The following is a 288,358-nucleotide window of genomic DNA, read 5'->3' on the forward strand; positions in this document are numbered from 1 at the left end:
GGGGCAGGCCGAGCTGACGGCGCTGAGGAGTGGGAGCGTGGGCCCAAGCGTTTTGGCGCGTGGCACTTCGAAAGTCGTCAGGGGCTCGGAGTGCCCTGCACGTTCTCCCGCTCTGAATGACCGGCGGCGCCATAATGGCCTGGGTGGCGGTGGGGCGGAGGGTGAGTCCAGCCTTGGGGCTCGGGGGTCCCAATCCCCAGCGTTGCAGTGCCAGGCCCCTTGGGATGGGCCTCTTGGGGGCCAAACTATGGTTAGGATTAGCCCCCAGGAGGCCGGCAGGCAGAATCCACGGGCGGTGTGGCAAGCGGGGGGCGGGGGGGGGCGGCCGGAGGGGAAGGCGCTGGAGAGCGGAGCGTGGGCCCAAGTGTTTTGGCGCAGGGGGCCTTCGAAGCTCCCCGGGGGCTCGGAGGGCCCTACCTGTTCTCCCGCCCTGAATGACCAGCGGCGCCCCAAGCAGCCCGGGTGGCGGGGGGCTGCAGGGTGAGTCCAGCGCTGGGGTTTGGAGGTTCCCAATCTCCGGCGTTGGGGCGCCAAGCCCCTTGGGATGGGCCCCTCAGGGACCCACCTAGGGTTTGGGTTAGCCCCCAGGAGGCTGTCAGGACCAATCCCCTGGCTGTGTGGCTGGAGGTGGGGCGGGCCGAGGGGAGGGAGCTGGCGAGTGGGACCGTGGGCCCACAGGTTTTGGCGCGGGGGCCTTCGAAGGAGGTCGGGGGCTTGGAGGGCCCTGCCCCTTCTCCCGCCTGAATGACCGGCGGCGCCCCTAGCAGCCCGGGTGCCAGGGGGCTGCAGGGTGAGTCCGGCCCTGGGGCTACGACGTCCAGGATCCCCAGCATGGTGGCGCAAGACCCCTTGGGAGGGGCCCTCGGGGACCGCCCTAGGGTTAAGGTTACCCCCAGGTGGCCGGCAGGTCCGATCCGCCTGCTGTCTTTCGAGCGGAGGGGCCGGTTGAGGTGAGGGCGCTGACTAGTGGGAACGTGGGCCCACGCGCTTTGGGGCGGGGGGCCATATAAGGTCGGCGGGGGCTCAGAGGGCCCTGCCCTTTCTCCAGCACTGAATGAGCGGCATCGCCCCTAGTGGCCCAGGTGGTGGAGGTGCAGCAGTGTTAGTCTTGCCCTGGGGCTTGGGGGTCCCCAATGCCCGGAGTTGCGGTGCCAGGCCCCTTGGAAGGGGCCCCTCGGGGGCCCACCTAGGGCTAGGATTAGCCCCCGGACGCCGGTAGGCAGGATCCACCGGCAGTGTGGCGAGCGGGGGGGTGGGGTCGAGGGGAGTGCGGTGGAGAGAGGGAGCGTGGGCCCAAGTGTTTTGGCGCAAGGGGCCTTCGAAGCTCCCAGGGGGCTCGGAGGGCCCTACCCGTTCTCCCGCCCTGAATGACAGGTGGCGCCCCTACGGCCCAGGTGGCGGTGGGCTGCAGGGTGAGTCCAGTGCTGGGGTTCGGAGGTTCCCAATCCCCGGCGTTAGGGCGCCAGGCCCCTTGGATGGGGCCCCTCAGGAGCCCACCTGGAGTTCGTGTTAGCCTCCAGGAGTCCGGCAAGCCCGATCTGCTGGATGTGCAGCGAGCGGAGGGGCAGGCCGAGCTGAGGGCGCTGAGGAGTGGGAAAGTGGGCCCAAGCGCTTTGGGGTGGGGGGGCCATCGAAGGTCCGCGGGGGCTCTGAGGGCCCTGCCCCTTCTCCAGCCCTGAATGAGAGACAGCGCCCCTAGTGGCCCAGGTGGTGGACGGCAGCAGTGTTAGTCTGGCCCTGGGGCTCGGGGGTCCCCAAACCCCAGTGTTGCAGCCCCAGGCCCCTTGTCAGGGGCATCTGGGGGACTGACCTAGGGTTAGGGTTAGCAAGAAGTATGCCGGCAGGCCCGAAATGCCCGCTGTACGGCGAGTGGAGGGGAGGGCAGAGTGAGGGCACTGGCGAGCTGGAGCCTGGGCCCAAACATTTTGGAGCGGGGGGGCCTTCGAAGGTTGCCTGGGGCACAGAGGGCCCTGCCCGTTCTCACGCCCTAAATGACCGGCGGGCCCCCTAGCGGCCCAGGTGGCGGGGGGCTGCAGGGTTAGTCCTGCGCTGGGTCTCGGGTCCCCAATCCCCGGCGTTGGGGCGCCAGGCCCCTTGGGAGGGACCCCTGAGGAGCCCACCTAGAGTTAGGGTTAGCCCCCAGGAGGCCGGCAAGCCCTATATGCTGGATGTGCAGCGAGCGGAGGGGCAGGCCGAGCTGAGGGCGCTGAGGAGTGGGAGCGTGGGCCCAAGCGTTTTGGCGCGGGGGGCCTTCGAAAGTCGTCAGGGGCTCTGAGTGCCCTGCACGTTCTCCCGCTCTGAATGACCGGCGGCGCCAATAACGGCCTGGGTGGTGGTGGGGCAGAGGGTGAGTCCAGCGCTGGGGCTCGGGGGTCACAATCGCCAGCGTTGCGGTGCCAGGCCCCTTGGGAGGGGCCCCTTGGGGGCTGAATTATGGTTAGGATTAGCCTCCAGGAGGCCGGCAGGCAGGATCCACCGGCGGTGTGACGAGCAGGGGGGCGGGCTGAGGGGACGGAGTTGGCGAGCTGGACCGTGGGCCCACAGGTTTTGGCGTGGGGGCCTTCGAAGAGCCTCAGGGGCTAGGAGGGCCCTGCCCCTTCTCCTGCCCTGAATGAGCGGCAGCGCCCCTAGTGCCCAGGTGGTGGAGGGGCAGCAGTGTTAGTCTGGCCCTGGGGCTCGGGGGTCCCCAATCCCCAGTGTTGCAGCCCCAGGCCCCTTGTCAGGGGCCTCTCGGGGACTGACCTAGGGTCAGGGTTAGCAAGCAGGATGCCGGCAGGCCTGAAATGCCCGCTGTGCAGCGAGTGGAGGGGCGGGCAAAATGAGGGGGCTGGCGAGCTGGAGCCTGGGCCCAAACATTTGGCGGGGGGGCCTTCGAAGGTAGCCTGGAGCTCAGAGGGCCCTGCCCGTTCTCCCGCCTTGTATGACCGGTGGGCCCCCTAGAGGCCCAGATGGCGGGGGGCTGCAGGGTGAGTCCGGCGCTGGGTCTCGGGTCCCCAATCTCTGGCGTTGAGGCGCCAGGCCCCTTGGGGGGGCCCTCAGGAGCCCACCTAGAGTTAGTGTTAGCCCCTGGGAGGCTGGCAAGCCCGACCTGCTGGATGTGCAGTGAGCAGAGGGGTAGGCCGAGCTGAGGGCGCTCAGGAGTGGGAGCGTGGGCCCAACCGTTTTGGCGCAGGGGCCTTCGAAGGTCATCAGGGGCTAGGAGGGCCTTGCTCCAATCCCGCCTGAATGACTGGCGGCGCCCCTAGCGGCCAGAGTGGCGGGGGGCTGCAGGGTGATTCCACCGCTGGGGTTCAGTGGTTCCCAATCCCGGGCGTTGGGTCGCCAAGCCCCTTGGGAGGGGCCCCTCGGGGACCCACCTAGGGTTCAGGTTAGCCCCCAGGATGCCGGCAGGTCCAATCCGCCTGCTGTGTTTCGAGCGGAGGGGCGGGTTGAGGTGAGGGCGCTGACTAGTGGGAACGTGGGCCCAAGCGCTTTGGGGCGGGGGGGCCATCGAAGGTCGGCGGGGGCTCGGAGAGCCCTGCCCCTTCTCCCGCCTGAATGACCGGCGGCGCCCCTAGCAGCCCGGGTGCCAGGGGGCTGCAGGGTGAGTCCGGCCCTGGGGCTACGATGTCCAGGATCCCCAACATGGCGGCGCAAGACCCCTTGGGAGGGGCCCTTCGGGGACCACCCTAGTGTTAAGGTTACCCCCCAGGTGGCCAGCAGGTCCGATCTGCCTGCTGTCTTTCCAGCGGAGGGGCCGGTTGAGGTGCGGGCGCTGACTAGTGGGAACGTGGGCCCAAGAGCTTTGGGGCGGGGCGCCATATAAGGTCCGCGGGGGCTCAGAGGGCCCTGCCCGTTTTCCAGCCCTGAATGAGGGGCAGCGTCCCTAGTGGCCCAGGTGGTGGAGGGGCATCAGTGTTAGTCTTGCCCTGGGGCTCGGGGGTCCCCAATGCCCGGATTTGCGGTGCCAGGCCCCTTGGGAGGGGTCCCTCGGGGTCCCACCTAGGGTTAGGATTAGCCCCCAGGTCGCCAGCAGGCAGGATCCACCGGCGGTGTGGCGACCGGGGGGGGGCCGAGGGGAGGGCGCTAGAGAGAGGGAGTGTGGGCCCAAGTGTTTTGGCGCACGGGGCCTTCGAAGCTCGCCGGGGGCTCGGAGGGCCCTACCCGTTCTCCCGCTCTGAATGACCGGTGGCGCCCCTACGGCCCAGGTGGCGGTGGGCTGCAGGGTGAGTCCAGTGCTGGGGTTCGGAGGTTCCCAATCCCCGGCGTTAGGACGCCAGGCCCCTTGGATGGGGCCCCTCAGGAGCCCACCTAGAGTTTGGGTTAGCCCCCAGGAGTCCGGCAAGCCCGATCTGCTGGATGTGCAGCGAGTGGAGGGGCAGGCCGAGCTGAGGGCGCTGAGGAGTGGGAACGTGGGCCCAAGCGCTTTGGGGCGGGGGGCCATCGAAGGTCCGCGGGGGCTCTGAGGGCCCTGCCCCTTCTCCAGCCCTGAATGAGAGACAGCGCCCCTAGTGGCCCAGGTGGTGGACGGCAGCAGTGTTAGTCTGGCCCTGGGGCTAGGGGGTCCCCAATCCCCTGCGTTGCAGCCCCAGGCTCCTTGTCAGGGGCCTCTCGGGTACTGACCTAGGGTTACAGTTAGCAAGAAGGATGCCGGCAGGCCCGAAATGCCCGCTGTGCGGCGAGTGGAGGGGCGGGCGGAGTGAGGGCGCTGGCAAGCTGGAGCCTGGGCCCAAACATTTTGGAGCGGGGGGGGGGGGGGTGGCGTCGAAGGTTGCCTGGGGCACAGAGGGCCCTGCCCTTTCTCACGCCCTGAATGACCAGCGGGCCCCCTAGCGGCCCAGGTGGCGGGGGGCTGCAGGGTGAGTCCGGCGCTGGGTCTCGGGTCCCCAGTCTCCGACGTTGAGGCGCCAGGCCCCTTGGGTCGGGCCCCTCAGGAGCCCACCTAGAGTTAGTGTTAGCCCCCGGGAGGCCGGCAAGCCCGACCTGCTGGATGTTCGGCGAGCGGAGGGGCAGGCCAAGCTGACAGCGCTGAGGAGTGGGAGCGTGGGCCCAAGTGTTTTGGCGCGGGGGGCCTTCGAAAGTCGTCAGGGGCTTGGAGTGCCCTGCACGTTCTCCCGCTCTGAATGACCGGCGGCGCCAATAACGGCCTGGGTGGCGGGGGGGCAGAGGGTGAGTCCAGCGCTGGGGCTCGGGGGTCCCAATCCCTAGCGTTGCAGTGCCAGGCCCCTTGGGAGGGGCCCCTTGGGGGCCGAACTAGGGTTAGGATTAGCCCCCCGGAGGCCGGCAGGCAGGATCCACCGGCGGTGTGTAGAGCAGGGGGGCGGGCCGAGGGGAGGGTGCTGGAGAGCGGGAGCGTGGGCCCAAGTGTTTTGGCGCAGGGGGCCTTCGAAGCTCGCCGGGGGCTCGGAGGGCCCTACCTGTTCTCCCGCCCTGAATGACTGGCGGCGCCCCAAGCGGCCCGGGTGGCGGGGGGCTGCAGGGTGAGTCCAGCATTGGGGTTTGGAGGTTCCCAATCCCTGGCGTTGGGGCGCCTAGCCCCTTGGGATGGGCCCCTCGGGGACCCACCTAGGGTTTGCGTTAGCCCCCAGGAGGCCGTCAGGCCCAATCCCCTGGCTGTGTGGTTCGAGGTGGGGCGGGCCGAGGGTCGGAGCTGGCGAGCGGGACCTTGGGCCCACAGGTTTTGGCGCGGGGGCCTTCGAAGATCCTCAGGGGCTAGGAGGGCCCTGCCCCTTCTCCCGCCTGAATGACGGGCGGCGTCCCTAGCTGCCCCGGTGGCGGGGGCTGCAGTGTGTGTCCGGCCCTGGGGCTAGGACGTCCAGGATCCCCGGCGTGGCTGCGCAAGGCCCCTTGGGAGGAGCCCCTCCGGGACCGACCTAGGGTTAGGGTTAGCCCCCAGGAGGCCTGCAGGTCCAATCCGCCTGCTGTGTTTCGAGCGGAGGGTCAGGTTGAGGTGAGGGCGCTGACTAGTGGGAACGTGGGCCCAAGCGCTTTGGGGCGGGGGACCGTCGAGGGCAGCGGGGGCTCAGAGGTCCCTGCCCCTTCTCCCGCCCTGAATGAGTGGCAGCGCCCCTAGTGCCCACGTGGTTGAGGGGCAGCAGTGTTAGTCTGGCCCTGGGGCTCGGGGGTCCCCAATCCCCAGTGTTGCAGCCCCAGGCCCCTTGTCAGGGGCCTCTCGGGGACTGACCTAGGGTCAGGGTTAGCAAGCAGGATGCTGGTAGGCCCGAAATGCCCGCTGTGCAGCGAGTGGAGGGGCGGGCAGAATGAGGGCGCTGGCGAGCGCGAGCCTGGGCCCAAACATTTGGCGGGGGGGCCTTCGAAGGTAGCCTGGAGCTCAGAGGGCCCTGCCCGTTCTCCCGCCCTGTATGAACGGTGGGCCCCCTAGAGGCCCAGGTGGTGGGGGGCTGCAGGGTGATTCCACCGCTGGGGTCAGTGGTTCCCAATCCCCGGCCTTGGGTCGCCAAGCCCCTTGGGAGGGGCCCCTCGGGGACCCACCTAGTGTTCAGGTTAGACCCCTGGAGGCCGGCAGGTCCAATCTGCCTGCTGTGTTTCGAGCGGAGGGTGGGAGGGTCGGGTTGAGGTGAGGGCGCTGACTAGTGGGAACGTGGGCCCAAGCGCTTTGGGGTGGGGGGCCATCGAAGGTCGGCGGGGGCTCGGTGGGCCCTGCCCCTTCTCCCGCCTGAATGACCGGCGGCGCCCCTAGCAGCCCGGGTGCCAGGGGGCTGCAGGGTGAGTCCGGCCCTGGGGCTATGACGTCCAGGATCCCCTGCATGGTGGCGCCAGACCCCTTGGGAGGGGCCACTTGGGGACCGCCCTAGGGTTAAGGTTACCCCCAGGTGGCCGGCAGGTCCGATCCGCCTGCTGTCTTTCGAGCGGAGGGGCCGGTTGAGGTGAGGGCGCTGACTAGTGGGAACGTGGGCCCACGCGCTTTGGGGCGGGGGGCCTTCGAAGTTCGGCGGGGGCTCAGAGGGCCCTGCCCGTTCTCCTGCCCTGAATGAGGACAGTGCCCCTAGCGGGCCCGGTCGCGGCAGGGCGGCAGGCTGAGTCTGGCGCTGGTGCTCGGGGGTCCCCAATCCCCAGCATGGCGGCGCCAGGCACTTGGGAGTGGTCCCTCGGGGGCCGACCTAGGGTGAGGGTTAGCCCCCAGGAGGCCGACAGGTCCGATCCGCCGGCTGTGCGGCGAGCGGAGGGTCGGGCCGAGGTGAGGGTGCTGGTGAGCGGGAGCATGAGCCCAAGCATTTTGGCCGGGGGGCCATCGAAGGTCGCCAGGGGCTAGGAGGGCCCTGCCCCTTCTCCCGCCCTGAATGACCGGCGGGGTCCCTAGCGTCTTGGGTGGTGGAAGGCGGCAGGTTGTGGCAGCCCTGGGCCTCCCAGGTCCTCATTCCCCGGCCTTGCGACGCCAAGCCCCTTGGGAGGGGCCCCTTGTGGGACGAGTAGGGTTAGGGTTAGCCCCCAGGAGGCCGGTAGGCCCGATCCGCCCACTGTGCTGTGAGCGGAGGGGCGGGCCGAGGTCAGGGCATTGGCGAGCGAGAGCGTGGGCCCAAGTGTTCTGGCGCGGGGGGCTTCGAAGGTCGACGGGGGCTTGGAGGGCCCTGCCCGTTTTCCCGCCCTGAATGACCAGAGGCGCCCCTAACGGCCCATGTGGGGGCTGGGCGGCAGGATGAGTCCGGCTCTGGGTCTAGGGGGTCTCCTATCCCCGGCATTGGGGCTCTAAGACCTTTGGAGGGGCCCCTCGGGGGCCGACCTAGGGTTACGTTTAGCCTCAAGGAGGCGGGCAGGCCAGATACTCTGCCTGTGCGGGGAGCGGAGGGGCGGGCCAAGGAGAGGGCGCTGGTGAGCAGGAGTGTGGGTCCAAGCGTTTTGGCACAGGGGCCTTCGAAGGTCGACGGGCGCTTGGAGGGCTCTGCCTGTTCTCCCGCCCTGAATGACCGGCGGCGCCCTTATAGGCCCGGGTGGCGGCGGGGCGGCAGGTTGAATCCAGTGCTGGGGCTCGGGTGTCCCCAGTTCCCGGCTTTGCGGCACCAGGCCCCTTGGGATGGGCCCCTCGGGGGCCGACCTAGGGTTAGGTTTAGCCCCCAGGAGGCCGCCAGACCCAGTCCGCCGTCTGTGCGGGGAGCGAAGGGGCGGGCCGAGGTGAGGGTGCCGGCGAGCGGGAGCATGGGCCCAAGCGTTTTCGCACGGGGGGCCTTCTAAGGTCACTGGGGGCTCATAGGGCCCTGTCCGTTCTTCCGCCCTGAATGACCGGCGGTGCCCCTAGCGGCCAGGGTGGCGGCGGGGCGTCAAGGCGAGTCCGGAGCTGGGGCTTGGGGTTCCCCAATCCCCAGCGTGGCGGCGCCAGGCCCCTTGGGAAGGGCTCCTCTGAGGCTGAGGTACGGTTAGGGTTAGCCCCCAGGATGTCGGGAGGCCCGATCCATTGGCTGTGCGGCAAGTGGAGGGGCGGGCCGAGGTGAGGGCGCTGGCGAGTCAGAGTGTGGGCCCGAGCGTTTTGGCGCGGTGGGCATTCGAATATCACCGGGGGCTCAGAGGCCCTTCCCGATCTCCCGCACTGAATGACCGGCGGAGCCACTAGCGGCCCGTGTGGCGTCGGGCGGCAGGGTGAGTCCCGCGCTGGGGCTAGGGGGTCCCCAATCCCCGGCATTGTGGCGCCAGGCCCCTTGGGAGCAGCCCTTCAGAGGCCGACCTAGGGTTAGGGTTAGACTCCAGGAGGCCTGCAGGCCCGGTCCGCCGGCTGTGCGGCGAGCAGAGGGACGGGCCGAGGTGAGGGCGCTGGACAGCAGGAGCGTGGGCCCAAGCATTTTGGCGCGGGGGGCATTCGAATGTCGCCGGGGGCTCAGAGTGCCCTGCGGTTCTCCCACCCTGAATGACCGGTGGCGCCGCTAGAGGCCTGTGTGGCGGTGGGGCGGCAGGTGAGTCCGTCGCCGGGGCTCGGGGGTCCCCAATCCCCAGCGCTGTGGCTCCAGGCCCCTTGGGAGGTGCCCCTCGGGTGCCGACCTAGGGTTAAGGTTAGCCACCGGGAGGTTGGCAGGGCAGATCCGCGGGCTGTGTGGCGAGCAGAGGGGCGGGCCGAGGTGAGGGTGCTGGCGAGCAGGAGCGTGGGCCCAAGCGTTTTGCCTCCGGGGGCCTTGGAAGTTCGACGGGGGCTCGGAGGGCCCTGCCAGTTCTCCCGCCCTGAATGACCGGCGGCGCCCCTAGCGGCAATGGGTTGCTGCGGGGCGGCAGGGTGAATCTGGCGCTGAGGCTCAAGGGTCCCCATCCCTGGCGTTGTGGCGCCAGGTCCCTTAGGAGGGGCCCCTCGGGGCAAACGTAGGGTTAGGGTTAGCCCCCAGGAGGCCGGCAGGCCCGGTCCGCCGGCTGTGCGGCGAGCGGGGATCGGGCCGGGGTGAGGGAGCTGGCGATCGGGAGTGTGGGCCCAAGCGTTTTGGCACGGGGGGTCTTCAAAGGTCGGAGGGGGCTCGGAGGGCCCTACATGTTCTCCCGACCTGAATGACCATCCACGCCCCTAGCCGCCCGGGTGGTGGACGGGTGGCAGGGTGAGTCCGGCGCTGGGGATCAGGGGTCCCCAGTCCCCGGCGTTGCAGCGCAAGGCCGCATGGGAGGGGGCCCTCGGGGGGAGACCTAGGTTTAGGGTTAGCTCCCAGGAGGCCGGCAGGCCCGGTCCGCTGGCTGTGCGGCGAGTGGAGTGCCAGGCCAAGGTGAAGGCGCTGGCGAGCAGGAGCACGGGCCAAAGCCTTTTGGCGCTGGGGGGCCTTCAAATGTCGCCAGGGGCTCAGAGGGCCCTGCCCGTTTTCCCGCCCTGAATGCCCCGCAGCGCACCTACTGGCTCGGGTGGCGCCGGGGCAGCAGGGTGAGTCCAACGCTGGGACTCTGGGGTGCTCATGGAAGCTGCAGGATGGACAGAGCCTCAACCGGCGGCTTTGGCACTGGGCATAGCCCCTCCACACCACTCAGGCTCCTCCAGCAGTGACCCCCTACCCCTGCCAGCCCCAATTCTTGATAACCCTCCAGTTCAGTTGTTGTGACAGCAGTGCCTACGCTTCCTGCTGCAGACACAAGTGAGGAGAAGGGAGAGATCCCTCTCCTCGCACGAAGTCCCTTGACGGGGAGTCCACTTGATCAGAAGCTCTCCATCTGGGAGCCCTGCAAAGGACAGGAATGCTGTGACCCTCCGCCTTCCCCAAGGAGCTTTGGTGTGGGGAGCACCGCAGAAGTCTACAGAACTTGGCGCACAACAGCATCACACCTCCACGCCTACAGATGCGGGCGGCCGTTTTTATTCTCACCCTCTCAAGAGGCGGGGAAAGGCCTCTGGGAACGCAAGGCACACAGAGCAACCAGCTGACCCTGAGCCCCACCTGGCCCCCTGGCAAGGGGCAGTGCATCCCCGTCCAGGCAAAAACACCTGAGAATCAGTGCACTGGGCCCCTGCCCCCCGAAAACGAGGTGAAAGAACAAGTGAACAGCAAGTTTACAGACCAAAGAGGACGGCCAAACTCCAGCGTTAGGGGAAAATAGCACCTAGAGCTCGAGGCTTTTTCTCTTGATTCATTTCTCTCTCCATTCAAAATTTTCCATTTCGTTTTTTTTCTTTTTTCCCTTTCCAACTACATTTCTTAAATTCTAGCAACTCTTTATTTTTCAATCTTTTCTTAACTTTCATTTTTTACATTGACATTTTATACATATATTCTTCATTTTTGGATTGCTTTCGCTATATTCAATTTGATTTCTGTGTATATATGAGTTTGGCTTTCTTTACAATTTTGGGATTTAGTGACTTCCAACACACAGACCAAAAGACACTCGGGACCATGTGGCTCACCCTGTTTTGTCCACACTGTGAGATCCTAATCTCTCTCTCCCCCATCCATTCTTCTCTGGGAAAAGTGACTAGAGGGAGGGATTCACAGCAAGAAAAAAAAAAAAGAGCCAGAGGTAACACTCTCTGCCACTGATCTAATGCATAGGGTTTTAAGTAAGAAGTCACAGCTGGAACTCAGGATGACAATTACAAAGTTGCTAGCTGGCTTGAAAAAAGTATAAATGACACGAGAGACTCTCATAGTGCAGAAATGAAATCGAATCAGGCCCAAATTCCAAAGGCTCTAACTGAGATGCAGTCTACATTGGATGTGCATGCTCTAACGGCTAGGGTCAATGAGGAGAAGACAGAGTCAGTGACACCAAAGACAAGCTGATGGAAAGGAAGGAAGCTGAGGAAAAGAGAGAAAGCCAACGAATGGACCATGGGTGGAGGAGTCGAAAAATCAGTGATGCCACAAAAGGAAACAATATTGGAATTACTTCTGGCCCCGAGGGAGAAGACACAGAGGGACAGAAGATCTATCTGTGTAGATCGTAGCTGAGAACTTCCCTAATCTGGGAGGGAAACAGGCATTCAAGTCCAAGAGGTAGAGAGGACTCTTCCCCAAATCCATAAGAATAGAGGAACACCCTAACATATACTAGTGACGTTTGCAATTTCAGACAGAAAGAGAAAATCCTGAAAGCAGCTTGAGACAACAGGGTCTTCACCGACAGGGGTAAGCACGTTAGACTAGCCACATACCTATCCACAGAGACCTGGCACACTAGAAAGGGCTGGCGTGATCGAGTCAGGGTATAAGTGAGAAAAACACGCAGCCAAGAACGCTTTACCCAGCAAGGAGTCATTCCGAATAGGAGCAGAGATAAAGAGCTTCCAGGACAGAAAGAAACTCAAAGGATTTGGCTGCTAAACCACCCTGCAAGAATAGGAAGGGGGATCCTGTAAGTGAAGACAGACTCCAAGAGTAACACAGACCAGAAAGAAACGCAGACCATCTACAGAATTAGGGACGTGACAGGTAATGCAATGGACTCATCTCCATCTGCTTTTTAGATTTTTTCTTTATCATTGGTCTTAAGCAATTTTATTGGGATGCAGGTTGATAAGGAGGGTTTTTTTTCCATGATCCTTATGTTTGGGGCATTTGTTGGCTGGATTCCTGAATTCTTGAAAATATGGGTGTAGAGGGTGCATACAATTCATATAACAATCAGACATTACTTCTTCAAACAGTTTTTTTTTCTGTACCTCAGCCAATTTCTTATCTACCAGGCCACTTGAAATTGCTACAAAGCTCACACATACTCTAGTGTTTGTGTGCAGAGCGTGGTTTGCACCCTTCCTTTTCTCTGCTGTATTCTGGACAACTGCTATGATCATACATTCAAGTTCTCTCTCTCTCTCTGTCTCTCTCTCTCTCTTTTTGCTATTTAGTGTCTAACAGGAAAGAAAGCCCATCTACTACATTTTTCATCTTAGATGTGCCACTGTTCAGCTCCAGAAGTTGGGTTTTCCTTGTTTTCCTATTTTCTATATCTCTGTTTCACTTCATCCTTTGTGTACATTCTTACGTATATAAAACGTCTTTCTAACAGTTGTTTGAATGTCCATGTGCAATACTTCCATCATCTTTTTCATATCTAGGTAGGTTTCTATTGTTTAATCTTTCTCCTCAGTACGAGGTGAACTCTTCTCCTTCTTTGCATCCTGGTAATCTTTTGTTGGAAGGCAGGTATTGTGAATTTTAATTGTTAGATATTAACTATGGCTTATATTTCTACACATACTCTTGAGGATTGTTCTGATGGTGAGGTAGGTTCCTGGAAGACGATTTTATCCTTCCAGACTAGCTTTCCAAAGGTTTGTTAGGTGGTATCACAGTAGTCTTCAATGTATTTTGCTATTGTTCTGTTGGTATTCTGAGCTCTCTTTGCAATGTCCCACGAATTACGAGGTTTTCCACTCTGCCTGCTGCTGGTAGCAAAGACTTTTCCTGATTGTGTGTGAAGGCTAGTGACATTTTCCTCTCTGCTTCCCCTGGGCTATGATTTTCCCCACACCACATAGGTTCCTCACACACGTGCCCTATTGAGGAATTCTATGAAAACTCAAAAGTGATCCTAGATGGCTTTCTGAGGTCCTCTTTCTCTGTGCAGCTCTCCTCAGTATTCTCTACTGTAAACCACATCCATATGGACTTCTCCAAACTTCCATCTTTCTGTCTCCAACTCATGGAAATGGCTGAGCTTCGCCTGTATTCTTCATCCCTGACCCGTAGACTAGAAACGAAATCTCTTTAGGCAGTAAGTTCTGGAAATGCAGAGTCCCCCATGTTTGTCTTCCTCTTGCACTAGTCACTTCCCTGCATTGCCTGGAAATATATCGAAAGTGTTCTTTTGCCAGGGTGCCTGGGTGGCTCAGTTGCTTAAGCCTCCGACTCGTGATCTGGACTCAGGTCACGAACTCAGGGCCTTGGGATCAAGACCAGCATTGGGCATCACACTCAGCACAGAGTCAGCTTGAGATTCTGTCTCCCCTCTCCCTCTATCCTCCGCACCCCCCACACTCTGTCTCTCAAACCAACACAGAAAATCTTGCAAATGAAATAAAATCAGTTACATAACAGGCAGCCTCTGCAACGAGGGGAAGACCCCAGCAGGGTCCGTGCCTTGCCCAGAATCACAGACTGGTAAGAAGGCAGAACCAGGCCTGAACCCAGCTCTCCGAGTGTCCTCAACGTTGGGGCCCTGGCTGAACCTAGCTACTCACTGGGAGCTCGGGAAGAGGTTGTGTTTTGGAACTGGCTGTAGACCTGGAGGTGGTATGGGGGTGAGAAGGAGCATCGACATCCCAGGCAGGAGGCTTCCCAGCACGTACCTGTCTGAGGAGGAGCCCAGGCCAGGGCAACCCACTGACGGCACCCCTGCCCGCATGACACCCAGAGGAGAGGAGGGATGGCTCGTGACACACAACTGGCAGCGTCTAGGGGTAAGGGTGGGCTCAGCCCCTCTAAGCCAAGGTTCCAATGCCTTCTGCAGGATTGGCCTTGGTAATCAGAAAGCCTAAGACCTGGGAAAGCTATTTCCCATCCACCCCTAGGTGGGACTGTCATCTTCTGGGCCTGCACAATAGGAGTATTGGGGCACACATATGTGCACAGTTACACACACAACACAATAGGGACTGTGGGTGGGATCGGAGGAGCTACAGACTCAGAGAAGGTGAGAAAGGAAGAAAATGTGGTGGCAGGTACTCCCTACGTGCGACACCACTCCCCCAATTTCTTAGATGGTATCCCACCTATGCCTGTGGACTTCTGCAAGAAGTACATGCTGGAATAATCCCTATCGCACAGGCAAGACACAGACCATCCCTGACAGGCACAACGGCTTCTCCGGGATCCAAAACAGGGAAGTTGGAGACTTGTGTCAGAGCCCGGAGTGTTTCTAAGCTGGGGCCCTGGCTGCACCCAGACCTTCCCTGGGGCCTGTGGAGAGGGGTGTGTTGGTGTCACTGGGTACGCATGTGGCATGGCATGCAGAAAGGGGATGAGCAGTCGGCAGCCCAGAGCACTGTTTGTGTAGGTGCTAGTCCAGGTGTGGACTCAGGGAGGGGATCCCAGGAAGTGAAGTCACTTCCCTGATAACTGACCCCAACAGAACTTGGAACCCCGGTCACCAGGCAACCACATCGTAGTGCAGTCCCGTATCAGGCTCAATTGGCCGGAGACAGTCGATAGTGAAAGATGTTCTCTTGCTGCGTGCCCATTGTCCGGGGCTCTGGCTTCCAGAAACCCCAGGGTGAGGGACTTTTCACATGCTGCAGACACTGGCTCGACCCGCGCCCCCGACGCCGCAGGGGGCTGGAAGGTAATACCGAGCGACCTAGGCCAGGCCAGGCCACCTCTCCGAGCCATCCCTGGGCAGCCCCATTCCCCCAGTTTCAGGGAAAGAGGGGTATGTGGGGGAGGTCCCACCCTGGGCTGGAGGAGGTTGCAGGGCAGTGGATACCCTGGGGATGCCTTCATGTTCACACCGATGCCACAGTGAGTTAGGGTGGAAAGAGGATTCCTGAGGTGCCTCTCACCAGGGCCAGAGTGAATCCAAGGCCCTCGAGCTGGGTCACTTTTCTCTCCATGGTGGAGCTGCGTGCATCCTGGCGTGTGGTGTGTCTGCAAGGGAGTCCCCTGGGTCTGAGGACCAGCAAAGGCAGCCAGACAGACCTCTGAGGCCTCCCGCCTGGCTGCCGGGCACTGTCTTTACAGAGCTCCACACGGGAGACAGGGCAGGAGCTGAACGATGGGATCCCCTGCCCCACCTCCTTGAAGGACAGGAAGGAGTCCCCTACTGCCAACAAAGTCCAGCGCTGTCTCAGGGTGAGTGCAGGTGCCACAGGGACCCAGCACCCAGGGCACCGATGTGGCACAAAGGGACCCAGATCCCAGAAACCAGCCTCTGGGCTCCTCGGGGCTCCCTCCTAGACTCCTGCTCCCATGTGAACCTGGATCCCCATCTCCTCCCCAAACCTGCCCTCAGGGCCCTGCCACGGCCTTGGCCCGATGCACAGTCCCTATCCACATATCTGTATGAATATCAGAAAAGTGACCTTAAACCACCTCTCATCCCTTGCTCGAGATCCTGGTGAGCTGGGAGACTTTTCCCCAAAGGGGCATGGGGCTCATGGTACTATGCCTATTGCTCTGCCCTTTGGTTGTGAAGGAACACATCCCTGGGGCCCCTCCAGGGTCCGGAGCAGGCGCCTCCTTGTGCTGCACAACATTCCAGAAGGCCCATCAGTTACCGCAGCCATTGAGCCCTTCACAGATGCAGGACTTTCATGTGATTCCCTTCTGTTGCCAACCCACAGCGCTGCACGGAACATCCTACGTGCCCTAAAATCCTGAGCACCCCCACCCATGAAACAGTCTCTGTGTTCTCAAGCCTGGGATACATCGTCAGAAATCACAGGGACGATGCCGTTAGTGCAGGGAGCGGCTGTCAATACTCAGCGAACGATCTGACCTGAGATACCAACGTCCATTCACACACACCCCACCTCACATCCTCGTACTGTTGCCATTCTCCTTTTCCCCCAAAAAGATTGCACGAGTTATTTTTTTGAGAGACAGACAGAGATAGAGACCGAGACAGAGACGGGGGTTGGAGACACAGAGGGAGAGACAGGATCCTCAAGCAGACCCTGCCCTACGTGCAAAGCCAGACAACGGACTCGAAATCAGGACGCGCACATCAGGACCTCAGCCGAAACCAAGAGGCGGACCCTGAACCCATGGAACCAGCCAGGCACCTTGCTCCTGTTGTCTACTGTGGGCCCTCCTGTCCCACCTCTTTGTTTACGTCACCGAGAGCCTGGGGGTTTGCTCTGGGCTCCAACCCGCAACCCTCCTGGTGACCGCACTGAAGACCGCATGTCTCCCCTGTCCCACCTCAGGCTAGAAAGGCTTCAACCGTGAAGAGCAATGGGACCTGCGTGGTGCGGCCCCAACGGGCAGAGCTGCTGAAGAAGCGAGTAGAACGCCTGCTGCCCGCCTTCCTAGACAGAGACCTGAGCTACGTCTCCACGTTCCTGGCCACATACAGAGCTTTTGCTACCACTCAGGAGGTGCTGGACCAGCTGTTGACAAGGTGAGCCCCCTGTCCCTCCACAGCCCAGTGGGATTTGCCCACCTCCTGCTTGGGAGTCTGGGGAATGCCACCCAACTTCCCGGAGCCTCAGTTGGCTCCTCGGACTGGGGCAGAGTTATTACAGGGACTCAGTGGGGTCCTGGAGGGTAAGGACACCTGGGTGCCTGGCCCTGTGGAAAGGTCCGCTACAGGGGCTGTGGTCGTGCTCGTGGACCATCGTCCCCCTCCCCATGAAGAAGCCTCTGCCTCAGCCCTCACCGTCACCACGGTCTTGAGCTGGGCTCTTTTCCCCTTGGAAAAGGACATCTGACACTCCATCTGGGGTCTGTGTCCTGGGTGAGACCAGAGCAGGCATGCCCGGGGATGAGCAGGGGGCCCCAGGCCCACTCAGCTCTCTGGGATGGGGCTGGTGGGGGCCCTTTTTCATTCACTGAGCATAAAGGATGGATGCTCTTCTAGGTGCAGACCTGCAGACGCTTCCCTGGGCGCTGTGATCCCACGTACACAGCAGACAGCACCCGGGAGCACCCCAGGGCTCCATTCTAGTCGGCAGACAGTGACCCTAGATATGATGAGAGGGAGGGTTCACAGGGCATTTCATGTGATCCCCACCCCCACCCCTCTGGCCTCCTCTAGCTAGGGATGCGTCCTCTCTTCCTGGGACGAGATCGGCGGAGCCCGCGAGCAGCGGGGCATGTGAGTGAGCTTTGGCTAATGCAGAGGGCCCTTCCTTCTTCGAGAGGGCAGCGAGGGGACTGTGTTCTGGGGGCTGCTGGACCCTCATCCCACACATCTGCAATTCCTGTGAGAGGGTCCAGGTCTGAGGGCTGCTTCTGCAGAAGAGGAAAGGGGTCCTGAGGAGCCCTGGGTGGGGTGTGGGCACTGTGGGAGAGCAGATGGGGGCTGGAGGGCAGCCTCAGCCCCTAACAGAGTCATTCCCCATCCCCGCCGCCTCCCAGCCCTGTCTCTACCCCAATCCTGGGACCCAGAACAAAGGGCATGGCTTCCACACATCTGGTGGAACGTCGACACTGGATGCTCAGCAGGTACTCAGGAGACCCAGGGAGAGCTCGGGGACTGGACGTCCCCCACCCAGTGGGAGATTAGTGTCCACGGAAGGACACCCTCTCCTGGCACCTACTGAACGAGGCAGCACGTAGGCACGGGAGGGGAAGTGGGAGGTATCGGGAGGGTCCTGGGAAGGCCAGGGATGGGACAGAGTCCCTTTGTTCCCTCCTTGGTTGGACAGTCACAGAGCACTAGTGTGCCCTGAGGGCAAAAACCACGGCAGACACGCCACCCCTCCCTGCCCACATGCAGTGGAAGTCACGCGGCAAGTGGGCAGGGAGACTGAGCAGGGCGTCCAGCTTCCGCTTGGAGGACAGAAATGGTCACACCAGGGGTCAAGGGCTCCCACTCACAGAGGCTTTGGGTCAGCCCAAAGGTGGACATGGAGTAGGAATGGGCTCTGACAGCCGGGAGCCGGGGACCCAGGGGCCCAGGTTCCCACAGGGGTTCCCTGGGGCATCCGTGTGGGAGGTGCCCTGTCCTCTGACTCCTCTGCCCACCTGTCTGTCCCCAGGGCCATCTCCTCCATCCTGGGCACCTGGCTGGGCCACTACCCTGAAGATTTCTTCCAGCCCCCAGAATTTCCCTGCCTAAAGACACTACTGGCATACGTAGGGCTCAACGTGCCAGGCTCAGACCTGGAGCAACGTGCCTCGCTCCTCCTCTCTCGGCTGCGACACCTCGAGCCCGCTGAGCCGGAGGCTGGGGGTGAGGAGGACTGGGGATGACTGATGGAGGGCTGTAGAGGGGAGAGAGTGGGCCACACAGAGCAAGCCTCCACAGACTGCAGTGTGGCTGGGAGCAAGGAGTGGTCTCAGATCACTGTCCCCATGGGCTACAGTTTGGGGAGACCACCCAGGGACGGGTTCTTAGACTCAAACAATATTGAGTGGTGGGCAAAGTTGCCTTCATTTGGAAGGGACATGGAAAGACAATCATGATGACCATACTTTCTCTTCTTGGAGCGACAGCAGCAGCCCCAGAGCGAGATCCGGAACCGCGCCGAAAGCTAGTCCCAGCTCCCACTGTGGTGCCTGCTGCAGCTTCAGAGCCTGAGCTGGAAAATCCCAACACTGTTGCTGGAGCTCAGCAACTCAAAAGAGTAGGGACGTCACCTGCCATGTCGGGCCCAGTGCAGCTGGTGGTCAGAGCTCTGATCCACCTTGAGGACGTGCAAGAGTCACCTGCGCCTTTGGAAAGCCAGGAGCTTCAGCAGGCCCCAGCACCAGCCATGGAGGTCCCTGAAGAACCCTGAAGACACCTCCCATTTCAGAGCCACGGCAGGATATACTCACAGCTCTGACTCCCTGTCGGGAGCTTGAAGACCCCCCTGCACCTTGTGCAGCCCCGGCGCCCGCGCACACTGCAGCACTAGCTATGGAGGTCCCTGAAGGGCCCCTGATGCCACCTGTCCTGTCAGAGCCAACGGAGGTTACACTCACAGCTCTGACGAACGGTCATGAGCTGCAAGAGCCGCTGGCATCTATGGCAGCCTGGGCGCCCGCATACGCTACAGCACTAGCTATGGAGGTCCTTGAAGGGCCTCTGATGCCACCTGCCCTGTCAGAGCCAGCGGAGGATATACACAGAGCTCTCACTCCCTGTCAGCAGCTTCAAGAGCCACCTGCACCTTTGGCAGCCCCGGAGTCCAAGCAGGCTACAGCACCAATTATCGGGGTTGCCGGAGGGTGCTGGCAACCATTTCTCTCAGTGGAGCAACTGGCCTCGGCCCCGGAGCAGCAGTTCCTGCTCGCTGAATCCCCAAAGGATGGCTTCCCCTCCCCTGTCATTCCAGTGTTTCTAATTTTTGCGTTGTTCATGCACCTATTTCATAGCTTAATATATTCTGGTCTATAAATAAAGATAAATTGAGTTTTCATGGAATTTTACTCTGATCCTTTTAAATTGTACATCCAGGTGTCATTAGATACAGAGTGTTTCACAACCTTGTCCTTCTACATTATTTCCCTCCAAGAGACTCCCGTGCCACTCGTCAGATACTGCTCATTCTCTCAGCACAGTCCCTGCAGCCACAGCTCCCCTCTCTGCCTCTGTGAGTTACTTCTTCTGGGTTTTCATGTGTGTGGGATCAGACAGTGTGGCCTTTTTCTATCTAGCTACGTAACCTATGAGTGATTCATTTATTTTTTTCAGGTTTCTTTCTCTTAACAAACAAACAAACACACGAAAACAAAAACAGAAACAAAAAAAAAAACATTTTACTACAAAGGAATATTCCTGATACAATACTGCGCAGGTGAAGCCCCAAAATGAAATGTTTTCATGATCTGGGATAGGCTTCCCTTTTGTAAGTGTGACCCAAGAGCCAGAAATATCTGGGTCCATGAGACACCTGCAAAATCTTTCATTTTCCAGGATAGGCCAGGTTTCAATGATTCTAATGTGCGTATTATAAAAATATTGAGACTGCATATTAAATCTTCCTCTTTATTACAAACATATCAGGTAATTAAAAGGTTCTCTAAGGTTTTAGCCAGATTACGTTTTGTTAGTAAAATAGTGATGTAAATATGAAGAAAGGAAGACACATTCCTTCTACCTTCTACCATGATAGCCCATAACACATGGCATCCCTCTTCCAGTCCTTTCCCTCGGAGTGTATGGGCGAGTGTGTGCGGGGGAGGGGGTTTGCCTGTGTGTGGGACAGGGTGGGGCAGGGAGGGTTTCACAGCTGGGCTCTTGTTCGGCCTGAGGTCCCCACAGTGGACGGGCACTGCTACTCCTCTCCTGTCCCCTTCTGCATTTTCAGGGGCTACACATCATTTACTCAGCAGCACCACCTGCCGAACAATTGAGACCTCTCCAATTCTTTGAGTCTCATCCTTAAAGTGAAGGGTACAATGTGCCGTAAATCTCTTTGGCTTTAGGACTGTTTCCTAAAAGCACAATTTCTGGAACACGCTTTAGTCCCATTGTTGCAGTATTGGCTGCAGGGTCCTCTATCTATACTCTCTTTCTTTCCGTGGAGCCTTGCTCGGGAAAGGAGGGTCCCCGGAGACTAGAGATGAACCCTGAAATCATGAGGAAGACAAGCCAGCAGTGAGGCCATCAGGCTACCTGGGCGGGACCCGTGAAGCAGGGAAGAGCCTGTCCATACCGCCCTCATGGATCCTCCCTCCACAAGCATCCCTGCCCCACCACACACACACACACACACACACACACACACACACACACACACACACACACCCCGCCCTGGAACACCCCTCATTCAGACCCCGTCCCAGGACACACCCCAGCCACTCCAGCCCCTCCTGCTCTAGAACTCAGCTTCTAAGTAGAGCAACCAGGTCCTGCTTCCAGGCCAGCAGAGGGGCGTCGGCCGGGCCACACTTGTCTGCTTGCTCCGGGTCCATCCTTTTTGGGCCCTCTCCTCGCAGGAAGGAACCAACCTCTCATGACAGCTCAGGTCAGTGAGTCACAGACATGACCTGAATGTGTTCATCCATATGTCCACTAGGTGGCAACAGCGAGAACTGCTTGAACCTCTGTGAACAGGAGGGACCTTTACTGAGGAGGGAAGAGAAGGCTAGCTGAGGACAAAGCCGGAACTGACACCCCATACCCACCCCCCACCATGGGGTGTACGTGAGATTCCTCAGGCACTCCTGGCTGCCCTAAAGGACAAAGAAAGAGTTAACCTATAGACACCACAATCCTGCAAGACTTAAGTCTCCCTCAGTTTCCCAATGTCTTAGCTGTTTACAAGAACCAAGCATTTCTATCAATAACTTAGCTTCCTGAAGGGAAAGCAGATACAACGAAATGTCCTTATAATCTGCAGCCTCCAGGAAGTTCCCAACCGTCTTAATGTTCATGCCTTGCTAGAGGGCAAAACCACCTTCCCTAGACAATGGCAAGGCCTCTGTACCTTTGAGTCTTCTTTAACATATGCAAGTATTATCTCAACCTCCCTTTTTCCTTACCTTCCCCCAACCCCATAGTCTATCATCAGCCACCCCTCACAAGCCGGGGCAGCAGCTCTTTCTGCCACCCGTCCTGTCATAAACCACCAATTTTGCACCAAAGACGTCTCAAGAATTCCTTCCTGGTCGTCGGCTGCGGATTCCACGCCACTGAACCTCACCTATATTCCACAACCTCCTCATTTCCAAAGCACACTGGGTGCTCATGGAAGCTGCAGGATGGACAGAGCCTCAACCGGCGGCTTTGGCACTGGGCATAGCCCCTCCACACCACTCAGGCTCCTCCAACAGTGACCCCCCTGCCCCTGCCAGCCCCAATTCTTGATAACCCTCCAGTTCAGTTGTTGTGACAGCAGTGCCTACGCTTCCTGCTGCAGACACAAGTGAGGAGAAGGGAGAGATCCCTCTCCTCGCACGAAGTCCCTTGACGGGGAGTCCACTTGATCAGAAGCTCTCCATCTGGGAGCCCTGCAAAGGACAGGAATGCTGTGACCCTCCGCCTTCCCCAAGGAGCTTTGGTGTGGGGAGCACCGCAGAAGTCTACAGAACTTGGCGCACAACAGCATCACACCTCCACGCCTACAGATGCGGGCGGCCATTTTTATTCTCACCCTCTCAAGAGGCAGGGAAAGGCCTCTGGGAACGCAAGGCACACAGAGCAACCAGCTGACCCTGAGCCCCACCTGGCCCCCTGGCAAGGGGCAGTGCATCCCCGTCCAGGCAAAAACACCTGAGAATCAGCGCACTGGGCCCCTGCCCCCCGAAAACGAGGTGAAAGAACAAGTGAACAGCAAGTTTACAGACCAAAGAGGACGGCCAAACTCCAGCGCTAGGGGAAAACAGCACCTAGAGCTCGAGGCTTTTTCTCATGATTCATTTCTCTCTCCATTCAAAATTTTCCATTTCGTTTTTTTTTCTTTTTTCCCTTTCCAACTACCTTTTTTAATTTTAGCAACACTTCAATTTTCAATCGTTTCTTAACTTTCATTTTTTACATTGACATTTTATACATATATTCTTCATTTTTGGATTCCTGTCGCTACATTCAATTTGATTTCTGTATATATATGAGTTTGGCTTTCTTTACAATTTTGGGATTTAGTGACTTCCAACACACAGACCAAAAGACACTCGGGACCATGTGGCTCACTCTGTTTTGTCCACCCTGTGAGATCCTAATCTCTCTCTCCCCCATCCATTCTTCTCTGGGAAAAGTGACTAGAGGGAGGGATTCACAGCAAGAAAAAAAGAGCCAGAGGTAACACTCTCTGCCACTGATCTAATGCATAGGGTTTTAAGTAAGAAGTCACAGCTGGAACTCAGGATGACAATTACAAAGTTGCTAGCTGGCTTGAAAAAAGTATAAATGACACCAGATACTCTCATAGTGCAGAAATGAAATCGAATCAGGCCCAATTTCCAAAGGCTCTAACTGAGATGCAGTCTACATTGGATGTGCATGCTCTAACGGCTAGGGTCAATGAGGCAGAAGACAGAGTCAGTGACACCAAAGACAAGCTGATGGAAAGGAAGGAAGCTGAGGAAAAGAGAGAAAGCCAACGAATGGACTATGGGTGGAGGAATCAAAAAATCAGTGATGCCACAAAAGGAAACAATATTGGAATTACTTCTGGCCCCGAGGGAGAAGACACAGAGGGACAGAAGATCTATCTGTGTAGATCGTAGCTGAGAACTTCCCTAATCTGGGAGGGAAACAGGCATTCAAGTCCAAGAGGTAGAGAGGACTCTTCCCCAAATCCATAAGAATAGAGGAACACACTAACATATACTAGTGACGTTTGCAATTTCAGACAGAAAGAGAAAATCCTGAAAGCAGTTTGATACAAGAGGGTCTTCACCGACAGGGGTAAGCACGTTAGACTAGCCACATACCTATCCACAGAGTCCTGGCACACCAGAAAGGGCTGGTGTGATCGAGTCAGGGTACTAAGTGAGAAAAACATGCAGCCAGAACGCTTTACACAGCAGGGAGTCATTCAGAATAGGAGCAGAGATAAAGAGCTTCCAGGACAGAAAGAAACTCAAAGGATTTGGCCACTAAACCACCCTGCAAGAATAGGAAGGGGGATCCTGTAAGGGAAGACAGACTCCAAGAGTAACACAGACCAGAAAGAAACAGAGACCATCTACAGAATTAGGGACGTGACAGGTAATGCAATGGACTCATCTCCATCTGCTTTTTAGGTTTTTTCTTTATCATTGGTCTTAAGCAATTTTATTGGGATGCAGGTTGATAAGGAGGGTTTTTTTCCATGATCCTTATGTTTGGGGTTTTTGTTGCCTGGATTCCTGAATTCTTGAAAATATGGGTGTAGAGGGTTCATACAATTCAGATAACAATCAGAATTACTTCTTCAAACAGTTTTTTTCTGTACCTCACCAATTTCGTATCTACCAGGCCACTTGAAATTGCTACAAAGCTCACACATACTCTAGTGTTTGTGTGCAGGGCGTGGTTTGCACCGTTCCTTTTCTCTGCTTTATTCTGGACAACTGCTATGATCATACATTCAAGTTCTCTCTCTCTCTCTCTCTCTCTCTCTCTCTCTCTTTTTGCTATTTAGTGTCTAACAGGAAAGAAAGCCCATCTACTACATTTTTCATCTTAGATGTGCCACTGTTCAGCTCCAGAAGTTGGGTTTTCCTTGTTTTCCTATTTTCTATATCTCTGTTTCACTTCATCCTTTGTGTACATTCTTACGTATATAAAACGTCTTTCTAACAGTTGTTTGAATGTCCATGTGCAATACTTCCATCGTCTTTTTCATATCTAGGTAGGTTTCTATTGTTTAATCTTTCTCCTCAGTACGAGGTGAACTCTTCTCCTTCTTTGCATCCTGGTAATCTTTTGTTGGAAGGCAGGTATTGTGAATTTTAATTGTTAGATATTAACTATGGCTTATATTTCTACACATACTCTTGAGGATTGTTCTGATGGTGAGGTAGGTTCCTGGAAGACGATTTTATCCTTCCAGACTAGCTTTCCAAAGGTTTGTTAGGTGGTATCACAGTAGTCTTCAATGTATTTTGCTATTGCTCTGTTGGTATTCTGAGCTCTCTTTGCAATGTCCCACGAATTACGAGGTTTTCCACTCTGCCTGCTGCTGGTAGCACAGACTTTTCCTGATTGTGTGTGAAGGCTAGTGACATTTTCCTCTCTGCTTCCCCTGGGCTATGATTTTCCCCACACCACATAGGTTCCTCACACACGTGCCCTATTGAGGAATTCTATGAAAACTCAAAAGTGATCCTAGATGGCTTTCTGAGGTCCTCTTTCTCTGTGCAGCTCTCCTCAGTATTCTCTACTGTAAACCACAGCTATATTGACTTCTCCAAACTTACATCTTTCTGTCTCCAACTCATGGAAATGGCTGAGCTTCGCCTGTATTCTTCATCCCTGACCCGTAGACTAGAAATGAAATCTCTTTAGGCAGTAAGTTAGGGAAATACAGAGTCCCCCATGTTTGTCTTCCCTCTTGCACTAGTCACTTCCCTGCATTGCCTGGAAATATATCGAAAGTGTTCTTTTGCCAGGGCGCCTGGGTGGCTCAGTTGCTTAAGCCTCCGACTCGTGATCTGGACTCAGGTCACGAACTCAGGGCCTTGGGATCAAGACCAGCATTGCGCATCACACTCAGCACAGAGTCGGCTTGAGATTCTGTCTCCCCTCTCCCTCTATCCTCCCCACCCCCCACACTCTGTCTCTCAAACCAACACAGAAAATCTTGCAAATGAAATAAAATCAGTTACGTAACAGGCAGCCTCTGCAACGAGGGGAAGACCCCAGCAGGGTCCGTGCCTTGCCCATAATCACAGACTGGTAAGAAGGCAGAACCAGGCCTGAACCCAGCTCTCCGAGTGTCCTCAACGTTGGGGCCCTGGCTGAACCTAGCTACTCACTGGGAGCTCGGGAAGAGGTTGTGTTTTGGAACTGGCTGTAGACCTGGAGGTGGTATGGGGGTGAGAAGAAACATCGACATCCCAGGCAGGAGGCTTCCCAGCACGTACCTGTCTGAGGAGGAGCCCAGGCCAGGGCAACCCACTGACGGCACCCCTGCCCGCATGACACCCAGAGGAGAGGAGGGATGGCTCGTGACACACAACTGGCAGCGTCTAGGGGTAAGGGTGGGCTCAGCCCCTCTAAGCCAAGGTTCCAATGCCTTCTGCAGGATTGGCCTTGGTAATCAGAAAGCCTAAGACCTGGGAAAGCTATTTCCCATCCACCCCTAGGTGGGACTGTCATCTTCTGGGCCTGCACAATAGGAGTATTGGGGCACACATATGTGCACAGTTACACACACAACACAATAGGGACTGTGGGTGGGATCGGAGGAGCTACAGACTCAGAGAAGGTGAGAAAGGAAGAAAATGTGGTGGCAGTTATTCCCTACGTACGACACCACTCCCCCAATTTCTTAGATGGTATCCCACCTATGCCTGTGGACTTCTGCAAGAAGTACATGCTGGAATAATCCCTATCGCACAGGAAGACACAGACCATCCCTGACAGGCACAACGGCTTCTCCAGGATCCAAAACAGGGAAGATGGAGACTTGCGTCAGAGCCCGGGTTGTTTCTAAGCTGGGGCCCTGGCTGCACCAAGACCTTCCCTGGGGCCTGTGGAGAGGGGTGTGTTGGTGTCACTGGGTACGCATGTGGCATGGCATGCAGAAAGGGGATGAGCAGTCGGCAGCCCAGAGCACTGTTTGTGTAGGTGCTAGTCCAGGTGTGGACTCAGGGAGGGGATCCCAGGAAGTGAAGTCACTTCCCTGATAACTGACCCCCACAGAACTTGGAACCCCGGTCACCAGGCAACCACATCGTAGTGCAGTCCCGTATCAGGCTCACTTGGCTGGAGACAGTCGATAGTGAAAGATGTTCTCTTGCTGCGTGCCCATTGTCCGGGGCTCTGGCTTCCAGAAACCCCAGGGTGAGGGACTTTTCACATGCTGCAGACACTGGCTCAACCCGTGCCCCCGACGCCGCAGGGCCTTTGCCAGGAGGGGCTGGAAGGTAATACCGAGCGACCTAGGCCAGGCCAGGCCACCTCTCCGAGCCATCCCTGGGCAGCCCCATTCCCCCAGTTTCAGGGAAAGAGGGGTATGTGGGGGAGGTCCCGCCCTGGGCTGGAGGAGGTTGCAGGGCAGTGGATACCCTGGGGATGCCTTCATGTTCACACCGATGCCACAGTGAGTTAAGGTGGAAAGAGGATTCCTGAGGTGCCTCTCACCAGGGCCAGAGTGAATCCAAGGCCCTCGAGCTGGGTCACTTTTCTCTCCATGGTGGAGCTGCGTGCATCCTGGCGTGTGGTGTGTCTGCAAGGGAGTCCCCTGGGTCTGAGGACCAGCAAAGGCAGCCAGACAGACCTCTGAGGCCTCCCGCCTGGCTGCCGGGCACTGTCTTTACAGAGCTCCACACGGGAGACAGGGCAGGAGCTGAACGATGGGATCCCCTGCCCCACCTCCTTGAAGGACAGGAAGGAGTCCCCTACTGCCAACAAAGTCCAGCGCTGTCTCAGGGTGAGTGCAGGTGCCACAGGGACCCAGCACCCAGGGCACCGATGTGGCACAAAGGGACCCAGATCCCAGAAACCAGCCTCTGGGCTCCTCGGGGCTCCCTCCTAGACTCCTGCTCCCATGTGAACCTGGATCCCCATCTCCTCCCCAAACCTGCCCTCAGGGCCCTGCCACGGCCTTGGCCCGATGCACAGTCCCTATCCACATATCTGTATGAATATCAGAAAAGTGACCTTAAACCACCTCTCATCCCTTGCTCGAGATCCTGGTGAGCTGGGAGACTTTTCCCCAAAGGGGCATGGGGCTCATGGTACTATGCCTATTGCTCTGCCCTTTGGTTGTGAAGGAACACATCCCTGGGGCCCCTCCAGGGTCCGGAGCAGGCGCCTCCTTGTGCTGCACAACATTCCAGAAGGCCCATCAGTTACCGCAGCCATTGAGCCCTTCACAGATGCAGGACGTTCATGTGATTCCCTTCTGTTGCCAACTCACAGTGCTGCATGGAACATTATTACAAAGTAATAATAGTAATATGAATAATAAAACCACATATTTTAATTTGAAACAGTACTTTTTCATGAATTAATTTCTATTGAAATTATATGATTTCATAAATACTCAACATTATTATACTAAGATTCAAATACTGGTCTAGCTCTGTATTTTTGTTTGTTTTGGGCTGTTCTACACTGGGAAAATAAGGAAACAGGTTTATAATTGGCTCCAAATTCACAGATTATAAGAAATATAAATTTATCTGTTATTTTTTTAGTAAAATATTTTCAAGTGAAAGAATGTTGTCATCTAAAAATGGTAAGATTTATCATTTTTATTACTTACATATTAACCAAATTAAGTCACATCTGCTTTTTAAATAGAAGTAAGTGATCTAAATATTAATATATCCTTGTTTAATCAAAGTTTGACATCAGATTAAAAATTATGAATGTGAAAGATGACAATTTTTAATGATGCCTTCTCAAAAATTTTTAAGAACATGAAATATAAAGAGAATTGAGTGCTGGAAATATTCTTGAACAGAATAGAGAAATACTGAATGAAAAAAAAAAAGCCCCCTTCATGATAAAAATCCTCAAGCAAACTAAGTTTAGTGGAAATATATTTCAACATAATAAAGGCTATACACGAAAACCCCACTGCTAATATCATACTCAATGGTGAAAAATGGTGAGAGCTTTCCCCCTAGCTCAGGAACAAGATGAGAATGTCCACTCTCACCATTTTTATTCATTCTAGTATTGGAAGTCTTAGCCACAACAATCAGACAAGAAATAAAAAAAACTTCCAGATTGGTAAGGAAGAAGTAAAACTTTCACTATTTGTAGATGGCATGATATTATGTATAGAAAACCTAAGATGCTACCAAAATACTACTAATACTGATAAACAGATTCAGAAAGTTTGCAGGATACAAAAAAAAAAAGTACAGAAATCTGTGGCATTTTTCTATACTGATAATGAAGTAGCAGAAAGAGAAATTAAGACAAAAATCCCATTTACACGTGCACCAAAAATAATAAAATACCTAGGAATAAATGTAAACAAAGTGAAAGACCTGTCTGAAAATCATACAATTTTGATGAAAAAAGTCACAGACAACACAAATGGAAAGATACTCCATTCTCATGGACTGGAAGAATAAATATTGTTAAAATGTCCATACTACCCAAAGCAATCTACATATTTAATGCAATCCCCATCAAAATAGCAACAGTATTTCTCACTAGAACAAATAATCCTAAAATTTGTATGGAACCACAAAGGATCCAGAATAACTAAAGAGATCTTGAAAAAGAATGACAACCTAGAGGCATCACAATCCCAGATTTCAAGATCTACTACAAAGTTGTAGTAATCAAAACAGTATGGTACTGATACAAAAAAAGACATATAGATTAATAGAACAGAATAGACGGCCCAGAAATAAACCCTTGAGGAGCTGAGTTTTCAAAAGGGATGTTCTCCACTTCTCCCAGGACATTCAAATACCCCCTAGACCTCGCTCGTCTAATTAGAGATTTTTCTTTAGGCTCTCAGGACATTGTAATTCTTAGAGAAATTCTTCTCAGGGTCTGGAAGGTAATGTTTTTGCTCATTGTACTTCTTTAATTTGGCTAGATGCCCTTGTATTTGGAAGATATTCTTATAACATCTCCAAGATTATTTTTTAATAGATTTTCTTGTCTGTTTCTTTAAATTACTTTTGCTTACATAAGGGATATCAGAGAAGATATAAATATTTTATTCTTCCAGGAGACTCTGTGTGTGTGTGTGTGTGTGTGTGTGTGTGTGTGTGTGTGTGTGTATTTAGGCCATATATTTAGTTCATTAAGATTTGTACAGATTTCTAGAAGAAAAATAATCACATGATCACATGATTTAGGATTACTTATAATCATAAATAGATTTTTAAATTGGAGAGGAAAACGGATAGCTAGTAAAGCATGAAACCCTGATAGGAAACATACATACTGTGTGCTGGTTAATTGGTTATAGTCACTTCATGTATTATTATGACAGCTTCTGCCTGTGAACTTAGAAGATGCTGAGCTTCTCAATAATCAAAGAAGAGAACAAGTGTTCATTCAAAATGCTGACCCAAGCAGTGCCTGCTTTTCTGTTTTTCTATCTGAAGCCATCATTTAGAATTTGTACTCTTTCAACAGTAGGAAAGTCCATAGACCTCTAAAGCATGAGTAAAATTCAAATAGGGTCAAATTCCTGAGGGCAAAGCATTATTTTTCCTCCCAGCCCTGTTACATTTGGCCATACATGCTTATTTCAACCCATGCAGCAGAGAATAAGGGCTGTGATTTTCATTATGATCACTAATTCCTTAAAAGTGCATCTAGGGCCGTTAAGCCTTCCAGAGTCATGAATTCAGCAGAATAACAGAAGGTAGCATGTCAAAAAACCATATGCAGGCCCTAGGCTATATTTGCAGTACTAGTTCTGCATAATGTTTCCAGTTGGTATGCAATCATGCATGAACTCAAGCTTAAAAAAAACAAAAAGCTAGAATTTTTCATGCAGTGCTGTTACCTTTCAATGCACACCCAATTCAGCAAACTTAAATATTATCAAATATCCTTCCATAGTGATTGCAGTCTCCAGGGCTATCTACTGGTAATGCATAGCTTGGTTTTTAGATAATAAATAATAAAACTCTTCTAACAGGTGAATTTGATAATCAGTGTGCATCCAGAAGCATTGAATGTTTCCCATTAAATGACTGTAATCTTTCAGTTTGGTTTGCACCACCATATGCTATTGGCCTTGCATTTTGTATGTTAACTTTGCAGAGCTCATGCTCACTACAAACACACTCGGGACCTCTAAATACTTGTTTCTTGTGCATACCATGAATTTGTATTCACATTTTTGGAGACAGGAGACAATGCTGATGTTTACTTGTATTTCAGAAAAATCAATCAGGTCAGCCTTGAGAGGTCACAATGACCAATACAGCTGATACACTGAGAGTTCACTAAATATTTTCTGAGACTTTGGTATCATTGTTGCAAGTATTCAGACAATTTTCTGGATCACATGCCCGTGACAGAGGGTTCCCTTACATTCACAATTCTGGAAGAAAACTCTTCATATTGCCATCCCAGAAATCCAAAAATCCTGCCAGGGAGTGAACATTTACTGTAAAATAATCTGTGCCACATTGCTCCTCTTTTTATACAGCACCATGACCCACTAAGGAATAAGAAAAATCCCTGAGCTATCTCTGTATGTTTTTAGCATTATGATTTCATACACATTTAACGGAATTAATTTAAAAAAGACAACCCTAGTTCTAAGATTAAAAAATCTTCATAAAATAGTCAAATGGAGACAATGTGCTAAATATTTTTTTTCTGAGGGACCTTAAATTTCAAAGTCTTATACTTTAAATATGGGCTTAATTTGAGAACAGTCATTTTAAAGTTGGCCTAACTCATTTGTCCAAACTCAATTTAAAAATTCACAATTCCTGAGGAGTTAAGATGGCGGAGGAGTAGGGGACCCCTTTTTCAGCCGGTCCCCTGAGTCGAGCTGGATAGGTAACAGACCAGCCTAAATAACCACGGAATCAGCCTGAGACGCAGGAAGATACATCTGGATCTCTACAAATGAACATCTCCAGCACTGAGTATTGAGGTACCAAGAGGGGTGCCGTAAAACCGCGCAGATATCGGAAGATAAACAGAAGGGGGAGGGAGCCGCCGCGTTTGGGCGCCGGGAAGCAGCAGCCACCTGCACGGGGGAGCGGGCAGACTCAGGGACCGCAACCGCAAGAGAGCAGACTGAGACCGGTGAGCCATGAACGCGCGCCACAAGGCATCTCCTGGAACACCGGAATCCCGGTGTGCTCACGGGATCCAGACTGAGACCGGGAGCTCCCAGAGCACGCGCGGGGTGGCTGGCGGCTGGCGGGCCACCTGCACGGGGGAGCGGGCGGACTCGCGGTCGGCACCCGCGAAACAGCAGACTGAGACCCTGAACCGGGTGCACGCGCCACCAGGCTTCTCCCAAAACTCTGGAATCGAGGTGTGCTCACCGGGCATAGACTGAGACCGGGAGACCCGGGAGCGTGCGGGGCGGCCTGTGGCTGGCGGCATTAGAAACACAAAGGACAGAGATGCGCCGGCCCTGGAAGTGAGGGCAGGGATGCCGGGTGTGGGGCGCACATCCCGGGACGCTGCAGGGTTGAGCAGCACCAACAGTAACAGAGTTAAAGTGGCCAGAACATCAGTGGAGAACGGGCTGCAATCCCTCTGTTCTGTGACAATGCAGCCTCTGCTGCTCTGACTCTCAGAAGAGGCATAGCCGACCACCAGGGAAAGCCGCCAGAGAACAAAAGCCTGGAAATACCGGCTCACAGCGTGCCCATCCCTATCCCCCCTTGCGGGGGACACGGAGACTCTACCCAAACAGGGTTGCCTGAGTATCGGTGTGGCAGGCTCCTCCCCCAGAACACAGAAGGCAGGCTGAAAAATCAAGAAGCCCACAACCCGAGGCGCCTGGGTGGCGCAGTCATTGAGTGCCTGTCTCCGGCTTAGGGTGTGATCCCAGCGTTCCGGAAAGGAGTCCCTCATCGGGCTCCTCCGCTGGGAGCCTGCTTCTTCCTCTCCCACTCCCCTGCTTCTGTTCCCGTTCTTGCTGACTGTCTACCTCCCTCTCTCAGATAAATAAATAAATAAATAAAATCTTTAAAGAAGAAGCCCACATCTCTAAGATCCCTATAAAACAAGGGGCACGGCCTGGGACCCAGTCAATAATTTGGGCTCTGGACAACCCCGCAACCTCTCCTCATCAGAATGACAAGAAGAAGAAGCCCTCCCCCAGCAAAGAAAAGACAGTGAGTCTGTGGCCTCTGCCACAGAAATAATGGATATGGATGTAACCAAATTATCAGAAATGGAATTCAGAGTAACGATGGTCAAATTGATGAGCAGAATTGAAAAAAGTATTAACGAAAAGGTTTCTGAGAATATAGAATCCCTAAAGTCAGAAATGAGAGCGAATTTGACAGAAATTAAAAATTCTATGAGCCAAATGCAGGCAAAACTAGAGGCTCTGTCGGCCAGGGTCACCGAAGCAGAGGAAAGGGTTAGTGAATTGGAGGATGGGTTAATAGAGAAAAAAATTAAAATAGAAGATGTTTTTAAAAAATCCACGTCCACAGTTGTTGGCTACGGGAGATTACTGACTCAATGAAACGATCCAATGTTAGAATCATCGGCATCCCCGAGGGGGTGGAGAAAAACAGAGGTCTAGAAGAGATATTTGAACAAATCATAGCTGAAAACTACCCTAATCTAGCAAGGGAAACAAACATTCATGTCCTAGAGGCAGAGAGGACCCCTCCCAAGCTCAACCATGACAGACCTACACCACGTCATGTCATAGTGCAACTCGCAAATATTAGATCCAAGGATACAGTATTGAAAGCGGCCAGGGCAAAGAAATTTCTCACGTACCAAGGCAAAGGCATCAGAATTACGTCAGACCTGTCTACACAGACCTGGAATGAGAGAAAGGGTTGGGGGAGCATTTTTAAAGCTCTTTCAGAGAAAAACATGCAGCCAAGGATCCTTTATCCAGCAAGGCTGTCATTCAGAATTGATGGAGAAATAAAGACATTTCAGAATCGACAGTCACTAACCAATTTTGTAACCACGAAACCAGCCCTACAGGAGATATTACGGGGGGTTCTATAAAAGTAAAAAGGCCCCAAGAGTGATACAGAACAGAAAGTCACAGCCAATACAAACAAAGACTTTACTGACAACATGGCATCATTAAAAGCATATCTCTCAGTACTCAGTCTTAATATTAATGGCTTACATTCTCCCTTACAATGCCACAGGGTTGCAAATTGGATAAAAAGAAATGACCCATCCATTTGCTGTCTACAAGAGACTCATTTCGAACCCAAAGATGCATTCAGACTGAGAGTAAGGGGATGGAGTACCATCTTTCATGCAAATGGACCTCAAAAGAAAGCTGGGGTAGCAATTCTCATATCAGATAAACTGGATTTTAAACTACAGACTATAGTTAGAGATGCAGAAGGGCACTATATTATTCTTAAAGGAAGTATTCAACAAGTGGATATGACAATTATAAATATATATGCCCCCAACAGGGGAGCAGCAAGATACACAAGCCAACTCTTAACCAGAATAAAGAGACATATAAATAAAAATACATTAATAGTAGGGGACCTCAACACTCCACTATCAGAAATAGACAGAACACCCTGGCAAAAACTAAGCAAAGAATCAAAGGCTTTGAATGCCATACTCGACGAGTTGGACCTCTTAGATATATAGAGAACACTACACCCCAGAACCAAAGAATACTCATTCTATTCTAATGCCCATGGAACATTCTCAAGAATAGACCATGTTCTGGGACACAAAACAGGTCTCAGCCGATATCAAAAGATTGAAATTATCCCCTGCATATTCTCAGACCACAACGCTCTGAAATTGGAACTCAACCACAAGGAAAAATTTGGAAGAAACTCAAACACTTGGAGACTAAGAACCATCCTGCTCAGGAATGACTTGATAAACCAGGAAATCAAAAATCAAATTAAACAATTTATGGAGACCAATGAGAATGAAAATACAACAGTCCAAAACCTATGGGATACTGCAAAGGCAGTCCTAAGGGGGAAATACATAGCCATCCAAGCCTCACTCAAAAGAATAGAAAAATCTAAAATGCAGTTTTTATATTCTCACCTCAAGAAGCTAGAACAGCAAAAAAGGGACAGGCCTAATCCACACACGAGGAAGCAGTTGACCAAACTTAGAGCTGAAATCAATCAAGCAGAAATTAGAAGTACAGTAGAGCAGATCAACAGGACTAGAAGCTGGTTCTTGGAGAGAATCAATAAAATTGACAGACCACTGGCAACACTTATCGAAAAGAAAAGAGAAAGGACCCAGATTATTAAAATTATGAATGAAAAAGGAGAGGTCACGACGAACACCATTGAAATTGGAAGGATTATTAGAAATTTTTATCAACAGCTATATGCCAATAAACTAAGCAATTTGGAAGAGATGGAATCCTTCCTGGAAACCTATAAACTACCAAGATTGAAAGAGGAAGAAATTGATTTCTTAAACAGGCCAATTAATGATGAAGAAATTGAGTCAGTGATAAACAACCTTCCAAATAACAAAACTCCAGGCCCGGACGGTTTTCCTGGGGAATTCTACCAAACTTTCAAAGAAGAAATAATACCTATTCTCCTAAAGCTATTTCAAAAAATAGAAACAGAAGGAAAGCTACCAAACTCATTCTATGAGGCCAATATTACCTTGATCCCCAAACCAGGCAAAGACCCCCTCAAAAAGGAGAATTACAGACCGATTTCGCTAATGAATATGGACGCCAAAATCCTCAACAAGATACTTGCTAATAGAATCCAACAGTTCATTAAAAGGATTATCCATCACGATCAAGTGGGATTCATACCTGGGATGCAAGCGTGGTTCAATATTCGCAAATCAATCAGCGTGATACATCATATCAACAAGAAAAGATTCAGGAACCATATGATCCTCTCAATCGATGCCGAAAAAGCATTTGACAAAATACAGCATCCTTTCCTGATTAAAACCCTTCAGAGTGTAGGAATAGAGGGTACATTTCTCAATCTCATAAAAGCCATCTATGAAAAGCCTACTGCAAATATTATTCTCAATGGGGAAAAGCTGGAAGCCTTTCCCTTAAGATCAGGAACACGACAAGGATGCCCACTCTCGCCACTATTATTCAACATAATACTAGAAGTCCTTGCAACAGCAATCAGACGACAAAAAGGGATCAAAGGTATTCAAATCGGCAAAGAAGAAGTCAAAATGTCTCTCTTCGCAGACGACATGATACTCTATATGGAAAACCCAAAAGAAGCCACTCCCAAACTATTAGAAGTTATAGAGCAATTCAGTAACGTGGCGGGATACAAAATCAATGCTCAGAAATCAGTTGCATTTCTGTACACGAATAGTGAGACCGAAGATAGAGAAATTAGGGAATCCATCCCATTTACAATAGCACCAAAAACCATACGTTACCTTGGAATTAACTTAACCAGAGACGTAAAGGATCTATATTCTAGAAACTATAAATCACTCTTGAAAGACATTGAGGAAGACATAAAAAGATGGAAAGATATTCCATGCTCATGGATCGGAAGAATTAACATAGTTAAAATGTCCATGCTACCCAGAGCAATCTACACTTTCAATGCTATCCCAATCAAAATACCGATGACATTTTTCAAAGAACTGGAACAAATAGTCCTTAAATTTGTATGGAACCAGAAAAGGCCCCAAATCTCCAAGGAACTGTTGAAAAGGAAAAACAAAGCTGGGGGCATCACAATGCCGGATTTCGAGCTGTACTACAAAGCTGTGATCACAAAGACAGCATGGTACTGGCACAAAAACAGACACATAGACCAATGGAACAGAATAGAGAGCCCAGAAATGGACCCTCAGCTCTTTGGGCAACTAATCTTTGATAAAGCAGGAAAAAACATCCGGTGGGAAAAAGACAGTCTCTTCAATAAATGGTGCTGGGAAAATTGGACAGCTACATGCAAAAGAATGAAACTTGACCACTCTCTCACACCATACACACAAATAAACTCCAAATGGATGAAAGACCTCGATGTGAGACAGGAATCCATCAAAATTCTAGAGGAGAACATAGGCAGCAACCTCTACGACATCGGCCAAAGCAACCTTTTTCATGATACATCCCCAAAGGCAAGAGAAACAAAAGATAAAATGAATTTATGGGACTTCATCAAGATTAAAAGTTTCGGCACAGCCAAGGAAACAGTCAGAAAAACTAAGAGGCAGCCCACGGAATGGGAGAATATATTTGCAAATGACACTACAGATAAAGGACTGGTATCCAAGATCTACAAAGAACTTCTCAAACTCAATACACGAGAAACAAATAAACAAATCAAAAAATGGGCAGAAGATACGAACAGACACTTTTCCAATGAAGACATAAATTGGCTAACAGACACATGAAAAAATGTTCAAAATCATTAGCCATCAAGGAAATTCAAATCAAAACCACACTGAGATACCACCTTACGCCAGTTAGAATGGCAAAAATAGACAAGGCAAGAAACAACAATTGTTGGAGAGGATGTGGAGAAAGGGGATCCCTCCTACATTGTTGGTGGGAATGCAAGTTGGTACAGCCACTCTGGAAAACAGTGTGGAGGTCCCTTAGAAAGTTAAAAATTGAGCTACCCTATGATCCAGCCATTGCACTACTGGGTGTTTACCCCAAAGATACAGACGTAGTGAAGAGAAGGGCCATATGCACCCCAATGTTCATAGCAGCAATGTCCACAATAGCTAAATCGTGGAAGGAGCCGAGATGCCCTTCAACAGATGACTGGATTAAGAAGTTGTGGTCCATATATACAATGGAATATTACTCAGCTATCAGAAAGAACGAGTTCTCAACATTTGCTACAACATGGACGGCACTGGAGGAGATAATGCTAAGTGAAATAAGTCAAGCAGAGAAAGACAACTATCATATGATTTCTCTCATCTATGGAACATAAGAACTAGGATGATCAGTAGGGGAAGAAAGGGATAAAGAAAGGGGGGGTAATCAGAAGGGGGAATGAAACATGAGAGACTATGGACTCTGAGAAACAAACTGAGGGCCACAGAGGGGAGGGGGGTGGGGGAATGGGATAGGCCCGTGATGGGTAGTAAGGAGGGCACGTATTGCATGGTGCACTGCGTGTTATACACAACTAATGAATCATCGAGCCTTACATCAAAAACCGGGGATGTACTGTATGGTGACTAACATAATAAAAAATCATTATAAAAAAGAAAAATAATAATAATAAAAAAATTAAAAAAGGTAGTAAGGAGGGCACGTATTGCATGGTGCACTGGGTGTTATATGCAACTAATGAATCATCGAACTTTACATCAGAAACCAGGGATGTACTGTACGGTGACTAACATAATATAATAAAAAAACATTAAAAAAATAAAAAAATAAAAATTCACAATTCCTTATCAGTCACCTTTAGGACAATTTCTCATACTCTCTTCTCTCCAAATATATCCATATTTTGACTTAATGCAAAGAAATTTCAACTTACAATTGCTATAACATCTTTAATTTCCAATGTTTTCCTTTTGGATATAATCTATATAAAGGAATGAATTTTTTATCTCTGGCTTAAATCGCTAAAACCCACAAAGCTTTTGACGGAACTTTTTGGCATTCAAGACCATTTCTAGTGCTGTGCAAAGCAGTCAGTGCTTTCTGGGGAGCAACTACTTAAAATTCATATGGACATATTAGATGTAATATGTATATTTGGAATAACCATTGAAATATTTCTCTATTTAATTAGAGTAGTCTATGCTAACTCACAGGGTGGACACTGTCAGCTATTTTCAATCTACCAATTATTTCTTTGGGGGACATGGTAAAATCTCTGCTTCAGTAAATGTTTTCACTTTCTTCATGCACTAGTTTTCCCTTCTTCTTCTTCTAGCTCTGTCTCAGTGGGCAGAGAGAGCAAGAAATGCTAGCTATCATAATGCAAGCACGGCAGAAGGGGACACAAAATTTCCCCTTGCAACAAAGCAAGCTTTGATACTCAATTCCAATATTTGCTGAATGGTTATAAATGCACCCATTATCTTTTTTTCTGGTGTCCTATAGAGTATGTGCCCTCAAACAGTCAGGAAATGAAGGCATTACTGACTTTCTGTTCATGGTGCTAGGAATACAGGATTGCACTCTGTGGACAACCACTTATGTCTGCCCCCCTCAGCTCCTAGGAATCTGCAGATTTACCCCTTTCTTGATGCACTCAGTACTTCTACAAAGTCCTGGACAGGATCTTAGATGAAACTCAGACCAGCACACTATCTCTCTTCCCCTCTCCTCTGCCACATCTTGAGTCAAGATGAAGTGGTGATCACTGGTGAGGACTTCAAAAGCAAATCAAAGAACAAGGGCTATGATCAGAAAGAACGACTACCCAACATTTGCAGCAACATGGACGGAACTGGAGGAGATAATGCTAAGTGCAATAAGTCAAGCAGAGAAAGACAATTATCATATGGTTTCACTCATTTGTAGAACATAAGGAATAGCAGGGAGATCGGTAGGAGAAGGAAGGGAAGAATGAAGGGGGGTTAAACAGAGGGGGAATGAACCACGAGAGACTATGAACTCTGGGAAACAAACTGAGGGCTTTAGAGGGGAGGCGGGTGGGGCATTGGGCTAGGCTGGTGATGGGTATTAAGGAGGGCACATACTGCATGGAGCACCGGGTGTTATACACAAACAATGAATCATGGAACAGTACATCAAAAACTAAAGATGTACTGTATGGTGATTAACATAATAAATTTAAAAAATAAATTAAAAAATTAAAAAAATTAAAAATACCCCCCCCAAAAAAAAACAAAAGCAAAAATAAACAAACAAAAAGAACAATGGCTATGGGCTCTAGGGACAGATGTCAGCAAGTTACAGCCAAGGATTAAATGTGACCAGTGGACATCCTCCAGAGTAGGTACTGACTATGCACAAATATTCATGACCTCCCAAAATTCATATGTTGAAGTCTTAATCCACAATACGATGATTTTTGGAGATGGGGACTTTGGGCGATAACTAGGTTTGGATGAGGGTCTAGGAGTGGTACCTCCATGATAGGATTGGTATAAGAGATTTTCATCTCTTAAGAGATGAAAAGACCTCAGTTCCTTTCCCTCTCACTCTACCATGTGAAGATTCAGCAAGAAGGCACTGTCTGTAAACCAGGAAGGATGTCCTCCCCAGACATCAAATCTGCTCACACCTTGATCTCAGATTTCCCAGCTTCTAGTTTGCTGTATAAGCCACCCAGTCTCCAGTACCTTGTTAAAGCAGCTCAAAGAGAACATCCAGGACTCTGGACTAATCCAAGGAGCCACCTACCTCCTGACATAGACGTCGAGTGGATCCATCCTATGTATCTTTGGCCCTCAAAAAATTCCTCAAAGCACAGTAGTGAGACAAGAGCATTCCAACATCTCTTCTTAAAAAAAAAAATCCTTTCTAATATTCTCTCCAACATTTTTAAAAGAATAGAGGCAGGTAGTCTTCTAAAGTTCATGAAAATTATGACAAGGTCTGCTTCAGTGAACTCATATCCTCTTTTGCAATGTGGGCATGACTGACCATTACTAGCTTGAGGCCTCAGCCAAAACTGAGAAAAGGGATACTCATGTTAACATACACTACAACTAAGGTATCTGCAGAAAACACAGTTGTTACTCTCTAGCATGGCCATGCTCTGCTTATGAGACCACCTTTCAGCAGGTGGCTAGATTTAGAATTGCCAGTTAATAGAGTTTCTTTCAGTCTGAATTGTCTCCCTTCACTTTAAATATTGAACATTTTAAAAATACAACTCCCTATTAGATTTTAAATGATTACTGTGGAATAACTGACGTTTTTGTTGTTTTTGCTTTCTTAGGTAAAATATTTAATAGTTTGCTTTTTTTCCTCACTTCCCTTTTCTGCCCTAGGAGGGTATCTGTGTCCATGAGGCAAACTCTATGTCCGTGGCAGGAAGCTAGTGGGTCCTGGTATACACCCAGCATCTTTGCCGGGGGGTGGGGGGGGAGGGTGTTTACTCTTGAGTTACTACATTGGTATCATTTAATCTTTTGCTGTGATGTACAGGCATTTGCCCCAGGAGCTCACGGCCATACGTTCTTTTTTTTCCACATACATTTTAAGTTATTGCCAGTAGCATCTCTTCATCTTGACCCCAGGCCTTTGCTGGTTCAACCATGTGCTCATCAGGTCTGTATCCTTCAGGAGGACATCTGCGATTTTTTGAGACATTTAATATTTACCATCTTAACCATTTTTAAATGTGCGATTCAGTAGTGTTAAGTTTATTCACAGTGTTGTGAGGCAGATTGCCAGAACTTTTTCATCTTGTAAAACCAAACCAAACCAAATGAAAAACAAAACCAAAAACAAACCAAACAAAAATGCTCTATACTCCTTAGATAACAACAGTTTCCCCTTTCCTCCCTGACCCCTAGCCTCTGGTAACTACCATTCTACCTTCTGTTTCTAGAACTGGACTACTTCAGATACCCTGGATCAGCGGATCGTCCAGTAACTGTGTCGTTGTGAACAGCCTGTTTCACTCAGCATAATGCCTTCAAGGTGCATCCATGTTGTGCATGTAACAGGCTTTCTTTTTTGAGGCTGAACAATATTCTGGTGTTATGTATACACTACATTTTTAAAATCCATTTATCTGCTGATAGACATTTAGGTTGATTCCACCTCTTGTTTATTGTGACTAGTGCTGCAATGAATGAGGGCATGCAAATCTCTCTTCAAGATCCTGTTTTCACTTTTTGTTTTATTTCTTGGATGAATACCCAGAAGTGGCATTGCTGGATCATACTGTGTTTCTATTTTTTAATTTTCTTGAGGAACCTACGTTGTTTTCATATGCATTATTTTACATTCCCATTAACAGTACACAGAGATTCTAATTTGTCTGCAGCCGTGCTGACACTTGTAATTCCCGGGGGTTTTGTTTTTTCCTTTTTTTTTTTTTAATAGTAGCCATTTTATTGGGTGTGAGGTGATATCTCAGTGTGGTTTTGATTTGAATTTCTCTGATGATTAATGATGTTGAGCATTTTTTATATGCTCATTGGTCAAGTGTAAGAATTTTTTCATTGTACGACAGATACCATTGCATTGGCAAAATTCCACACTGTGTGTAATTTCCTCTAAAACCAAACCAAAACAAACTGAAATCTAACTCCAAGTTGTCAGAATTACTGGTTTACATCCCAGTTCTTTATAAATCTCTGGAATTAATTGTGTCCAAGTTTTCTTTTCCTTCAAGTTGACCACTCTCCTCACATTGGTAGCCTCTTTCTTCACTTTGTTAGAGGCTAAGGTTTCAACTGAGATATGAAATTATGTCACAGGCTTTCCCTTGGAGTTGAATTCCTTAATTCACAAATAGAAATACGAGCGGGCACCCAAGAGGTGAGAGGAAAGAATTCTATTTCTAGAGCACTAGAATGTGGAATCTGTTAATATATGAATTGGGACAACAAACATCCTGTCAATCTCAGTTGTTGTAATATTTAAAAAAGGAATAATCAAAGTCCTACAATAACAAATAAGAATAACAAATAGCAAATATATCACAAGTTTCTTTAAATCGCTGGTAAAATATGTGGAGTGCCTTCAAAATCTTGTAAAAATCCCATGGTGTTTTATAATTTACAAAGAACCTTCACATGCAGATTGCTCGTATGATTTTTACAATAATGTTTTCAGGTAGGCAGAATGAGAAATTATATTTACAAAGTACCTATGCATATATCAATAGTGGTAACTGATATCCCCATTTTACATTTAAAATTATGACTTTTCCTAGATCTCAGAGTTTGTAAGTGAGCCCATATCATCGTATAAGTGTTTTGCTTTCTTGTCTGGTGTGCCTCACTATTTCCTCGGTCTTTCTATACACTTTTTTAGTTCTTATCATTTGTTATTCAAGTAGAAAGGTACTGCTGGGGTCACAGGGAATATAAAACTTAGTTTCATCTCACTGAAATATATATTTTTTTAAATCTGCTTTAAAATAATCAGCATTATCTGAATTATTTTTGTCTTTTTTCATTTTCCTGTTACCAACTTTTTATTAAACAATAGGTCTGTGGTAGGCAGAATAATGGCCCCAAGGATGCCCACATCTTAATCCCTGGGATGTATGAATACGATACTCTATATGGCAGAAGGAACTTTCAGAGATAATTACAGTTATGGACCTTGAGATAGGAAGATTATCTTGGATTATTTGGGTGAGCCCAATATAACCACATGGGCTCTTAAACGTATAAGGAGGCAGAAGACAGAGTCAGAGGGAAATGTGGCCATTTGAGAATGGCCAGAAAGATACAACATTGGTGGCTTTTAAGATGGAAAAAGAGGGCCAGGAGCCAAGGAATGTTGGTGGCCTCTAGAAACTGGAAAATGCAAGGAAATACTCAACCCTATAGTCTCCAGAAAGGAATACAGCCAAACTAACATGATGATTTTAACCCAGTGAGATCCTTGCTGACTTCTAACTTATAGAACTCTAAGATAATAAATTTTTGTTGATTTGAGCCACCAAGTTTGTGGTGATTTGTTATGGTAGCAATAGAAAACTGATAGAAGGACCACTCATGTAAATTTAATTATATACAGGAATACGTAATACATACGGGAATAATTATCTATTTCTCTTTTGCAGTCAAATCTTACTTCTAACTTCTCAGCACATCTTTTTGGTTTTTTTAGGGCTACTATACCAATTCCCATAAACTCATTTTTCCCACCTGTTACCTCTCTCAGGAATCCGGAAAGAATTGTATGTGCTTTGAGACACATACCCTAAATGCACAACCCATAACGTACTAAATACTTTTTATAAAGCTGTCTAGATGAAATATTTTACAGGTAATATGAGCTATATGAAATGCTCTCTGGAAAACACTCTAGCGAGTGGGCACCACCAGGTTAGAAGACGCTCTGGTAATCAAAACTGCTAAATGTTTACCCACCAATAAAGGAAAATATCCTCTTGGGGATTCTAGACTTGTTACCACGGATGTTGTTTGCTAACACTGATTGTTTTCCTACCTGCTTATAGAAACTCCGTGCTGTCACCCATCTGTTCTCTCATCAAAGCAGCTTTGTGGTGGCAGTTATTTTAGACATTTTTTTTTATGATTTCAGATGTCTCTGCATTGAACTATACATTCTACTTGAGAACATGATGATCAGAGCTTTAATGCAGGTAGAAACACACAGCTCCTACTTTTCTCCATTTAGTAATAGGAGAGAAAGTTATAATATCTGAATTATTTAAAAATTGTTAGAAACCTTGATTTCCCTTTGGGATACTCATCACACCAAAGGTTTCTTATTTAAAAATGTTATTCTTCATTATTAATTCCTCAATTTTATAGGTGACCTTTTAATTGCTACTTCCAACTGGCTGACACAATGTCTAGTACACAGTAGTCAGTGAATGTTGCTTGTAAATGTTTTAATGACATGCCTCTATCACTGTCACTTATTTTAGTTTTAAAACTTAGAAAACATTCTTTTACCCTATACTGCTAAATAGTTAATCCTCGTCCTTGAAGACTATCTCCATTCTTCCACACATCACTGCCAATTGTTCCTCTGGCCTGAGAGAGATTACCATTCTTCCCTTCGTTCTTGGCTCAATCCCAACTCCTCCAAGCTGGATATTACATCCTGCTTCCTTCAGAAACTTGGCTCGTTCATTATACTCTTTCTTCCAAATCTTCTATCTTTCCTTCATTGCTAGATTATCCTACTCAATAAAGAAAGAAGATAATTTTTTAATTATAAAAATTTTGTCTTTCAACTTTTTACCTTACCAATTACAAACAAGCTGAAGAATAACCTGTAATGCCTCGCTTCCTCATTTTTCATTTAATCCAACTTCCAGTCACTTACAGGAAGTCCCCTTTCCAAGGTCACTGATATAACGTCCATCTATTCCAAAGAACATGTGGCAGTTTACATGCTACTCATTACATTTGATACTGTCTGTCACTCTTCTGAATACTCTCATCTTGTTTGACCTCTCAGATCCTTCTTTATGTTCCCTTTCCTTTGCCCATACTTGCAAAGTTTGATGTCCGGAATTTCTCCTCTGCTTATTCTATGCAATTCATCTAAATGGTTTCATCTGTTGCCATGGTTTCAACTACTGCTAACATGTTCATTACTCCCAACTATCTTTCCATAGCCTCAGAGATTGAGCTGCTTTTTAGGGAATTGCCATCCGGTATCCCAGAGGCACTTCCATCTCAATAGATACAAACGGGATACCTTGTCCTTAGGTTATGATGCTGGCTCCTTCTTGTATATTTTCTAAATCAATAAATGATACCATCTCCTGTTCTGTTGTTGTAGGCAGAGTTGTGGTTGATTAATCTTTTCTTACTCCTCCATGTAAAAAGCACCATCTCTCATTCACCATCCCCCCTACCTACATCATAAATATCTTTCTAATAAATCATTTTGTCTTTTCTACCTGTCATTAACCATATGGTGTCCTACCTACTCTGGGGCACTGAGTAGGACAGGACTAGCTGGAGAGCACATACACGTCATTCAGAAGATAATGCATATGGGGCAAAGCCAAAGCCAGGAACCATGTGCAGCTAGGTCTGGGGAGAGATGCAGCAGCTGCGCATGAGCTAACAGAGAGAGACGGAGCAGGCGGGGTGTGAGGGCAGGGCAAAGCACACTTACTTACAGGTCCAGAAAGCCCACATGCGCTGCTTTCGTGAAGTGCACAGCATGGCTATCATATATATCGAGGGAGTGTGGACACTTACGTATTTTTCACCCTCCACCTAGCTCCTGGATATCTGATGATGTTTACAACTTTTCTTCCTGCCTTCCTAACTGGTCTTAGCCTTTTGATACTCTCACTGTTCTCTGAATGACATTTCAAATACATTTCACTCAGTGCTGGTTTTACAGACTTTTTTTTTTATAATGATTTTTTATTATATTATGTTAGTCACCATACAGTACATCCCCGGTTTTTGATGTAAGGCTCGATGATTCATTAGTTGTGTATAACACGCAGTGCACCATGCAATACGTGCCCTCCTTACTACCCATCACGGGCCTATCCCATTCCCCCACCCCCCTCCCCTCTGTGGCCCTCAGTTTGTTTCTCAGAGTCCATAGTCTCTCATGTTTCATTCCCCCTTCTGATTACCCCCCCTTTCTTTATCCCTTTCTTCCCCTACTGATCATCCTAGTTCTTATGTTCCATAGATGAGAGAAATCATATGATAGTTGTCTTTCTCTGCTTGACTTATTTCACTTAGCATTATCTCCTCCAGTGCCGTCCATGTTGTAGCAAATGTTGAGAACTCATTCTTTCTGATTGCTGAGTAATATTCCATTGTATATATGGACCACAACTTCTTAATCCAGTCATCTGTTGAAGGGCATCTTGGCTCCTTCCACGATTTAGCTATTGTGGACATTGCTGCTATGAACATTGGGGTGCATATGGCCCTTCTCTTCACTACGTCTGTATCTTTGGGGTAAACACCCAGTAGTGCAATGGCTGGATCATAGGGTAGCTCAATTTTTAACTTTCTAAGGGACCTCCACACTGTTTTCCAGAGTGGCTGTACCAACTTGCATTCCCACCAACAATGTAGGAGGGATCCCCTTTCTCCACATCCTCTCCAACAATTGTTGTTTCTTGCCTTGTCTATTTTTGCCATTCTAACTGGCGTAAGGTGGTATCTCAGTGTGGTTTTGATTTGAATTTCCTTGATGGCTAATGATTTTGAACATTTTTTCATGTGTCTGTTAGCCAATTTATGTCTTCATTGGAAAAGTGTCTGTTCGTATCTTCTGCCCATTTTTTGATTTGTTTATTTGTTTCTCGTGTATTGAGTTTGAGAAGTTCTTTGTAGATCTTGGATACCAGTCCTTTATCTGTAGTGTCATTTGCAAATATATTCTCCCATTCCGTGGGCTGCCTCTTAGTTTTTCTGACTGTTTCCTTGGCTGTGCCGAAACTTTTAATCTTGATGAAGTCCCATAAATTCATTTTATCTTTTGTTTCTCTTGCCTTTGGGGATGTATCATGAAAAAGGTTGCTTTGGCCGATGTCGTAGAGGTTGCTGCCTATGTTCTCCTCTAGAATTTTGATGGATTCCTGTCTCACATCGAGGTCTTTCATCCATTTGGAGTTTATTTGTGTGTATGGTGTGAGAGAGTGGTCAAGTTTCATTCTTTTGCATGTAGCTGTCCAATTTTCCCAGCACCATTTATTGAAGAGACTGTCTTTTTCCCACCGGATGTTTTTTCCTGCTTTATCAAAGATTAGTTGCCCAAAGAGCTGAGGGTCCATTTCTGGGCTCTCTATTCTGTTCCATTGGTCTATGTGTCTGTTTTTGTGCCAGTACCATGCTGTCTTTGTGATCACAGCTTTGTAGTACAGCTCGAAATCCGGCATTGTGATGCCCCCAGCTTTGTTTTTCCTTTTCAACAGTTCCTTGGAGATTTGGGGTCTTTTCTGGTTCCATACAAATTTAAGGACTATTTGTTCCAGTTCTTTGAAAAATGTCATCGGTATTTTGATTGGGATAGCATTGAAAGTGTAGATTGCTCTGGGTAGCATGGACATTTTAACTTTTTTAATGCCTTCAAAGGCTCTCTAATTAGGTAGAGGTTAAGCCTTAAATCTTTGCAAGTCTTGCAAGGGGGTCCAAGATTGGCCCTTGACTTCATTTCCAACATGCTTTTCTCAAATCATTTTTGGAACTACCCTGAGCAACATTAAACACCTTTCAGTGCCTCTGCTGTACTGTATTTTCTCTACGTTTTTGTAATTTCCACCCTTTCTCTCTGCAATGCTGTTATCATCCTACGAACCTTGCTGGGATCAACTCTTCTAAAAGAAAGCCATACCCCATTCTCCCCGGGTCCCACCCCAACTGGGTTAGGTTCACTTTTCTGAGTTCTCATTCCTCATTCTATAATCTAATCTATTCTCTAGCCATATTGTACATTATTTGAGGACAAAGATTATATTCTGCTACCTATTTATCATCTATTATTATTTGTATTTCTATTGCCTTTTACAGTGTGTAATGCACAAAAGGCACTCAATATATGTTGGTAAATGGTAATTAAATATCCTTAAAATTTTTCTATTTAGTTAGGTCTTCAGGGAATAGCAAGTTAAGTTTTTGGAAGGCAGGGATGGGTCTTCATTGCATTTTTCCTTCTTATAGAACTTAACAGGACTTCATGCGTAAAAATTACTAAATAAATAAAAATATTAAATGTAATGCTAGAATACGACAGCTATTAGAGTATAGGCTTCAGTGGCAGAAATCTGAGTTCAAATCCTTTTCTTCAATCTTTGGAAGATGAATCAGAGCCACAAATCCTCCATATAATAATCTCTATCTCTTTCTTCCATATAGGCTTCATTTTTCTTCTTTACTTCTACTTAGCTAAATGCTTTTTTCTGTTTCACTGCTTTTTGTTTTTGCTTTTGTTTTCATCACTTGTCTCCCCTTTCTCTCTCTTCCTCTGAGTACATGTGCAGATTCACATGTGCACCATGTGTGTTTGGGAGTACGTTAAGTGTGGGTGGTTTGCCAACCACAAGACCCTGTGAGTGTAACAGAAAAGCTATAAGCCAAAACTAAGAGTGAATACAAATGCAGACCAACAATGCAAACATAAATAAAACCATGCAAAGCATAAGAGCTGCACAGAGACAACACTAAGATTGTTATAATTTAACTTTTTCTTCTTTTAACCTTTGCACATTCTTATTGTCCTATTTTATTCTTTGCAGTTTCCTCTGCTCCCCCCCTCTGCTTTTTCACCAAGGAGGAGGAAAAAAAGAAAATGTGAAGAGCAACTTTCTTTAAAGAGGAAATACACTAAAGCCTTTTAACCTTAGAGGGAAATTCATTATTTAAATTGGGAACTACATGGACTCCCAATACCCTGTCTGCTCTTCAGCCAGTCACCTTATAGGTGAGACCACTATGATTACCCCTGCTCATTTACAGAGAGCGGCTACCATGGTCCTCATTCTGGGAAAGTCCTGTGAGGAAGCCAACCTCTACAGTAGCCAAGGAAACCTCTACCAGTTGCATATACTGTAGATTTTAATCACCTGGTAGTAAATGTGACCAACTGGCCAGGAAACACCAAGTGCTTGAGAAAAACCAGTGGTATTAAAGAAAGAATCAATATTTTAAAAAATGGCACAGCACATAATCATCTAGGCTATTATTTCCTACCTTGAGTTGAAACTGAATAGTTTGATCTAAAAGCAGATTTCACATTCTAGGGAAAAATAACCACAACAGTTCAGTCAATCCCTTTTCTCTTGGGACTCCTCTGATGATTCTGATTATCAACTTAATTCCAACCAAGCCCCCAGACAAGGTGCCAGCTTCCTGGGGCACTTAATTGCATTCATAAGAGTTTATGAGCAAGGGGAATTTTCAGCCTAATGCCAAGTAATTGACAACTAAATTTTTTCCTGGTTTCAACCCAAATATTTATTCTTAACATGGCAAAAGTTTAGGATTTGTAGTATTTCCATAGCTTCCAATTATCTCCATTGCTGCAGGACATGGACCATATATAAGTCTCATGTGGTAATCACTAACATTTATCTTTGTTATTGTCACCTGGTATCTTCCTCAATGTCAAAAAAGTCTTAGAAAATGAAGCTCTGCAGTTTTACTGGCCCAACAACAGAGGTCTTACTGAAGAAACCCTATCTCTGTATGACAGAGAATGGGCAGCAGAAACATCCTGAGAGCTGTTGCATGATGGGGTATGATAAAGGTCATTTCCTGCAAATGTTAGGGGTTTTTAAGAATCCCACAGGCACTGGAGAAATAATTGGACTCAAGCAATCAATCATACTTGAAGCATGTGAAGTATATCTAAGGACCAAAGGTCAGGATTTAATGCCCAAATTCATCCAATTGTCTGGAAAAAAAAAAAAAGATTTAACTTCACAGAAGGTTATATGGAGGAATTTAATTGAAGTTAAATATAAATTAATTAAATATAAATAGATTTTTTTCTTTCTTTGAAAATATTTGTTGATAAGGACTAATATGATAAATTAGAACCTAAGTGATCTCCCTGAAACTTTATTATTCAAGTAATTAATAAAAGCATACTGAAGTTTTTAACTGATTTTTCTTAAGAAGTGTTACTTTTGTCATAAACTAAAAGTAATTTAATATATTGGTTTTAATTGACATTAATAATTTTAAGAATGAAATTTAAGAATATAACTATGGTTTAACATCCTAAGATGTTTAGCTGGAAATTTAATTTTAAATCACCTGGTTCTCTTCTAGATTCATATGTTATTAAATGCGGTTTTGCTTAAGCTATGATAGTGTTAGGAAAATAATGAAATTTAAACACTGTAATCCTGTTCAAGACCTTAAATCTTTTTATTGAGTGTGACAGACTTCTAATTGTCCCTAAATACCCAATTCCCTCTTCTTTCTTTTAATTGCAACTTTTTATTTTGAAATATGTTGGCTTCCTGAAGTTTCAAAATAGTAATGATCATTCTGGTATATTTTAAAGCAGCTTCACCCAATGATCATATCTTCCATAACCACAGTACACGGTCAAAAGCAGGAATCTCACATTGGTACAATACTCTTTTTTTTTTTTAATTTTTCTTTTCAGAGAGAGTGCACATGCACGAGTTGGGGGAGGGGCAGAGAGAGAGAGGGAGAGAGAGAGAATCTCAAGCAGGCCCCACCCCCAGAGTGGAGCCCAAAGCGGGGCTTGATCTTATGACGCTGAGATCACGACCTCAGCCTAAATCAAGAGCGAGACACTTAACCAACTGAGCCACCCGGGTGCCCCAACATTGGCACAATACCCTTAACTTGCAAATATACTTTATATAGATTTTAAATGCACTCTTCTTTTGCTCTCTTTTATGTGTATAGTTCTTTGAAATTTTATACCAAGTGTAGATTTGTTGAAGCATCACCACATGGTACATATTACCATTAGGGTACAGAACGGCTCCATCGGCACAAAGACACTCCCTTATGTTACCCATTAACAGTTCTGTCCTCCTCCCCAACCCTAACCTCCGGCAGCAACTGACTACTTATCACTATGATTTTGTCATTTCAAGAATGTTATAGAAACAGAATCATATCATATCCAATTTTTTCAGATTGGCTTTTGCACTCAGCATAAATCCTTGACATCCTTCTAAATCATTTTTTGTATCATTAGTTTGTTTCTTTGTATTTGTTGTATCACACTTTATTCACCAGTTGAATTTTGGGTGCTTTCCAGCTTTTGGCTACTATAAAGTGACTGTGAACATACTTTAGTTCGCTAGGATAGAAACCCAGGAGGGCTGGGCTGTATCGTGGCTGTTAACTTTAAGAAACAGCTGAGCTGCTTTCCAGAATGGCTATGACATTTTACATTTTCATCAACAATGTTTGAGAAATCCAGTTGCCCTCTATCCTTGTCAACACTTGATACTGTATTTTTTAATTTTTTTGCCGTTTTAATAGGTATGCAATGGTATCTTACTGTAGCTTTAGTTTGCATTTCCCTAATGACTAATGATGGTGAACATCTTTTCTCTCATGTGTATTTGCTGAGATTAGAGAATTCTTTATATATTCTGGATAAAAATTATTTCTCAGATATGTGATTTGATAATATGTGTCAATATATCAATGACAAACTTGATACTCTAAATAGACCTTGATCCTCTTAATAGGGATCACACAACAGAGCAAAAGTTTTTAAGTTTGATGGTCTATATTATTTTATTTCTTTTATGGATTGTACCTTTGGTGTCATGTCTAAGAGCTCCTTGTCTAACCTAAGCAAAGGAAAAATTTTTCCTGTGTTTTCTTCTAGAAGTTTTATAGGGTTTTTTTAAATGTCTCATTTAGATCTATGATCCATTTTGAGTTAATTTTTTTTTATAATGATTTTTTATTATATTATGTTAGTCACCATACAGTACATCCCCGGTTTTCGATGTAAGGCTCGATGATTCATTAGTTGTGTATAACACCCAGTGCACCATGCAATATGTGCCCTCCTTACTACCCATCACCGGTCTATCCCATTCCCCCACCCCCCTCCCCTCTGTAGCCCTCAGTTTGTTTCTCATAGTCCATAGTCCCTCATGTTTCATTCCCCCTTCTGATTACCCCCCCTTTCTTTATCCCTTTCTTCCCCTACTGATCATTCTAGTTCTTATGTTCCATAGATGAGAGAAATCATATGATAGTTGTCTTTCTCTGCTTGACTTATTTCACTAAGCATTATCTCCTCCAGTGCCATCCATGTTGTGGCAAATGTTGAGAACTCATTCTTTCTGATTGCTGAGTAATATTCCATTGTATATATGGACCACAACTTCTTAATCCAGTCATCTGTTGAAGGGCATCTTGGCTCCTTCCACGATTTAGCTATTGTGGACATTGCTGCTATGAACATTGGTGTGCATATGGCCCTTCTCTTCACTACGTCTGTATCTTTGGGGTAAACACTCAGTAGTGCAATGGCTGGATCATAGGGTAGCTCAATTTTTAACTTTTTAAGGGACCTCCACACTGTTTTCCAGAGTGGCTGTACCAACTTGCATTCCCACCAACAATGTAGGAGGGATCCCCTTTCTCCACATCCTCTCCAACAATTGTTGTTTCTTGCCTTGTCTATTTTTGCCATTCTAACTGGCGTAAGGTGGTATCTCAGTGTGGTTTTGATTTGAATTTCCTTGATGGCTAATGATTTTGAACATTTTTTCATGTGTCTGTTAGCCAATTTATGTCTTCATTGGAAAAGTGTCTGTTCGTATCTTCTGCCCATTTTTTGATTTGTTTATTTGTTTCTCGTGTATTGAGTTTGAGAAGTTCTTTGTAGATCTTGGATACCAGTCCTTTATCTGTAGTGTCATTTGCAAATATATTCTCCCATTCCGTGGGCTGCCTCTTAGTTTTTCTGACTGTTTCCTTGGCTGTGCCGAAACTTTTAATCTTGATGAAGTCCCATAAATTCATTTTATCTTTTGTTTCTCTTGCCTTTGGGGATGTGTCATGAAAAAGGTTGCTTTGGCTGATGTCGTAGAGGTTGCTGCCTATGTTCTCCTCTAGAATTTTGATGGATTCCTGTCTCACATCGAGGTCTTTCATCCATTTGGAGTTTATTTGTGTGTATGGTGTGAGAGAGTGGTCAAGTTTCATTCTTTTGCATGTAGCTGTCCAATTTTCCCAGCACCATTTATTGAAGAGACTGTCTTTTTCCCACCGGATGTTTTTTCCTGCTTTATCAAAGATTAGTTGCCCAAAGAGCTGAGGGTCCATTTCTGGGCTCTCTATTCTGTTCCATTGGTCTATGTGTCTGTTTTTGTGCCAGTACCATGCTGTCTTTGTGATCACAGCTTTGTAGTACAGCTCGAAATCCGGCATTGTGATGCCCCCAGCTTTGTTTTTCCTTTTCAACAGTTCCTTGGAGATTTGGGGTCTTTTCTGGTTCCATACAAATTTAAGGACTATTTGTTCCAGTTCTTTGAAAAACGTTCTCGGTATTTTGATCGGGATAGCATTGAAAGTGTAGATTGCTCTGGGTAGCATGGACATTTTAACTATGTTAATTCTTCCGATCCATGAGCATGGAATATCTTTCCATCTTTTTATGTCTTCCTCAATGTCTTTCAAGAGTGATTTATAGTTTCTAGAATAAAGGTCCTTTACGTCTCTGGTTAAGTTAATTCCAAGGTAACGTATGGTTTTTGGTGCTATTGTAAATGGGATGGATTCCCTAATTTCTCTTTCTTCGTTCTTGTTATTCGTGTACAGAAATGCAACTGATTTCTGAGCATTGATTTTGTATCCCGCCACGTTACTGAATTGCTCTATAACTTCTAATAGTTTGGGAGTGGCTTCTTTTGGGTTTTCCATATAGAGTATCATGTCGTCTGCGAAGAGAGACATTTTGACTTCTTTGCCGATTTGAATACCTTTGATCCCTTTTTGTCGTCTGATTGCTGTTGCAAGGACTTCTAGTACTATGTTGCATAATAGTGGCGAGAGTGGGCATCCTTGTCGTGTTCCTGATCTTAAGGGAAAGGCTTCCAGCTTTTCCCCATTGAGAATAATATTTGCAGTAGGCTTTTCATAGATGGCTTTTATGAGATTGAGAAATGTACCTTCTATTCCTACACTCTGAAGGGTTTTAATCAGGAAAGGATGCTGTATTTTGTCAAATGCTTTTTCGGCATCGATTGAGAGGATCATATGGTTCCTGAATCTTTTCTTGTTGATATGATGTATCACGCTGATTGATTTGCGAATATTGAACCACGCTTGCATCCCAGGTATGAATCCCACTTGATCGTGGTGGATAATCCTTTTAATGAACTGTTGGATTCTATTAGCAAGTATCTTGTTGAGGATTTTGGCGTCCATATTCATTAGCGAAATCGGTCTGTAATTCTCCTTTTTGAGGGGGTCTTTGCCTGGTTTGCGGTTCAAGGTAATATTGGCCTCGTAGAATGAGTTTGGTAGCTCTCCTTCTGTTTCTATTTTTTGAAATAGCTTTAGGAGAATAGGTATTATTTCTTCTTTGAAAGTTTGGTAGAATTCCCCAGGAAAACCGTCCGGGCCTGGAGTTTTGTTATTTGGAAGGTTGTTTATCACTGACTCAATTTCTTCATCATTAATTGGCCTGTTTAAGAAATCAATTTCTTCCTCTTTCAATCTTGGTAGTTTATAGGTTTCCAGGAAGGATTCCATCTCTTCCAGATTGCTTAGTTTATTGGCATATAGCTGTTGATAAAAATTTCTAATAATCCTTCCAATTTCAATGGTGTTCGTCGTGACCTCTCCTTTTTCATTCATAATTTTAATAATCTGGGTCCTTTCTCTTTTCTTTTGGATAAGTGTTGCCAGTGGTCTGTCAATTTTATTGATTCTCTCCAAGAACCAGCTTCTAGTCCTGTTGATCTGCTCTACTGTACTTCTGGTTTCTGCTTGATTGATTTCAGCTTTAATTTTGGTCAACTGCTTCCTTGTGCGTGGATTAGGCCTGTCCCTCTGTTGCTGTTCTAGCTTCTTGAGGTGAGAATATAAAAACTGCATTTTAGATTTTTCTATTCTTTTGAGTGAGGCTTGGATGGCTATGTATTTCCCCCTTAGGACTGCCTTTGCAGTATCCCATAGGTTTTGGACTGTTGTATTTTCATTCTCATTGGTCTCCATAAATTGTTTAATTTGATTTTTGATTTCCTGGTTTATCGAGTCATTCCTGAGCAGGATGGTTCTTAGTCTCCAAGTGTTTGAGTTTCTTCCAAATTTTTCCTTGTGGTTGAGTTCCAATTTCAGAGCGTTGTGGTCTGAGAATATGCAGGGGATAATTTCAATCTTTTGGTATCGGCTGAGACCTGTTTTGTGTCCCAGAACATGGTCTATTCTTGAGAATGTTCCATGGGCATTAGAATAGAATGAGTATTCTTTGGTTCTGGGGTGTAGTGTTCTATATATATCTAAGAGGTCCAACTCGTCGAGTATGGCATTCAAAGCCTTTGATTCTTTGCTTAGTTTTTGCGGGGGTGTTCTGTCTATTTCTGAGAGTGGAGTGTTGAGGTCCCCTACTATTAATGTATTTTTATTTATATGTCTCTTTATTCTGGTTAAGAGTTGGCTTGTGTATCTTGCTGCTCCCCTGTTGGGGGCATATATATTTATAATTGTCATATCCACTTGTTGAATACTTCCTTTAAGAATAATATAGTGCCCTTCTGCATCTCTAACTATAGTCTGTAGTTTAAAATCCAATTTATCTGATATGAGAATTGCTACCCCAGCTTTCTTTTGAGGTCCATTGCGTGAAAGATGGTACTCCATCCCCTTACTCTCAGTCTGAATGCATCTTTGGGTTCGAAATGAGTCTCTTGTAGACAGCAAATGGATGGGTCATTTCTTTTTATCCAATCTGCAACCCTGTGGCGTCTTAAGCAAGAATTTAAACCGTTAATGTTAAGGCTGAGTACTGAGAGATAGGCTTTTAATGATGCCATGTTGTCAGTAAAGTCTTTGTTTGTATTGGCTGTGACTTTCTGTTTTGTATCACTCTTGGGGCCTTTTTACTTTTATAGAACCCCCCGTAATACCTCCTGTAGGGCTGGTTTCGTGGTTACGAAATTGGCTAGTGACTGTCGATTCTGAAATGTCTTTATTTCTCCATCAATTCTGAATGACAGCCTTGCTGGATAAAGGATCCTTGGCTGCATGTTTTTCTCTGAAAGAGCTTTAAAAATGCTCCCCCAACCCTTTCTCTCATTCCAGGTCTGTGTAGACAGGTCTGACATAATTCTGATGCCTTTGCCTTGGTACGTGAGAAATTTCTTTGCCCTGGCCGCTTTCAATACTGTATCCTTGGATCTCATATTTGCGAATTGCGCTATGACGTGACGTGGTGTAGGTCTGTCATGGTTGAGCTTGGGAGGGGTCCTCTCTGCCTCTTGGACACGAATTTTTGTTTCCCTTGCTAGATTAGGGAAGTTTTCAGCTACAATTTGTTCAAATATCTCTTCTAGACCTCTGTTTTTCTCCACCCCCTCGGGGATGCTGATGATTCGAACATTGGATCGTTTCGTTGAGTCAGTAATCTCCCGTAGCCAACATTCGTGGGCGTGGATTTTTTTAAGACCATCTTCTATTTTTATTTTTTCCTCTATTAACCCATCCTCCAATTCACTAACCCTTTCCTCCGCTTCTGTGACCCTGGCCGTCAGAGCCTCTAGTTTTGCCTGCATTTGGCTCATAGAATTTTTAATTTCTGTCAAATTCACTCTCATTTCCGCCCTTAGGGATTCTATATTCTCAGTAATATTTTCCTGAATACTTTTTTCAAGTCTACTCATTATCTTGACCATTGTTACTCTGAATTCCATTTCTGATAATTTGGTTACATCCATATCCGTTACTTCTGTGGCAGAGGTCACTGACTCACTGTCTTTTCTTTGCTGGGGGGGCTTCTCCTTTTTGTCATTCTGATGAAGAGAGGTTGCGGGGTTTCCAGAGCCCAAAATTATTGACTGGGTCCCAGGCCGTGCCCCTTGTTTTATAGGGATCTTAGAGATGTGGGCTTCTTCTTTAAAGATTTTATTTATTTACTTATCTGAGAGAGGGAGACAGACAGTCAGCAAGAACGAAACAGAAGCAGAGGAAGAAGCAGGCTCCCAGCGGAGTAGCCCGATGAGGGACTCCTTTCCGGAATGCTGGGATCACGCCCTAAGCCGGAGACAGGCACTCAATGACTGCGCCACCCAGGCGCCTCGGGTTGTGGGCTTCTTGATTTTTCATCCTGCCTTCTGTGTTCTGGGGGAGGGGCCTGCCGCGCCGATACTCAGGCAACCCTGTTTGGTTAGAGTCTCCGTGTCCCCTGCGAGGGAGGATGGGGATGGGCACTCTCTGAGCCGGTATTTCCAGGCTTTTGTTCTCTGGCGGCTTTCCCTGGCGGCTGGCTATGCCTCTTCTGAGGGTCAGAGCAGCAGAGGCTGCATTGTCGCAGAACAGAGGGATTGCGGCCCGTTCTCCACTGATGTTCTGGCCACTTTAACTCTATTACTGTTGGTGCTGCTCAATCCTGCAGCGTCCCGGGATGTGCGCCCCACACCCGGCATCCCTGCCCTCACTTCCAGGGCCGGCGCGTCTCTGTCCTTTGTGTTTCTAATGCCGCCAGCCACCGGCAGCCCCGTCTCTGTCCTTTGTGTTTCTAATGCCACCAGCCACCGGCCGCCCCGCGCGCTCCCGGGTCTCCCGGTCTCAGTCTATGCCCGGTGAGCACACCTCGATTCCGGAGTTTCGTGAGAAGCCTGGTGGCGCGCGCACCCGGTTCAGGGTCTCAGTCTGCTGTTTCGCGGGTGCCGACCGCGAGTCCGCCCGCTCCCCCGTGCAGGTGGCCCACCAGCCGCCAGCCGCCCCGTGCGCGCTCCGGGAGTTCCCGGTCTCAGTCTGGATCCCGTGAGCACACCGGGATTCCGGTGTTCCGGGAGATGCCTCGTGGCGCGCGCGTTCACGGCTCACCGGTCTCAGTCCGCTTTCTCGAGGGTGCCCTCTGTGAGTCTGCCCGCTCCCCCGTGCAGGTGGCTGCCGCTTCCCGGAGCCCAAACGCGGCGGCTCCCTCCCCCTTCCGTTTATCTTCCAATATCTGTGCACGGTTTACAGCTCCCCTCTTCGTACTTCAATACTCAGCGCTGGAGATGTTCATTTGTAGAGATCCAGATGCATCATCCTGCGTCTCAGGCTGATTCCGTGGTTATTTAGGCTGGTCTGGTACCTATCCAGCTCGACTCAGGGGACCGGCTGAAAAAGGGGTCCCCTACTCCTCCGCCATCTTAACTCCGACCCCCCATTTTGAGTTAATTTTTATATAAGATGTTAAGTTTAGGTTTGGTTCTAGATAATTCTGTTTGGATATTGATGGGAGAAGGACAAATTTCAGAAGGAAGAATACTGATGAGTGAAAAATGATGTCAGTGTGTACTGAACAAAGTTTCAAGATAGTGACAGAGGAATAAGGAAATTGGACAGTAGTCAAAATCAAACACACTAGAATACAGAAAGAAGAGTGAAGAGAATGACAGAGTTCTGAAAGAAAATGAAAAATTTAAGAGTAGGTTCAAAATATCAAAAAGATTTCTAGTTCTTAGACTTGCCCACAGTTGGACTAGGCTATCTTGGGAGAGTTTATAAAGATGTTCCTATATATATTATCGATAATACTTGAATAATAGCATTCTGGCTATAAAACCTCTTACTTGCTCAAAAGAGTCATCCCGATGGTGAAATTTTAAATCTGTTAAGGAAGTTTATTATAACTTGAAAACAGCATAATAATTTAAGGTGTATTTCTATGCTTCTGAAATTCTTTTGTATGGCTTTTTGTTCAAGTGAGTATAACTCAAAAGCTAAAGAAGGACAACATTTTTCTGATATTCCGAAGATACTTAGTAGCATCAGAAAGGCAAAGGATAGCTTACAAAATAACAACTCTTAAGATTGGGCTAAAAGGCAATCTTAAACAGTGAAATTTAACAGAGAGGCCATGAAGAAGTCACATTTAAGAGGAAGATAAAGCACCACGTAAAACTTGGAATTTGTTAAAATAACAATAGAAAAATGAAGTAAATATTTCATTTCAATTTTAAGATTTCCCAAGACCCATTAGCAACATGGCAAGTGTAAATTGAGAACTGGTTTTTATGGGAAATATGATAAGAATTTCTACTTTCACTATCTTTTCCCTAAGTAGATTTACAATGATGTGTGTATTTCCATGAAGAGTTGCTTAATCCAATAAGCTTTCCATTGACATCCCATGTCAGATAGGAACACCACTGTATCACTTACTGATTTCACCAGTATTAGCTTTTCCTAGAAACTAAAACCAGATGTTACTAAAATTTACACACATGTACATGCACACAGAGTCTATTAAAAATCAATTATTCATCTTTCTGCCTATAATTTTCAGAAGGAAGAAAAGAAAGATGTGCTCAAAGACAAACTATTATTTATCAGAAAAAGCATAAAGATAACTCTCAACCTGAATATTTCCAGTAAGTGTCTTGCTGAAAATTACTGAGGTGATTCTACAAAAATATCTTAGTTTTTAGAGCACATAGAAAGCCATTTCCACAAATTTGATTTTTTTTTAGTTTTATCAAGATAATTGGCATACAGAACCGTATAAATTACATAATGACTTGACCCACATATATTACAAAATGATTAGCACATAAAGCTTAGTTAACATCAGCTCACATAGATACACAAAGAAAAGAAAAAATGTTTTTATCCTTGTGATGGGGTCTTTTAGAATCTAGTCTTTTAGCAGCTTTCAAATATACCGTACAGCAGTATTAGCTATAGTCATCATGTTGTATATGTTACATTCCTAGTATTTATTTATCTTATAGCTGGAAGTTTGTTTCTTTTCATTAACTTCCTCCAATTCTCCTCATTCCAACCTCCCCCCCCCCCATCCCCAGCTCTGGTAACAGCAAATCTGATCTTTCTCTGTTTTTGTTTTTTGTTGTTTTTTGTTGTTGTTGTTGTTTTAGATTCCACGAGTAAATGACATCATATAGTATTTGTCTTTCTCTGACTTATTTCACTTGGCATAATGCTCTCAATATTCACCTATGTTGCCACAAATGGCAGGATTTTCTTCTTTATGGCTGAATATTCCGTGTGTGTGTGTGTGTGTGTGTGTGTGTGTGTGTACATTTTCCAGATTTTGCTCATCCATTCACCTCTGATGGACACTTCCATTATTTCCATGTCTTGGCTGTTACAAACAATGCTGCAATGAACATGAGGCAGATATCGCTTCTACAGTGATGTCATTTCCTTCAGATGTATACCGACAACTGGGATTTCTGGATCACATGGTAGTTCTAGTTTTGATTTTCTGAGGACATCCATACTGTGTTCCAGCGCCTGCACCAGTTTACATTCCCACCAACAGTGCACAGAGGTTGCCTTCTTTCCACATCTTCACCAGCCTTTGTTACTCGTCTTTCTGATGATGGCCATTCTAACAAGTATGAGGAGAAGATAGTTCACTGTGGGTTTGATTTGCTTTTCCCTCATAAGGAGTGATGTTGAGCACCTTTGCATGTGTCTATGGCCATCTGAATGTCTTCTTTGGAAAAAAAAGTCTATGTAGGTCTTTGGCCCTTTTTTAATTGGAGGATTTTTGTTATTATTGAATTGTATGAGTTTTTTTTTTTTTAAGATTTTTATTTATTTATTTGACAGAGATAGAGACAGCCAGCGAGAGAGGGAACACAAGCAGGGGGAGTGGGAGAGGAAGAAGCAGGCTCATAGCAGAAGAGCCTGATGTGGGGCTCGATCCCAGAACGCTGGGATCACGCCCTGAGCCGAAGGCAGACACTTAACTGCTATGCCACCCAGGTGCCCTGAATTGTATGAGTTCTTTATATACTTTGGATATAATTTGTAAATATTTTCCCCCATTCTGCAGACCGCCTTTTCATTTTGTTGATCATTTCTTTTGCTGTATGGAAACTTTTCATTTCTATTTATTTATTTTTAAATATTTATTTTAGAGAAAGAGAGAGCATGACCCCGAGTGTGGGAGGGGGTGGAGGGAGAGAGAGAGTCCTCAAGCAGACTCCCCACTGAGCATGGAGCAGATCCCAAGACCCTGAGATCATGACCCAAGCCGAAACTAAGAGCTGGCCGCTTAACCAACTGAGCCACCCAGGCACCCCAGTGTGGAAGCTTTTTAATTTGATGTAGTCCCACTTCCTTATTTTTTATTTTGTTGCTTATGCTTTTGCTACCATATCCAAAAAAAATTATTGCCAAGATCCATGTCCAGGAGCTTTTTTTCCTGTTTTCTTCTAGCAGTTTTACGGTTTCAGATCTTACATTTAAGTCTTTGATACATTTTGAGTTAGTTTGTGTGAGTGGTGTCCACAACTTTTTAATGTTCGTAATAAATTTGAACATACAACATATCATCCAAATTTATTAGACAGCTTGAAGTATAGTAGTCAAATATCTAGCATAGATTAGTTGAAATGGGTAGCTCTCTTAAGACTTTGAAATTTATCCTTCTCATAGATCTGAACTCCTAAATGTGTAAAATGAAGCATTAATTAATGTTAGCAACACTTTTCAAAATACTATTTAAGTTCCAGAACAACCACAATGCTCAGAAATGGTCCCTTTCCAGGTTATTTCATGCTCTCTGTAAGATTTCTGGATTGGGTATGAGTTATGTCAAGTATGAGTTAATATTGATATTATTTCTGTCTTTTTCACAAACCAAGAGCACACTTCTAAAGTTGTCAATAGTATGAAAAAAAATAAGCAAATTTTGGAATAGGTGACTTCCCTACATTAACTCAAGTTGACTTTGTTCTTCTGAATGATGATAAATACTATCTTGGAGTAGAATAACATGGAAATTCTGTAAACATGTTTAGTTGAAAGTATCCCAAAGATACACAATAATTCAATGGAAGATATAAAAGTAGATCTCAGAAACAGATTTTAGGTTCACTTCTATTTAATTATCTTAATTTTTCTAGTATAATTAAGATTCTGCCTTGACTATGTAAGTGGCTTATGAAAGAGTTATAAAAGTAATATGTAGGGACATTTGAAATATTTTCTTTTTGCTCACTTTGAAAAGATTTCCAGTTTGCTTCTAAATGCATATCAAATTTGAAAGGCCAAGTGATTTAAGGCAGGTATATCATTACTTTCCTCTACGGTTTGTTCAAGCAGGTAAAAAGTATGCAAGAATCTGAATGTTCCTTGCAACAGTAGCTTCAATTTTCATCAGCCAACACCCAATTTGTGTCAGAGGGTAAAACTTGCCTGATTAGATCTGTTCAAAAAGCCATTAAACAACTTTCAATGTTCTTGCTCTCTCACATTTAGGACACTAAACTTTTACAGAGACAGGCTGTTTGAAGCCTTCCTAATTATTTCCATTATTATCCAAGAAGGATTACTAATGTTCAGCCTCCATTGGAATTCTCAAAAGTTCTCAGTGCAAATTATATGGCAATCTAAAATGCCTTTCTCTGGCTTTATGGCCTGATTATTATTTAGAGTCTCTCCAGCAGTGAACTTGAAGATCATGCAAATGTGCTCTTTGGGAAAGTCACTGTATAGCTGAATAATTTGTTTTGTAGGAAGCCAGCTCAAGTTTATCATCAACCACGAAAATTCTTTATCAATGCTTTTCTATAAAGTAGGCCTATTATTATACCAGTTCCACTTTAACTCTGACAGAAAGCTGATCGGGAATGCTATTATTAAGTCATAAATGCCTATTTTAAAATATGTTGCCTCATATTATTACACTGTATTGTTTCATTAATTCGTGTAATATTTCCTTTGGTTTTTAGTATCTTCTATGTCATAATCAAAACTAAAATAACTCTAAAAATGTAAAGTCTATAGCATAGATTTAAAGTCAAGAGTCCGTATGCGTCTACAACTTAATATGTATAAATACATATTTAACTAGACAGAAGTGACCATGTTCACTCACTACATGCAATATTTACAATGCTGAATAACAACTGTATTTGCCAAGATATTCACAGTTCATAATATTGCGAGATAAAATGTAACTATAAACATTAATCAATGGCATGTTTATTAAACCTATATTTCTTAGATCATAAGATATACTGATGAACAAATTTCACTGTGTAATCACAAGGAGCCTAGAGCCAAGTGGGAACAAAAATACCTAAGTAATTCTAATTTGTGAGATAAACTATCAGTATAGGGATTTATTCAGGATACCACTGGCACACCTTACACCCATTCAGGAAAGTTGTTAACAAGCGATATTCAAATAGGACCTAATTAGGCATATGAGGTCCTAGAATAGAGAGAGTGTGCCAGTCAGGAGAAGACATGTCTACATGGACAGTAGGAATATGTTACAACAGAGGTTTAAAGTCATATTAAATCAGACTTAAAATGGAGTTTGGTCTTCATCTTGATGTTGAGATAGATCACTGAAGGAGAGTGATATAATCACATTTCAGTTTGGAAAGATCATCCTGGCTCAAGTATAACGAATGTTTTAGAGGGAATAATGGAATTAGGCCAGTTCAGATAAGAAATGATACTGTCTTACCCTGTGGTAGTGATGGAAAAGAAAGAAAAAAAAAACATAAAATAAACTTACTTCTCAACTTATTCTGTTATGACTATTGTTTTGTAATAGACTTTACAGATGTTACTTTTAAAATATTCTGTTAGTCTGAGGAGCCATTTATTTATAGATCTCCTTGTATTATTTGTAACAATATTGTATTTATTTTTTTAAAGGTTTTTTATTTTTATTTATTTGACAGAGAGAGAGACAGCCAGCGAGAGAGGGAACACAAGCAGGGGGAGTAGGAGAGGAAGAAGCAGGCTCCCAGCGGAGGAGCCTGATGTGGGGCTTGATCCCAGGACCCCAGGATCATGCCCAGAGCTGAAGGCAGGCGCTCAATGACTGAGCCACCCAGGTGCCCCTGTATTTATCTCTTAAGCACAGATTCTCTACACATCATCTCAAGTTCCCAGATAGTTTTATTAAAACATTTATCTTCAATCATCCAAATGTGACTAAACACTATCTGAAAAGTCCCATAGTATTCCATACCTGTGAACACATTTACATTTTTGTGCTGAAAGATACATGAAAACAAAGGCTTAGATATTTGATCTTACTGATTTGAAGAAATGATAACATGAAAAGAGAGGTAAACGGAGGCTAAGAAAATGTAAAGTGTGTATTGTGGAAACAGACATGTTATGTGAAAAGTGAATTGTCTGAGGGAAATATAGATCTAAGAGGCATGCATGAAAAATGCAAAAGGAAAGAGACGTGATTGCATACAAATCTAAACTATTTTAACTAGTGCCTACTCATAAAAACACCATCATTTGAATCATATTATGGATTTATGATCTTCCGAAACTGAAATGTGATACCGCTCTCCTTCAGTGGTATGTCTCAGCATCACGACGAAGGCCGTATATGTAGATACACACACATACACATTTATATACATACACAGATATATGTAAACTTATGATCTCATCACTGTAACACTATATGTATATGATGAGACTGTTATTCTAGAAAGCAATAGAACACAGACATTTTAGTCAATTAGAAAAGAGAAAATGAGGTTCAGATACCAATTTCCGGGTTTCAGGCAAGACACATAACCTCTTTGGGCATCAATGTCCTTATCTGTAAAATGACAAAACATACCCTACTATGTATCTCTTGTGTAAATGTATAAAAAGGAGATGGTAGTTTTGAAAGTGGTTTTGGAAAACATGTGCAAAGGGTTCGGTAATGATTCACTGTAGGGAGTGACATTTCTGAAGGAGTCAGAAAGATAGGGGTAACAAAATTCATTCAAACTTAATAGGAAAAGTAGTATTTACTAACTGGCAGGCTTTTAAGATTACGGAAAGAACCAATTTTACATGAATACTATATCTATTCCTCTGAAAATGCTACAAAAATATAGGAATCCATAATGTTAGATATTTTCAAGTTTTGTAGTCAAAATAACTTCCTTAATATTTCTTACACATTTCTCATACACATATGCTTCACACATGCTCCCTATTTTTCAGACAAGGTCAATGTTTTCACTACAATTCATTTACATTGTTATTAGAACTATTTTCTAGGTCTGTTGATAAAATTTGGCCTCACACATTAACACATTTTTCTAATTACACTGTAATTTTCACTAGTAATTCTAGCTTTTTTGAATATACAAATCATTTCAACTTATTATATCATTGCTTTAACACTTCATACACATCTTGAGACATTTAGGCCACAAAAGATTATATTTAATATTAAAAGGATCAAATGTAAATAATTCTCACTTATCCAAAGTGAAAACTTGAATAACATGTATAGTCTAAATGTGCAAATAATCAGAAGATACAGATTTTTTACCCTCCTGCTACCGAATGTTTCCCTGAGTTGCTGTCAGAGACAATGTTTACAGTGTTGTGCTTTAATTCCTACTCTCTTGTCAAGACACCAATTGAAAGCAGAATGCTAAGAACTCAGTGAGAACTAAGAGTGATAAATGAAGTGCCAGCATAATTTGGAAATTGGAAAATGTGCCCTTGAAAACATATTAGTTCGCTCAGTTTGTAACGTGTAACAGCAGTATTGGTTTTCTCTCTTCACTGCTAGGTCAAGACACTGATGGAAGTAGGAGTCGGCCGAGCCAGAAACAGATCTTCAGCTGGGGTCCAGTAAAGAGTGTGGGAAGGCTTCCCCGAGGCTGGCAAGTATCTCGCCCCAGTGGCTAACACCCCTTGCTCTGTCATTCTGCCTGAGATTTCACCCAAAATGACATTCGCTTATGTGGTTAAGCTCAAGTATTTCCAGGAAGCTTAAGCAAGGTACGGTAGCCATTCCAACTTCCAGAAAGTCTCCCTCTTTGCTGTGATTGATAAAAAAAAAAAAAAGAGGTAATTTTTGGTGGAAAGCAGAAATGAATTTGGAGCACTGGGATATTTTTCAGAGAAGAGAGGCCTGGTAAATTTTAGTAGCCAACAGGAAGCATGAAACATAGAAGTCAGGGGAGAATGAAAAAGGTGATACCAGGACATAAATAAACACAGAAATGGGCAGAGTAATAAAATAAATAAATAAATAAATAAATAAATAAATAAATAAATAAATAAATAAATAAATAAATAAAAATAAAAATTAATAACAACAACAATAAGAACAATTATAATAACAACTCTCATGTCTTAAACTTTGCCCAGAGCAGTCCCAAAATATTCTATGTGGAGAAAGTGTAGGAACATGTCCAATGTGTAACTAAGATCAGTGCTCCCCTTGTGCGATGCCATGATCTTGCCTGGCTCGTGGCCTAAACAACTGGGTGAATCCTGAAATCTGCTCCACTCAGGAGAAAAGCTGGAGTGGCACATCGAATGTGCACATCTTCACAGCCTGGAACCTCAGGGTGGTTCCAGAACACTTTTCTCCTTTGCTTCCACGTTGGTCCAGTTATGTAGTTCTATCAATACGGATAACAGAATGTACTCAGAGAATCAGATGAGCATGGACTCTCCACCAGGAAGGTAAGTCAACGTAACACAAAAACAGATATGGCTGTCAGAGTGGAACACGTGTCTTTTCCTAGCTGGGTATTTTGTCTCTCACAACACAACCTTGCAGACTATCAAGGATATAACAATTTTTGAAAGGGTCATGTTAGGAAAAGAAAATTATACACAGATGCAGCATTTTCCAATCTCTGTGCCATAGATAAGGTAGCTCTGAGAGTAACCAGGAAGGGGCTCGAATAGCGTGAGCCACTGGATCACTGTCACACACACTATAAGAAGCATGTCCTTTTACAGTAGGCTGTCTTACAAAAATGTCCATTTTCCGGGAATGGCATAGTACCAACAAAAGATGTTTTTGTTCTCCATTCCCACACTGTTTAAAAAAAGGCGAAAAAACATGGGTTACTTAAATTATAGCACATCCATAGCACACCATGGAATACAAACAAGGACGAAAACATCCTTGAGGGGGCTTAACTAAAATATGTGTGCCAACAATGCTGCCATGCCTGTACAATAAGCACATAAAAATACCAAAACTAATTTATTAAATTAAAACACACAGAACTGTACACAGTACAGAACTTTTGCCAAAGTTCAAGGGTAACACACGTGAAGAGTTAACACCTTCCAGAGAGTCTTTCAGTAAATCCTGAAAATTCCTATCCTCAAGTCCCCTGCCTTTGAGAGTGCTTACTTCTAACTTCTGCCTTAGAATCTCCAGCCACCATTAGCACAATCTCCTCCTTACTAGCGAGGTTAGACCTTCCCTGACACAAATCCCTCTTGTCTTTAGGATGTAACACTAGGTCTGCATTATCAGTCTAGAAGGACCCTCTGGTGGCAGTTGTGGTGCAGGCTCCTAGTGGGTCATTTTGTGGTTATCTCTGGTCCTTCGCCTACCTCCAAATAATATTAGCCGTGAGGCGATGGGTTTGACACTGCTAATTTCACAGAAGCATCTAAGGCATGAAAGGCTTCTCTTTGAGTATAAGGGTAAGTTACAGACCTTTATCTTTTATTTATTGGTAACGGTTGAATCAGATGTACATGCATATATATTTACACACACACACACACACACACACACTCCTCTATGTCCCAAAGATTAACGCTGAGCCTTATCTTATCCTGAAGTCTCCAAACTGCTTACTGAAGTCAGGCAGATGAGATGAGAAGAGATGAGAAGGGGAGGGGAGGGGAAAGAGAGGACAGGAGAGGTGGAAAGGGAGAGAAGAGAAAGAGGAGAGGAGAGGAGAGAAAGAACACCACAAATCTCAGTGGAACAGGCCATGCGTAAGAAGCAAGCTGTGTGGTGAGAATGAAGAAGTGAGCACTAAAATTCCATCAAGAAACGACTCTTCAGCTCCACTGCCTGCCGCCACATGGGAACGAGGACCAGGTTTCCAGAGCTTCCAGTTCTTACACAGAAGCCAGGAATCCTCATGTACAATTTCTTATATGTTGACTTAAAATAGTTAAGTCTTGTGCAGACCAAACAAAAAATTTCCGTGAGAAGGATTTAGTCAATGAGCAGTGAGCGTGACCCTCAGTCTAAACAAATAAGAAGATAGGGAAACATCTGCCTAACTGCTTGATCACTGGCCGTTATTTCTCAACACCCGAGTTAGTACTTCTGGATTCTAGAGCATTGTTTCTTCCCCTCTTTCAATCAGACACTTTCAAATCATGCTGCCTCCCCTACACACACACCCCAACACACAAAGTAAGACTAAGAAAGGAGTCTACTGCTGAGCCAGGAACATATCTCTAAAAGTTACCCTATCCCAGTTACAAAGAACCCTGGAGGAAACTTCCTCCACCTGACCTGTTCGGACTTTTTATCTTATCCAAGACCCATTTCCCTGCCAGGCTCACTGGGGAAGTAGAAGGAGGATTCCTCTATTAAGTGTGTACTAAAACTATTGTCTCCTCCCTCGATCTACTCTTTCGATATGAGTTCAAGCTCTCATCACTTCTCATCCGGCCCACTTGTCAATTTACATGAAGTTCATCGCCACCCTCTAATCCAAACTTCCCACTGTTGACAATATCCTTGCTTATGCCTTAGACACCATCATAGACACACCAAAGTCACTCTCTGCATTGCCTTGGACTTTCTTATGGTTACCAACTGTGACCACAGGCTCTCATGTACGTTCCGTCCTCCTATTATACTCATCCCCAGACTTAAATCCCCCTTAACACTGATCCTTGAAATTGGTGTTTCAATCAAAATCCATTCAACCACAGTCAGGATTATTTAAATTGAAAATAATGTAATAATGACAATTTAGTGAAACATGTTAGAATCAGAGACTTAATGAAAGACAGAAGGTAAGATTTTTAAAATGAGAGATTACTCAACATTCTTCAAGCCACATTTCTTTATTTTTTATTCTCATTCACATAGGATTGATGTTATACCTAAGATAGTTGTAAAGATTAGAACTTAGAAGGAGGAATATATGCATGTATTCTTTTAGGAGTTATCTTCTGAAACCTTTGACTATCACCAATATTGAAGATAAAGAAATGTTTTGACAGGCTCTTGGATTTCTCATGTTGTATTTCTATCAAGAATTATGCTTAACTGGGGCGCCTGGGTAGCGCAGTCGTTAAAGCGTCTGCCTTTGGCTCAGGGCGTGATCCTGGTGATCCTGGTGATCCGGGATCGAGTCCCACATCAGGCTCTTCCGCTATGAGCCTGCTTCTTCCTCTCCCACTCCCCCTGCTGTGTTCCCTCTCTCGCTGGCTGTCTCTCTGTCACATAAATAAATAAAAAAAATCTTTAAAAAAAAAAAAAGAATTATGCTTAACTTGTATGCTCATGCTACAATTTAACTGCCTTTTCAACATTCTTTACAGTCTTCTGCATGACAAAAGATACCATAAAGGAAATTAAAGACAAGCAAATTAATAAGGAAATGACAAAACAGTAAATAAGGTTAAATGGATAAAGATACAAATAGCAAATTCACAGAAAAACCTATACAATGGGACACAAAATTATGAAAAAATCCTTATGAAAACATGTGCAGTCCCATTAATAATCAGGATTGTACCATAAAACAGCAATGGGATTTAAAAAAAAATCAACTAAATATTATTTATTGTTGGATAATTTTAAGTGTAAGTGAGAGTATAAAGAAATGGGCATTCCTAAACTGGGGATGAAAATGCAAATTGGTATACAACCTGTTTGGAAGGAAAATTAATTAGGGAAATTAAATATGCACATACTTTGTGATGCAAGATTCCATTTGCCAGCATGTACACCAGAGAAAAGTGTGTTACATCTTCAAATAGGCAGACACTGAGTGCTCTGCATGGCTGTCTGTAGGAGGATAGTGCATTTAGAAAAAAATGGGGCAGAAACAGATAGGGAGTGATAATTTCAAAAATCCAGATACAAACTATGGGTGATTTGCTGCCATTTATGTCACCAATATTTAGTGGAAGAACAAAGACTTAGGGTCACCTTAGAAACCATGAAATGTATGTAAATATCAATCTTAAAGCTTTGGGAATATTTATCGATCTTTATAATTTATAGGTAATGGGCACTGGATGCTTGATCATCTGATGATGTTAGTTCATCAGATTCTCAAACAGTTCATGACTCAGAAGATGAACAACGTTTTTAGAGTTAATAAAAAAGGATTACTGAATCTATTATATATATTTTGATTTTAGGATTTAAAATGCTTTTTGTACTTCTCACAGTCAACACCGAGGTCTATGATACAAAATACATTGATAATAATATTTACAATATAGGATTGTTATAGGGGTTTCTTGAGGTAATGTATGTAAGTACCCTACGGATATGCGAACCGCAAGGCTGGTCTGTGGGAGGGACTCATTATGTTGGTCACTCATGCTAGTATTCCACTGACTCAGCATCTCTCTCTAAAATAACGGTATTTATGAATTCAAGACATACCTTTCATGAATAGCAAGAACTTGCTCTATGACAAAAATAAACATAACACTTTTGTTTCTGTTGAACACCAAGCCAACTCTTTCCTTTCAAACCATGTTTACAAGGGAAATACTCATAAAGCTGAGATGGCTGGTGGTTCTAAGGATCACCTAGAAAATGGATTGTCAGAGATTGATTAGACACTGACTGGAGACACGAAGTAAGACAACAGTAACAAAGTAAGCAAGCTATCTGTGATTCAGAAACTGATAATCAAAAGTGCAGTGATCAGCTACTATTACAGCAACCAAGTGATTTCCTCCAGTTCGGGCTCTATTTCTGATATAGCGTCATATGTTATCAATGAAAAAAATAATAACTAAATCTCCCTTCTCCTAATTTCCAGTTCCCTTCAAGGGAAACAATAATTTTATCGCCCCATTGCTAAAATGAAGTCGCATTAAATACATCTGCTCTCTAAACTTTCTGATGTGGTACTGTAAAAGTAGTTAGGTTTCCACTGTAAGACTGAATGAAATCAGTGGCTGTAATTAGGACCCAACCTACGTCATAACAGTACCTGAAGGGGGGGGAGTATTTATCTCAGTGTTCCTGCTTTTCCATTCTTGGAAGCTGGTTTGGATGGATCCCAATGCCCTATAAGTCCTCCTGCATTTGACTATTATCGGTCTCCTCCCCAGGAATCATTCTGCCCAAACCAAAACTCCACTCAATAGATAAATGCTACCAATCACGGAAAGGGAAAATTGAAAACTTGTAAGTATTCCCCAATATTAATGTGCCTGAACAATCATATTTAATTGGTTCTCAGGTCTATTATTTGTTCTGTCTACCCAAAGAAAGTTCTATTGTAGTTATTTCAATGATGAACTTGCTTCTTCTCAAAAAGTTTTATTATTCTGAGAAATTGCTTGAAAATAGCAGAAGTTGTAGTGGGGTAGTGAAGGCCTGATAATACATTCTAAAGGTTTTTTTAATAGTGTAATTTATGTTAAAACTTGTCCTAATACATTGCAAGATCACTTAGATATTTTATTTTAAATACTGTATGTAGCTTTCTCACAGCTCTAGTGCCATTTCCAGTAAAATGAGATTTTCATGAAAGACATTAAAAATCATGTTGCACTTAAATGGTGATATTGTTTCAATCTTTCATCAGGCGAGGTCATTTTCGTTCAGAAATTTGACATTCATCTAGAACATTCTGTATCTAAGAAAAATGAAATGCCTACAGTTGCTTCAATTTCCAGACTTAACTACTTTTACATAAGAGTCGAGTTCCTCTTCAGCCCACTAAGGTAATCACACATCTTCCTTTATTCTTTAAGGCCAACCTGTCCTGAAACAGCTCCCCTGGAAATCTGACATAGTTGCAGAAAAGAGCCATAAAATGTCTTATTAACGGATTTAACCTCGCAATCATTAATATGTAGATATGTATTTCACTTGGGTACAGAAATTAACCTACTATGCTTTATTTATTTTTGAATTTTATACATTGATACCCCTTGTACATTAATACCCCTAATCTGGGATTCAGGGGAGCTAATAAACACACATTTCCTCCTGTTCCTTTTCTTCCTCCTCCTCACTCATTAGTTTTCTTCTCTAAGAATACACATTAAGTTAAATGCTAAAAACTGAAATTCAACAGGAGACTTTTGCATGTTTGCAAAGACCTCTGATGTTTCTAGTTAAACACATACCTTATCTCCTTACTCTCACCTAATTTCTTTTTTTTAAATTTTTTTATTATATGTTAGTCACCATACAATACATCATTAGTTTTTGATGTAGTGTTCCAGGATTCATTGTTTGCGTGTAACGCCCAGTGCTCCATGCAATACGTGGCCTCCTTAATACTATGCTTTTTTTAATACAAAAGGAGGCAGTCTGGAGAGATTTGAAGGAAACACAAAGGCACAATTAAATTATTAACAGTTCTTGATAGATACAGAAAGAGAAGCAGGTACAGTTAAACTTTCATCTGATACAGGCTGGTATGAGGATATCTGTGCCTAGAGGCAAAAGTAAGGAAATAGGAAAATGTACCGATTTTGCTGATGATGTATCCTAAATACATGCTTTATTTTGGTTTCCTTCTGAAAAAATTTACTTTTCCTATAATTTACACTTGTATTCCTTGTTTGATTACAAAACAATTTTACATAAGTTATGTCTTTGGACTTTTACAGTATTGTATGTTAGAGCAAGTTTTGGCTACTTAACAATGAGGAAATGGAACTTAAGTGACCTCCCATAGGTATATATGTAATAAGTTGAAGAGCAGGGTCATATACCCTATGTCTTGTGTTTCACTAAGTTTTTTAGGCATCATGTTATTGTCTTAGGGGAAAAAAACCCTGCTTTATGAGCCTATAAAGAACATTTTGACACCCTTTGATTTATAAGATTTGTTAGTATGGGCATGCATCAGATTTTCTTTAGTGCACAACAAAATAAATTTAGAAGAGTAAGAATAATTCAAATTCCTAAAGACAACATTGAGTAAATATTTTTAAAAATCAAAATACTATCAAAGTTAACACACACACGCACCCACACACATACGCACACAGCACAAATTTCAAGATACACAGCACAAGAATTTAAAGTCTATCTCCCTTCTGTCTCTTGCTGCCAGAAGTATCCCAGCCAAACAATTATATCTCCCAAGCGAAGATATTGAAGCATGATTTCTTTTTGCTTCCCTGCCCTTTATTTTTAACACAATGATTCTGTCCTACAAATTAGTTTCAACTTTTATCACTTAGCTCCATGGACAAGTGTGCTTGCACGCACACACACACACCTGGGGACGCACACACTCTTCGTTCCGTATCAGCACAGGATCTTCCTTATTTTAATGGCTATAGAAATGTGTTATAATTTATTTGACCAGTTGGACATTTAAATTATTTCCAAATAAATCTTGCACAGATGTCATTTAGATAGCATGTATGTCACTGGATAAATTCCTAGAAGGGGAATTATTAAGCAAAATGAATTATACATTTCAATTTTGAGAAATATTGCCAAACTGCCTGTTGTATTGTATTAATCTATATTTCCACCAGCAACGCATGAGAATGCATGCTTTCCTGACACCCCATTGACACATTGTGTCAGTAATTTTTTTTTTTAACTATAGGAATAGGATAGGTATGTTACATAGCTGAGTTTCAATTTGTATAAGTGAGGATGAGATTTTTCCCCACATGCATGTCATCTTCCCAATCCTTCATTGGACATTGGTCTTTTCCCAACTGATTCACATGGATGCTGGACATGTTAAGAATATGAATTCCTTAACTGTTAAAGGAATTATAATTTTTTCCAGTTTTATCTTTTGTTTGTAGAAGTTTATATGCAGTTTTACTTTAATGTAATTAAACACAGCTATTTATATATTTTTGAGCTTTTTGTCATTTTAAAAAAGCTTTCTCCAATCCAACACCATAGCATTTGAGTTGAGCTTTGCCTTGATAAGTTAACTAGTGGTATGTTTTATATAAAATGTATCATGCAGATGAATGAATTATCCTATTGGAAAAAAAATCTATTTAAATTTTGGAGTTTGAGATAGTCAACATTTTGCTTTTTGCATGGTTAATATTCAAATGCACAGGCATTGGAAAACAGGCCTAATTGTTTCTAAAGCTATTTCTGGCTCTAAATGATAAAACCACATCTTTGACACAAAGATACTTTGTTCTCATTTCCAGTAGAAACTGACAGCCTCCAAGTCATCTAGTAGTTACCCTAAAGGATCCAACTATAATTAAGATGTAGGAGATGTAGTTTACATCCCTTTGACCAGAATTAGAATTGTATTTGTCAAAATATTTTTCTTATGTTTATTCTAGCTGAAACTAGAAGCTACTTCTCATGAAGTAGATGGTGTAAAAGCATTTGTGGTTTTGTATCTTTACTGAGATTTTACAGTTTTCTGGTGATATTTCTATCTGTGGACTCAAAGCCTCGTAATTAATCACATATGTTGAAAACGCCTTACGTATGTTCTTCATGACATGAAACTGTATTTTTTGAGTGACTTAAATGGGAGTATCTACACATAAACCTATATGCTCTTTTTATATTGATATATACATTTAGTCCAAAAAGTATACAAGTATACTGTTGGATAACAGTAATATTTTGAAGGGATATTCTATAGATTCATGGCTTTGTTCTTTTGTGAGAAAAGATTTTCCCTTTTTAAAAAAGAAAACTACACTCACATTTCTCGGTAAGGCAATTCTGTGTAGTTAAATCAGAGAAAGAACGTTTTGTAAGGTTTAGAGAACTCTTTCAGGAGAGACTACAACATAGACTTGCAGTTAGTATACGTGAGTTAGTATAAGTGAAGTAATTATTTAAAGTCCAAGGACTTCATGTGAATCTCCAGAGCAAGTCAAAGCATACCAAGAATTCTCAACATAAAAGAGAGGAGTTGGGTTTGTACATGAATAAGATAATCAGATTTTAAAATTCCAATGTAGTTATCTAAACAGTCCTCCCGTACCAATTGTAAATTGTATTCACTTACTTAAAATGTGTAATTCTACCCAAAAGTTCATTTGTCCCTATAATTTACTTAAATGATGTACTTTTAACCAAGATTTCAATTTCATTGATGTCCCTATAATAACGTGGAAAGTAAAATGGAAAATTCGAACATTTATCCCACATGGAGCAATATGGAAGACTCTAAATAAGAGACTTCAAATAAATACCTTTTTATACAATGAATTGCTTTGAATGAACCAAATTTCCAGTGTTAGTGACATATAAATGGAGATGAAGGAAAATCTTGTCTTTTACTTCTATTTTTATTATTACATACAGAGATAAGATTTTAAACAACAGAAGGAATAAAATCAAATATTTCAGAAAAATAGAAAGTTTTGAGGAGTAATTGTATATGGCATTGTTTATCCATGAGTATGATTTGGTAGGTCTTTCAACCCAGGTAGGAAAAGCAGGAGAGCAGCCCTGTGGGTGGGAGTGTGGGGTAGAGTGGGTGGGTGATTGGCACCTACAACTCCCAGACATATCCTGTGCAGGATTTAATACTGTAAGTGTGATGGAACTTCACTTTAACATTCCATAGCAGAGTGTAGCTTTGACATAAAGTGACTCTACCTTCGATCCACAGCAAGATGGTTAATTGCAAGTACAGAAGAACCCTATTAGGCAGTACTTCCTTAGACGATGACTATGGAGTAGTTTACCTGCCTCTTGGCCACAACTTTTGTAAGCGAAAGGCCGCCTAACTCCCTAAAGTTGGCTAGTATCCACTGCTTGCTTCTAAGCCAGTGCATTTCTTCTGCTCAATTTCCCAATTAAATCTGATCTTTCTTTGGGATCAAGTAAGTGAGCTGTAAGTAATAAATAAAAATACTAGCTAGAGAACAGGTGGATAGGTAGTGAAGGTAAGAGTTTGCCTGGAAGGAATAGAAAGAAAATACAAACATATTAAGAGTCTCTAAAAAGTTAATACACATTGAATGTGAATGTAACTACTCATTTTTTTAAAACTGTGACTCTATCTAAAATAAAAGAGATGCTTTTCTGTGTGACTTTGGGATAATTATCTTTTATTTAAAAAAAAATCAAAATCTGTCCATGCGTTCCCAAGAACATGTACTTTGGCAATTAAATGCAGCAGTAGGGCTATCAGAATGGGAAGTATTTTAGCAATTATTAGTTCATAAAATAACCTTGATTTCTTTTTGAGTCAAGTTCATATGTTTTAAGTGGGATATGCATGGAGCACTTTACTGTGGTTTACAAAAAAACTATTTCATATGGGAATCTGATCTCCATCAAAGCATTAAATCCTAGTCAATCACTAAAACCACTAGATCTCAATCACGACATCACCTTTTAGGTTTACAGTTCTTCCTCCTATGTTGGAGGTTCTCAGAATAACAAAGTTTTTCAACTAGATCCAGGAGAACTATGGAGGTCCTCATGTCAGACAGGTAGGTAGCAGAATTTCAAAAATCACATTTGGACAGTCAGGTGCCTTTCTCAGTTTGCTACATAAATTTGCCACAGCCTAACAAGTCTACCATTTTATGTTGCAACCATGTAAGTTATATACTATTTTCCAAACTGAACTTTTAAGAGTAAAAGGGACACCGATAATAAGGATACCAGGAAAACAAACATAATCTGGGCCTATTTCAGGCTAACTGGAACTTAATGGCCACCTTACCAGGGAAGTGTTAGGTTCCTTTGTCTGCTTCTATTTCAAGAATGCAAATATTGGGATGCCTGGGTGGCGCAGTGGTTAGGTGGCTGCCTTCGGCTCAGGGCGTGATCCTCCTCCGCTGGGAGCCTGCTTCTTCCTCTCCCACTCCCCCTGCTGTGTTCCCTCTCTCGCTGGCTGTCTCTCTGTCACATAAATAAATAAAATCTTTAAAAAAAAAAGAATGCAAATATTGACTTTGATATTTATATTGATTAAAGCAGGAAAAACTTTACATCTCAATTTCTTTTGATGAAATGTGGATACACCATTTAGAATGATGGCTCACCCTTTCACATCCTATGATCTACCAATCTCGTTACCACTTTTTAAAGCTGTTTCGTACAGAGAAAACCCAAAACACCACTTGTTTTAATATTGTAAATAAAAGACTTGAAACAGGGCAACAGGATCTCTGAAAAGCCAGGCCTTAAAAGGCATAAAATTGCAAGTCATTGTAATGTTGATCTTTATCCCCAAGATGATTTTGATGATGATAAGGTTTGTTATCATTCCTTGGATGAGTGCTGTATGCCAGGTGTTTTGCTATGTGCTTTTCATATATTAACTTTCCTCGCCTATCCAACATCACTCTCAATCTGTCCAGATTTGCTTTATTCTAAGAACAAGAAAAATCAGTCATAGATAAGTTTGATTGATTTGTTTAAAGAAGCCCAGCTAGTCACCCAATGGAAGCTTCTGTGTTCAAACTGGGATACAATTCCAATCCCCATGCTCTTCTTGAATAAGCTACAATACCTTTATGTCATCTTTCTTAGGAATTTTAGGATTCCTCCTGACATAGTACTGTGGTCAGCCTTGTTCCCACTGCTGACTTTTACATTAAGGAATTAGTGGAGACATTTGAGGCCATCAGGAAACAGAACATGATGTACATTTGCCAATGTGTAAAGAAGGAAAATGTCCACATTACTAGCAAAATAATAAAAGCCACGTGTACCTAATCCACAGCAAATAATATTGACCGGAGACAATAAACCGTGGGAACTGACATGGGATTGGAAGATAAGAAATTCTTAGTAACTGCTTTGTCAACGCCAAATTCCCCATGAACTCCTCTTTGCAGCCCAGTAATAAGGGGCTCCTCTACCCTGCCACCTACCAGGCAGTCACATGAGGAGAGATGGGAGGTCTACCCAGTACACATTCCATAGCAGGCACCAGAACACCTACGTGCTGGTAAATATCTGTTAATTGCAAGAAGGACCTAGAATTAACTAAATCAGGGCATTAGTCAAATGGATAGGAGTATTTCCCATCTGCAAGGCCTCTTTTTTCATTAAGTTAGTATTAATATATGACTATTATCATTTCCATCTCTCAAATCAGAAAACCAGGCACAGCAACATTACTAATTAGATCACACCCTAAGTGATATAATCAATTAAAAGATCTGGGTATTTTAATTTGAATAAGACTGTAGGCTTAAGTACTATGCCCCACTCTGCTTTTACTAAATTCTACAAATAAAAATTTAATTTGCAATACTGAAGAAAAATCATTAAAGTACAGATATGTTCGATTTTTAAAATGAAGTGCTTCTATTATTTCAATCCACATTATTATAAAGCTATATTTAAAAAAAATTATCTTCAAAATGTTAACAAGGTTGCCCAAGGTCTACTCCTTAAATGATCTGAGCTAATCATCCTGCTTGGCCACTCCCTGACATCTCGATTTCAAGAAATAAAAGTTCTAGATGAAAACACATATTGAAAACATGTGCTGAAGTGGTGATTGGAAATCAGGCATATTTCACTTCATCAGCTACACGAAGTATCAGGGATTATGTGATGTTTCTAGTACACCTTGTCCTGATAGAAATAAAGTTGTATTTTTACCTATATTGTGATTTTACGAAAGGATCACTGTCTTCCTCTCTACTCTCAGCTTCATTCTAGCAACTAATACTAATTACAGGAAGGTTGAATTGCCATCACGTGTGATTAACTTCAATGGCGTCCCTTTCTCCTCCACTTCAGACATCCTCTCCTTTCATGGAGTTCTTCTCAAGGCCACTTAGGACATCGGTGACACCTACAGAGCATACTAAAACCAAACTCATTATGAAAAGTAGTAGGGAGAGCCACTGTAGACAGGAGGAGGCATCTGGGGAAACCCAACAATAACAACAAAGGTAGAGCTGGAGCAAATGAAGATTGCAGCTGTGTCCCTACATCCCTTAGCACTATGGGAAAGATGAAGTAGGAAATGCTTAAAAAAAAAAAATTACACCGAATTTTAAAAAATTGTTTAACACTGTTTAATCCTGTTTAAAGCATACAGGAGAGTATCATTAAAAACTTCTCAAGAAACAGCTGTGTTTTGATGCTTTGCTACTTAGAAATGTAACAATGGAAGATGTAGGGTTGGAAGGGTTTAGATTTCATGTGAGCATTCAGGGTAAAGAGAGCGGAGCACTGGGATAAGGCACAAAGAGAAGCTGGAGAGAGAGACAGCAAGAAGATGGCGGACTTGGTATGACATGCCAACCTTAGTGGGCTCAGCTACCACCCTGAAGGGCAGCTTCTGAGTCAGACGACAGGAGAAGAATGAGACACAGCTCAGTCCCTACAGATTCAGTGAGGACTTGGTCTCAGTTCTGAGATTCAGAGGTAAAACCGGTACTGCTGTGCTCTCTGTGGGTGGGTTCTGGCACTTGGCTAACAGCAGAAGAACTACTGCATAGGAGAGAGAGACAAGACTTGCCCCGGGGCTGTATATAGCCAAGGTGTACTTGAAAGTAAATCTGTCTTCATAAACCAGTAAGAAAAAACAAACTTCACTCATAGTGGGCAAGTTAAAACTAGACTTATATCTTTTTATTTTCACATCTTGCTTTCTTTTATTTTTAAAAGACTATTTGAGAGACAGAGAGAGAGTGAGCAGGAGGGGCAATGGGAGAGGGGGAGAAGCAGACTCCCCACCGAGCATGCAGCCTGATGTGGGGGCTCGATCCCAGGACTCAGAGATTGTGCCCGGAGCCAGTCAGATGCTTAACCAACTGCGGGGTTAGGCGCCCCTCACATTTTGCTTTAACATCATTTTGTCTTGTAATGGAAATGTATATATGTTTTGTCCATATTTGCCTTTATATTTAATAAACAGCTATTTTTATATAGGTAAAACACTTTGAATTTTAGTAAACTATGACCATATAAAGGACGCTTTCTCAGAGCACTGCTTTTGTCTGTCAAGCAGCTACGTCATTTAGTGGAAACTAAGCCAAACTGTAGCCATAAGCACAAGCATGGTACTCCAATATATATGCTCTTTGAATGCATATTAATCACATATTACACTCTCAAATGGCTACTTGGACCAAGCAAGTAATACATGAATGAAACGAGCCAAGATAAGAAAAATCATAATTGTTGAAATCTATGGTAAACTGATGTGTACTTGCCATGGCTAAAAGGACTCGACTCCAGAAGATTTCTTCCCTGTAGAAAGTGAACGCCATGTTGGCAAATCCCACAATTTTCAAAAGCCAGGTTACATGAAATTTCCCGATTTTTAAAAGTTATTCAATTAAAAAATACTACAGAGGTAAAAACAAAACAATACAACTCACAACAGTCATTGCAATAGAAATACATCTGCTGAATGAATTTGGCTTATAGGCTGCCAGTTTATGACTTCTGATCAAATTTTTGAAATTATCTTTGGGAGGGTGGGGAGGGGAAGACTCAATTTGAAAGGAGCCACATGTAGTTTTGCAAGAGAATTTGTAGACGTCAAGTATGCACTCAGAACATTGCCCAAGGGAAAACGAAAACTAAAATAAGACACATTAAGGTTAATACTCGAAGGAAAAGTCACTCCTTTGCTATCATGCAGACGTACATTCACACATGATTGCTGGCTGTAAGACCAAATCAGTCTGTGAGACTAAACCAGAAAAAGTAAAAAGAATATAAACAAGCAAAAATAAAAGAAATATAAAAATCTTTCAATTTCTCATAGACAAGGACTAGAAATCCAATGTCAATAAAAACAAACAAACAACCCCACCAAACAACTTCCCTAGGTATTGCCTGGCAAACATGGGCATTAATCACAGTTTCACACTAAACTGCAGATTTTATAGCAGTATTTGCTGCAATAAAACTTGCTTAGTCTTAGCGCTAGTTGTAATTTATGTTTTGTTTAGATGAATTCATGAGTTCTCTGTACCTAAATTTAATTAATGAATGAAAATAAATAGTTTAGCTTATGTGCTTGCTTTGAAAAATAGATATAAATAAAAGGTAATAGTACATGGGTGATGGACACTGGGGAGGGTATGTGTTGTAATGAGCACTGGGTATTATGTAAGACTGATGAATCACAGACTGTATCCCTGAAACAAATAATACATTACATGTTAATTAATTGAATTTAAATTAAAAATGTTTTAATAAAAAAATAAAATGTAATAGTACATTTAAAACCACATTTTGCATGGTAAGTATGTCCTATCTACTGGTGAGTTGATTACCAGAAAACATAGCAGGTGCCAATGGGGAATGTAAATATAGTTATTGACCTACTGTGTCAGTGACAAGAGATTAGTCTTTTTTTCCAGGAGGTTGCAATTAGCCTTGCAGAAAATATTCATTCCATACCAAATTAGACTACACATTGTATTTCTGTCACTGAATGTTTTCCTTGATGGTTGTCTGAGTAAAACAAATTGGATGTAGGTTGAAGGTATATCATTCAGGCACCTTCTTTCAAAAGTAATTAGGGTCTTACTCACTTGAAACCAGATAACTACATTTAATGTAATCTTAAAAGGGCCCCTAAGGATTGTTTTCCATTGGTAAATGAATGAGAAGTGGAACAAATTGACTTTCATGATCACTAAAGTTTAGAAGATCTAGGAAAAGAAAATAATGCTGAATCGAAAATTTAGTCTCATAAGACTAATAAAGGTAAAATACTTTTTTCCATTTATTCTCATGTAACCCCCAAGGGATTTTTGTCCAGTGAAAGTGGCACATGGAAGGATGTTCCACAAAGACTCATTCAGTGATCAGCTCAGCATGGTTCCACACTAGACCTCCAACCAAATGAGAGCTAGACACTCATCCCCTTGGCTTCAATTCATTTAGGAAAAAAAGTGTATCTTTGGATAGCTCACTGTACTCCATGCTAGCACACCAGGATGATAAGACTTCATTCCTGACTCAAAATATAGGTGGAGACCCATCACTGTCTGACCTAAACCAGGCCACCTGTAATTAGAAAATAAATTCACTATCAGCCCAAGAACTAGGTTAGTAGATACACAAAGATTTTAGGAGTAACATCATAAAATTAGAACAGAGGAGGTCTTGAAGGGAAAAAAAGGGTTTGGTAATTATTAATGGGCAGAAATGCTAATAATGATTTTAAAAATTCAGCAATTTTCAGAAGAAATCTTTCCCCTATTTCAAGTGTTTCTAGAAAATGAATCTAGATGCAGTTTTGAATAGGTTTGTATACCAGAAAACATAATTATATTTGATTTTTCTTATTTTTCTATGTCCAGTGTAAGAAAAAAATTGTACTAAATCACTGCAGGTACTGTCTAATTAAGTCATATTCAACAATATATTTTAGTCTTCGAATGTACCCTACTAAAAGAAATACAATTTTTGAATCAAATAAAAGCTATTTTAAATTTCACTCTGCCAATTTCTAAAATGTATTCAGAAATTTATATGAAAATTATTTCAATGGCCACCGTGCTTAAGTCTCTTATTTTAAAATATACATTTTCTTATTAAATTTATTTGAATTTTAATTAACATTTGAATATGTTAATTTGTAAAGATACTTAAATATGCCAACGCTACTATTTCCTTCCTCTGGGTGGGTATTTGAAACACATTTCTGTAAATTTAAAGGACCCTTTAAACTTTGAAAACGTAGCTATTATTTTGTACTTTCAAAACTTGGTGTTGCCTATGACCCTTTTTAACTGAATGTCTTCTAAGCAGTAAGCCTGCCACACTTCACCCATGTAATGGACACCCTGTGGATAAAATCATGATGCTTCATCTTCCTGACAGCATTCTCTTCTCTCCTGAGGGAACTTCTAATGGGATGACTCCGGTGTCTTGAATGTTTCTTTCAATTTTCTTCATATGATACACAGCCTATTCTTATTATGCTGTTTTGTTTTTTTTTTTTTGTAAAAATTCTGATCTAGAATTTGGCCTACTGTAGTGTATTGCTTATAGGACTCTCTTTTCAGCAACTTTGAACAGATTATTGAGGTTTAATTGACATACAATTAACCACACATGTTGAAGGATACAATTTGATAAGTTCTGAGTATGTAAATAAACATATATTGGTCAAATTCTAAAAAGATATGTTGAAATATTTGTTTCTTCAGGATGTGACCTTATTTGGAAATAGGGTAACTGCAGATGTAATTAGTTAATATGAGGTCGTATTGGAATTCCAATATGACTAGTGTTTTTTTTTTTTTATGTTAGTCACCATACAGTACACCATTAGTTTTTGATGTACTGTTCCATGATTCATTGTGTATAACACCCGGTGCTCCATGCAATACCTGCCCTCCTTAATACCCATCACCGGGCTAACCCATCCCCCACCCCCCTCCCTTCTGAAACCCTCAGATTGTTTCCCGGAATTCATAGTCTCTCATGGTTCGTCTCCCCTCTGATGCCCCCCCCCCTTCATTTTCCCCTTCCTTTAAGAAGTGGGAACTTTGGAAAAAGACACAGATGCAGGGAAGATGGCCATATGAAGATGGAGGCAGAGACTGCAGGGATGTTGCCCCAAAGCCAGAAACACCCAGGACTATTACAGACTGGAAGAAGCAAGGAAGGATCCTCCCGTAGAGACCTCAGAGGAAGCATGACCCTGGAACACATTGCGTTTGAACTCCTAGTCTCCAGAACTGACGTCATAAAATTCTGTTACTTCAAGCCAACCAGTTTGTGGTAATTTATTATAGTTGCCCTAGGAAACTAATAAAATTTGCAATCAGGAAACTGACAACAAAAATAGCAAACAAATGCATCACCTCAAAGAGTTACATGATCCCCTTGCCATTGACATTTCCCTAACACTCACCCCATCCCCATGAAACCACTGAACATTTTTCTGTCATCCTAGATTGCATTTTCTACAATTTTACATATATTTTACATAAATTTATAAGAATTCTAGAATTATATGAAATATAGACATATGGCATGCACTGGATTCTTTCAGCGTAATTATTCTGAGACTCATTCATGGTGTTGTTCATTCACGTGCACATTCACTTGTTGCTCCTTTGTGTTAACAAACAGTATTCCATTACATGACTTTACCACCATCAGTTCATTCACTCACCTGCTGACATACATTTAGATGGTTTACAAAATCCTGGCTATCTGAAATACACCAGCTATATACATCATCCGAGTGTACAAATATCTGTATGGAGTTACACTTTCACTTCCCTTGGGTAGAGAGACCCCTAACTGTGGAATCACTGGGTCACAAAGCGGGTAAATGTTTACATTGTAAAGCAACTACCAAACTGTCTTCCCAAATGTATGAGAATTCCAGTTCCTCCACACCCTTGTCAACACTCGGTATGTGTATTAATTGTTCTTGGTTATTTTCTGTATATTATGACGTTCTGACCTCTCTTGGGAGCCTTCAGACCCGGGAAGAGACTGCCCTTCCCGGAACTAGAGGATATCTGAAGATAATGACAACCTTCCCACAAGCACGTTTTCACGTACACACCAAGCAGTGCACTGTCCGTGCCCCAACTATGTCTTACCCAGCTCTCCCTCCCACGCCCGTACGGTCGTGTCCCCTTGCTGGGGAGCACACGTGCCAGGACCGCAGCGGTGCCGGAAACCGTGGAGAGTACCGAACCCCGTGGACATGACGCCCTTTCCTATGCCTAAGCCCCTCTGACAAAGCTTAATGCCTACAGGAGGCACTGGAAGAGACACAGCAGTACCCAGTAATAAAATAGCATCATTATAGCAATATACGTTCACAAAAGCTCATGAACGAACGTGGTCCCCCTCTCTCCAAATCCCTTATTACAACGCACTCACCCTTGTCTCTGTGACGTGCTACGAAACATCCACAGCAGGACAGGAAGTGGGACGAACGAGACGGGTGCGCCCTGTGAAGCAGCTTCAGCAACCGGCTATTTACGCTCCGACCGGAAGGAGGCGGAGCCACAGCTGCTCCCTGATGCAGGTGCAAGTGCGGAGCTGAAGATGCAGAGTCCGGTGCTTTCTCTGCCCTGAATGGGTTTCAGGCAACTAGAGACCACCTCTGTGGCCCCAGACGCACCAGAGTAATTCGAACCAGCTGAGGCTAAAGTGTTGACTCCTTCTTGCCTTGTCTTTCCTGGGGGAATTCCAAGGTGGCTCTGGCACAACTGCCTTCCTGGTTGGGTTTACACTCTATTATTAAAGAAAGTCTTTCGTATTGATTTGTTTTTTCAAAAGTCTTCCCTAATTCATCTGTCTGTTCTGCCTCATCATTCCTTTTTGATAGGCATCGAGCATTCTCGCATCTGCAAGGATGAAAATACGGTAGCTATTTATGAGACCGCCATGAAATTGGAAAGGTTGAAAATCAGTTTTTGATACAGATTTCCATAAATAATTTTATTATTATATTCCTAATCTCTAACTGCTGAATGCTAGATGAATCTCTTACTTTGTTTTCTTGAAACAGAACATAATTTAAACTATTTTCGGGTTTTTTTGGTTTTTGGGTTTTTTTTTTTTTAAAGATTTTATTTATTCATGTGACAGAGAGACAGCCAGCGAGAGAGGGAACACAGCAGGGGGAGTGGGAGAGGAAGAAGCAGGCTCATAGCGGAAGAGCCTGATGTGGGACTCGATCCCGGATCGCCAGGATCACGCCCTGAGCCGAAGGCAGACGCTTTAACGACTGCGCTACCCAGGCGCCCCATGGTTTTTGGGTTTTTTTTGTTTTTGTTTTTTGTTTTTTTTTTTGTAGCTGGTCTGTGATGTCTTTTAGCTTGAACGAAGTTTTGTTTAGAGAAAACATTTCTTCCTTTATCTGTATAGTCACACAGATTATAGTTTTAAGGGTGGGGGAGGGGCATAGGAAGAGGGAGACCGAGAATCTCAAGCGGACTCCATGCTGAGCACAGACCTGTCACAGAGCTTGATCTCACAAGCTTCAGGTCATGACCTGAGCCCAGATTAAGAGTAGGACGCTTAACTGACCGAGCTACACAGATGCCCCTCTTAGTAGATCTTATTAGGAGTGTATCAAATCTATTAGTCTATAATTTATAGAGAAATCAACTTTTGGCTGTTTAATACTTTTATTGACTATTTAGTGTTCCATAGATTTTAAATTTTAATTTCTGCTCTTTATGTTTTTCTTCCATTTTCTTAGAATTGTTATTATCTAGCTCCTTTAGAATAATCATTTTTAGCCTTTCTTTTTTTGTATATATACATTTAATGTAATACCTTCTGTCTAAACAATTTTGCCTGCCTCTGCAGGCAATATTAGATTTTTAAAAAATTGTAATTCAGTTCAAAATATTGTCTGTGGATTATTTAGTAATATATAGCTTTACTGTATAACGCTTGATCTGTGGATTATTTAGTAATATATAGCTTTATTTTCAAATATAAGGCATATTCTAGTCATCTTTTATGACTGAATTCCAGTTTAACTACATTGTGATCAAAGGACTTTCTGAATTATCTAGTACTTTAACATTTGTTGAGATTTTCTTTTTACTCCAGTCTATATAAAATTTTTTTACAATACTCTTTGATAAATGTTCATGTGAATGTCAAGAGAATCTGTGCATTCATCTATTTTGTTCTGCAGCACTTCATATATATCAATTAGGTAAATATCTTAATAACTTCTATAGATCTTCTATGTGCTTATTGAATTTTTTTCCTGCTTGGACTTAGTTATGAGAAATGTGTGTTAAAATCTTCTTCATTGTGGATTTTTGCACTCCACCTTTTACTTTTGCCACTTTGTTCTGTATATATTTGGAACTTATATTGTTGGATGCACACAATTTTAGAATTATTAAATCTTCTTGGCAGATTGACCTTTTTCATTATGAAGTGTTTTTCTTCTATTTATTTTTTTGCTCTCTCTTTATTTCTAGTGATACTTCTTGCCTTAAAATATTCCCTATTTGACATTGGCATAACTACATAAGACTTCTTTTGGATACTGCTGAAATAACATGTTTTTCCATTCTTTAGTTTTTTTAGCACTTTTACTCTTTTCTGTATTTATTTCTAGGAGTATTTTCCTTCTTCTTGAAGACTTCCTTTTAGTATCTATCTACTACTAGTGAATTCTCTTCACTATAATTTTGTGGACATGTCCTTATTTCACCTTTACTTTGAAGGATATTCTCAGTGGGCATAGAATTATATATTTTAAATTATTTTGTTTAAAATGATAATTGCCATTTTTTAAAAAAAAATTTCTATTAAGAATTCCACTGTCAGTCTTATTTTTAGTCTTTTGGGTTGCAGTTAAGAAATACACCCTTCCTATAACACTAACTTGACTACTAAGATAAGGAAAAACTGAAAAGCGGGAAAAGTTCATAGTGAGGAAAAAAAAAACAACTATAAGGGGAAGAAACACCATAGAAAATAATTTATTAGACAATTAAGTGACACTTACTTTTGACCAAAGTTTGTAGACTGGCTGGAATTTGATTATTAGCGGTCAGATGAAAACAAGTAATGCTCCACTCTTTGTTAGAATACCTTCCAGAATGTCCTTTAGTAGAACCTGGATGTTACATGAAACTAATTGCCACAAATGAGATTATAGTTTTAGTAAAATCCAGCATGGATGTAAATTTTGACTCGTACTTCAAACCTAAAATGAAAGTAGAACTATGTTAATAACAGTCATATTTGATGAAAATAATTAATTCACTTATTCATTGATCAATATCATATACCAATGAGGTGACGAAAGTTAATTTTCTTTCATTATAATTCACTTGATATATTTTGTTAAAGATATTTATAATACCAGTCAATAAAAATAAATACTGACTTTCAGTGAAGACACGATGCAGACATGGGTATTACATGAGAACATAAACCCTATGAGACTGTGAACTTTGTGTATCTTGTTCTCTGTGGTATCTCTTGCACTGAGATTAAGGTTTATTTCATAGTGCTCAAAAATATGTGTTGAGGGTGCAGGAATGCATTACACAGGTGATGGGGATTAAGACATGCACTGGGGATAAGCACCAGGTGTTGTATGTAAGTGTTGACTCACTAAATTGTACACCTGAAACTAATATTACACCGTATGTTAACTGGAATTTCAATAAAAATTTAAAAAATATATATGTGTTGAACAAATGGATCAGTTTTTCTCTAAAAGTTGACTTAAAAACATCTTAAGGGTGATGATAATAAGCAGTATAATCTAGTTGGAGAGGCATCTAACAGAAGTCTGTAAACATCAATCTCTTATTCACTCTAAACACATAGTCCAGATAGTATTTACAAATGAGGCAAATCTTGAATGTCCCCTGAGATTGGCTCCGTCACTATTTTTAGGGGATACTGAAGTTACCACGTAGTGTGATCTGAGATGTCTTCAGGCCTAGTTTGCTCTAAAAATTATTAACACCTTTCAATGGTAAAAACCACCTCTTGAAACCTTGAACTCTTCATCGTTTGCAGCACTTCTGGCGAGGCTACCAAGCTCTGTATATATTCAGTATGTTTTGATGGTAACAATAGTTTGAAAAGAAAAATATGGAAAATAACTACATATATTTGGGTGAGAAAGATAACTCCAAGTTTAGACATATGAGACAGGCCTACGTTTCTCACCAATAGCATTTCATGATTGTCTACAGTTCCTGCCTGGCTTGAAGATCTTTAATGTAAAATACTTATTTGGTTAGATAGTGGTGAGGCTCTTGCCTCCAGACTTATTTAGCAACTACCATAACTTTTACTCTCTTAGCATATTATTAGATTCTATGAGTGGTATAAAAAGTGCATAACGCAGTCTGTTTTTATGACCATCACAATTTTGTTTTCTGCAAGGAAAAAATAGAGATATCTGCATTTGCTTGAACATGTATTAGAAATTCTGAAACCTCATATTAGAAGTCTGAAACTTCATAGTGGGATTATATATTTGAGGTCTAAATCTTGACTTAACTTTCCTAAAGATATCCATGGTTGGCAAAGCTGGGAAGTTGTGTTATGTAAAACCTTCCTGGTCTACTACTTCTGGGTTAAATTGAGAGTGTTATCACCCATCCTTGGAAAGAGAAAAGTTTCCTTCCCCCCCCCCCCCCGAAAAACCGGATTACTTTAACCTTTACAAATGTAAAATAATGCCACCTAAAGGAGCTCCACTGATACAAAACAGAATTAGCATGCAGAATCTACTTTCATGTGAAAAACAAAGCAAAGAAACTATAGTCTACGTCCTTCACCACTACTTCCCTGGAATAATGGAAAGATCACAGGCTTTTGAATGAGATAAATCTGGATTTGAGTCATGTTTGTGAATTAGCACAGGTTTCTTAGTTTCTCACCTACAAAATGGCCTTAATAATGTCGCCACAGAGCATTCTTGTGAAGATTAGATAAGAGAATGCATGTGAAAGCTCTCAGCAATTAGATTTTCAGTAAAAATGAAGTCTAGTCTTCTGTTGTTCTTATAGTTGTTTCCACAGAGTTTAACAGAAATTGCCTTTCATTTCATACATTAGCTTTGTCTTTCTATTGGGTTAACATATAATTGAGGAAATGGCCAAGAGTTACGTGGAAAAAAATCACTAATCATCAGGGAAATGCAAATCAAAACCACAATGAGATATTACTTCACATCTGTTAGAATGGCTGTCATCAAAAAGAAAAGAGGTAACAAGTGTTGGTGAGGATGTGGAGGAAAGGGAAGCCCCCCCATACACTGTTGGCAGGAATGTAAATCGGTTCAAACACTATGGGAAACAGTTTAGAGTTTCCTCAAAAAACTAGAAATAGAACTACCATATGATCCAGCAATTCCACTTCTGGCATGCAGCCAAAGGAAATGAAATCTCTATCTTTTTTTTTTTTAAGATTTTATTTATTTATTTGACAGAGATAGAGACAGCCAGCGAGAGAGGGAACACAAGCAGGGGGAGTGGGAGAGGAAGAAGCAGGCTCATAGCAGAGGAGCCTGATGTGGGGCTCGATCTCATAACGCCAGGATCATGCCCTGAGCCGAAGGCAGACGCTTAACCGCTGTGCCACCCAGGCGCCCCATGAAATCTCTATCTTAAAGAGATATTTGCACTCCTGTGTTCATAGCATCCTTATTTACAATAACCAAGATATAGAAACAGCCTAGAGCAATGAGAGATGAATGGATAGAAAAATAGCAAATATACATACATATATTTATATATTCCATATATATTCCATATAAATAGATGAATGGATAGAAAAATAGCAAATATACATATATATGGAATATATATATATTCCATATAAATTGATCAATGTGGAATATTATGCAAACATAGCAAATATACATATATATGGAATATATATATATACATATATATGGAATATATATATATTCCATATAAATAGATCAATGTGGAATATTATGCAAACATAAAAAGGAAAGAAATCTGGCCATGTATGACAACCTATATGGACTTTGAGGACATTATGCTAAGTAAAATAAATCAGACAGGGAAAAACAAATACTCATATGTGTAATCTGAAAAAGCCAAATTCAGAATCAGAGAATAGAATGGTGGTTGCCACAGGATGGGAAATGGGAAGAGTTGGTCAAGGAGTACAGACTTCTAGTCATAAGATTAATAAATTCTGGGCATCTAATGATGATTACAGTTAGCAATACTGTGTTATACACTTCAAAGTTGCTAAGAGAGTAGATCTTAAGTGTTCTCACCACAAAAACAAAATGGTAATTATGTGAGATAATGGAGGTGTTAACTAACTTTATTATAGTAGTCATTTCACAAAATATGTGTTCAAATAATCACCTTGTACATCTTAACCTTATACAATGTTATATGTCAATTATATCTCAATACAGTTGGAAAAAATACAATAATAAGGTCTTAGTCTTCTCCTTAGTACCAGTTTTCAGTCAGTTATAACACTGTGGTCTGGAAATACTACTTACCAGTTTGAGAAATAGACTGGTTCTCTCATTGTTTCATTTATGCCTATCTGCCTATCTATCTATCATCTATCTATCTATCCATCCATCCCAGATCTTCTATACCTGATATGGAAACAAGTGAACTTCAATATTTCTGTATTTATTGTTAAATTTGGTATTTTATTCCTTAAATACTTGAACAAAATTATCGTAAGTGCTATATAAATAGTAGATGCCATTATTATAGCTCAATCAGTAAATACTTCATTTTACAATAATTCATTCAAAAAATTATAGGAGAAAAGATATAAATTTCTTCTGAAAACATGGTTAAAATCAAAATTCAAGTTCTAAGCTGATAAAATTCTTAGTAGTAACAATAAAGCTGACAATACTTACTCAACCAGAAAAGTAGTTGACTTATCCCAATCTTACTCAAAGATTTCTGTTAGGTGACTTTAAATATCTCTTCTCATATACAAAAATGTGTACCTCATTTAATTGAGATAAAGATGCTTTCAATTTCCATTTATAAAATAATGGCTCTAAAGACTTTAAAACAAATAGTTAACACCAGTATGATTTATGGTGGGGATTTCAACAAAACTCCATCACAGATAAAGGTCAAAGTGATAAACTTATATTCCTAATGACAGAGAGTTCCAGAAACAGACGTAAATCTAAGGTCTGTATACATAATCATGGAATGATAATGTGCTAGAGAACACCTGCATTATAACTCTGGCAGAAACCCTGCATCCCAAATGGCTAAGCAGGGAGCAGAGAATGAAAAGATGTTGATCACAACATAGTTACCAACACTCCCTTCACTGCCCCCCCCACCAAAAAAAGGAGTAATCCAGATTTATCAGGCAGTCATGGACATTTTTTAAAAGGAAGTTTTTTTTGTTTTTTGTTTTTAATTTATTTATATTGCATTTTCTTTTAATTTCCGGAAGGATGAATGCACTTACAATAAGTTTTAGCAAACGTATATGATATTTGTAATTCTGTCTTCTTTGTGTAGACCACTCATTAGACACATTGGCATTGCCCACGTGTGTCTTCTTCCCTTGACTACTTGTTTTTCCCATTCTGTGGATTTAACTATCACTTTAGCCATATGTGTGTGTGTGTGTGTGTGTGTGTGTGTGTGTGTGTGTGTGTGTGTATGTCTATACATACAGATATAGAATATATCAGAATCCGGGGCGCCTGGGTAGCGCAGTCGTTAAAGCATCTGCCTTCGGCTCAGGGCGTGATCCCGGTGTACAGGGATTGAGTCCCACATCGGGCTCCTCCGCTATGAGCCTGCTTCTTCCTCTCCCACTCCCCCTGCTGTGTTCCCTCTCTCGCTGGCTGTCTCTCTGTCACATAAATAAATAAAATCTTTAAAAAAAAAAAGAATATATCAGAATCCAGTGTCTCTGTAAGGCATCATTCACAATGTTGGATATAATCCCATATTATTAGCTATACAAAGAAACCTTAAAATGTAACTAATACTCAGAATAAAAGGCAATCAATGAACAACTCTATAAATATACTAAAAACCACTAAATTATAGACTTTAAATGATAAATTCTATCATATGAGTAATTTCTCAAACTATTTCAGCAATAACAAGCAATCACTGGGGTTTCTGAGATGATCCATATGTAATTAGCAGACAAGATTTTAAAAGCATTTATAATAACTAGGCTCAGTATGTAAATTAAAATACACACATAATGATTAAACACATAAATCTTAGCAGATAAACTGAAATGTTCGTTGAAGAACCAAATGGAAATTCTAGAAAAAAGTATAGATACATAGATCTTATGTATATGTATACTCCATGTACTTATATCTACATTTATAACTATCTATAGTAAAGTTTTCAACCATAATCATTCTCTACTTGAGACTTCTGTAATAGATACAAGGGTCCAATGGCCATCTTCACTTTGTCTCATATGCACCTTGAAGTCAACACATTTAAAACTGAGCTTAATATCTTGTCTAAAACTCCACCTTCTGTATACCTCCACAGAAACAACAGATTCCACCCATCCCATCCAATATGGAAACTGAGATTTACCTTTGAACTCACATTTTTCTTCTCCACTCACATCTAAACAATCACCCAGTGAACACAGATTTTACTTTCTTAGTTTCCCTTTTCTTTCTTCTGCATCACTACTAGATCTATCATGGGTAATTGGGGGGAAAATCTCCTTTGTTCTCTTCTGCCTCTGGTCTTATTTCTTTAAATCCATTCTCTAAACAAAGCATAGTTACAAACTGAAATATAACTATACTACGGTTATGATCAGGTATTTTCAATGACTCTACATATCCTTTGAATTAACTCCAATCTTCCTATATTATGTGCAAAAGAGAAGATACTTCCACATCCCCTTCTTCAACTGGAAGAAAAAGATGGGAAAGGGAAATTTTAACTTTAAATCAACTAGGAATCTTGACTATTTTATGGGACTGGGCATTTTAATAATTGACTGAAGGAACTGACTGGAAAAATCATGAGGGAAACTCCATCTGAGTTTCAGCTGGAGAAAAGAGAAATGATCAGCCTCATCAAATGAATATAAAGAATAATAAGAGGAGGATCAGGGTCATGTATACTTTCATTCCAAGGAGGATGGATTTGATACACTAGTTATATGTGCAATTTTTTATACTCGATACAAGCTCTGTACTTCATGTTCATTAAAAAAAAGAGAAAGAAAAGCTTTATCCTTAGTTTAGAATGCCCTATCTCCTCCTTCTGCCTTACTTGAATAATTACTCTTCATTCTTTAAAACACAACTGGTGATTTTACTTAGCAATTCCTGATTATTCAAATCTTAGTTTGTATTCTGCATCCTTGTTCCCATCATACCCCTTGATCTACACATGCCATCATCCTTACAGTATTGGATTTTGACCATGTGTTTTGGTTCTGACTATTCCATGAATTCTTTAAAGCCAGAGAATATGGCCCATTCATCTTTGTGTTTTCAAAACTGCAAACTGGACCTGAAATATTAGGTTATCGATAAATAAATGAAATGATGTTGCAGAGAAGGAGAGACAAATGGAACTATCAACAACAATAGAGAAGTAAGTATGATTATTTTTGAGAGGGGATGAAGAACTCCATCTGGGGAAGTTCATACTGGAATGGCAAAAGGTCGTTTTTAAAAATAGAGCTTCCTACAGACCTAATAAGCACTAGTTGAAGTTAAAACAGCACAAAAAGCTAGTTAGCACAATATCATTGGGATGCTTTGAAATTGCACTCTCTTTAGATACAGGAATCTGAACTGGAAATTCTGGGAGTTACAAAAAAATAGAAGGTATGGTCCCTTCACTCCTTAACATCTCTGTAACCATGCACCACCTTTGGGGAATAATCATCTTCTGAGAAGATCCATCTGATGACTGAGATACAGAGAATACAAGTGATTCTCTCAATTGCTTAATAACGAAACTAAGACAAAACAAAAAACCTATCTTCTCTAAGGAAAATAACCCAATGCTTTGTGTGAGAGAAAATAGAACTAAGGAATGATTTAGCTATAGAAAACACAAGTATGATGATTATTTCAGTTCCTCTCAGAAGAAAGGAATGTCTTATGATACCACATACAGAAAACCCAAAAGACTACCAAAAATCTATTGGACTAATAAAGGAATTCAGTAAGATCACAGGATATAAAAATCAATATACAAAAATCCATTACATTTCTATACACAATAAAGCAGCAGAAAGAGAGATTGAGAAAATAATCCCATTTACAATTGCACCAAAAATAATAAAATATCTAGAACTAGGGACCCCTGGGTGGCTCAGTCAGTTAAGCGTCTGTCTTTGGCTCAGGTCATGATCCCAGGGTCCTGGGATGGAGGCCCACATCAGGCTTCTTGCTCAGTGAGGAGCCTGCTTCTCCCTCTACCTCTGCTCCTCCCCCTTGTTTCTGCTCTCTCTCTGGCAAATAAATAAGTAAATCTTTAAAAAATATATCTAGGAATAAACTTAACCAAAGTGATGAAAGTCTATACTCTGAAAACTAGAAAACATTGATAAAAGATATCAAAGACAACACAAATGGAAAGATATTCCATGTTCATGAATTGGAAGGACAAATATTGTTTAAATGTCCATACTACCCAAAGAAATCTACACATTAAATGCAAACCCTATAAAAATACCAACAGCATTTTTTACAGAAGTAGAACAAACCAACCTAAAATTTGTATGGAACCACAAAAGACCCTGAATAGCCAAAGCAATCATGAAAAAGAAAAACAAAGAGGAAGTATCACAATCCCAGATTTCAAGTTATACTACAAAATTGTAGTAGTCAAAACAGTATGGTATCAGCATAAAAATAAACACATAGATCAATGGAACAGAATAGAGAGCCCAGAAATAAACCTGTAATTATATGGTCAATTAATCTTTGACAAAGGAGGCAAGAATATGCAAAGGGTAAAAGAGAGTCTCTTCAACAAATGATGTTGGGAAATCTCTATGCGAAAGAATGAAACTGGACCACTTTTTTACTTGGTACACAAAAATAAACTCAAAATGGGTTAAAGACCTAAATGTGAAACCTGAAACATAAAAATTCTAGAAGAAAGCACAAGCAGTGATTTCTCTAACGCTGGCCATAGCAACATTTTCTAGATATTTCTCCTAAGGCAAGGGAAATAAAAGCAAAAATAAACTATTGGAACTACATCAAAATGAAATGCAAAGGAAATGACCAACAAAACTAAAAGACAATCTAATGACTGGGAGAAGATATTTACAAATGACATAATCAACAAAGGGCTAGTATCCAAAATATATAAAGAACTGATACAACTCAACACCAAAAAAACAAATAATCCAATTAAAAATGGGCAGAAGACATGGGAGGTTACTCAAAAAATTAAAAATAGAACTACCATATGATGCAGTAATACAAAACCATCAATTCAGCTAGATATATGTACCCCTATGTTTATTGCAGCATTATTTACAATAGCCAAATATCGTAAAGTGTCCAACACTAGATGAATAGATAAAGAAGTGGGATATATATACAATGGAATATTACTCAGCCATAGAAAAGAATGAAATCTTGCCATTTGCAACATGAATGGATCTAGAGAGTATAATGCTAAGTGCAATAAGTCAGACAGAGAAAGACAAATACCATATGATTTCACCCATATGTGGAATTTAAGAAACAAAACAAAGGAAAAAAGTAACTAACCAAAAACAGACTCTTAACTACAGGGAACAAACTGATGGTTATCAGAAGGGAGTTGGGTGGGGGGATGGGTGAAATAGGTGACAAGGATTAAGAGTACATTTATCACAATGAGCACTGAGTAATGTATGGAATTGTTGAATCACTATATTGTACACCTGAAACTAATATAACACTGTATGTTAACTATATTGAATTAAAATAGAATAAAATAAAAAGTCACTTTCATATTAAAAGAAAGGGGATTTCTTAACATGGGTTTTAACTATTTTTTTTACTTTATTTTTATTTTTTTAAAAGATTTTATTTATTTGAGAGAGAGTGAGAGAGAGAGAAAGAGAGAACATGAGCAGCGGGAGTGGGAGAGGGTGAAGCAGACTCCCTGATGAGCAGAGAGACTGATGCAGGGCTCGATCCTGGGACTCCAGGATCATGACCTGAGCTTAAAGCAGATGCTTAACCAACTGAGCCACCCAGGTGCCCCTTAACTATTTCTTTTGAAAAAACTACAAAAAAAAAAAAAAACCCTATTACCTTTTCACCTAATATAAAAAAGTGAAAAATTACCATATAAATAAAATTAGGTGCATATGTTTCTATTTTCTTTTGAAAATATATCCCAGGGTAGAAAATGTTGCTTTAATAATGTTATGACTATCTATCATCTATCTATCTATCATCTTTATGTATGTATGCACACACATTATATATCAAGGATTATCCCTTTTTTTAAAAATTTTCTTATGCTACCCTTTAGTTACTTATTTTGAACATTAAGATACTAAATTTTTAAGAACTTCTTTTAATGAAAAGTTTCAAGTTTATTAATTTAGATTTTCTCATAAAAATGAAGAAAACAAGGCATTTTACAGAACTGACTATAATCACTGTTATATAGCCAATGGAAGGGAAAGGGGATAAAAAAAAATATCTTATGGAGTTAACAATGGTTAATTAGTATTTCATGTTAAAGTAAAGGCATTCAATTTAAAATAATATTAAATGGCTCAAGTGGCATAAAAATGCTCCCAAGTTTGAGTAACAAAATCTAACAGATTGATTAGAGTTGGTTTGGGTCTTCAGAGTTCAACTCATGAGGCCTTGTCTCTGCCACCTTACTTTTACAATGACATTTTCAGTGCACAGTGATTACTCATTGGATTTTCCTTTCCCTCTGAATGGTTTATGGCAACAGGAGTCATCGGCCATGAAATTGCAGGAGGTCTCTGAATAAATACTATCATTGACTGAAGGGAAACAGCTGCACACATTTGTAAAGATTTCTATAACACTTAATGTAAAACAAGGCATCACACTGGACCTGGCGAGGTGGTTCTCCTCCTTCTTCTTCCCCTCCTCCTCCTTCTTCTGATGGAAATATCCTGATTTAGGCGGGCAAAGGCTGGATATGTTTTCTTAAGTGAAAAGCAATGGAGACATCGTGGAACTGCTGCAAAGATTAAGCCCCATTCATATAAACACCCATTTCCTATTCAGTAAAGTAAAAAAAAAAAAAAAAAGCTATAAATTAACTTACTGAAGAAAACCACAGGCAAGTATATGTATATGCATATACATATATGCACATATATCTGCATATTTAATTTACCTATTGGAAATCTTTTCCCCATTTAAATTCAAACAAGTCCCTTAATGAGTCTTCATCTGTCCCTTCATTTGTTCATTTGTCATGAGTCCCCAGAAATGAAAGACTCCATTTTATGAATGAAGATAAAATGTTCCTTGAATAATGAATCTTTCTTTTTTTTTTTTAAAGATTTTATTTTATGTGACAGAGAGACAGCCAGTGAGAGAGGAAACACAGCAAGGGGAGTGGGAGAGGAAGAAGCAGGCTCCCAGCCGAGGAGCCTGATGTGGGACTCGATCCCGGAACGCCGGAATCACGCCCTGAGCCGAAGGCAGACGCTTTAACGACTGCGCTACCCAGGCGCCCCCGTGAATCTTTCTTAATAAAAGGAGAATTCAGGTTAAAGCAAGGGGGATAATCAGTTCTTGAGGGCCTTGGGTTATTTTTTCTAAAGTTTTAATTCATTTATATCTTCACTAAAAAGAAAAATGTAAATTAATCTCTGGGTTACCATTTAGCACACAAGTGAGTTCTAAGATATTATCTGAGGGAATTAAGACAGCCGAAATTATCCTGATATAAGAGAAAATCAATAGTATTCAGTAATGTGTAATTGCATTTTATTTTAGTGAATGTTAGAATAACGACATATACGTGTTAAACCACAAGCATCTTATGGGCTTTAAAATATGTGGTTAGGGGATTTTCCAGCTGCCACATATCCTGCCAGATGCTTCGGGTTTTTGGTCTATTCCACAGATTTGGAATGAAGAAACTTGCTCTGCAGAAGTGCCAGGGCCTGCATTCAGATGCTTTCCTCCAGCCACGGAGCTGCCTGCAGTTCCCGCCCTCAGGATCTCTGCCCATCAACAACTTTGCCTCGAGTTTCAATGTGCTGATCATAATACAAAGACGAGGAGAGCTACTTTCAGTCACATGAATTTAGAGCTGAAGAGCTCTAATTTTTTTTTTTTTGGCGTGGTTATTCAGATGAAATTGTATAACACGGTAGTGAAACTTACAAGGTTAAAAATTAAAGGCCAAAATAACATTTATATAGGATGTGAAACACACAGCATAATCATAAAGCGGTAGACTAGTTTCCAAAAGTCACTACAGAACACTAATCTCATAAACTTATAATGAGTACTATGTATATAAAGATATGTGTGCATAATAAAAGCTTAGATATCTTTGACGCAAACATTTGTAATATAAATAACCTTCTCAGCAAACATGTGCACAGGGATATTTTGAAACTCACAACACTTGTCAAGGGGAAATTAATTTCCACTTGAAATAAGGTAATGTGAATGTCAAAAATGCCCTTCGGAAATTTAATCACAAAACAAAAGATCATGCCTAAGGAGTAAATTTACATACAAAAAAATGATCTATCACATGGCCTAAATGTTGCTTGATTGCAACCCAGTTTAGTAAGTAATCTAGTTGTGTGATCTTGGGTGAGTCAGTTTCAGTGTGCGCATATAAATAACTGACTTGTGAGGATACAGTGAGGCATGTATTCAACAATCATAAAAATAACAAAGCAAGTCCATGATACCTTATTTTAAAAATTGTAAGATATCTTTATATCCATACATCTATATGTATAGACAGGAGTTATTTACATAACTAATGATGGCTATACTTTCCTATTTCCAAAGATATCTTTATATCCATACATCTATATGTATAGACAGGAGTTATTTACATAACTAATGATGGCTATACTTTCCTATTTCCATCTTAAACACAAGTATACATGTACTTATAAAAAATTTAATTTTTAGATTTGATAATAGTTTATAATATTATGAAATATTCTTCATATCAAAGGAAGAAAAGTCCTATAGGATCATCTCTTCCAAGAGTAATAACAAGAGGCAGATTTGTTCAAAATTTTAAAATGACTGTTGAAAAATGTTGAAAAGCTATCAGAGAATTTTTTTTTAAAGATTTTATTTATTTATTTAACAGAGACAGAGACAGCCAGCGAGAGAGGGAACACAAGCAGGGGGAGTGGGAGAGGAAGAAGCAGGCTCACAGCGGAGGAGCCTGACGTGGGGCTCAATCCCACAACGCCGGGATCACGCCCCGAGCCGAAGGCAGACGCTCAACCGCTATGCCACCCAGGCGCCCCATCAGAGAATTTTTTTTAATGATTTTTTATTATATTATGTTAGTCACCATACAGTACATCCCCGGTTTCCGATGTAAGGCTCGATGATTCATTAGTTGCGTATAACACCCAGTGCACCATGCAATACGTGCCTTCCTTATTACCCATCACCGGTCTATCCCATTCCCCCACCCCCCTCCCCTCTGAGGCCCACAGTTTCTTTCTCGTAGTCCATAGTCTCTCATGTTTCATTCCCCCTTCTGATTACCCCCCCTTTCTTTATCCCTTTCTTCTCCTACCGATCTTCCTAGTTTTTATGTTCCATAGATGAGAGAAATCATATGATAGTTGTCTTTCTCTGCTTGACTTATTTCACTTAGCATTATCTCCTCCAGTGCCATCCATGTTGTAGCAAATGTTGAGAACTCGTTCTTTCTGATAGCTGAGTAATATTCCATTGTATATATGGACCACAACTTCTTAATCCAGTCATCTGTTGAAGGGCATCTCGGCTCCTTCCACGATTTAGCTATTGTGGACATTGCTGCTATGAACATTGGGGTGCATATGGCCCTTCTCTTCACCACGTCTGTATCTTTGGGGTAAACACCCAGTAGTGCAATGGCTGGATCATAGGGAAGCTCAATTTTTAACATTTTAAGGGACCTCCACACTGTTTTCCAGAGTGGCTGTACCAACTTGCATTCCCACCAACAATGTAGGAGGGATCCCCTTTCTCCACATCCTCTCCAACAATTGTTGTTTCTTGCCTTGTCTATTTTTGCCATTCTAAATGGCGTAAGGTGTATCTCAGTGAAGTTTTGATTTGAATTTCCTTGATGGCTAATGATTTTGAACATTTTTTCATGTGTCTGTTAGCCATTTGTATGTCTTCATTGAAAAAGTGTCTGTTCATATCTTCTGCCCATTTTTTGATTTATTTGTTTCTCGTGTATTGAGTTTGAGAAGTTCTTTGTAGATCTTGGATACCAGTCCTTTATCTGTAGTGTCATTTGCAAATATATTCTCCCATTCCGTGGGCTGCCTCTTAGTTTTTCTGACTGTTTCCTTGGCTGTGCAGAAACTTTTAATCTTGATGAAGTCCCGTGAATTCATTTTATCCTTTGTTTCTCTTGCCTTTGGGGATGTATCATGAAAAAGGTTGCTTTGGCCGATGTCGTAGAGGTTGCTGCCTATGTTCTCCTCTAGAATTTTGATGGATTCCTGTCTCACATCGAGGTCTTTCATCCATTTGGAGTTTATTTTTGTGTATGGTGTGAGAGAGTGGTCAAGTTTCATTCTTTTGCATGTAGCTGTCCAATTTTCCCAGCACCATTTATTGAAGAGACTGTCTTTTTCCCACCGGATGTTTTTTCCTGCTTTATCAAATATTAGTTGCCCAAAGAGCTGAGGGTCCATTTCTGGGCTCTCTATTCTGTTCCGTTGGTCTATGTGTCTGTTTTTGTGCCAGTACCATGCTATCTTTGTGATCACAGCTTTGTAGTACAGCTCGAAATCTGGCATTGTGATGCCCCCCGCTTTGTTTTTCCTTTTCAACAGTTCCTTGGAGATTCGGGGCCTTTTCTGGTTCCATACAAATTTAAGGACTATTTGTTCCAGTTCTTTGAAAAATGTCCTCGGTATTTTGATCGGGATAGCATTGAAAGAGTAGATTGCTCTGGGCAGCATGGACATTTTAACTATGTTAATTCTTCCAATCCATGAGCATGGAATATCTTTCCATCTTTTTATGTCTTCCTCAATGTCTTTCAAGAGTGATTTATAGTTTCTAGAATATAGGTCCTTTACGTCTCTGGTTAATTCCAAGGTAACGTATGGTTTTTGGTGCTATTGTAAATGGGATGGATTCCCTAATTTCTCTTTCTTCGGTCTCGCTATTCGTGTACAGAAATGCAACTGATTTCTGAGCATTGATTTTGTATCCCGCCATGTTTCTGAATTACTCTATAACTTCTAATGGTTTGGGAGCAGCTTCTTTGGGGTTTTCCACATAGAGTAATATGTCATCTGTGAAGAGAGACATTTTGACTTCTTCTTTGCCGATTTGAATACCTTTGATCCCTTTTTGTCGTCTGATTGCTGTTGCAAGGACTTCTAGTACTGTGTTGAATAATAGTGGTGAGAGTGGGCATCCTTGCAGAGTTCCTGATCTTAAGGGGAAGGTTTTCAGCTTTTCCCCATTGAGAATAATATTTGCAGTAGGCTTTTCATAGATGGCTTTTATGAGATTGAGAAATGTACCCTCTATTCCTACACTCTGAAGGGTTTTAATCAGGAAAGGACGCTGTATTTTGTCAAATGCTTTTTCGGCATCGATTGAGAGGATCATATGGTTCCTGAGTCTTTTCTTGTTGATATGATGTATCATGCCAATGGATTTGCGAATATTGAACAACGCTTGCATCCCAGGTATGAATCCCACTTGATCGTGATGGATAATCCTTTTAATGAACTGTTGGATTCTATTAGCAAGTATCTTGTTGAGGATTTTGGCGTCCATATTCATTAGCGAAATCGGTCTGTAATTCTCCTTTTTGAGGGGGTCTTTGCCTGGTTTGCGGATCAAGGTAATATTGGCCTCGTAGAATGAGTTTGGTAGCTCTCCTTCTGTTTCTATTTTTTGAAATAGCTTTAGGAGAATAGGTATTATTTCTTCTTTGAAAGTTTGGTAGAATTCCCCAGGAAAACCGTCCGGGCCTGGAGTTTTGTTATTTGGAAGGTTGTTTATCACTGACTCAATTTCTTCATCATTAATTGGCCTGTTTAAGAAATCAATTTCTTCCTCTTTCAATCTTGGTAGTTTATAGGTTTCCAGGAAGGATTCCATCTCTTCCAGATTGCTTAGTTTATTGGCATATAGCTGTTGATAAAAATTTCTAATAATCCTTCCAATTTCAATGGTGTTCGTCGTGACCTCTCCTTTTTCATTCATAATTTTAATAATCTGGGTCCTTTCTCTTTTCTTTTGGATAAGTGTTGCCAGTGGTCTGTCAATTTTATTGATTCTCTCCAAGAACCAGCTTCTAGTCCTGTTGATCTGCTCTACTGTACTTCTGGTTTCTGCTTGATTGATTTCAGCTCTAATTTTGCTCAACTGCTTCCTCGTGCGTGGATTAGGCCTGTCCCTCTGTTGCTGTTCTAGCTTCTTGAGGTGAGAATATAAAAACTGCATTTTAGATTTTTCTATTCTTTTGAGTGAGGCTTGGATGGCTATGTATTTCCCCATTAGGACTGCCTTTGCAGTATCCCATAGGTTTTAGACTGTTGTATTTTCATTCTCATTGGTCTCCATAAATTGTTTGATTTTTGATTTCCTGGTTTATCGAGTCATTCCTGAGCAGGGTGGTTCTTAGTCTCCAAGTGTTTGAGTTTCTTCCAAATTTTTCCTTGTGGTTGAGTTCCAATTTCAGAGCGTTGTGGTCTGAGAATATGCAGGGGATAATTTCAATCTTTTGGTATCAGTTGAGGCCTGTTTTGTGTCCCAGAACATGGTCTATTCTTGAGAATGTTCCATGGGCATTAGAATAGAATGAGTATTCTTTGGTTCTGGGGTGTAGTGTTTTCTATATATCTATGAGGTCCAACTCGTCGAGTATGGCATTCAAAGCCTTTGATTCTTTGCTTAGTTTTTGCCAGGGTGTCCTGTCTATTTCTGATAGTGGAGTGTTGAGGTCCCCTACTATTAATGTATTTTTATTTATATGTCACTTTATTCTGGTTAAGAGTTGCTTCTGTATCTTGCTGCTCCCCTGTTGGGGGCATATATATTTATAATTGTCATATCCCCTTGTTGAATACTTCCTTTAAGAATAATATAGTGCCCTTCTCCGTCTCTAACTATAGTCTGTAGTTTAAAATCCAGTTTATCTGATATGAGAATTGCTACCCCAGCTTTCTTTTGAGGTCCATTTGTGTGAAAGATGGTACTCCATCCCCTTACTCTCAGTCTGAATGCATCTTTGGGTTCGAAATGAGTCTCTTGTAGACAGCAAATGGACGGGTCATTTCTTTTTATCCAATCTGCAACCCTGTGGCGTTGTAAGGGAGAATTTAAGCCATTAACATTAAGACTGAGTACTGAGAGATATGATTTTAATGATGCCATGTTGCCAGTAAAGTCTTTGTTTGTATTGGCTGTGACTTTCTGTTCTGTATCACTCTTGGGGCCTTTTTACTTTATAGAACCCCCCGTAATATCTCCTGTAGGGCTGGTTTCGTGGTTACGAAATTGGCTAGTGACTGTCGATTCTGAAATGTCTTTATTTCTCCATCAATTCTGAATGACAGCCTTGCTGGATAAAGGATCCTTGGCTGCATGTTTTTCTCTGAAAGAGTTTAAAAATGCTCCCCCAACCCTTTCTCTCATTCCAGGTCTGTGTAGACAGGTCTGACGTAATTCTGATGCCTTTGCCTTGGTACATGAGAAATTTCTTTGCCCTGGCCGCTTTCAATACTGTATCCTTGGATCTAACATTTGCGAAATGCACTATGACGTGACGTGGCCTAGGTTTGTCGTGGTTGAGCTTGGGAGGGGTCCTCTCTGCCTCTTGGACACGAATGTTTGTTTCCCTCGCTAGATTAGGGAAGTTTTCAGCTACAATTTGTTCAAATATCTCTTCTAGACCTCTGTTTTTCTCCACCCCCTCGGGGATGCCGATGATTCGAACACTGGATCGTTTCACTGAGTCAGTAATCTCCCATAACCTACATTCGTGGGCTTAGATTTTTTTAAGAGCAGCTTCTATTTTTTTTTTTCCTCTATTAACCCATCCTCCAATTCACTAACCCGTTCCTCTGCTTCTGTGACCCTGGCCGTCAGAGCCTCTAGTTTTGCCTGCATTTGGCTCATGGAATTTTTAATTTCTGCCAGATTTGCTCTCATTTCTGTCCTTAGGGATTCTATATTCTCAGTAACCTTTTCGTTAATAGTTTCTTCAATTCTATCATCATTTTGACCATTGTTGCTCTGAATTCCATTTCTGATACTTTGGTTACATCCATATCCATTATTTCTCTGGCAGAGGCCACAGACTCACTGTCTTTTCTTTGCTGGGGGGGGGGCTTCTCCTTCTTGTCATTCCGATGAGGGGAGGTTGAGGGGTTGTCCAGAGCCCAAATTATTGACTGGGTCCCAGGCCGTGCCCGTTGTTTTATAGGGATCTTAGGGATGTGGGCTTCTTCTTTAAAGATTTTATTTATTTATTTATGTGGCAGCCGACCAGCAAGAGAGGGAACAGAAGCAGGGGAGTGGGAGAGGAAGAAGCAGGCTCCCATCTGTCGATTGCTTTGGGTACGATGGACATGTTCACATAATTAACTCTTCCAGTTAAGGAGCATGGCGTATGCTTCCATTTGTTTGTGTTGCCTTCCAAATCTTTGACCCATACATTCTGCCCCCCTCGACACACATGTTTTTCATTTCTTTTCTGCCATGTGTTGAGTGTACTATGTCTTTCTCATTGTTGGTTACTTTTATTCCTAGATTTTTTTTTTGATGCAATTGTAAATGGCATTGCTTTTTTAATTTCTCTTTGCGAAAGTGTGTCATCAGTATACAGAAATGCAAGAAGTTGGGTCATCTGGGTGGCTCCATAGGTGAAGCGTCTGCCTTCTGCTCAGGTCATGATCCCAGAGTTCTGGGATCGAGCCCCGTGTTGGGCTCCCCGCTTAGTGAGGGTCTGCTTCTCCGTCTTTCTGACACTCCCCCGGCTCATGCTTTTTCTCTTCCTGTCAAATAAATAAATAAAATCTGAAAAAAAATAAAGACAACAGGTCTCTGTATATTGACTTTATATCCTGCAGCTTTCTTGAATTTGTTTATTCTAACAGTTTTTTTTTTTTTGTGGAATCTTTTGGGATTTCATGTCATTTGCAAATAGTGACAGTTTTCCTGTATGGATTTCATATCTTTCTCTTTTTTTAAAATTATGTTAGTCACCCTACAGTACTTCATTTGTTTTTGATGTAGTGTTCCAGGATTCATTGTTTGCATATAACACCTAGTGCTCATTATGACACGTGCCCTCCTTAATACCCATCACCAGGATAACCCATTCCCCTACCCCTCCCTTTCTGCAACCTTCAGTTTGTTTCCCAGTGTCAATAGTCTCTCATGGTTCATCTCCCCCTCTCATTCCCCACCTTCACTTTTCCCTTCCTTCTCCTAATGTCCTTCCATTCCACATAGGAGTGAAACCATATGATAATTGTCTTTCTCTGCTTGACTTAATTTCACTTAGCATAATCCCCCACTGGTCCAACCACGTTGGTGCAAATGGTGGGTATTCATCCTTTCTGATGACTGAGTAATATTCCATTGTATAGATGAACCACATCTTCTTTGTCCATTCATCTGCTGAAGGACATCTTGGCTCCTTCCACAGTTTGGCTATTAGGGACATTGCTGCTATGAACATTGGGATACAGGTGCCCCTTCTTTTCGTTACTCTGTGTCTATGGGGTAAATACCCAGTAGTGCAATTGGTGGGTCGTAGGATAGCTCTGTGTTCAACGTCTTGAGGAATCTCCATATTGTTTTCAAAAGTGGCTGTACCAGCTTGAATTCTCACGAGTAGTGTTAGAGGGCTCCCCTTTCTCCACATCCTCTCTGACTTTTTTTTTATTTCCTGTCTTGTTAATTTCTTTTCAAGATTTTATTTATTTATTCCACAGAGATAGAGACAGCCAGCGAGAGAGGGAACACAAGCAGGGGGAGTGGGAGAGGAAGAAGCAGGCTCATAGCGGAGGAGCCTGATGTGGGGCTCCATCCCATAATGCCGGGATCACGCCCTGAGCCGAAGGCAGACGCTTAACCGCTGTGCCACCCAGGTGCCCCCTGCCTTGTTAATTTTAACCATTCTAACTGGTGTAAGGTGGTATCTCATTGTAGTTTTGATTTGTATTTGCCTGATGGCAAGTGATGTGGAGCATTTTTTCATGTGTCTGTTGGTCATTTGTATGTCTTCTCTGGACAAGTATCTCTTTGTGTCTTCTGCCCATTTTTTGGGTGTCGAGTTTGAGGAGTTCTTTATAGATCTTGGATACCAGCCCTTTATCTGTAATATCATTTGCAGATATCTTCTTCGATTCCATAGGTTGCCTTTTTGTTTTGTTGATCGTTTGCTTTGCCGTGCAGAAACTTTTTATCTTGATGAAGTGCCAATAGTTCATTTTTGCTTTTATTTCCTTTGCCTTTAGAGACGTGGCTTGCAAGAAGTTGTTGTGTCCAAGGTTGAAGAGTTCTTTTGATTTTGATATGAGACAGGAATCCATTATCTTTCTTTCCTGATTGCATTCGAGTCCTCTGTCTTTCTTGGTGCGTCTAGCTAAGTTTGTCAATTTTATCTTTCCAAAGAAGGCAGCTCTTATTTTCATTGTTGTTTTTTTTTTTTTGTCTTTTTAGTCTCTGTTGGATTTATTTATGCATTCCTTTTTGTTATTTCCTTATTTCTACTAATTTGGGCTTTGTTGTTTTTTTTTTTCTACTTCTTTACCACAGAAATCAGGTTGTTTATTGGAGAGCATTCTCATGGATTGATGAAGATTTGAATTTCTATGAACGCCCCCCCCCCCCCGTAGAGCTACTTTTGCTGCATCCCATAAGTTTTTGTAGGTTGTCTTTTTCATCAGTGTCAAGGTACTTCTAATTTTTTTTTGATTTCTTCTTTGACTGTTGGTTGTTCAGTAGCATGTTGTTAAATCTCCACATAGTTTTTTAAGATTATTTAAGTATCTGGCAGAGAGTGAGACAGCGAGAGAGGGAACGCAAGCAGGGGGGTGGGAGAGTGAGGAGCGGGCTTCCCACTGAGCAAGGAGCCTGATTCAGGGCTAGATCCCAGGCTCCTGGGATCACGACCTGAGCTGAAGGCAGATCCTTAATGACTGAGCCACCCAGGCCCCCCAATCTCCACCTGTTTTTGACTGTCCCATTTTTTTCTTGAGACTGATTTCTAGTTTCATATCATTGTGGTTGGACAAGATTTGTAGCAGAAGGTGAAGAGAGCATTCAGATGAAAGGCTTGTTTCCTGGAGGGTTTTCTGAGGGCAGACCATGAGTTCCGTGGGGACGGAGGAAGGTTTTGTGAGACGGGGGGTGGGGTTAACCCTTGTTAGAATTACTGACTACTACCATGCAGGCTGTGTGCTACCATTCACACCGTAGTCCTGATGGGCTTGTACTTCATTAGAAATATTTTCTAGGAGGTGTAGGCATAGGCTTCTCTAAAAGAAAGGTGCCATGTGGGCTCATGGCATGACCCCAGGTCAGCAACCAGGATGTATGGTATTGTGGGGGATCAGAACCAGGCTTTCTGTGGGAAGTGACGGAAATAGGGTATGGTGAGCTCCATGACCTCATAGGTGAGGTCCCGAGTGACCCACTGGGTGTTGGGTTCCGTGGATCTGTTTCATCAGGTGCTGTGGAATTCAGGGACACCCTCCTGTCTGTGGATTTGTGTGGAGACAGGTAGACATCAGTGTCTGGCCAGGCACGAGGGTCGCACTGGACCACCACCAGAGGTGCAGCATGCGGGGGAGCCACTGCTTGGTTTCCACGAAAGCTGACCAGGGTCTGTGACCGTGATTCCTAGCAGCTGCAAGGGGAGAGGAGGCCGGGGGTGGTGCACACTTCCTAGACTTGTGGTCAGGACTAGTCTGGAGCCCACTGAAGTCAGCCACACCTGGCACAGAAGACCCCCAGTCAGTGTAGCTGTGGGCACTGCTCCCATGGCACTTTCGGGCTGGCTCCATGCTGCCACCTCCTGCTTTTCATCATCATCTTCAAGGTCGTGTGCCTCTGCTCTTGCCCCATGGCTTCCGGGGTATTGTCCGTCCTCCATCTGGCCCTCGTCCCTGGTGCCCTGTGCAGTCCGATGCCAGGGTAGCCTTCTCGAGGCAAACATCTGGCCCTGATGGAACACTTCCATGGATCTCGTGTGATGCGAGGATGATGTCCTGCCCTGGAAGGGGGCTGCAGGTCCCCAATCAGGAGAGCCATGTCTCCCTTTTCAGCATGGCCTGCCCTCCCCTCAGTCTTCTTCAGGGAAGCTCTCCCCACTTCCTGAGATGACAGCTCTGAACTTAAAAGTGAATGTTATTTTACATATCTCTATGCCTTAGTTCATCCATGGCAGGTCTTTCAACGCCGTTAGTGGGTTTTTGTTTTTTTTTTTTTTTTTAGCAGTTCTGAAGGGCTGTCTGCTCAAGGAGGGGATGACCTGGGTGGGGCAGCTTTCCCTCTCATCTCCCTCAGCCTGTCTCTGAGCCCTGGGGCCAGCTGTCCCACTGAGGATTGAGGGACCCGAGCCAGCCCATCCTGAGCCCAGGCTGTGTGTCAGCTGTGTAGACTGATGCGTGTCGGAGCGGTGGGCAGCTGGCATAGGCCAGGGGCAGGCAGTGTCTCCCCATTCCTTCCCTCCCTTCCTCCCAGAGGTAGCTCAGAGCAGCCTTCAACCCCTGCATCTCCAGATCCCTTGACCTATGCCTCCTGTGTTCAGCTGGTGACCTTGGAGTTTCGCATGGATTCTACCTCCCATACCCTCTCCTGTAGCAGTTCCTGGATCAGGGGAGGGGTCGGACCCTTGTCTGATTTTGGTCTTCTTCCTGTCCCGCACCAAGCCCACTCACCTTTGCATCTTCCATGTATGTGCTTGGAAGCAAGCCCATCCACAGGGAACCTATTAGCCAAACGGATCCAGGTAATGAACATTGAAGTAGAGATCCAGGATCCATAATAAACCTGCTCTGAAACCTGTCCCAAAGTCTGTGACTCTCTCACACTGAAACAGAAACAATAATAGCTTTCTGGACTGTGAAGTGACATGTGTCTCTACTTCCAATCTTGAATGCATAGGTGCTGAGCCTGGACAGAAAAGGACCATGGCTCCCGTGGGCTGGGATCCACAGTAAGAACTCAGTGAAATCTGAATTCGAGGCATAGAATGAATAATTATTGTAGAGTGAATCCTCCCAAGTAGGGCTTATGCACATTGCAGAGGAAAAGCTTTTTCAAAGAGGTTCCTGAAAGAAAAATCTTTTTAAAAAATTTATTTTAATTCCAGTAGAGCTAACATACAGTGTTACATTCGTTTCAGGTGTACAAGAGAGTGATTCAGTAATTCTATATATTACTCAGTGGTCATCAAGAAAAGTGTCCTCTTAATCCGCTTCATCTATTTCACTCATCCCTCTATCCACCTCCTCCTCTCTGGTAACCATACGTTTGTTCTCTATTGTTAAGAGTTTGTATTTTGCCAGGCCCATACTCAGGCAACCCTGTTTGGGTAGAGTTTCCGTGTCCCCTGCGAGGGGGGATGGGGGTGGGCACGCTGTGAGCCGGTATTTCCAGGCTTTTGTTCCCTGGCGGCTTTCTCTGGCGGTCTGCTGTGCCTCTTCTGAGAGTCAGAGCAGCAGAGGCTGAATTGTCACAGAACAGAGGGATTGCGGCCCATTCTCCACCGATGTTCTGGCCGCTTTAACTCCGTTACTGTTGGTGCTGCTCAACCCTGTAGCGTCCCGGGATGTGCGCCCCACACCCGGCGTCCCTGCCCTCCCTTCCAGGGCAGGCGCGTCTCTGTCCTTTGTGTTTCTAATGCCGCCAGCCGCCAGCCGCCCCCGCGCGCTCCGGGATCTCCCGGTCTCAGTCTGGATCCCGTGAGCACACCAGGATTCCGGAGTTCCGTGAGAAGCCTGGTGGCGCGCGCACCCGGTTCAGGGTCTCAGTCTGCTGTTTCGTGGGTGCCGACCGCGAGTCCGCCCGCTCCCCCGTGCAGGTGGCCCGCCAACCGCCAGCCGCCCTGCGCGCGCTCCAGAAGCTCCTGGTCTCAGTCTGGATCCCGTGAGCACACCGGGATTCAGGAATTCCGTGAGAAGCCTGGTGGCGTGCGCGCCTGGTTCAGGGTCTCAGTCTGCTGTTTCGCGGGTGCCGACCGTGAGTCCGCCCGCTCCTCCGTGCAGGTGGCCTGCCAGCTGCCAGCTGCCCCGCATGCGCTCCGGGAGCTCCCGGTCTCAGTCTGGATCCCGTGAGCACACGGGATTCCCGGGTTCCGCGAGATGCCTGGTGGCGCGCGCTCCCGGCTCACCGGTCTCAGTCCGCTCTCTCGCGGGTGCCCTCTGTGAGTCCGCCCGCTCCCCCCGTGCGGGTGGCTGCCGCTTCCCGGTGCCCGAACGCGGCGGCTCCCTCCCCCTTCCGTTTATCTTCCGATATCTGTGCCCGGTTTCACGGCTCCCCGCTTCGTACCTCAATACTCAGCGCTGGAGATGTTCATTTGTAGAGATCCAGATGTATCTTCCTGCGTCTCAGGCTGATTCCGTGGTTGTTTAGGCTGGTCTGGTACCTATCCGGCTCGACTCAGGGGACCTGTGAAAAAGGGGTCCCCTACTCCTCCGCCATCTTAACTCCTCTCCTGTACCTGAAATAGTATTTAAAAACACTCAGCTCAGCCTCTTCTACAAAGTGAGCCAATGCTTATAAACATGGCTAAAATATTCCCTTGCCGACGATGACTTCCCAGCCATCGTAGTGTTTAACTGGTATGACTGTGACTTACATTAGTCAACATTTGCAGAGAAAGAACTTAGTGCATCCAGGGGGCACTTCATGTTGAAATTAGTTTGTGACAACGAGCTACTGTGTTTTATACTGCAGTCCAAGGGAATGGTGCCAGACATCTCTAAGGTGTCTAGCAGTTCTACAATTCTGCTTTAAGTGGTCTGTGTGCTTCAGAGATTTGGGCAGGAGAAGGGCAGGAGTCCAGAGACTGTGAACACTTCTGTTACCTGTGCTGACCATGGAGCAGGTAGCCTTCTGTGGGCATCATTTTGATTTCTTGGTACTCTTGTGAAAGGTGCTTTTGTCTCAAATTCCTCCATTTAGGAGCAATTATAATGATAAAAGTAATGTTTATCTTATATCATCTGTGGGCCCTGATCCTGGGCTCCCAGGAAAGCTATCCTTTAACATTTTACCCGGCTCAAAATGACTGGGCAAAACCTCAAAGCATGGGCCCTATTTCTGCCCCAAGCACATGTTGTACATCTGTTTCGAGAAGAAAACAAAACCAAGAGAGCCACTGACCCTGCCCAGAACCAGGCACACCCCAGCAGGGAGGGCTGGTGCAGGAAGGGAAGGGGCAGGACGCTGAGGGTGGTCTGCAGCTGGAGGGGTCCCTGGAAGGGGCCAGGTGTGTGGGGGGAGCCCGGCCCACGACCCCACCCATGCCTGTGCTGGGTGTTGAGTAGAGGAGGCGCCTCTTGGACCCCCTGCACTTTCAGGGTTCCAGGGGCTTGAGGGCGGGTTGCCTGGCATCCAAGGGGCTAGGGCACCACCCTCCCCGACCAATCACCGCTTGGGGGTGGAGCTACGTCTCTGTGGGCGGTCCCAGAGTTGCAGCGGGTTGCAGACCTGGGGCAGAAGAAGGGGCACTGGGAGAGAGAGAGTTGCCCTGCGGAGGTCCGGGCTGGTGAGTGAGCAGCATGCCCCGGGGTGGGGGTCGGGGGGTAGGGTGCGCCCCAGGTGGGAGGCAGGGTTCTGGAAGGGCACGTGGAGAGGGTTCATTGTGGGGACTCAGGTGAGTTTTCTTTTTCCCTTTAAAGTCTCTTCCGCCCCATGTCCTCAACTGGCCTTATTCCCCATACCCGTGAACTCCAGGGCGCCCACTCACCTGAGCTTTTGTGGGATGGGTTGCAGAATTTCAGGGTTCCCCCTGTTCCCCGGGAAGAGTGCGGGTAAGGACCTCACAGAATCCCCACCTTCAGTGGGGTGTCCCCCGGTTCTCTGACACAGTGCAGGTGATGCATCTTGAGCAGTACCCCGAGTTCATCAGGGTGTGCCCTGGTCCCCCAGGCACAGGTGTGGCAGTAGCAAGCCCCAGAGCCATCCCCCAACTTCAGCATTATGCCCCGTGTGCCCCCGAGTTAGTGGTAATTGGCTGTTAGAATCATGCAGGAAAATCCTCCAGGTGGGGGCCTGGAGGCGGGCGTAAACCAGACCCCACTCTAGTTGCATTGGGAATAGACGAATTGAGGGTTTCTTTAGAAGAGTAAGTCTGCTTTCCAGAAAAGGCAAGGTCATTGGTCTATTGAGAATGAAGATAATTACTGCTAAACAACAAGTATGTGTTGCCCCTTCGTCCAGAAACCGAAGCAGGTGTGCAGGCTTTAGGTCAGAGGTGCCTTCTTCTCCCCAGCTGACAGCACTTCTCTGCTCTGGCTCCATGAGACCCGAGGTTTTGAACGTCAGCATCTGAGTCAGGGAGGCAGCTTGTCACAGGACGCCAGTGTTCAGAGAAAACACAGCTATTTTGGCATAATGTCCTATCTATGTCAGGACTGGAGGTAAAACCTCTCATTATCCCAAAACCTCCTGGGCTTTTCTCTTTTCTCTAGTTGAGCCACAAAGTAAAATTGAAGTAGCTGTCAGCATTCTGGGTTTGGTGCAAGAATTACTTAGTTTCCCTGCAGGTAGAACTTTGCAGGGGATCACAATTTCTCTGTCCATTTACTGCTTACAAATGTATTTTGACTATCTGTTTCCTAGGAGCCCTCTTTTATTAGAAAGGGAAGGTGAGATTCACTCTGTGCCTGTTTGTAACATCTAATTTGTTCCTTCATCTAACAATGTTTATTCAATTGGGCCTAAGATATGGTTGAGTGGCTAGCATCTAGAGTTCGATGGCTTTTTTTCATCTGATACAGACTTGGATGATGTCATTTGACAAAGGTGATGTTTCATCATTGATTAGTTTATTCATCAGAAGAGTTAAAATTAGGGTGGAGGGAAAATTCAAAATTATCCAAATGGGCCTGTTCCTGTTTAAAAGTTGAGCTTGACTTTCTAGTTTTACTATTATCTCGATATTTTGAGGTGCCAGATTCTGTCTGTAGTTTCTTTGGTGGTGGAGTCAGAAGGAGAGTCTGGGAATTCTTTTGGATAGTGGCATGCTGGTGGCTTCAAGGGGCTTGGCGTCAGGAGCCTTGGGGTGAATTCTGCAACTGCTTGCCTGACCCTGGGTGCATCTCACAGAGGTTTTGTTTCCTCTTATGAAATTGCCAGCAGATAATGTTCTGCTTAAAGGGGAACCCTCCCATCCTGTTGGTGGGAATGCAGAGTGGTGCAGACAGTCTGGGAAACAGTGTGGGGGTTCCTCAAAAAGTTAAACATTGAACAACCACATGATCCAGCAATTGCTCTCCTAGGTGCTTACCCAAAAGATACAAAAATGCACATTCGAAGGGGGTACATGCACCATGATGTTTATAGCAACAATGTCCACAGTAGCCAAACTATGGAGAGAATCCCAAAGTCCATGCACTGATGAATGGATAAAGCAGATGTGGGATACGTATATAGATGTATACATGTGTGTGTGTGTGTGTGTGTGTGTGTGTGTGTGTGTGTGTGTATGGAAATGTGACCCAGCTTCAAAAAGAATGAAATCTTACCGTTTGCAAGGATGTGGATGGATCTAGAGTGTATTAAGCTAAGCAAAATTAGTGAGGAAAGACAAATATCCTATGCTCTCACGCTTGTGGAATTTCAGAAAGAAAACAGATGAAGAGAGTTGAGGGGTGATGAGAAAGGCAAACAAGGAAATAGACTCAACCTTGGAGAACAAACTGAGTGTTGCTGCAGGACAGGGGCGTGGGGGGAAGAGTTAAATGGGTGAGGGGTATTAAGGAGGGCGCTTGTGATGAGCACTGGGTCCTGTATGCAGGTGAGGAATCACTAAATCCTACCCCTGAAGCGAATATTCCATGGCATGTGAACTAACTGGAATTTAAGTAAAAGAAGAAAGGAAAAAGTGTTCTGCTTCATGAAGAGTGAGGTAAAATTGTAGTGATTTGGGCTGTACTGTTCTATAGATGATAGTTGTAAAACACCCTGTTGTAAGATACACTAGTTTCTTATCACATAAGGAGTCCTCAGAAAGCTGCAATGAAAGATTCAGATCTCAGAGCATGTTCATGTTCCACTGATATGTTACAGTTTGCACAGGTAGGACAGAAGGAGAGAAAGGCAACAGAAGGGGAAAGTAGGTGTGAACCTTTCATTAGTTAGCATTATAGCTTTCTCATGAAAGCCTTGCGCCAGTGTGATTTTGCAAGAAGAGGGGGAATCCGGGAGCTTTGCAGGAGACGGGGGAGTTCCAGGTCTGGGTAAAGCTGACAGGGGTCCCAGAGGAGAGCTGAATGCATTGTGCAGCAGGGTGTGGGCAGGGTGGGCTCCAGGGGTGGCTGTGGGTCTCCTGTGTGAGAGTTGTGACAGGTGAGGGCTGTGTGCAAGTTCCTGGCTGAGGACAAGTGAGGCACAGGTGGAGAGCTGGCAGAAAACCTTTTTCTGGGCCACCAGCCTCACCCAACACACACAGCCTCACCTTCTGTCCCTGTCACTCCAATTCAGACTTCTCAGAAGGCGAGTGAGAACACATCAAGAGCATTCTAAACAGAAGGGAAAGCATGTGCAAAGGCTCTGGGGCAGGAGAATTCCAGATATGTCCAGGAGCAGCATGAAGGCCCTGTGGCCACAGGGGACAGCTGAGGACATGACCTCAGGGAGGTGACAGAGGGCGACAGAAAGCCATTCCAGGGCTATAACCCCATGAGACCCTGTTTCACTAGGCCATCGTGGCTACAGTGTTGAGAACAGATGACAGAGGGTTGAAGATGGCAAGGCAGGTCAATGACGAAGCTTTTCCAGGAACTCAGGCACTGTGGACCAGACAGGTGGCCTTGGATGGAGTGGTTAGACCTATTCTGGGTCCATTTTGAAGATGGAGCTCACAGGATTTGCTGATGAGTTAGATATTAGGAGCAGGAGAACGGAGGAATTGGGGTAACTCCCAGCTGTTGTGGGTTGTCCTGATCGAGGGGAAGGAGAGGGTTTCTGGGGTAAGGAGGTAGTCCGTGTTCCGCATGCTGAGGAAGGTGCCTTTCCCGGTGGATCTGCTGAGGTTTGTGTCTGGGAGAACCTTTCACATCTCTTCCCTCAGCAATGCTCAAGTACAAGTATCCCCCAGCTTTTAAACGTTCACAGTAAGACACTTGGCTTTCTTGAAAGAACTACGTTATTACCCAGCTTCAGTGAGAGGAAGAGACCTAAAGAGGATTTCCCTCTTATGAAAAAAGGTGAACAGTGAGAATCGCGTTCAGCATCTGTTTTGGGGAGAAGCACGACAGAGGCGGCGTGCACCCCAACCAGCTCCTTCCGCTGGGAACCACTCTCCGCATCCAGCCACCAGCACTTTGAATTGTGTCTGTGAGCCTCTGCTGTGCTTTATCTTCATTTATGCTGGGCCTCCGTTAGAAACTTGTGTCCTGAGGCCTAAGAAAAGCCAAAGAGAAGGAATCTTGGAGTCTGAGCACACTGTCTAATTTTTCCGTGTAAATGAATGGTCATTCCTTCTTTACACCATTTCTGCTGTGCAAGGTTTCTCAGAAGCCCTGTACTTTCAAAGAGCAGGGAAACCTATACCCCATGCTGCGGGGTTAGTTTTAGTCTCCATGCTGGACAGAACGTTTCGTGACTGTCGGATTTTCTCACTCAAACATTGAGACTTGGACCACCTTCACCCGTTTCTACCACCCCATCCCCGAATCTGGCACCTACCAATCTGCTCTCAGTATCTATGCGTTCAGTATTGGTTTATTCCACGTGGAATGTACATGAGAGCATCTGGTATTTGTCTTTCTGTGTCTGAGTTACTTGGCATAAGGCCCCCAAGGTCTGTGTTTCCATGTCTGGTTATTGTGAATAATGCTGCAGTGAACGTGGGAGTGCATCTGTCTTTTTGAGGCAGTATTTTTGTGTTCTCCAAATCAATACTCAGTAGAGCCATTACTGGGTCATGTGGTAGTTGTATTTATTTTTTCAGGAACCTCCATACCGTTTGTCACAGTGGCTGCACCAATTTCCATTCCCACCAACAGCGCACAGTGTCTCCTCGTCTGCACACCCTTGACCCCACCTGGTGTCTGTCTCTGGGGCAATTGCTGTTCCAACAGTTGTGAGGGGATAGCCGATTGTGGGTTTGACTGATGTTTCCCTGACGATGATTAGTGATGTCGAACAACTTTGTCTGTCTGTTGGCACCTGTGTGCCATCTTTGGACAGTATCTATTCACATATTCACCCCATTTTTTATACAGTTTTTTTTTGTTTTGATTTGTATGAGTGTTGTGTGCATTTTGGATATTAGCCTCTTCTCACACATATGATTCGCAGATATTTTTTTCTTGTTGGGTCAGTGGCCTTTTAAGTTTTTGATGGTTTCTTTTGCCGTGTGGAAGATTTCAGTTTGATGTTGTTCCACTTGTTTATTTTTGCTTTTGTTGCCTTTGCATTTGGTGTCCGATCTGAAGACTCTTTGCCAAAACCAATGTCGAGAGACTTAGTACCTGTGTCTTCTTGGAGGTTTATGGATTCGGGTCTTATGTTCAAATCACTCATCCATTAAAAATTTTGTGTGTGGTGTAAGAAAGTGACCCAGTTATATTCTTCTGCATTTAGTGTCCAGTTTGCGTTACCGCTCACTGAAGAGACAGTCCTTCCCTCATGGCATATCTTCTGCTGCTGTGTCGTAAGTTAGGATCATCTACGTGTGGGTAAGTTTCTGAGCTTTCTGTTCTGTTCCGCTGACCTGGTGTCTGTGTTTCTGCCAGTACCACCCTGTTTTGATGACAACAGCTTTGTAATCTAGCTTGAAATCCAGGAGTGTGTTGACTGCACCTTTCTTTCTCCAGGTTGCTTTGGGTATTTGGGGTCTTTTGTGATTCCATACAAGTTTGAGGACTGTTTTCTATTTCCTCGAATAATGCCACTGGAATTCAGATGGGGATTTCATCACATCTGTCGATTGCTTTGGGTACGATGGACATGTTCACATAATTAACTCTTCCAGTTAAGGAGCATGGCGTATGCTTCCATTTGTTTGTGTTGCCTTCCAAATCTTTGACCCATACATTCTGCCCCCCTGGACACACATGTTTTTCATTTCTTTTCTGCCATGTGTTGAGTGTACTATGTCTTTCTCATTGTTGGTTACTTTTATTCCTAGATTTTTTTTTGATGCAATTGTAAATGGCATTGCTTTTTTAATTTCTCTTTGCGAAAGTGTGTCATCAGTATACAGAAATGCAAGAAGTTGGGTCATCTGGGTGGCTCCATAGGTGAAGCGTCTGCCTTCTGCTCAGGTCATGATCCCAGAGTTCTGGGATCGAGCCCCGTGTTGGGCTCCCCGCTTAGCGAGGGTCTGCTTCTCCGTCTTTCTGACACTCCCCCGGCTCGTGCTTTTTCTCTTCCTGTCAAATAAATAAATAAAATCTGAAAAAAAATAAAGACAACAGGTCTCTGTATATTGACTTTATATCCTGCAGCTTTCTTGAATTTGTTTATTCTAACAGTTTTTTTTTTTTTTGTGGAATCTTTTGGGATTTCATGTCATTTGCAAATAGTGACAGTTTTCCTGTATGGATTTCATATCTTTCTCTTTTTTTTAAATTATGTTAGTCACCCTACAGTACTTCATTTGTTTTTGATGTAGTGTTCCAGGATTCATTGTTTGCATATAACACCTAGTGCTCATTATGACACGTGCCCTCCTTAATACCCATCACCAGGATAACCCATTCCCCTACCCCTCCCTTTCTGCAACCTTCAGTTTGTTTCCCAGTGTCAATAGTCTCTCATGGTTCATCTCCCCCTCTCATTCCCCACCTTCACTTTTCCCTTCCTTCTCCTAATGTCCTTCCATTCCACATAGGAGTGAAACCATATGATAATTGTCTTTCTCTGCTTGACTTAATTTCACTTAGCATAATCCCCTCCTGGTCCATCCACGTTGGTGCAAATGGTGGGTATTCATCCTTTCTGATGACTGAGTAATATTCCATTGTATAGATGAACCACATCTTCTTTGTCCATTCATCTGCTGAAGGACATCTTGGCTCCTTCCACAGTTTGGCTATTAGGGACATTGCTGCTATGAACATTGGGATACAGGTGCCCCTTCTTTTCGTTACTCTGTGTCTATGGGGTAAATACCCAGTAGTGCAATTGGTGGGTCGTAGGATAGCTCTGTGTTCAACGTCTTGAGGAATCTCCATATTGTTTTCAAAAGTGGCTGTACCAGCTTGAATTCTCACGAGTAGTGTTAGAGGGCTCCCCTTTCTCCACATCCTCTCTGACTTTTTTTTTATTTCCTGTCTTGTTAATTTCTTTTCAAGATTTTATTTATTTATTCCACAGAGATAGAGACAGCCAGCGAGAGAGGGAACACAAGCAGGGGGAGTGGGAGAGGAAGAAGCAGGCTCATAGCGGAGGAGCCTGATGTGGGGCTCCATCCCATAATGCCGGGATCACGCCCTGAGCCGAAGGCAGACGCTTAACCGCTGTGCCACCCAGGTGCCCCCTGCCTTGTTAATTTTAACCATTCTAACTGGTGTAAGGTGGTATCTCGTTGTAGTTTTGATTTGTATTTGCCTGATGGCAAGTGATGTGGAGCATTTTTTCATGTGTCTGTTGGTCATTTGTATGTCTTCTCTGGACAAGTATCTCTTTGTGTCTTCTGCCCATTTTTTGGGTGTCGAGTTTGAGGAGTTCTTTATAGATCTTGGATACCAGCCCTTTATCTGTAATATCATTTGCAGATATCTTCTTCGATTCCATAGGTTGCCTTTTTGTTTTGTTGATCGTTTGCTTTGCCGTGCAGAAACTTTTTATCTTGATGAAGTGCCAATAGTTCATTTTTGCTTTTATTTCCTTTGCCTTTAGAGACGTGGCTTGCAAGAAGTTGTTGTGTCCAAGGTTGAAGAGTTCTTTTGATTTTGATATGAGACAGGAATCCATTATCTTTCTTTACTGATTGCATTCGAGTCCTCTGTCTTTCTTGGTGCGTCTAGCTAAGTTTGTCAAGTTTATCTTTCCAAAGAAGGCAGCTCTTATTTTCATTGTTTTTTTTTTTTTTTGTCTTTTTAGTCTCTGTTGGATTTATTTATGCATTCCTTTTTGTTATTTCCTTATTTCTACTAATTTGGGCTTTGTTGTTTTTTTTTTTTTCTACTTCTTTACCACAGAAATCAGGTTGTTTATTGGAGAGCATTCTCATGGATTGATGAAGACTTGAATTTCTATGAACGTCCCCCCCCCCCCCGTAGAGCTACTTTTGCTGCATCCCATAAGTTTTTGTAGGTTGTCTTTTTCATCAGTGTCAAGGTACTTCTAAATTTTTTTTGATTTCTTCTTTGACTGTTGGTTGTTCAGTAGCATGTTGTTAAATCTCCACATAGTTTTTTAAGATTATTTAAGTATCTGGCAGAGAGTGAGACAGCGAGAGAGGGAACGCAAGCAGGGGGGTGGGAGAGTGAGGAGCGGGCTTCCCACTGAGCAAGGAGCCTGATTCGGGGCTAGATCCCAGGCTCCTGGGATCACGACCTGAGCTGAAGGCAGATCCTTAATGACTGAGCCACCCAGGCCCCCCAATCTCCACCTGTTTTTGACTGTCCCATTTTTTTCTTGAGACTGATTTCTAGTTTCATATCATTGTGGTTGGACAAGATTTGTAGCAGAAGGTGAAGAGAGCATTCAGATGAAAGGCTTGTTTCCTGGAGGGTTTTCTGAGGGCAGACCATGAGTTCCGTGGGGACGGAGGAAGGTTTTGTGAGACGGGGGGTGGGGTTAACCCTTGTTAGAATTACTGACTACTACCATGCAGGCTGTGTGCTACCATTCACACCGTAGTCCTGATGGGCTTGTACTTCATTAGAAATATTTTCTAGGAGGTGTAGGCATAGGCTTCTCTAAAAGAAAGGTGCCATGTGGGCTCATGGCATGACCCCAGGTCAGCAACCAGGATGTATGGTATTGTGGGGGATCAGAACCAGGCTTTCTGTGGGAAGTGACGGAAATAGGGTATGGTGAGCTCCATGACCTCATAGGTGAGGTCCCGAGTGACCCACTGGGTGTTGGGTTCCGTGGATCTGTTTCATCAGGTGCTGTGGAATTCAGGGACACCCTCCTGTCTGTGGATTTGTGTGGAGACAGGTAGACATCAGTGTCTGGCCAGGCACGAGGGTCGCACTGGACCACCACCAGAGGTGCAGCATGCGGGGGAGCCACTGCTTGGTTTCCACGAAAGCTGACCAGGGTCTGTGACCGTGATTCCTAGCAGCTGCAAGGGGAGAGGAGGCCGGGGGTGGTGCACACTTCCTAGACTTGTGGTCAGGACTAGTCTGGAGCCCACTGAAGTCAGCCACACCTGGCACAGAAGGCCCCCAGTCAGTGTAGCTGTGGGCACTGCTCCCATGGCACTTTCGGGCTGGCTCCATGCTGCCACCTCCTGCTTTTCATCATCATCTTCAAGGTCGTGTGCCTCTGCTCTTGCCCCATGGCTTCCGGGGTATTGTCCGTCCTCCATCTGGCCCTCGTCCCTGGTGCCCTGTGCAGTCCGATGCCAGGGTAGCCTTCTCGAGGCAAACATCTGGCCCTGATGGAACACTTCCATGGATCTCGTGTGATGCGAGGATGATGTCCTGCCCTGGAAGGGGGCTGCAGGTCCCCAATCAGGAGAGCCATGTCTCCCTTTTCAGCATGGCCTGCCCTCCCCTCAGTCTTCTTCAGGGAAGCTCTCCCCACTTCCTGAGATGACAGCTCTGAACTTAAAAGTGAATGTTATTTTACATATCTCTATGCCTTAGTTCATCCATGGCAGGTCTTTCAACGCCGTTAGTGGGTTTTTGTTTTTTTTTTTTTTTTTTAGCAGTTCTGAAGGGCTGTCTGCTCAAGGAGGGGATGACCTGGGTGGGGCAGCTTTCCCTCTCATCTCCCTCAGCCTGTCTCTGAGCCCTGGGGCCAGCTGTCCCACTGAGGATTGAGGGACCCGAGCCAGCCCATCCTGAGCCCAGGCTGTGTGTCAGCTGTGTAGACTGATGCGTGTCGGAGCGGTGGGCAGCTGGCATAGGCCAGGGGCAGGCAGTGTCTCCCCATTCCTTCCCTCCCTTCCTCCCAGAGGTAGCTCAGAGCAGCCTTCAACCCCTGCATCTCCAGATCCCTTGACCTATGCCTCCTGTGTTCAGCTGGTGACCTTGGAGTTTCGCATGGATTCTACCTCCCATACCCTCTCCTGTAGCAGTTCCTGGATCAGGGGAGGGGTCGGACCCTTGTCTGATTTTGGTCTTCTTCCTGTCCCGCACCAAGCCCACTCACCTTTGCATCTTCCATGTATGTGCTTGGAAGCAAGCCCATCCACAGGGAACCTATTAGCCAAACGGATCCAGGTAATGAACATTGAAGTAGAGATCCAGGATCCATAATAAACCTGCTCTGAAACCTGTCCCAAAGTCTGTGACTCTCTCACACTGAAACAGAAACAATAATAGCTTTCTGGACTGTGAAGTGACATGTGTCTCTACTTCCAATCTTGAATGCATAGGTGCTGAGCCTGGACAGAAAAGGACCATGGCTCCCGTGGGCTGGGATCCACAGTAAGAACTCAGTGAAATCTGAATTCGAGGCATAGAATGAATAATTATTGTAGAGTGAATCCTCCCAAGTAGGGCTTATGCACATTGCAGAGGAAAAGCTTTTTCAAAGAGGTTCCTGAAAGAAAAATCTTTTTAAAAAATTTATTTTAATTCCAGTAGAGCTAACATACAGTGTTACATTCGTTTCAGGTGTACAAGAGAGTGATTCAGTAATTCTATATATTACTCAGTGGTCATCAAGAAAAGTGTCCTCTTAATCCGCTTCATCTATTTCACTCATCCCTCTATCCACCTCCTCCTCTCTGGTAACCATCCGTTTGTTCTCTATTGTTAAGAGTTTGTATTTTGCCAGGCCCATACTCAGGCAACCCTGTTTGGGTAGAGTTTCCGTGTCCCCTGCGAGGGGGGATGGGGGTGGGCACGCTGTGAGCCGGTATTTCCAGGCTTTTGTTCCCTGGCGGCTTTCTCTGGCGGTCTGCTGTGCCTCTTCTGAGAGTCAGAGCAGCAGAGGCTGAATTGTCACAGAACAGAGGGATTGCGGCCCATTCTCCACCGATGTTCTGGCCGCTTTAACTCCGTTACTGTTGGTGCTGCTCAACCCTGTAGCGTCCCGGGATGTGCGCCCCACACCCGGCGTCCCTGCCCTCCCTTCCAGGGCAGGCGCGTCTCTGTCCTTTGTGTTTCTAATGCCGCCAGCCGCCAGCCGCCCCCGCGCGCTCCGGGATCTCCCGGTCTCAGTCTGGATCCCGTGAGCACACCAGGATTCCGGAGTTCCGTGAGAAGCCTGGTGGCGCGCGCACCCGGTTCAGGGTCTCAGTCTGCTGTTTCGTGGGTGCCGACCGCGAGTCCGCCCGCTCCCCGGTGCAGGTGGCCCGCCAACCGCCAGCCGCCCTGCGCGCGCTCCAGAAGCTCCTGGTCTCAGTCTGGATCCCGTGAGCACACCGGGATTCAGGAATTCCGTGAGAAGCCTGGTGGCGTGCGCACCTGGTTCAGGGTCTCAGTCTGCTGTTTCGCGGGTGCCGACCGTGAGTCCGCCCGCTCCCCCGTGCAGGTGGCCTGCCAGCTGCCAGCTGCCCCGCATGCGCTCCGGGAGCTCCCGGTCTCAGTCTGGATCCCGTGAGCACACGGGATTCCTGGGTTCCGCGAGATGCCTGGTGGCGCGCGCTCCCGGCTCACCGGTCTCAGTCCGCTCTCTCGCGGGTGCCCTCTGTGAGTCCGCCCGCTCCCCCCGTGCGGGTGGCTGCCGCTTCCCGGTGCCCGAACGCGGCGGCTCCCTCCCCCTTCCGTTTATCTTCCGATATCTGTGCCCGGTTTCACGGCTCCCCGCTTCGTACCTCAATACTCAGCGCTGGAGATGTTCATTTGTAGAGATCCAGATGTATCTTCCTGCGTCTCAGGCTGATTCCGTGGTTGTTTAGGCTGGTCTGGTACCTATCCGGCTCGACTCAGGGGACCTGTGAAAAAGGGGTCCCCTACTCCTCCGCCATCTTAACTCCTCTCCTGTACCTGAAATAGTATTTAAAAACACTCAGCTCAGCCTCTTCTACAAAGTGAGCCAATGCTTATAAACATGGCTAAAATATTCCCTTACCGACGATGACTTCCCAGCCATCGTAGTGTTTAACTGGTATGACTGTGACTTACATTAGTCAACATTTGCAGAGAAAGAACTTAGTGCATCCAGGGGGCACTTCATGTTGAAATTAGTTTGTGACAACGAGCTACTGTGTTTTATACTGCAGTCCAAGGGAATGGTGCCAGACATCTCTAAGGTGTCTAGCAGTTCTACAATTCTGATTTTAAGTGGTCTGTGTGCTTCAGAGATTTGGGCAGGAGAAGGGCAGGAGTCCAGAGACTGTGAACACTTCTGTTACCTGTGCCGACCACGGAGCAGGTAGCCTTCTGTGGGCATCATTTTGATTTCTTGGTACTCTTGTGAAAGGTGCTTTTGTCTCAAATTCCTCCATTTAGGAGCAATTATAATGATAAAAGTAATGTTTATCTTATATCATCTGTGGGCCCTGATCCTGGGCTCCCAGGGAAGCTATCCTTTAACATTTTACCCGGCTCAAAATGACTGGGCAAAACCTCAAAGCATGGGCCCTATTTCTGCCCCAAGCACATGTTGTACATCTGTTTCGAGAAGAAAACAATAACCAAAAATGCCAACATGAAGATAAGAAAAAATAAAGAACCTCTTTGGCTCCCATAAGATTAAAGTCATACTGACATGTACATACTGAAAATGCATGAAATCATTGCATGTCCTAAAGCCCAAGCCTTGGAGGGTCTGAGAGCCACTGACCTTGCCCAGAACCAGGCACACCCCAGCAGGGAGGGCTGGTGCAGGAAGGGAAGGGGCAGGACGCTGAGGGTGGTCTGCAGCTGGAGGGGTCCCTGGAAGGGGCCAGGTGTGTGGGGGGAGCCCGGCCCACGACCCCACCCATGCCTGTGCTGGGTGTTGAGTAGAGGAGGCGCCTCTTGGACCCCCTGCACTTTCAGGGTTCCAGGGGCTTGAGGGCGGGTTGCCTGGCATCCAAGGGGCTAGGGCACCACCCTCCCCGACCAATCACCGCTTGGGGGTGGAGCTACGTCTCTGTGGGCGGTCCCAGAGTTGCAGCGGGTTGCAGACCTGGGGCAGAAGAAGGGGCACTGGGAGAGAGAGAGTTGCCCTGCGGAGGTCCGGGCTGGTGAGTGAGCAGCATGCCCCGGGGTGGGGGTCGGGGGGTAGGGTGCGCCCCAGGTGGGAGGCAGGGTTCTGGAAGGGCACGTGGAGAGGGTTCATTGTGGGGACTCAGGTGAGTTTTCTTTTTCCCTTTAAAGTCTCTTCCGCCCCATGTCCTCAACTGGCCTTATTCCCCATACCCGTGAACTCCAGGGCGCCCACTCACCTGAGCTTTTGTGGGATGGGTTGCAGAATTTCAGGGTTCCCCCTGTTCCCCGGGAAGAGTGCGGGTAAGGACCTCACAGAATCCCCACCTTCAGTGGGGTGTCCCCCGGTTCTCTGACACAGTGCAGGTGATGCATCTTGAGCAGTACCCCGAGTTCATCAGGGTGTGCCCTGGTCCCCCAGGCACAGGTGTGGCAGTAGCAAGCCCCAGAGCCATCCCCCAACTTCAGCATTATGCCCCGTGTGCCCCCGAGTTAGTGGTAATTGGCTGTTAGAATCATGCAGGAAAATCCTCCAGGTGGGGGCCTGGAGGCAGGCGTAAACCAGACCCCACTCTAGTTGCATTGGGAATAGACGAATTGAGGGTTTCTTTAGAAGAGTAAGTCTGCTTTCCAGAAAAGGCAAGGTCATTGGTCTATTGAGAATGAAGATAATTACTGCTAAACAACAAGTATGTGTTGCCCCTTCGTCCAGAAACCGAAGCAGGTGTGCAGGCTTTAGGTCAGAGGTGCCTTCTTCTCCCCAGCTGACAGCACTTCTCTGCTCTGGCTCCATGAGACCCGAGGTTTTGAACGTCAGCATCTGAGTCAGGGAGGCAGCTTGTCACAGGACGCCAGTGTTCAGAGAAAACACAGCTATTTTGGCATAATGTCCTATCTATGTCAGGACTGGAGGTAAAACCTCTCATTATCCCAAAACCTCCTGGGCTTTTCTCTTTTCTCTAGTTGAGCCACAAAGTAAAATTGAAGTAGCTGTCAGCATTCTGGGTTTGGTGCAAGAATTACTTAGTTTCCCTGCAGGTAGAACTTTGCAGGGGATCACAATTTCTCTGTCCATTTACTGCTTACAAATGTATTTTGACTATCTGTTTCCTAGGAGCCCTCTTTTATTAGAAAGGGAAGGTGAGATTCACTCTGTGCCTGTTTGTAACATCTAATTTGTTCCTTCATCTAACAATGTTTATTCAATTGGGCCTAAGATATGGTTGAGTGGCTAGCATCTAGAGTTCGATGGCTTTTTTTCATCTGATACAGACTTGGATGATGTCATTTGACAAAGGTGATGTTTCATCATTGATTAGTTTATTCATCAGAAGAGTTAAAATTAGGGTGGAGGGAAAATTCAAAATTATCCAAATGGGCCTGTTCCTGTTTAAAAGTTGAGCTTGACTTTCTAGTTTTACTATTATCTCGATATTTTGAGGTGCCAGATTCTGTCTGTAGTTTCTTTGGTGGTGGAGTCAGAAGGAGAGTCTGGGAATTCTTTTGGATAGTGGCATGCTGGTGGCTTCAAGGGGCTTGGCGTCAGGAGCCTTGGGGTGAATTCTGCAACTGCTTGCCTGACCCTGGGTGCATCTCACAGAGGTTTTGTTTCCTCTTATGAAATTGCCAGCAGATAATGTTCTGCTTAAAGGGGAACCCTCCCATCCTGTTGGTGGGAATGCAGAGTGGTGCAGACAGTCTGGGAAACAGTGTGGGGGTTCCTCAAAAAGTTAAACATTGAACAACCACATGATCCAGCAATTGCTCTCCTAGGTGCTTACCCAAAAGATACAAAAATGCACATTCGAAGGGGGTACATGCACCATGATGTTTATAGCAACAATGTCCACAGTAGCCAAACTATGGAGAGAATCCCAAAGTCCATGCACTGATGAATGGATAAAGCAGATGTGGGATACGTATATAGATGTATACATGTGTGTGTGTGTGTGTGTGTGTGTGTGTGTGTGTGTGTGTGTATGGAAATGTGACCCAGCTTCAAAAAGAATGAAATCTTACCGTTTGCAAGGATGTGGATGGATCTAGAGTGTATTAAGCTAAGCAAAATTAGTGAGGAAAGACAAATATCCTATGCTCTCACGCTTGTGGAATTTCAGAAAGAAAACAGATGAAGAGAGTTGAGGGGTGATGAGAAAGGCAAACAAGGAAATAGACTCAACCTTGGAGAACAAACTGAGTGTTGCTGCAGGACAGGGGCGTGGGGGGAAGAGTTAAATGGGTGAGGGGTATTAAGGAGGGCGCTTGTGATGAGCACTGGGTCCTGTATGCAGGTGAGGAATCACTAAATCCTACCCCTGAAGCGAATATTCCATGGCATGTGAACTAACTGGAATTTAAGTAAAAGAAGAAAGGAAAAAGTGTTCTGCTTCATGAAGAGTGAGGTAAAATTGTAGTGATTTGGGCTGTACTGTTCTATAGATGATAGTTGTAAAACACCCTGTTGTAAGATACACTAGTTTCTTATCACATAAGGAGTCCTCAGAAAGCTGCAATGAAAGATTCAGATCTCAGAGCATGTTCATGTTCCACTGATATGTTACAGTTTGCACAGGTAGGACAGAAGGAGAGAAAGGCAACAGAAGGGGAAAGTAGGTGTGAACCTTTCATTAGTTAGCATTATAGCTTTCTCATGAAAGCCTTGCGCCAGTGTGATTTTGCAAGAAGAGGGGGAATCCGGGAGCTTTGCAGGAGACGGGGGAGTTCCAGGTCTGGGTAAAGCTGACAGGGGTCCCAGAGGAGAGCTGAATGCATTGTGCAGCAGGGTGTGGGCAGGGTGGGCTCCAGGGGTGGCTGTGGGTCTCCTGTGTGAGAGTTGTGACAGGTGAGGGCTGTGTGCAAGTTCCTGGCTGAGGACAAGTGAGGCACAGGTGGAGAGCTGGCAGAAAACCTTTTTCTGGGCCACCAGCCTCACCCAACACACACAGCCTCACCTTCTGTCCCTGTCACTCCAATTCAGACTTCTCAGAAGGCGAGTGAGAACACATCAAGAGCATTCTAAACAGAAGGGAAAGCATGTGCAAAGGCTCTGGGGCAGGAGAATTCCAGATATGTCCAGGAGCAGCATGAAGGCCCTGTGGCCACAGGGGACAGCTGAGGACATGACCTCAGGGAGGTGACAGAGGGCGACAGAAAGCCATTCCAGGGCTATAACCCCATGAGACCCTGTTTCACTAGGCCATCGTGGCTACAGTGTTGAGAACAGATGACAGAGGGTTGAAGATGGCAAGGCAGGTCAATGACGAAGCTTTTCCAGGAACTCAGGCACTGTGGACCAGACAGGTGGCCTTGGATGGAGTGGTTAGACCTATTCTGGGTCCATTTTGAAGATGGAGCTCACAGGATTTGCTGATGAGTTAGATATTAGGAGCAGGAGAACGGAGGAATTGGGGTAACTCCCAGCTGTTGTGGGTTGTCCTGATCGAGGGGAAGGAGAGGGTTTCTGGGGTAAGGAGGTAGTCCGTGTTCCGCATGCTGAGGAAGGTGCCTTTCCCGGTGGATCTGCTGAGGTTTGTGTCTGGGAGAACCTTTCACATCTCTTCCCTCAGCAATGCTCAAGTACAAGTATCCCCCAGCTTTTAAACGTTCACAGTAAGACACTTGGCTTTCTTGAAAGAACTACGTTATTACCCAGCTTCAGTGAGAGGAAGAGACCTAAAGAGGATTTCCCTCTTATGAAAAAAGGTGAACAGTGAGAATCGCGTTCAGCATCTGTTTTGGGGAGAAGCACGACAGAGGCGGCGTGCACCCCAACCAGCTCCTTCCACTGGGAACCACTCTCCGCATCCAGCCACCAGCACTTTGAATTGTGTCTGTGAGCCTCTGCTGTGCTTTATCTTCATTTATGCTGGGCCTCCGTTAGAAACTTGTGTCCTGAGGCCTAAGAAAAGCCAAAGAGAAGGAATCTTGGAGTCTGAGCACACTGTCTAATTTTTCCGTGTAAATGAATGGTCATTCCTTCTTTACACCATTTCTGCTGTGCAAGGTTTCTCAGAAGCCCTGTACTTTCAAAGAGCAGGGAAACCTATACCCCATGCTGCGGGGTTAGTTTTAGTCTCCATGCTGGACAGAACGTTTCGTGACTGTCGGATTTTCTCACTCAAACATTGAGACTTGGACCACCTTCACCCGTTTCTACCACCCCATCCCCGAATCTGGCACCTACCAATCTGCTCTCAGTATCTATGCGTTCAGTATTGGTTTATTCCACGTGGAATGTACATGAGAGCATCTGGTATTTGTCTTTCTGTGTCTGAGTTACTTGGCATAAGGCCCCCAAGGTCTGTGTTTCCATGTCTGGTTATTGTGAATAATGCTGCAGTGAACGTGGGAGTGCATCTGTCTTTTTGAGGCAGTATTTTTGTGTTCTCCAAATCAATACTCAGTAGAGCCATTACTGGGTCATGTGGTAGTTGTATTTATTTTTTCAGGAACCTCCATACCGTTTGTCACAGTGGCTGCACCAATTTCCATTCCCACCAACAGCGCACAGTGTCTCCTCGTCTGCACACCCTTGACCCCACCTGGTGTCTGTCTCTGGGGCAATTGCTGTTCCAACAGTTGTGAGGGGATAGCCGATTGTGGGTTTGACTGATGTTTCCCTGACGATGATTAGTGATGTCGAACAACTTTGTCTGTCTGTTGGCACCTGTGTGCCATCTTTGGACAGTATCTATTCACATATTCACCCCATTTTTTATACAGTTTTTTTTTGTTTTGATTTGTATGAGTGTTGTGTGCATTTTGGATATTAGCCTCTTCTCACACATATGATTCGCAGATATTTTTTTCTTGTTGGGTCAGTGGCCTTTTAAGTTTTTGATGGTTTCTTTTGCCGTGTGGAAGATTTCAGTTTGATGTTGTTCCACTTGTTTATTTTTGCTTTTGTTGCCTTTGCATTTGGTGTCCGATCTGAAGACTCTTTGCCAAAACCAATGTCGAGAGACTTAGTACCTGTGTCTTCTTGGAGGTTTATGGATTCGGGTCTTATGTTCAAATCATTCATCCATTAAAAATTTTGTGTGTGGTGTAAGAAAGTGACCCAGTTATATTCTTCTGCATTTAGTGTCCAGTTTGCCTGTTACCGCTCACTGAAGAGACAGTCCTTCCCTCATGGCATATCTTCTGCTGCTGTGTCGTAAGTTAGGATCATCTACGTGTGGGTAAGTTTCTGAGCTTTCTGTTCTGTTCCGCTGACCTGGTGTCTGTGTTTCTGCCAGTACCACCCTGTTTTGATGACAACAGCTTTGTAATCTAGCTTGAAATCCAGGAGTGTGTTGACTGCACCTTTCTTTCTCCAGGTTGCTTTGGGTATTTGGGGTCTTTTGTGATTCCATACAAGTTTGAGGACTGTTTTCTATTTCCTCGAATAATGCCACTGGAATTCAGATGGGGATTTCATCACATCTGTCGATTGCTTTGGGTACGATGGACATGTTCACATAATTAACTCTTCCAGTTAAGGAGCATGGCGTATGCTTCCATTTGTTTGTGTTGCCTTCCAAATCTTTGACCCATACATTCTGCCCCCCTCGACACACATGTTTTTCATTTCTTTTCTGCCATGTGTTGAGTGTACTATGTCTTTCTCATTGTTGGTTACTTTTATTCCTAGATTTTTTTTTTGATGCAATTGTAAATGGCATTGCTTTTTTTAATTTCTCTTTGTGAAAGTGTGTCATCAGTATACAGAAATGCAAGAAGTTGGGTCATCTGGGTGGCTCCATAGGTGAAGCGTCTGCCTTCTGCTCAGGTCATGATCCCAGAGTTCTGGGATCGAGCCCCGTGTTGGGCTCCCCGCTTAGCGAGGGTCTGCTTCTCCGTCTTTCTGACACTCCCCCGGCTCGTGCTTTTTCTCTTCCTGTCAAATAAATAAATAAAATCTGAAAAAAAATAAAGACAACAGGTCTCTGTATATTGACTTTATATCCTGCAGCTTTCTTGAATTTGTTTATTCTAACAGTTTTTTTTTTTTTTGTGGAATCTTTTGGGATTTCATGTCATTTGCAAATAGTGACAGTTTTCCTGTATGGATTTCATATCTTTCTCTTTTTTTAAAATTATGTTAGTCACCCTACAGTACTTCATTTGTTTTTGATGTAGTGTTCCAGGATTCATTGTTTGCATATAACACCTAGTGCTCATTATGACACGTGCCCTCCTTAATACCCATCACCAGGATAACCCATTCCCCTACCCCTCCCTTTCTGCAACCTTCAGTTTGTTTCCCAGTGTCAATAGTCTCTCATGGTTCATCTCCCCCTCTCATTCCCCACCTTCACTTTTCCCTTCCTTCTCCTAATGTCCTTCCATTCCACATAGGAGTGAAACCATATGATAATTGTCTTTCTCTGCTTGACTTAATTTCACTTAGCATAATCCCCTCCTGGTCCATCCACGTTGGTGCAAATGGTGGGTATTCATCCTTTCTGATGACTGAGTAATATTCCATTGTATAGATGAACCACATCTTCTTTGTCCATTCATCTGCTGAAGGACATCTTGGCTCCTTCCACAGTTTGGCTATTAGGGACATTGCTGCTATGAACATTGGGATACAGGTGCCCCTTCTTTTCATTACTCTGTGTCTATGGGGTAAATACCCAGTAGTGCAATTGGTGGGTCGTAGGATAGCTCTGTGTTCAACGTCTTGAGGAATCTCCATATTGTTTTCAAAAGTGGCTGTACCAGCTTGAATTCTCACGAGTAGTGTTAGAGGGCTCCCCTTTCTCCACATCCTCTCTGACTTTTTTTTTATTTCCTGTCTTGTTAATTTCTTTTCAAGATTTTATTTATTTATTCCACAGAGATAGAGACAGCCAGCGAGAGAGGGAACACAAGCAGGGGGAGTGGGAGAGGAAGAAGCAGGCTCATAGCGGAGGAGCCTGATGTGGGGCTCCATCCCATAATGCCGGGATCACGCCCTGAGCCGAAGGCAGACGCTTAACCGCTGTGCCACCCAGGTGCCCCCTGCCTTGTTAATTTTAACCATTCTAACTGGTGTAAGGTGGTATCTCGTTGTAGTTTTGATTTGTATTTGCCTGATGGCAAGTGATGTGGAGCATTTTTTCATGTGTCTGTTGGTCATTTGTATGTCTTCTCTGGACAAGTATCTCTTTGTGTCTTCTGCCCATTTTTTGGGTGTCGAGTTTGAGGAGTTCTTTATAGATCTTGGATACCAGCCCTTTATCTGTAATATCATTTGCAGATATCTTCTTCGATTCCATAGGTTGCCTTTTTGTTTTGTTGATCGTTTGCTTTGCCGTGCAGAAACTTTTTATCTTGATGAAGTGCCAATAGTTCATTTTTGCTTTTATTTCCTTTGCCTTTAGAGACGTGGCTTGCAAGAAGTTGTTGTGTCCAAGGTTGAAGAGTTCTTTTGATTTTGATATGAGACAGGAATCCATTATCTTTCTTTCCTGATTGCATTCGAGTCCTCTGTCTTTCTTGGTGCGTCTAGCTAAGTTTGTCAAGTTTATCTTTCCAAAGAAGGCAGCTCTTATTTTCATTGTTTTTTTTTTTTTTTTGTCTTTTTAGTCTCTGTTGGATTTATTTATGCATTCCTTTTTGTTATTTCCTTATTTCTACTAATTTGGGCTTTGTTGTTTTTTTTTTTTCTACTTCTTTACCACAGAAATCAGGTTGTTTATTGGAGAGCATTCTCATGGATTGATGAAGACTTGAATTTCTATGAACGTCCCCCCCCCCCCCGTAGAGCTACTTTTGCTGCATCCCATAAGTTTTTGTAGGTTGTCTTTTTCATCAGTGTCAAGGTACTTCTAAATTTTTTTTGATTTCTTCTTTGACTGTTGGTTGTTCAGTAGCATGTTGTTAAATCTCCACATAGTTTTTTAAGATTATTTAAGTATCTGGCAGAGAGTGAGACAGCGAGAGAGGGAACGCAAGCAGGGGGGTGGGAGAGTGAGGAGCGGGCTTCCCACTGAGCAAGGAGCCTGATTCGGGGCTAGATCCCAGGCTCCTGGGATCACGACCTGAGCTGAAGGCAGATCCTTAATGACTGAGCCACCCAGGCCCCCCAATCTCCACCTGTTTTTGACTGTCCCATTTTTTTCTTGAGACTGATTTCTAGTTTCATATCATTGTGGTTGGACAAGATTTGTAGCAGAAGGTGAAGAGAGCATTCAGATGAAAGGCTTGTTTCCTGGAGGGTTTTCTGAGGGCAGACCATGAGTTCCGTGGGGACGGAGGAAGGTTTTGTGAGACGGGGGGTGGGGTTAACCCTTGTTAGAATTACTGACTACTACCATGCAGGCTGTGTGCTACCGTTCACACCGTAGTCCTGATGGGCTTGTACTTCATTAGAAATATTTTCTAGGAGGTGTAGGCATAGGCTTCTCTAAAAGAAATGTGCCATGTGGGTTCATGGCATGACCCCAGGTCAGCAACCAGGATGTATGGTATTGTGGGGGATCAGAACCAGGCTTTCTGTGGGAAGTGACGGAAATAGGGTATGGTGAGCTCCATGACCTCATAGGTGAGGTCCCGAGTGACCCACTGGGTGTTGGGTTCCGTGGATCTGTTTCATCAGGTGCTGTGGAATTCAGGGACACCCTCCTGTCTGTGGATTTGTGTGGAGACAGGTAGACATCAGTGTCTGGCCAGGCACGAGGGTCGCACTGGACCACCACCAGAGGTGCAGCATGCGGGGGAGCCACTGCTTGGTTTCCACGAAAGCTGACCAGGGTCTGTGACCGTGATTCCTAGCAGCTGCAAGGGGAGAGGAGGCCGGGGGTGGTGCACACTTCCTAGACTTGTGGTCAGGACTAGTCTGGAGCCCACTGAAGTCAGCCACACCTGGCACAGAAGGCCCCCAGTCAGTGTAGCTGTGGGCACTGCTCCCATGGCACTTTCGGGCCGGCTCCATGCTGCCACCTCCTGCTTTTCATCATCATCTTCAAGGTCGTGTGCCTCTGCTCTTGCCCCATGGCCTCCGGGGTATTGTCCGTCCTCCATCTGGCCCTCGTCCCTGGTGCCCTGTGCAGTCCGATGCCAGGGTAGCCTTCTCGAGGCAAACATCTGGCCCTGATGGAACACTTCCATGGATCTCGTGTGATGCGAGGATGATGTCCTGCCCTGGAAGGGGGCTGCAGGTCCCCAATCAGGAGAGCCATGTCTCCCTTTTCAGCATGGCCTGCCCTCCCCTCAGTCTTCTTCAGGGAAGCTCTCCCCACTTCCTGAGATGACAGCTCTGAACTTAAAAGTGAATGTTATTTTACATATCTCTATGCCTTAGTTCATCCATGGCAGGTCTTTCAACGCCGTTAGTGGGTTTTTTTTTTTTTTTTTTTAGCAGTTCTGAAGGGCTGTCTGCTCAAGGAGGGGATGACCTGGGTGGGGCAGCTTTCCCTCTCATCTCCCTCAGCCTGTCTCTGAGCCCTGGGGCCAGCTGTCCCACTGAGGATTGAGGGACCCGAGCCAGCCCATCCTGAGCCCAGGCTGTGTGTCAGCTGTGTAGACGGATGCGTGTCGGAGCGGTGGGCAGCTGGCATGGGCCAGGGGCAGGCAGTGTCTCCTTCTCATTCCTTCCCTCCCTTCCTCCCAGAGGTTGCTCAGAGTAGCCTTCAACCCCTGCATCTCCAGATCCCTTGACCTGTGCCTCCTCTGTTCAGCTGGTGACCTTGGAGTTTCGCATGGATTCTACCTCCCATACCCTCTCCCATAGCAGTTGCTGGAATAGGGGAGGGGTCCGACCCTTGTCTGTTTTTGGTCTTCTTCCTGTCCCGCACCAAGCCCACCCACCTTTGCATCTTCCATGTATGTGCTTGGAAGCAAGCCCATCCACAGGGAACCTATTAGCCAAATGGATTCAGGTAATGAACATTGAAGTAGAGATCCAGGATCCATAATAAACCTGCTCTGAAACCTGTCCCAAAGTCTGTGACTCTCTCACACTGAAACAGAAACAATAATAGCTTTCTGGACTGTGAAGTGACATGTGTCTCTACTTCTAATCTTGAATGCATAGGTGCTGAGCCTGGACAGAAAAGGACCATGGCTCCCGTGGGCTGGGATCCACAGTAAGAACTCAGTGAAATCTGAATTCGAGGCATAGAGTGGATAATTATTGTAGAGTGAATCCTCCCAAGTAGGGCTTATGCACATTGCAGAGGAAAAGCTTTTTCAAAGAGGTTCCTGAAAGAAAAATCTTTTTAAAAAATTTATTTTAATTCCAGTAGAGCTAACATACAGTGTTACATTCGTTTCAGGTGTACAAGAGAGTGATTCAGTAATTCTATATATTAGTGGTCATCAAGAAAAGTGTTCTCTTAATCCGCTTCATCTATTTCACTCATCCCTCTATCCACCTCCTCTCTGGTAACCATCCGTTTGTTCTCTCTTGTTAAGAGTTTGTATTTTGGTGTGTCTCCTTTTTCTCTTTTATTTATTTAGTTTTGTTTGTTTAAGTTCCCTATAAGAGTGACATCATATGGGATTTGTCTTTCTCTGACTGGTTTCAGTTAGGATAATACTCTCTAGCTCCATCCATGTGGCTGCAAATGGCAAGGTTTCATTCGTTTTCAAGCCTAGTAATACTCCATTGTGTGTGTGTGTGTGTGTCTGTGTGTGTGTGTGTGTGAATACACACATCTATCATCTCATTTGTCAACTTTTCTAGAGACACTTGGGTTGCTTCCATATTGTGATATTGTAAATAATGGTGCAAGAAACATAGGGGTGCACGTATCCTTTTAAGTTGCTGTTTTTATAGTCTTTGGGCAAATACGAGTAGTGTGATTGTTGGATCGTAGGGTAGTTCTATATTTAATTTTTTGAGGAACCTTCATACTGTTTTCCACGGTGGCCACCATAGTTTGCATTCCCACCCACAGTTCGCGAGGATTCCCCTTTATCCACATCCTCCCAACGCCTGCTCTTTCTTGTGCTTTTGATGTTAGCCATTCTGACAGGTGTGAGGTAATACCTCATTGTCCTTTGGATTTACATTTTCCTGATGATGGGTGATGGTGAACATCTTTTCACGGGACTGTTGGCCATTTGTATTTCTTCTTTGGAGAAATGTCTGTTCATGTCTTCTGCCTATTTTTTAACTGAATTATTTGTTTTTTGGGGGTCGAGTAGTATCAGTTCTATATGTTTTGGACACTATCCTTTTATTGCATATGATCTTTGCAAAGATCTTCTCCCTTTGAGTAGGTTGTCTTATTATTTTTATGTTTTCATTGTTCTTCTGCCGTGTGGAAACTTTTTATTTTGCTCTATTCCCAATAGTTTATTTTTGCTTTCATTTCCTTTGCTTCAGGAGACAGTCTAGAAAAACGTTGGTATGGTCCATGTCAAGAAGTTACTGTCTTCCCTCCTGTAGAATTTTTGTGGATTTAGGTCTCATATTGAGGTCTTGAAACTGTTTTGTGTTTGTCTGTATTGTGTAAGAAAGCAGTCTAATTTCATTCTTTTGTGCGTAGCTGTCTAGTTTTCCCAACACCATTTGTTGTAGAGGCTGTCCTTTTCCCTTTTGATATCATTGCTTGCCTTGTGGAAGATTCATGGACCACATAATTGTGGGTTTCTGTCTGAACTTGTATCCTGTTCCTTTGGTTGCTGTGTCTATTTTTGTGCCGTACTCTCTTGTTAGGATGACTGCAGCTTTGTAGTATAACCTGAAATCTGAAATTGTGAGTCCTCCAGCTTTGTTTTTCTTTTCCACATTGCACTGGCTGTTCAGTATCTTTAGTGGTTCCATACAAATGTTTAGGATTGTTTATTCGAGGTCTTTTATTCTTTAAATTCAATTAGCCAACTTACAGTACATCATTAGTTTCAGTTGTAGTCTTCAATAAATTACTAGTCGTGTGGAACACCCAGTGCTCATTGTATCGTGTGACCTCCTTAATGCCACTCACCCAGTTACCCCCCCCCCAACTTCTCCTCCAGCAATCATCAGTTTGTTGTGATAGTTAAGAGTCTATCATGGGTTTTCTCCCTCTGATGACTTCCCTTTCTATTTTCCCTCCCTATGGTCTTCTTCCCTGTTTCTGATATTCCACATAGGAGTGAAAGCATATGATCATTGTCTTTCTTTCATTGGCTTATTCCACTCAGCATAATACCCTCCAGCTCCACCCAGGTCGGTGTGATGGTAAGTATTCATCCTTTCTGATGGCTGAGTAATATTCCATTATATATATGATCCACATCTTCTTTATCCATTCATCTGTCCATGGTCATCTGCACTCTTTCCACAGCTTGTCTATTATGGATATTGCTGCTATGAACACTGGGGTGCATGTGTCCCGTCTTCACTACCTCTGTCTCTTTGGGGTAAATCCCCAGTAGTGCAATTGCTGGGACATAGGGTAGCTTTATTTATAACGTCTTGAGGAAACTCCGTACCATTTTCCAGAGTGGCTGTACCGGACTGCATTCGCACAGGGGTGTAAGAGGGTTCCCGTTTCTCCACATCCTCTCCAACATGTATAGTTTCATGTCTTCTTATTTTTAGATATTCGGCCTCGTGTAATATGGCATCTATAGGGGTTTAGATTTGCATTTCCCTGAAGCCAAGTGATATGAAGCATTTATGCATGTATCTTTTGGTCACCAGTACATCGTCATCAGTGAAATGACTTCCCATTTTAATCCATCTCAAGACCTAAAGCTGGGTAAGGCACTGAAGCTGGATGATGCCATCGGTTGGAATTGTGGAGAATTTCAAAAGATCTCCATGGAGAGCAAGTTTAAAGGTCAGTGTGAAGCTACTAATTGGATCCGGGGAGATCTCTGAAAGTGGGGGTTCCCTGGGATGGGCTGAGGGGGGCCCTCCGATTTTCCTGCTATGAATCCTTTCTGCAGCCCCAAACGGACAGTTTCCTGCAGTGGGGCAGGCTGAGTCCTCTAGTCGTGCAGAGGTGAGCCCAATGCCTGGTACCTTGGAGGCAGGCAAACGGGGAGGGGACCCTCAGCAGAAGACCCAGGGTTAGGTTAGGCCTCAAGAGACAGCAGGTGCGAACTGCCCAGTGCTCAGAGAACTCCCAGGCCGACTGAGATGAGGGCACAAGGGCGGGTGAGTGTGAGCCTTGGGGTTTGATCCGGAAGGGCTCACAAAGGTCGGGGTTCACCAGCAGGGGCTCTGAGGGGGTGTCCCAGTTCTCTTGCCCTGAATGCTCTATTGTGCCCCAAAACGGTACAGTTTCCTGTGGGCTGCAGGCTGAGTCCTACGGTGGGGCTTGGGTGTCCCCAATCCCCCGGAGTTGGGCGCCAGGATCCTGGGGAGGGGCCCCTCTGTGGCCAAACTAGGGTAAGGGTTAGGGTCCAGGGGCCCGGCAGGGCCAATCTAGCAAGCTGTGCGGCGAGCTCCGTGGAGGGCTGAGATGAGGCCATGGGGGAGGGTGAGCATGGGACTCAGGGGGGGTTGCCAAAGGTGGGGACGGGCTCCGGGGGCCTCCCCAAGTTCTCGTGCCCTGTATGCTCTGTAGCGCCCCAAGGGGCACGGTTTCCTGTGGACTGGCAAGCTGAGTCCTGAGGCGGGGCACAGGTATCCCAATTCCCTGGGGCTGCGGTGTAAGGCTCCTGGGGAGGCCGCCAAACCCGCGGCTGACCTAGGGTTAGGGTTAGGCCCCAGGAGCCCCGCAGGCCTGATCTGCTGGCTGTATGGTGAGCTACACGGGCTGAGGTGAGGGTGTGGGGAGGGTGAGCGTGGGCCTCAGGGTTGGGGTGCGGGAGGCCGCCAAAGTTCGCTGGGGGCTCAGGGGGGCCCTCCTGGTTCTCCCGCCCTGAATGCTCTATGGCCTCCCAAGGGGCACGGTTTCCTGCAGGGTGGCAGACTGAGTCCTGCGGTGGGGCTCAGGTGTCCCAAATCCCCGCGGCTGTGGCTCCAGGCTCCTGGGGAGGGGCCCCTCCACAGATGAACTAGGGTTAGGGTTGGGGCCCAGGAACCCCGCAGGCCAGATCTGCCCGCTATGTGGCGAGCTCTGCCATGGGTTGAGGTGAGGGTACGGGGTGGGGTGAGCATGGGCATCAAGGTTGGGGCTTAGGGATCGCTGAAGTTCTCCGGGGGCTCTGGGGGCCCTCCCGGTTCTCCCACCCTGAATGCTCTACAGCCTCCCAAGGGGCACGGTTTCCTGCGGGGTGGCAGGCTTTGTCCTGCAGTGGGGCTCAGGTGTCCCCAGTCCCTGGGGCTGCGGCACCGGGCCCTGGGGGAGGGGCCCTCCCTAGCCGACCTAGGGTCAGGACTAGGCCCCAGGAACCGGGCAGGACTGATCTGCCGGCTCTGGGACGAGCTTGGTGGCAGGCTGAAGGGAAGGCGCGGGGCGGGATGAGCGTGGGCCTCAGAGTTGGGGTGTAGGGGGCCGCCGAGGATCGCTGGGGGCTCAGGGGGGCCCTACTAGTTCTTCTGCACGGGATGCTCTGTGGCGCCCCAAGGGGCATGGTTTCCTGAGGGGTGGCAGGCTGAGTCCCGTGGTGGGGCTCAGGTGTACCAAATCCCCGGGGTTAGGGTATGGATTAGGGTACGGGTTAGGGTTAGTGTACGGGTTACGGTTAGTGTTCGGGTGAGGGTAGGGGTTAGGGTTAGGGTAAGGTGAGGTTACGGGTTAGGGTTGGCATTAGGGGTTACAGGTTAGGGGTTATGGGTTAGGGTACGGATTAGGGTTTAGGGTACGGGTTAGGGTTTAGGGTTTGGGTTTAGTGTACGGGTTAGGGTACGGGTTAGGGTATGGGTTAGGGTTAGGGTACAGTTTAGGGTACGCGTTAGGGTACAGTTTAGGGACGGGTTAGGGTACGGTTTAGGGTGCAGGTTAGGGTTAGGATATGGGTTAAGGTTAGGGTATGGGTTAGGGTTACGGTGCGGGTTAGGTTACGGTTTAGGATTAGGGTTAGGGTACGGGTTAGGGTTAGGGTATGGGTTATCGTTAGGGTTACGTTTTGTGTTAGGGATAGGGTACGGGTTTGGGTTTGGGTGTGTTTTAGGGTATGGGTTAGGATACGGGTTAGGTTTAGGTTAGGGTTAGGGTTAGGGTATGGTTTAGGGAACGGGTTAGGTTTAGGGTACGGTTTAGGGTTAGGGTATGGGTTAGGGTACAGGTTAAGTTACTAGTTAGGGTTAGGGTTCGGGTTAGGGTATGGGTTAGGGTCCGGGTTAGGGATAGGGTACGGGTTAGGGTAAGGGTTAAGGTACGTGATAGGCTGCGGGTTAGTGTTAAGGCAGGGTACTGGTTAGGGTTAGGGTTTAGGGTTAGGGTTAGTATACGGGTAGTGTTAGGCTACAGGTTAGTGTACGGGTTAGGGTTAGGGTACGGGTTAGGTTCAGGGTTTAGGGTTTAGGGTTAGGGGACGAGTTAGGGTAAGGTTTAGGGATAGTGTTAGGGTATGGGTTTGGGTTAGGGTTAGGGTACGGATTAGGGTACGTGTTAGGGTTAGGGTACAGGATAGGGTATGTGTTAGGGTTAGAATACGGGTTAGGGTACAGGTTAGGGTACGGTTTAGGGTTAGGGTAAGGGTTAGGGTACGGGTTAGGGTTAGGGTACAGGTTATGGGTAGGTTTAGGGGAAGGTGTAGGGTTGAGGGTAGGGTTAGGTTTAGGGGTTAGGGTTAGGGTTAAGGTTAGGGTTTAGGGTTTAGGTTTAGAGTTAGGGTTAGGGTTAGACCCCAGGAGGCCAGCAGGCCTGATCTGCCGGCTCTGCGGTGAGCGGTGGGAAGGGCTGAGGTGAGGGCGCTGGCGATGGGAGCGTGGGTCTCAGCGTTTTGGCGTGGGGGGCCTTCGAAGGTCGTCGGTGGCTCGGAGGGCCCTGCCCGTTCTCCCACCCTGAATGAATGGCAGTACCCCTAGCGGCTCGGGTGCCAGCGGGGCAGCAGGGTGAGTTCGGTGCTGAGGCTTGGGGGTCCCCAATCCCCAGCATTCAGCGCCAGTCCCCTTGAGAGGGGCCCCTCGGGGGCCGAACTAGGGTTAGGGATTGCCCCCAGGAGGCTGACAGGCCCGATCCGCCAGCTGTGCAATGAGCGGAGGGGCGGGCCGAGGTGAGGGCGCTGGCGAGTGGGAGCATGGGCCAAAGCATTTTGACTCAGGAGCATTCAGAGTTTGCCAGGGTCTTGGAGGGCCCTGCCTGTTCCTCCGCCCTGAATGACTGGCGGCGCCCCTAGCAGCCCAGGTGGCAGCAGGGCGGCAGGGTGAGTCTGGTGCTGGGGCGCGGGGGTCGCCAATCCCCGGCTTTGTGGCGCAGGCCCTTTGGGAGGGGCCCCTCGGGGGCTGACCTAGGGTTAGGGTTAGGGTTAGCCCCCAGAAGGCCGGCAGGCCCGATCCGCTGCTGTGTGGGGAGCGGAGGGGCGGGCCGAGGTGAGGGCACTGGCGAGCAGGAGCGTGGGCCCCAGCGTTTTGGCACAGGCTGCTATCGAAAGTCGCCGAGGGCTCAGAGGGCCCTGCCCATTCTCCCGCCCTGAACGATCAGCGGCACCCTAGGGGCCCGGGTGTCGGTGGGGCATAAGAGTGAGTCCAGCGTTGCGACTCGGTGGTCCCCAATCCCCGGCGTTGCGGCGCCAGGCCCCTTGGGAGGGGCCCCTCGTGGGCCGATCTAGGGTTAGGGTTAGCCCCCAGGAGGCTGGCAGGCCCGATCCGCTGCTGTGTGGGGAGCGGAGGGGCGGGCCGAGGTGAGGGCGCTGGCGAGCAGGAGCGTGGGCCCCAGCGTTTTAGCGCGGCTGCTATCGAAGTTCACCGAGGGCTCGGAGGGCCCTGCCCATTTTCCCACCCTGAATGAACGACGGCAGCCCTAGCAGCCTGGGTGGTGGCGGGGCGGCAGGGTAATTCCGGTGCTGAGGCTTGGGGGTCCCCAATCCCCGACGTTGCGGTGGCAGGCCCCTTCAGATGGGCCCCTCTGGGGCCAACGTAGGGTTAGAGTTACCCCCAGGAGGCCGGTAGGCCGGATCCACCGACTCTGCGGTGAGCGGAGGGGCGGGCCGAGTTGAGGGCGCTGGTGAGCGCGAGCTTGGGACCCAGCGTTTTGGTGCGGATGACCTTCGAAAGTCGCCAGAGTCTCGAGGGCCCTGCCCGTTTACCAACCCTGAATGACCGGCGATGCCCCAGCGGGCCCGGTGTGGGCTTGGCGGCAGGGTGATTCCGGCGCTGCAGCTCGGGGGTCCCCAATCCCCTGAGTTCGGTGCCAGGCCCCTTGGGAGGGGCCCCTCGGGGGCCAACCAAGGGTTAGAGTTAGCTCCCAGGAGGCCATCAGGCCCAATACTCCGGCTAGGCCGCGAGCGGAGGGGCGGGCCGAGGTTAAGGCGCTGGCGAGCGAAAGCGTGGGCCCTGGCGTTTTGGCACAACGGGCCTTTGAAGATCACCGGGGCCTCGGAGGGCCCTGCCTGTTCTCCCGCCCTGAATGAAAGGCAGCACCCCTAGCGGCCTGAGTGGCGGCGGGGCTGCAGGGTGAGTCTGACGCTGGGGCTCGGTCGTCCCCAATCCCCGGCGTTGTGGCGCCAGGTCCCTTGGGAGGGACGCCTCGGGGGCCGACCTAGGGTTAGGGTTAGCCCCCAGGAGGTCGGCAGGCCTGATCTGCCGGCTGTGCAGCAAGCGGAGGGGCGGGCCAAGGTGAGGGCGCTGGCGAGAGGGAGTGTGGGCCTAAGCGTTTTGGCGTGGGAGGCCTTCAAACGTCGCTGGGGGCTCGGTGGGCCCTGCCCCTCCTCCTGCCCTGAATGACTGGAGGCGCCCCTAGCGGCCTGAGTGGCGGCGGGGCAGCAGGGTGAATCTGGCGCTGAGGCTCAGGGGTCCCCAATGCCAGGCGTTGCGGCTCCAGGCCCCTTGGGAGGGGCCCTTCCGGGGCCGACCTAAGGTAAAAGTTAGCCCCTGGAGGCTGGCAGGCACGATCTGCCGTCTGTGGCGAGCGGAGGCGCGGTCGAAGATCAGGGAGCTGATGAGCGGGAGAGTGGGCCCCAGCGTTTTGGCGCTGGGGGCCTTGGAAGGTCACCGGGGCAGGGAGGGCCCTGCCTGTTCTCCCACCCTGAATGATCGGTGGTGCCTTAGCGGCCCGGTGTTGGCGGGGTGGAAGGGTGAGTCCAGCGTTGCGACTCGGGGGTCCCCAATCCCTGGCATTCCGCGGCAGTCCCTTTGGGAGGGGCCCCTCGGGGGCCAACCTAGGGTTAGGGTTAGCCCCCAGGAGGCCGGCAGGCTCAATCCACCGGCTCTGCGGCAAATGGAGGGGTGAGCCAAGATGAGGTCGCTGGCGAGTGGGAGCGTGGGCCCCAACATTTTGGCTTGGGGGGCCTTCGAAGGTCACAGGGGGCTCGGAGGGCCCTGCCCGTTCTCCCGCCATGAAGGACCGGCGACGCCCCTAGCGCCCCGGGTGGCGGTGGGGTGGCAGGGTCAGTCCGACGCTGGGGCTCGGGGGTCCCCAATCCCCAGCGTTGCAGCGCCAGGCCCTTTGGGAGGGGCCCCTCGGGGACTGTCCTAAGGTTAGGTTAGCCCCCAGGAGGCTGGCAGACCTGATCCGCCGGCTGTGTGGTGAGCGGAGGGATGGACCGTGGTAGGGCGCAGTCGAACGGTAGCGTGGTATCCAGCATTTTGGCGTGGGGGGCCTTCGTATTTCACCAGGGGCTCAGAGGGCCCTACCGGTTATCCCGCCCTGAATGACCGGCGGCGCCCCTAGCGGCCCGCGTGGCGGCGGGGCGGCAGGGTGAGCCCGGTGCTGCGGTTTGCGGGTCCCCAATCCCTGGCGTTGTGGCACCAGGCCTCTTGGGAGAGGCCACTCTGGGGCCCACCTAGGGTTAAAGTTATCCCCGAGGAGCCTGGCAGGCTGTATCTGCCGGCTGTGCGGCTAGAGGGGGGGGGCGGGCCGAGGTGAGGGCGCTGGAGAGAGGGAGCGTGGGCCTCAGCGTTTTGGCACGGGGGACCTACGAACGTCGCCGGGGGCTCGGAGGGCCCTGCCCGTTCCCCCACCCTAAATGACCGGCGGCGCCCCAAGTGGCCTGGGTGGTGGCGGAGCGGCAGGTTGAGTACATTGCTGGGGCTCAGGGGTCCCCATCCCGGGCCTTGCGGGGCCACGCCCCTTGGGAGTGGACCCTCAGGGACTGACCTAGGGTATGTGTTAGCACCCAGGAAGCCAGCAGGCCCGATCTGCCGCTGTGTGGCGAGCGGAGGGGTGGGCTGAGGTGAGAGCGCTGGCGAGTGGGAGCGTAGTACCCAGCGTTTTGGCACGGGGGGCCTTGGAAGGTCTCCAGGGCCTAGTTGGGCCTTACCTGTTCTCCTGCCCTGAATGACCGGCGGCGCCCCTAGGGGCCCAGGTGGCGGTGGGGCGGCATGGTGAGTCTGGCGCTGTGGCTCCGGAATCCCCAATCCCAGGCGTTGCGGCGCCAGGCCCCTAGGATGGGCCCCTCGGGGGGAAAACCTAGGGTTAGGGTTACCCTCCAGGAGGCGGCAGGCTCAATCCGCTGGCTGTGTGGCGAGTGGAGGGGTGGGCCGAGGTGAGGTCGCTGGAGAGCAGGAGCGTGGGCCCCAGCGTTTTGGCTCCGGGGGCCTTCGAAGGTCACTGGGGGCTCGGAGGGCCCTGCCCGTTCTCCTGACCTGAATGACTGACGGCGCCCCTAGCAGCCCGGGTGGCAGCGGGGCAGCAGGGTGAGTCCGGCGTTATGGTTCGGGGATCCCCAATCCCGAGCGTTGCGGCGCCAGGCCCCTTGGAGGGAACCCTCTGGGGCCGACCTAGGGTTAGAGTTAGCCCCCAGGAGGCCGGAAGTCCCAATCCGCTGGCTGTGCGGTGAGCGGAGAGGCGGGCCGAGTTGAGGGCGCTGTTGAGCGTGAGCATCGGCCCCAGCGTTTTGGCGCGGATGGCATTCGAAAGACGCCGGAGTCTTGAGGGCCCTGCCGGATCTCCCACCGTGAATGACCGGCGACGCCCCAGCAGGCCCGGTGTCGGCTTGGCGGCAGGGTGAGTCCGGCGCTGCAGCTCAGGGGTCCCCAATCCCCTGCGTTTGGCGCCAAGCCACTTGGGAAGGGCCCCTTGGGGGCCGACCTAGGGTCAGGCTTAGCCCCCAGGAGGCCGGCAGGCCCGATCCCTCTGCTGTTCCATGAGCGGAGGGGCAAGCCGATGTGAGGGCGCTGGCAAGGGAAGCGTAGGCCCAAGCGTTTGGCGGGGGGGCCTTAGAAGGTCGCCGGGCCTCGGAGGGCCCTGCCAGTTCTCCTGCCATGAATGATCAGCAGCGCCCCTAGCAGCCCGGGTGATGGTGGGGCGGCAGGATGAGTCCGGCGCTGGGGCTCGGGGGTCCCCAATCCCCAGCTTTGCAGCGCCAGGCCCCTTGGGAGGGGCCCCTCAGGGGCCGACCTAGGGTAAAGGTTAGCCCCTGGAGGCCGGCAGGCACGATCCGCCATCTGGGGCAAGCGGAGGCGCGGTCGAAGATCAGGGCTCTGGCGAGCGGGAGAGTGGGCCCCAGCTTTTTGGTGCTGGGGGCCTTTGAAGGTTACTGGGGCAGGGAGGGCCCTGCCTGTTCTCCCGCCCTGAATGATCGGCGGTGCCCTAGTGGCCCGGGTGTCGGCGGGGCGCAAGGGTGAGTCCAGCATTGCGACTCGGGGGTCCCCAATCCCTGGCGTTCGGCGGCAGTCTCTTTGGGAGTGGCCCCTCGGGGGCCGACCTAGGGTTAGGGTTAGCCCCCAGGAGGCCGGCAGCCCCGATTCACCAGCTGTGCAGCGAGCGGCGGGCAGGCCGAAGTGAGGGCGCAGCTTAGCGGGAGCATGGGCCCCATCGTTTTGGCGCGGGGGTCCTCCGAAGGTCACTGGGGGCTCCTAGGGCCCTGCCCGTTCTCCCGCCCTGAATGACCAGCAGTGCCCCTAGCGGCCCGGGTGGCGGCAGTGCGGCAGGGTGAGTCCGGCGCTGTGGCTCAGAGGTCCACAATCCCCAGCATTCCTACGCCAGACCCCTTGGGAGTGGCCCCTCTTGGGCCGATCTTGGGTTAGGGTTAGCTCCCAGGAGGCCGGCAGGCCCTATACCCCGGCTAGATGGCGAGCGGAGGGATGGGCTGAAGTAAAGGCGCTGGTGAGCGGGAGCGTGGGCCCCCGCGATTTGGCGCGGGGGGCCTTCAAAGTTAACTGGGGGCTCAGAGGGCCCTGCCCCTTCTCCCGCCCTGAATGACCGGCGGCACACCTAGCGGCCCGGGTGGTGGCACGGCGGCAGGGTTAGTCCGGTGTGAGGCTCGAGGGTCCCCAATCCCCAGCGTTGCAGCGCCAGGCTCCTTGGGATGGGTCCCTCTGGGGCCGGCCTAGGGTTAGGGTTAGCCTCCAGGAGGCCAGCAGGCCCGATCCGCGGCTGTGCGGCTCCCGGAGTGTTAGGCCGAGGTGAGGGCGCTGGCGAGCCTGAGCAATAGCCCAAGCTTGTTTGTGCGGGTGTCTTCGAAGGTCGGGGGCGGCTCGGAGGGCCCTGCCCTTTCTCCCGCCCTGAATGACCGGCGGCGCCCCTAGTGGCGGAGGGGCAGCAGGGTGAGTCCCGCGCTGGGGCTCTGGGGTCCCCAATCCCTGGCATTGTGGTGCCAGGCCCCTTGGGAGGGGCCTCTTGGGGGCCAACCTAGGGTCAGGGTTAGCCCCCAGGAGGCTGGCAGGCCCGAACCGCCGGCTGTGCACCGAGTGGAGCACAGGCCCAGGTGAACGCGCTGGCAAACCGGAGCGTGGGCCCCAGCGTTTTGGTGCCGGGGGCCTTTGAAAGTCGCCGTGGGCATGGTGAGCCTTGCCCGTTCTCCCGCCCTGAATGAACGGCGGTACCCCTAGCGGCTCATGTGCCAGCGGTGCGGCAGGGTGAGTCCGGTGCTGTGGCTCGGGGGTCCCCAATCCCTGGCGTTGTGGCAGCAGGCCCCTTCGGAGGGGCCCCTCTGGGGCCGACCTAGGGTTAGACTTAGCCCCCAGGAGGCTGGCAGGCCCGATCCGCCAGCTGTGCGGAGAGCGCAGAGCGGAGGGGCGGGCCGAGGTGAGGGTGCTGGCAAGCTCCAGCGTGGGCCCCAGTGTTTTGGCGCAGATGGCCTTCAAAATTCACCGGAGTCTTGAGGGCTCTGCCCGTTCTCCCACCCTGAATGACCAGCGACGCACCAGCGGGCCCGATGTCGGTGGGGAGGCAGGGTGAGTCCGGCACTCACGTAGACGTGAGTTGAAAGATGGCTTTGATACAATTTTTTTTTAAGTTTTTTTTTAATATTATGTTAGTCACCATACAGTACATCCCGGGTTTCCAATGTAAAGTTCGATGATTCATTAGTTGCGTATGACACCCAAGGCACCATGCAATACGTGCCCTCCTTACTACCCATCACCAGTCTATCCCAATCCCCCACCGCAATCCTCTCTGAAGCCCTCAGTTTGTTTCTCAGAGTCCATGGTCTCTCATGCTTCATTCCCCCTTCTGATTACCCCCTTTCTTTATCCCTTTCTTCCCCTACCGATCTTCCGAGGTCTTATGTTCCATAGATGAGAGAAATCATATGAAAATTGTCTTTCTCTGCTTGACTTATTTCACTTAACATTATCTCCTCCAGTGCCGTCCATGTTGCAGCAAATGTTGAGAACTCGTTTTTTCTGTTACCTGAGTAATATGCCATTGTATATATGGACCACAACTTCTTACTCCAGTCATCTCTTGAAGGGCATGTCGGTTCCTTCCACGATTTAGCTATTGTGGACATTGCTGCTATGAACATTGGGGTGCATATGGCCCTTCTCTTCACCACGTCTGTATCTTTGAGGTAAATACCCAGTAGTGCAATGGCTGGATCATAGGGTAGCTCACTTTTTAACTTTATAAGGGACCTCCACACTGTTTTCCAGAGTGGCTATACCAACTTGCATTCCCACCAACAGTGTGGGAGGGATCCCCTTTCTCCACATCCTCTCCAACAATTGTTGTTTCTTGCCTTGTCAATTTTTGCCATTCTAACTGGCGTAAGGTGGTATCTCAGTGAAGTTTTGATTTGAATTTCCTTGATGGCTAATGATTTTGAACATTTTTTCATGTGTCTGTTAGCCATTTGTACATCTTCATTGGAAAAGTGTTCACATCTTCTGCCCATATTATAATTTGCTTATTTTTTTCTTGTGTATTGAGTTTGAGGAGTTCTTTGTAGATCTTGAATACCAGTCTTTTATCTATAGTGTCATTTACAAATAAATTCTCCCATTCCGTGGGCTGGTGCTTAGTTTTTTTTACTGTTTCCTTGGCAGTGCAGAAGCTTTTTGTCTTGATGCAGCCCCACAAATTCGTTTTATCTTCTGTCTCTCTTGCCTTTGGATATGTGTCATGAAAAAGTTTACTTTGGCCGATCTCGTATAGGTTGCTGCCTATGTTCTCCTCTAGGATTTTGATGGATTCCTGTCTCACTTCGAGGTCTTTCATCCATTTGGAGTTTATTTTTGTGTATGGTGTGAGTGAGTGGTCATGTTTCATTCTTTTGCATGTAGCTGTCCAATTTTCCCAGCACCATTTATTGAAGAGACTCTTTTTCCCACCGGATGTTTTTTCCTGCTTTATCAAAGATTAGTTGCCCAAAGAGCTGAAGGTCCATTTCTGGGTTCTCTATTCTGTTCCATTGGTCTATGTGTCTGTTCTTGTACATGCTGTCTTTGTGATCACAGCTTTGTAGTACAGCTCGAAATCCGGCATTATGATGCCCTCAGCTTTGTTTTTCCTTATCAACAGTTCCTTGGAGATTTGGGGCCTTTTCTGGTTCCATACAAATTTAAGGACTATTTGTTCCAGTTCTTTGAAAAATGTCATCGGTATTTTGATCAGGATAGCATTGAATGTGTAGATTGCTCTGGATAGCATGGACATTTTAACTATGTTAGTTCTTCTGATCCATGAGCATGGAATATTATTCCATCTTGTCTTCCTCAATGTCTTTCAAGAGTGATTTGTAGTTTTAGAATACAGATCCTTTAAGTCTCGGTTAACTTAATGCAAAGGTAACATATGGTTTTTGGTGCTCTTGCAAATGGGATGGATTCCCTAATTTCTCTTTCTTCAGTCGCATTATTTGTTTATAGAAATGCAACTGATTTCTGAGCATTGATTTTGTATCCTGCCACATTGTTCTTTCTTAAAGACTGGTTAATGACCCTTTCCTTATGCTTTCATTCCCACTCGGAAACATGCATCCATCATCGTGACAGACGTTAGGATTCGGAGGACCCTTTCCATACCCTCTTCTTACTGAGAGTTACGTCTATGGCAGTTTAATTAATGTTCAACACACATACTGGGAAACACTGGTGCCTTCACTAATCGATGTTGCTGTCTCTCTGCACAAACTTGGTTCGCTGAATTAAATAATGGCACTTTCTTTTCCTTTTCACAAAACCTTTTCAAACGGCTTTCCTCCTCATGACAGATGTGAGTTGAGAGATGCTTTCTGTGTAGTGTTCTTAAGTAGTTAAACGAAGGGCATTATCTTGATGCTTGCAGACCCCATTTTGCACAATGCTCCCAATCCATGACACCAGATGTGAGGTGCAAGATGCTTTTATATAGAGTGTTCTCTCCTAGCGTAAAGCAGGTGACACCTTACTTATGCATTCATGGACACTTTTGAAAAACTTGCCACCTTCCTAAGAGAAGACTTGACTTGGACAATGGTGTCTATTCGGTGTTCTGACTGAGATTTGTGAAAATTGCCCTTTCCTTAAGGTTCATCACACTTTTTGGAAAACCTGGGTGTGTTCATCGGTCCTGATGTTGGTTTGATGTTGCCTTCTATCAACACTGAGTTGGTTCTCACAACTACTTAGATAGGACCTCTCCTTCTGCTTTCACTTGCACTTCTGCAAGTACTTCTTCATTACAGAAGATGTGAATTGGAAGATCTTTTCCCAAGGGTGTCCTTACCTGAGCATACAGCATGTTCCTTACGTTTTCATACACACTTCTGGAACATACATCCATCCTCCTGAACGTAGATATGATTTGGAATGTTGTCTCTAGATGGTGCTCTTTCACATCTGTGGCAGTTCCCTTAAGGTTCAACACATGTAATGGGAAACCCTGCTCTCTTCACTGATCAACGTTGCCGTCTCTCTACCCAAACTTGGTTCTCTGAACTGACTGACGGCACTTTCTTTTCGTGTTCACACAACCTTTTCTAATGGCTTTCCTCCTTTTCTTTGGAAATTTTGTTTGGAAATTTTAATATGCCTTTCTTAATATTTGATAGAGCAGACAAAACTCGGTCACAAATGTGACCTAATTGACGTCTATGGAACATTCGATAATAAGTGCAGAATACATTATTTTCCAGCGGTCATAGACTATTTACCCAAACAGATGATATGTTGGACCATGAATCATGTCTACATTTTAAAATACTGAAAATAACTAGATTCTATTCTTAGGCCTCCAAGGATTAGAGCCCTAGTCCTCATCAAAAGAAGACCAGGCAGTCCCTCTATGTTTAAAAACTCAATGTAACTTTGCTGCTTATCTTAAGGGTCAGAGAGGGGATCGCAGTGGATATTTGCCACCTTTTCTACATCAGGGCTCACACACAATGGCCCTTTGTCTCTGAAGAACACTGACTATCCTAACGTAGACAGGAGTTAAGCCTCCTATCAGAGTTCTGCATGTGCCAGCCACACCTGGCAGCCTTGGCCTGGGCCCACCACCACCTCCCTCCAGCTTTCCTTCTTGGTGGCATTGAGTTAAGGGAGTCAACATAGCCATATGGAGATGGGAGCTCCCCTCTCCTAGTGATGATGGTGCTATTGTCCCCACCAGTCTATCAACATGATTTCTGAGAGAATTACGACACAATAGCAGCTTCTTGACCTTCCTTAAGGTTTAAAAATCATCTTGTGAGTCATCTTTTCAAAAAACGGTTTCACCATGTGTTCTTTTCTCTGGAAAAGAAATAGACCCAATGGTAATTATGGCTCCTGAGCACCTGCTCTTGGGAGATTGCATAGTGGCTCTGTGTAGCATTCTCCCTCTTAAACTTCTCAACTAGGGTGTATACAGAATGAGTCCCATTTCCTAGATGGATAGACAAGGGCTCAGAGATTATATGAATTACAGAGGATTTTAGTGTCAGAAACCTAAGTGGGATCTCCAAACTGACTCCAAAACCCTTGTTCTTCCATACAGGGTACCATTTCGCTCTTACCTCTGGTCTTGTTGATCTGGAAACCTAGGAAGTATTAGGATTTTCTTGTTGTGTGGCCAAATGGAACGAATTCGGCTGCCTTTTCACCTCTGCCCATCATGACCATGAAGATAATTATCTCAGTGGAGGACCTTTGAGTAAGAGACTTAAAGATCCCTTAGAATAGAGATACTATACTATTTTTCTGATATTAAAGTGCCTGAAAGAACTATCCTTTTTTAATTGATGGAAGCTCTTGGTGGAAAGGTCGGAAAGACTATTTGAAAACACTCAGCCTCTTCTACAGAGTGAGACAATGCCTCTAAAGATTGCTAAAATATTCCCTTACCTCTGATTATTTACTTCCCAACTATCGCAGTGTTTCTATGTTAGGATTACGATTTCCATGAGGCAAAAGTTGTGGAGAAAGAACTTAGTGTATCCAGGGGCACTTTCGTATTGTGACAGTGAGCTATTCTGTTGTATTCTGTAGTCCAAGGGAATGGTGCCAGACATCTCTAAGATGTCTAAAATTCTGACTGTAAATGATCTCTATGCTTCAGAGATTTGGGCAGGACAAGGGAGGAGTCCAGAGACCGTGAACGCCTCTGTTACCTGTGTTGACCATGGAGCAGGTAACCTTCTGTAGGGGTCCTTTTGATGTCTCTGAGCTATGGGAAAGGTGCTTTCATCTCAAGCCCCTCCATTTGGTAGTGGTGATAAGAGTAATTTTTATCTCATACCATCTGTGGACCCTGATCTTGACCTCCTAGGGAAACCCCCCTTTATCATTTCACCCAGCTCAAAATGACCGGGCAAACCCTCAAAGCATGGGCCCTATTTCTGCCCCCAGCACATATTGTCCATCTGTTTCAAAAAGAAAAAGAACAAAAAAATGCCCTTGCCAACATCAAGGTGAGAACACAAAAGAACCTCTCTGTCCCCCGTAAGATTAAAGTCATACCGACTTGTACATACTGAAAAGATAAGAAAAGTCTGTCACTTTCTGGAATCTTCTGCCTCATCGTGATGGGTAACTGTACCTAACACAAAACAGAACAAATATATAACCCTGCCCTAAATGTTCCTTCCGTGGAGCACTCCCTTCTTTGTGAAGACTGTGTCTCCCAGGCATCTGACCTGACTTGGGTTTGAATAAAACTCTCTTCATTTCTCTCTAAAATGTTTTAAAATGTTCCTTCCTTTAGTGTTGACAGTAACACTATGTTTTCTTTTCAAGTGAAAAATAAATGTTCCTGGTTCACAACCGTGACAGCACAGAAGGCCGGCTGTTTCTCCTGGCCCCTACCCTGCAGAACCAAGCATGTGTATATAGATTCCAGCACAAATGGGCTCATCCTAGAAGGATGCTTTGAAAGTCTGAGAAGCACTATCCACTCCATGGGTGAGACAAGAAGGCAAAGCTATTCCCACTTGGAGCATTCCTTTTGGGGCTTAAAATTGCCTTGGACATGCATGAAAGCATTGCCATTTCCTAAAGCCCAAAGCTGGAACAGTCTGAGAGCAGCTGACCTAGCCAGAATCCAGGCACACACCTGTAGGAAGGGTTGGTGCAGAAGGGAAGGGGCAGGGCTCTGAGGGTGTTCTGCAGCTAGAGGGGTCCGCGGAAGGGGCAGTGTATGTGTGTGTGTGTGTGTGTGTGTGTGTGTGTGTGTGTGTGTGTGCACGCGCGCGTGCTTGGGGCCCTGCCCGTGATCACAGTCATGCCTGCGCTGGGCATTGAGCCAAGGAGGCAGGTCTTGGACCCCTTGCACTCCCAGAGTTGTGAGTCATGGGGCCGGTTGCCCCGCATTCAAGGGGCTGGAAACCGCACACTCCCAAACCAATCACCGCATGGGGGTGGAGCTACGTCTCTGTGGGCAAACCCAGAGCAGACCTAGGATGCAGACTGGGAACCAGGGAAGGGGAGCTCAGAGAGATTCAACGTGTGGAGTTCCTGGCTGAGTGAATGCATGCTGTGTGCCTGTGTGGGGCATGGTCTGGGAGTAGGGGCACCCCGGGTGAGAGGTGGGGTTCTGGAAGGGCATGTGGAGGGAGTTCGTTTGGAGACTCAGTTGAGTTTTCTTTTTCCCTTGATAGTCTCTTCTGCCTACTCTCTGTCAACTGGCCTTACATAGCAAACCCATGGACTCCAGGGCACCTGCTCAGCAGAGCTTTTGTGGTATTGGTCGCAGACATTCCAGGGTTTCACTTGTTCCCCAGCAAGAGCGAGAGTAAGGACCGCGCGGTCCCCAACTTCAGTGCGGTGCCCCTGTCCCCCGACACAGTGCAGGTAATGGACCTTGAGCAGTTCCCCAAGTTCAGCAGGGTGTTCCCTGTTCCTTCAGGCACATGTGTGGCACTAGGAAACCCCAGAGCCGTTACCCAACTTCAGCATTGTGCTGCCTGTTCCCTGGGAATGGTGGCAATGGGCTGGAAGATAATTACTACTAAAAGACAAGTCTGTGTTTCCCCTTCTCCCAGAAACTGCAGCAGGCATGCTGGCTTTAGGTCCGAGGAGCTGCCTTCTCCCCACCTAACAACACTTCTCTTCTCTGGCTCCATGAGACCCGAGGTTTTGAACATCTGCATCTGAGTCAGTGAGGCAGCTTGACACAGGACACCAGCATTCAGAGAAAGCGGCAGGTCCATTTGGAGAAATGTCATATCCACGTCAGGACTGGAGGTAACACCTCTCATTAACCCACTATCTCCTGGGCTTTTCTCTTTTCTTTAGTTGAGCCATGAAGTAAAACTTAAGTAATAGTTGTCAGTGTTCTGAATTTGGTGAAGGAGGTACTTAGTTTCTGAGCTTAGAGCACTTTGCAGGGGATCCCGTTTTCTCTGTTCATTGACTGCTTATGAATGTATTTTGAACAGCTGTTTCCTAGAAACACTCTTTCATTAGAAAGGGAAGGTTAGATTTACTCTTTGTGTATTTTTAAGATATACATCTAACAGTGTTTATTCAGTTGGGCCTACGATATGGGTGAGTGGCCACCATTTAGGGTTAGATGGCTTTTTGTCGTCAGATACAGATATGGATGATGTCTTGTCATTTGTCAAAGGTGATGTTTCATTACTGATTAGTCTTTTCATCCCAGGAATTACAATGAGGGTCGAGGGAAAATTCAAAATTATTCAAAGCAGCCTTTTCCTGTTTAAAAGTTAAGCTTGACTATCTAGCTTTACTAGATGTATCAACTCAATATTTTGAGGTGCCATATTCTCTCTGTCATTTCTTTGGTGGTGCAGTCAGAAGGAGAGTCTTTGGGAATTCCTTTGGATAGAGTCATGCTGGTGGCTTCAAGGGGCCTGGTGACAGGAGCCCTGGGCTGAGTTCTGGAACTACTTGCTTGACGCTGGGTGAGTCAGGTTATCCCACAGAGTTTCTGTTTCCTCCTTATGAAATTGCTGGAAGGTGAAATAAGTCAAGCAGAGAAAGGCAATTTTGATACGGATTCACTCATTTATGGAACAGGAGAAATAGCAGGGAGCTCAGTAGGAGACGGAAGGGAAGAATGAAGGGTGGGGTAAACAGAAGGGGGAATGAACCACGACAGACTATGGACTCTGGGAAACAAACTGAGGGCTTCAGAGGGGTTTGGTGGGGGGTTGGGATAGGCCGGTGATGGGTATTAAGGAGGGCACGTATTGCATGGAGCCCTGGGTGTTGTACGCAAACAATGAATCATGGAACACTACATCAAAAACTAAGGATGTAGTGTATGGTGACTAACATAACATAATAAAAAAAATTTAAAATAGAAAATAAAGAAATTGATGGAAGGTCATATCTGTGGAAAATCTTTACACAGAAACTGTTCTGCCTATTGAAGAGCAACTAAAAACGAGGTGATTTGGGCTCTATTATTCTGTAAATAATAATTTTAAAACTCCCTGTCCTAGGGATATGGTATTTTATTGCATAAGGAGGCCTGAGAAGGCTGCAATGAAAGATTGCGATCTCAGAACACGTTCATGTTCCATGCATACATCACTTAACAGTTTGCACAGGTAGGAAGGTAAGTGGAGATAAATATGAAAGAAAGGGAAAGAAGGTGTGAACCATTCATTAGGTAGCCTTCTCCCTTTCTCAGGAAAGCCTTGGGCCAGTGTAATTTTGGGAAAGGAGTGGGAATCCTGGAGCTTTGCAGCAGATGGGGGTTCCAGGTCTGGGTAGAGGTGACAGGTCCCAGAGGAGAGCTGAGTGCATTCTGCAGCAGGGTATGGGCAGGGCGCGCTCCTGGGGTGGCTGTGGTCTCCCATGTGAACGTTGTGACAGGTGAGGGCTGTGAGCTGGTTCCTGGCTGAGGACAGTTGAGGCACAGGTGGAGAGCTGGCCGAGTCCTTTCTTCAGGGCCACCAGCCTCAGCCAGCACACACAGAATCATCGTTTGTCCCTGTCACTCCAATTCAGGCAGTCAGAGTTGCCAGGCCGAGATGTTTGCTGGAGCTTCTTTCCTTGCATGTGTGTGAAGTTTCAAACCTGAAGTGATGGACATGATGGGTCCTCAGAAAATCCATAACTCTTTTATTTCCTGCTCTTATATCGACCAGTGAAGTGAATCGGACCGGCTAGTAGAAGGGGCTATCTGTGCGTTTTTATTTCCCAGTTTAATTAAAGAATGGGAAAACAGTCTTGTGAAATATTAAAAGAATCCTTTCTTGGTGTTCTTCCCCCCCCCCCCCGGGGTGGGGGTGCTTACCTGGAGACCCATCCAGGGCTCTGGAAGCTTGACCCAGTGAGTCACTTGCGACTTGAGCTGGGGAATTAAGAAAACAGAATGAATGCTGGAGTTTGCCTGTATCGTTTGGACTCAGACAAGTCCATGTAGCATCGGAACTCTTCACCCATGAGGCGTGTCGGGATCCCTGAGGTTGTGGGCTTTGCTTTATGGGCTGAGGTTTTGTCTTCATCCTTATCTGGACAAGAGCCATGCCATCTGGCAATGGAGATCCAAATCCTTAGGTGACCATATCATCATCATCATTATCATGATTATTAATTATTAATTATTATTATTTTAAGAAGCAAGAGAGACATTGACTTTGAAATAAAATTATCAAAAGAAAGAACACAAGGTCAAATATATATGTGATGATTGAACTTGTATCTCTCATTGGTGTGGGTCTTGTAGGGCTGCCCGAATGAGAAAGACCAAGGAATTCTATGTGGATAAAAGTGTGCTGTACACAGGGAGTGTTTTATTCCATCATTTGACCTCTCTCTCTGAAGGGAAAATAGAGTGGTGACTGGAGCTTGGTTCTGATTGGAAGGCCTGGGAGGTCAGTGAATTGAAAGAGCAGTGTTCATGCTTACATGGTTCTCAGTGCCCAGTGAGCGAAGTTTGGACACTTGGACTCGGAAGCATTGGTGTTCAGGGAGGATGTCCGAGTTTGCAGCACATCAAATCACTTGGCTGGTCTGCCTAATTGGGCCAGTTTCTGCCTTTCTAAGGGCAGCTTGAAAGTGGCTTGTAAACCTAGGACATTTGTGGAGTGTTCTGCATGGGACCACTGTGTGGGCCAGTGTAGACACAACACAGGGAATTCCAGAGCTAATGATGAGCATGTTTGTGAGGCTGGAGTTTGCTTCTCTGTGAGAAGGATTGAGCTGGAGTGGAAAGAAGTCTCTGGGTCTTAGGACTCACTGAGCCGATCCAAGCCTGGCAGGATGCTGAGATCAGATGTCTGTTTCCCAGGATTTTGGCCAGAGGGATATTTGGGCTCTGGGCAGCATCTCTGCTCAGGTTTCTTGGATGAGCACCTCAGGGAAGAGGAGTGAATGTGTGTGCTCACCTGTCATCGAGGAAGGTTTCTGGTTTCAGGTTTCGTGTACAGGTGAATTCCTCATATGGCTCCCTTACCTGATGGTGTTCAGGGTGCAGGAGGTGGATGGACCCCCTCGTCCCGGGCATCCTGGCTGTGTAAGAGTCCTGGGGCACATTTTCCCCTGGACTTTGGACCAGGAAATTGGGAGCAGTAGGTGATGAAGCCATCAGTTGATGCCTCAGTTTCTTCCCTGCCAAGATGAACTGGAGATTATAATAAGTGCTATGGAAATATAAAGGAGGAGACAGGACTGGGGGTGCTGAAGGGAAGGTGGGGGTGGTGTTTGGTATTCACATAGGGGTCAGGTGGTACTTCACTAGGAGGGTGATGCTTGAGTCAAGATCTAGGGAAGGTCAGTGATATCACATGAAGAGCATTCTAAACAGAATGGAAAGCATGTGCAAAGGCCCCAGGGAAGGAGCATACCAGGTGCATCCATGAGCTACAAGATGGCCCTGTGACCACAGGCGACAGCTTAGGACTTGCATCATCAAGGTGACAGAGTGTGACAGAAAGCCATAGCAGGGCTGTGACCCCATGGGACCCTGTTTCACTGGGTCATCCTGGTTGCAGGGTTGAGAACAGATGACAGAGGGTTGAGGTTGGGCAAGGGAGGTCAATGATGACTCTTTTCCAGGAACTCAGGCAAGAGATGGGCTCCAGTGTGGTCCAGACAGGCGGCCTTGAAAGGAGTGGTGAGTCCTACGGTGGGTACGTCTTGAAGATGGAGCTCACAGAATTTGCCGACAGCTTAGATATTGAGGATGGGAGAAAGGAGGAACTGGGGTAACTCCCAGCTGTTGTGGGTTGTCCTGAGTGAGGGGAAGGAGAAGGTATCTCGGGGTAGGAGGTAGTCCGCGTTCGGCATGCTGAGGAAGGTGCCTTTCTGGGTGGATCTGCTGAGGTTTGTTTCCAGGAGAAGCTTTCACATCTCCTCCCTCAGCAACGGTGAAGTATAAGTATTCCCCATTTTTTAAAAGTTCATGGGAAGACACTTGGCTTTTTGGAAAGATCTCCGTTATCACCTGGTTTCACTAATGGGAAGAAACCTGAAGAGGATGTTCCTTATGAAAAGAGTTGAACGGTGAGCTTTGCATTCAGCATCTGTTTGGGGAGAAGCACGACAGATGCAGCGTGCACCGTAACCAGCTCCTTCCTGTAAACCGCTCTCCGTGTCCAGCCACCAGCGCTTTGAATTCTGTTTGTGAGCATCTGCTGTGCTTTCTCTCCATTTATTTTCGGCATCCATTAGGAATTGTGTCCTGGGTCCTGAGAAATGCCAACAATAAGTAAATTTAGGAGTCTGAGCATGGTCACTAATTTTTCCATATTAATTAATGGTCATTCCTTCTTTACACCCTTTCTGCTCTGAAAGGTTTCCTAGGAGTACTGTACTTTCAAAGAGCTGGGGAACCTGTACCCCATCCTGCGGGGTTCACTTTAGTCTCCATGCTGCACAGAACATTCCATGGCTGTTGGATTTTAACACACAAACCTGTATCTTTGACCACCTTCACCCTTCCCATCCTCCTCTGAATCAGGCACCCACAAATCTATTCTCCGTATCTATGCGTTCAGTAATTTCTCTCCCCATGTTGTATGTACATGTGAGCATCTGTAATTGTCTTTCTGTGTCTGAGTTCTTCAGGAGGGAGCCCCATCAGTCATCTGATAGAACACTTTCATGGATCCCCTGTGAGGCAAGGATGATGCCCGGCCTTGGAGGGGGGCCACAGGTCCGCCCTCAGGATCCATGTCTCCCACTCCAGCCTTTTCAGAATGGACCTCTCACACCAAATCTAGGGTTAGGGGTAAGGCATAGGAGAATGAGAGTTCCAATAGGGTGGATGTGTCCAGAATTTCCACGGTGGGGGCGGGGATTGATGGCATGGGTTGGGGTGAGTGTGAAGCAGTGGGTTTGTGCCCATGAGCCAGTGAATGCAGGGGATAGAGGGAATCAAGTACAGAAGTAATTAGGATTTCTCCCCCTCGACCTCCTTTCTGGAGTCCCAAATAAAACGGTTTCGCTTTGGGTGGCATACTGAGGCCTTAGGTATGACTCAGGCTTCTTCATCTCCGTATCTTTGGAGGCAGACCTCTGGGAGTGGACTACTCAGAATCCAACCTGTGATTACTGTCATGGAGGGGAGGATGGAAAGCCCGATTGACCGGCTCTAAACAAACTGACCTGGGGGCTGAGGAGAGTGCCAGTGTCATGGATGAGGGCCTAGAGTTCCGCTGAAAGTGGAGATTCGCTGGGCTTAGGTCAGGTGTTCACTTAGGTTTCTTCTCGCAAAACTTTCTGGAGTCCCAAATGGCATATTTTAGTTCTGTGTGGCAGGCTACTGCCTAACATTGCTCAGTGGTACCTGATCCCTGTGCTTTGGAGTCAGGCGTATGGGAATAAACCTAACAGACCCCAAACTAGAATTAAGGCGTGGGTCTAGGGGCATGGCCCTAAAGATCAGCCAGCAGATGCGACCTTCCAGGGGCCAAGAGTAGGGCGTGATTTGGGTTGCATCTGAAACACAGCAGTTGCAGGCAGGGGGGCTTTGAATGTGGGGTTCATTGGGTTTGGAACAGCTGGGAATTCATAACTTCTGCTCTGCATTCCTTCTGCGGGTCCAAATGGCACAGTTTCCATCTGCATGGCATGCTGATTTGCAGGTATGACTCAGGTTTCCCCAGTCGCTGTGTGTTTGCCTCCTGGAAAGACCTCTTGGAAGCCAACGGAACATTTGGCTTAGGGCTCAGGAGCCTGGGAGGGACCATCTCCTGGTTTTGAGCTCACCATTGCTGTGTCCTGATTTGAGTAGGTGGGTTGTGGAGAAGGGAAGGCTCAGGGTTTTGGTCCAAGGGGACCCTGAATGCGGGAGCCAGCTAGAATTGATTCAGTGGGATATGCAGATTTTTCAGCCCCCGAATACCTCTGCATCCCAGATGGTACGTTTTCTTTCTGTGTGGCATGCTGAGGCCTCAGATAGGGCTCAGGTTTCCCAAATCCCTATATCTTTGTGCCATCTCTCTAGGAGTGGACCCCTGAGTACCCAAGCTATGGTGAGTGTCACGCCCTAGGAGGCTGCAAAGCCCAATCGACTGGCTCTTCCACCCTGTTGAGGCTCAGGAGAGTGGGCTGGAGAGACTGTCGGCACAGTGTTTAGGGGTCAGGAATCCACTGGAAGTGATTTTCTCTTTGCTTTGGTCAGGTGTTCCCTGAGGTTTCTCCTTCTCAGAGTGCTTTCTGGAGTCCCAGATGACAACCTTTCCTTCTGTGTGGCAGGCTTTGTGTCCTGACATTGCTCAGCAGTCCCCATTCCCTGGTCCTTGGAGCTAGATGTCTCGGAATGGACCTCACACTACTCAACGTGTAGTAAGGGCACGGGTCTAGGTGTATGGCTGTTCAGATGAGCCATCCGATGTGAGATTCCAGGGGCCTAAGAGGAGGGTGTGCTTTGGGTTGAATGTCAGACACAGGAGTTGCCCACAGGGGGTCTGTGGAAGTGGTGTCTCGCTGGGATTGGATCAGGTAGGCATTCTTATTTCTCTTCCTCTGCAGGTCCAAATGGTACGGTTTCCCTCTCTGTGGCATGCTGATTCACCAATGTGGCTCAGGTTTCCCCAGTCCCTGTGTGTTTGGTGCTTGGCTCCTGGAATGGTCTCTGGGAACCCAACGGAGCATTTGGCTTAGGGCTCAGGAGCATGGGAAAGACCATATCTTGGTTTTGAACTCAGCATTGCCGTGTCCTGATTTGAGTAGGTGGGTTGTGGAGAAAGGAAGGCTCAGGGTTTTCATCCAAGGGTCTCCTGAATGCGGGAGCTGGACGGGATTGACTGTGTGGGATATGCAGATTTCTCCTGCTCCTAATAGCCTCTAGAGTCCCAGATGGCACTCTTTCTTTCTGTGTGGCATGCTTTGGCCCCAATCGGGCTCAGGCTTCCCCAATACCTATATCTTTGTGCTGTGTCTCTAGGAGTGAAGCCCTGAGAACCCAACCTAATGTTAATGTCAGGCCCTAGGAGGATGGAAATCTCAATCGGCTGGCTCTGCGACCCTATCGGGGCTGAGGAGAGTGGGTTGGGGAGACTGTCGGCACAGTGTTTAGGGGCCAGGAATCTGCTGGAATTGGTTTCGTCTGGGCTTGGGTCAGGTGTTCCCTGAGGTTTCCTTGTCTCAGAGTGCTTTCTGGAGTCCCAAATGGCAGCCATGGATAGTGTTGTGTCTTTCCTTGTATAGTGTTGTGTCTCAGAGATAAGTGTTTTTCATTTTCATCAGGCGTCCGTGACCAATTTGATGAATGCTTCCATATTCATGAATGATGATATTATGGGTAAGTGGGTTCCTGTACAATGTTCTTTCTTACCTATAAGTTTATGGCACTTTGGTTAGGTTGCTGCAATCACTTACGATAGGGAGTCCACATTAACCAAAGATATTGTATGTTGTAAGATGGTTCCTGTACACTGTTGTTTCTCAGTTATATGTTCGGAGGACTTACCCAATGGAACCATAACCACCTTGATTCATGCTTCCATCTTCAGAAGGCTGATGTGATTTGAAGGGCATTATCCTCACACCATTGTTTCTTAGCTATAAGTATGGGAAAATTTCCCTAGACCTACACACACAATGTTGAATAGGCATCAGTATTGATTAGGCTGATGTTAGTTGAAGGTGTTTTCCTGTACACGGTGGTTCATTACCAATAAGGATGGGGAATAGTCCTCAAGATTCAAGAAACTATTCATTAATGCTTCCATATTCATGAAAGATGCTGTTAATTGTTAATGCTATTCTGTAAAGTGGTATTGTCAAGGGATAGGTATGTGGTCCTTTTCTTCTGATTCTACCTCCTCCTTGGTTCATGTTTCCATATTCGTGAATGGTGATGTTCATTGTAAGGGGTTCTATCCTCTACACGGTTTTTTCTTAGATATATGTATGCGGTTTGGTGATTCATACACCCCCTATTTTCTGAAGGATTGTATAATCATGAGGGTGATTTTAGCTGAGGGCAGTCCCTATACACTGTTGTTTCTTACAGATATGTACTTAGACCTTTCCTAAAGCTTCGACAACCACTTTGAGTCATGCTTCCCTATTTCTAATCAGTGATATTATTGGTAGACATTATCCTGACACTGTTGTTTCCTAGAGAGAAGGGTGTGGTAATTTCCCTAGGACTGCAACACAATTTTGCGAAGGGATCCCTATGCAGGAGGTTGCTTTAATTGGAGGATGGTTCAAAGACACTGCTGTCTATTACGTACAAGAATGGGGCACAAATTTCATGTTTCAAGACCACTATGGTAAAATCTTCCTTACTCTTGAAAGATGATGTTCATTGGTCTTTCCTTGTATAGTGTTGCGTCTCAGAGATAAGTTTTTGGCACTCTTGTCAGGCTTCCACAACCATTTTGGTTAATGCTTCCATATTCATGAATTTTGATATTAGGGCTAAGTGGGTTCCCGTACACTGTTGTTTCTTACAGATAAGTTTATGGCCTTTTCATTACATTGCCACAACCATTTACGATAAGGATGCCACATTAACCAAAGATATTGTACGTTGTAAGATGGCTCCTGTACACTGTTGTTTCTCAGCTTTATGTTTGTAGGCCTTACCAGAGGGTACCCTAGCGACCTTGACTGATGCTTCCGTCTTTAGGAAGGCTGATGTGACTTGAAAGGCATTATCCTGACACTGTTGTTTCTTAGCTATAATTATGTGGACCTTTCCCTAGGCGTACACACCCAATCTTGAATAGGGATCAGTGTTGAGGAGGCTGATATTAGTTGAAGGTGTTTTCCTGTATACGGTGGTATATTACCAATAAGGTTGGGGCACGGTCCTCAAGATTTACAAACTTTTCATTAGGGGCGCCTGGGTAGCACAGCGGTTAAGCGTCTGCCTTTGGCTCTGGGCGTGATCCTGGCGTTATGGGATCGAGCCCCACATCAGGCTCCTCTGCTATGAGCCTGCTTCTTCCTCTCCCACTCCCCCTACTTGTGTTCCCTCTCTCGCTGGTTGTCTCTATCTCTGTCAAATAAATAAATAAAATCTTTAAAAAATAAAAATAAAAAATAAAAACTTTTCATTAATGTTTCCATATTCGTGAAAGATGATGTTAATTGTTAATGCTATTCTCTAAAGTGGTATTGTCTTGGGATATGTATGTGGTCCTTTCCCTCTAATTCCACCTCCACCTTGGATCATATTTCCATATGCGTGAATGCTGATATCCATTGTAAGGGGTTCTTTCCTGTACACTGTTGTTTCTTAGATATATGTATGCGTGCCTTTGGTGATTCATAACCCCCTATTTTCTTTTTTTTAGTTTTTTTTTATTATTTTCTGTTAGTCACCATACAGTATATCCCTTGTTTTTGATGTAAATTTCAATGATTCATTAGTTGCGTATAACACCCAGTGCACAATACAATACGTACCATCCTTAATGCCCATCACCAGCCTCTCCCATTCCCTCACCCCTCACCCCTCTGAAACAATCAGTTTCTATCTCAGAGTCCATTATCTGCCATGCTTTATTCCCCCTTCTCCTTACCCCCCCTTTTTATCCCTTTCTTCTCTTACTGATCTTCCTAGTTCTTATGTTCCATAATTGAGAGAAAAAATATGATAATTGTCTTTCTCTGCTTGACTTATTTCACTTAGCATTACCTCCTCCAGTACCGTCCATGTTGCAGCAAATGTTGAGAAATCATTGGTCTTTCCTTGTATACTGTTGTGTCTCAGAGATAAGTTTTTGGCACTTTCCTAAGGCTCCACAACCACGTTGGTGAATGCTTCCATACTCATTATTAATGATGTCAGGGCTAAGTGGGTTCCCGTACACTGTTGTTTCTTACAGATAAATTTTTGGCATTGTAGTTATGTTGCCAGAACCACTTACAAAAAATTGTACGTTGTAATATATTTCCTATACACTGTGGTTTCTCAGGTATATTTCAGTAGGCTTTTCCTAATGGTACTATAACCACCTAGATTCCTGCTTCCATCTTCAGGAAGGCTGATGTAACTTGAAGGGCATTATCCTGACACCGTTGTTTCTTAGCTATAAGTATGTGGACCTTTACCTAGGCCTACGGAGCCAAAATTGAATCGGGATCAGTGTTGAGGAGGCTGATGTGAGTTGAAGGTGTCTTCCTGTACACAGTGGTTCATTAGCAATAAGGATTGGGCAGAGTCCCCGAGATTCCAGAACCTTTTCATTAATTCTTCCTTACTTGTGAAGGATTATGTTCATTGGTCTTTCCTTGTATAGTGTTGTGTCTCAGAGATAAGTGTTTGGCACTTTAGTCAGGCTTCCACGTCCAATTTGGTTACTGCTTCCATATTCACGAAGGATGATGTTAGGGCTAAGCGGGTTCCTGTACACTGTTGTTTCATATAAAAAAGCTTAAGGATTTTCTTTACGATGCCACAACCACTTACGATAGAGATTCCACATTAACCAAAGATACTGTATGTTGTAAGAGGGTTCCTGTACACTGTTTTTTCTCAGCTTTATATTCATAGGCCTTTCCTAACGGTACCATAACCACCTTGATTCCTCCTTCCATCTTCAGGAAGTCTGATGTGACTTGAAGGGAATTATCCTGACACCGTTGTTTCTTATCTCTAAGTATGTGGACATTTCCCTAGGCCAACACACCCAGTGTTGAGTTGGGATCACTATTGAGGAGGTTGATATGAGTTGAAGGTGTTTTCCTGTACACGGTGGTTTATTACCTAAAGGATGGGGCAAAGTCTTGGTAATTCCAGAACCTTTTCATTCATGCTTCCATAATCATGAAAGATGGTGTTCATTGGTCTTTCCTTGTATAGTGTTGTCTCTCAGAGATACGTGTTTTGCACTTTCGTAGGCTTCCACGACCATTTTCGTTAATGCTTCCATGTTCACGAATGATGGTGTTAGGGCTAATTTGTTCTTGTACATGGTTGTTTCTTACAGATTAGTTTATGGCATGTTCTTTATGTTGCCACAACCACTTACGATAGGGATTCTACACTGAGCAAAGATACTGTACGTTATTTGTTATTTTTTTACTTTAATTTCTGCCAGATTTGGTCTCATTTCTGCCCTTAGAGATTCTATATTCTCATCAATATTTTCGTTAATACTTTTTCAAGTCTACACACCATCTTCGCCTTTGTTACTCTGAATTCCATTTCTGATAATTTGCTTATGTCCATATCCATTAGTTCTGTGGCAGAAGCCACAGACTCATTTTCTTTTCTTTGCTGGGGCGGATTTCTCCTTCTAGACATTCTAATGAGAAGTTGTGGGTTTGTCCAGAGCCCAAATTATTGACTGGGACCCAGGCCATGAGCCCTTGTTTTATGGGGATCTTAGGGATGTGGGCTTCTTGATTTTTCAGCCTGCCTTCTGGGGGAGGGGCCTGCCAAGCCGATATTAAGGTTAACCCTGTTTGGGTATAGTCTCCGTGTCCCCTGCAAGGGGGGATGGGGATGGGCACAGAGTGATTCGGTATTTCCAGGCTTTTGTTCTCTGGCGGCTTTTCCTGGTGTTTTGCTGTGCCTCTTCTGAGAGCCAGAGCAGCAGTGGCCAAATTTCATCCTCTGTCTCAGAGGGATTGCGGACAGTTCTCCACTGATGTTCTGGCCACTTTAACTCTGTTTCTGTTGGTGCTGCTCAACCCTGCACTGTCTGGGATGTGAGCCCCACACCTGGCATCCCAGCTCTCACCTACAGGGCCAGTGTGTCTCTGTCCTTTGTGTTTCTAACACCGCCAGCCACCAGCGGCCCCTGAATGCTCCAGGAGCATTATGTGTCTCTTTCTTACACACTTTTGCACATGCTTCCGTTTTCATGACAGAGGACTGTGAGATGCCAGATGGTTTCTCTACAGTGTTCCTTCATTGATTCAGTATATGGCACTTTCCTTATGTTTTCTTAGGCACCTGTACAAATGGTTTCATCTTCACCACCGAAGACGTGACTTCAAAGATGGCTTTGGTACAATGTTCTTTCCTAAGATTGGTTCACGTCCCTTTCCTTATGCTTTTATTCCCAATCAGACACATGCTTCCATCATCATGACAGTTTATGGGACTTGGAAAACCCTTTCCATACCCTCTTCTTCCTGAGATTACGTCTATGGCTGTTTCCTTAAGGTTCAACACACGTATTGGTAAACCCTGGTGTTTTCACTGATCAACGTTGCCTTGTCTCTACAAAAACATGGTTCGCTGAATTGACTGATGGCACTTTCCTTTCGTTTTCACACAACCTTTTTGAAGGGCTTTCCTCCTCATGACTGATGTGAGTTGAGAGATGCTTTCTGTGTAGTGTTCTTACGTCGTTAAATGAAGGGCATTATCTTGATGCTTGCAGACACCATTTGGCACAATGCTCCCACTTCATGACACCAGATGTGAGGTGCAAGATGCTTTCACATAGAGTGTTCTCTCCTTGAGTAAAGTAGGTGACCCTTTCCCCATGCATTCGTAGACACTTTTTTTTATAATGATTTTTTATTATATTATGTTAGTCACCATACAGTACAACCCCGCTTTTCGATGTAAGGCTCGATGATTCATTAGTTGTGTATAACACCCAGTGCACCATGCAATATGTGCCCTCCTTACTACCCATCACCGGCCTATCCCATTCCCCCACACCCTCCCCTCTGAAGTCCTCAGTTTGTTTCTCATAGTCCATAGTCTCTCATGTTTCATTCCCCCTTCTGATTACCCCCCCTTTCTTTATCCCTTTCTTCCCCTACTAATCATTCTAGTTCTTATGTTCCATAGATGAGAGAAATCATATGATAGTTGTCTTTCTCTGCTTGACTTATTTCACTTAGCATTATCTCCTCCAGTGCCGTCCATGTTGTAGCAAATGTTGAGAACTCGTTCTTTCTGATTGCTGAGTAATATTCCATTGTATATATGGACCACAACTTCTTAATCCAGTCATCTGTTGAAGGGCATCTCGGCTCCTTCCACGATTTAGCTATTGTGGACATTGCTGCTATGAACATTGGTGTGCATATGGCCCTTCTCTTCACTACGTCTGTATCTTTGGGGTAAACACCCAGTAGTGCAATGGCTGGATCATAGGGAAGCTCAATTTTTAACTTTTTAAGGGACCTCCACACTGCTTTCCAGAGTGGCTGTACCAACTTGCATTCCCACCAACAATGTAGGAGAGATCCCCTTTCTCCACATCCTCTCCAACAATTGTTGTTTCTTGCCTTGTCTATTTTTGCCATTCTAACTGGCATAAGGTGGTATCTCAGTGAAGTTTTGATTTGAATTTCCTTGATGGCTAATGATTTTGAACATTTTTTCATGTGTCTGTTAGCCATTTGTATGTCTTCATTGAAAAAGTGTCTGTTCATATCTTCTGCCCATTTTTTGATTTATTTGTTTCTCGTGTATTGAGTTTGAGAAGTTCTTTGTAGATCTTGGATACCAGTCCTTTATCTGTAGTGTCATTTGCAAATATATTCTCCCATTCCGTGGGCTGCCTCTTAGTTTTTCTGACTGTTTCCTTGGCTGTGCCGAAACTTTTAATCTTGATGAAGTCCCATAAATTCATTTTATCTTTTGTTTCTCTTGCCTTTGGGGATGTATCATGAAAAAGGTTGCTTTGGCTGATGTCGTAGATGTTGCTGCCTATGTTCTCCTCTAGGATTTTGATGGATTCCTGTCTCACATCGAGGTCTTTCATCCATTTGGAGTTTATTTGTGTGTATGGTGTGAGAGAGTGGTAAAGTTTCATTCTTTTGCATGTGGCTGTCCAATTTTCCCAGCACCATTTATTGAAGAGACTGTCTTTTTCCCACTGGATGTTTTTTCCTGCTTTATCAAATATTAGTTGCCCAAAGAGCTGAGGGTCCATTTCTGGGCTCTCTATTCTGTTCCATTGGTCTATGTGTCTGTTTTTGTGCCAGTACCATGCTGTCTTTGTGATCACAGCTTTGTAGTACAGCTCGAAATCCAGCATTGTGATGCCCCCAGCTTTGTTTTTCCTTTTCAACAGTTCCTTGGAGATTCGGGGTCTTTTCTGGTTCCATACAAATTTAAGGACTATTTGTTCCAGTTCTTTGAAAAATGTCCTCGGTATTTTGATCGGGATAGCATTGAAAGTGTAGATTGCTCTGGGTAGCATGGACATTTTAACTATGTTAATTCTTCCGATCCATGAGCATGGAATATCTTTCCATCTTTTTATGTCTTCCTCAATGTCTTTTAAGAATGATTTATAGTTTCTAGAATAAAGGTCCTTTATGTCACTGGTTAAGTTAATTCCAAGGTAACGTATGGTTTTTGGTGCTATTGTAAATGGGATGGATTGCCTAATTTCTCTTTCTTCGTTCTCGTTATTTGTGTACAGAAATGCAACTGATTTCTGAGCATTGATTTTGTATCCCGCCACGTTACTGAATTGCTCTATAACTTCTAATAGTTTGGGAGTGGCTTCTTTTGGGTTTTCCATATAGAGTATCATGTCATCTGCGAAGAGAGACATTTTGACTTCTTCTTTGCCGATTTGAATACCTTTGATCCCTTTTTGTCATCTGATTGCTGTTGCAAGGACTTCTAGTACTACGTTGAATAATAGTGGCGAGAGTGGGCATCCTTGTCGTGTTCCTGATCTTAAGGGAAAGGCTTCCAGCTTTTCCCCATTGAGAATAATATTTGCAGTAGGCTTTTCATAGATGGCTTTTATGAGATTGAGAAATGTACCTTCTATTCCTACACTCTGAAGGGTTTTAATCAGGAAAGGATGCTGTATTTTGTCAAATGCTTTTTCGGCATCGATTGAGAGGATCATATGGTTCCTGAGTCTTTTCTTGTTGATATGATGTATCATGCTGATACACCATATCGATCAATCACGCTGATTGATTTGCGAATATTGAACCACGCTTGCATCCCAGGTATGAATCCCACTTGATCGTGGTGGATAATCCTTTTAATGAACTGTTGGATTCTATTAGCAAGTATCTTGTTGAGGATTTTGGCGTCCATATTCATTAGGGAAATCGGTCTGTAATTCTCCTTTTTGATGGGGTCTTTGCCTGGTTTGGGGATCAAGGTAATATTGGCCTCATAGAATGAGTTTGGTAGCTTTCCTTCTGTTTCTATTTTTGAAATAGCTTTAGGAGAGTAGGTATTATTTCTTCTTTGAATGTTTGGTAGAATTCCCCAGGAAAACCGTCCGGGCCTGGAGTTTTGTTATTTGGAAGGTTGTTTATCCCTGACTCAATTTCTTCATCATTAATTGGCCTGTTTAAGAAATCAATTTCTTCCTCTTTCAATCTTGGTAGTTTATAGGTTTCCAGGAAGGATTCCATCTCTTCCGGATTGCTTAGTTTATTGGCATATAGCTGTTGATAAAAATTTCTAATAATCCTTCCAATTTCAATGGTGTTCATCGTGACCTCTCCTTTTTCATTCATAATTTTAATAATCTGGGTCCTTTCTCTTTTCTTTTGGATAAGTCTTGCCAGTGGTCTGTCAATTTTATTGATTCTCTCAAAGAACCACCTTCTAGTCCTGTTGATCTGCTCTACTGTACTTCTGGTTTCTGCTTGATTGATTTCAGCTCTAATTTTGGTCAACTGCTTCCTCGTGCGTGGATTAGGCCTGTCCCTCTGTTGCTGTTTCAGCTTCTTGAGGTGAGAATATAAAAACTGCATTTTAGATTTTTCTATTCTTTTGAGTGAGGCTTGGATGGCTATGTATTTCCCCCTTAGGACTGCCTTTGTAGTATCCCATAGGTTTTGGACTGTTGTATTTTCATTCTCATTGGTCTCCATAAATAGTTTAATTTGATTTTTGATTTCCTGGTTTATCGAGTCATTCCTGAGCAGGATGGTTCTTAGTCTCCAAGTGTTTGAGTTTCTTCCAAATTTTTCCTTGTGGTTGAGTTCCAATTTCAGAGCGTTGTGGTCTGAGAATATGCAGGGGATAATTTCAATCTTTTGGTATCGGCTGAGACCTGTTTTGTGTCCCAGAACATGGTCTATTCTTGAGAATGTTCCATGGGCATTAGAATAGAATGAGTATTCTTTGGTTCTGGGGTGTAGTGTTCTCTATATATCTAAGAGGTCCAACTCGTCGAGTATGACATTCAAAGCCTTTGATTCTTTGCTTCGTTTTTCCCAGGGTGTTCTGTCTATTTCTGAGAGTGGAGTGTTGAGGTCCCCTACTATTAATGTATTTTATTTATATGTCTCTTTATTCTGGTTAAGAGTTGGTTTGTGTATCTTGCTGCTCCCCTGTTGGGGGCATATATATTTATAATTGTCATATCCACTTGTTGAATACTTCCTTTAAGAATAATATAGTGCCCTTCTGCGTCTCTAACAATAGTCTGTAGCTTAAAATCCAGTTTATCTGATATGAGAATTGCTCCCCCGGCTTTCTTTTGAGGTCCATTTGCGAGAAAGATGGTACGCCATCCCCTTACTCTCAGTCTGAATGCATCTTTGGGTTCGAAATGAGTCTCTTGTAGACAGCAAATGGATGGGTCATTTCTTTTTATCCAATCTGCAACCCTGTGGCGATTTAAGGAAGAATTTAAACCATTAATATTAAGACTGAGTACTGAGAGATATGCTTTTAATGCTGCCATGTTGTCAGTAAAGTCTTTGTTTGTATTGGCTGTGACTTTCTGTTTTGTATCACTCTTGGGGCCTTTTTACTTTTATAGAACCCCCCGTAATATCTCCTGTAGGGCTGGTTTCATGGTTACGAAATTGGTTAGTGACTGTCGATTCTGAAATGTCTTTATTTCTCCATCAATTCTGAATGACAGCCTTGCTTGATAAAGGATCCTTGGCTGCATATTTTTCTCTGAAAGAGCTTTAAAAATGCTCCCCCAACCCTTTCTCTCATTCCAGGTCTGTGTAGACAGGTCTGACGTAATTCTGATGCCTTTGCCTTGGTACGTGAGAAATTTCTTTGCCCTGGCCGCTTTCAATACTGTATCCTTGCATCTAATATTTGCGACATGCACTATGATGTGACGTGGCATAGGTTTGTCGAGGTTGAGCTTAGGAGGGGTCCTCTCTGCCTCTTGGACACGAATGTTTGTTTCCCTTACTAGATTAGGGAAGTTTTCAGCTACAATTTGTTTAAATATCTCTTCTAGACCTCTGTTTTTCTCCACCCCCTCGGGGATGCCGATGATTCTAACATTGGATCGTTTCGTTGAGTCAGTAATCTCCCGTAGCCAACATTCGTGGGCGTGGATTTTTTTAAGACCGTCTTCTATTTTCATTTTTTCCTCTATTAACCCATCCTCCAATTCACTAACCCTTTCCTCTGCTTTGGTGACCCTGGCCGTCAGAGCCTCTAGTTTTGCCTGCATTTGGCTCATAGAATTTTTATTTTTATTTTATTTTTTTTTATGATTTTTTATTATATTATGTTAGTCACCATACAGTACATCCCCGGTTTCTGATGTAAAGCTCCATGATTCATTAGTTGCGTATAACACCCAGTGCACCATGCAATATGTGCCCTCCTTACTACCCATCACTGGTCTATCCCATCCCCCCACCCCCCTCCCCTCTGAAGCCCTCAGTTTGTTTCTCAGAGTCCATAGTCTCTCATGTTTCATTCCCCCTTCTGATTACCCCCCCTTTCTTTATCCCTTTCTTTCCCTACCGATCATCCTAGTTCTTATGTTCCATAGATGAGAGAAATCATATGATAGTTGTCTTTCTCTGCTTGACTTATTTCACTTAACATTATCTCCTCCAGTGCCGTCCATGTTGCAGCAAATGTTGAGAACTCGTTCTTTCTGATAGCGGAGTAATATTCCATTGTATATATGGACCACAACTTTTTTTTTTTTTTTTTTTTTATTAATAATGATTTTTTATTATATTATGTTAGTCACCATACAGTACATCCCCGGTTTTCGATGTAAGGCTCGATGATTCATTAGTTGTGTATAACACCCAGTGCACCATGCAATATGTGCCCTCCTTACTACCCATCACCGGTCTATCCCATTCCCCCACCCCCCTCCCCTCTGTAGCCCTCAGTTTGTTTCTCATAGTCCATAGTCTCTCATGTTTCATTCCCCCTTCTGATTACCCCCCCTTTCTTTATCCCTTTCTTCCCCTACTGATCATTCTAGTTCTTATGTTCCATAGATGAGAGAAATCATATGATAGTTGTCTTTCTCTGCTTGACTTATTTCACTAAGCATTATCTCCTCCAGTGCCTGGACCACAACTTCTTAATCCAGTCATCTGTTGAAGGGCATCTCGGCTCCTTCCACGATTTAACTATTGTAGACATTGCTGCTATGAACATTGGGGTGCATATGGCCCTTCTCTTCACTACGTCTGTATCTTTGGGGTAAACACCCAGTACCTTCTCACCACTTCTGTTTAACAATATCATGGAGATTCTGGTTTGGGTAATTAGGTAAGGAAAAAAAACAACAACAACAACAACAAATGGCATTCAGATTGCAATGAAAGAAATAAAACTCCTTACAGATGACATCTCTATTCTAAAATATCCAAAGGAATCCACTAAAAACAATGATTAGTACAGGAATTCAGTGAGACTGCACAAGATACAAAATCAATATACAAAACCAATTATATTTCTAGACACTGGCAATTAACATTGTGAAATGTAATTAGGAAAACAATTCTCTTTACAATAGCCCCGGAAAAGTAAAATACTTAGTATAAATTTAACAAAAGAAGTGCAAGACTTATAAATTGAAAACTAGAAAACATTGTTGAAGGAAGATAAAGGAAGATCTTAATAAATGTACAGCATACCATATTCATAGATTGGAAGACTCAATACTGACCTATAGATTCAACAGAATGTCTAGCAATATCCCAAGATTTTTGTTTGTGGTGGTGTTGTTGTTGTTGTTGTTGCAGAAATTGACAAGCTGATCTTGAAAATTTATTTGCAAAGACATGGGGCCCAGGATAATCAAAATAATCTAGAAAAATAACAAAGTTGGAGGACTCACACTTCTTGTTTCAAAGCTATTACCAAGATAGTAATTAAGGCAGTGTGGTACTGTCATATGGATAGACGTTGGTCAGTGGAATAGAATTAAGGGTCCAGAAATAAATCCTTGCATTTAGGGTTTGATTTTTGACATTGGTGCCAAAACATTTCAAGGGCAAAGGAAATCTTTTCAACAAATGGTGCTGATACAACTGGATATTCATATAAAAAAATGAAGTTGTTCCTCTACCTCATACCATGAAAAAAAGTTAACTCAAAATGGATCATAGACTAAGTGTAAGAGCTACAATAAACAAAGAAAAATCAGAAGAAAACATAGGAGTAAGTCTCATGACATTGGCTCATAGAATTTTTAATTTCTGTCAAATTCGCTCTCATTTCCGCCCTTAGGGATTCTATATTCTCAGGAACATTTTCCTTAATACTTTTTTCAAGTCTACTCATCATCTTGACCATTGTTACTCTGAATTCCATTTCTGATACTTTGGTAACATCCATATCCGTTACTTCTGTGGCAGAGGCCACAAACTCACTGTCTTTTCTTTGCTGGGGGGGGCTTCTCATTCTTGTCATTCTGATGAGGAGAGGTTGCGGGGTTGTCCAGAGCCCAAATTATTGACTGGGTCCCAGGCCATGCCCCTTGTTTTATAGGGATCTTAGAGATGTGGGCTTCTTCTTTAAAGATTTTATTTATTTACTTATCTGAGAGAGGGAGACAGACAGTCAGCAAGAACGGAACAGAAGCAGGGGAGTGAGAGAGGAAGAAGCAGGCTCCCAGCAGAAGAGCCCGATGAGGGACTCCTTTCCGGAACGCTGGGATCACGCCCTAAGCCGGAGACAGGCACTCAATGACTGCGCCACCCAGGCGCCTCGGGTTGTGGGCTTCTTGATTTTTCAGCCTGCCTTCTGTGTTCTGGGGGAGGGGCCTGCCACGCCCATACTCAGACAACCCTGTTTGGTTAGAGTCTCCATGTCCCCCGCGAGGGGGGATGGGGATGGGCACTCTCTGAGCTGGTATTTCCAGGCTTTTGTTCTCTGGCAGCTTTCCCTGGCGGCTGGCTATGCCTCTTCTGAGAGTCAGAGCAGCAGAGGCTGCATTGTCACAGAACAGAGGGATTGCGGCCCGTTCTCCACTGATGTTCTGGCCACTTTAACTCTGTTACTGTTGGTGCTGCTCAACCCTGCAGCGTCCCGGGATGTGCACACAAACCCGACGTCCCTGCCCTCACTTCCAGGGCCGGCGCGTCTCTGTCCTTTTTGTTTCTAATGCCGCCAGCCACCAGCTGCCCCTGGCGCTCCCGGGTCTCCTGGTCTCAGTCTATGCCCGGTGAGCACACCAGGATTCCGGAGTTTCGTGAGAAGCCTGGTGGCGCGTGCACCCGGTTCAGGGTCTCAGTCTGCTGTTTCGCGGGTGCTGACTGCGAGTCCGCCTGCTCCCCCGTGCAGGTGGCCCGCCAGCCGCCAGCCGCCCCGCGTGCGCTCCGGAAGCTCCCGGTCTCAGTCTGGATCCCGTGAGCACACCGGGATTCCGGTGTTCCGGGAGATGCCTGGTGGAGCGCGTTCACGGTTCACCGGTCTCAGTCCACTCTCTCGCGGGTGCCCTCCGTGAGTCCGCCGGCTCCCCCGTGCAGGTGGCTGCCGCTTCCCGGCGCCTAAACATGGCGGCTCCCTCCCCCTTCCGTTTATCTTCCGATATCTGTGCACGGTTTACAGCTCCCCTCTTGGTACCTCAATACTCAGCGCTGGAGATGTTCATTTGTAGAGATCCAGATGTATCTTCCTGCGTCTCAGGCTGATTCTGTGGTTATTTAGGCAGGTCTGTTACCTATCCAGCTAGACTCAGGGGACCGGCTGAAAAAGGGGTCCCCTACTCCTCCGCCATCTTAACCCCTCCTGCCTGGACCACAACTTCTTAATCCAGTCATCTGTTGAAGGGCATCTTGGCTCCTTCCACTATATAGCTATTGTGAACAGCCCTGCTATGAACATTGGGGTGCATATGGCCCTTCTCCTCACTACGTCTGTATCTTTGGTTTAAATACCCAGTAGTGCAATGGCTGGACACAGGGTAGCTCTATTTTTAATCTTTTAATGGACCTCCAAACTTTTTCAAAGTGGCTGTACCAACTTGCATTCCCACCAACAATGTAGGAGGGATCCCCTTTCTCCACATCCTCTCTAACAATTGTTTCTTGCCTTGTCAATTTTTGCCATTCTAACTGGCTTAAGTTGGTATCTCCGTGTGATTTTGATATGAATTTCCCTGATGGCTAATGATTTTGAACATTTTTTAAAGTGTCTGTTAGCCATTTCTATGTCTTCACTGGAAAAGTGTCAGTTCATATCTTCTGCCCATTTTATGATGTTTATTTGTTTCTCACGTATTGAGTTTGAGAACTTCTTTGTAGATCTTGGATACCTGTCTTTTCTCTGTAGTATCATTTGCTAATGTATTCTCCCATTCCGTGGGCTGCCTCTTTGTTTTTCTGTTTCCTTGGCTGTGCAACAGTTTTTATATTGATGAAATCCCACAAGTTCATTTTATCTTTTTCTCTCTTGCCTTTGGAGATGTGTCATAAAAAAGTTTGCTGTGGCTGATGTCATAGAGGTTGCTGCCTATGCTCTTCTCTCGGATTTTGATGGATTTCTGTCTCACATTGAGGTCTTTCATCCATTTAGAGTTTATCTTTGTGTATGGTGTTAGGGAGTGGTCACGTTTCATTCTTTTGCATGTAGCTGTCCAATTTCCCCAGCACCATGTATTGAAGAGACTGTCTTTTTTCCACTGGATGTTGTTTCCTGCTTTGTCAAAAATCAGTTGCCCAGAGTCGAGGGCCCATTTCTGGGTTCTCCATTCTGTTCCATTGGTCTATGTGTCTGCTTTTGTGCCAGTACCATGCTGTCTTTGTGATCACAGCTTTGTAGTACAGCTTGAAATCTGGCATTGTGATGCCCCCAGCTTTGTTTTTCCTTTTCAACAATTCCTTGGCGATTCGGGGCCTTTTCTGGTTCCATACAAATTTAAGGGCTGTTTTTTCGAGTTCTTTGTAAAATCTCATCGGTATTTTGATCGGGATAGCATTGAAAGTGTAGATTGCTCTGGGTAGCATGGACATTTTAACTATGTTAATTCTTCCGATCCATGAGCATGGAGTATTTTTCCATCTCTTTGTGTTTTCCTCTATGTCTTTCAAAAGTGATTTATAGTTTCTAGAATATAGGTCCTTTACGTCTCTGGTTAATTCCTAGGTAACATATGGTTTTTGGTGCTATTGTAAATGGGCTGGATTCCCTAATTTCTCTTTCTTCAGTCTCATTATTCGTGTATAGAAATGCAACTGATTTCTGAGCATTGATTTTCTATCCCACCCCATTACTGAATTGCTCTATAACTTCTCATATTTTGCGCGTGTATTCTATTGGGTTTTCCATATAGAGTATCATGTCATCTGTGAAGAGAGACATTTTGACTTCTTTGCTGATTTGGATACCTTTTATCCCTTTTTGTTGTCTGCTGTTGCAAGGACTTCTAGTACTATGTTGAATAATAGTGGCGAGAGTGGGCATCCTTGTTGAGTTCCTGATCTTAAGGGAAAGGCTTCCAGCTTTTCCCCATTGAGAATATTTTCTGTAGCCTTTCCATAGATGGCTTTTATGAGATTGAGAAATGAACCCTCTATTCCTACACTCTGAAGGGTTTTAATCAGGAAAGGATGCTGTATTTTGTCAAATGTTTTTTCTGGATCAGTTGAGGGGATCATATGGTTCCTGAGTCTTTTCTTGTTGATACGATGTATCACGCTGATCGATTTGCGAATATTGAACCACGCTTTCATCCCAGGGATGAATCCCACTTGTTCATGATGGATAATCGTTTTAATGTACCGTTGGATTCTATTAGCCAGAATCTGGTTGAGGATTTTGGCATCTATATTCATTAGGGAAATTGGTCTGTAATTCTTCTTTTTGAGGGGGTCTTTGTCTGTTTTGCGGATCAAGGTAATATTGGCCTCATAGAATGAGTTTGGTAGCTTTCCTTCTGTTTCTATTTTTTGAAATAGCTTTAGGAGAATAGGTATTATTTCTTCTTTGAATGTTTGGTAGAATTCCCCAGGAAAACCGTCCGGGCCTGGAGTTTTGTTATTTGGAAGGTTGTTTATCACTGGCTCAATCTATTCATAATTAATTGGCCTGTTTAAAAAGTCAATTTCTTCCTGTTTCAGTCTTGGTAGTATATAGGTTTCTAGGAAGGCCTCCATCTCTTCCAGATTGCTTAATTTATTGGCATATAGCTGTTTGTAAAAGTTTCTAATAATCATTCCAATTTCATTGGTGTTGGTCATGACCTCTCCTTTTTCATTCATAATTTTATTAATTTACGTCCTTTCTCTATTCATTTGTATAAGTCTTGCCAGTGTTTTGTAAATTTTATTGATTCTCTCAAAGAACCAGCTTCTACTCCTGTTGATCTGCTCTACTGTACTTCTGGTTTCTAGTTCATTGATTTCTGCTCTACTTTTGGTCAACTGCTTTCTCGTGAGTGGATTAGGCATGTCCCTCTGTTGCTGTTTCAGCTTCTTGAGGTGAGAATACAAAAACTGCAGTTTAGATTTTTCTATTCTTTTGAGTGAGGCTTGGATGGCTATGTATTTCCCCCTTAGGACTGCCTTTGCAGTATCCCATAGGTTTTGGACCGTTGTGTTTTCATTCCCGTTGGTCTCCATAAATTGTTTAAATATATTTTTGATTTCCTGGTTCATTGAGTCATTCCTGAGCAGGATGGTTCTTAGTTTCCAAGTGTTTGAGTTTTTTTCCAAAATCTTCCTTGTTTTTGAGTTCCAATTTCAGAGTGTTGTGCTCTGAGAATATGAGGGGATAATTTCAGTTTTTCGTATCAGTTGAGACCTGATTTTTGTCCCAGAACATGGTCTATTCTTGAGAATGTTCCATGGGCATTAGAATAGAATGAGTATTCTTTGGTTCTGGGGTACAGTGTTCTATATATATCTATGAGGTCTAACTCGTCTAGCATGGCATTCAAAGCTCTTGTTTCTATGTTGGTTTTCTGCTCCGGTGCTCTGTCTGTTGCTGATAGTGGAGTGTTGAGGTTCCTACTATTAATGTATTTTTATCTATATATCTCTTTATTCCGGTTAAGATTTGGCTTGTGTATCTTGCTGCTCCCCTGTTGGGGGCATATATATTTATAATTGTCATATCTACTTGTTGGATACATCCTTTAAGAATAATATAGTACCCTCATGTGTCTCTAACTATAGTCTTTAGTTTCAAATCCAATCTGTCTGACATGAGAATTGCTACCCCAGCTTTCTTTTCAGGTCCATTGGCGTGAAAGATGGTATTCCATCCTTTTAGTCTGAATGTATCTTTAGGTTCAAAATGAGTGTTTGTAGACAGCAAATGGATGGGTCATGTCTTTTTATCCAATCAGCAACCCTGTGGTGTTTTATGGGAGCATTTAGGCCATTTACATTGAGACGGATTATTGAGAGATGTGATTTTAATGATGCCATATTGCCAGTAAAGTCTTTGTTTCCATAGATTGTGACTTTATGTTCTGTATCACTCTTGGGGCCTTTTTACTTTTATAGAACCCCCCCCCCTTAATATCTCCTGTAGGGCTGGTTTTGTGGGTTAAAAAAATTGGTCAATGACCACGATTCTGGAAGGTCTTTATTTCTCCATGAATTCTGAATGACAGCCTTGCTGGATAAAGGATCCTTGGCTCCATGTTTTTCTCTGAAAGAGATTTAATAATGCCCCCCAACCCTTTATCTCATTCCAGGTCTGTGTAGAGAGGTCAGACGTAATTCTGATATCTTTGCCTTGGTACGTGAGAAATTTCTTTGCCCTGGCCGCTTTCAATACTGTATCCTTGCATCTAATATTTGCGAAATGCACTATGACGTGACGTAGCGTGGGTTTGTCGTGGTTGAGCTTGGAAGGGGTCCTCTCTGCCTCTTGGACACGAATGTTTGTTTCCCTTGCTAAATTAGGGAAGTTTTCAGCTACAATTTGTTCAAATATCTCTTCTAGACCTCTGTTTTTCTCTACGTCCTCAGGAATGCCGATGATTCTGACACTGGAACGTTTTATTGAGTCAGTCATTTCCCGTAACCTACATTCCTGTGTGTGGATTTTTTTGAGTCCAGATTCTCTTTTAGCTTTTTCCTCTACTAACCCATCTTCCAATTCGCTGATACGTCCTTCTGCCTCATTCACCCTGGCCAACAGAGCCTCTAGTTTTGACTGCATTTGGCTCCTAGAATTTTTAATTTCTGCCAGATTCACTCACATTTCTGCCCTTAGAGATTCTATGTTCTCATTAACAATTTTGTCAATATTTTTTTCAAGTCTACAAATCATCTTGACCATTGTTACTCTGAATTCCATTTCTGATAATTTGGTTATATCCATATCCATAAGTTCTGTGGCAGAGGCCACAAACTCATTGTCTTTTCTTTGCTGGGGGGGGGGGGACACTTCTCCTCATCATTCAGATGAGGACAGGTTGTGGTGTTGTCCAGAGCCCAAATTATTGACCACGACCCAGGCCGTGTGCCCTTGTTTTATAGGGATCTTAGGTATGGGGGCTTCTTGATTTTTCAGCCTGCCTTCTGAGGTAGGGGCCTGCCGTGCCGATACTTGGGCAACCCTGTTTGGGTAGAGTCTCTGTGTACCCTGCGAAGGGGGATGGGGGTGGGCACACTGTGAGCCGGTCTTTCCAGGCTTCTTTTCTCTGGCGGCTTTCCCTGGTGGTTTGCTGTGCTTCCTCTGAGAGTCAGAGCAGCAGTGGCCGAATCTCAGCCTCTGTCTCAGAACAGATGGATTGCGGACCATTCTCCACTGATGTTCTGGCCACTTTAACTCTGTTTCTGTTGGTGCTGCTCAACCCTGCACTCTCCAGGATGTGAGCCCCACACCTGGCTTCCCAGCTCTCACCTACAGGGCCAGTGTCTCTCTGTCTGTGTTTCTAACACCGCCAGCCGCCCCTGCATGCTCCAGGAGCTTTATGTGTCTCTTTCTTACACACATTTGCACAAGCTTCCGTTTTCATGACAGAGGACTGTGAGATGGCAGATGGTTTCTCTACGGTGTTCCTTCGTAGATTCAGTACATGGCACTTTCCTTATGTTTTCTTAGGCACTTGTACAAACGGTTTCATCTTCAAGACTGAAGACGTGACTTCAAAGATGGCTTCGGTACAATGTTCTTTCCTAAAGTTGGTTCACCTCCCTTTCCTTATGCTTTTATTCCCAATCAGACACATGCTTCCATCATCATGACAGATTATGGGACTTGGAAAACCCTTTCCATACCCTCTTCTTCCTGAGATTACGTCTATGGCTGTTTCCTTAACGTTCAACACACGTATTGGTAAACCCTGGTGTTTTCACTGATCAACGTTGCCTTGTCTCTACAAAAACATGGTTCGCTGAATTGACTGATGGCACTTTCCTTTCATTTTCACACAACTTTTGAAGGGCTTTCCTCCTCATGACTGATGTGAGTTGAGAGATGCTTTCCTTGTAGTGTTCTTACATGGTTCAACAAAAGGCATTATCTTGATGCTTGCAGGCACAGTTTTGTACAATGCTCCCAATTCATGACACCAGATGTGAGGTGCAAGACTCTTTTATATAGAGTGTTCTCTCCTTGAGTAAAGTAGGTGTCCCTTTCCCTATGCATTTGTAGACACTTTCGAAAATCTTGACATCTTCCTAACAGAAGATGTGACTTGGATGAGGGTGTCCATTCGGTGTTCTGACTGAGATTTGGGTATATTGTTCTTTCCTTAAGGTTCAACGCACGTATTGGACAATGCATATATATTCCTGGGTCACCATGTTACTTCGATGTTGCCTATCAACACTGACCTGGTACTCACAACTACTTAGGACCTCTCCTCATGCTTTCACTCACACTTCTGCATGTACTTCCATCTTCATTACAGAAGATGTGAGTTGGGAGATCTTTTCCAAGGGTGTTCTTACCTGAGCATACAGCATGTTCCTTAGGTTTTCCTACAGTTTTGGAACATACATCCATCTTCATGAAGGTAGTTGTGATTTGGAAGGTTGTCTCTAGACGGTGCTCTTTCTTAGTGTTAAGCATATGGCACTTCTCTTACGATTCAACAGAGATATTTGAAAATCTCTCTTCATACATCAGGATGTTTGAAATCTCTTCCTCTATACAGAACATTGGTGCTCAGAGTCGAGTAAATGGCATTTCTTTACACATTCCCTCACCCTTTAGCCAATGCTTCCAGGGTCATGTGAAAAGATGTTTCAGAGGGTATTCTATGGAGTTCTCTTGTAAAGTTAAGCATACGATAATTCCCTTAAGCTGAGAAACAGTCTCTTGTATATGCTTCCAGCTTCATGAAAGAACACGTGCCTTTAAAGATGGATTAGGTACTGTCCTTTTTTGGAGCCATGTCTCTGCCACTTTCCTTATGTTTTCACCACTACGTTGCAAACATTTTCGTCTTCATGACAGAAGTCGTGGTTTGTAAGATGCTATCTACCCAGTGCTCTCACCTACTAAGTTTATGGCACTTTCCTTAAGTTTCAACACATAGGGAAGAAAACCCTGGTTGATCCATTAGTCAGGAGGTGGGTTCGATATCGTTTTCTATCTAGACAGATTTGGTTCTCAGAATTAAGTAGACAGCCCTTTCTCTACGTGCTTGCACACACTCTTGCCAAGGCTTCCATCTTCACAACAGAAGTTGTGAGTTGAGACATGATGTCTATACAGTGTTCTTCTATAGAGTGAGGCAACGCGCTTTATTCATCTCTTTTTGTACACACTTTTTCACATGCTTCCTTTTTCATGCCAGAAGACAGTGAGATGCAGGGCGCCTGGGTGGAACAGCAGTTAAGCGTCTGCCTTCAGCCAGGGCGTGATACCGGCATTGTGGGATCGAGTCCCACATCAGGCTCCTCCGCTGTGAGCCTGCTTCTTCCTCTCCTACTCCCCCTGCTTGTGTTCCCTCTCTCACTGGCTGTTTTGCTGTCAAATTAATAAATGAAATCTTAAAACAAAAGAAAAAGAAGGGTTGCAGATTGGATAAAAAGAAATGACCCATCCATTTGCTGTCTACAAGAGACTCATTTCGAACCCAAAGATGCATTCAGACTGAGAGTAAGGGGATGGATTACCATCTTTCACGCAAATGGACTTCAAAAGCAAGCTGGGGTAGCAATTCTCATATCAGATAAATTGGATTTTAAACTACAGACTATTGTTAGAGATGCAGAAGGGCACTATATTATTCTTAAAGGAAGTACTCAACAAGTGGATATGACAATTATAAATATATATGCCCCCAACAGGGGAGCAGCAAGATACACAAGCCAACTCTTAACCAGAATAAAGAGACATATAAATAAAAATACATTAATAGTAGGGGACCTCAACACTCCACTCTCAGAAATAGACAGAACACCCCGGCAAAAACTAAGCAAAGAATCAAAGGCTTTGAATGCCATACTCGACAAGTTGGACCTCATAGATATATATAGAACACTACACCCCAGAACCAAAGAATACTCATTCTATTCTAATGCCCATGGAACATTCTCAAGAATAGACCATGTTCTGGGACTTAAAACAGGTCTCAACCGATACCAAAAGATTGAAATTATCCCCTGCATATTCTCAGACCACAACGCTCTGAAATCGAAACTCAACCACAAGGAAAAATTTGGAAGAAACTCAGACACTTGGAGACTAAGAACCATCCTGCTCAGGAATGACTCGATAAACCAGGAAATCAAAAATCAAATTAAACAATTTATGGAGACCAATGAGAATGAAAATACAACAGTCCAAAAACCTATGGGATACTGCAAAGGCAGTCCTAAGGGGGAAATACATAGCCATCCAAGCCTCACTCAAAAGAATAGAAAAATCTAAAATGCAGTTTTTATATTCTCACCTCAAGAAGCTGGAACAGCAACAGAGGGACAGGCCTAATCCACGCACAAGGAAGCAGTTGAGCAAAATTAGAGCTGAAATCAATCAAGCAGAAACCAGAAGTACAGTAGAGCAGATCAACAGGACTAGAAGGTGGTTCTTTGAGAGAATCAATAAAATTGACAGACCACTGGCAACGCTCATCCAAAAGAAAAGAGAAAGGACCCGAATATTAATATTATGAATGAAAAAGGAGAGGTCACGATGAACACCATTGAAATTGGAAGGATTATTAGACATTTTTATCAACAGCTATATGCCAATAAACTAAGCAATCCGGAAGAGATGGAATCCTTCCTGGAAACCTATAAACTACCAAGATTGAAAGAGGAAGAAATTGATTTCTTAAACAGGCCAATTAATGATGAAGAAATTGAGTCAGTGATAAACAACCTTCCAAATAACAAAACTCCAGGCCCGGACGGTTTTCCTGGGGAATTCTACCAAACATTCAAAGAAGAAATAATACCTACTCTCCTAAAGCTATTTCAAAAATAGAAACAGAAGGAAAGCTACCAAACTCATTCTATGAGGCCAATATTACCTTGATCCCCAAACCAGGCAAAGACCCCCTCAAAAAGGAGAATTACAGACCGATTTCCCTAATGAATATGGACGCCAAAATCCTCAACAAGATACTTGCTAATAAAATCCAACAGTACATTAAAAGAATTACCCATCATGATCAAGTGGGATTCATACCTGGGATGCAAGCGTGGTTCAATATTCGCAAATCCATCAGCGTGATATATCATATCAACAAGAAAAGACTCAGGAACCATATGATCCTCTCAATTGATGCCGAAAAAGCATTTGACAAAATACAGCATCCTTTCCTGATTAAAACCCTTCAGAGTGTAGGAATAGAGGGTACATTTCTCAATCTCATAAAAGCCATCTATGAAAAGCCTACTGCAAATATTATTCTCAATGGGGAAAAGCTGGAAGCCTTTCCCTTAAGATCAGGAACTCGACAAGGATGCCCACTCTCGCCACTATTATTCAACATCGTACTGGAAGTCTTTGCAACAGCAATCAGACGACAAAAAGGGATCAAAGGTATTCAAATCGGCAAAGAAGAAGTCAAAATGTCTCTCTTCGCAGATGACATGATACTCTATATGGAAAACCCAAAAGAAGCCACTCCCAAACTATTAGAAGTTGTAGAGCAATTCAGTAATGTGGTGGGATACAAAATTAATGCTCAGAAATCAGTTGCATTTCTGTACACGAATAACGAGACCGAAGAAAGAGAAATTAGGGAATCCATCCCATTTACAATAGCACCAAAAACCGTACGTTACCTTAGAATTAACCAGAGATGTAAAGGACCTATATTCTAGAAACTATAAATCACTCTTGAAAGACATTAAGGAAGACATAAAAAGATGGAAAGGTATTCCATGCTCAAGGATCAGAAGAATTAACATAGTTAAAATGCCAATGCTACCCAGAGCCTTCTACACTTTCAATGCTATCCCGATCAAAATACTGAGGACATTTTTCTAAGAACTGGAACAAATAGTCCTTAAATTTGCATGGAAACAGAAAAAGCCATGAATCTCCAAGGAACTGTTGAAAAGGAAAAATAAAGCTGGGGGCATCACAATGCCAGATTTCGAGCTGTACTACAAAGCTGTGATCACAAAGACAGCATGCTACTGGCACAAAAGCAGACACATAGACCAATGGAACAGAATAGAGAACAGAGAAATGGACCCTCGGCTCTTTGTGCAGCTAATATTTGAGCAAGGAGGAAAAAACATCCGGTGGGAAAAAAGTCTCTTCAATAAATGGTGCTGGGAAAATTGGACAGCTACATGCAAAAGAATGAAACTTGACCACTATCTCACACCATACACAAAAATAAACTCCAAATGGATGAAAGACCTCGATGGGAATCCATCAAAATTCTAGAGGAGAACATAGGCAGCAACCTCCACGACATCGGCCAAAACAACCTTTTTCATGATACATCCCCAAAGGCAAGAGAAACAAAAGATACAATGAATTTATGGGACTTCATCAAGATTAAGTTTCGGCACAGTCAAGGAAACAGTCAGAAAATCAAAGAGGCAGCCCACGGAATGGGAGAATATATTTGCAAATGACACTACAGATAAAGGACTGGTATCCAAGATCTACAAAGAACTTCTCAAACTCAATACACGAGAAACAAATAAACAAATCAAAAAATGGGCAGAAGATATGAACAGACACTTTTCCAATGGAGACATACAAATGGCTAACAGACACATGAAAAAATGTTCAAAATCATTAGCCATCAAAGAAATTCAAATCAAAACCACACTGAGATACCACCTTACGCCAGTTAGAATGGCAAAAATAGACAAGGCAAGAAACAATTGTTGGAGAGGATGTGGAGAAAGGGGATCCCTCCTACATTGTTGGTGGGAATGCAAGTTGGTACAGCCACTCTGGAAAACAGTGTGGAGGTCCCTTAAAAAGTTAAAAATTGAGCTACCTTATGATCCAGCCATTGCACTACTGGGTGTTTACACCAAAGATACAGACGTAGTGAAGAGAAGGGCCATATGCACCCCAATGTTCACAGCAGCAATGTCCACAATAGCTAAATCGTGGAGGGAGCCGAGATGCCCTTCAACAGATGACTGGATTAAGAAGCTGTGGTCCATACATACAATGGAATATTACTCAGCTATCAGAAAGAACGAGTTCTCAACATTTGCTACAACATGGACGGCACTGGAGGAGCTAATGCTAAGTGAAATAAGTCAAGCAGAGAAAGACAACTATCATATGATTTCTCTCATCTATGGAACAAAAGAACTAGGAAGATCGGTAGGAGAAGAAAGGGATAAAGAAAGGGGGGGTAATCAGAAGGGGGAATGAAACATGAGAGACTATGGACTATGAGAAACAAACTGAGGGCCTCAGAGGGGAGGGGGGTGGGGGAATGGGATAGACCGGTGATGGGTGGTAAGGAGGGCACGTATTGCATGGTGCACTAGGTGTTATACACAACTAATGAATCATCGAGCCTTACATCGCAAACCGGGGATGCACTGTATGTTGACAAACATAATAAAACATTAAAAAATGAAAAAAAAAACTGTGAGATGCAAGATGCTTTCTCTATGGTGTTCTTTCAGAGAGTTCAGTATATGGCACTTTCCTAATGTTTTCTTAGACGCCTGTTGAAATGCTTTCATCTTCATGATCGAATACGTGAGGTGAAAGATGGCTTCGATACAATATTCTGTCTTAGATATTCGTTATTGGCCCTTTCCCTATGCTTTCATTCCCACTCTGAAATATTCTTCCATCATCATGACAGACGACGGGAGTTGGAAGACTGTTTCCATGCACTCCTATTACTGAGAGTTACATCTGGGGCTGTTTCCTTAAGTGAACCTTAAGGAAACACATATAGGGAAGCCCTAGTGTCTTCACTGATTAAAGTTGCCGTCTCTCTACACAAACTCTTTAGCTAATTGACTGATTGCACTTTCTTTTTGTTTTCACACAACCTTTTCGAACTGCTTTCATCCTCATGAAAGAAGTGAGTTGAGTGATGCTTTCTGTGTAGTATTATTACAGTTTTAAACGAAGTGCATTATCTTGATGCTCGCAGGCACTGTTTTGCACAATGCTCCCACTTCATGAGAAAAGATGTGAGGTGCAAGATGCTTTTAGATAGAGTATTCTCTCCTAGTGTAAAGTAGGTGACACCTTCCTTATGCATTCGTAGACACTTGAAAAACTTGTGATCATCCTCACAGAAGCTGTGACTTGGAAGATGGTGTCCATTCGGTGTTCTGACTGAGATTTGTATATAGTGCCCTTTTCCTTAAGGTTCAAGGCACGTGCTGGACAACGGGTGTATATTCATGGGTCACCATGTTACTTCGATGTTGCCTTCTATCAACACGGAGTTGTTTCTCACAACTACTTAGATAGGACCTCTCCTTATGCTTTCACTTGCACTTCTGCAAGTACTCCCATCTTCATTACAGAAGATGTGAGTTGAAAGATTTTTTCCAAGGGTGTTCTTACCTGAGCATACAGAATGTTCCTTAGGTTTCATGCAGATTTTGGAACATACATCCACCCTCATGAACTTGATTTGGAAAGTTGTCTCCAGATGGTGCTCTTTAATAGTGCTAAGCGTATGGCACTTCTTTTACCATTCAACACAGATATTTGAAAAAGCTTCTCTCTTCATGCATCAGGATGTTTGAAGTTTCATTCTCTATACAGAACCTTGGTGCTCAGAGTGGAGTAAACGTCATTTCTTTACAAGTTCCTTTACCCTTCAGCCAATGCTTTCAGCCTCATGAGAAAAGATCTGAGTTTCAGACAGTGTCCTACGGATTTCCCTCATAAAGTTAAGCATACGATAATTCCCTTATGCTGAGAAACACTTCTGAGAATGCTTCCAACTTCGTAAAAGAAGACATGCCTTGAAGGATGGATTCGGTACGGTCGTTTCTTGAAGCTAAGTCTCTGCCACTTTCCTTATGCTTTCAGGGCAATGATGCAAACGTTTCCATCTTCATGACAGAATTTGTTGGTTGAAAGATGCTATCTACCCAGTGCTCTCACCTACTATTAAGTTTATGGCACTTTCGTTAAGGTTCAACACACAGGAAAGAAACCCCGGTTGATCCATTTGTCAGGAGGTTGGTTTGATATTGTTTTCTATCTACACAGATTTGGTTCTTAGAATTAAGTAGACGGCACTTCTTTATGAGCTCGCACACATTCTTACCAAGGCTTCCATCTTCACTACAGAAGTTGTGAGTTGAGACATGGTGTCAATACAGTGTTCCTGTATTGAGTGAAACAACGCGTTTTATGCGTCTGTTTTCACAGAGAGTTTTGCACATACTTCCGTTTTTATGACAGAAGACTGTGAGATGCAAGATGCTTTCTCTATGGTGTTCTTTCGTGGACTTCAGTATATGGCACTTTCCCTATGTTTTCTTAGACACCTGTACCAATAGCTTCATCTTCACGACCGAAGATGTCAGGTGAATGATGGCTTTGATACAATGTTCTTCCTTGAAGATTGGTTAGTGGCCCTTATGCTTTCATTCCCACTCTGCAACATGCTTCCATCATCATGACAGAGGATGGGAGTTGGAAGACCCTTACCATGCTCTTCTTACTGAGAGTTATGTCTATGGCAGTTTCCTTAAGGTTCAACACACATATTGGAAAACCCTGGTGTCTTCAGTGATCAACGTTACCGTCTCTCTGCACAAACCTGATTCGCTGAATGGAGTGATGGCACTTTCTTTTCGTTTTCACACAACATTTTTGATCGGCATCCTCTTTTTTTGGAAATTTTGTTTGGAAATTTTAATATGCCTTTCTCAATATCTGATGGAAAAAGCAGACAAAACATTGGTAACAAATGTGACCTAATTGACGTCTATGTAATATTGCATAATACGTGCAGAATACATTATTTCCAGTGGTCATAGACTATTTACCCAAACAGATGATATGTTGTTCCATGAATCATGTCTACATTTTAACATCCTGAAACTAACTAGATTCTATTCTTAGGCCACCAAGGAATAGAGCCCGAGTCCTCATGAAAAGAAGACCAGGAAATCCCTCCATGTTTAAAAATTCAATGTAACTTTGCTGTATATCCTAAGGGTCAGAGAGGGAATCGCAATGGACATTTTCCACCTTTTCTACATCAGGGCTCACACACAATGGCCCTTTGTCTCTGAAGAGCACTGACTATCCTAACATAGACAGGACTCAAGCCTCCTATCAGAGTTCTGCATGTCCCAGGCACACCTGGCAGCCTTGGCCTGTGCCCACACACACCTCCCTCCAGCTTTCCTTTCTGGTGGCATTGTGTTAAGGTAGTCAACATAGCCATATGGAGATGAGAAGCTCCCCACTCCTAGTGATGATGTTGCTATTGTCCCCACCAGGCTAATAACATGATTTCTGAGAGAATTACAACAAAATAGCAGTTTCTTGACCTTCATGAAAGTGTGAAAATCATCTTGTGAGTCATCTTTTCGAAACACGGTTTCACCATGTGTTCTTTTCTCTGGAAAAGATATAGACCCAATGGTAATTATGGCTCCTGAGCACCTGCTCTTCGGAGAATCCATACTGGCTCTGAGTAGCATTGTCCCTCGTAAACTTCTCAACTGGGGTGTAGATAGAATGAGTCCCATTTTTAGATGGATAGACAAAGGCTCAGAAATGATATGAATTACAGAGGATTTTAGTGTCAGAAACCTAAGTGTGATCTCCAAACTGACTCCAAATCCCTTGTTCTTCCATACAAGGTACCATTTCGCTCTACCCCTGGTCTTCTCAATCTGGAAACCTAGGAAGTATTAGGATTTTCTTGTTGTGTGGCCAAATGGAATGAATTCGGCTGCCTTTTCACCTCTGCCCATCATGATCATGAAGATAATTCTCTCAGTGGAGGACCTTTGAGTCGGAGACTTAAAGATCCCTAGGAATAGAAATACTATACTATTTTTCTGATATTAAAGTGACTGAAAGAACTATGCTTTTTTAATTGATGGAGGCTCTGGTCTGTAGAGTGTCCTGTAAGGTCGGAAATAGTATTTAAAGCAGTTAGCCTCTTCTATAGAGTGAGACAATGCTTCTAAAGATTTCCTAAATATTCCCTTACCTGTGATTATTTATTCCCAACCATCGTAGTGTTTCTATGTTATGATTATGATTTCATTAAGGCCAACATTGCGGAGAAAGAACTTAGTGTATCCAGGGGCACTTTCGTGTTGACAGTGAGCTATTCTGTTGTATTCTGTAGTCCAAGGGAATGGTGCCAGACATCTCTAAGATGTGTAAAATTCTGACTGTAAATGATCTCTCTGTTTCAGAGATTTGGGCAGGACAAGGGGAGGAGTCCAGAGACCATGAACGCCTCTGTTACCTGTGTTGACCATGGAGCAGGTAACCTTCTGTAGGGGTCCTTTGATGTCTCTTTACTATTGGAAAGGTGCTTTCATCTCACGTTCCACCATTTGGTAGTGATGATAAGGATAAGAGTAATTTTTATGTCATACCATCTGTGAGGCCTGATCTTGGCCTCCCAGGAAAGCTCTCCTTTAACATTTTACCCAGCTCAAAATGACTGGGCAAACCCTCAAAGCATGGGCCCTATTTCTGCCCCCAGCACTTATTGTCCATATGCATCAAAAAGAAAAAGAGAACCAAAAAATGCCTTTGCCAACATCAAGGTGAGAACACAAAAGAACCTTTCTTGCTCCCATAAGATTAAAGTCATACTGATTTGTACATACTGAAAACATAAGAAAAAGTCTGTCACTTTCTGGAACCTTCTTCCTCATCGTGATGTATAACTGTACGTAGCACAACTCAGAACAAATATATGACCCTGCCCTAAATATTCCTTCCCTGGAGCACTCCCTTCTTTGTGAAGATTGTGTCTCCCAGGCAGCTGTCCTTGACTTGGGTTTGAATAAAACTCTCTTCCTTCCTCTCTAAAATGTTTTAAAAGGTTCCTTCATTTAGTGTCGACAATAACACTCTGTTTTCAAGTGAAAAATAAATGTTCCTGGTTCACAACCGCGACAGAACAGAAGGCCGGCTTTTCCTTCCTTCCCTGTAGAACTAAGCATGTGTATATAGATTGCAGCACAAATGGGCTCACCCTAGAAGGATGTTTTGAAGGTCTGAGAAGCACTATCCACTCCATGGGTGAGACAAGAAGGCAAAGCTATTCCCGCTTGGAGCATTCCTTTTGGCGCTTAAAATTGCCTTGGATATGCATAAAAGCATTGCATTTCCTAAAGCCCAAGGCTGGAACAGTCTGAGAGCAGCTGACCTTGCCAGGAACCAGGCACACCCTTGCAGGAAGGGTTGGTGCAGAAGGGAAGGGGCAGGGCTCTGAGGGTGGTCTGCAGCTAGAGGGGTCCGCGAAAGGGGCCGTGTGTGTGTGTGTGTGATTGCAGCCCTGCCCATGATCCCCGTCATGCCTGCTCAGGGCGTTTAGCCAAGGAGGTGCCTCCTGGACCTCTGCACTCCCAGAGTTGTGAGTCATGGGGCCGGTTGCCTGGCATTCAAGGAGTTGGAAGCATCATACTCCCCAAGCAATCACCCCATGGGGGTGGAGCTACGTCTCTGTGTGCAGATCCGGAGCAGCCCAAGGACGCAGACCAGGAGCCAAGGAAGTGGAGTTTTGAGAGAGTGGACCTGTGGAGTTCCTGGCTGGGTGAGTGCATGCTGTGTGGCCATAGGTGGGCTTTCTGGGAGTAGGGGCACCCCGGGTAAGAGGCGGGGTTCTGGAAGAGCATGTTGAGAGAGTTCATCATGGAGACTCAGGTTTCTTTCCTTTTTCCCTTGAAAGTCTCTTCTGCCTAGTCTCTGTCAACTGGCCATACACCCCAGACCCAGGAACTCCAGGGCACCCGCTCAGCAAAGCTTTTGTGGGATGGTTCGCAGACATTCCAGGGTTTCCCGTGTTCCCCAGGAGAGCGAGAGAAAGGACCGCACAGTCCCCAACTTCAGTGCGGTGCCCCTGTCCCCCGACACAGTGCAGGTAATGGACCTTGAGCAGTTCCCCGAGTTCAGCAGGGTATTCCCTGTTCCCTCAGGCACAGGTGTGGCGCTCGGAAGGCCCAGAGCCGTTACCCAACTTCAGCATTGTGCTAGCTGTTTCCTGGGAATGGTGGCAATGGGCTGGAAGATAATTACTACTAAAAGACAAGTCTATGTTTCCCCTTCTCCCAGAAACCACAGCAGGTGTGCAGGCTTTAGGTCTGAGGAGCTGCTTCTCCCCATCTGACAACACTTCTCTGCTCTGGCTCTGCGACACCCGACGTTCTGAACGTCTGCATCTGAGTCAGTGAGGCAGCTTGACACGGGATCCAGCATTCAGAGAAAGCGGCAGGTCCATTTGGAGAAATGTCATATCCACATCAGGACTGGAAGTAAAACCTCTCATGAACCCACCATCTCCTGGGTTTTTCTCTTTTCTCTAGTTGAGCCATGAAGTAAAACTTAAGTAATAGTTGTCAGCATTCTGAATTTGGTGAAGGAGGTACTTAGTTTCTGAGCTTGGAGCACTTTGCAGGGGATCCCATTTTCTCTCTTCATTGACTGCTTATGAATGTATTTTGAACAGCTATTTCCTAGAAACACTCTTTCATTAGAAAGGGAAGTTGAGGTTTACTCTTTGTCTATTTTTAAGATATACGTTTGACAGTGTTTATACAGTTGGGCCTAAGATATGGGTGAGTGGCCACCATTTAGTGTTAGATGGCCTTTTGTCGTCACATACAAATATGGATGATGTCTTTCCAATTGTCAAAGGTGATGTTTCATCACTGATTAGTCTTTTCATCCCAAGAGTTACACTGGGGGTCGAGGAAAAATTCAAAATTATTCAGAGCAGCATTTTCCTGTTTAAAATACAGGCTGGTGGTGGGTAGTAAGGAGGGCACATATTGCATGGTGCACTGGGTGTTATATGCAACTAATGTATCATCGAAATTTACTGTACTGTATGGAGACTATAACATGTAATAAAAAACAAAAAAATAAAGGTAAACCTTGTGTATCTAAATATACTAGATGTATCATCTCGATATTTTGAAGTGCCATATTCAATCTGCTGTTTCTTTGGTGGTGGATTCAGAGGAGAGTCTTTGGGAATTCCTTTCGATAGAGGCATGGTGGTGGCTTCAATTGGGTAGGCAACAGGGGCTTGGGCTGAGTTCTGGAACAGCTTTCCTGATGCTGGGTGAGTCAGGTTATGCCAAAGAGTTTCTGTTTCTTCCCTATGAGATTGACAAAAACCGGCTTCCAACGGAAAAATCTTTCGTAACGTGCAAACATGCTCACAAGTGCCTGTGACAAGGTGAAGTAAATGCCATACACTGAACTGTAAGAGACCACAGTGCCCAGGCACAGTCTGAGCCCTTCCCTCATCCCGGCGGTTTTGCTAGCAGAAGTTAAACCCGAACGAACACAGCACGGGACAGTTGGGGCAGAAACGGCTTCCGCCGAAAAATATGTTCTTGATGTGGAAAACCTATCCGAAGTGGTTGTACCAAGGTAAACAGAATGCCACACACTTATGTGTAAGAAACAACATTCCCCAGGCATGGTCTAAGCCCTGACATCGTCACTGTGTTTTTGGTAGCATGAGGGAAACCCGAGCCCCAGAGACCTGACCCATTTGGCAAAAAGCCGACTTCCAATGGAAACAGTTTTCCTAAGGTGCAGACGCTATCACAAGTGGTTGTGGCAAGGTAAAGCAAATGCCCTCCGCTTCTCTGGAAAAAACCACAGTGCCCAGCCATGTTCTAAGCCCTAACATCATCACTGGGCTTCTGGCAGCATGAGTGAAAACAGAGGAGCACAGCACGGAGACCCATTTGAGAAAAACCGGCTTCCAACAGAAAAATCTTTCATAACGTGCAAACATGCTCACAAGTGCGTGTGGCAAGGTGAAATAAATGCCATACACTGATCTGTAAGAGACCACAGTGCCTAGGAACAGTCTGAGCCCTTACCTCATCCCGGAGGTTTTGCTAGCATGAGTTTAACCCGAACGAACACAGCCCGGACACCCCTGGGACAAAAACGGCTTCCGACGAACAATAGGTGCTTGCTGTGGAAAACCTATCCCAAGTGGGGGTAGCCAGGTAAACAAAATGCCACACACCCAGGTGTAAGAAACAACATTGCCCAGGCATGGTCTAAGCCCATCACCTCGTCCCTGTGCTTTGGGGAGCCGGAGGGACACCCGAGGCCCACGGCCCTGAGACCCCTTTGCGAAAAGCAGACTTCCCACGGAAACTGTTTTCCTGAGGTGCAGACCCTCTCACAAGTGGTTGTGGCAAGGTAAAGCAGATGCCCTCCACTTCTCTGGAAGAAACCACAGTGCCCAGCCATGTTCTAAGCCCTCCCATCCTCCCTGGGCTTCTGGCAGCAGGAGTGAAAAGAGAGGAGCAGAGCACTGGGACCCGTTTGACAAAAACCGGCTTCCCACGGGAAAGTCTTTCTCCACGTGCAGACATGCTCCCAGGTGCCTGTGGCAAGGGGAAGGAAATGCCATACACTGACCTGGAAGAGACCACAGGGCCCAGGCACAGTCTGAACCTTTCCCTCATCCCGGCGGTTTTGCTAGCAGGAGTTCAACCCCAAGGAACACAGCCCGGAGACCCCTGGGGCAAAAACGGCTTCCGACGAACAATAGGTGCTTGCTGTGGAAAAACTATCCCACGTGGGGGTAGCCGGGTCAACAAAATGCCACACACCCAGGTGTAAGACACAACATTGCCCAGGCATGGTCTAAGCCCCTCACCTCGTCCCTGTGCTTTGGGGAGCCGGAGGGACAGCCGAGGCCCACGGCCCTGAGACCCCTTTGCAAAAAGCCGGCTTCCCACGGAAACAGTTTTCCTGAGGTGCAGACCCTCTCACAAGTGGTTGTGGCAAGGTAAAGCAAATGCCCTCCACTTCTCTGGAAGAAACCACAGTGCCCAGCCATGTTCCAAGCCCTCCCATCCTCCCTGGGCTTTTGGCAGCAGGAGTGAAAAGAGAGGAGCAGAGCACTGGGACCCGTTTGACAAAAACCGGCTTCCCAAGGGAAAGTCTTTCTCCACGTGCAGACATGCTCCCAGGTGCCTGTGGCAAGGGGAAGGAAATGCCATACACTGACCTGGAAGAGAACACAGGGCCCAGGCACAGTCTGAACCCTTCCCTCATCCCGGCGGTTTTGCTAGCAGGAGTTCAACCCCAACGAACACAGCCCGGAGACCACTGGTGCAAAAACGGCTTCCGACGAACAATAGGTGCTTGCAGTTGAAAAACCTATCCGAAGTGCGGGTAGCCAGGTAAACAAAATGCCACACACCCAGGTGTAAGAAACAACATTACCCGGGCATAGTCTAAGCCCCTCACCTCGTCCATGTGCTTTGGGGAGCCGGAGGGACACCCGAGGCCCACGGCCCTGAGACCCCTTTGCGAAAAGCAGGCTTCCCACGGAAACAGTTTTCCTGAGGTGCAGACCCTCTCACAAGTGGTTGTGGCAAGGTCAAGCAAATGCCCTCCACTTCTCCGGAAGAAACCACAGTGCCCAGCCATGTTCTAAGCCCTCCCATCCTCCCTGGGCTTCTGGCAGCAGGAGTGAAAAGAGAGGAGCAGAGCACTGGGACCCGTTTGACAAAAACCGGCTTCCCACGGGAAAGTCTTTCTCCACGTGCAGACATGCTCCCAGGTGCCTGTGGCAAGGGGAAGGAAATGCCATACACTGACCTGGAAGAGACCACAGGGCCCAGGCACAGTCTGAACCCTTCCCTCATCCCGGCGGTTTTGCTAGCAGGAGTTCAACCCCAACGAACACAGCCCGGAGACCCCTGGGGCAAAAACGGCTTCCGACGAACAATAGGTGCTTGCTGTGGAAAACCTATCCCAAGTGGGGGTAGCCGGGTAAACAAAATGCCACACACCCAGGTGTAAGAAACAACATTGCCCAGGCATGGTCTAAGCCCCTCAACTCGTCCCTGTGATTTGGGGAGCCGGAGGGACAGCCGAGGCCCTCGGCCCTGAGACCCCTTTGCAAAAAGCCGGCTTCCCACGGAAACAGTTTTCCTGAGGTACAGACCCTCTCACAAGTGGTTGTGGCAAGGTAAAGCAAATGCCCTCCACTTCTCTGGAAGAAACCACAGTGCCCAGCCATGTTCTAAGCCCTCCTATCCTCCCTGGGCTTCTGGCAGCAGGAGTGAAAAGAGAGGAGCAGAGCACTGGGACCCGTTTGACAAAAACCGGCTTCCCACCGGAAAGTCTTTCTCCACGTGCAGACATGCTCCCAGGTGCCTGTGGCAAGGGGAAGGAAATGCCATACACTGACCGGGAAGAGACCACAGGACCCAGGCACCGTCTGAACCCTTCCCTCATCCCGGCGGTTTTGCTAGCAGGAGTTCAACCCCAACGAACACAGCCCGGAGACCACTGGTGCAAAAACGGCTTCCGACGAACAATAGGTGCTTGCAGTTGAAAAACCTATCCGAAGTGCGGGTAGCCAGGTAAACAAAATGCCACACACCCAGGTGTAAGAAACAACATTGCCCGGGCATAGTCTAAGCCCCTCAACTCGTCCCTGTGATTTGGGGAGCCGGAGGGACACCCGAGGCCCACGGCCCTGAGACCCCTTTGCGAAAAGCAGGCTTCCCACGGAAACAGTTTTCCTGAGGTGCAGACCCTCTCACAAGTGGTTGTGGCAAGGTAAAGCAAATGCCCTCCACTTCTCTGGAAGAAACCGCAGTGCCCAGCCATGTTCTAAGCCCTCCCATCCTCCCTGGGCTTCTGGCAGCAGGAGTGAAAAGAGAGGAGCAGAGCACTGGGACCCGTTTGACAAAAACCGGCTTCCCACGGGAAAGCCTTTCTCCACGTGCAGACATGCTCCCAGGTGCCTGTGGCAAGGGGAAGGAAATGCCATACACTGACCTGGAAGAGACCATAGGACCCAGGCACCGTCTGAACCCTTCCCTCATCCCGGCGGTTTTGCTAGCAGGAGTTCAACCCCAACGAACACAGCCCGGAGACCCCTGGGGCAAAAACGGCTTCCGACGAACAATAGGTGCTTGCTGTGGAAAACCTATCCCAAGTGGGGGTAGCCGGGTAAACAAAATGCCACACACCCAGGTGTAAGAAACAACATTGCCCAGGCATGGTCTAAGCCCCTCAACTCGTCCCTGTGATTTGGGGAGCCGGAGGGACAGCTGAGGCCCTCGGCCCTGAGACCCCTTTGCAAAAAGCCGGCTTCCACGGAAACAGTTTTCCTGAGGTACAGACCCTCTCACAAGTGGTTGTGGCAAGGTAAAGCAAATGCCCTCCACTTCTCTGGAAGAAACCACAGTGCACAGCCATGTTCTAAGCCCTCCTATCCTCCCTGGGCTTCTAGCAGCAGGAGTGAAAAGAGAGGAGCAGAGCACTGGGACCCGTTTGACAAAAACCGGCTTCCCACCGGAAAGTCTTTCTCCACGTGCAGACATGCTCCCAGGTGCCTGTGGCAAGGGGAAGGAAATGCCATACACTGACCGGGAAGAGACCACAGGACCCAGGCACCGTCTGAACCCTTCCCTCATCCCGGCGGTTTTGCTAGCAGGAGTTCAACCCCAACGAACACAGCCCGGTGACCACTGGTGCAAAAACGGCTTCAGACGAACAATAGGTGCTTGCAGTTGAAAAACCTATCCCAAGTGCGGGTAGCCAGGTAAACAAAATGCCACACACCCAGGTGTAAGAAACAACATTGCCGGGCATAGTCTAAGCCCCTCACCTCGTCCCTGTGATTTGGGGAGCCGGAGGGACACCCGAGGCCCACGGCCCTGAGACCCCTTTGCGAAAAGCAGGCTTCCCACGGAAACAGTTTTCCTGCGGTGCAGACCCTCTCACAAGTGGTTGTGGCAAGGTAAAGCAAATGCCCTCCACTTCTCTGGAAGAAACCGCAGTGCCCAGCCATGTTCTAAGCCCTCCCATCCTCCCTGGGCTTCTGGCAGCAGGAGTGAAAAGAGAGGAGCAGAGCACTGGGACCCGTTTGACAAAAACCGGCTTCCCACGGGAAAGCCTTTCTCCACGTGCAGACATGCTCCCAGGTGCCTGTGGCAAGGGGAAGGAAATGCCATACACTGACCTGGAAGAGACCATAGGACCCAGGCACCGTCTGAACCCTTCCCTCATCCCGGCGGTTTTGCTAGCAGGAGTTCAACCCCAACGAACACAGCCCGGAGACCCCTGGGGCAAAAACGGCTTCCGACGAACAATAGGTGCTTGCTGTGGAAAACCTATCCCAAGTGGGGGTAGCCGGGTAAACAAAATGCCACACACCCAGGTGTAAGAAACAACATTGCCCAGGCATGGTCTAAGCCCCTCACCTCGTCCATGTGCTTTGGGGAGCCGGAGGGACAGCCGAGGCCCATTACCCTGAGACCCCTTTGCAAAAAGCCGGCTTCCCACGGAAACAGTTTTCCTGAGGTGCAGACCCTCTCACAAGTGGTTGTGGCAAGGTAAAGCAAATGCCCTCCACTTCTCCGGAAGAAACCACAGTGCCCAGCCATGTTCTAAGCCCTCCTACCCTCCCTGGGCTTCTGGCAGCAGGAGTGAAAAGAGAGGAGCAGAGCACTGGGACCCGTTTGACAAAAACCGGCTTCCCAGGGGAAAGTCTTTCTCCACGTGCAGACATGCTCCCAGGTGCCTGTGGCAAGGGGAAGGAAATGCCATACACTGACCTGGAAGAGACCACAGGACCCAGGCAGCGTCTGAACCCTTCCCTCATCCTGGCGGTTTTGCTAGCAGGAGTTCAACCCCAAGGAACACAGCCCGGAGACCCCTGGGGCAAAAACGGCTTCCGACGAACAATAGGTGCTTGCTGTGGAAAACCTATCCCACGTGGGGGTAGCCGGGTCAACAAAATGCCACACACCCAGGTGTAAGACACAACATTGCCCAGGCATGGTCTAAGCCCCTCACCTCGTCCCTGTGCTTTGGGGAGCCGGAGGGACAGCCGAGGCCCACGGCCCTGAGACCCCTTTGCAAAAAGCCGGCTTCCCACGGAAACAGTTTTCCTGAGGTGCAGACCCTCTCACGAGTGGTTGTGGCAAGGTAAAGCAAATGCCCTCCACATCTCTGGAAGAAACCACAGTGCCCAGCCATGTTCCAAGCCCTCCCATCCTCCCTGGGCTTCTGGCAGCAGGAGTGAAAAGAGAGGAGCAGAGCACTGGGACCCGTTTGACAAAAACCGGCTTCCCATGGGAAAGCCTTTTTCCACGTGCAGACATGCTCCCAGGTGCCTGTGGCAAGGGGAAGGAAATGCCATACACTGACCTGGAAGAGACCACAGGGCCCAGGCACAGTCTGAACCCTTCCCTCATCCCGGCGGTTTTGCTAGCAGGAGTTCAACCCCAAGGAACACAGCCCGGAGTCCCCTGGGGCAAAAACGGCTTCCTACGAACAATAGGTGCTTGCAGTTGAAAAACCTATCCCAAGTGCGGGTAGCCAGGTAAACAAAATGCCACACACCCAGGTGTAAGAAACAACATTGCCCAGGCATAGTCTAAGCCCCTCACCTCGTCCCTGTGATTTGGGGAGCCAGAGGGACACCCGAGGCCCGAGGCCCTGAGACCCCTTTGCAAAAAGCCGGCTTCCCACGGAAACAGTTTTCCTGAGGTGCAGACCCTCTCACAAGTGGTTGTGGCAAGGTAAAGCAAATGCCTTTCCACTTCTCTGGAAGAAACCACAGTGCCCAGCCATGTTCCAAGCCCACCCATCCTCCCTGGGCTTCTGGCAGCAGGAGTGAAAAGAGAGGAGCAGAGCACTGGGACCCGTTTGACAAAAACCGGCTTCCCACGGGAAAGTCTTTCTCCACGTGCAGACATGCTCCCAGGTGCCTGTGGCAAGGGGAAGGAAATGCCATACACTGACTTGGAAGAGACCACAGGGCCCAGGCACAGTCTGAACCCTTCCCTCAACCCGGCGGTTTTGCTAGCAGGAGTTCAACCCCAAGGAACACAGCCCGGAGACCCCTGGGGCAAAAACGGCTTCCGACGAACAATAGGTGCTTGCTGTGGAAAACCTATCCCACGTGGGGGTAGCCGGGTCAACAAAATGCCACACACCCAGGTGTAAGACACAACATTGCCCAGGCATGGTCTAAGCCCCTCACCTCGTCCCTGTGCTTTGGGGAGCCGGAGGGACAGCCGAGGACCACGGCCCTGAGACCCCTTTGCAAAAAGCCGGCTTCCACGGAAACAGTTTTCCTGAGGTACAGACCCTCTCACAAGTGGTTGTGGCAAGGTAAAGCAAATGCCCTCCACTTCTCTGGAAGAAACCACAGTGCCCAGCCATGTTCTAAGCCCTCCTATCCTCCCTGGGCTTCTAGCAGCAGGAGTGAAAAGAGAGGAGCAGAGCACTGGGACCCGTTTGACAAAAACCGGCTTCCCACCGGAAAGTCTTTCTCCACGTGCAGACATGCTCCCAGGTGCCTGTGGCAAGGGGAAGGAAATGCCATACACTGACCGGGAAGAGACCACAGGACCCAGGCACCGTCTGAACCCTTCCCTCATCCCGGCGGTTTTGCTAGCAGGAGTTCAACCCCAACGAACACAGCCCGGTGACCACTGGTGCAAAAACGGCTTCAGACGAACAATAGGTGCTTGCAGTTGAAAAACCTATCCCAAGTGCGGGTAGCCAGGTAAACAAAATGCCACACACCCAGGTGTAAGAAACAACATTGCCGGGCATAGTCTAAGCCCCTCACCTCGTCCCTGTGATTTGGGGAGCCGGAGGGACACCCGAGGCCCACGGCCCTGAGACCCCTTTGCGAAAAGCAGGCTTCCCACGGAAACAGTTTTCCTGCGGTGCAGACCCTCTCACAAGTGGTTGTGGCAAGGTAAAGCAAATGCCCTCCACTTCTCTGGAAGAAACCGCAGTGCCCAGCCATGTTCTAAGCCCTCCCATCCTCCCTGGGCTTCTGGCAGCAGGAGTGGAAAGAGAGGAGCAGAGCACTGGGACCCGTTTGACAAAAACCGGCTTCCCACGGGAAAGCCTTTCTCCACGTGCAGACATGCTCCCAGGTGCCTGTGGCAAGGGGAAGGAAATGCCATACACTGACCTGGAAGAGACCATAGGACCCAGGCACCGTCTGAACCCTTCCCTCATCCCGGCGGTTTTGCTAGCAGGAGTTCAACCCCAACGAACACAGCCCGGAGACCCCTGGGGCAAAAACGGCTTCCGACGAACAATAGGTGCTTGCTGTGGAAAACCTATCCCAAGTGGGGGTAGCCGGGTAAACAAAATGCCACACACCCAGGTGTAAGAAACAACATTGCCCAGGCATGGTCTAAGCCCCTCACCTCGTCCATGTGCTTTGGGGAGCCGGAGGGACAGCCGAGGCCCATTACCCTGAGACCCCTTTGCAAAAAGCCGGCTTCCCACGGAAACAGTTTTCCTGAGGTGCAGACCCTCTCACAAGTGGTTGTGGCAAGGTAAAGCAAATGCCCTCCACTTCTCCGGAAGAAACCACAGTGCCCAGCCATGTTCTAAGCCCTCCTACCCTCCCTGGGCTTCTGGCAGCAGGAGTGAAAAGAGAGGAGCAGAGCACTGGGACCCGTTTGACAAAAACCGGCTTCCCAGGGGAAAGTCTTTCTCCACGTGCAGACATGCTCCCAGGTGCCTGTGGCAAGGGGAAGGAAATGCCATACACTGACCTGGAAGAGACCACAGGACCCAGGCAGCGTCTGAACCCTTCCCTCATCCTGGCGGTTTTGCTAGCAGGAGTTCAACCCCAAGGAACACAGCCCGGAGACCCCTGGGGCAAAAACGGCTTCCGACGAACAATAGGTGCTTGCTGTGGAAAACCTATCCCACGTGGGGGTAGCCGGGTCAACAAAATGCCACACACCCAGGTGTAAGACACAACATTGCCCAGGCATGGTCTAAGCCCCTCACCTCGTCCCTGTGCTTTGGGGAGCCGGAGGGACAGCCGAGGCCCACGGCCCTGAGACCCCTTTGCAAAAAGCCGGCTTCCCACGGAAACAGTTTTCCTGAGGTGCAGACCCTCTCACGAGTGGTTGTGGCAAGGTAAAGCAAATGCCCTCCACATCTCTGGAAGAAACCACAGTGCCCAGCCATGTTCCAAGCCCTCCCATCCTCCCTGGGCTTCTGGCAGCAGGAGTGAAAAGAGAGGAGCAGAGCACTGGGACCCGTTTGACAAAAACCGGCTTCCCATGGGAAAGTCTTTTTCCACGTGCAGACATGCTCCCAGGTGCCTGTGGCAAGGGGAAGGAAATGCCATACACTGACCTGGAAGAGACCACAGGGCCCAGGCACAGTCTGAACCCTTCCCTCATCCCGGCGGTTTTGCTAGCAGGAGTTCAACCCCAAGGAACACAGCCCGGAGTCCCCTGGGGCAAAAACGGCTTCCGACGAACAATAGGTGCTTGCAGTTGAAAAACCTATCCCAAGTGCGGGTAGCCAGGTAAACAAAATGCCACACACCCAGGTGTAAGAAACAACATTGCCCAGGCATAGTCTAAGCCCCTCACCTCGTCCCTGTGATTTGGGGAGCCGGAGGGACACCCGAGGCCCGAGGCCCTGAGACCCCTTTGCAAAAAGCCGGCTTCCCACGGAAACAGTTTTCCTGAGGTGCAGACCCTCTCACAAGTGGTTGTGGCAAGGTAAAGCAAATGCCTTTCCACTTCTCTGGAAGAAACCACAGTGCCCAGCCATGTTCTAAGCCCTCCCATCCTCCCTGGGCTTCTGGCAGCAGGAGTGAAAAGAGAGGAGCAGAGCACTGGGACCCGTTTGACAAAAACCGGCTTCCCACCGGAAAGTCTTTCTCCACGTGCAGACATGCCCCCAGGTGCCTGTGGCAAGGGGAAGGAAATGCCATACACTGACCTGGAAGAGACCACAGGGCCCAGTCACAGTCTGAACCCTTCCCTCATCCCGGCGGTTTTGCTAGCAGGAGTTCAACCCCAAGGAACACAGCCCGGAGACCCCTAGGGCAAATACGGCTTCCGACCAACAATAGGTGCTTGCGGTGGAAAAACTATCCCACGTGGGGGTAGTCGGGTCAACAAAATGCCACACACCCAGGTGTAAGACACAACATTGCCCAGGCATGGTCTAAGCCCCTCAACTCGTCCCTGTGATTTGGGGAGCCGGAGGGACAGCCGAGGCCCTCGGCCCTGAGACCCCTTTGCAAAAAGCCGGCTTCCCACGGAAACAGTTTTCCTGAGGTGCAGACCCTCTCACAAGTGGTTGTGGCAAGGTAAAGCAAATGCCCTCCACTTCTCCGGAAGAAACCACAGTGCCCAGCCATGTTCTAAGCCCTCCTATCCTCCCTGGGCTTCTGGCAGCAGGAGTGAAAAGAGAGGAGCAGAGCACTGGGACCCGTTTGACAAAAACCGGCTTCCCACCGGAAAGTCTTTCTCCACGTGCAGACATGATCCCAGGTGCCTGTGGCAAGGGGAAGGAAATGCCATACACTGACCGGGAAGAGACCACAGGACCCAGGCACCGTCTGAACCCTACCCTCATCCCGGCGGTTTTGCTAGCAGGAGTTCAACCCCAACGAACACAGCCCGGAGACCACTGGTGCAAAAACGGCTTCCGACGAACAATAGGTGCTTGCAGTTGAAAAACCTATCCCAAGTGCGGGTAGCCAGGTAAACAAAATGCCACACACCCAGGTGTAAGAAACAACATTGCCCGGGCATAGTCTAAGCCCCTCACCTCGTCCCTGTGATTTGGGGAGCCGGAGGGACACCCGAGGCCCACGGCCCTGAGACCCCTTTGCGAAAAGCAGGCTTCCCACGGAAACAGTTTTCCTGAGGTGCAGACCCTCTCACAAGTGGTTGTGGCAAGGTAAAGCAAATGCCCTCCACTTCTCCGGAAGAAACCACAGTGCCCAGCCATGTTCTAAGCCCTCCTATCCTCCCTGGGCTTCTGGCAGCAGGAGTGAAAAGAGAGGAGCAGAGCACTGGGACCCGTTTGACAAAAACCGGCTTCCCACGGGAAAGCCTTTCTCCACGTGCAGACATGCTCCCAGGTGCCTGTGGCAAGGGGAAGGAAATGCCATACACTGACCTGGAAGAGACCATAGGACCCAGGCACCGTCTGAACCCTTCCCTCATCCCGGCGGTTTTGCTAGCAGGAGTTCAACCCCAACGAACACAGCCCGGAGACCCCTGGGGCAAAAACGGCTTCCGACGAACAATAGGTGCTTGCTGTGGAAAACCTATCCCAAGTGGGGGTAGCCGGGTAAACAAAATGCCACACACCCAGGTGTAAGAAACAACATTGCCCAGGCATGGTCTAAGCCCCTCACCTCGTCCATGTGCTTTGGGGAGCCGGAGGGACAGCCGAGGCCCATTACCCTGAGACCCCTTTGCAAAAAGCCGGCTTCCCACGGAAACAGTTTTCCTGAGGTGCAGACCCTCTCACAAGTGGTTGTGGCAAGGTAAAGCAAATGCCTTTCCACTTGTCTGGAAGAAACCACAGTGCCCAGCCATGTTCTAAGCCCTCCCATCCTCCCTGGGCTTCTGGCAGCAGGAGTGAAAAGAGAGGAGCAGAGCACTGGGACCCGTTTGACAAAAACCGGCTTCCCACGGGAAAGTCTTTCTCCACGTGCAGACATGCTCCCAGGTGCCTGTGGCAAGGGGAAGGAAATGCCATACACTGACCTGGAAGAGACCACAGGGCCCAGGCACAGTCTGAACCCTTCCCTCATCCCGGCGGTTTTGCTAGCAGGAGTTCAACCCCAACGAACACAGCCCGGAGACCCCTGGGGCAAAAACGGCTTCCGACGAACAATAGGTGCTTGCTGTGGAAAACCTATCCCAAGTGGGGGTAGCCGGGTAAACAAAATGCCACACACCCAGGTGTAAGAAACAACATTGCCCAGGCATGGTCTAAGCCCCTCACCTCGTCCCTGTGATTTGGGGAGCCGGAGGGACAGCCGAGGCCCGAGGCCCTGAGACCCCTTTGCAAAAAGCCGGCTTCCCACGGAAACAGTTTTCCTGAGGTACAGACCCTCTCACAAGTGGTTGTGGCAAGGTAAAGCAAATGCCCTCCACTTCTCCGGAAGAAACCACAGTGCCCAGCCATGTTCTAAGCCCTCCTATCCTCCCTGGGCTTCTGGCAGCAAGAGTGAAAAGAGAGGAGCAGAGCACTGGGACCCGTTTGACAAAAACCGGCTTCCCACGGGAAAGTCTTTCTCCACGTGCAGACATGCTCCCAGGTGCCTGTGGCAAGGGGAAGGAAATGCCATACACTGACCTGGAAGAGACCACAGGACCCAGGCACCGTCTGAACCCTTCCCTCATCCCGGCGGTTTTGCTAGCAGGAGTTCAACCCCAACGAACACAGCCCGGAGACCCCTGGGGCAAAAACGGCTTCCGACGAACAATAGGTGCTTGCTGTGGAAAACCTATCCCAAGTGGGGGTAGCCGGGTAAACAAAATGCCACACACCCAGGTGTAAGACACAACATTGCCCAGGCATGGTCTAAGCCCCTCACCTCGTCCCTGTGCTTTGGGGAGCCGGAGGGACACCCGAGGCCCACGGCCCTGAGACCCCTTTGCAACAAGCCGGCTTCCCACGGAAACAGTTTTCCTGAGGTGCAGACCCTCTCACAAGTGGTTGTGGCAAGGTAAAGCAAATGCCCTCCACTTCTCTGGAAGAAACCACAGTGCCCAGCCATGTTCCAAGCCCTCCCATCCTCCCTGGGCTTTTGGCAGCAGGAGTGAAAAGAGAGGAGCAGAGCACTGGGACCCGTTTGACAAAAACCGGCTTCCCAAGGGAAAGTCTCTCTCCACGTGCAGACATGCTCCCAGGTGCCTGTGGCAAGGGGAAGGAAATGCCATACACTGACCTGGAAGAGAACACAGGGCCCAGGCACAGTCTGAACCCTTCCCTCATCCCGGCGGTTTTGCTAGCAGGAGTTCAACCCCAACGAACACAGCCCAGAGACCACTGGTGCAAAAACGGCTTCCGACGAACAATAGGTGCTTGCAGTTGAAAAACCTATCCGAAGTGCGGGTAGCCAGGTAAACAAAATGCCACACACCCAGGTGTAAGAAACAACATTACCCGGGCATAGTGTAAGCCCCTCACCTCGTCCATGTGCTTTGGGGAGCCGGAGGGACACCCGAGGCCCACGGCCCTGAGACCCCTTTGCGAAAAGCAGGCTTCCCACGGAAACAGTTTTCCTGAGGTGCAGACCCTCTCACAAGTGGTTGTGGCAAGGTAAAGCAAATGCCCTCCACTTCTACGGAAGAAACCACAGTGCCCAGCCATGTTCTAAGCCCTCCCATCCTCCCTGGGCTTCTGGCAGCAGGAGTGAAAAGAGAGGAGCAGAGCACTGGGACCCGTTTGACAAAAACCGGCTTCCCACGGGAAAGTCTTTCTCCACGTGCAGACATGCTCCCAGGTGCCTGTGGCAAGGGGAAGGAAATGCCATACACTGACCTGGAAGAGACCACAGGGCCCAGGCACAGTCTGAACCCTTCCCTCATCCCGGCGGTTTTGCTAGCAGGAGTTCAACCCCAAGGAACACAGCCCGGAGACCCCTGGGGCAAAAACGGCTTCCGAGGAACAATAGGTGCTTGCTGTGGAAAACCTATCCCAAGTGGGGGTAGCCGGGTAAACAAAATGCCACACACCCAGGTGTAAGAAACAACATTGCCCAGGCATGGTCTAAGCCCCTCACCTCGTCCCTGTGCTTTGGGGAGCCGGAGGGACAGCCGAGGCCCATTACCCTGAGACCCCTTTGCAAAAAGCCGGCTTCCCACGGAAACAGTTTTCCTGAGGTGCAGACCCTCTCACAAGTGGTTGTGGCAAGGTAAAGCAAATGCCCTCCACTTGTCTGGAAGAAACCACAGTGCCCAGCCATGTTCTAAGCCCTCCCATCCTCCCTGGGCTTCTGGCAGCAGGAGTGAAAAGAGAGGAGCAGAGCACTGGGACCCGTTTGACAAAAACCGGCTTCCCACGGGAAAGTCTTTCTCCACGTGCAGACATGCTCCCAGGTGCCTGTGGCAAGGGGAAGGAAATGCCATACACTGACCTGGAAGAGACCACAGGACCCAGGCACCGTCTGAACCCTTCCCTCATACCGGCGGTTTTGCTAGCAAGAGTTCAACCCCAAGGAACACAGCCCGGAGACCCCTGGGGCAAAAACGGCTTCCGAGGAACAATAGGTGCTTGCAGTTGAAAAACCTATCCCAAGTGCGGGTAGCCAGGTAAACAAAATGCCACACACCCAGGTGTAAGAAACAACATTCCCCAGGCATAGTCTAAGCCCCTCACCTCGTCCCTGTGATTTGGGGAGCCGGAGGGACACCCGAGGCCCACGGCCCTGAGACCCCTTTGCAAAAAGCCGGCTTCCCACGGAAACAGTTTTCCTGAGGTGCAGACCCTCTCACAAGTGGTTGTGGCAATGTAAAGCAAATTCCCTCCACTTGTCTGGAAGAAACCACAGTGCCCAGCCATGTTCTAAGCCCTCCCATCCTCCCTGGGCTTCTGGCAGCAGGAGTGAAAAGAGAGGAGCAGAGCACTGGGACCCGTTTGACAAAAACCGGCTTCCCACCGGAAAGTCTTTCTCCACGTGCAGACATGCTCCCAGGTGCCTGTGGCAAGGGGAAGGAAATGCCATACACTGACCTGGAAGAGACCACAGGGCCCAGGCACAGTCTGAACCCTTCCCTCATCCCGGCGGTTTTGCTAGCAGGAGTTCAACCCCAACGAACACAGCCCGGAGACCCCTGGGGCAAAAACGGCTTCCGACGAACAATAGGTGCTTGCTGTGGAAAACCTATCCCAAGTGGGGGTAGCCGGGTAAACAAAATGCCACACACCCAGGTGTCAGAAACAACATTGCCCAGGCATGGTCTAAGCCCCTCAACTCGTCCCTGTGATTTGGGGAGCCGGAGGGACAGCTGAGGCCCTCGGCCCTGAGACCCCTTTGCAAAAAGCCGGCTTCCACGGAAACAGTTTTCCTGAGGTACAGACCCTCTCACAAGTGGTTGTGGCAAGGTAAAGCAAATGCCCTCCACTTCTCCGGAAGAAACCACAGTGCCCAGCCATGTTCTAAGCCCTCCTATCCTCCCTGGGCTTCTGGCAGCAGGAGTGAAAAGAGAGGAGCAGAGCACTGGGACCCGTTTGACAAAAACCGGCTTCCCAGGGGAAAGTCTTTCTCCACGTGCAGACATGCTCCCAGGTGCCTGTGGCAAGGGGAAGGAAATGCCATACACTGACCGGGAAGAGACCACAGGACCCAGGCACCGTCTGAACCCTTCCCTCATCCCGGCGGTTTTGCTAGCAGGAGTTCAACCCCAACGAACACAGCCCGGTGACCACTGGTGCAAAAACGGCTTCAGACGAACAATAGGTGCTTGCAGTTGAAAAACCTATCCGAAGTGCGGGTAGCCAGGTAAACAAAATGCCACACACCCAGGTGTAAGAAACAACATTGCCCGGGCATAGTCTAAGCCCCTCACCTCGTCCCTGTGATTTGGGGAGCCGGAGGGACACCCGAGGCCCACGGCCCTGAGACCCCTTTGCGAAAAGCAGGCTTCCCACGGAAACAGTTTTCCTGCGGTGCAGACCCTCTCACAAGTGGTTGTGGCAAGGTAAAGCAAATGCCCTCCACTTCTCTGGAAGAAACCGCAGTGCCCAGCCATGTTCTAAGCCCTCCCATCCTCCCTGGGCTTCTGGCAGCAGGAGTGAAAAGAGAGGAGCAGAGCACTGGGACCCGTTTGACAAAAACCGGCTTCCCACGGGAAAGCCTTTCTCCACGTGCAGACATGCTCCCAGGTGCCTGTGGCAAGGGGAAGGAAATGCCATACACTGACCTGGAAGAGACCATAGGACCCAGGCACCGTCTGAACCCTTCCCTCATCCCGGCGGTTTTGGTAGCAGGAGTTCAACCCCACGAACACAGCCCGGAGACCCCTGGGGCAAAAACGGCTTCCGACGAACAATAGGTGCTTGCTGTGGAAAACCTATCCCAAGTGGGGGTAGCCGGGTAAACAAAATGCCACACACCCAGGTGTAAGAAACAACATTGCCCAGGCATGGTCTAAGCCCCTCACCTCGTCCATGTGCTTTGGGGAGCCGGAGGGACAGCCGAGGCCCATTACCCTGAGACCCCTTTGCAAAAAGCCGGCTTCCCACGGAAACAGTTTTCCTGAGGTGCAGACCCTCTCACAAGTGGTTGTGGCAAGGTAAAGCAAATGCCCTCCACTTCTCCGGAAGAAACCACAGTGCCCAGCCATGTTCTAAGCCCTCCTACCCTCCCTGGGCTTCTGGCAGCAGGAGTGAAAAGAGAGGAGCAGAGCACTGGGACCCGTTTGACAAAAACCGGCTTCCCACGGGAAAGTCTTTCTCCACGTGCAGACATGCTCCCAGGTGCCTGTGGCAAGGGGAAGGAAATGCCATACACTGACCTGGAAGAGACCACAGGACCCAGGCACCGTCTGAACCCTTCCCTCATCCTGGCGGTTTTGCTAGCAGGAGTTCAACCCCAAGGAACACAGCCCGGAGACCCCTGGGGCAAAAACGGCTTCCGACGAACAATAGGTGCTTGCTGTGGAAAACCTATCCCACGTGGGGGTAGCCGGGTCAACAAAATGCCACACACCCAGGTGTAAGACACAACATTGCCCAGGCATGGTCTAAGCCCCTCACCTCGTCCCTGTGCTTTGGGGAGCCGGAGGGACAGCCGAGGCCCACGGCCCTGAGACCCCTTTGCAAAAAGCCGGCTTCCCACGGAAACAGTTTTCCTGAGGTGCAGACCCTCTCACGAGTGGTTGTGGCAAGGTAAAGCAAATGCCCTCCACATCTCTGGAAGAAACCACAGTGCCCAGCCATGTTCCAAGCCCTCCCATCCTCCCTGGGCTTCTGGCAGCAGGAGTGAAAAGAGAGGAGCAGAGCACTGGGACCCGTTTGACAAAAACCGGCTTCCCATGGGAAAGTCTTTTTCCACGTGCAGACATGCTCCCAGGTGCCTGTGGCAAGGGGAATGAAATGCCATACACTGACCTGGAAGAGACCACAGGGCCCAGGCACAGTCTGAACCCTTCCCTCATCCCGGCGGTTTTGCTAGCAGGAGTTCAACCCCAAGGAACACAGCCCGGAGTCCCCTGGGGCAAAAACGGCTTCCGACGAACAATAGGTGCTTGCAGTTGAAAAACCTATCCCAAGTGCGGGTAGCCAGGTAAACAAAATGCCACACTCCCAGGTGTAAGAAACAACATTGCCCAGGCATAGTCTAAGCCCCTCACGTCGTCCCTGTGATTTGGGGAGCCGGAGGGACACCCGAGGCCCGAGGCCCTGAGACCCCTTTGCAAAAAGCCGGCTTCCCACGGAAACAGTTTTCCTGAGGTGCAGACCCTCTCACAAGTGGTTGTGGCAAGGTAAAGCAAATGCCTTTCCACTTCTCTGGAAGAAACCACAGTGCCCAGCCATGTTCCAAGCCCACCCATCCTCCCCGGGCTTCTGGCAGCAGGAGTGAAAAGAGAGGAGCAGAGCACTGGGACCCATTTGACAAAAACCGGCTTCCCACGGGAAAGTCTTTCTCCACGTGCAGACATGCTCCCAGGTGCCTGTGGCAAGGGGAAGGAAATGCCATACACTGACTTGGAAGAGACCACAGGGCCCAGGCACAGTCTGAACCCTTCCCTCAACCCGGCGGTTTTGCTAGCAGGAGTTCAAGCCCAAGGAACACAGCCCGGAGACCCCTGGGGCAAAAACGGCTTCCGACGAACAAGAGGTGCTTGCGGTGGAAAAACCTATGCCAAGTGGGGGTAGCCAGGTAAACAAAATGCCACACACCCAGGTGTAAGAAACAACATTGCCCAGACATGGTCTAAGCCCCTCACCTCGTCCCTGTGATTTGGGGAGCCGGAGGGACAGCCGAGGCCCTCGGCCCTGAGACCCCTTTGCAAAAAGCCGGCTTCCCACGGAAACAGTTTTCCTGAGGTACAGACCCTCTCACAAGTGGTTGTGGCAAGGTAAAGCAAATGCCCTCCACTTCTCCGGAAGAAACCACAGTGCCCAGCCATGTTCTAAGCCCTCCTATCCTCCCTGGGCTTCTGGCAGCAAGAGTGAAAAGAGAGGAGCAGAGCACTGGGACCCGTTTGACAAAACCCGGCTTCCCACCGGAAAGTCTTTCTCCACGTGCAGACATGCTCCCAGGTGCCTGTGGCAAGGGGAAGGAAATGCCATACACTGACCGGGAAGAGACCACAGGACCCAGGCACCGTCTGAACCCTTCCCTCATCCCGGCGGTTTTGCTAGCAGGAGTTCAACCCCAACGAACACAGCCCGGTGACCACTGGTGCAAAAACGGCTTCAGACGAACAATAGGTGCTTGCAGTTGAAAAACCTATCCCAAGTGCGGGTAGCCAGGTAAACAAAATGCCACACACCCAGGTGTAAGAAACAACATTGCCCAGGCATGGTCTAAGCCCCTCACCTCGTCCCTGTGATTTGGGGAGCCGGAGGGACACCCGAGGCCCACGGCCCTGAGACCCCTTTGCGAAAAGCAGGCTTCCCACGGAAACAGTTTTCCTGCGGTGCAGACCCTCTCACAAGTGGTTGTGGCAAGGTAAAGCAAATGCCCTCCACTTCTCTGGAAGAAACCGCAGTGCCCAGCCATGTTCTAAGCCCTCCCATCCTCCCTGGGCTTCTGGCAGCAGGAGTGAAAAGAGAGGAGCAGAGCACTGGGACCCGTTTGACAAAAACCGGCTTCCCACGGGAAAGCCTTTCTCCACGTGCAGACATGCTCCCAGGTGCCTGTGGCAAGGGGAAGGAAATGCCATACACTGACCTGGAAGAGACCATAGGACCCAGGCACCGTCTGAACCCTTCCCTCATCCCGGCGGTTTTGCTAGCAGGAGTTCAACCCCAACGAACACAGCCCGGAGACCCCTGGGGCAAAAACGGCTTCCGACGAACAATAGGTGCTTGCTGTGGAAAACCTATCCCAAGTGGGGGTAGCCGGGTAAACAAAATGCCACACACCCAGGTGTAAGAAACAACATTGCCCAGGCATGGTCTAAGCCCCTCACCTCGTCCATGTGCTTTGGGGAGCCGGAGGGACAGCCGAGGCCCATTACCCTGAGACCCCTTTGCAAAAAGCCGGCTTCCCACGGAAACAGTTTTCCTGAGGTGCAGACCCTCTCACAAGTGGTTGTGGCAAGGTAAAGCAAATGCCCTCCACTTCTCCGGAAGAAACCACAGTGCCCAGCCATGTTCTAAGCCCTCCTACCCTCCCTGGGCTTCTGGCAGCAGGAGTGAAAAGAGAGGAGCAGAGCACTGGGACCCGTTTGACAAAAACCGGCTTCCCACGGGAAAGTCTTTCTCCACGTGCAGACATGCTCCCAGGTGCCTGTGGCAAGGGGAAGGAAATGCCATACACTGACCTGGAAGAGACCACAGGACCCAGGCACCGTCTGAACCCTTCCCTCATCCTGGCGGTTTTGCTAGCAGGAGTTCAACCCCAAGGAACACAGCCCGGAGACCCCTGGGGCAAAAACGGCTTCCGACGAACAATAGGTGCTTGCTGTGGAAAACCTATCCCAAGTGGGGGTAGCCGGGTAAACAAAATGCCACACACCCAGGTGTAAGAAACAACATTGCCCAGGCATGGTCTAAGCCCCTCACCTCGTCCCTGTGCTTTGGGGAGCCGGAGGGACAGAAGAGGCCCATTACCCTGAGACCCCTTTGCAAAAAGCCGGCTTCCCACGGAAACAGTTTTCCTGAGGTGCAGACCCTCTCACAAGTGGTTGTGGCAAGGTAAAGCAAATGCCCTCCACTTCTCTGGAAGAAACCACAGTGCCCAGCCATGTTCTAAGCCCTCCCATCCTCCCTGGGCTTCTGGCAGCAGGAGTGAAAAGAGAGGAGCAGAGCACTGGGACCCGTTTGACAAAAACCGGCTTCCCACGGGAAAGTCTTTCTCCACGTGCAGACATGCTCCCAGGTGCCTGTGGCAAGGGGAAGGAAATGCCATACACTGACCTGGAAGAGACCACAGGGCCCAGTCACAGTCTGAACCCTTCCCTCATCCCGGCGGTTTTGCTAGCAGGAGTTCAACCCCAACGAACACAGCCCGGAGACCCCTAGGGCAAAAACGGCTTCCGACCAACAATAGGTGCTTGCGGTGGAAAAACTATCCCACGTGGGGGTAGCCGGGTCAACAAAATGCCACACACCCAGGGGTAAGACACAACATTGCCCAGGCATGGTCTAAGCCCCTCACCTCGTCCCTGTGATTTGGGGAGCCGGAGGGACAGCCGAGGCCCACGGCCCTGAGACCCCTTTGCAAAAAGCCGGCTTCCCACGGAAACAGTTTTCCTGAGGTGCAGACCCTCTCACAAGTGGTTGTGGCAAGGTAAAGCAAATGCCCTCCACATCTCTGGAAGAAACCACAGTGCCCAGCCATGTTCCAAGCCCTCCCATCCTCCCTGGGCTTCTGGCAGCAGGAGTGAAAAGAGAGGAGCAGAGCACTGGGACCCGTTTGACAAAAACCGGCTTCCCATGGGAAAGTCTTTTTCCACGTGCAGACATGCTCCCAGGTGCCTGTGGCAAGGGGAAGGAAATGCCATACACTGACCTGGAAGAGACCACAGGGCCCAGGCCCAGTCTGAACCCTTCCCTCATCCCGGCGGTTTTGCTAGCAGGAGTTCAACCCCAAGGAACACAGCCCGGAGTCCCCTGGGGCAAAAACGGCTTCCGACGAACAATAGGTGCTTGTAGTTGAAAAACCTATCCCAAGTGCGGGTAGCCAGGTAAACAAAATGCCACACACCCAGGTGTAAGAAACAACATTGCCCAGGCATAGTCCAAGCCCCTCACCTCGTCCCTGTGATTTGGGGAGCCGGAGGGACAGCCGAGGCCCTCGGCCCTGAGACCCCTTTGCAAAAAGCCGGCTTCCCACGGAAACAGTTTTCCTGAGGTACAGACCCTCTCACAAGTGGTTGTGGCAAGGTAAAGCAAATGCCCTCCACTTCTCCGGAAGAAACCACAGTGCCCAGCCATGTTCTAAGCCCTCCTATCCTCCCTGGGCTTCTGGCAGCAAGAGTGAAAAGAGAGGAGCAGAGCACTGGGACCCGTTTGACAAAAACCGGCTTCCCACCGGAAAGTCTTTCTCCACGTGCAGACATGCTCCCAGGTGCCTGTGGCAAGGGGAAGGAAATGCCATACACTGACCTGGAAGAGACCACAGGACCCAGGCACCGTCTGAACCCTTCCCTCATCCCGGCGGTTTTGCTAGCAGGAGTTCAACCCCAACGAACACAGCCCGGAGACCACTGGTGCAAAAACGGCTTCCGACGAACAGTAGGTGCTTGCAGTTGAAAAACCTATCCGAAGTGCGGGTAGCCAGGTAAACAAAATGCCACACACCCAGGTGTAAGAAACAACATTGCCCGGGGATAGTCTAAGCCCCTCACCTCGTCCCTGTGATTTGGGGAGCCGGAGGGACACCCGAGGCCCACGGCCCTGAGACCCCTTTGCGAAAAGCAGGCTTCCCACGGAAACAGTTTTCCTGAGGTGCAGACCCTCTCACAAGTGGTTGTGACAAGGTAAAGCAAATGCCCTCCACTTCTCCGGAAGAAACCACAGTGCCCAGCCATGTTCTAAGCCCTCCTATCCTCCCTGGGCTTCTGGCAGCAGGAGTGAAAAGAGAGGAGCAGAGCACTGGGACCCGTTTGACAAAAACCGGCTTCCCACCGGAAAGTCTTTCTCCACGTGCAGACATGCTCCCAGGTGCCTGTGGCAAGGGGAAGGAAATGCCATACACTGACCTGGAAGAGACCACAGGGCCCAGGCACAGTCTGAACCCTTCCCTCATCCCGGCGGTTTTGCTAGCAGGAGTTCAACCCCAACGAACACAGCCCGGAGACCCCTGGGGCAAAAACGGCTTCCAACGAACAATAGGTGCTTGCTGTGGAAAACCTATCCCAAGTGGGGGTAGCCGGGTAAACAAAATGCCACACACCCAGGTGTAAGAAACAACATTGCCCAGGCATGGTCTAAGCCCCTCAACTCGTCCCTGTGATTTGGGGAGCCGGAGGGACAGCCGAGGCCCTCGGCCCTGAGACCCCTTTGCAAAAAGCCGGCTTCCCACGGAAACAGTTTTCCTGAGGTACAGACCCTCTCACAAGTGGTTGTGACAAGGTAAAGCAAATGCCCTCCACTTCTCCGGAAGAAACCACAGTGCCCAGCCATGTTCTAAGCCCTCCTATCCTCCCTGGGCTTCTGGCAGCAGGAGTGAAAAGAGAGGAGCAGAGCACTGGGACCCGTTTGACAAAAACCGGCTTCCCACCGGAAAGTCTTTCTCCACGTGCAGACATGCTCCCAGGTGCCTGTGGCAAGGGGAAGGAAATGCCATACACTGACCGGGAAGAGACCACAGGACCCAGGCACCGTCTGAACCCTTCCCTCATCCCGGCGGTTTTGCTAGCAGGAGTTCAACCCCAACGAACACAGCCCGGAGACCCCTGGGGCAAAAACGGCTTCCGACGAACAATAGGTGCTTGCAGTTGAAAAACCTATCCCAAGTGCGGGTAGCCAGGTAAACAAAATGCCACACACCCAGGTGTAAGAAACAACATTGCCCGGGCATAGTCTAAGCCCCTCACCTCGTCCCTGTGATTTGGGGAGCCGGAGGGACACCCGAGGCCCACGGCCCTGAGACCCCTTTGCGAAAAGCAGGCTTCCCACGGAAACAGTTTTCCTGAGGTGCAGACCCTCTCACAAGTGGTTGTGGCAAGGTAAAGCAAATGCCCTCCACTTCTCTGGAAGAAACCGCATTGCCCAGCCATGTTCTAAGCCCTCCCATCCTCCCTGGGCTTCTGGCAGCAGGAGTGAAAAGAGAGGAGCAGAGCACTGGGACCCGTTTGACAAAAACCGGCTTCCCACGGGAAAGCCTTTCTCCACGTGCAGACATGCTCCCAGGTGCCTGTGTCAAGGGGAAGGAAATGCCATACACTGACCTGGAAGAGACCATAGGACCCAGGCACCGTCTGAACCCTTCCCTCATCCCGGCGGTTTTGCTAGCAGGAGTTCAACCCCAACGAACACAGCCCGGAGACCCCTGGGGCAAAAACGGCTTCCGACGAACAATAGGTGCTTGCTGTGGAAAACCTATCCCAAGTGGGGGTAGCCGGGTAAACAAAATGCCACACACCCAGGTGTAAGAAACAACATTGCCCAGGCATGGTCTAAGCCCCTCACCTCGTCCATGTGATTTGGGGAGCCGGAGGGACAGCCGAGGCCCATTACCCTGAGACCCCTTTGCAAAAAGCCGGCTTCCCACGGAAACAGTTTTCCTGAGGTGCAGACCCTCTCACAAGTGGTTGTGGCAAGGTAAAGCAAATGCCCTCCACTTCTCTGGAAGAAACCACAGTGCCCAGCCATGTTCTAAGACCTCCCATCCTCCCTGGGCTTCTGGCAGCAGGAGTGAAAAGAGAGGAGCAGAGCACTGGGACCCGTTTGACAAAAACCGGCTTCCCACCGGAAAGTCTTTCTCCACGTGCAGACATGCTCCCAGGTGCCTGTGGCAAGGGGAAGGAAATGCCATACACTGACCTGGAAGAGACCACAGGGCCCAGGTACAGTCTGAACCCTTCCCTCATCCCGGCGGTTTTGCTAGCAGGAGTTCAACCCCAAGGAACACAGCCCGGAGACCCCTAGGGCAAAAAAGGCTTCCGACGAACAATAGGTGCTTGCGGTGGATAAACTATCCCACGTGGGGGTAGCCGGGTCAACAAAATGCCACACACCCAGGGGTAAGACACAACATTGCCCAGGCATGGTCTAAGCCCCTCACCTCGTCCCTGTGCTTTGGGGAGCCGGAGGGACAGCCGAGGCCCACGGCCCTGAGACCCCTTTGCAAAAAGCCGGCTTCCCACGGAAACAGTTTTCCTGAGGTGCAGACCCTCTCACGAGTGGTTGTGGCAAGGTAAAGCAAATGCCCTCCACATCTCTGGAAGAAACCACAGTGCCCAGCCATGTTCCAAGCCCTCCCATCCTCCCTGGGCTTCTGGCAGCAGGAGTGAAAAGAGAGGAGCAGAGCACTGGGACCCGTTTGACAAAAACCGGCTTCCCATGGGAAAGTCTTTTTCCACGTGCAGACATGCTCCCAGGTGCCTGTGGCAAGGGGAATGAAATGCCATACACTGACCTGGAAGAGACCACAGGGCCCAGGCACAGTCTGAACCCTTCCCTCATCCCGGCGGTTTTGCTAGCAGGAGTTCAACCCCAAGGAACACAGCCCGGAGTCCCCTGGGGCAAAAACGGCTTCCGACGAACAATAGGTGCTTGCAGTTGAAAAACCTATCCCAAGTGCGGGTAGCCAGGTAAACAAAATGCCACACTCCCAGGTGTAAGAAACAACATTGCCCAGGCATAGTCTAAGCCCCTCACGTCGTCCCTGTGATTTGGGGAGCCGGAGGGACACCCGAGGCCCGAGGCCCTGAGACCCCTTTGCAAAAAGCCGGCTTCCCACGGAAACAGTTTTCCTGAGGTGCAGACCCTCTCACAAGTGGTTGTGGCAAGGTAAAGCAAATGCCTTTCCACTTCTCTGGAAGAAACCACAGTGCCCAGCCATGTTCCAAGCCCACCCATCCTCCCCGGGCTTCTGGCAGCAGGAGTGAAAAGAGAGGAGCAGAGCACTGGGACCCATTTGACAAAAACCGGCTTCCCACGGGAAAGTCTTTCTCCACGTGCAGACATGCTCCCAGGTGCCTGTGGCAAGGGGAAGGAAATGCCATACACTGACTTGGAAGAGACCACAGGGCCCAGGCACAGTCTGAACCCTTCCCTCAACCCGGCGGTTTTGCTAGCAGGAGTTCAAGCCCAAGGAACACAGCCCGGAGACCCCTGGGGCAAAAACGGCTTCCGACGAACAAGAGGTGCTTGCGGTGGAAAAACCTATGCCAAGTGGGGGTAGCCAGGTAAACAAAATGCCACACACCCAGGTGTAAGAAACAACATTGCCCAGACATGGTCTAAGCCCCTCACCTCGTCCCTGTGATTTGGGGAGCCGGAGGGACAGCCGAGGCCCTCGGCCCTGAGACCCCTTTGCAAAAAGCCGGCTTCCCACGGAAACAGTTTTCCTGAGGTACAGACCCTCTCACAAGTGGTTGTGGCAAGGTAAAGCAAATGCCCTCCACTTCTCCGGAAGAAACCACAGTGCCCAGCCATGTTCTAAGCCCTCCTATCCTCCCTGGGCTTCTGGCAGCAAGAGTGAAAAGAGAGGAGCAGAGCACTGGGACCCGTTTGACAAAACCCGGCTTCCCACCGGAAAGTCTTTCTCCACGTGCAGACATGCTCCCAGGTGCCTGTGGCAAGGGGAAGGAAATGCCATACACTGACCGGGAAGAGACCACAGGACCCAGGCACCGTCTGAACCCTTCCCTCATCCCGGCGGTTTTGCTAGCAGGAGTTCAACCCCAACGAACACAGCCCGGTGACCACTGGTGCAAAAACGGCTTCAGACGAACAATAGGTGCTTGCAGTTGAAAAACCTATCCCAAGTGCGGGTAGCCAGGTAAACAAAATGCCACACACCCAGGTGTAAGAAACAACATTGCCCAGGCATGGTCTAAGCCCCTCACCTCGTCCCTGTGATTTGGGGAGCCGGAGGGACACCCGAGGCCCACGGCCCTGAGACCCCTTTGCGAAAAGCAGGCTTCCCACGGAAACAGTTTTCCTGCGGTGCAGACCCTCTCACAAGTGGTTGTGGCAAGGTAAAGCAAATGCCCTCCACTTCTCTGGAAGAAACCGCAGTGCCCAGCCATGTTCTAAGCCCTCCCATCCTCCCTGGGCTTCTGGCAGCAGGAGTGAAAAGAGAGGAGCAGAGCACTGGGACCCGTTTGACAAAAACCGGCTTCCCACGGGAAAGCCTTTCTCCACGTGCAGACATGCTCCCAGGTGCCTGTGGCAAGGGGAAGGAAATGCCATACACTGACCTGGAAGAGACCATAGGACCCAGGCACCGTCTGAACCCTTCCCTCATCCCGGCGGTTTTGCTAGCAGGAGTTCAACCCCAACGAACACAGCCCGGAGACCCCTGGGGCAAAAACGGCTTCCGACGAACAATAGGTGCTTGCTGTGGAAAACCTATCCCAAGTGGGGGTAGCCGGGTAAACAAAATGCCACACACCCAGGTGTAAGAAACAACATTGCCCAGGCATGGTCTAAGCCCCTCACCTCGTCCATGTGCTTTGGGGAGCCGGAGGGACAGCCGAGGCCCATTACCCTGAGACCCCTTTGCAAAAAGCCGGCTTCCCACGGAAACAGTTTTCCTGAGGTGCAGACCCTCTCACAAGTGGTTGTGGCAAGGTAAAGCAAATGCCCTCCACTTCTCCGGAAGAAACCACAGTGCCCAGCCATGTTCTAAGCCCTCCTACCCTCCCTGGGCTTCTGGCAGCAGGAGTGAAAAGAGAGGAGCAGAGCACTGGGACCCGTTTGACAAAAACCGGCTTCCCACGGGAAAGTCTTTCTCCACGTGCAGACATGCTCCCAGGTGCCTGTGGCAAGGGGAAGGAAATGCCATACACTGACCTGGAAGAGACCACAGGACCCAGGCACCGTCTGAACCCTTCCCTCATCCTGGCGGTTTTGCTAGCAGGAGTTCAACCCCAAGGAACACAGCCCGGAGACCCCTGGGGCAAAAACGGCTTCCGACGAACAATAGGTGCTTGCTGTGGAAAACCTATCCCAAGTGGGGGTAGCCGGGTAAACAAAATGCCACACACCCAGGTGTAAGAAACAACATTGCCCAGGCATGGTCTAAGCCCCTCACCTCGTCCCTGTGCTTTGGGGAGCCGGAGGGACAGAAGAGGCCCATTACCCTGAGACCCCTTTGCAAAAAGCCGGCTTCCCACGGAAACAGTTTTCCTGAGGTGCAGACCCTCTCACAAGTGGTTGTGGCAAGGTAAAGCAAATGCCCTCCACTTCTCTGGAAGAAACCACAGTGCCCAGCCATGTTCTAAGCCCTCCCATCCTCCCTGGGCTTCTGGCAGCAGGAGTGAAAAGAGAGGAGCAGAGCACTGGGACCCGTTTGACAAAAACCGGCTTCCCACGGGAAAATCTTTCTCCACGTGCAGACATGCTCCCAGGTGCCTGTGGCAAGGGGAAGGAAATGCCATACACTGACCTGGAAGAGACCACAGGGCCCAGTCACAGTCTGAACCCTTCCCTCATCCCGGCGGTTTTGCTAGCAGGAGTTCAACCCCAACGAACACAGCCCGGAGACCCCTAGGGCAAAAACGGCTTCCGACCAACAATAGGTGCTTGCGGTGGAAAAACTATCCCACGTGGGGGTAGCCGGGTCAACAAAATGCCACACACCCAGGGGTAAGACACAACATTGCCCAGGCATGGTCTAAGCCCCTCACCTCGTCCCTGTGATTTGGGGAGCCGGAGGGACAGCCGAGGCCCACGGCCCTGAGACCCCTTTGCAAAAAGCCGGCTTCCCACGGAAACAGTTTTCCTGAGGTGCAGACCCTCTCACAAGTGGTTGTGGCAAGGTAAAGCAAATGCCCTCCACATCTCTGGAAGAAACCACAGTGCCCAGCCATGTTCCAAGCCCTCCCATCCTCCCTGGGCTTCTGGCAGCAGGAGTGAAAAGAGAGGAGCAGAGCACTGGGACCCGTTTGACAAAAACCGGCTTCCCATGGGAAAGTCTTTTTCCACGTGCAGACATGCTCCCAGGTGCCTGTGGCAAGGGGAAGGAAATGCCATACACTGACCTGGAAGAGACCACAGGGCCCAGGCACAGTCTGAACCCTTCCCTCATCCCGGCGGTTTTGCTAGCAGGAGTTCAACCCCAAGGAACACAGCCCGGAGTCCCCTGGGGCAAAAACGGCTTCCGACGAACAATAGGTGCTTGCAGTTGAAAAACCTATCCCAAGTGCGGGTAGCCAGGTAAACAAAATGCCACACACCCAGGTGTAAGAAACAACATTGCCCAGGCATAGTCCAAGCCCCTCACCTCGTCCCTGTGATTTGGGGAGCCGGAGGGACAGCCGAGGCCCTCGGCCCTGAGACCCCTTTGCAAAAAGCCGGCTTCCCACGGAAACAGTTTTCCTGAGGTACAGACCCTCTCACAAGTGGTTGTGGCAAGGTAAAGCAAATGCCCTCCACTTCTCCGGAAGAAACCACAGTGCCCAGCCATGTTCTAAGCCCTCCTATCCTCCCTGGGCTTCTGGCAGCAAGAGTGAAAAGAGAGGAGCAGAGCACTGGGACCCGTTTGACAAAAACCGGCTTCCCACCGGAAAGTCTTTCTCCACGTGCAGACATGCTCCCAGGTGCCTGTGGCAAGGGGAAGGAAATGCCATACACTGACCTGGAAGAGACCACAGGACCCAGGCACCGTCTGAACCCTTCCCTCATCCCGGCGGTTTTGCTAGCAGGAGTTCAACCCCAACGAACACAGCCCGGAGACCACTGGTGCAAAAACGGCTTCCGACGAACAGTAGGTGCTTGCAGTTGAAAAACCTATCCGAAGTGCGGGTAGCCAGGTAAACAAAATGCCACACACCCAGGTGTAAGAAACAACATTGCCCGGGGATAGTCTAAGCCCCTCACCTCGTCCCTGTGATTTGGGGAGCCGGAGGGACACCCGAGGCCCACGGCCCTGAGACCCCTTTGCGAAAAGCAGGCTTCCCACGGAAACAGTTTTCCTGAGGTGCAGACCCTCTCACAAGTGGTTGTGACAAGGTAAAGCAAATGCCCTCCACTTCTCCGGAAGAAACCACAGTGCCCAGCCATGTTCTAAGCCCTCCTATCCTCCCTGGGCTTCTGGCAGCAGGAGTGAAAAGAGAGGAGCAGAGCACTGGGACCCGTTTGACAAAAACCGGCTTCCCACCGGAAAGTCTTTCTCCACGTGCAGACATGCTCCCAGGTGCCTGTGGCAAGGGGAAGGAAATGCCATACACTGACCTGGAAGAGACCACAGGGCCCAGGCACAGTCTGAACCCTTCCCTCATCCCGGCGGTTTTGCTAGCAGGAGTTCAACCCCAACGAACACAGCCCGGAGACCCCTGGGGCAAAAACGGCTTCCAACGAACAATAGGTGCTTGCTGTGGAAAACCTATCCCAAGTGGGGGTAGCCGGGTAAACAAAATGCCACACACCCAGGTGTAAGAAACAACATTGCCCAGGCATGGTCTAAGCCCCTCAACTCGTCCCTGTGATTTGGGGAGCCGGAGGGACAGCCGAGGCCCTCGGCCCTGAGACCCCTTTGCAAAAAGCCGGCTTCCCACGGAAACAGTTTTCCTGAGGTACAGACCCTCTCACAAGTGGTTGTGACAAGGTAAAGCAAATGCCCTCCACTTCTCCGGAAGAAACCACAGTGCCCAGCCATGTTCTAAGCCCTCCTATCCTCCCTGGGCTTCTGGCAGCAGGAGTGAAAAGAGAGGAGCAGAGCACTGGGACCCGTTTGACAAAAACCGGCTTCCCACCGGAAAGTCTTTCTCCACGTGCAGACATGCTCCCAGGTGCCTGTGGCAAGGGGTAGGAAATGCCATACACTGACCGGGAAGAGACCACAGGACCCAGGCACCGTCTGAACCCTTCCCTCATCCCGGCGGTTTTGCTAGCAGGAGTTCAACCCCAACGAACACAGCCCGGAGACCCCTGGGGCAAAAACGGCTTCCGACGAACAATAGGTGCTTGCAGTTGAAAAACCTATCCCAAGTGCGGGTAGCCAGGTAAACAAAATGCCACACACCCAGGTGTAAGAAACAACATTGCCCGGGCATAGTCTAAGCCCCTCACCTCGTCCCTGTGATTTGGGGAGCCGGAGGGACACCCGAGGCCCACGGCCCTGAGACCCCTTTGCGAAAAGCAGGCTTCCCACGGAAACAGTTTTCCTGAGGTGCAGACCCTCTCACAAGTGGTTGTGGCAAGGTAAAGCAAATGCCCTCCACTTCTCTGGAAGAAACCGCATTGCCCAGCCATGTTCTAAGCCCTCCCATCCTCCCTGGGCTTCTGGCAGCAGGAGTGAAAAGAGAGGAGCAGAGCACTGGGACCCGTTTGATAAAAACCGGCTTCCCACGGGAAAGCCTTTCTCCACGTGCAGACATGCTCCCAGGTGCCTGTGGCAAGGGGAAGGAAATGCCATACACTGACCTGGAAGAGACCATAGGACCCAGGCACCGTCTGAACCCTTCCCTCATCCCGGCGGTTTTGCTAGCAGGAGTTCAACCCCAACGAACACAGCCCGGAGACCCCTGGGGCAAAAACGGCTTCCGACGAACAATAGGTGCTTGCTGTGGAAAACCTATCCCAAGTGGGGGTAGCCGGGTAAACAAAATGCCACACACCCAGGTGTAAGAAACAACATTGCCCAGGCATGGTCTAAGCCCCTCACCTCGTCCATGTGATTTGGGGAGCCGGAGGGACAGCCGAGGCCCATTACCCTGAGACCCCTTTGCAAAAAGCCGGCTTCCCACGGAAACAGTTTTCCTGAGGTGCAGACCCTCTCACAAGTGGTTGTGGCAAGGTAAAGCAAATGCCCTCCACTTCTCTGGAAGAAACCACAGTGCCCAGCCATGTTCTAAGACCTCCCATCCTCCCTGGGCTTCTGGCAGCAGGAGTGAAAAGAGAGGAGCAGAGCACTGGGACCCGTTTGACAAAAACCGGCTTCCCACCGGAAAGTCTTTCTCCACGTGCAGACATGCTCCCAGGTGCCTGTGGCAAGGGGAAGGAAATGCCATACACTGACCTGGAAGAGACCACAGGGCCCAGGTACAGTCTGAACCCTTCCCTCATCCCGGCGGTTTTGCTAGCAGGAGTTCAACCCCAAGGAACACAGCCCGGAGACCCCTAGGGCAAAAAAGGCTTCCGACGAACAATAGGTGCTTGCGGTGGATAAACTATCCCACGTGGGGGTAGCCGGGTCAACAAAATGCCACACACCCAGGTGTAAGAAACAACATTGCCCAGGCATGGTCTAAGCCCCTCACCTCGTCCCTGTGATTTGGGGAGCCGGAGGGACACCCGAGGCCCACGGCCCTGAGACCCCTTTGCAAAAAGCCGGCTTCCCACGGAAACAGTTTTCCTGAGGTGCAGACCCTCTCACGAGTGGTTGTGGCAAGGTAAAGCAAATGCCCTCCACATCTCTGGAAGAAACCACAGTGCCCAGCCATGTTCCAAGCCCTCCCATCCTCCCTGGGCTTCTGGCAGCAGGAGTGAAAAGAGAGGAGCAGAGCACTGGGACCCGTTTGACAAAAACCGGCTTCCCATGGGAAAGTCTTTTTCCACGTGCAGACATGCTCCCAGGTGCCTGTGGCAAGGGGAAGGAAATGCCATACACTGACCTGGAAGAGACCACAGGGCCCAGGCACAGTCTGAACCCTTCCCTCATCCCGGCGGTTTTGCTAGCAGGAGTTCAACCCCAAGGAACACAGCCCGGAGTCCCCTGGGGCAAAAACGGCTTCCGACGAACAATAGGTGCTTGCAGTTGAAAAACCTATCCCAAGTGCGGGTAGCCAGGTAAACAAAATGCCACACACCCAGGTGTAAGAAACAACATTGCCCAGGCATAGTCTAAGCCCCTCACCTCGTCCCTGTGATTTGGGGAGCCGGAGGGACACCCGAGGCCCGAGGCCCTGAGACCCCTTTGCAAAAAGCCGGCTTCCCACGGAAACAGTTTTCCTGAGGTGCAGACCCTCTCACAAGTGGTTGTGGCAAGGTAAAGCAAATGCCTTTCCACTTCTCTGGAAGAAACCACAGTGCCCAGCCATGTTCCAAGCCCACCCATCCTCCCTGGGCTTCTGGCAGCAGGAGTGAAAAGAGAGGAGCAGAGCACTGGGACCCGTTTGACAAAAACCGGCTTCCCACGGGAAAGTCTTTCTCCACGTGCAGACATGCTCCCAGGTGCCTGTGGCAAGGGGAAGGAAATGCCATACACTGACTTGGAAGAGACCACAGGGCCCAGGCACAGTCTGAACCCTTCCCTCAACCCGGCGGTTTTGCTAGCAGGAGTTCAACCCCAAGGAACACAGCCCGGAGACCCCTGGGGCAAAAACGGCTTCCGATGAACAATAGGTGCTTGCGGTGGAAAAACCTATCCCAAGTGGGGGTAGCCAGGTAAACAAAATGCCACACACCCAGGTGTAAGAAACAACATTGCCCAGACATGGTCTAAGCCCCTCACCTCGTCCCTGTGATTTGGGGAGCCGGAGGGACAGCCGAGGCCCTCGGTCCTGAGACCCCTTTGCAAAAAGCCGGCTTCCCACGGAAACAGTTTTCCTGAGGTACAGACCCTCTCACAAGTGGTTGTGGCAAGGTAAAGCAAATGCCCTCCACTTCTCCGGAAGAAACCACAGTGCCCAGCCATGTTCTAAGCCCTCCTATCCTCCCTGGGCTTCTGGCAGCAAGAGTGAAAAGAGAGGAGCAGAGCACTGGGACCCGTTTGACAAAAACCGGCTTCCCACCGGAAAGTCTTTCTCCACGTGCAGACATGCTCCCAGGTGCCTGTGGCAAGGGGAAGGAAATGCCATACACTGACCGGGAAGAGACCACAGGACCCAGGCACCGTCTGAACCCTTCCCTCATCCCGGCGGTTTTGCTAGCAGGAGTTCAACCCCAACGAACACAGCCCGGAGACCACTGGTGCAAAAACGGCTTCAGACGAACAATAGGTGCTTGCAGTTGAAAAACCTATCCCAAGTGCGGGTAGCCAGGTAAACAAAATGCCACACACCCAGGTGTAAGAAACAACATTGCCCGGGCATAGTCTAAGCCCCTCACCTCGTCCCTGTGATTTGGGGAGCCGGAGGGACACCCGAGGCCCACGGCCCTGAGACCCCTTTGCGAAAAGCAGGCTTCCCACGGAAACAGTTTTCCTGCGGTGCAGACCCTCTCACAAGTGGTTGTGGCAAGGTAAAGCAAATGCCCTCCACTTCTCTGGAAGAAACCGCAGTGCCCAGCCATGTTCTAAGCCCTCCCATCCTCCCTGGGCTTCTGGCAGCAGGAGTGAAAAGAGAGGAGCAGAGCACTGGGACCCGTTTGACAAAAACCGGCTTCCCACGGAAAAGCCTTTCTCCACGTGCAGACATGCTCCCAGGTGCCTGTGGCAAGGGGAAGGAAATGCCATACACTGACCTGGAAGAGACCATAGGACCCAGGCACCGTCTGAACCCTTCCCTCATCCCGGCGGTTTTGCTAGCAGGAGTTCAACCCCAACGAACACAGCCCGGAGTCCCCTGGGGCAAAAACGGCTTCCGACGAACAATAGGTGCTTGCTGTGGAAAACTTATCCCAAGTGGGGGTAGCCGGGTAAACAAAATGCCACACACCCAGGTGTAAGAAACAACATTGCCCAGGCATGGTCTAAGCCCCTCACCTCGTCCATGTGCTTTGGGGAGCCAGAGGGACAGCCGAGGCCCATTACCCTGAGACCCCTTTGCAAAAAGCCGGCTTCCCACGGAAACAGTTTTCCTGAGGTGCAGACCCTCTCACAAGTGGTTGTGGCAAGGTAAAGCAAATGCCCTCCACTTCTCCGGAAGAAACCACAGTGCCCAGCCATGTTCTAAGCCCTCCTACCCTCCCTGGGCTTCTGGCAGCAGGAGTGAAAAGAGAGGAGCAGAGCACTGGGACCCGTTTGACAAAAACCGGCTTCCCACGGGAAAGTCTTTCTCCACGTGCAGACATGCTCCCAGGTGCCTGTGGCAAGGGGAAGGAAATGCCATACACTGACCTGGAAGAGACCACAGGACCCAGGCACCGTCTGAACCCTTCCCTCATCCTGGCGGTTTTGCTAGCAGGAGTTCAACCCCAAGGAACACAGCCCGGAGACCCCTGGGGCAAAAACGGCTTCCGACGAACAATAGGTGCTTGCTGTGGAAAACCTATCCCAAGTGGGGGTAGCCGGGTAAACAAAATGCCACACACCCAGGTGTAAGAAACAACATTGCCCAGGCATGGTCTAAGCCCCTCACCTCGTCCCTGTGCTTTGGGGAGCCGGAGGGACAGAAGAGGCCCATTACCCTGAGACCCCTTTGCAAAAAGCCGGCTTCCCACGGAAACAGTTTTCCTGAGGTGCAGACCCTCTCACAAGTGGTTGTGGCAAGGTAAAGCAAATGCCCTCCACTTCTCTGGAAGAAACCACAGTGCCCAGCCATGTTCTAAGCCCTCCCATCCTCCCTGGGCTTCTGGCAGCAGGAGTGAAAAGAGAGGAGCAGAGCACTGGGACCCGTTTGACAAAAACCGGCTTCCCACGGGAAAGTCTTTCTCCACGTGCAGACATGCCCCCAGGTGCCTGTGGCAAGGGGAAGGAAATGCCATACACTGACCTGGAAGAGACCACAGGGCCCAGTCACAGTCTGAACCCTTCCCTCATCCCGGCGGTTTTGCTAGCAGGAGTTCAACCCCAAGGAACACAGCCCGGAGACCCCTAGGGCAAAAACGGCTTCCGACCAACAATAGGTGCTTGCGGTGGAAAAACTATCCCACGTGGGGGTAGTCGGGTCAACAAAATGCCACACACCCAGATGTAAGACACAACATTGCCCAGGCATGGTCTAAGCCCCTCACCTCGTCCCTGTGATTTGGGGAGCCGGAGGGACAGCCGAGGCCCACGGCCCTGAGACCCCTTTGCAAAAAGCCGGCTTCCCACGGAAACAGTTTTCCTGAGGTGCAGACCCTCTCACGAGTGGTTGTGGCAAGGTAAAGCAAATGCCCTCCACATCTCTGGAAGAAACCACAGTGCCCAGCCATGTTCCAAGCCCTCCCATCCTCCCTGGGCTTCTGGCAGCAGGAGTGAAAAGAGAGGAGCAGAGCACTGGGACCCGTTTGACAAAAACCGGCTTCCCATGGGAAAGTCTTTTTCCACGTGCAGACATGCTCCCAGGTGCCTGTGGCAAGGGGAAGGAAATGCCATACACTGACCTGGAAGAGACCACAGGGCCCAGGCACAGTCTGAACCCTTCCCTCATCCCGGCGGTTTTGCTAGCAGGAGTTCAACCCCAAGGAACACAGCCCGGAGTCCCCTGGGGCAAAAACGGCTTCCGACGAACAATAGGTGCTTGCAGTTGAAAAACCTATCCCAAGTGCGGGTAGCCAGGTAAACAAAATGCCACACACCCAGGTGTAAGAAACAACATTGCCCAGGCATGGTCTAAGCCCCTCACCTCGTCCCTGTGATTTGGGGAGCCGGAGGGACACCCGAGGCCCGAGGCCCTGAGACCCCTTTGCAAAAAGCCGGCTTCCCACGGAAACAGTTTTCCTGAGGTACAGACCCTCTCACAAGTGGTTGTGACAAGGTAAAGCAAATGCCCTCCACTTCTCCGGAAGAAACCACAGTGCCCAGCCATGTTCTAAGCCCTCCTATCCTCCCTGGGCTTCTGGCAGCAGGAGTGAAAAGAGAGGAGCAGAGCACTGGGACCCGTTTGACAAAAACCGGCTTCCCACCGGAAAGTCTTTCTCCACGTGCAGACATGCTCCCAGGTGCCTGTGGCAAGGGGAAGGAAATGCCATACACTGACCGGGAAGAGACCACAGGACCCAGGCACCGTCTGAACCCTTCCCTCATCCCGGCGGTTTTGCTAGCAGGAGTTCAACCCCAACGAACACAGCCCGGAGACCCCTGGGGCAAAAACGGCTTCCGACGAACAATAGGTGCTTGCAGTTGAAAAACCTATCCCAAGTGCGGGTAGCCAGGTAAACAAAATGCCACACACCCAGGTGTAAGAAACAACATTGCCCGGGCATAGTCTAAGCCCCTCACCTCGTCCCTGTGATTTGGGGAGCCGGAGGGACACCCGAGGCCCACGGCCCTGAGACCCCTTTGCGAAAAGCAGGCTTCCCACGGAAACAGTTTTCCTGAGGTGCAGACCCTCTCACAAGTGGTTGTGGCAAGGTAAAGCAAATGCCCTCCACTTCTCTGGAAGAAACCGCATTGCCCAGCCATGTTCTAAGCCCTCCCATCCTCCCTGGGCTTCTGGCAGCAGGAGTGAAAAGAGAGGAGCAGAGCACTGGGACCCGTTTGACAAAAACCGGCTTCCCACGGGAAAGCCTTTCTCCACGTGCAGACATGCTCCCAGGTGCCTGTGGCAAGGGGAAGGAAATGCCATACACTGACCTGGAAGAGACCATAGGACCCAGGCACCGTCTGAACCCTTCCCTCATCCCGGCGGTTTTGCTAGCAGGAGTTCAACCCCAAGGAACACAGCCCGGAGACCCCTGGGGCAAAAACGGCTTCCGACGAACAATAGGTGCTTGCTGTGGAAAACCTATCCCAAGTGGGGGTAGCCGGGTAAACAAAATGCCACACACCCAGGTGTAAGAAACAACATTGCCCAGGCATGGTCTAAGCCCCTCACCTCGTCCATGTGATTTGGGGAGCCGGAGGGACAGCCGAGGCCCATTACCCTGAGACCCCTTTGCAAAAAGCCGGCTTCCCACGGAAACAGTTTTCCTGAGGTGCAGACCCTCTCACAAGTGGTTGTGGCAAGGTAAAGCAAATGCCCTCCACTTCTCCGGAAGAAACCACAGTGCCCAGCCATGTTCTAAGCCCTCCTACCCTCCCTGGGCTTCTGGCAGCAGGAGTGAAAAGAGAGGAGCAGAGCACTGGGACCCGTTTGACAAAAACCGGCTTCCCACGGGAAAGTCTTTCTCCACGTGCAGACATGCTCCCAGGTGCCTGTGGCAAGGGGAAGGAAATGCCATACACTGACCTGGAAGAGACCACAGGACCCAGGCACCGTCTGAACCCTTCCCTCATCCTGGCGGTTTTGCTAGCAGGAGTTCAACCCCAAGGAACACAGCCCGGAGACCCCTGGGGCAAAAACGGCTTCCGACGAACAATAGGTGCTTGCTGTGGAAAACCTATCCCAAGTGGGGGTAGCCGGGTAAACAAAATGCCACACACCCAGGTGTAAGAAACAACATTGCCCAGGCATGGTCTAAGCCCCTCACCTCGTCCCTGTGCTTTGGGGAGCCGGAGGGACAGAAGAGGCCCATTACCCTGAGACCCCTTTGCAAAAAGCCGGCTTCCCACGGAAACAGTTTTCCTGAGGTGCAGACCCTCTCACAAGTGGTTGTGGCAAGGTAAAGCAAATGCCCTCCACTTCTCTGGAAGAAACCACAGTGCCCAGCCATGTTCTAAGCCCTCCCATCCTCCCTGGGCTTCTGGCAGCAGGAGTGAAAAGAGAGGAGCAGAGCACTGGGACCCGTTTGACAAAAACCGGCTTCCCACGGGAAAGTCTTTCTCCACGTGCAGACATGCCCCCAGGTGCCTGTGGCAAGGGGAAGGAAATGCCATACACTGACCTGGAAGAGACCACAGGGCCCAGTCACAGTCTGAACCCTTCCCTCATCCCGGCGGTTTTGCTAGCAGGAGTTCAACCCCAAGGAACACAGCCCGGAGACCCCTAGGGCAAAAACGGCTTCCGACCAACAATAGGTGCTTGCGGTGGAAAAACTATCCCACGTGGGGGTAGTCGGGTCAACAAAATGCCACACACCCAGATGTAAGACACAACATTGCCCAGGCATGGTCTAAGCCCCTCACCTCGTCCCTGTGATTTGGGGAGCCGGAGGGACAGCCGAGGCCCACGGCCCTGAGACCCCTTTGCAAAAAGCCGGCTTCCCACGGAAACAGTTTTCCTGAGGTGCAGACCCTCTCACGAGTGGTTGTGGCAAGGTAAAGCAAATGCCCTCCACATCTCTGGAAGAAACCACAGTGCCCAGCCATGTTCCAAGCCCTCCCATCCTCCCTGGGCTTCTGGCAGCAGGAGTGAAAAGAGAGGAGCAGAGCACTGGGACCCGTTTGACAAAAACCGGCTTCCCATGGGAAAGTCTTTTTCCACGTGCAGACATGCTCCCAGGTGCCTGTGGCAAGGGGAAGGAAATGCCATACACTGACCTGGAAGAGACCACAGGGCCCAGGCACAGTCTGAACCCTTCCCTCATCCCGGCGGTTTTGCTAGCAGGAGTTCAACCCCAAGGAACACAGCCCGGAGTCCCCTGGGGCAAAAACGGCTTCCGACGAACAATAGGTGCTTGCAGTTGAAAAACCTATCCCAAGTGCGGGTAGCCAGGTAAACAAAATGCCACACACCCAGGTGTAAGAAACAACATTGCCCAGGCATGGTCTAAGCCCCTCACCTCGTCCCTGTGATTTGGGGAGCCGGAGGGACACCCGAGGCCCGAGGCCCTGAGACCCCTTTGCAAAAAGCCGGCTTCCCACGGAAACAGTTTTCCTGAGGTACAGACCCTCTCACAAGTGGTTGTGACAAGGTAAAGCAAATGCCCTCCACTTCTCCGGAAGAAACCACAGTGCCCAGCCATGTTCTAAGCCCTCCTATCCTCCCTGGGCTTCTGGCAGCAGGAGTGAAAAGAGAGGAGCAGAGCACTGGGACCCGTTTGACAAAAACCGGCTTCCCACCGGAAAGTCTTTCTCCACGTGCAGACATGCTCCCAGGTGCCTGTGGCAAGGGGAAGGAAATGCCATACACTGACCGGGAAGAGACCACAGGACCCAGGCACCGTCTGAACCCTTCCCTCATCCCGGCGGTTTTGCTAGCAGGAGTTCAACCCCAACGAACACAGCCCGGAGACCCCTGGGGCAAAAACGGCTTCCGACGAACAATAGGTGCTTGCAGTTGAAAAACCTATCCCAAGTGCGGGTAGCCAGGTAAACAAAATGCCACACACCCAGGTGTAAGAAACAACATTGCCCGGGCATAGTCTAAGCCCCTCACCTCGTCCCTGTGATTTGGGGAGCCGGAGGGACACCCGAGGCCCACGGCCCTGAGACCCCTTTGCGAAAAGCAGGCTTCCCACGGAAACAGTTTTCCTGAGGTGCAGACCCTCTCACAAGTGGTTGTGGCAAGGTAAAGCAAATGCCCTCCACTTCTCTGGAAGAAACCGCATTGCCCAGCCATGTTCTAAGCCCTCCCATCCTCCCTGGGCTTCTGGCAGCAGGAGTGAAAAGAGAGGAGCAGAGCACTGGGACCCGTTTGACAAAAACCGGCTTCCCACGGGAAAGCCTTTCTCCACGTGCAGACATGCTCCCAGGTGCCTGTGGCAAGGGGAAGGAAATGCCATACACTGACCTGGAAGAGACCATAGGACCCAGGCACCGTCTGAACCCTTCCCTCATCCCGGCGGTTTTGCTAGCAGGAGTTCAACCCCAAGGAACACAGCCCGGAGACCCCTGGGGCAAAAACGGCTTCCGACGAACAATAGGTGCTTGCTGTGGAAAACCTATCCCAAGTGGGGGTAGCCGGGTAAACAAAATGCCACACACCCAGGTGTAAGAAACAACATTGCCCAGGCATGGTCTAAGCCCCTCACCTCGTCCATGTGATTTGGGGAGCCGGAGGGACAGCCGAGGCCCATTACCCTGAGACCCCTTTGCAAAAAGCCGGCTTCCCACGGAAACAGTTTTCCTGAGGTGCAGACCCTCTCACAAGTGGTTGTGGCAAGGTAAAGCAAATGCCCTCCACTTCTCTGGAAGAAACCACAGTGCCCAGCCATGTTCTAAGACCTCCCATCCTCCCTGGGCTTCTGGCAGCAGGAGTGAAAAGAGAGGAGCAGAGCACTGGGACCCGTTTGACAAAAACCGGCTTCCCACCGGAAAGTCTTTCTCCACGTGCAGACATGCTCCCAGGTGCCTGTGGCAAGGGGAAGGAAATGCCATACACTGACCTGGAAGAGACCACAGGGCCCAGGTACAGTCTGAACCCTTCCCTCATCCCGGCGGTTTTGCTAGCAGGAGTTCAACCCCAAGGAACACAGCCCGGAGACCCCTAGGGCAAAAAAGGCTTCCGACGAACAATAGGTGCTTGCGGTGGATAAACTATCCCACGTGGGGGTAGCCGGGTCAACAAAATGCCACACACCCAGGTGTAAGAAACAACATTGCCCAGGCATGGTCTAAGCCCCTCACCTCGTCCCTGTGATTTGGGGAGCCGGAGGGACAGCCGAGGCCCACGGCCCTGAGACCCCTTTGCAAAAAGCCGGCTTCCCACGGAAACAGTTTTCCTGAGGTGCAGACCCTCTCACGAGTGGTTGTGGCAAGGTAAAGCAAATGCCCTCCACATCTCTGGAAGAAACCACAGTGCCCAGCCATGTTCCAAGCCCTCCCATCCTCCCTGGGCTTCTGGCAGCAGGAGTGAAAAGAGAGGAGCAGAGCACTGGGACCCGTTTGACAAAAACCGGCTTCCCATGGGAAAGTCTTTTTCCACGTGCAGACATGCTCCCAGGTGCCTGTGGCAAGGGGAAGGAAATGCCATACACTGACCTGGAAGAGACCACAGGGCCCAGGCACAGTCTGAACCCTTCCCTCATCCCGGCGGTTTTGCTAGCAGGAGTTCAACCCCAAGGAACACAGCCCGGAGTCCCCTGGGGCAAAAACGGCTTCCGACGAACAATAGGTGCTTGCAGTTGAAAAACCTATCCCAAGTGCGGGTAGCCAGGTAAACAAAATGCCACACACCCAGGTGTAAGAAACAACATTGCCCAGGCATAGTCTAAGCCCCTCACCTCGTCCCTGTGATTTGGGGAGCCGGAGGGACACCCGAGGCCCGAGGCCCTGAGACCCCTTTGCAAAAAGCCGGCTTCCCACGGAAACAGTTTTCCTGAGGTGCAGACCCTCTCACAAGTGGTTGTGGCAAGGTAAAGCAAATGCCTTTCCACTTCTCTGGAAGAAACCACAGTGCCCAGCCATGTTGCAAGCCCACCCATCCTCCCTGGGCTTCTGGCAGCAGGAGTGAAAAGAGAGGAGCAGAGCACTGGGACCCGTTTGACAAAAACCGGCTTCCCACGGGAAAGTCTTTCTCCACGTGCAGACATGCTCCCAGGTGCCTGTGGCAAGGGGAAGGAAATGCCATACACTGACTTGGAAGAGACCACAGGGCCCAGGCACAGTCTGAACCCTTCCCTCAACCCGGCGGTTTTGCTAGCAGGAGTTCAACCCCAAGGAACACAGCCCGGAGACCCCTGGGGCAAAAACGGCTTCCGATGAACAAGAGGTGCTTGCGGTGGAAAAACCTATCCCAAGTGGGGGTAGCCAGGTAAACAAAATGCCACACACCCAGGTGTAAGAAACAACATTGCCCAGACATGGTCTAAGCCCCTCACCTCGTCCCTGTGATTTGGGGAGCCGGAGGGACAGCCGAGGCCCTCGGTCCTGAGACCCCTTTGCAAAAAGCCGGCTTCCCACGGAAACAGTTTTCCTGAGGTACAGACCCTCTCACAAGTGGTTGTGGCAAGGTAAAGCAAATGCCCTCCACTTCTCCGGAAGAAACCACAGTGCCCAGCCATGTTCTAAGCCCTCCTATCCTCCCTGGGCTTCTGGCAGCAAGAGTGAAAAGAGAGGAGCAGAGCACTGGGACCCGTTTGACAAAAACCGGCTTCCCACCGGAAAGTCTTTCTCCACGTGCAGACATGCTCCCAGGTGCCTGTGGCAAGGGGAAGGAAATGCCATACACTGACCGGGAAGAGACCACAGGACCCACGCACCGTCTGAACCCTTCCCTCATCCCGGCGGTTTTGCTAGCAGGAGTTCAACCCCAACGAACACAGCCCGGAGACCACTGGTGCAAAAACGGCTTCAGACGAACAATAGGTGCTTGCAGTTGAAAAACCTATCCCAAGTGCGGGTAGCCAGGTAAACAAAATGCCACACACCCAGGTGTAAGAAACAACATTGCCCGGGCATAGTCTAAGCCCCTCACCTCGTCCCTGTGATTTGGGGAGCCGGAGGGACACCCGAGGCCCACGGCCCTGAGACCCCTTTGCGAAAAGCAGGCTTCCCACGGAAACAGTTTTCCTGCGGTGCAGACCCTCTCACAAGTGGTTGTGGCAAGGTAAAGCAAATGCCCTCCACTTCTCTGGAAGAAACCGCAGTGCCCAGCCATGTTCTAAGCCCTCCCATCCTCCCTGGGCTTCTGGCAGCAGGAGTGAAAAGAGAGGAGCAGAGCACTGGGACCCGTTTGACAAAAACCGGCTTCCCACGGAAAAGCCTTTCTCCACGTGCAGACATGCTCCCAGGTGCCTGTGGCAAGGGGAAGGAAATGCCATACACTGACCTGGAAGAGACCATAGGACCCAGGCACCGTCTGAACCCTTCCCTCATCCCGGCGGTTTTGCTAGCAGGAGTTCAACCCCAACGAACACAGCCCGGAGTCCCCTGGGGCAAAAACGGCTTCCGACGAACAATAGGTGCTTGCTGTGGAAAACCTATCCCAAGTGGGGGTAGCCGGGTAAACAAAATGCCACACACCCAGGTGTAAGAAACAACATTGCCCAGGCATGGTCTAAGCCCCTCACCTCGTCCCTGTGCTTTGGGGAGCCGGAGGGACACCCGAGGCCCACGGCCCTGAGACCCCTTTGCGAAAAGCAGGGTTCCCATGGAAACAGTTTTCCTGAGGTGCAGACCCTCTCACAAGTGGTTGTGGCAAAGTAAAGCAAATGCCCTCCACTTGTCTGGAAGAAACCACAGTGCCCAGCCATGTTCTAAGCCCTCCCATCCTCCCTGGGCTTCTGGCAGCAGGAGTGAAAAGAGAGGAGCAGAGCACTGGGGCCCGTTTGACAAAAACCGGCTTCCCACGGGAAAGTCTTTCTCCACGTGCAGACATGTTCCCAGGTGCCTGTGGCAAGGGGAATGAAATGCCATACACTGACCTGGAAGAGACCACAGGGCCCAGGCACAGTCTGAACCCTTCCCTCATCCCGGCGGTTTTCCTAGCAGGAGTTCAATCCCAAGGAACACAGCCCGGAGAACCCTGGGGCAAAAACGGCTTCCGAGGAACAATAGGTGCTTGCTGTGGAAAACCTATCCCAAGTGGGGGTAGCCGGGTAAACAAAATGCCACACACCCAGGTGTAAGAAACAACATTGCCCAGGCATGGTCTAAGCCCCTCACCTCGTCCCTGTGATTTGGGGAGCCGGAGGGACAGCCGAGGCCCGAGGCCCTGAGACCCCTTTGCAAAAAGCCGGCTTCCCACGGAAACAGTTTTCCTGAGGTACAGACCCTCTCACAAGTGGTTGTGGCAAGGTAAAGCAAATGCCCTCCACTTCTCCGGAAGAAAGCACAGTGCCCAGCCATGTTCTAAGCCCTCCTATCCTCCCTGGGCTTCTGACAGCAGGAGTGAAAAGAGAGGAGCAGAGCACTGGGACCCGTTTGACAAAAACCGGCTTCCCAAGGGAAAGTCTTTCTCCACGTGCAGACATGCTCCCAGGTGCCTGTGGCAAGGGGAAGGAAATGCCATACACTGACCTGGAAGAGACCACAGGGCCCAGGCACAGTCTGAACCCTTCCCTCATCCCGGCGGTTTTGCAAGCAGGAGTTCAACCCCAACGAACACAGCCCGGAGACCCCTGGGGCAAAAACGGCTTCCGACCAACAATAGGTGCTTGCGGTGGAAAAACTATCCCACGTGGGGGTAGTCGGGTCAACAAAATGCCACACACCCAGATGTAAGACACAACATTGCCCAGGCATGGTCTAAGCCCCTCACCTCGTCCCTGTGATTTGGGGAGCCGGAGGGACAGCCGAGGCCCACGGCCCTGAGACCCCTTTGCAAAAAGCCGGCTTCCCACGGAAACAGTTTTCCTGAGGTGCAGACCCTCTCACGAGTGGTTGTGGCAAGGTAAAGCAAATGCCCTCCACATCTCTGGAAGAAACCACAGTGCCCAGCCATGTTCCAAGCCCTCCCATCCTCCCTGGGCTTCTGGCAGCAGGAGTGAAAAGAGAGGAGCAGAGCACTGGGACCCGTTTGACAAAAACCGGCTTCCCATGGGAAAGTCTTTTTCCACGTGCAGACATGCTCCCAGGTGCCTGTGGCAAGGGGAAGGAAATGCCATACACTGACCTGGAAGAGACCACAGGGCCCAGGCACAGTCTGAACCCTTCCCTCATCCCGGCGGTTTTGCTAGCAGGAGTTCAACCCCAAGGAACACAGCCCGGAGTCCCCTGGGGCAAAAACGGCTTCCGACGAACAATAGGTGCTTGCTGTGGAAAACTTATCCCAAGTGGGGGTAGCCGGGTAAACAAAATGCCACACACCCAGGTGTAAGAAACAACATTGCCCAGGCATGGTCTAAGCCCCTCACCTCGTCCATGTGCTTTGGGGAGCCAGAGGGACAGCCGAGGCCCATTACCCTGAGACCCCCTTGCAAAAAGCCGGCTTCCCACGGAAACAGTTTTCCTGAGGTGCAGACCCTCTCACAAGTGGTTGTGGCAAGGTAAAGCAAATGCCTTTCCACTTCTCTGGAAGAAACCACAGTGCCCAGCCATGTTGCAAGCCCACCCATCCTCCCTGGGCTTCTGGCAGCAGGAGTGAAAAGAGAGGAGCAGAGCACTGGGACCCGTTTGACAAAAACCGGCTTCCCACGGGAAAGTCTTTCTCCACGTGCAGACATGCTCCCAGGTGCCTGTGGCAAGGGGAAGGAAATGCCATACACTGACTTGGAAGAGACCACAGGGCCCAGGCACAGTCTGAACCCTTCCCTCAACCCGGCGGTTTTGCTAGCAGGAGTTCAACCCCAAGGAACACAGCCCGGAGACCCCTGGGGCAAAAACGGCTTCCGATGAACAAGAGGTGCTTGCGGTGGAAAAACCTATCCCAAGTGGGGGTAGCCAGGTAAACAAAATGCCACACACCCAGGTGTAAGAAACAACATTGCCCAGACATGGTCTAAGCCCCTCACCTCGTCCCTGTGATTTGGGGAGCCGGAGGGACAGCCGAGGCCCTCGGTCCTGAGACCCCTTTGCAAAAAGCCGGCTTCCCACGGAAACAGTTTTCCTGAGGTACAGACCCTCTCACAAGTGGTTGTGGCAAGGTAAAGCAAATGCCCTCCACTTCTCCGGAAGAAACCACAGTGCCCAGCCATGTTCTAAGCCCTCCTATCCTCCCTGGGCTTCTGGCAGCAAGAGTGAAAAGAGAGGAGCAGAGCACTGGGACCCGTTTGACAAAAACCGGCTTCCCACCGGAAAGTCTTTCTCCACGTGCAGACATGCTCCCAGGTGCCTGTGGCAAGGGGAAGGAAATGCCATACACTGACCGGGAAGAGACCACAGGACCCACGCACCGTCTGAACCCTTCCCTCATCCCGGCGGTTTTGCTAGCAGGAGTTCAACCCCAACGAACACAGCCCGGAGACCACTGGTGCAAAAACGGCTTCAGACGAACAATAGGTGCTTGCAGTTGAAAAACCTATCCCAAGTGCGGGTAGCCAGGTAAACAAAATGCCACACACCCAGGTGTAAGAAACAACATTGCCCGGGCATAGTCTAAGCCCCTCACCTCGTCCCTGTGATTTGGGGAGCCGGAGGGACACCCGAGGCCCACGGCCCTGAGACCCCTTTGCGAAAAGCAGGCTTCCCACGGAAACAGTTTTCCTGCGGTGCAGACCCTCTCACAAGTGGTTGTGGCAAGGTAAAGCAAATGCCCTCCACTTCTCTGGAAGAAACCGCAGTGCCCAGCCATGTTCTAAGCCCTCCCATCCTCCCTGGGCTTCTGGCAGCAGGAGTGAAAAGAGAGGAGCAGAGCACTGGGACCCGTTTGACAAAAACCGGCTTCCCACGGAAAAGCCTTTCTCCACGTGCAGACATGCTCCCAGGTGCCTGTGGCAAGGGGAAGGAAATGCCATACACTGACCTGGAAGAGACCATAGGACCCAGGCACCGTCTGAACCCTTCCCTCATCCCGGCGGTTTTGCTAGCAGGAGTTCAACCCCAACGAACACAGCCCGGAGTCCCCTGGGGCAAAAACGGCTTCCGACGAACAATAGGTGCTTGCTGTGGAAAACCTATCCCAAGTGGGGGTAGCCGGGTAAACAAAATGCCACACACCCAGGTGTAAGAAACAACATTGCCCAGGCATGGTCTAAGCCCCTCACCTCGTCCATGTGCTTTGGGGAGCCAGAGGGACAGCCGAGGCCCATTACCCTGAGACCCCTTTGCAAAAAGCCGGCTTCCCACGGAAACAGTTTTCCTGAGGTGCAGACCCTCTCACAAGTGGTTGTGGCAAGGTAAAGCAAATGCCCTCCACTTCTCCGGAAGAAACCACAGTGCCCAGCCATGTTCTAAGCCCTCCTACCCTCCCTGGGCTTCTGGCAGCAGGAGTGAAAAGAGAGGAGCAGAGCACTGGGACCCGTTTGACAAAAACCGGCTTCCCACGGGAAAGTCTTTCTCCACGTGCAGACATGCTCCCAGGTGCCTGTGGCAAGGGGAAGGAAATGCCATACACTGACCTGGAAGAGACCACAGGACCCAGGCACCGTCTGAACCCTTCCCTCATCCTGGCGGTTTTGCTAGCAGGAGTTCAACCCCAAGGAACACAGCCCGGAGACCCCTGGGGCAAAAACGGCTTCCGACGAACAATAGGTGCTTGCTGTGGAAAACCTATCCCAAGTGGGGGTAGCCGGGTAAACAAAATGCCACACACCCAGGTGTAAGAAACAACATTGCCCAGGCATGGTCTAAGCCCCTCACCTCGTCCCTGTGCTTTGGGGAGCCGGAGGGACAGAAGAGGCCCATTACCCTGAGACCCCTTTGCAAAAAGCCGGCTTCCCACGGAAACAGTTTTCCTGAGGTGCAGACCCTCTCACAAGTGGTTGTGGCAAGGTAAAGCAAATGCCCTCCACTTCTCTGGAAGAAACCACAGTGCCCAGCCATGTTCTAAGCCCTCCCATCCTCCCTGGGCTTCTGGCAGCAGGAGTGAAAAGAGAGGAGCAGAGCACTGGGACCCGTTTGACAAAAACCGGCTTCCCACGGGAAAGTCTTTCTCCACGTGCAGACATGCCCCCAGGTGCCTGTGGCAAGGGGAAGGAAATGCCATACACTGACCTGGAAGAGACCACAGGGCCCAGTCACAGTCTGAACCCTTCCCTCATCCCGGCGGTTTTGCTAGCAGGAGTTCAACCCCAAGGAACACAGCCCGGAGACCCCTAGGGCAAAAACGGCTTCCGACCAACAATAGGTGCTTGCGGTGGAAAAACTATCCCACGTGGGGGTAGTCGGGTCAACAAAATGCCACACACCCAGATGTAAGACACAACATTGCCCAGGCATGGTCTAAGCCCCTCACCTCGTCCCTGTGATTTGGGGAGCCGGAGGGACAGCCGAGGCCCACGGCCCTGAGACCCCTTTGCAAAAAGCCGGCTTCCCACGGAAACAGTTTTCCTGAGGTGCAGACCCTCTCACGAGTGGTTGTGGCAAGGTAAAGCAAATGCCCTCCACATCTCTGGAAGAAACCACAGTGCCCAGCCATGTTCCAAGCCCTCCCATCCTCCCTGGGCTTCTGGCAGCAGGAGTGAAAAGAGAGGAGCAGAGCACTGGGACCCGTTTGACAAAAACCGGCTTCCCATGGGAAAGTCTTTTTCCACGTGCAGACATGCTCCCAGGTGCCTGTGGCAAGGGGAAGGAAATGCCATACACTGACCTGGAAGAGACCACAGGGCCCAGGCACAGTCTGAACCCTTCCCTCATCCCGGCGGTTTTGCTAGCAGGAGTTCAACCCCAAGGAACACAGCCCGGAGTCCCCTGGGGCAAAAACGGCTTCCGACGAACAATAGGTGCTTGCAGTTGAAAAACCTATCCCAAGTGCGGGTAGCCAGGTAAACAAAATGCCACACACCCAGGTGTAAGAAACAACATTGCCCAGGCATAGTCTAAGCCCCTCACCTCGTCCCTGTGATTTGGGGAGCCGGAGGGACACCCGAGGCCCGAGGCCCTGAGACCCCTTTGCAAAAAGCCGGCTTCCCACGGAAACAGTTTTCCTGAGGTGCAGACCCTCTCACAAGTGGTTGTGGCAAGGTAAAGCAAATGCCTTTCCACTTCTCTGGAAGAAACCACAGTGCCCAGCCATGTTCCAAGCCCACCCATCCTCCCTGGGCTTCTGGCAGCAGGAGTGAAAAGAGAGGAGCAGAGCACTGGGACCCGTTTGACAAAAACCGGCTTCCCACGGGAAAGTCTTTCTCCACGTGCAGACATGCTCCCAGGTGCCTGTGGCAAGGGGTAGGAAATGCCATACACTGACTTGGAAGAGACCACAGGGCCCAGGCACAGTCTGAACCCTTCCCTCAACCCGGCGGTTTTGCTAACAGGAGTTCAACCCCAAGGAACACAGCCCGGAGACCCCTGGGGCAAAAACGGCTTCCGACGAACAAGAGGTGCTTGCGGTGGAAAAACCTATCCCAAGTGGGGGTAACCAGGTAAACAAAATGCCTCACACCCAGGTGTAAGAAACAACATTGCCCAGACATGGTCTAAGCCCCTCACCTCGTCCCTGTGATTTGGGGAGCCGGAGGGACAGCCGAGGCCCTCGGCCCTGAGACCCCTTTGCAAAAAGCCGGCTTCCCACGGAAACAGTTTTCCTGAGGTACAGACCCTCTCACAAGTGGTTGTGGCAAGGTAAAGCAAATACCCTCCACTTCTCCGGAAGAAACCACAGTGCCCAGCCATGTTCTAAGCCCTCCTATCCTCCCTGGGCTTCTGGCAGCAAGAGTGAAAAGAGAGAAGCAGAGCACTGGGACCCGTTTGACAAAAACCGGCTTCCCACCGGAAAGTCTTTCTCCACGTGCAGACATGCTCCCAGGTGCCTGTGGCAAGGGGAAGGAAATGCCATACACTGACCTGGAAGAGACCACAGGACCCAGGCACCGTCTGAACCCTTCCCTCATCCCGGCGGTTTTGCTAGCAGGAGTTCAACCCCAACGAACACAGCCCGGAGACCACTGGTGCAAAAACGGCTTCCGACGAACAATAGGTGCTTGCAGTTGAAAAACCTATCCGAAGTGCGGGTAGCCAGGTAAACAAAATGCCACACACCCAGGTGTAAGAAACAACATTGCCCGGGGATAGTCTAAGCCCCTCACCTCGTCCCTGTGATTTGGGGAGCCGGAGGGACACCCGAGGCCCACGGCCCTGAGACCCCTTTGCGAAAAGCAGGCTTCCCACGGAAACAGTTTTCCTGAGGTGCAGACCCTCTCACAAGTGGTTGTGGCAAGGTAAAGCAAATGCCCTCCACTTCTCCGGAAGAAACCACAGTGCCCAGCCATGTTCTAAGCCCTCCTATCCTCCCTGGGCTTCTGGCAGCAGGAGTGAAAAGAGAGGAGCAGAGCACTGGGACCCGTTTGACAAAAACCGGCTTCCCACGGAAAAGCCTTTCTCCACGTGCAGACATGCTCCCAGGTGCCTGTGGCAAGGGGAAGGAAATGCCATACACTGACCTGGAAGAGACCATAGGACCCAGGCACCGTCTGAACCCTTCCCTCATCCCGGCGGTTTTGCTAGCAGGAGTTCAACCCCAACGAACACAGCCCGGAGTCCCCTGGGGCAAAAACGGCTTCCGACGAACAATAGGTGCTTGCTGTGGAAAACTTATCCCAAGTGGGGGTAGCCGGGTAAACAAAATGCCACACACCCAGGTGTAAGAAACAACATTGCCCAGGCATGGTCTAAGCCCCTCACCTCGTCCATGTGCTTTGGGGAGCCAGAGGGACAGCCGAGGCCCATTACCCTGAGACCCCTTTGCAAAAAGCCGGCTTCCCACGGAAACAGTTTTCCTGAGGTGCAGACCCTCTCACAAGTGGTTGTGGCAAGGTAAAGCAAATGCCCTCCACTTCTCCGGAAGAAACCACAGTGCCCAGCCATGTTCTAAGCCCTCCTACCCTCCCTGGGCTTCTGGCAGCAGGAGTGAAAAGAGAGGAGCAGAGCACTGGGACCCGTTTGACAAAAACCGGCTTCCCACGGGAAAGTCTTTCTCCACGTGCAGACATGCTCCCAGGTGCCTGTGGCAAGGGGAAGGAAATGCCATACACTGACCTGGAAGAGACCACAGGACCCAGGCACCGTCTGAACCCTTCCCTCATCCTGGCGGTTTTGCTAGCAGGAGTTCAACCCCAAGGAACACAGCCCGGAGACCCCTGGGGCAAAAACGGCTTCCGACGAACAATAGGTGCTTGCTGTGGAAAACCTATCCCAAGTGGGGGTAGCCGGGTAAACAAAATGCCACACACCCAGGTGTAAGAAACAACATTGCCCAGGCATGGTCTAAGCCCCTCACCTCGTCCCTGTGCTTTGGGGAGCCGGAGGGACAGAAGAGGCCCATTACCCTGAGACCCCTTTGCAAAAAGCCGGCTTCCCACGGAAACAGTTTTCCTGAGGTACAGACCCTCTCACGAGTGGTTGTGGCAAGGTAAAGCAAATGCCCTCCACATCTCTGGAAGAAACCACAGTGCCCAGCCATGTTCCAAGCCCTCCCATCCTCCCTGGGCTTCTGGCAGCAGGAGTGAAAAGAGAGGAGCAGAGCACTGGGACCCGTTTGACAAAAACCGGCTTCCCATGGGAAAGTCTTTTTCCACGTGCAGACATGCTCCCAGGGGCCTGTGGCAAGGGGAAGGAAATGCCATACACTGACCTGGAAGAGACCACAGGGCCCAGGCACAGTCTGAACCCTTCCCTCATCCCGGCGGTTTTGCTAGCAGGAGTTCAACCCCAAGGAACACAGCCCGGAGTCCCCTGGGGCAAAAACGGCTTCCGACGAACAATAGGTGCTTGCAGTTGAAAAACCTATCCCAAGTGCGGGTAGCCAGGTAAACAAAATGCCACACACCCAGGTGTAAGAAACAACATTGCCCAGGCATAGTCTAAGCCCCTCACCTCGTCCCTGTGATTCGGGGAGCCGGAGGGACACCCGAGGCCCGAGGCCCTGAGACCCCTTTGCAAAAAGCCGGCTTCCCACGGAAACAGTTTTCCTGAGGTGCAGACCCTCTCACAAGTGGTTGTGGCAAGGTAAAGCAAATGCCTTTCCACTTCTCTGGAAGAAACCACAGTGCCCAGCCATGTTCCAAGCCCACCCATCCTCCCTGGGCTTCTGGCAGCAGGAGTGAAAAGAGAGGAGCAGAGCACTGGGACCCGTTTGACAAAAACCGGCTTCCCACGGGAAAGTCTTTCTCCACGTGCAGACATGCTCCCAGGTGCCTGTGGCAAGGGGAAGGAAATGCCATACACTGACTTGGAAGAGACCACAGGGCCCAGGCACAGTCTGAACCCTTCCCTCAACCCGGCGGTTTTGCTAGCAGGAGTTCAACCCCAAGGAACACAGCCCGGAGACCCCTGGGGCAAAAACGGCTTCCGACGAACAAGAGGTGCTTGCGGTGGAAAAACCTATCCCAAGCGGGGGTAGCCAGGTAAACAAAATGCCACACACCCAGGTGTAAGAAAGAACATTGCCCAGACATGGTCTAAGCCCCTCACCTCGTCCCTGTGATTTGGGGAGCCGGAGGGACAGCCGAGGCCCTCGGCCCTGAGACCCCTTTGCAAAAAGCCGGCTTCCCACGGAAACAGTTTTCCTGAGGTACAGACCCTCTCACAAGTGGTTGTGGCAAGGTAAAGCAAATGCCCTCCACTTCTCCGGAAGAAACCACAGTGCCCAGCCATGTTCTAAGCCCTCCTATCCTCCCTGGGCTTCTGGCAGCAAGAGTGAAAAGAGAGGAGCAGAGCACTGGGACCCGTTTGACAAAAACCGGCTTCCCAAGGGAAAGTCTTTCTCCACGTGCAGACATGCTCCCAGGTGCCTGTGGCAAGGGGAAGGAAATGCCATACACTGACCTGGAAGAGACCACAGGACCCAGGCACCGTCTGAACCCTTCCCTCATCCCGGCGGTTTTGCTAGCAGGAGTTCAACCCCAACGAACACAGCCCGGAGACCACTGGTGCAAAAACGGCTTCCGACGAACAATAGGTGCTTGCAGTTGAAAAACCTATCCGAAGTGCGGGTAGCCAGGTAAACAAAATGCCACACACCCAGGTGTAAGAAACAACATTGCCCGGGGATAGTCTAAGCCCCTCACCTCGTCCCTGTGATTTGGGGAGCCGGAGGGACACCCGAGGCCCACGGCCCTGAGACCCCTTTGCGAAAAGCAGGCTTCCCACGGAAACAGTTTTCCTGAGGTGCAGACCCTCTCACAAGTGGTTGTGGCAAGGTAAAGCAAATGCCCTCCACTTCTCCGGAAGAAACCACAGTGCCCAGCCATGTTCTAAGCCCTCCTATCCTCCCTGGGCTTCTGGCAGCAGGAGTGAAAAGAGAGGAGCAGAGCACTGGGACCCGTTTGACAAAAACCGGCTTCCCACCGGAAAGTCTTTCTCCACGTGCAGACATGCTCCCAGGTGCCTGTGGCAAGGGGAAGGAAATGCCATACACTGACCTGGAAGAGACCACAGGGCCCAGGCACAGTCTGAACCCTTCCCTCATCCCGGCGGTTTTGCTAGCAGGAGTTCAACCCCAACGAACACAGCCCGGAGACCCCTGGGGCAAAAACGGCTTCCGACGAACAATAGGTGCTTGCTGTGGAAAACCTATCCCAAGTGGGGGTAGCCGGGTAAACAAAATGCCACACACCCAGGTGTAAGAAACAACATTGCCCAGGCATGGTCTAAGCCCCTCAACTCGTCCCTGTGATTTGGGGAGCCGGAGGGACAGCCGAGGCCCTCGGCCCTGAGACCCCTTTGCAAAAAGCCGGCTTCCCACGGAAACAGTTTTCCTGAGGTACAGACCCTCTCACAAGTGGTTGTGGCAAGGTAAAGCAAATGCCCTCCACTTCTCCGGAAGAAACCACAGTGCCCAGCCATGTTCTAAGCCCTCCTATCCTCCCTGGGCTTCTGGCAGCAGGAGTGAAAAGAGAGGAGCAGAGCACTGGGACCCGTTTGACAAAAACCGGCTTCCCACCGGAAAGTCTTTCTCCACGTGCAGACATGCTCCCAGGTGCCTGTGGCAAGGGGAAGGAAATGCCAAACACTGACCGGGAAGAGACCACAGGACCCAGGCACCGTCTGAACCCTTCCCTCATCCCGGCGGTTTTGCTAGCAGGAGTTCAACCCCAACGAACACAGCCCGGAGACCACTGGTGCAAAAACGGCTTCCGACGAACAATAGGTGCTTGCTGTTGAAAAACCTATCCCAAGTGCGGGTAGCCAGGTAAACAAAATGCCACACACCCAGGTGTAAGAAACAACATTGCCCGGGCATAGTCTAAGCCCCTCACCTCGTCCCTGTGATTTGGGGAGCCGGAGGGACACCCGAGGCCCACGGCCCTGAGACCCCTTTGCGAAAAGCAGGCTTCCCACGGAAACAGTTTTCCTGAGGTGCAGACCCTCTCACAAGTGGTTGTGGCAAGGTAAAGCAAATGCCCTCCACTTCTCCGGAAGAAACCACAGTGCCCAGCCATGTTCTAAGCCCTCCTATCCTCCCTGGGCTTCTGGCAGCAGGAGTGAAAAGAGAGGAGCAGAGCACTGGGACCCGTTTGACAAAAACCGGCTTCCCACGGGAAAGCCTTTCTCCACGTGCAGACATGCTCCCAGGTGCCTGTGGCAAGGGGAAGGAAATGCCATACACAGACCTGGAAGAGACCATAGGACCCAGGCACCGTCTGAACCCTTCCCTCATCCCGGCGGTTTTGCTAGCAGGAGTTCAACCCCAACGAACACAGCCCGGAGACCCCTGGGGCAAAAACGGCTTCCGACGAACAATAGGTGCTTGCTGTGGAAAACCTATCCCAAGTGGGGGTAGCCGGGTAAACAAAATGCCACACACCCAGGTGTAAGAAACAACATTGCCCAGGCATGGTCTAAGCCCCTCACCTCGTCCATGTGCTTTGGGGAGCCGGAGGGACAGCCGAGGCCCATTACCCTGAGACCCCTTTGCAAAAAGCCGGCTTCCCACGGAAACAGTTTTCCTGAGGTGCAGACCCTCTCACAAGTGGTTGTGGCAAGGTAAAGCAAATGCCTTTCCACTTGTCTGGAAGAAACCACAGTGCCCAGCCATGTTCTAAGCCCTCCCATCCTCCCTGGGCTTCTGGCAGCAGGAGTGAAAAGAGAGGAGCAGAGCACTGGGACCCGTTTGACAAAAACCGGCTTCCCACGGGAAAGTCTTTCTCCACGTGCAGACATGCTCCCAGGTGCCTGTGGCAAGGGGAAGGAAATGCCATACACTGACCTGGAAGAGACCACAGGGCCCAGGCACAGTCTGAACCCTTCCCTCATCCCGGCGGTTTTGCTAGCAGGAGTTCAACCCCAACGAACACAGCCCGGAGACCCCTGGGGCAAAAACGGCTTCCGACGAACAATAGGTGCTTGCTGTGGAAAACCTATCCCAAGTGGGGGTAGCCGGGTAAACAAAATGCCACACACCCAGGTGTAAGAAACAACATTGCCCGGGCATGGTCTAAGCCCCTCACCTCGTCCCTGTGATTTGGGGAGCCGGAGGGACAGCCGAGGCCCGAGGCCCTGAGACCCCTTTGCAAAAAGCCGGCTTCCCACGGAAACAGTTTTCCTGAGGTACAGACCCTCTCACAAGTGGTTGTGGCAAGGTAAAGCAAATGCCCTCCACTTCTCCGGAAGAAACCACAGTGCCCAGCCATGTTCTAAGCCCTCCTATCCTCCCTGGGCTTCTGGCAGCAAGAGTGAAAAGAGAGGAGCAGAGCACTGGGACCCGTTTGACAAAAACCGGCTTCCCACGGGAAAGTCTTTCTCCACGTGCAGACATGCTCCCAGGTGCCTGTGGCAAGGGGAAGGAAATGCCATACACTGACCTGGAAGAGACCACAGGACCCAGGCACCGTCTGAACCCTTCCCTCATCCCGGCGGTTTTGCTAGCAGGAGTTCAACCCCAACGAACACAGCCCGGAGACCCCTGGGGCAAAAACGGCTTCCGACGAACAATAGGTGCTTGCTGTGGAAAACCTATCCCAAGTGGGGGTAGCCGGGTAAACAAAATGCCACACACCCAGGTGTAAGACACAACATTGCCCAGGCATGGTCTAAGCCCCTCACCTCGTCCCTGTGCTTTGGGGAGCCGGAGGGACAGCCGAGGCCCACGGCCCTGAGACCCCTTTGCAACAAGCCGGCTTCCCACGGAAACAGTTTTCCTGAGGTGCAGACCCTCTCACAAGTGGTTGTGGCAAGGTAAAGCAAATGCCCTCCACTTCTCTGGAAGAAACCACAGTGCCCAGCCATGTTCCAAGCCCTCCCATCCTCCCTGGGCTTTTGGCAGCAGGAGTGAAAAGAGAGGAGCAGAGCACTGGGACCCGTTTGACAAAAACCGGCTTCCCAAGGGAAAGTCTCTCTCCACGTGCAGACATGCTCCCAGGTGCCTGTGGCAAGGGGAAGGAAATGCCATACACTGACCTGGAAGAGAACACAGGGCCCAGGCACAGTCTGAACCCTTCCCTCATCCCGGCGGTTTTGCTAGCAGGAGTTCAACCCCAACGAACACAGCCCGGAGACCACTGGTGCAAAAACGGCTTCCGACGAACAATAGGTGCTTGCAGTTGAAAAACCTATCCGAAGTGCGGGTAGCCAGGTAAACAAAATGCCACACACCCAGGTGTAAGATACAACATTACCCGGGCATAGTCTAAGCCCCTCACCTCGTCCATGTGCTTTGGGGAGCCGGAGGGACACCCGAGGCCCACGGCCCTGAGACCCCTTTGCAAAAAGCAGGCTTCCCACGGAAACAGTTTTCCTGAGGTGCAGACCCTCTCACAAGTGGTTGTGGCAAGGTAAAGCAAATGCCCTCCACTTCTCCGGAAGAAACCACAGTGCCCAGCCATGTTCTAAGCCCTCCCATCCTCCCTGGGCTTCTGGCAGCAGGAGTGAAAAGAGAGGAGCAGAGCACTGGGACCCGTTTGACAAAAACCGGCTTCCCACGGGAAAGTCTTTCTCCACGTGCAGACATGCTCCCAGGTGCCTGTGGCAAGGGGAAGGAAATGCCATACACTGACCTGGAAGAGACCACAGGGCCCAGGCACAGTCTGAACCCTTCCCTCATCCCGGCGGTTTTGCTAGCAGGAGTTCAACCCCAACGAACACAGCCCGGAGTCCCCTGGGGCAAAAACGGCTTCCGACGAACAATAGGTGCTTGCTGTGGAAAACCTATCCCAAGTGGGGGTAGCCGGGTAAACAAAATGCCACACACCCAGGTGTAAGACACAACATTGCCCAGGCATGGTCTAAGCCCCTCACCTCGTCCCTGTGCTTTGGGGAGCCGGAGGGACAGCCGAGGCCCACGGCCCTGAGACCCCTTTGCAACAAGCCGGCTTCCCACGGAAACAGTTTTCCTGAGGTGCAGACCCTCTCACAAGTGGTTGTGGCAAGGTAAAGCAAATGCCCTCCACTTCTCTGGAAGAAACCACAGTGCCCAGCCATGTTCCAAGCCCTCCCATCCTCCCTGGGCTTTTGGCAGCAGGAGTGAAAAGAGAGGAGCAGAGCACTGGGACCCGTTTGACAAAAACCGGCTTCCCAAGGGAAAGTCTCTCTCCACGTGCAGACATGCTCCCAGGTGCCTGTGGCAAGGGGAAGGAAATGCCATACACTGACCTGGAAGAGAACACAGGGCCCAGGCACAGTCTGAACCCTTCCCTCATCCCGGCGGTTTTGCTAGCAGGAGTTCAACCCCAACGAACACAGCCCGGAGACCACTGGTGCAAAAACGGCTTCCGACGAACAATAGGTGCTTGCAGTTGAAAAACCTATCCGAAGTGCGGGTAGCCAGGTAAACAAAATGCCACACACCCAGGTGTAAGATACAACATTACCCGGGCATAGTCTAAGCCCCTCACCTCGTCCATGTGCTTTGGGGAGCCGGAGGGACACCCGAGGCCCACGGCCCTGAGACCCCTTTGCAAAAAGCAGGCTTCCCACGGAAACAGTTTTCCTGAGGTGCAGACCCTCTCACAAGTGGTTGTGGCAAGGTAAAGCAAATGCCCTCCACTTCTCCGGAAGAAACCACAGTGCCCAGCCATGTTCTAAGCCCTCCCATCCTCCCTGGGCTTCTGGCAGCAGGAGTGAAAAGAGAGGAGCAGAGCACTGGGACCCATTTGACAAAAACCGGCTTCCCACGGGAAAGTCTTTCTCCACGTGCAGACATGCTCCCAGGTGCCTGTGGCAAGGGGAAGGAAATGCCATACACTGACCTGGAAGAGACCACAGGGCCCAGGCACAGTCTGAACCCTTCCCTCATCCCGGCGGTTTTGCTAGCAGGAGTTCAACCCCAACGAACACAGCCCGGAGTCCCCTGGGGCAAAAACGGCTTCCGACGAACAATAGGTGCTTGCTGTGGAAAACCTATCCCAAGTGGGGGTAGCCGGGTAAACAAAATGCCACACACCCAGGTGTAAGAAACAACATTGCCCAGGCATGGTCTAAGCCCCTCACCTCGTCCCTGTGCTTTGGGGAGCCGGAGGGACAGCCGAGGCCCATTACCCTGAGACCCCTTTGCAAAAAGCCGGCTTCCCACGGAAACAGTTTTCCTGAGGTGCAGACCCTCTCACAAGTGGTTGTGGCAAGGTAAAGCAAATGCCCTCCACTTGTCTGGAAGAAACCACAGTGCCCAGCCATGTTCTAAGCCCTCCCATCCTCCCTGGGCTTCTGGCAGCAGGAGTGAAAAGAGAGGAGCAGAGCACTGGGACCCGTTTGACAAAAACCGGCTTCCCACGGGAAAGTCTTTCTCCACGTGCAGACATGCTCCCAGGTGCCTGTGGCAAGGGGAAGGAAATGCCATACACTGACCTGGAAGAGACCACAGGACCCAGGCACCGTCTGAACCCTTCCCTCATACCGGCGGTTTTGCTAGCAAGAGTTCAACCCCAAGGAACACAGCCCGGAGACCCCTGGGGCAAAAACGGCTTCCGACGAACAATAGGTGCTTGCAGTTGAAAAACCTATCCCAAGTGCGGGTAGCCAGGTAAACAAAATGCCACACACCCAGGTGTAAGAAACAACATTCCCCAGGCATAGTCTAAGCCCCTCACCTCGTCCCTGTGATTTGGGGAGCCGGAGGGACACCCGAGGCCCACGGCCCTGAGACCCCTTTGCAAAAAGCCGGCTTCCCACGGAAACAGTTTTCCTGAGGTGCAGACCCTCTCACAAGTGGTTGTGGCAATGTAAAGCAAATTCCCTCCACTTGTCTGGAAGAAACCACAGTGCCCAGCCATGTTCTAAGCCCTCCCATCCTCCCTGGGCTTCTGGCAGCAGGAGTGAAAAGAGAGGAGCAGAGCACTGGGACCCGTTTGACAAAAACCGGCTTCCCACCGGAAAGTCTTTCTCCACGTGCAGACATGCTCCCAGGTGCCTGTGGCAAGGGGAAGGAAATGCCATACACTGACCGGGAAGAGACCACAGGACCCAGGCACCGTCTGAACCCTTCCCTCATCCCGGCGGTTTTGCCAGCAGGAGTTCAACCCCAACGAACACAGCCCGGTGACCACTGGTGCAAAAACGGCTTCAGACGAACAATAGGTGCTTGCAGTTGAAAAACCTATCCCAAGTGCGGGTAGCCAGGTAAACAAAATGCCACACACCCAGGTGTAAGAAACAACATTGCCCGGGCATAGTCTAAGCCCCTCACCTCGTCCCTGTGATTTGGGGAGCCGGAGGGACACCCGAGGCCCACGGCCCTGAGACCCCTTTGCGAAAAGCAGGCTTCCCACGGAAACAGTTTTCCTGCGGTGCAGACCCTCTCACAAGTGGTTGTGGCAAGGTAAAGCAAATGCCCTCCACTTCTCTGGAAGAAACCGCAGTGCCCAGCCATGTTCTAAGCCCTCCCATCCTCCCTGGGCTTCTGGCAGCAGGAGTGAAAAGAGAGGAGCAGAGCACTGGGACCCGTTTGACAAAAACCGGCTTCCCACGGGAAAGTCTTTCTCCACGTGCAGACATGCTCCCAGGTGCCTGTGGCAAGGGGAAGGAAATGCCATACACTGACCTGGAAGAGACCACAGGGCCCAGGCACAGTCTGAACCCTTCCCTCATCCCGGCGGTTTTGCTAGCAGGAGTTCAACCCCAACGAACACAGCCCGGAGACCCCTGGGGCAAAAACGGCTTCCGACGAACAATAGGTGCTTGCTGTGGAAAACCTATCCCAAGTGGGGGTAGCCGGGTAAACAAAATGCCACACACCCAGGTGTAAGAAACAACATTGCCCAGGCATGGTCTAAGCCCCTCAACTCGTCCCTGTGATTTGGGGAGCCGGAGGGACAGCCGAGGCCCTCGGCCCTGAGACCCCTTTGCAAAAAGCCGGCTTCCCACGGAAACAGTTTTCCTGAGGTGCAGACCCTCTCACAAGTGGTTGTGGCAAGGTAAAGCAAAAGCCTTTCCACTTCTCTGGAAGAAACCACAGTGCCCAGCCATGTTCCAAGCCCACCCATCCTCCCTGGGCTTCTGGCAGCAGGAGTGAAAAGAGAGGAGCAGAGCACTGGGACCCGTTTGACAAAAACCGGCTTCCCACGGGAAAGTCTTTCTCCACGTTCAGACATGCTCCCAGGTGCCTGTGGCAAGGGGAAGGAAATGCCATACACTGACCTGGAAGAGACCACAGGGCCCAGGTACAGTCTGAACACTACCCTCATCCCGGCGGTTTTGCTAGCAGGAGTTCAACCCCAACGAACACAGCCCGGAGACCCCTGGGGCAAAAACGACTTCTGAGGAACAATAGATGCTTGCAATTGAAAAACCTACCCAAGTGGGGGTAGCCAGGTAAACAAAATGCCACACACCCAGGTGTAAGAAACAACATTGCCCAGACATGGTCTAAGCCCCTCACCTCGTCCCTGTGCTTTGGGGAGCCGGAGGGACACCCGAGGCCCACGGCCCTGAGACCCCTTTGCGAAAAGCAGGGTTCCCATGGAAACAGTTTTCCTGAGGTGCAGACCCTCTCACAAGTGGTTGTGGCAAAGTAAAGCAAATGCCCTCCACTTGTCTGGAAGAAACCACAGTGCCCAGCCATGTTCTAAGCCCTCCCATCCTCCCTGGGCTTCTGGCAGCAGGAGTGAAAAGAGAGGAGCAGAGCACTGGGGCCCGTTTGACAAAAACCGGCTTCCCACGGGAAAGTCTTTCTCCACGTGCAGACATGTTCCCAGGTGCCTGTGGCAAGGGGAATGAAATGCCATACACTGACCTGGAAGAGACCACAGGGCCCAGGCACAGTCTGAACCCTTCCCTCATCCCGGCGGTTTTCCTAGCAGGAGTTCAATCCCAAGGAACACAGCCCGGAGAACCCTGGGGCAAAAACGGCTTCCGAGGAACAATAGGTGCTTGCTGTGGAAAACCTATCCCAAGTGGGGGTAGCCGGGTAAACAAAATGCCACACACCCAGGTGTAAGAAACAACATTGCCCAGGCATGGTCTAAGCCCCTCACCTCGTCCCTGTGATTTGGGGAGCCGGAGGGACAGCCGAGGCCCGAGGCCCTGAGACCCCTTTGCAAAAAGCCGGCTTCCCACGGAAACAGTTTTCCTGAGGTACAGACCCTCTCACAAGTGGTTGTGGCAAGGTAAAGCAAATGCCCTCCACTTCTCCGGAAGAAAGCACAGTGCCCAGCCATATTCTAAGCCCTCCTATCCTCCCTGGGCTTCTGACAGCAGGAGTGAAAAGAGAGGAGCAGAGCACTGGGACCCGTTTGACAAAAACCGGCTTCCCAAGGGAAAGTCTTTCTCCACGTGCAGACATGCTCCCAGGTGCCTGTGGCAAGGGGAAGGAAATGCCATACACTGACCTGGAAGAGACCACAGGGCCCAGGCACAGTCTGAACCCTTCCCTCATCCCGGCGGTTTTGCAAGCAGGAGTTCAACCCCAACGAACACAGCCCGGAGACCCCTGGGGCAAAAACGGCTTCCGAGGAACAATAGGTGCTTGCTGTGGAAAACCTATCCCAAGTGGGGGTAGCCGGGTAAACAAAATGCCACACACCCAGGTGTAAGAAACAACATTGCCCAGGCATGGTCTAAGCCCCTCAACTCGTCCCTGTGATTTGGGGAGCCGGAGGGACAGCCGAGGCCCTCGGCCCTGAGACCCCTTTGCAAAAAGCCGGCTTCCCACGGAAACAGTTTTCCTGAGGTACAGACCCTCTCACAAGTGGTTGTGGCAAGGTAAAGCAAATGCCCTCCACTTCTCCGGAAGAAACCACAGTGCCCAGCCATGTTCTAAGCCCTCCTATCCTCCCTGGGCTTCTGGCAGCAGGAGTGAAAAGAGAGGAGCAGAGCACTGGGACCCGTTTGACAAAAACCGGCTTCTCACGGGAAAGTCTTTCTCCACGTGCAGACATGCTCCCAGGTGCCTGTGGCAAGGGGAAGGAAATGCCATACACTGACCTGGAAGAGACCACAGGACCCAGGCACCGTCTGAACCCTTCCCTCATCCTGGCGGTTTTGCTAGCAGGAGTTCAACCCCAACGAACACAGCCCGGAGACCCCTGGGGCAAAAACGGCTTCCGACGAACAATAGGTGCTTGTTGTGGAAAACCTATCCCAAGTGGGGGTAGCCGGGTAAACAAAATGCCACACACCCAGGTGTAAGAAACAACATTGCCCAGACATGGTCTAAGCCCCTCACCTCGTCCCTGTGCTTTGGGGAGCCGGAGGGACAGCCGAGGCCCACGGCCCTGAGACCCCTTTGCGAAAAGCCGGCTTCCCACGGAAACAGTTTTCCTGAGGTGCAGACCCTCTCACAAGTGGTTGTGGCAAGGTAAAGCAAATGCCCTCCACTTGTCTGGAAGAATCCACAGTGCCCAGCCATGTTCTAAGCCCTCCCATCCTCCCTGGGCTTCTGGCAGCAGGAGTGAAAAGAGAGGAGCAGAGCACTGGGACCCGTTTGACAAAAACCGGCTTCCCACGGGAAAGTCTTTCTCCACGTGCAGACATGCTCCCAGGTGCCTGTGGCAAGGGGAAGGAAATGCCATACACTGACCTGGAAGAGACCACAGGGCCCAGGCACAGTCTGAACCCTTCCCTCATCCCGGCGGTTTTGCTAGCAGGAGTTCAACCCCAACGAACACAGCCCGGAGACCCCTGGGGCAAAAACGGCTTCCGAGGAACAATAGGTGCTTGCTGTGGAAAACCTATCCCAAGTGGGGGTAGCCGGGTAAACAAAATGCCACACACCCAGGTGTAAGAAACAACATTGCCCAGGCATGGTCTAAGCCCCTCACCTCGTCCCTGTGATTTGGGGAGCCGGAGGGACAGCCGAGGCCCTCGGCCCTGAGACCCCTTTGCAAAAAGCCGGCTTCCCACGGAAACAGTTTTCCTGAGGTGCAGACCCTCTCACAAGTGGTTGTGGCAAGGTAAAGCAAATGCCTTTCCACTTCTCTGGAAGAAACCGCAGTGCCCAGCCATGTTCTAAGCCCTCCCATCCTCCCTGGGCTTCTGGCAGCAGGAGTGAAAAGAGAGGAGCAGAGCACTGGGACCCGTTTGACAAAAACCGGCTTCCCACGGGAAAGTCTTTCTCCACGTGCAGACATGCTCCCAGGTGCCTGTGGCAAGGGGAAGGAAATGCCATACACTGACCTGGAAGAGACCACAGGGCCCAGTCACAGTCTGAACCCTTCCCTCATCCCGGCGGTTTTGCTAGCATTAGTTCAACCCCAACGAACACAGCCCGGAGACCCCTGGGGCAAAAACGGCTTCCGACGAACAATAGGTGCTTGCTGTGGAAAACCTATCCCAAGTGGGGGTAGCCAGGTAAACAAAATGCCACACACCCAGGTGTAAGAAACAACATTGCCCAGACATGGTCTAAGCCCCTCACCTCGTCCCTGTGATTTGGGGAGCCGGAGAGACAGCCGAGGCCCGAGGCCCTGAGACCCCTTTGCAAAAAGCCGGCTTCCCACGGAAACAGTTTTCCTGAGGTACAGACCCTCTCACAAGTGGTTGTGGCAAGGTAAAGCAAATGCCCTCCACTTCTCCGGAAGATACCACAGTGCCCAGCCATGTTCTAAGCCCTCCTATCCTCCCTGGGCTTCTGACAGCAGGAGTGAAAAGAGAGGAGCAGAGCACTGGGACCCGTTTGACAAAAACCGGCTTCCCAAGGGAAAGTCTTTCTCCACGTGCAGACATGCTCCCAGGTGCCTGTGGCAAGGGGAAGGAAATGCCATACACTGACTTGGAAGAGACCACAGGGCCCAGGCACAGTCTGAACCCTTCCCTCAACCCGGCGGTTTTGCTAGCAGGAGTTCAACCCCAAAGAACACAGCCCGGAGACCCCTGGGGCAAAAACGACTTCGGAGGAACAATAGGTGCTTGCAATTGAAAAACCTACCCAAGTGGGGGTAGCCAGGTAAACAAAATGCCACACACCCAGGTGTAAGAAACAACATTGCCCAGGCATAGTCTAAGCCCCTCACCTCGTCCCTGTGATTTGGGGAGCCGGAGGGACACCCGAGGCCCACGGCCCTGAGACCCCTTTGCGAAAAGCAGGGTTCCCATGTAAACAGTTTTCCTGAGGTGCAGACCCTCTCACAAGTGGTTGTGGCAAGGTAAAGCAAATGCCCTCCACTTCTGCGGAAGAAACCACAGTGCCCAGCCATGTTCTAAGCCCTCCTATCCTCCCTGGGCTTCTGGCAGCAGGAGTGAAAAGAGAGGAGCAGAGCACTGGGACCCGTTTGACAAAAACCGGCTTCCCACCGGAAAGTCTTTCTCCACGTGCAGACATGCTCCCAGGTGCCTGTGGCAAGGGGAAGGAAATGCCATACACTGACCTGGAAGAGACCACAGGACCCAGGCACCGTCTGAACCCGTCCCTCATCCCGGCGGTTTTGCTAGCAGGAGTTCAACCCCAAGGAACACAGCCCGGAGACCCCTGGGGCAAAACCGGCTTCCGACGAACAATAGGTGCTTGCAGTTGTAAAACCTATCCCAACTGCGGGTAGCCAGGTAAACAAAATGCCACACACCCAGGTGTAAGAAACAACATTCCCCAGGCATAGTATAAGCCCCTCACCTCGTCCCTGTGATTTGGGGAGCCGGAGGGACACCCGAGGCCCACGGCCCTGAGACCCCTTTGCAAAAAGCCGGCTTCCCACGGAAACAGTTTTCCTGAGGTGCAGACCCTCTCACAAGTGGTTGTGGAAATGTAAAGCAAATTCCCTCCACTTGTCTGGAAGAAACCACAGTGCCCAGCCATGTTCTAAGCCCTCCCATCCTCCCTGGGCTTCTGGCAGCAGGAGTGAAAAGAGAGGAGCAGAGCACTGGGACCCGTTTGACAAAAACCGGCTTCCCACGGGAAAGTCTTTCTCCACGTGCAGACATGCTCCCAGGTGCCTGTGGCAAGGGGAAGGAAATGCCACACACTGACCTGGAAGAGACCACAGGGCCCAGGCACAGTCTGAACCCTTCCCTCATCCCGGCGGTTTTGCAAGCAGGAGTTCAACCCCAAGGAACACAGCCCGGAGTCCCCTGGGGCAAAAACGGCTTCCGACGAACAATAGGTGCTTGCTGTGGAAAACCTATCCCAAGTGGGGGTAGCCGGGTAAACAAAATGCCACACACCCAGGTGTAAGAAACAACATTGCCGAGGCATGGTCTAAGCCCCTCAACTCGTCCCTGTGATTTGGGGAGCCGGAGGGACAGCCGAGGCCCTCGGCCCTGAGACCCCTTTGCAAAAAGCCGGCTTCCCACGGAAACAGTTTTCCTGAGGTACAGACCCTCTCACAAGTGGTTGTGGCAAGGTAAAGCAAATGCCCTCCACTTCTCCGGAAGAAACCACAGTGCCCAGCCATGTTCTAAGCCCTCCTATCCTCCCTGGGCTTCTGGCAGCAGGAGTGAAAAGAGAGGAGCAGAGCACTGGGACCCGTTTGACAAAAACCGGCTTCCCACCGGAAAGTCTTTCTCCACGTGCAGACATGCTCCCAGGTGCCTGTGGCAAGGGGAAGGAAATGCCATACACTGACCGGGAAGAGACCACAGGACCCAGGCACCGTCTGAACCCTTCCCTCATCCCGGCGGTTTTGCTAGCAGGAGTTCAACCCCAACGAACACAGCCCGGAGACCACTGGTGCAAAAACGGCTTCCGACGAACAATAGGTGCTTGCAGTTGAAAAACCTATCCCAAGTGCGGGTAGCCAGGTAAACAAAATGCCACACACCCAGGTGTAAGAAACAACATTGCCCGGGCATAGTCTAAGCCCCTCACCTCGTCCCTGTGATTTGGGGAGCCGGAGGGACACCCGAGGCCCATTACCCTGAGACCCCTTTGCGAAAAGCAGGCTTCCCACGGAAACAGTTTTCCTGAGGTGCAGACCCTCTCACAAGTGGTTGTGGCAAGGTAAAGCAAATGCCCTCCACTTCTCCGGAAGAAACCACAGTGCCCAGCCATGTTCTAAGCCCTCCCATCCTCCCTGGGCTTCTGGCAGCAGGAGTGAAAAGAGAGGAGCAGAGCACTGGGACCCGTTTGACAAAAACCGGCTTCCCACGGGAAAGTCTTTCTCCACGTGCAGACATGCTCCCAGGTGCCTGTGGCAAGGGGAAGGAAATGCCATACACTGACCTGGAAGAGACCACAGGGCCCAGGCACAGTCTGAACCCTTCCCTCATCCCGGCGGTTTTGCTAGCAGGAGTTCAACCCCAACGAACACAGCCCGGAGACCCCTGGGGCAAAAACGGCTTCCGACGAACAATAGGTGCTTGCTGTGGAAAACCTATCCCAAGTGGGGGTAGCCGGGTAAACAAAATGCCACACACCCAGGTGTAAGAAACAACATTGCCCAGGCATGGTCTAAGCCCCTCAACTCGTCCCTGTGATTTGGGGAGCCGGAGGGACAGCCGAGGCCCTCGGCCCTGAGACCCCTTTGCAAAAAGCCGGCTTCCCACGGAAACAGTTTTCCTGAGGTGCAGACCATCTCACAAGTGGTTGTGGCAAGGTAAAGCAAAAGCCTTTCCACTTCTCCGGAAGAAACCACAGTGCCCAGCCATGTTCCAAGCCCACCCATCCTCCCTGGGCTTCTGGCAGCAGGAGTGAAAAGAGAGGAGCAGAGCACTGGGACCCGTTTGACAAAAACCGGCTTCCCACGGGAAAGTCTTTCTCCACGTTCAGACATGCTCCCAGGTGCCTGTGGCAAGGGGAAGGAAATGCCATACACTGACCTGGAAGAGACCACAGGGCCCAGGTACAGTCTGAACACTACCCTCATCCCGGCGGTTTTGCTAGCAGGAGTTCAACCCCAACGAACACAGCCCGGAGACCCCTGGGGCAAAAACGACTTCTGAGGAACAATAGATGCTTGCAATTGAAAAACCTACCCAAGTGGGGGTAGCCAGGAAAACAAAATGCCACACACCCAGGTGTAAGAAACAACATTGCCCAGACATGGTCTAAGCCCCTCACCTCGTCCCTGTGATTTGGGGAGCCGGAGGGACACCCGAGGCCCACGGCCCTGAGACCCCTTTGCGAAAAGCAGGGTTCCCATGGAAACAGTTTTCCTGAGGTGCAGACCCTCTCACAAGTGGTTGTGGCAATGTAAAGCAAATGCCCTCCACTTGTCTGGAAGAAACCACAGTGCCCAGCCATGTTCTAAGCCCTCCCATCCTCCCTGGGCTTCTGGCAGCAGGAGTGAAAAGAGAGGAGCAGAGCACTGGGGCCCGTTTGACAAAAACCGGCTTCCCACGGGAAAGTCTTTCTCCACGTGCAGACATGTTCCCAGGTGCCTGTGGCAAGGGGAATGAAATGCCATACACTGACCTGGAAGAGACCACAGGGCCCAGGCACAGTCTGAACCCTTCCCTCATCCCGGCGGTTTTGCTAGCAGGAGTTCAATCCCAAGGAACACAGCCCGGAGACCCCTGGGGCAAAAACGGCTTCCGAGGAACAATAGGTGCTTGCTGTGGAAAACCTATCCCAAGTGGGGGTAGCCGGGTAAACAAAATGCCACACACCCAGGTGTAAGAAACAACATTGCCCAGGCATGGTCTAAGCCCCTCACCTCGTCCCTGTGATTTGGGGAGCCGGAGGGACAGCCGAGGCCCGAGGCCCTGAGACCCCTTTGCAAAAAGCCGGCTTCCCACGGAAACAGTTTTCCTGAGGTACAGACCCTCTCACAAGTGGTTGTGGCAAGGTAAAGCAAATGCCCTCCACTTCTCCGGAAGATACCACAGTGCCCAGCCATATTCTAAGCCCTCCTATCCTCCCTGGGCTTCTGACAGCAGGAGTGAAAAGAGAGGAGCAGAGCACTGGGACCCGTTTGACAAAAACCGGCTTCCCAAGGGAAAGTCTTTCTCCACGTTCAGACATGCTCCCAGGTGCCTGTGGCAAGGGGAAGGAAATGCCATACACTGACCTGGAAGAGACCACAGGACCCAGGCACCGTCTGAACCCTTCCCTCATCCCGGCGGTTTTGCTAGCAGGAGTTCAACCCCAAGGAACACAGCCCGGAGACCCCTGGGGCAAAAACGGCTTCCGACGAACAATAGGTGCTTGCAGTTGAAAAACCTATCCCAAGTGCGGGTAGCCAGGTAAACAAAATGCCACACACCCAGGTGTAAGAAACAACATTCCCCAGGCATAGTCTAAGCCCCTCACCTCGTCCCTGTGATTTGGGGAGCCGGAGGGACACCCGAGGCCCACGGCCCTGAGACCCCTTTGCAAAAAGCCGGCTTCCCACGGAAACAGTTTTCCTGAGGTGCAGACCCTCTCACAAGTGGTTGTGGCAATGTAAAGCAAATTCCCTCCACTTGTCTGGAAGAAACCACAGTGCCCAGCCATGTTCTAAGCCCTCCCATCCTCCCTGGGCTTCTGGCAGCAGGAGTGAAAAGAGAGGAGCAGAGCACTGGGACCCGTTTGACAAAAACCGGCTTCCCACGGGAAAGTCTTTCTCCACGTGCAGACATGCTCCCAGGTGCCTGTGGCAAGGGGAAGGAAATGCCATACACTGACCTGGAAGAGACCACAGGGCCCAGGCACAGTCTGAACCCTTCCCTCATCCCGGCGGTTTTGCAAGCAGGAGTTCAACCCCAACGAACACAGCCCGGAGACCCCTGGGGCAAAAACGGCTTCCGAGGAACAATAGGTGCTTGCTGTGGAAAACCTATCCCAAGTGGGGGTAGCCGGGTAAACAAAATGCCACACACCCAGGTGTAAGAAACAACATTGCCCAGGCATGGTCTAAGCCCCTCAACTCGTCCCTGTGATTTGGGGAGCCGGAGGGACAGCCGAGGCCCTCGGCCCTGAGACCCCTTTGCAAAAAGCCGGCTTCCCACGGAAACAGTTTTCCTGAGGTACAGACCCTCTCACAAGTGGTTGTGGCAAGGTAAAGCAAATGCCCTCCACTTCTCCGGAAGAAACCACAGTGCCCAGCCATGTTCTAAGCCCTCCTATCCTCCCTGGGCTTCTGGCAGCAGGAGTGAAAAGAGAGGAGCAGAGCACTGGGACCCGTTTGACAAAAACCGGCTTCCCACGGGAAAGTCTTTCTCCACGTGCAGACATGCTCCCAGGTGCCTGTGGCAAGGGGAAGGAAATGCCATACACTGACCTGGAAGAGACCACAGGGCCCAGGCACAGTCTGAACCCTTCCCTCATCCCGGCGGTTTTGCTAGCAGGAGTTCAACCCCAACGAACACAGCCCGGAGACCCCTGGGGCAAAAACGGCTTCCGAGGAACAATAGGTGCTTGCTGTGGAAAACCTATCCCAAGTGGGGGTAGCCGGGTAAACAAAATGCCACACACCCAGGTGTAAGAAACAACATTGCCAAGGCATGGTCTAAGCCCCTCACCTCGTCCCTGTGATTTGGGGAGCCGGAGGGACAGCCGAGGCCCTTGGCCCTGAGACCCCTTTGCAAAAAGCCGGCTTCCCACGGAAACAGTTTTCCTGAGGTGCAGACCCTCTCACAAGTGGTTGTGGCAAGGTAAAGCAAATGCCTTTCCACTTCTCTGGAAGAAACCGCAGTGCCCAGCCATGTTCTAAGCCCTCCCATCCTCCCTGGGCTTCTGGCAGCAGGAGTGAAAAGAGAGGAGCAGAGCACTGGGACCCGTTTGACAAAAACCGGCTTCCCACGGGAAAGTCTTTCTCCACGTGCAGACATGCTCCCAGGTGCCTGTGGCAAGGGGAAGGAAATGCCATACACTGACCTGGAAGAGACCACAGGGCCCAGTCACAGTCTGAACCCTTCCCTCATCCCGGCGGTTTTGCTAGCATTAGTTCAACCCCAACGAACACAGCCCGGAGACCCCTGGGGCAAAAACGGCTTCCGACGAACAATAGGTGCTTGCTGTGGAAAACCTATCCCAAGTGGGGGTAGCCAGGTAAACAAAATGCCACACACCCAGGTGTAAGAAACAACATTGCCCAGACATGGTCTAAGCCCCTCACCTCGTCCCTGTGCTTTGGGGAGCCGGAGGGACAGCCGAGGCCCACGGCCCTGAGACCCCTTTGCGAAAAGCAGGGTTCCCATGGAAACAGTTTTCCTGAGGTGCAGACCCTCTCACAAGTGGTTGTGGCAATGTAAAGCAAATGCCCTCCACTTCTCCGGAAGAAACCACAGTGCCCAGCCATGTTCTAAGCCCTCCTATCCTCCCTGGGCTTCTGACAGCAGGAGTGAAAAGAGAGGAGCAGAGCACTGGGACCCGTTTGACAAAAACCGGCTTCCCACGGGAAAGTCTTTCTCCACGTGCAGACATGCTCCCAGGTGCCTGTGGCAAGGGGAATGAAATGCCATACACTGACCTGGAAGAGACCACAGGGCCCAGGCACAGTCTGAACCCTTCCCTCATCCCGGCGGTTTTGCTAGCAGGAGTTCAACCCCAACGAACACAGCCCGGAGACCCCTGGGGCAAAAACGGCTTCCGAGGAACAATAGGTGCTTGCTGTGGAAAACCTATCCCAAGTGGGGGTAGCCGGGTAAACAAAATGCCACACACCCAGGTGTAAGAAACAACATTGCCCAGGCATGGTCTAAGCCCCTCACCTCGTCCCTGTGATTTGGGGAGCCGGAGAGACAGCCGAGGCCCGAGGCCCTGAGACCCCTTTGCAAAAAGCCGGCTTCCCACGGAAACAGTTTTCCTGAGGTACAGACCCTCTCACAAGTGGTTGTGGCAAGGTAAAGCAAATGCCCTCCACTTCTCCGGAAGAAACCACAGTGCCCAGCCATGTTCTAAGCCCTCCTATCCTCCCTGGGCTTCTGACAGCAGGAGTGAAAAGAGAGGAGCAGAGCACTGGGACCCGTTTGACAAAAACCGGCTTCCCAAGGGAAAGTCTTTCTCCACGTGCAGACATGCTCCCAGGTGCCTGTGGCAAGGGGAAGGAAATGCCATACACTGACTTGGAAGAGACCACAGGGCCCAGGCACAGTCTGAACCCTTCCCTCAACCCGGCGGTTTTGCTAGCAGGAGTTCAACCCCAAAGAACACAGCCCGGAGACCCCTGGGGCAAAAACGACTTTGGAGGAACAATAGGTGCTTGCAATTGAAAAACCTACCCAAGTGGGGGTAGCCAGGTAAACAAAATGCCACACACCCAGGTGTAAGAAACAACATTGCCCAGGCATAGTCTAAGCCCCTCACCTCGTCCCTGTGATTTGGGGAGCCGGAGGGACACCCGAGGCCCACGGCCCTGAGACCCCTTTGCGAAAAGCAGGGTTCCCATGTAAACAGTTTTCCTGAGGTGCAGACCCTCTCACAAGTGGTTGTGGCAAGGTAAAGCAAATGCCCTCCACTTCTGCGGAAGAAACCACAGTGCCCAGCCATGTTCTAAGCCCTCCTATCCTCCCTGGGCTTCTGGCAGCAGGAGTGAAAAGAGAGGAGCAGAGCACTGGGACCCGTTTGACAAAAACCGGCTTCCCACCGGAAAGTCTTTCTCCACGTGCAGACATGCTCCCAGGTGCCTGTGGCAAGGGGAAGGAAATGCCATACACTGACCTGGAAGAGACCACAGGACCCAGGCACCGTCTGAACCCGTCCCTCATCCCGGCGGTTTTGCTAGCAGGAGTTCAACCCCAAGGAACACAGCCCGGAGACCCCTGGGGCAAAACCGGCTTCCGACGAACAATAGGTGCTTGCAGTTGTAAAACCTATCCCAACTGCGGGTAGCCAGGTAAACAAAATGCCACACACCCAGGTGTAAGAAACAACATTGCCCAGACATGGTCTAAGCCCCTCACCTCGTCCCTGTGCTTTGGGGAGCCGGAGGGACAGCCGAGGCCCATTACCCTGAGACCCCTTTGCAAAAAGCCGGCTTCCCACGGAAACAGTTTTCCTGAGGTGCAGACCCTCTCACAAGTGGTTGTGGCAAGGTAAAGCAAATGCCTTTCCACTTCTCTGGAAGAAACCACAGTGCCCAGCCATGTTCCAAGCCCACCCATCCTCCCTGGGCTTCTGGCAGCAGGAGTGAAAAGAGGAGTAGAGCACTGGGACCCACGTTTGACAAAAACCGGGCTTCCCACGGAAAGTCTTTCTCCACGTGCAGACATGCTCCCAGGTGCCTGTGGCAAGGGGAAGGAAATGCCATACACTGACCTGGAAGAGACCACAGGGCCCAGGTACAGTCTGAACACCTTCCCTCATCCCGGCGGTTTTGCTAGCAGGAGTTCAACCCCAATGAACACAGCCCGGAGACCCCTGGGGCAAAAACGACTTCTGAGGAACAATAGGTGCTTGCAATTGAAAAACTTACCCAAGTGGGGGTAGCCAGGTAAACAAAATGCCACACACCCAGGTGTAAGAAACAACATTGCCCAGACATGGTCTAAGCCCCTCACCTCGTCCCTGTGCTTTGGGGAGCCGGAGGGACACCCGAGGCCCACGGCCCTGAGACCCCTTTGCGAAAAGCAGGGTTCCCATGGAAACAGTTTTCCTGAGGTGCAGACCCTCTCACAAGTGGTTGTGGCAATGTAAAGCAAATGCCCTCCACTTGTCTGGAAGAAACCACAGTGCCCAGCCATGTTCTAAGCCCTCCCATCCTCCCTGGGCTTCTGGCAGCAGGAGTGAAAAGAGAGGAGCAGAGCACTGGGGCCCGTTTGACAAAAACCGGCTTCCCACGGGAAAGTCTTTCTCCACGTGCAGACATGCTCCCAGGTGCCTGTGGCAAGGGGAATGAAATGCCATACACTGACCTGGAAGAGACCACAGGGCCCAGGCACAGTCTGAACCCTTCCCTCATCCCGGCGGTTTTGCTAGCAGGAGTTCAACCCCAAGGAACACAGCCCGGAGACCCCTGGGGCAAAAACGGCTTCCGACGAACAATAGGTGCTTGTTGTGGAAAACCTATCCCAAGTGGGGGTAGCCGGGTAAACAAAATGCCACACACCCAGGTGTAAGAAACAACATTGCCCAGACATGGTCTAAGCCCCTCACCTCGTCCCTGTGCTTTGGGGAGCCGGAGGGACAGCCGAGGCCCACGGCCCTGAGACCCCTTTGCGAAAAGCCGGCTTCCCACGGAAACAGTTTTCCTGAGGTGCAGACCCTCTCACAAGTGGTTGTGGCAAGGTAAAGCAAATGCCCTCCACTTCTCCGGAAGAAACCACAGTGCCCAGCCATGTTCTAAGCCCTCCTACCCTCCCTGGGCTTCTGGCAGCAGGAGTGAAAAGAGAGGAGCAGAGCACTGGGACCCGTTTGACAAAAACCGGCTTCCCACGGGAAAGTCTTTCTCCACGTGCAGACATGCTCCCAGGTGCCTGTGGCAAGGGGAAGGAAATGCCATACACTGACCTGGAAGAGACCACAGGACCCAGGCACCGTCTGAACCCTTCCCTCATCCTGGCGGTTTTGCTAGCAGGAGTTCAACCCCAAGGAACACAGCCCGGAGACCCCTGGGGCAAAAACGGCTTCCGACGAACAATAGGTGCTTGCTGTGGAAAACCTATCCCACGTGGGGGTAGCCGGGTCAACAAAATGCCACACACCCAGGTGTAAGACACAACATTGCCCAGGCATGGTCTAAGCCCCTCACCTCGTCCCTGTGCTTTGGGGAGCCGGAGGGACAGCCGAGGCCCACGGCCCTGAGACCCCTTTGCAAAAAGCCGGCTTCCCACGGAAACAGTTTTCCTGAGGTGCAGACCCTCTCACGAGTGGTTGTGGCAAGGTAAAGCAAATGCCCTCCACATCTCTGGAAGAAACCACAGTGCCCAGCCATGTTCCAAGCCCTCCCATCCTCCCTGGGCTTCTGGCAGCAGGAGTGAAAAGAGAGGAGCAGAGCACTGGGACCCGTTTGACAAAAACCGGCTTCCCATGGGAAAGTCTTTTTCCACGTGCAGACATGCTCCCAGGTGCCTGTGGCAAGGGGAAGGAAATGCCATACACTGACCTGGAAGAGACCACAGGGCCCAGGCACAGTCTGAACCCTTCCCTCATCCCGGCGGTTTTGCTAGCAGGAGTTCAACCCCAAGGAACACAGCCCGGAGTCCCCTGGGGCAAAAACGGCTTCCGACGAACAATAGGTGCTTGCAGTTGAAAAACCTATCCCAAGTGCGGGTAGCCAGGTAAACAAAATGCCACACTCCCAGGTGTAAGAAACAACATTGCCCAGGCATAGTCTAAGCCCCTCACCTCGTCCCTGTGATTTGGGGAGCCGGAGGGACACCCGAGGCCCGAGGCCCTGAGACCCCTTTGCAAAAAGCCGGCTTCCCACGGAAACAGTTTTCCTGAGGTGCAGACCCTCTCACAAGTGGTTGTGGCAAGGTAAAGCAAATGCCTTTCCACTTCTCTGGAAGAAACCACAGTGCCCAGCCATGTTCCAAGCCCACCCATCCTCCCCGGGCTTCTGGCAGCAGGAGTGAAAAGAGAGGAGCAGAGCACTGGGACCCATTTGACAAAAACCGGCTTCCCACAGGAAAGTCTTTCCCCACGTGCAGACATGCTCCCAGGTGCCTGTGGCAAGGGGAAGGAAATGCCATACACTGACTTGGAAGAGACCACAGGGCCCAGGCACAGTCTGAACCCTTCCCTCAACCCGGCGGTTTTGCTAGCAGGAGTTCAACCCCAAGGAACACAGCCCGGAGACCCCTGGGGCAAAAACGGCTTCCGACGAACAAGAGGTGCTTGCGGTGGAAAAACCTATCCCAAGTGGGGGTAGCCAGGTAAACAAAATGCCACACACCCAGGTGTAAGAAACAACATTGCCCAGACATGGTCTAAGCCCCTCACCTCGTCCCTGTGATTTGGGGAGCCGGAGGGACACCCGAGGCCCTCGGCCCTGAGACCCCTTTGCAAAAAGCCGGCTTCCCACGGATACAGTTTTCCTGAGGTACAGACCCTCTCACAAGTGGTTGTGGCAAGGTAAAGCAAATGCCCTCCACTTCTCTGGAAGAAACCGCAGTGCCCAGCCATGTTCTAAGCCCTCCTATCCTCCCTGGGCTTCTGGCAGCAAGAGTGAAAAGAGAGGAGCAGAGCACTGGGACCCGTTTGACAAAAACCGGCTTCCCACCGGAAAGCCTTTCTCCACGTGCAGACATGCTCCCAGGTGCCTGTGGCAAGGGGAAGGAAATGCCATACACTGACCTGGAAGAGACCACAGGACCCAGGCACCGTCTGAACCCTTTACTCATCCCGGCGGTTTTGCTAGCAGGAGTTCAACCCCAACGAACACAGCCCGGTGACCACTGGTGCAAAAACGGCTTCAGACGAACAATAGGTGCTTGCTGTGGAAAACCTATCCCAAGTGGGGGTAGCCGGGTAAACAAAATGCCACACACCCAGGTGTAAGAAACAACATTGCCCAGGCATGGTCTAAGCCCCTCACCTCGTCCATGTGCTTTGGGGAGCCGGAGGGACAGCCGAGGCCCATTACCCTGAGACCCCTTTGCAAAAAGCCGGCTTCCCACGGAAACAGTTTTCCTGAGGTGCAGACCCTCTCACAAGTGGTTGTGGCAAGGTAAAGCAAATGCCCTCCACTTCTCCGGAAGAAACCACAGTGCCCAGCCATGTTCTAAGCCCTCCTACCCTCCCTGGGCTTCTGGCAGCAGGAGTGAAAAGAGAGGAGCAGAGCACTGGGACCCGTTTGACAAAAACCGGCTTCCCACGGGAAAGTCTTTCTCCACGTGCAGACATGCTCCCAGGTGCCTGTGGGAAGGGGAAGGAAATGCCATACACTGACCTGGAAGAGACCACAGGACCCAGGCACCGTCTGAACCCTTCCCTCATCCTGGCGGTTTTGCTAGCAGGAGTTCAACCCCAAGGAACACAGCCCGGAGACCCCTGGGGCAAAAACGGCTTCCGACGAACAATAGGTGCTTGCTGTGGAAAACCTATCCCAAGTGGGGGTAGCCGGGTAAACAAAATGCCACACACCCAGGTGTAAGAAACAACATTGCCCAGGCATGGTCTAAGCCCCTCACCTCGTCCCTGTGCTTTGGGGAGCCGGAGGGACAGAAGAGGCCCATTACCCTGAGACCCCTTTGCAAAAAGCCGGCTTCCCACGGAAACAGTTTTCCTGAGGTGCAGACCCTCTCACAAGTGGTTGTGGCAAGGTAAAGCAAATGCCCTCCACTTCTCTGGAAGAAACCACAGTGCCCAGCCATGTTCTAAGCCCTCCCATCCTCCCTGGGCTTCTGGCAGCAGGAGTGAAAAGAGAGGAGCAGAGCACTGGGACCCGTTTGACAAAAACCGGCTTCCCACGGGAAAGTCTTTCTCCACGTGCAGACATGCTCCCAGGTGCCTGTGGCAAGGGGAAGGAAATGCCATACACTGACCTGGAAGAGACCACAGGGCCAAGGCACCGTCTGAACCCTTCCCTCATCCCTGCGGTTTTGCTAGCAGGAGTTCAACCCCAACGAACACAGCCCGGAGACCCCTGGGGCAAAAACGGCTTCCGACGAACAATAGGTGCTTGCTGTGGAAAACCTATCCCAAGTGGGGGTAGCCGGGTAAACAAAATGCCACACACCCAGGTGTAAGAAACAACATTGCCCAGGCATGGTCTAAGCCCCTCACCTCGTCCCTGTGATTTGGGGAGCCGGAGGGACAGCCGAGGTCCGAGGCCCTGAGGCCCCTTTGCAAAAAGCCGGCTTCCCACGGAAACAGTTTTCCTGAGGTACAGACCCTCTCACAAGTGGTTGTGGCAAGGTAAAGCAAATGCCCTCCACTTCTCCGGAAGAAACCACAGTGCCCAGCCATGTTCTAAGCCCTCCCATCCTCCCTGGGCTTCTGGCAGCAAGAGTGAAAAGAGAGGAGCAGAGCACTGGGACCCGTTTGTCAAAAACCGGCTTCCCACGGGAAAGTCTTTCTCCACGTGCAGACATGCTCCCAGGTGCCTGTGGCAAGGGGAAGGAAATGCCATACACTGACCTGGAAGAGACCACAGGGCCCAGGCACAGTCTGAACCCTTCCCTCATCCCGGCGGTTTTGCTAGCAGGAGTTCAACCCCAACGAACACAGCCCGGAGACCCCTGGGGCAAAAACGGCTTCCGACGAACAATAGGTGCTTGCTGTGGAAAAACTATCCGAAGTGGGGGTAGCCGGATAAACAAAATGCCACACACCCAGGTGTAAGAAACAACATTGCCCAGACATGGTCTAAGCCCCTCACCTCGTCCCTGTGCTTTGGGGAGCCGGAGGGACAGCCGAGGCCCATTACCCTGAGACCCCTTTGCAAAAAGCCGGCTTCCCACGGAAACAGTTTTCCTGAGGTGCAGACCCTCTCACAAGTGGTTGTGGCAAGGTAAAGCAAATGCCCTCCACTTCTCCGGAAGAAACCACAGTGCCCAGCCATGTTCTAAGCCCTCCTATCCTCCCTGGGCTTCTGGCAGCAGGAGTGAAAAGAGAGGAGCAGAGCACTGGGACCCGTTTGACAAAAACCGGCTTCCCACGGGAAAGCCTTTCTCCACGTGCAGACATGCTCCCAGGTGCCTGTGGCAAGGGGAAGGAAATGCCATACACTGACCTGGAAGAGACCATAGGACCCAGGCACCGTCTGAACCCTTCCCTATCCCGGCCGTTTTGCTAGCAGGAGTTCAACCCCAACGAACACAGTCCGGAGACCCCTGGGGCAAAAACGGCTTCCGACGAACAATAGGTGCTTGCAGTTGAAAAACCTATCCGAAGTGGGGGTAGCTGGGTAAACAAAATGCCACACACCCAGGTGTAAGAAACAACATTGCCCAGGCATGGTCTAAGCCCCTCACCTCGTCCCTGTGCTTTGGGGAGCCGGAGGGACAGCCGAGGCCCATTACCCTGAGACCCCTTTGCAAAAAGCCGGCTTCCCACGGAAACAGTTTTCCTGAGGTGCAGACCCTCTCACAAGTGGTTGTGGCAAGGTAAAGCAAATGCCCTCCACTTCTCCGGAAGAAACCACAGTGCCCAGCCATGTTCTAAGCCCTCCCATCCTCCCTGGGCTTCTGGCAGCAGGAGTGAAAAGAGAGGAGCAGAGCACTGGGACCCGTTTGACAAAAACCGGCTTCCCACGGGAAAGTCTTTCTCCACGTGCAGACATGCTCCCAGGTGCCTGTGGCAAGGGGAAGGAAATGCCATACACTGACCTGGAAGAGACCACAGGGCCCAGGCACAGTCTGAACCCTTCCCTCATCCCGGCGGTTTTGCTAGCAGGAGTTCAACCCCAACGAACACAGCCCGGAGACCCCTGGGGCAAGAACGGCTTCCGACGAACAATAGGTGCTTGCTGTGGAAAACCTATCCCAAGTGGGGGTAGCCGGGTAAACAAAATGCCACACACCCAGGTGTAAGAAACAACATTGCCCAGGCATGGTCTAAGCCCCTCAACTCGTCCCTGTGATTTGGGGAGCCGGAGGGACAGCCGAGGCCCTCGGCCCTGAGACCCCTTTGCAAAAAGCCGGCTTCCCACGGAAACAGTTTTCCTGAGGTGCAGACCCTCTCACAAGTGGTTGTGGCAAGGTAAAGCAAAAGCCTTTCCACTTCTCTGGAAGAAACCACAGTGCCCAGCCATGTTCCAAGCCCACCCATCCTCCCTGGGCTTCTGGCAGCAGGAGTGAAAAGAGAGGAGCAGAGCACTGGGACCCGTTTGACAAAAACCGGCTTCCCACGGGAAAGTCTTTCTCCACGTGCAGACATGCTCCCAGGTGCCTGTGGCAAGGGGAAGGAAATGCCATACACTGACCTGGAAGAGACCACAGGGCCCAGGTACAGTCTGAACACTACCCTCATCCCGGCGGTTTTGCTAGCAGGAGTTCAACCCCAACGAACACAGCCCGGAGACCCCTGGGGCAAAAACGACTTCTGAGGAACAATAGATGCTTGCAATTGACAAACCTACCCAAGTGGGGGTAGCCAGGTAAACAAAATGCCACACACCCAGGTGTAAGAAACAACATTGCCCAGACATGGTCTAAGCCCCTCACCTCGTCCCTGTGCTTTGGGGAGCCGGAGGGACACCCGAGGCCCACGGCCCTGAGACCCCTTTGCGAAAAGCAGGGTTCCCATGGAAACAGTTTTCCTGAGGTGCAGACCCTCTCACAAGTGGTTGTGGCAATGTAAAGCAAATGCCCTCCACTTGTCTGGAAGAAACCACAGTGCCCAGCCATGTTCTAAGCCCTCCCATCCTCCCTGGGCTTCTGGCAGCAGGAGTGAAAAGAGAGGAGCAGAGCACTGGGGCCCGTTTGACAAAAACCGGCTTCCCACGGGAAAGTCTTTCTCCACGTGCAGACATGTTCCCAGGTGCCTGTGGCAAGGGGAATGAAATGCCATACACTGACCTGGAAGAGACCACAAGGCCCAGGCACAGTCTGAACCCTTCCCTCATCCCGGCGGTTTTCCTAGCAGGAGTTCAATCCCAAGGAACACAGCCCGGAGAACCCTGGGGCAAAAACGGCTTCCGAGGAACAATAGGTGCTTGCTGTGGAAAACCTATCCCAAGTGGGGGTAGCCGGGTAAACAAATGCCACACACCCAGGTGTAAGAAACAACATTGCCCAGGCATGGTCTAAGCCCCTCACCTCGTCCCTGTGATTTGGGGAGCCGGAGGGACAGCCGAGGCCCGAGGCCCTGAGACCCCTTTGCAAAAAGCCGGCTTCCCACGGAAACAGTTTTCCTGAGGTACAGACCCTCTCACAAGTGGTTGTGGCAAGGTAAAGCAAATGCCCTCCACTTCTCCGGAAGAAACCACAGTGCCCAGCCATATTCTAAGCCCTCCTATCCTCCCTGGGCTTCTGACAGCAGGAGTGAAAAGAGAGGAGCAGAGCACTGGGACCCGTTTGACAAAAACCGGCTTCCCAAGGGAAAGTCTTTCTCCACGTTCAGACATGCTCCCAGGTGCCTGTGGCAAGGGGAAGGAAATGCCATACACTGACCTGGAAGAGACCACAGGACCCAGGCACCGTCTGAACCCTTCCCTCATCCCGGCGGTTTTGCTAGCAGGAGTTCAACCCCAAGGAACACAGCCCGGAGACCCCTGGGGCAAAAACGGCTTCCGACGAACAATAGGTGCTTGCAGTTGAAAAACCTATCCCAAGTGCGGGTAGCCAGGTAAACAAAATGCCACACACCCAGGTGTAAGAAACAACATTCCCCAGGCATAGTCTAAGCCCCTCACCTCGTCCCTGTGATTTGGGGAGCCGGAGGGACACCCGAGGCCCACGGCCCTGAGACCCCTTTGCAAAAAGCCGGCTTCCCACGGAAACAGTTTTCCTGAGGTGCAGACCCTCTCACAAGTGGTTGTGGCAATGTAAAGCAAATTCCCTCCACTTGTCTGGAAGAAACTACAGTGCCCAGCCATGTTCTAAGCCCTCCCATCCTCCCTGGGCTTCTGGCAGCAGGAGTGAAAAGAGAGGAGCAGAGCACTGGGACCCGTTTGACAAAAACCGGCTTCCCACGGGAAAGTCTTTCTCCACGTGCAGACATGCTCCCAGGTGCCTGTGGCAAGGGGAAGGAAATGCCATACACTGACCTGGAAGAGACCACAGGGCCCAGGCACAGTCTGAACCCTTCCCTCATCCCGGCGGTTTTGCAAGCAGGAGTTCAACCCCAACGAACACAGCCCGGAGACCCCTGGGGCAAAAACGGCTTCCGAGGAACAATAGGTGCTTGCTGTGGAAAACCTATCCCAAGTGGGGGTAGCCGGGTAAACAAAATGCCACACACCCAGGTGTAAGAAACAACATTGCCCAGGCATGGTCTAAGCCCCTCAACTCGTCCCTGTGATTTGGGGAGCCGGAGGGACAGCCGAGGCCCTCGGCCCTGAGACCCCTTTGCAAAAAGCCGGCTTCCCACGGAAACAGTTTTCCTGAGGTACAGACCCTCTCACAAGTGGTTGTGGCAAGGTAAAGCAAATGCCCTCCACTTCTCCGGAAGAAACCACAGTGCCCAGCCATGTTCTAAGCCCTCCTATCCTCCCTGGGCTTCTGGCAGCAGGAGTGAAAAGAGAGGAGCAGAGCACTGGGACCCGTTTGACAAAAACCGGCTTCCCACGGGAAAGTCTTTCTCCACGTGCAGACATGCTCCCAGGTGCCTGTGGCAAGGGGAAGGAAATGCCATACACTGACCTGGAAGAGACCACAGGACCCAGGCACCGTCTTAACCCTTCCCTCATCCCGGCGGTTTTGCAAGCAGGAGTTCAACCCCAACGAACACAGCCCGGAGACCCCTGGGGCAAAAACGGCTTCCGACGAACAATAGGTGCTTGCTGTGGAAAACCTATCCCAAGTGGGGGTAGCCGGGTAAACAAAATGCCACACACCCAGGTGTAAGAAACAACATTGCCCAGACATGGTCTAAGCCCCTCACCTCGTCCCTGTGCTTTGGGGAGCCGGAGGGACAGCCGAGGCCCACGGCCCTGAGACCCCTTTGCGAAAAGCCGGCTTCCCACGGAAACAGTTTTCCTGAGGTGCAGACCCTCTCACAAGTGGTTGTGGCAAGGTAAAGCAAATGCCCTCCACTTGTCTGGAAGAATCCACAGTGCCCAGCCATGTTCTAAGCCCTCCCATCCTCCCTGGGCTTCTGGCAGCAGGAGTGAAAAGAGAGGAGCAGAGCACTGGGACCCGTTTGACAAAAACCGGCTTCCCACGGGAAAGTCTTTCTCCACGTGCAGACATGCTCCCAGGTGCCTGTGGCAAGGGGAAGGAAATGCCATACACTGACCTGGAAGAGACCACAGGGCCCAGGCACAGTCTGAACCCTTCCCTCATCCCGGCGGTTTTGCTAGCAGGAGTTCAACCCCAACGAACACAGCCCGGAGACCCCTGGGGCAAAAACGGCTTCCGAGGAACAATAGGTGCTTGCTGTGGAAAACCTATCCCAAGTGGGGGTAGCCGGGTAAACAAAATGCCACACACCCAGGTGTAAGAAACAACATTGCCCAGGCATGGTCTAAGCCCCTCACCTCGTCCCTGTGATTTGGGGAGCCGGAGGGACAGCCGAGGCCCTCGGCCCTGAGACCCCTTTGCAAAAAGCCGGCTTCCCACGGAAACAGTTTTCCTGAGGTGCAGACCCTCTCACAAGTGGTTGTGGCAAGGTAAAGCAAATGCCTTTCCACTTCTCTGGAAGAAACCGCAGTGCCCAGCCATGTTCTAAGCCCTCCCATCCTCCCTGGGCTTCTGGCAGCAGGAGTGAAAAGAGAGGAGCAGAGCACTGGGACCCGTTTGACAAAAACCGGCTTCCCACGGGAAAGTCTTTCTCCACGTGCAGACATGCTCCCAGGTGCCTGTGGCAAGGGGAAGGAAATGCCATACACTGACCTGGAAGAGACCACAGGGCCCAGTCACAGTCTGAACCCTTCCCTCATCCCGGCGGTTTTGCTAGCATTAGTTCAACCCCAACGAACACAGCCCGGAGACCCCTGGGGCAAAAACGGCTTCCGACGAACAATAGGTGCTTGCTGTGGAAAACCTATCCCAAGTGGGGGTAGCCAGGTAAACAAAATGCCACACACCCAGGTGTAAGAAACAACATTGCCCAGACATGGTCTAAGCCCCTCACCTCGTCCCTGTGCTTTGGGGAGCCGGAGGGACAGCCGAGGCCCACGGCCCTGAGACCCCTTTGCGAAAAGCAGGGTTCCCATGGAAACAGTTTTCCTGAGGTGCAGACCCTCTCACAAGTGGTTGTGGCAATGTAAAGCAAATGCCCTCCACTTCTCCGGAAGAAACCACAGTGCCCAGCCATGTTCTAAGCCCTCGCATCCTCCCTGGGCTTCTGGCAGCAGGAGTGAAAAGAGAGGAGCAGAGCACTGGGGCCCGTTTGACAAAAACCGGCTTCCCACGGGAAAGTCTTTCTCCACGTGCAGACATGCTCCCAGGTGCCTGTGGCAAGGGGAATGAAATGCCATACACTGACCTGGAAGAGACCACAGGGCCCAGGCACAGTCTGAACCCTTCCCTCATCCCTGCGGTTTTGCTAGCAGGAGTTCAACCCCAACGAACACAGCCCGGAGACCCCTGGGGCAAAAACGGCTTCCGAGGAACAATAGGTGCTTGCTGTGGAAAACCTATCCCAAGTGGGGGTAGCCGGGTAAACAAAATGCCACACACCCAGGTGTAAGAAACAACATTGCCCAGGCATGGTCTAAGCCCCTCACCTCGTCCCTGTGATTTGGGGAGCCGGAGAGACAGCCGAGGCCCGAGGCCCTGAGACCCCTTTGCAAAAAGCCGGCTTCCCATGGAAACAGTTTTCCTGAGGTACAGACCCTCTCACAAGTGGTTGTGGCAAGGTAAAGCAAATGCCCTCCACTTCTCCGGAAGAAACCACAGTGCCCAGCCATGTTCTAAGCCCTCCTATCCTCCCTGGGCTTCTGACAGCAGGAGTGAAAAGAGAGGAGCAGAGCACTGGGACCCGTTTGACAAAAACCGGCTTCCCACGGGAAAGTCTTTCTCCACGTGCAGACATGCTCCCAGGTGCCTGTGGCAAGGGGAAGGAAATGCCATACACTGACCTGGAAGAGACCACAGGGCCCAGGCACAGTCTGAACCCTTCCCTCATCCCGGCGGTTTTGCTAGCAGGAGTTCAACCCCAAGGAACACAGCCCGGAGACCCCTGGGGCAAAAACGGCTTCCGAGGAACAATAGGTGCTTGCTGTGGAAAACCTATCCCAAGTGGGGGTAGCCAGGTAAACAAAATGCCACACACCCAGGTGTAAGAAACAACATTGCCCAGACATGGTCTAAGCCCCTCACCTCGTCCCTGTGCTTTGGGGAGCCGGAGGGACAGCCGAGGCCCACGGCCCTGAGACCCCTTTGCGAAAAGCAGGGTTCCCATGGAAACAGTTTTCCTGAGGTGCAGACCCTCTCACAAGTGGTTGTGGCAATGTAAAGCATGCCCTCCACTTCTCCGGAAGAAACCACAGTGCCCAGCCATGTTCTAAGCCCTCGCATCCTCCCTGGGCTTCTGGCAGCAGGAGTGAAAAGAGAGGAGCAGAGCACTGGGGCCCGTTTGACAAAAACCGGCTTCCCACGGGAAAGTCTTTCTCCACGTGCAGACATGCTCCCAGGTGCCTGTGGCAAGGGGAATGAAATGCCATACACTGACCTGGAAGAGACCACAGGGCCCAGGCACAGTCTGAACCCTTCCCTCATCCCGGCGGTTTTGCTAGCAGGAGTTCAACCCCAACGAACACAGCCCGGAGACCCCTGGGGCAAAAACGGCTTCCGAGGAACAATAGGTGCTTGCTGTGGAAAACCTATCCCAAGTGGGGGTAGTCGGGTAAACAAAATGCCACACACCCAGGTGTAAGAAACAACATTGCCCAGGCATGGTCTAAGCCCCTCACCTCGTCCCTGTGATTTGGGGAGCCGGAGAGACAGCCGAGGCCCGAGGCCCTGAGACCCCTTTGCAAAAAGCCGGCTTCCCACGGAAACAGTTTTCCTGAGGTACAGACCCTCTCACAAGTGGTTGTGGCAAGGTAAAGCAAATGCCCTCCACTTCTCCGGAAGAAACCACAGTGCCCAGCCATGTTCTAAGCCCTCCTATCCTCCCTGGGCTTCTGACAGCAGGAGTGAAAAGAGAGGAGCAGAGCACTGGGACCCGTTTGACAAAAACCGGCTTCCCAAGGGAAAGTCTTTCTCCACGTGCAGACATGCTCCCAGGTGCCTGTGGCAAGGGGAAGGAAATGCCATACACTGACTTGGAAGAGACCACAGGGCCCAGGCACAGTCTGAACCCTTCCCTCAACCCGGCGGTTTTGCTAGCAGGAGTTCAACCCCAAAGAACACAGCCCGGAGACCCCTGGGGCAAAAACGACTTCGGAGGAACAATAGGTGCTTGCAATTGAAAAACCTACCCAAGTGGGGGTAGCCAGGTAAACAAAATGCCACACACCCAGGTGTAAGAAACAACATTGCCCAGGCATAGTCTAAGCCCCTCACCTCGTCCCTGTGATTTGGGGAGCCGGAGGGACACCCGAGGCCCACGGCCCTGAAACCCCTTTGCGAAAAGCAGGGTTCCCATGTAAACAGTTTTCCTGAGGTGCAGACCCTCTCACAAGTGGTTGTGGCAAGGTAAAGCAAATGCCCTCCACTTCTGCGGAAGAAACCACAGTGCCCAGCCATGTTCTAAGCCCTCCTATCCTCCCTGGGCTTCTGGCAGCAGGAGTGAAAAGAGAGGAGCAGAGCACTGGGACCCGTTTGACAAAAACCGGCTTCCCACCGGAAAGTCTTTCTCCACGTGCAGACATGCTCCCAGGTGCCTGTGGCAAGGGGAAGGAAATGCCATACACTGACCTGGAAGAGACCACAGGACCCAGGCACCGTCTGAACCCGTCCCTCATCCCGGCGGTTTTGCTACCAGGAGTTCAACCCCAAGGAACACAGCCCGGAGACCCCTGGGGCAAAACCGGCTTCCGACGAACAATAGGTGCTTGCAGTTGTAAAACCTATCCCAACTGCGGGTAGCCAGGTAAACAAAATGCCACACACCCAGGTGTAAGAAACAACATTCCCCAGGCATAGTCTAAGCCCCTCACCTCGTCCCTGTGATTTGGGGAGCCGGAGGGACACCCGAGGCCCACGGCCCTGAGACCCCTTTGCAAAAAGCCGGCTTCCCACGGAAACAGTTTTCCTGAGGTGCAGACCCTCTCACAAGTGGTTGTGGAAATGTAAAGCAAATGCCCTCCACTTCTCCGGAAGAAACCACAGTGCCCAGCCATGTTCTAAGCCCTCCTATCCTCCCTGGGCTTCTGGCAGCAAGAGTGAAAAGAGAGGAGTAGAGCACTGGGACCCGTTTGACAAAAACCGGCTTCCCACCGGAAAGTCTTTCTCCACGTGCAGACATGCTCCCAGGTGCCTGTGGCAAGGGGAAGGAAATGCCATACACTGACCTGGAAGAGACCACAGGACCCAGGCACCGTCTGAACCCTTCCCTCATCCCGGCGGTTTTGCTAGCAGGAGTTCAACACCAAGGAACACAGCCCGGAGACCCCTGGGGCAAAAACGGCTTCCGAGGAACAATAGGTGCTTGCAGTTGAAAAACCTATCCCAAGTGCGGGTAGCCAGGTAAACAAAATGCCACACACCCAGGTGTAAGAAACAACATTGCCCGGGCATAGTCTAAGCCCCTCACCTCGTCCCTGTGATTTGGGGAGCCGGAGGGACACCCGAGGCCCACGGCCCTGAGACCCCTTTGCGAAAAGCAGGCTTCCCACGGAAACAGTTTTCCTGAGGTGCAGACCCTCTCACAAGTGGTTGTGGCAAGGTAAAGCAAATGCCCTCCACTTCTCTGGAAGAAACCGCAGTGACCAGCCATGTTCTAAGCCCTCCCATCCTCCCTGGGCTTCTGGCAGCAGGAGTGAAAAGAGAGGAGCAGAGCACTGGGACCCGTTTGACAAAAACCGGCTTCCCACGGGAAAGTCTTTCTCCACGTGCAGACATGCTCCCAGGTGCCTGTGACAAGGGGAAGGAAATGCCATACACTGACCTGGAAGAGACCACAGGGCCCAGGCACAGTCTGAACCCTTCCCTCATCCCGGCGGTTTTGCAAGCAGGAGTTCAACCCCAACGAACACAGCCCGGAGACCCCTGGGGCAAAAACGGCTTCCGAGGAACAATAGGTGCTTGCTGTGGAAAACCTATCCCAAGTGGGGGTAGCCGGGTAAACAAAATGCCACACACCCAGGTGTAAGAAACAACATTGCCCAGGCATGGTCTAAGCCCCTCAACTCGTCCCTGTGATTTGGGGAGCCGGAGGGACAGCCGAGGCCCTCGGCCCTGAGACCCCTTTGCAAAAAGCCGGCTTCCCACGGAAACAGTTTTCCTGAGGTACAGACCCTCTCACAAGTGGTTGTGGCAAGGTAAAGCAAATGCCCTCCACTTCTCCGGAAGAAACCACAGTGCCCAGCCATGTTCTAAGCCCTCCTATCCTCCCTGGGCTTCTGACAGCAGGAGTGAAAAGAGAGGAGCAGAGCACTGGGACCCGTTTGACAAAAACCGGCTTCCCAAGGGAAAGTCTTTCTCCACGTGCAGACATGCTCCCAGGTGCCTGTGGCAAGGGGAAGGAAATGCCATACACTGACTTGGAAGAGACCACAGGGCCCAGGCACAGTCTGAACCCTTCCCTCAACCCGGCGGTTTTGCTAGCAGGAGTTCAACCCCAAAGAACACAGCCCGGAGACCCCTGGGGCAAAAACGACTTCGGAGGAACAATAGGTGCTTGCAATTGAAAAACCTACCCAAGTGGGGGTAGCCAGGTAAACAAAATGCCACACACCCAGGTGTAAGAAACAACATTGCCCAGGCATAGTCTAAGCCCCTCACCTCGTCCCTGTGATTTGGGGAGCCGGAGGGACACCCGAGGCCCACGGCCCTGAGACCCCTTTGCGAAAAGCAGGGTTCCCATGTAAACAGTTTTCCTGAGGTGCAGACCCTCTCACAAGTGGTTGTGGCAAGGTAAAGCAAATGCCCTCCACTTCTGCGGAAGAAACCACAGTGCCCAGCCATGTTCTAAGCCCTCCTATCCTCCCTGGGCTTCTGGCAGCAGGAGTGAAAAGAGAGGAGCAGAGCACTGGGACCCGTTTGACAAAAACCGGCTTCCCACCGGAAAGTCTTTCTCCACGTGCAGACATGCTCCCAGGTGCCTGTGGCAAGGGGAAGGAAATGCCATACACTGACCTGGAAGAGACCACAGGACCCAGGCACCGTCTGAACCCGTCCCTCATCCCGGCGGTTTTGCTAGCAGGAGTTCAACCCCAAGGAACACAGCCCGGAGACCCCTGGGGCAAAACCGGCTTCCGACGAACAATAGGTGCTTGCAGTTGTAAAACCTATCCCAACTGCGGGTAGCCAGGTAAACAAAATGCCACACACCCAGGTGTAAGAAACAACATTGCCCAGACATGGTCTAAGCCCCTCACCTCGTCCCTGTGCTTTGGGGAGCCGGAGGGACAGCCGAGGCCCATTACCCTGAGACCCCTTTGCAAAAAGCCGGCTTCCCACGGAAACAGTTTTCCTGAGGTGCAGACCCTCTCACAAGTGGTTGTGGCAAGGTAAAGCAAATGCCTTTCCACTTCTCTGGAAGAAACCACAGTGCCCAGCCATGTTCCAAGCCCACCCATCCTCCCTGGGCTTCTGGCAGCAGGAGTGAAAAGAGAGGAGCAGAGCACTGGGACCCGTTTGACAAAAACCGGCTTCCCACGGGAAAGTCTTTCTCCACGTGCAGACATGCTCCCAGGTGCCTGTGGCAAGGGGAAGGAAATGCCATACACTGACCTGGAAGAGACCACAGGGCCCAGGTACAGTCTGAACACTTCCCTCATCCCGGCGGTTTTGCTAGCAGGAGTTCAACCCCAATGAACACAGCCCGGAGACCCCTGGGGCAAAAACGACTTCTGAGGAACAATAGGTGCTTGCAATTGAAAAACTTACCCAAGTGGGGGTAGCCAGGTAAACAAAATGCCACACACCCAGGTGTAAGAAACAACATTGCCCAGACATGGTCTAAGCCCCTCACCTCGTCCCTGTGCTTTGGGGAGCCGGAGGGACACCCGAGGCCCACGGCCCTGAGACCCCTTTGCGAAAAGCAGGGTTCCCATGGAAACAGTTTTCCTGAGGTGCAGACCCTCTCACAAGTGGTTGTGGCAATGTAAAGCAAATGCCCTCCACTTGTCTGGAAGAAACCACAGTGCCCAGCCATGTTCTAAGCCCTCCCATCCTCCCTGGGCTTCTGGCAGCAGGAGTGAAAAGAGAGGAGCAGAGCACTGGGGCCCGTTTGACAAAAACCGGCTTCCCACGGGAAAGTCTTTCTCCACGTGCAGACATGCTCCCAGGTGCCTGTGGCAAGGGGAATGAAATGCCATACACTGACCTGGAAGAGACCACAGGGCCCAGGCACAGTCTGAACCCTTCCCTCATCCCGGCGGTTTTGCTAGCAGGAGTTCAACCCCAAGGAACACAGCCCGGAGACCCCTGGGGCAAAAACGGCTTCCGACGAACAATAGGTGCTTGTTGTGGAAAACCTATCCCAAGTGGGGGTAGCCGGGTAAACAAAATGCCACACACCCAGGTGTAAGAAACAACATTGCCCAGACATGGTCTAAGCCCCTCACCTCGTCCCTGTGCTTTGGGGAGCCGGAGGGACAGCCGAGGCCCACGGCCCTGAGACCCCTTTGCGAAAAGCCGGCTTCCCACGGAAACAGTTTTCCTGAGGTGCAGACCCTCTCACAAGTGGTTGTGGCAAGGTAAAGCAAATGCCCTCCACTTCTCCGGAAGAAACCACAGTGCCCAGCCATGTTCTAAGCCCTCCTACCCTCCCTGGGCTTCTGGCAGCAGGAGTGAAAAGAGAGGAGCAGAGCACTGGGACCCGTTTGACAAAAACCGGCTTCCCACGGGAAAGTCTTTCTCCACGTGCAGACATGCTCCCAGGTGCCTGTGGCAAGGGGAAGGAAATGCCATACACTGACCTGGAAGAGACCACAGGACCCAGGCACCGTCTGAACCCTTCCCTCATCCTGGCGGTTTTGCTAGCAGGAGTTCAACCCCAAGGAACACAGCCCGGAGACCCCTGGGGCAAAAACGGCTTCCGACGAACAATAGGTGCTTGCTGTGGAAAACCTATCCCACGTGGGGGTAGCCGGGTCAACAAAATGCCACACACCCAGGTGTAAGACACAACATTGCCCAGGCATGGTCTAAGCCCCTCACCTCGTCCCTGTGCTTTGGGGAGCCGGAGGGACAGCCGAGGCCCACGGCCCTGAGACCCCTTTGCAAAAAGCCGGCTTCCCACGGAAACAGTTTTCCTGAGGTGCAGACCCTCTCACGAGTGGTTGTGGCAAGGTAAAGCAAATGCCCTCCACATCTCTGGAAGAAACCACAGTGCCCAGCCATGTTCTAAGCCCTCCCATCCTCCCTGGGCTTCTGGCAGCAGGAGTGAAAAGAGAGGAGCAGAGCACTGGGACCCGTTTGACAAAAACCGGCTTCCCATGGGAAAGTCTTTTTCCACGTGCAGACATGCTCCCAGGTGCCTGTGGCAAGGGGAAGGAAATGCCATACACTGACCTGGAAGAGACCACAGGGCCCAGGCACAGTCTGAACCCTTCCCTCATCCCGGCGGTTTTGCTAGCAGGAGTTCAACCCCAAGGAACACAGCCCGGAGTCCCCTGGGGCAAAAACGGCTTCCGACGAACAATAGGTGCTTGCAGTTGAAAAACCTATCCCAAGTGCGGGTAGCCAGGTAAACAAAATGCCACACTCCCAGGTGTAAGAAACAACATTGCCCAGGCATAGTCTAAGCCCCTCACCTCGTCCCTGTGATTTGGGGAGCCGGAGGGACACCCGAGGCCCGAGGCCCTGAGACCCCTTTGCAAAAAGCCGGCTTCCCACGGAAACAGTTTTCCTGAGGTGCAGACCCTCTCACAAGTGGTTGTGGCAAGGTAAAGCAAATGCCTTTCCACTTCTCTGGAAGAAACCACAGTGCCCAGCCATGTTCCAAGCCCACCCATCCTCCCCGGGCTTCTGGCAGCAGGAGTGAAAAGAGAGGAGCAGAGCACTGGGACCCATTTGACAAAAACCGGCTTCCCACAGGAAAGTCTTTCTCCACGTGCAGACATGCTCCCAGGTGCCTGTGGCAAGGGGAAGGAAATGCCATACACTGACTTGGAAGAGACCACAGGGCCCAGGCACAGTCTGAACCCTTCCCTCAACCCGGCGGTTTTGCTAGCAGGAGTTCAACCCCAAGGAACACAGCCCGGAGACCCCTGGGGCAAAAACGGCTTCCGACGAACAAGAGGTGCTTGCGGTGGAAAAACCTATCCCAAGTGGGGGTAGCCAGGTAAACAAAATGCCACACACCCAGGTGTAAGAAACAACATTGCCCAGACATGGTCTAAGCCCCTCACCTCGTCCCTGTGATTTGGGGAGCCGGAGGGACACCCGAGGCCCTCGGCCCTGAGACCCCTTTGCAAAAAGCCGGCTTCCCACGGATACAGTTTTCCTGAGGTACAGACCCTCTCACAAGTGGTTGTGGCAAGGTAAAGCAAATGCCCTCCACTTCTCTGGAAGAAACCGCAGTGCCCAGCCATGTTCTAAGCCCTCCTATCCTCCCTGGGCTTCTGGCAGCAAGAGTGAAAAGAGAGGAGCAGAGCACTGGGACCCGTTTGACAAAAACCGGCTTCCCACCGGAAAGCCTTTCTCCACGTGCAGACATGCTCCCAGGTGCCTGTGGCAAGGGGAAGGAAATGCCATACACTGACCTGGAAGAGACCACAGGACCCAGGCACCGTCTGAACCCTTTACTCATCCCGGCGGTTTTGCTAGCAGGAGTTCAACCCCAACGAACACAGCCCGGTGACCACTGGTGCAAAAACGGCTTCAGACGAACAATAGGTGCTTGCTGTGGAAAACCTATCCCAAGTGGGGGTAGCCGGGTAAACAAAATGCCACACACCCAGGTGTAAGAAACAACATTGCCCAGGCATGGTCTAAGCCCCTCACCTCGTCCATGTGCTTTGGGGAGCCGGAGGGACAGCCGAGGCCCATTACCCTGAGACCCCTTTGCAAAAAGCCGGCTTCCCACGGAAACAGTTTTCCTGAGGTGCAGACCCTCTCACAAGTGGTTGTGGCAAGGTAAAGCAAATGCCCTCCACTTCTCCGGAAGAAACCACAGTGCCCAGCCATGTTCTAAGCCCTCCTACCCTCCCTGGGCTTCTGGCAGCAGGAGTGAAAAGAGAGGAGCAGAGCACTGGGACCCGTTTGACAAAAACCGGCTTCCCACGGGAAAGTCTTTCTCCACGTGCAGACATGCTCCCAGGTGCCTGTGGCAAGGGGAAGGAAATGCCATACACTGACCTGGAAGAGACCACAGGACCCAGGCACCGTCTGAACCCTTCCCTCATCCTGGCGGTTTTGCTAGCAGGAGTTCAACCCCAAGGAACACAGCCCGGAGACCCCTGGGGCAAAAACGGCTTCCGACGAACAATAGGTGCTTGCTGTGGAAAACCTATCCCAAGTGGGGGTAGCCGGGTAAACAAAATGCCACACACCCAGGTGTAAGAAACAACATTGCCCAGGCATGGTCTAAGCCCCTCACCTCGTCCCTGTGCTTTGGGGAGCCGGAGGGACAGAAGAGGCCCATTACCCTGAGACCCCTTTGCAAAAAGCCGGCTTCCCACGGAAACAGTTTTCCTGAGGTGCAGACCCTCTCACAAGTGGTTGTGGCAAGGTAAAGCAAATGCCCTCCACTTCTCTGGAAGAAACCACAGTGCCCAGCCATGTTCTAAGCCCTCCCATCCTCCCTGGGCTTCTGGCAGCAGGAGTGAAAAGAGAGGAGCAGAGCACTGGGACCCGTTTGACAAAAACCGGCTTCCCACGGGAAAGTCTTTCTCCACGTGCAGACATGCTCCCAGGTGCCTGTGGCAAGGGGAAGGAAATGCCATACACTGACCTGGAAGAGACCACAGGGCCAAGGCACCGTCTGAACCCTTCCCTCATCCCTGCGGTTTTGCTAGCAGGAGTTCAACCCCAACGAACACAGCCCGGAGACCCCTGGGGCAAAAACGGCTTCCGACGAACAATAGGTGCTTGCTGTGGAAAACCTATCCCAAGTGGGGGTAGCCGGGTAAACAAAATGCCACACACCCAGGTGTAAGAAACAACATTGCCCAGGCATGGTCTAAGCCCCTCACCTCGTCCCTGTGATTTGGGGAGCCGGAGGGACAGCCGAGGTCCGAGGCCCTGAGGCCCCTTTGCAAAAAGCCGGCTTCCCACGGAAACAGTTTTCCTGAGGTACAGACCCTCTCACAAGTGGTTGTGGCAAGGTAAAGCAAATGCCCTCCACTTCTCCGGAAGAAACCACAGTGCCCAGCCATGTTCTAAGCCCTCCCATCCTCCCTGGGCTTCTGGCAGCAAGAGTGAAAAGAGAGGAGCAGAGCACTGGGACCCGTTTGTCAAAAACCGGCTTCCCACGGGAAAGTCTTTCTCCACGTGCAGACATGCTCCCAGGTGCCTGTGGCAAGGGGAAGGAAATGCCATACACTGACCTGGAAGAGACCACAGGGCCCAGGCACAGTCTGAACCCTTCCCTCATCCCGGCGGTTTTGCTAGCAGGAGTTCAACCCCAACGAACACAGCCCGGAGACCCCTGGGGCAAAAACGGCTTCCGACGAACAATAGGTGCTTGCTGTGGAAAAACTATCCGAAGTGGGGGTAGCCGGATAAACAAAATGCCACACACCCAGGTGTAAGAAACAACATTGCCCAGACATGGTCTAAGCCCCTCACCTCGTCCCTGTGCTTTGGGGAGCCGGAGGGACAGCCGAGGCCCATTACCCTGAGACCCCTTTGCAAAAAGCCGGCTTCCCACGGAAACAGTTTTCCTGAGGTGCAGACCCTCTCACAAGTGGTTGTGGCAAGGTAAAGCAAATGCCCTCCACTTCTCCGGAAGAAACCACAGTGCCCAGCCATGTTCTAAGCCCTCCTATCCTCCCTGGGCTTCTGGCAGCAGGAGTGAAAAGAGAGGAGCAGAGCACTGGGACCCGTTTGACAAAAACCGGCTTCCCACGGGAAAGCCTTTCTCCACGTGCAGACATGCTCCCAGGTGCCTGTGGCAAGGGGAAGGAAATGCCATACACTGACCTGGAAGAGACCATAGGACCCAGGCACCGTCTGAACCCTTCCCTATCCCGGCCGTTTTGCTAGCAGGAGTTCAACCCCAACGAACACAGTCCGGAGACCTCTGGGGCAAAAACGGCTTCCGACGAACAATAGGTGCTTGCAGTTGAAAAACCTATCCGAAGTGGGGGTAGCTGGGTAAACAAAATGCCACACACCCAGGTGTAAGAAACAACATTGCCCAGGCATGGTCTAAGCCCCTCACCTCGTCCCTGTGCTTTGGGGAGCCGGAGGGACAGCCGAGGCCCATTACCCTGAGACCCCTTTGCAAAAAGCCGGCTTCCCACGGAAACAGTTTTCCTGAGGTGCAGACCCTCTCACAAGTGGTTGTGGCAAGGTAAAGCAAATGCCCTCCACTTCTCCGGAAGAAACCACAGTGCCCAGCCATGTTCTAAGCCCTCCCATCCTCCCTGGGCTTCTGGCAGCAGGAGTGAAAAGAGAGGAGCAGAGCACTGGGACCCGTTTGACAAAAACCGGCTTCCCACGGGAAAGTCTTTCTCCACGTGCAGACATGCTCCCAGGTGCCTGTGGCAAGGGGAAGGAAATGCCATACACTGACCTGGAAGAGACCACAGGGCCCAGGCACAGTCTGAACCCTTCCCTCATCCCGGCGGTTTTGCTAGCAGGAGTTCAACCCCAACGAACACAGCCCGGAGACCCCTGGGGCAAGAACGGCTTCCGACGAACAATAGGTGCTTGCTGTGGAAAACCTATCCCAAGTGGGGGTAGCCGGGTAAACAAAATGCCACACACCCAGGTGTAAGAAACAACATTGCCCAGGCATGGTCTAAGCCCCTCAACTCGTCCCTGTGATTTGGGGAGCCGGAGGGACAGCCGAGGCCCTCGGCCCTGAGACCCCTTTGCAAAAAGCCGGCTTCCCACGGAAACAGTTTTCCTGAGGTGCAGACCCTCTCACAAGTGGTTGTGGCAAGGTAAAGCAAAAGCCTTTCCACTTCTCTGGAAGAAACCACAGTGCCCAGCCATGTTCCAAGCCCACCCATCCTCCCTGGGCTTCTGGCAGCAGGAGTGAAAAGAGAGGAGCAGAGCACTGGGACCCGTTTGACAAAAACCGGCTTCCCACGGGAAAGTCTTTCTCCACGTGCAGACATGCTCCCAGGTGCCTGTGGCAAGGGGAAGGAAATGCCATACACTGACCTGGAAGAGACCACAGGGCCCAGGTACAGTCTGAACACTACCCTCATCCCGGCGGTTTTGCTAGCAGGAGTTCAACCCCAACGAACACAGCCCGGAGACCCCTGGGGCAAAAACGACTTCTGAGGAACAATAGATGCTTGCAATTGAAAAACCTACCCAAGTGGGGGTAGCCAGGTAAACAAAATGCCACACACCCAGGTGTAAGAAACAACATTGCCCAGACATGGTCTAAGCCCCTCACCTCGTCCCTGTGCTTTGGGGAGCCGGAGGGACACCCGAGGCCCACGGCCCTGAGACCCCTTTGCGAAAAGCAGGGTTCCCATGGAAACAGTTTTCCTGAGGTGCAGACCCTCTCACAAGTGGTTGTGGCAATGTAAAGCAAATGCCCTCCACTTGTCTGGAAGAAACCACAGTGCCCAGCCATGTTCTAAGCCCTCCCATCCTCCCTGGGCTTCTGGCAGCAGGAGTGAAAAGAGAGGAGCAGAGCACTGGGGCCCGTTTGACAAAAACCGGCTTCCCACGGGAAAGTCTTTCTCCACGTGCAGACATGTTCCCAGGTGCCTGTGGCAAGGGGAATGAAATGCCATACACTGACCTGGAAGAGACCACAAGGCCCAGGCACAGTCTGAACCCTTCCCTCATCCCGGCGGTTTTCCTAGCAGGAGTTCAATCCCAAGGAACACAGCCCGGAGAACCCTGGGGCAAAAACGGCTTCCGAGGAACAATAGGTGCTTGCTGTGGAAAACCTATCCCAAGTGGGGGTAGCCGGGTAAACAAAATGCCACACACCCAGGTGTAAGAAACAACATTGCCCAGGCATGGTCTAAGCCCCTCACCTCGTCCCTGTGATTTGGGGAGCCGGAGGGACAGCCGAGGCCCGAGGCCCTGAGACCCCTTTGCAAAAAGCCGGCTTCCCACGGAAACAGTTTTCCTGAGGTACAGACCCTCTCACAAGTGGTTGTGGCAAGGTAAAGCAAATGCCCTCCACTTCTCCGGAAGAAACCACAGTGCCCAGCCATATTCTAAGCCCTCCTATCCTCCCTGGGCTTCTGACAGCAGGAGTGAAAAGAGAGGAGCAGAGCACTGGGACCCGTTTGACAAAAACCGGCTTCCCAAGGGAAAGTCTTTCTCCACGTTCAGACATGCTCCCAGGTGCCTGTGGCAAGGGGAAGGAAATGCCATACACTGACCTGGAAGAGACCACAGGACCCAGGCACCGTCTGAACCCTTCCCTCATCCCGGCGGTTTTGCTAGCAGGAGTTCAACCCCAAGGAACACAGCCCGGAGACCCCTGGGGCAAAAACGGCTTCCGACGAACAATAGGTGCTTGCAGTTGAAAAACCTATCCCAAGTGCGGGTAGCCAGGTAAACAAAATGCCACACACCCAGGTGTAAGAAACAACATTCCCCAGGCATAGTCTAAGCCCCTCACCTCGTCCCTGTGATTTGGGGAGCCGGAGGGACACCCGAGGCCCACGGCCCTGAGACCCCTTTGCAAAAAGCCGGCTTCCCACGGAAACAGTTTTCCTGAGGTGCAGACCCTCTCACAAGTGGTTGTGGCAATGTAAAGCAAATTCCCTCCACTTGTCTGGAAGAAACTACAGTGCCCAGCCATGTTCTAAGCCCTCCCATCCTCCCTGGGCTTCTGGCAGCAGGAGTGAAAAGAGAGGAGCAGAGCACTGGGACCCGTTTGACAAAAACCGGCTTCCCACGGGAAAGTCTTTCTCCACGTGCAGACATGCTCCCAGGTGCCTGTGGCAAGGGGAAGGAAATGCCATACACTGACCTGGAAGAGACCACAGGGCCCAGGCACAGTCTGAACCCTTCCCTCATCCCGGCGGTTTTGCAAGCAGGAGTTCAACCCCAACGAACACAGCCCGGAGACCCCTGGGGCAAAAACGGCTTCCGAGGAACAATAGGTGCTTGCTGTGGAAAACCTATCCCAAGTGGGGGTAGCCGGGTAAACAAAATGCCACACACCCAGGTGTAAGAAACAACATTGCCCAGGCATGGTCTAAGCCCCTCAACTCGTCCCTGTGATTTGGGGAGCCGGAGGGACAGCCGAGGCCCTCGGCCCTGAGACCCCTTTGCAAAAAGCCGGCTTCCCACGGAAACAGTTTTCCTGAGGTACAGACCCTCTCACAAGTGGTTGTGGCAAGGTAAAGCAAATGCCCTCCACTTCTCCGGAAGAAACCACAGTGCCCAGCCATGTTCTAAGCCCTCCTATCCTCCCTGGGCTTCTGGCAGCAGGAGTGAAAAGAGAGGAGCAGAGCACTGGGACCCGTTTGACAAAAACCGGCTTCCCACGGGAAAGTCTTTCTCCACGTGCAGACATGCTCCCAGGTGCCTGTGGCAAGGGGAAGGAAATGCCATACACTGACCTGGAAGAGACCACAGGACCCAGGCACCGTCTTAACCCTTCCCTCATCCCGGCGGTTTTGCAAGCAGGAGTTCAACCCCAACGAACACAGCCCGGAGACCCCTGGGGCAAAAACGGCTTCCGACGAACAATAGGTGCTTGCTGTGGAAAACCTATCCCAAGTGGGGGTAGCCGGGTAAACAAAATGCCACACACCCAGGTGTAAGAAACAACATTGCCCAGACATGGTCTAAGCCCCTCACCTCGTCCCTGTGCTTTGGGGAGCCGGAGGGACAGCCGAGGCCCACGGCCCTGAGACCCCT

The sequence above is a fragment of the Ursus americanus genome, chromosome 29, assembly GCF_024610735.1.
Source record: "Ursus americanus isolate L20-20 chromosome 29, mUrsAme1.1.p, whole genome shotgun sequence".
Classification (NCBI taxonomy): domain Eukaryota; kingdom Metazoa; phylum Chordata; class Mammalia; order Carnivora; family Ursidae; genus Ursus; species Ursus americanus.